The sequence below is a fragment of the Macaca nemestrina genome, chromosome 11, assembly GCF_043159975.1.
Source record: "Macaca nemestrina isolate mMacNem1 chromosome 11, mMacNem.hap1, whole genome shotgun sequence".
NCBI lineage: Eukaryota > Metazoa > Chordata > Mammalia > Primates > Cercopithecidae > Macaca > Macaca nemestrina.
The window spans coordinates 129,821,068-130,109,425 of record NC_092135.1 but is presented as its reverse complement, the minus strand read 5'-3'; the positions used below and the strand labels follow the sequence as shown (position 1 = coordinate 130,109,425).

The 288,358-nt window shown below is 44.4% G+C and overlaps 5 protein-coding genes, 1 long non-coding RNA gene and 2 pseudogenes across 24 annotated transcripts in view; 5 read left to right on the top strand and 3 right to left on the bottom strand.

Annotated features, from left to right (window-relative positions):
• LOC105473922 (DIS3 like 3'-5' exoribonuclease 2) overlaps nucleotides 1–74,991 on the bottom strand; it is a 374,047-nt gene extending 299,056 nt beyond the window's left edge. The window contains 4 exon segments of the mRNA XM_071073554.1: nucleotides 3,693–3,746; nucleotides 14,786–14,943; nucleotides 15,479–15,623; nucleotides 74,680–74,991. Coding sequence (XP_070929655.1) covers nucleotides 3,693–3,746; nucleotides 14,786–14,943; nucleotides 15,479–15,530 — 264 coding nt within the window. The 5' untranslated portion in view covers nucleotides 15,531–15,623; nucleotides 74,680–74,991.
• Nucleotides 11,476–12,753, top strand: LOC105473995 (protein GPR108 pseudogene; annotated as a pseudogene).
• On the top strand, nucleotides 17,881–58,303 carry LOC139357245 (uncharacterized). 2 transcript variants are annotated; one of them, XR_011610137.1, is made up of 4 exons: nucleotides 17,881–18,015; nucleotides 34,594–34,662; nucleotides 36,406–36,479; nucleotides 58,220–58,303. It is a non-coding gene; the product is annotated as an uncharacterized lncRNA (long non-coding RNA). The 2 variants fall into 2 exon arrangements; XR_011610136.1 differs by lacking the exon at nucleotides 58,220–58,303 and adding an exon at nucleotides 55,238–55,310.
• Nucleotides 74,992–110,167: 35,176 nt separating the features above from the next.
• On the top strand, nucleotides 110,168–114,814 carry LOC105473924 (natriuretic peptide C). The gene is made up of 3 exons (XM_011728125.3): nucleotides 110,168–110,436; nucleotides 110,885–111,195; nucleotides 114,273–114,814. The coding sequence occupies exons 1-2, from the start codon at nucleotides 110,347–110,349 to the stop codon at nucleotides 111,173–111,175; spliced, it is 381 nt and encodes a 126-aa protein (XP_011726427.1). The 5' UTR covers nucleotides 110,168–110,346; the 3' UTR covers nucleotides 111,176–111,195; nucleotides 114,273–114,814.
• Nucleotides 114,815–153,157: 38,343 nt separating this feature from the next.
• Nucleotides 153,158–223,910, bottom strand: LOC105473926 (COP9 signalosome subunit 7B). 15 transcript variants are annotated; one of them, XM_071073544.1, is made up of 10 exons: nucleotides 219,030–219,184; nucleotides 216,837–217,014; nucleotides 213,839–213,914; nucleotides 211,303–211,391; nucleotides 208,456–208,658; nucleotides 206,101–206,206; nucleotides 197,130–197,265; nucleotides 192,224–192,279; nucleotides 190,368–190,432; nucleotides 153,158–154,104 (listed from the first exon to the last, which is right to left on the bottom strand). In XM_071073544.1, the coding sequence occupies exons 2-10, from the start codon at nucleotides 216,996–216,998 to the stop codon at nucleotides 154,071–154,073; spliced, it is 927 nt and encodes a 308-aa protein (XP_070929645.1). In that variant the 5' UTR covers nucleotides 216,999–217,014; nucleotides 219,030–219,184; the 3' UTR covers nucleotides 153,158–154,070. The 15 variants fall into 15 exon arrangements, with proteins under 15 accessions (XP_070929645.1, XP_070929642.1, XP_070929643.1 ...); XM_071073541.1 differs by lacking the exons at nucleotides 153,158–154,104; nucleotides 219,030–219,184 and adding exons at nucleotides 158,269–158,389; nucleotides 223,688–223,910; XM_071073542.1 differs by lacking the exons at nucleotides 153,158–154,104; nucleotides 219,030–219,184 and adding exons at nucleotides 158,269–158,389; nucleotides 223,351–223,483.
• On the top strand, nucleotides 192,450–194,490 carry LOC105474010 (guanidinoacetate N-methyltransferase). Its single transcript, XM_071072493.1, is given in 4 exon segments — nucleotides 192,450–192,517; nucleotides 193,893–194,256; nucleotides 194,259–194,329; nucleotides 194,331–194,490. Coding segments are annotated over 4 exon segments (663 nt in total).
• A 194-nt stretch (nucleotides 223,911–224,104) lies between the features above and the next one.
• Nucleotides 224,105–281,592, top strand: LOC105473925 (phosphodiesterase 6D). 4 transcript variants are annotated; one of them, XM_011728127.2, is made up of 6 exons: nucleotides 224,105–224,508; nucleotides 275,153–275,241; nucleotides 276,173–276,298; nucleotides 277,016–277,121; nucleotides 277,477–277,578; nucleotides 280,991–281,592. In XM_011728127.2, the coding sequence occupies exons 1-5, from the start codon at nucleotides 224,459–224,461 to the stop codon at nucleotides 277,562–277,564; spliced, it is 459 nt and encodes a 152-aa protein (XP_011726429.1). In that variant the 5' UTR covers nucleotides 224,105–224,458; the 3' UTR covers nucleotides 277,565–277,578; nucleotides 280,991–281,592. The 4 variants fall into 4 exon arrangements, with proteins under 4 accessions (XP_011726429.1, XP_011726430.1, XP_011726431.1 ...); XM_071073551.1 differs by lacking the exon at nucleotides 224,105–224,508 and adding an exon at nucleotides 225,378–225,422 and having other exon boundaries at nucleotides 275,139–275,241; XM_011728128.2 differs by lacking the exon at nucleotides 277,477–277,578.
• On the bottom strand, nucleotides 249,902–249,965 carry LOC112425240 (U6 spliceosomal RNA; annotated as a pseudogene).
• Nucleotides 281,593–288,358: the final 6,766 nt, after the last annotated feature.

Here is a 288,358-nt window from a genome sequence, read left to right as displayed (position 1 = left end):
TACAAAGGGTGCCTTCTATGACAAGATGCATTAAAAAGTTAGAGAGCTTCTTAGATTTACATAATTCAGAATAGAAACTGTGCTTTTTAAAAATGACAGGTTTTTCCATCTGATCAATTTTCTCCTCTTTATCCTATCCCCAAATAGGATAAAAGGCCTGTCAATAATATCATTTTATCTTGGTTTGCTTGAAAGTCACGACTTTACTCACATTCTGTATTTCATTTTTATTGAGAACCTCACAAAACTAGCAAGTACACGTAAGTTATTCATCTCGTATAGTTTAGATGTGTCATGAATTGAAAACCAACTTTCTGTCAGTAGAAATTATAATGAACCTAAGTCAAGTTCCCCCAGAACAAAGTATTATTTTATACCTGATGATTAATTCACTGTTCTTCACCTGTTGACCCAGGGAGATATTTTAGTATAGCAAATGACATTGTGTAAATTCACAACCACTTTTAAAGTCAGTAAGAGCAAACCTAAATAATTTAATCAAATCTCTACTTTTGTCTCTCTAAAAACTTTAGAATGTGAGGAACATTCGACAACATTTAGTCCATCCCCTCATTTTACAAATGAGGAAGCCACTGTATGTCCTACTGTCAGAGCAAAAGCCTCATCTTCTGTCATATTCATTCCTGCCTTTATGCTCCTAGCTTAAGCCAGTAACAGTTAGGCCCTGGTTCTGACATTCTACTTCCCAGTCTATCTGTGGGCATTTTTCATCCCATATATTTTATATTTGTCATAAAATGAAAATCAACTTTCTATCAGTAGAAGTTATAATGAACCTAAGTCAAGTTTCCAGTTAATACAAGTTCATATTTGACATGGATATGAGCTATGTATACTCAGAAATCTAGACCACAGTTGGTTGTGGGCTTTATATATGAGTAATCTGTTGCCTCTATTATTGCCCTTTTCAATTGCTTTCTATAATGCTCCTGAAAACTGAAACCCACAAAGCAAGACTGTAGGACTGTTCCCGTGTCCAAAACCAGAGTGTCTACAATCACTTGCAACGGGCCTTGATTGGCAGCTCTTATGATCTATTCTTAATTACCGAGAGGTGAATTGTTTTTCTCTCTCTGAGACACTATCACTACTCAAGCGGGAGCCAAATAAAAGAATAAAAGAAGCATAGAAATAAGCCAATCCTAATATCGCAACTGTCTAAAAATTTCTAAATACGACATAGCAAGAATACAATTTTAAGTAGGAGAGCAACTATGAGCTTTTAAAACATCACCACCTTTTGCTTTTGCTTCTTAGCTTTCTTTAACAAGCCAGGTTAAACCATGGAGATACATCATTTGCAGATGTAAATTACATGAATTTAGCTTGCAGGAACCATAGCAACTCTGCTCTGGCTCTGCTCCAGCCACACCCCTCCCCATCAGACAAGGAGTTCACAGGGCCAAATGGATGTGCTTCCCTAAAATAAGCAGCCCCAAGCCTACCTCCAGGACATATACAGGCACTCCCCCATCACCGGAGGCACCCCCTCAACATGGCGGCTGGCTAAAGAACAGGTATTTCTAATGGGTATGGACATAGCTTAGATATGTGGGACAGGATGCCCACGTTTGTGCATAAAAGGGCCCTCACTGAATGCAAGGGAGTCACAAGGGGACAGGCAGCTAGCACCGAGAAGGGAAGAGGGGCAAGCTAGAGGTGGAGACATGCTTCAGCATGGAGCTGCAAGAAATCTGAGAATTCTACATTTGAACTCAGGTATATGAAGGTGTATTTGGCAAGGAATATATAGAATAATATATTTTACTTGATGGTGGGTGTGAGGTCTAACTTATCAATATTTGATTTAAGGTATGTGTGCCTTCTTTTCTACTTCTGTCCTAGGTCCCACACTTGGTAGGAGCCAGCCCAATAGGGATTTAACTTAGGGAAATCCTATACCGTGTATTCAGGCAAGAGAGGGAGCAGCAAAATTTTCAGAATGCTGTAGTTCCCCTTATCATTGCCATCAACAAGAGCAAACTTAAGCATGCACAAGAGACAAGAGGTCTGAGTCTACCAGTTCCCAGCTGCCTCTTAAGATGAACTAACTATATCGAGTGATATTTTCATGCTTAAAAATCTGTGTCTCTCATACATGAGCGCTCCTAATACAATCAAGTTCCTTCAACTGGTATATTCTTGAAGAAACAGTTATGCTTTCTTTATGGGAAAAAAACATTGGTTATGCAGGGCATACTGAGAGACGGTTTATCCGCCTCCAACATAGCACCTTCCTAAGAGATTTTCACGGGTAGTTTTTATGATTCCTGGATGTAAATTTAACCTTATGAGCAAACTCTGGAAACTAATACATATGTAAACTGCACTTCTAGTATATGCGAGAACTGCTCTTGCAGCCAAGTTACCACCTCAAAGCTGACCCTCAATTCTACAACCCAATTTTACAACTCAAGTTCCAGGGTCAAGACATAAGCCATTTTCTCTCACGGGAACAGAATATGACTGAGAAAGAGTAATGTGAATGCCAGTGATACCTTTTATCTGATTCAATGGGTAAGACTTGAACTTGGATGCAATGCGAGTCCCTGGATTTCAAAGGCAGGGGAAAAGGACTAAACTGAGCTTGACAGTAGGTCATAAGGTTATTGTAACAAAAACAGTAATATCACTTGAGCATATAAAATCTGAAATGTTCCAAAATATAAAACTTTTGGGCACTGACCTGACACTCAAAGAAAATGCTCACTGGAGCATTTTGGATTTCAGTGTAAGTATGTAATGTAAATATTCCAAAATAAAAAAAAAAATTCCAAATCCAAAATACTTCTGGTCCCAAGTGTTTCAAATAAGGGGTGCTCAATCTGTAATAACAACATTTATAAAGTACATGACTGAACCTATATTCTCACTAAACTTACTGTCATTTAAACTAATAAAATATGTTAATTAAAATATATGTATTCCATTTCATCATCTATAAGCATAAGTTTGGTCTCTTTCACTGTGAAAAATCTACGATTCTATAGCTATTCTATTTATGGTATCCTGGAAAAGTTAGGTCAGGAATTTAAGAATATTGCTCTCCTAGTTTTGCTCAATCAAACCTTCTCTAGAGAACTGCTGCTAACTATATGTCAGTGTGAACTTGATTTAAGTGGAAAGAGCCTCTTAAAATGAGTCATAAATGTAAGAAAGGATCTAAAGGACCCAACGGTAAAGAGCCTTGTATGAAGCTCTATCACCTGCACGAAAGTGAAGTGAGAAACTCTGACCCCCCGCAAAAAAAAGCATTACACATTATTTTTGGACAAATGTTCAGATTAGCTCATGAAATAGATCCATAGTAGATAGCATATTTGTTTAGGAAAGATTAACTTAAATCAGTGGAAAAAATCATAAATCCTTTTAAGCCATAAACCAAGGGCGTTCAATTACACAAACTGGTGGGTAGTCTGCCTGGGTCCAGCTGCTCTTTGCAGCCTTGTAACAAATGCCATCCGTTTCATTTGGCATGCGATTTTAAGACTGGCAGAAGGGGTTTTTAACCAAAAGAAAATTTTGTTTATTTAAATTTGAAACAAATCTTTGCCCATCCTCAATTTTGCTTCACTACTCTGCTTTTTAGTTAGAATATATGATTTCAGTTTCAGAGCACATCTAAAAAATGAAATGTGACATTAAGTTTATTATAAATTTATTGAACTTACCGGGGAAGGAATGAAGGCTTCATGAAACTTCTTTGGATTAATTCTCAATACACCCTTTAAAACAAAAAAATAAAGCTTGTGAAAATCTAGCTATATATTTATGATTTTTCCATATGTATGTTATTCTCCAATAAAAAGTTTTAAAATTAAACAGTTCAATTGAGAAAACAAGTTAGATGTATAAGAACTGTTCATTAAATGCAGGAAACACAATTTCTGTTGATATCTGAAATAGAGGGTTCCATCAAAAACAGAAAGCTTAGACTGGCACCTTGGTGTGAACAAGCAAAGGTAAGGAACAAGAGAGCCTGGCATAGAGTGGGAAAGTGGCAACTATTAGACTTTTAGGTGCCCCTATATGCTAGTCTTCAAATTTAAACCTTGACTTTACAAACCAGATTACCTGGGGATTGTGTCTCACTATATAAAGGCCTTTTTTTTTTTTCTCCCAGTTCCAAGACCTTTCCACAATTGCTTGTTTCTGTGACAATTTTCAAAGTGATACAGGTTGATTTCCAACCTAGATACTGAGCCTTAAGAAACTGGATGCATTATTTTTTACTGTGGCCCCTCTGCAGAGCTGAATGAGTCAATAATTCAAAATGGCCATAACCAGCTCTTAATGCAAACTGGAATCCTGGCTCCAACAGCCAGGCCACCCAGTCTGCCTTCAACTTCATGTTATTCCAGCACCAAATCAGGGTCTGCTTCTATTTACACACAGGGGTGCAGGTGGGGGCCTCTTCAATAGCAGTTCAGTATTTCAGGCTCTTGCAGGAAGCTGTAATGCTCCCCAGGTTCCAGCTGTAGTCTCAGGACACTGGAACACATGGATGGAAGCAGTTATTTTTCTAACAGCCAAACTCAAAGGATATCTCGAGAAAGTGTTTTAAATAACATTTCCCCCTAAACCGTTTAAAGACTCAAAGATACATAATTAACAAAACAGGCAAGGGCATAAAATAAAGCAGAAAATAATTTCCTTCTGTGCTGTACCATGTTTAAATTACAAATGTAATTCAAATAGACTACTCAAATAGACTACTACAAATGATCATTCAGTCCTTAATTCAACAATTAATTATTGAGTACTGACTATATTCAAGACCCTGAGACACACTGATGGGGAAGATAATGATTAAGCTCAGTCCCTATTTTAAATGAAAACATAAACCAGAGGTACAGCTTACTTTCATAGCGAGGGCACCAGAAGAGGCTTCAGAGATGGTGTCTGACCTAGTCCTTTACAGAAGAGCAAAATTTGCAAATAAATCAGATGAGAAGTATAGTAGAGGACACTGTGTTAGCAAAAGTGGTTAAGAGGGCACTCACTAACTCTTCTCCATTGTGCAATAACTCTGCCTAGCACAGAAGAGGGAGGGACCAGGAGATAAGGTTGGCAAAGCTTCCCAAGGCCAGTCCCTTGTTAAGAGGTCACAGTAAATCCACTTCTAGACAGCTGTTTCTTGTTGAGGGAAGGAGGGAAAAAACTTACATTTATCCTAAATATTCATCCACTCACTCAACAAATATTTCCTAACAAATAGCATGGCAGGCACCACGTCAAGTGATGGGGTAAAAGGGAGACTAACAACAGACAGTCTCTACCGTCACACAGCTGACAGTCTCATGAGGGGAAGAGACTCCAAACAAACGAAAGTCAGTTCATTGAAATTAAATGTTTAACAATTTCATTTGCTGATTCCAGATGCTTTTCTCTGGCCTAAGTTTTTTTTCCAATTCCTATTCTTCTATCATCCCTTGTAGCTCAGTGAATGGTTAGCAAATGAAGAAGTACGGAGATGAGAATGCCTCTAGCTTTGAAAATGTCTTTAATCGCACGGCACTCAGACAGGTTAGGCTGGGCCCAGGGAAAAGAGGCAGGTTGCTCAAGGCTGCATCCAGGCTCTATTCAAAAGAAAAGGTATTAAAAAGGCCTTGAAGATTTTACCCTTGATTCTCTATCCCAAACTTCCCAATATATACAAAAGGACACAAGGAAGAAGAGAAACCTTGTTCCACAATAGCATTTGTAAATTTGACTGAAGCATAACTCTGAAGAACTGGACCTCAGAAACACAGCCCTTGAGAGAATGCAGATCACACTAAGAAAGCAGAAACTCCCCAGAGCTCCGCAGCAGACCAGAGTTGTTCCTATAGCCTGAGAGAAGCAGTTGACAGTAAAGTCTGTCAAAAACAATGGTCTTTTAACCAAAGGATACTTCCCACAGATGTCTTGTCTTACTCACCTACAAAAGTCCAAGGCTTTCATTTCTTTTTTTTTGAGACGGAGTCTCGCTGTCTCCCAGGCTGGAGTGCAGTGGCCGGATCTCAGCTCACTGCAAGCTCCGCCTCCTGGGTTCACGCCATTCTCCTGCCTCAGCCTCCCAAGTAGCTGGGACTACAGGCGCCCGACACCACGCCCGGCTAATTTTTTGTATTTTTAGTAGAGACGGGGTTTCACCATGTTAGTCAGGATGGTCTCAATCTCCTGACCTCATGATCCGCCCACCTTGGCCTCCCAAAGTGCTGGGATTACAGGTGTGAGCCACCGTGCCCGGCTGGCTTTCATTTCTATAGCCATCCCCTAATCTGACCCAATTGCCCATCTCCCATCTTCTTCCTAAAGCACTTCCCTAGGCCTGGAACTTGATCAGTGAGAATCCCATAGCCTCCATCTCTTCTCCGGATGCTCCTGATTCTTCCCCTTAATCGAAACCTGGCTGTTCTCTGATGTTATTGCTTCCCTGAGTGCTCTCAAAGGGTGTCTATTTTATCTCTCATAACCCATATATCTCAGGGACCAGGTGAGGAAGGGCCCTTTGCTTTCCCATCATGGCTTTAAAAGTATTTTTTCCTCCAATCTCTTTCAAAAATCCCAGATCCTTTGCAGTTCATATCATTAGCACCTCCTTGGTGCTGTCATCCTCAAGCTTACAGGTGGGTCAAAGCTCCAATTCACTAACATTTTGACTAGCAGCTCACTGCCTTCCTCTCTATCCTTACTCCCATATATATTTTTGGGACTTCACATCCATGTTGAAGACCAAGCAACCCCAGCCTGTCACTCTAACTACCATTTGCTCTTCTACCCCACCTACTCTCTCCCATCTTCACTGCCTGGATCCCGTCAGCACTACTAATGACACCACTTAAAAAAAAAAAATTCAAATATCACACTTTCCGATGGCAGTCTTTTGTCTACTTATGGTAAAAACCCCATTTCAACAACTCTTCAATTTCACTAAGATCTCCAACCCAAAGCTGTGACCACGTGTCACCATTCATTGTCCTCCCACTGTTTACTCCCTTCTCTAGCAACCTAATTGCCATGGCCTGTCATTATCACTTAACCTTGCAAATCCTAAACAAACCTCTTACTCTGATATTCAACCAGCAAAAGACCTTGAAGATTTTACCCTTGATTCTCTACTCTCAACTAACCCCAGCTATCTGCTTTCTCACTTCCTGTACCCAAGGAGCTAAACAGTACCATAGAAAAACACCACACAACTGGGCTAAATCAGTCTAACTGGCAATCACAAACATACTGTATTTGGCTTGAGAGTCCTTAAAACTGAGGAATTTCACACATATAAAATACATAGTTCCAGATATTCTTGAAAAATCGTAAGATCTAACAGCTTTGGACAGGGTTCTCCAAATGACAGCAACCACCTAACCTGAATAACAGACGCTCCTCTTATAGTAATAAAAACAAAACTCAAGTGCCACTTATGCAGGTATATGACGTGCCACACACTCTTGGAAGAGCTTTATATCGATCAGCTAATTTAACCCTCACAACAACCCTATGAGGTAGATACTATTATCCTTGTTTTTACAGAGGAGGAAACTGAGGCACTGAGAGGTTAAAAAAATTGCCCGCTTTCACATCACATTCAAGGTCAGACAGTCTGGCTCCAGAGTCCATGCTCTCCACTACTGTGAACAGCCTCTCTCTCTGTTTGCCACACTCACCACCAGGGCCTCTTCACTCATGTATGCCAGCTGTCCCTCTTACCCAAAAACTCATTCCAACCCTTGCTTTTCTCCGTCTTGGTTAATGGCAACACCAGCCAGCCGCTCAATTCGAAAACTCAGCAAGCGTCAGGGATGCCTCCCTCTGCCTCACCTTCCATATCTCACCCACCAGCATGTCATATCAGTTCTAGCCCCACATCCATCTTCACTGCCACCTTCTTGTTCCCATCTCCATGTTTTCTGACCTGGTTTACTTTGATAGCTTCCTGAGTGGCCTCTCAGCTTCCACTCTAGTCTATTCATCTCACAAACATCATATGTTTTGAATATTGAACATCATATGTTCAACATCATATGTTCAAAGCATGAAACAGATTATTTTCTTCTCCTGCTTAACAGCCTTCAGTGACTTCCTGCTGCTCTTTAAACAAAATCCAATTCTCCAGCATAGCCTAGAGACCCTACATGACTTGGCTGATGCCTAACTCTCCACTTGTCCCATCATATAACTCCCTTTGCTCACAATGTTCCAACAGGCTTCCTTCTCATTTCTCAGAACCACCAAGCCTTCCTCTGCTTGCTGCTGTTCTACTAGCTGAGCTCTCCACCTACGTTCTTCTCCTAATTCTTCAATTGGCTGTTTCATTCTCATCTCAGACAACCCACAGATCATCTCACAGAGGCTTTCCCTAACAACTCTACTAAAGAGGTTCTCTCTATAATCTCTCTCACCTTTCCCATTTCCTTATTAGCAGTGATCAGTCTATAATTTCTTCTCTTTTTCTTTAGTTGTTTTTCCTTACCTCCCCAGTGACTTGCCTAACTTGCTCACTGGTATATGCTTGGCACTGAGTAAGAAGTCAAGAAACATTTGTTGCACTAATTAATTAATGCCTGCAGAGCTGAAGTTCTTTCATCACCCCAAGTATTAATGTTATGAATATCATCTCTCCCTTCTGAGTGACTGGGCATTCCGCTATAACATCACATCTATTCCCCCTCATCTTTAATTCATCCCCAAGTATTCTCCAGCTGACTTTACTCTTCTTAAAAAAAAAAGAGAGAGAGAGAGACAGGGTCTCACTCTGTTGCCCAGGCTGGAGCACAATGGCATGATCATGACTTACCACAGCCTCCAACTCCAGGGCTCAAGTGATCCTCCTGCCTCAGCCTCCCCAGTAGCTAGGAATACAGGTGCACATCACCATGCCTGGCTGATTTTTATTTTGTACAGATGAAGGCTCACTATGTTGCCCAGGCTGGTCTTAAACTTTTGGCCTCAAGCAATCTTCCCACCTCAGCCTTCCAAAGTGCTGGGATTACAGGCGTGAGCCACCACACCCTGCCTGATTTCACTCTTAACAAACGGTTGTTTGTTTGTTAAGAAACTAACAACCAAACTAACAAACAAACAAATGTTTGTTTGTTTGTCCTAGAAACTAGTTCATCCTGTCCTCTATCTTCCTGGACTAGGATTTTTTTAGAGAGCCAATAACAACTTCACACCAATATTCTATTCTAAAAGGAACTCCGACATCATAACTAAGGCAGCTCTGGGGGCTTAGCCTGAACTTCCTTTAGCCAAAGCATCTTTTGGGATCTGAAACAGCCAATTCTACCATCTTCATACCCATGTCACCTTGATCATCACCCTAAACTGGAGCCCCTTCCAGGCTTGTCTATCCCCTACTCTAATCTCTCCCAACATCTCCTATAAAAACCTCTCAGTACTCCCCCCTATGAAGAGAGAAATGAAATACATTTTTTGATGTGAGAATTTTTTTTCAACTTCAAAACTACACATACATGATCATGTGTTACTGTTATTGTCGCTTCAAACACTGGAAACTCACATAGGAAAAAATACGAATGAAATATCAAAGTATTGGTTAAGGTATTGAAAACAAAATAAAAATACTCTACTCCTATTTTTTTTAAATCCCCCTACTATCTCTCGATAAAAGTTTCTTCTCTGGATGGTGAGGAAAAAAAAGAGGTCAAAAGAGATGAATTTGAATACAAAAGTTAACAAAAGTTTCCAAGTATCTCTAATACACTTAATTTTTCTCCATCAGCATTAAAACATCCTTTCTTGTCTGGCCTTTTACCTTACCCAGCAAGGCCTGCACACATAAAGTTTATATCAAGCAGCAGATGGACTCTGTTTCTCTGCCTATGAAAATCTTATTTACAGTGTTGTATATTTCACATGGTGACCTCATATCTGGAACCCATTTCTTTCCCCATCTGCAAAGAACAACTGTTCTCATATGTGGGGGGGAGGTCCTGGCTGCAGAGTCCCATGATGTCACAGGCCAGAAGGAATCACTTACAAACTACTGGGAATTAGAGTTGTTATATTGATCAGATTTTTGTTTTGTTTTATTTGAGTATCAGCAACGAGTGGTTTCAAAAGTGAAAACTAAAAGGGAGCTGAAGCTAATACCATTGCAGAACGCTGTCTCTAGATAGGTATAAATCTATAGCCAAAATTCTAGGCGACTAGTTTTCTTTCAAGTTCTAATGACTAACGTTCCCCCGACTCTTCTTCAAAAGACAGTATCTGGATCCTTTATTCAGTCAATAAGTAAATATTTATTCAATATAAATGTATTAAGCATCAGTCAAATGTCAGGCACTGAGCTAACTTCTGGAATAAGACATGACCTTGCCATCAAGGACATGAACAGTCTACTTGGGGGAAACATAAAAGAAAAAAAATGGTGGTAAGTTTAGAATAAAGGGAAAACAAAAAAGTCAACTACAGGAAAGCACTAACAGCCAACTCTACTTGGAGAATTAAAATGAGGCTTCTCAAAGTGGGTAACATGTAGGCAGGGACTTAAAAGCTAAGCACCATTACATCAAGACAGCGGGAGCGAGCATTCCGAGCACCAGGACCAGCACGCACAGAGTCACAGAGACATCAAGGAGCACAGTTTTCAGAGGAAAAGACTGGAAGCTCAGGGTGAATGGAGGACAGTGCTCCTGGAGGAGAGTGCAAGAGGATGAGAATGGAGAGGCACAATGGGTCCTCCTACATGAAACAGGAGGAGGGCCAAGAAGCTTACAGATAAAATGGTGTTCAGGATATGGGCTGAACGATGAAGAGCAAATGATGGATTAATGAATGGACTAACATCCAAATGCAGCTTCATCTCTCCTAAGAGAGGCCATGTCAAATAAATCCAGGGAAAGCTTTAAAAAAAAGAAACTCCAATAGGGCTGGGTGTGGTGGCTCATGACTGTAATCTCAGCACTTTGGGAGGCTAAGGCAGGAGGATCACTTGAGGTCAGGTCAGCCTAGCCAACAAGGTGAAACCCCATCTCTACTAAAAATACAAAAATTGGGGGACTACACCCCATCCCCCCCGGTTGGGTCTTAGTCCTTTTAATTCTTGGAATCACTTTTGGGGCGCTAAAGACCCTGGAACCACACAGTGGGGTCCTGGGGGAGCTATAGAGTGGGGTCCTCGGGGCACTTAATGGGATTTGGGGGGTTCCACTGAAATGTTGCTCAGAGCTCAACTGGAATCTAAAAGTTCCTTCAGAAGGTGAAGGCCAGGCCCTCCAAGGGGGAGAAGCGAGCAGACATCCAGCTGAACAGCTTCAGTTTCTACACCAACGGCTCCCTGGTGGTGGAGTTGAGCCTCCTGCGGCTGGGCCTCCAGGAAGCAGAAGTCCCTGCTGGTGGGGTTCAGTCTCAGCCAGGTTCGATCTGGCAGAGTTCGCTCCTATTCAACCCGGGATTTCCAGGACTGCCCTCTCCAGAAAAACAGTAGCAGCTTCCTGGTCCTGTTCCTCATCAACACCAAGGATCTGAAGGTCCAGGTGCGAAGTATGGAGAGCAGAAGTTGTTTATCTTTCCCAGGCTCCTCCCCGAAGTGCCCTCCGAACCAGGGCTCCCAAAGCCACAGGCCACAGTCCCCTGCAAGGTGGATGGCGGAGGGACCTCTGCAGCCAGCAAGCCCAAGTCAACACCCGCAGTGCCTCAGGGTCCTAGCGGGAAGGACGAGGAGCTGGTGTTGGGCCTGAGCCACCTCAACAACTCCTACAACTTCAGTTTCCACGTGGTGATCGGCTCTCAGGCGGAAGAAGGCCAGTACAGCCTGAACTTCCACAACTGCAACAATTCAGTGCCAGGAAAGGAGCATCCATTTGACATCACGGTGATGATCCAGGAGAAGAACCCCGATGGCTTCCTGTCGGTGGCGGAGATGCCCCTTTTCAAGCTCTACATAGTCATGTCCGTCTGCTTCCTGGCCGCTGGCATCTTCTGGGTGTCCATCCTCTGCAGGAACATGTACAGCGTCTTCAAGATCCACTGGCTCATGGCGGCCTTGGCCTTCACCAAGAGCATCTCTCTCCTCTTCCATAGTATCAACTACTACTTCATCAACAGCCAGAGCCACCCCATCGAAGGCCTCGCCGTCATGTACTACATCACACACCTGCTGAAGGGTGCCCTTCTCTTCATCACCGTCGCCCTGATCGGCTCAGGTTGGGCCTTCATCAAGTACGTCCTGTCGGATAAGGAGAAGAAGGTCTTTAGGATCATGATCCCCATGCAGGTCCTGGCCAACGTGGCCTACATCGGCATCGAGTCCCGCGAGGAGGGCGCCAGTGACTATGTGCTGTGGAAGGAGATTTTGTTCCTGATGGATCTCATCTGCTGCAGCGCCATCCTGTTTCCCGTAGTCTGGTCCATCTGGCATCTCCAGGACACGTCTGGCACAGATGGGAAGGTGGCGGTGAACCTGGCCAAGCTGAAGCTGTTCCAGCATTACTGTGTCACGGTCATCTGCTACATCTACTTCACCCACATCATCGCCATCCTGTAGCAGGTGGCTGTCCCCTTTCAGTGGCAGTGGCTGTACCAGCTCTTGGTGGAGGGCTCCACCCTGGCCTTCTTCATGCTCATGGGCTACAAGTTCCAGCCCACAGGGACAACCCATACCTGCAGCTGCCCCAGGAGGACGAGGAGGATGTTCAGATGGAACAAGTAATGACCGACTCTGGGTTCGGGGAAGGCCTCTCCAAAGTCAACAAAACAGCCAGCGGGCGGGAACTGTTATGATCACCTCCACATCTCAGACCAAAGGATCCTTCTCCCCCAGCATTTCTCACTCCTGCCCTTCTTCCACAGCGTATGTGGGGAGGAGGAGGGGGTCCATGTGGACCAGGCGCCCAGCTCCCCGGGACCCTGGTTCTCGGACAAGCCCATTTGGAAGAAGAGTCCCTTCCTCCCCCCAAATATTGGGCAGCCCTGTCCTCACTCCAGGACCACCCCTCCCTTCCAGCTATATGTACAATAATGACCAATCTGTTTGGCTAAAATTATATATATATATATATATATATACACAAAAATTAGCCAGGTATGATGGCATGACTAATTTTTTACCTTCTGTAATCCTAGCTACTTGGGAGGCTGAGGTACAAGAATCACTTGAACCCAGGATGCAGAGGCTGCAGTGAGCCAAGACTGCACCACTGCACTCCAGCCTGGGCAACAGAGTGAGACCTTCTAAATAAATAAATAAATAAATAACCACCAAGAGTACTCCAAGAATCAGATAAACCAACTCATTTGTTAAAAGACAATTTTTTTCTTTTTTCCATCGATCACGTGTGCACTTGACCACAGATAAATAGAGAAAGGTAAAGAAAGGTAAAGAAAGAAAGGTAAAGGAAAGAAGGAAGGAAGGAAGAAAGGAAGGAAGGAAGGAAGGAAGGAAGGAAGGAAGGAAGGAAGGAAGGAAGGAAGGAAGGAAGGAAGGAAGGAAGGAAGGAGGGAGGGAGGGAGGGAGGGAGGGAAAAAGAGAGAGAGAAAAGAGAGAGAGAAAAGAGAAAGAAAGAGAGAGAGAGAGAGAGAAAATGAATGACAAAAAGGAAGAGAAGATGATAGCATCCGTAAATTGGTTAGATCTTCAGCCAAAAACACAAATACAGAAGCTGTGCTCTCAGAATAAGAGAAAGTGGAACACAGCATTTTCAAGTGAGCCAGGTAGCACATGGCAATATTTCTATACTAATGAAAGTATTATGAAATAGACTTAATTCACAGAATATGTGGCCCTGCCTCCCTCCCCAGCCTACTAACTGCCTGACGGATTATGCCCAAGGAGGCCTAAGCTGCCATACTCCATGTTGTTTCACAAGTTCACGTTTTTGTTAGCACCACTGCCTCTCCATACCTCCCATACACATATCACTCACCTGATAGGCCCAAACTAGTCATCCCTCAATACCTACCACAAGGGTCACCAACTACAGGAAGCCTCTCCAGAACCTCAGCCTACACAGTTTCCTGCTTTCCCCCCAATATTTTGCCATATACCCTGGTCACCCTTTTATCTGAGCACTTGCCACTTTATCCCCAAATCATCTGTTCACATGACTGCCTCCCACCACTGGGCTGCAAGCTGAAGTACAGCAAGGCAATCTTGTCTACCTCCATCTCAAAGGCACCCATGCTGCACACTCCTAACCATAACTGTTCCTGGCTCACAATGGATGCTCAATAAACATTTGTTCAGCCAAACCACTGAACTAGCTTGTAAACACAGTTTGTAAACTATAAAGCACTCAACAAATACTGTCTATTGTTGTTTACTGCTTCCTTTCCAACCTCATCCATTTTTCTCCATCATTCAGCATCCACATGCTCCAGAAAAACTGATATTCAATGTTTCGTATATCCAAACCCAATTTCTCACTTCTATTGTAGTAGGTCACACTGGTCCCTCCATTTGTAAAGCTCTCTTTTATCTTCACTTATTCAAATTGCACCAATCCATGGCCTGGCTCAAATATGTCACTTCCAATAAAGCATCTCTAGGCAAGCCTAATGGGAAATAGCGGCTCCCTCCTCTCAAATCTCAGAGCGCTTTGCCTGTTCCTGTCTTATGGTGCTTATTACCTCTAAATGTACTGTAGTTCTAAGAAGAACCTGTTACTTCATCATCTCTGTTATGCCATCATAACAGCCCTGCACCTGTTACATCATCACCTCTCTGAAAGCACATAGCACAGAACAGGAAATAGTTTAATAGATTGTTTTGGATTCCACATATTCAGGCAATAGCCTTCCAGTAGATTTTAAGCACCTGGATGAGTGTTCCTCTCTTCAAGCCTTCCGAAACATCCTCCTTGAACATGTAAGTTTCAAATATGCTCTTTTTCTTCCCTCGTGTGGACTTGTTCTTTGACTTTTTGTCACCTGGCGAAGCACCAATGTCATGTGGGCCAGCCACAGTGGACACACCTAGAAACATGAGGCAGCAATCAACTCTTTCCTCAAACATCTGTGTATTTTTAAAACTGGAGATATCATACCTTTTTACAATTATTATTTAAAGAGACCAACAAGAGACTGAAACTCCCTGATGGTGATTTTGAACAATAACAAAAAGGAAAGAGTGGCTAAGAAAACATGAATAAAATATACACAGATGAGACTTGAGTTTTAAATCAGCACAACAACATGGATGGAACATAATGTGAATGATGAGTCCAGTGTTCTTTGCTATTTATATACACAAACTTTTTGAAAATAGAAATTACTAAAAGATTGCCACTTTACTAGAGGAAATTAAACAGTTGTACTTAATACAACAATAAATTAAGATAGCAAGAAACCACATCTAATTCTAGAAAAAATCACACAGGAGAATACTTAACAGGTCACTAAAAGAATTATAGTAGCCCTTAGTCCTAAAAGACACCCTCCACTTCACACCCATTTCACTTTTATTTCAGTTCTCCAGTTATTTAGACAGACTCCATTTTCCTTTTACTACCTCTGGGGGTCCCCAGGGGCCGGAGGTTCATTCTGTAGTCAGGATGGCTCATTATTGGCTCCAAGGTCACTCTTCTCTCCAGATCCAAAGAAACCTCCACTGCTCAGCTCAGAGTTCCCGCCTTGAGCAGCTCTGTTGTCATTCACTGAAACCAAGAAGAGATTGGTAATTGGAGAGCGATTAAGTTGTAGGCTCCTCTGTCCTCTCAGAAATTTAGTATTTCAATGGCAAAGGCAACGTGGTGCCCCTCCTGGGTTCTGGCATAACATTCTCCAGGGCAGTTAGTCAAACACACCATCTGTCTCAAGTTTCTTTTCAAGGCCTTCACCCTCACAAGTACCACTAGACTGCTTCTTTGGGCCACTTCAACTAAACATCTCCACAAATGGGGCAATGATGTGAAAAATAAGGAATCCTGCAGTTCTATTCAGCTTGTGAAATGAACAAAAATATAAAGAAATATAGTTTTGAAAAGTGATATAAAGATCTAGAATCTAAAAGTTGTAATGGAATGGTACTAAACTGGGGTTCAATATGTGGCATTTACTAAGTCCAACTCTGGACAAATGATATACCTCTATGAAACCAAGTTAATTCCTTAGAATCCACCAGCAAAACCTAATTCATTATCACAACTTGATGTCCAAAACTATGCAGGGAACCCCAGATGATTCACACACTTTCAAAACATGGCAATACTGTAATTAGACGTTTCTTCCCCTACTCTTACCTGCCATCACCTCAAACCAGTTGTCTGATGAGAAGCTCAAACAGCTGTGTCTAAGGAATATAAGAGCAGCTGCCAGGATCAGCAGGCTGGAATGTGGGTCCCCGCAGCTGGCCCCTAGCCTTCCACCTGGATGCTGAACATGTCATCACAACTTCTACTTTCTAGTCTCTGATGGCCACCAGCCCAGGAGTCAAGTCTATATTTGAAATTTTTGTGGGCAGCCTAAGTTCCCACAAAATGAATCAAGATGTCATTCTGAACACTAGCTTCTATTTCCTCTATACTTCCCACACACATCCTTCACCAAAATGATGTAATTTCTCTTTAAATTGAAATTAATACTAACTCAGCAGCAGAAAAGCAATGGAGACAAAGGATAACAGGCCACTTAGGGCAAGATAAAGAGATTCACAGATAAAGCCAATCCCGTTGCAAGAAGGGAGAGAAAGAGATGGACTTATATAAACAGCAAGGGAATGGGAAAGGCAGATGGAGGAGTCAAGACTGTCTGAGGGTTTAATACAGAAATGCATTTATGCACTCAGTAATTTCACACGTATTTCTTCAAGGCACTACACTAGACAGAATGAAGGATAAGGGGTAAGCACTGTGTTTTTTAAAGTGTGGATAAATGTACAGATGATAGGAAAGAAAGAGTGTCTCCAAGTCAGGAAACCTGAGAGTACTTTAGGAAAGATTTTAAAGAACTAAGAGTGTGAGGAAAGCATACTGTTGGCAAAAGGAAATAAAAATAGAGGCGCAAACAGAAAATACAGGCAAGTTCTCACAAAATTAATTCCATTTGGATAGAGTCCAGCCTATATGAAGGGAGGCAGTGGCAAGGAAATTAAAACAAGTTGGAAGGCCTAAAAAACTAGGCCAGTTTTTCAAAAGCACTAGGGAGTTTTCAAAGCATGAATGAGCAGAAGAGAAAAACAACGTATTAGAATTGTTTCAGGAAACCTGGTACAGGACTCAAAGTCATCTGGAGTGGACAGATACTAGTAGCAGATGTATCTTAGGAGAAAATCAGAACAGACAGGTGAAAGGAAAGGAAGACCCAAACTTGAGTTCAGGACACTGAAAAGAAGAGGCCCTTACCATGGTATTACACAGGACAAAGCCGCACCACCTAGCAACCAGGCAGGTCTGGAAGTCAGCAAGGTGGGAGTGGCTGTGTGAGATTTCTAGGTAGGAGACTGGGAGTTGGTAAAGTTAGAGAAGATGATGAATTCTACTTGGAGTATTATATACCTCCACATGGAGCGATCCACCAAATACTTGAAAACGGGAGCAAAAGAGAGAAATCGGCCAGTCATTTGCATAAAGATGGTAACACAGAGAGTTCAAGAATAGATGAGATTGCCAAGAAAGGGTACGCAGATACAGAGGAGGGCACAGGATAAGGAATGAACAAGCAACATTCCCTTCCCTGTGACATCATTTTGAAGGCCTATTAACCCTATAGAAGTTCTGGGCACTCTTACCCTGACAAAATCTGGGTTAGGGCAACTTTTAGGAAATGTAAAGAAGTAGAAAATATAACAAAGAAGCTAACGAAGATGTAGGAAAAGAACCAACAGAGGCAGAAAACAAAGAGAAAAGAGCTCCCAAATGAGGACAGATCCATGATCAGGGTATGCTCCCACTAGTGACTAAGAATACAAAAGATGGCAGCCTTGGTTGGGGCAAGGGGTCGGGAGCAAACTGCCAACAACCCAAAAACAAGAGCCGGAATTGAAAATGGGGCACTACATGTCAATCCTGATTCAGGCAAAAGTTCAAAATGAAGGGGAGCTACTGCTAGGTAAGTGAGATGAGGTGACAGATTTCAATTCCAGTGTTCCTAGGTCAGCTACATTTGTGTCTTTCCTTCACAGCAGCTATCCCAGTTTGTGTGATTAATACCTAACTTGTCTCTCTAGCTTAGGGAGACAAGGAATGTTTGGTTGGGTTTGTCATTGTAACTCTGGTGGCTCCCACAGCACCTAGGATAGAATAGGTGCTCAAAAGCCACTCCATAAAGGAATGGATGAGTTTGTTTTCATGAACAAGCAGTGAGAACACCAAACAGAGCAGGGTCATACCGGGAAAGTACATTAAAAACAAGTCAGCAAAGAATGGGGGAAGAACGCAGGACTCAGAAAACAAAATTGGCAAGAATAAGCCAGACAGCTAGGCAGGCAGTCAAAGCCCACATTTGGGTACCAAAGCACTAGAAGCAGATGGAAAGATTCTGAGTATATAAAATGCCAAGTAGAAAATGAACAAACAATGGCTGGGTGCGGTGGCTGACGCCTGTAGTCCTAACACTTTGGGAGGCCAAGGCGGGCAGACTGTCTGAGCTCAGCAGTTCAAGACCAGCCTGGGCAACATGGCGAAACCCCGTGTCTACTAAAAATACAAAAAATTAGTTGGGCAAGGTGGCATGCGCCTGTAATCCCAGCTACTCGAGGCTGAGGCACAAGAATTGCTTGAACCCAGGAGGCAGAGATTGCAGTGAGCCGAGAGTGTGCACTTCAGCCTGGGCGACAGAGTGAGACTCTGTCTCAAAAAAGAAAAATGAACAAACAGGCCAGGAGCAGTGGCTCACGCCTGTAATCCTAGCACTTTGGGAGGCCACGGAGGGGAGATCACCTGAGGTAGGGAGTTTGAGACCAGCCTGACCAACATGGAGAAAACCTCTCTCTACTAAAAAAAAAACACAAAATTAGCGTGCGTGGTGGCGCATGTCTGTAATCCTAGCTACTCAGGAGGCTAAGGCAGGAGAATTGCTTGAACTTGGGAGGCAGAGGTTGCAGTGAGCCAAGATCACGCCATTGCACTCCAGCCTGGGCAACAAGAACAAAACTCCTTCTCAAAAAAAAAAAGAAAGAAAGAAAGAAAAGAAAGAAAGAAAAGAAAATGAACAAACAAGCAATCTTCTATTCCCTGTGACATAGTTATAAAGGCCCATTAAGCCTGAAGAAGTCCCTGGGCACTCCTACCCTGACACATTGAAAGCACAGGCCAGTTTCCAACCCTTACTAACTTCCAGAATGAGGGCCACTGATACACTGCCCAACTGCCCACTGGACCCTAGAAAAGGTGTCCTACCATGGAAATAGCCATACATTCTTAAGAGCTGGGCTGGCATTAGCATGAACAGGCAATAGTGGTCAATAATGTCACATAGTAAAAGAAGGCAGGAAGGATGAGGAATGGGGAAAAGGCACTAGACCTCATAAGGGCAAATCTGAAGAAAGCTTCTGGGTGAAATAAATGGTGTCTTGAGATCCTTTGTATTCCCCAAAACCTAGCACAATGCACAGTACATAGCAAAAGCGCAACAATTTGAATAAATGAAGCCTATTTGGGACAGAAATCAGGTTACAACAAATATATACTAGTGAGAAGTATGAGTAGCAGAGCCAGGACTACAATGGGGCAAGCCAGGCACTTAGGGTGCAAAATTTGAAAATGCAAAGTTCTATGAGTACCAGTCCCACACTTGCAGGACCCAGGAGTGAGAGCTTCTTAGAACTTTTGTGCCTTATGCATCTCACTTGTCTTAGCCTAGCCTTAGTACTTATGAGTATCAGAGCAAATGGAATGTATGAAGCCGAGTAGCGAAGGAAACTCAAAGATATAAAGTCCAAAGACAGGTTTAAAGGCAGAAAAAGATGAGCCAATGGAAAGCAAAAGATGGGAAAAGCAAGCAAAAGATGACTATTGATTAAGAAAAAATAAAGGACAAAATTAAATCTCAATGAGATTAGAAAAATAAACCATTTACATTACAAATCAATAAGAAGTACATGGATTAATCAACAAGTAGTATTAAGACACTACTTAACACCATTTTTAAAAAATAACCAACAAATCCCTACTTCATAAAATATTCCAAAATAAATTTCAGTTTGAATGAAATTTAAATGTTCAAAAATGAGAGACAGAGACAGGGAGACACACCCAGAGAGGAAAGACAGAGAGAAAGGGAGGGGGCAGGGGAAAGGACATCCAGAACTACTGAATGAGGAGTTTGACAAATATTAACCCCCTAAAGCAACAATAAAACTAACAACATTGTTAAAACTATTTAAAGTCTTGATATTGATCAAAAACATTACAACAAATTTGAGAAGTGCTGGTCCAAGAAAATCTACTGAATCTTGGTAAGAACAGTGAAGAGTGTGGTGTTTTAGCCTGGGGCTCCTATCATCCCACACTCGCTCCCAATTCCTTGGTACAGGAGCTACCAGGGTAGGACAAGCTGTGATGACAGGAGGCTCCACTGCCAGAGGGAGCTAAATTAATTTGGAGAAGAATTCCATGCCCATAGGTATTCTCAAAAAGTGATTTCAACAGCAAAAAAGGAGGGAAAGCCAATATTACAGCTAATTTGAGTTTGCAATACCAGTTAGCGCAAGCAACAGATCAGCAGACCAACCAGAAATTTAACATGGAGAACTAAGGAATGAGACAGCCAAACTGGGCCTTGATAAAAATCTTTTTTCGGCTGGGCGCGGTGGCTCAAGCCTGTAATCCCAGCACTTTGGGAGGCCGAGACGGGCGGATCATGAGGTCAGGAGATCGAGACCATCCTGGCGAACACGGTGAAACCCCGTCTCTACTAAAAAAATACAAAAAACTAGCCGGGCGAGGTGGCGGGCGCCTGTAGTCCCAGCTACACAGGAGGCTGAGGCAGGAGAATGGCGTAAACCCGGGAGGCGGAGCTTGCAGTGAGCTGAGATCCGGCCACTGCGCTCCAGCCCCGGCGACAGAGCGACAGAGCGAGACTCCGTCTCAAAAAAAAAAAAAAATCTTTTTTCCTGCTGGTCTGGAAGACTGTGCACATGCACAAGACTGCAAACATGAAGAAAGAAATGACAGGGCCACAGCAAGCTGCTCATTCCTAGAAAAAGATGAGGCCTTGCAAATGGAGAAAGTAAAACCCAGGCAGACTTTCTGAACTTTGAACGCATTCCCCAAGCCTCATAAAAACCAATGACAAAGGGAAGCTCATTGTTTCAAGGAATTTAAACACGACCTCTGACCAATCATAGGTTGGCCACTAAGATACGCTGACCCAGGGGGCCAATACTTGACAGCCATACTGAAAAACAAAAACAAGAAAGGATGAGCTAAGCAGAGACGTCAGCAGTCACACACGCACTCCATGGAGAAACAGACTCCATGGAATTAATTAGTTCAGCCAAGTCACTAAATAAACAAAAAGAGCAACCACCTCTAACTCTGGGGAGAAGGGAATCAAAATACAGAATATATTATCAAAAATACCCAGTTTTCATAAGATATGCAAAGAAACAGAAAAGCGTGACCCATACATGGAAGGGGGACAGTTTCAACAAAAACTCTCTCCAGGGGAGCCTAGATTTTGAAGTCAGCCAATAAAGACTTCAAAGCAGCTATTATAAATATGTTCAAAGAACTAAAAGAAAATACTTTTAAAATAAAGGAAACTATGTTGACAATGACTCAGCAAACAGAGAATATTAACTAAGAAATTATAAAAAAGAGCCAAATGGAAATTTCAAGTGGAAAGACAACAACTGATATGAAAAATTCACTAGAGAAGCTCAAGAGGAGAATTAAGCTGGCAGAAGAAATAAGCAATAAATTTGAAGGTAGATCAATTAAGGTTATACAATCTGAAGAAAAGAAAGAACAAGGAAATTTTCTTTTACTTCCAAAGTCAAGAACTGTAATAAGGAGTCTCACTCCACTTTTTAAATTTTTGATGTCTGACCACTGACTTATGTTAGGCCTCACCTCACTTTTCCCCTTTTGAACCCACAACTGAGCAGGCTAATAAGAAAGTCCACATGTGCCTTGCCTTTGGCCCCCATGGAAAATTCAAGTTTTGCTGATCCTCAGCCTGCACATGGGATCTCCCCAACACCCTAGGCATTATAAAGGCATAACCCACTCCCTCTGTCTAATCCAAGGCAGGCCAGACCCACTTGTACTAACTCTACCATCCCCAGAAGTCTCTTGGGTGAATAATAAAATTTCTCTCAAATTTTGTTGGCTTGTGAAGTGCTTCCAGCATAGACATCCTACCTGTTAATTGGGAGGGTTACGTTCTACCTCCACAGGGTGACCACAGAATAGGAATGAAAGAGAGGACATCTCTATAAACCTTACAGAAATTAAAAGGATTATAAAGGAATACAATAAACTTAGAAAAAACGGACAAATTCCCAGAAACAAAAATTACTAAAACTTAGTCAAAAAGAAATGGAAAATTTGGCCAGGTGCAGTGGCTCACACCTGTAATCCCAGCACTTTCAGAGGCCCAGACAGGCAGATTGCTTGAACCCAGGAGTTTGAGAACAGCCGCAGCAATATGGCAAAACTCCAACCCTATTAAAAAAAAAAAAAAGTACAAAAAATTAGATGGGTATGGTGGTATGCACCTGTAGTCCCAGCTACTCTGGTGGCTGAGGTGGGAGGATGACCTAAGCCTGGGAGATCAAAGCTGTGGTGAGCTGTGATTACACCACTGAACTCCAGCCCAAGTGACAGAGTGAGACCCTGTCTCAAAAAAAAAAAAAAGTAGAAAATCTGAATAGACATATAACAAGTAAATAAATTGAATTATTACATTAAAATCTTCCAATAAAGAAAACTTCAGGCTCAACAAATGTCTTCACTGGTGTATTCTACCAAACATCGAAAGAAAAAAATATTATCAAATCCTTTACAATTCTTCCAGAAAACAGAGAACTCATTCTGTTATGACAGTATTCCCTTGATACCATAGCCAAAGAAAGGCATCAGAAGAAAAAAACTAAAACTTGTAAACAAATAAGATAATTCATATCTTAAAAATTTCTTCTTGAATCAATTTTATTAATTTGTATTTCTATAGGAATTTATCAATTTCATCTAACATTTCATGGTGGGAGTAGAATGTTGTTCCAAATATCCTCTTGTATTTTCTTAATACCTGTCCTTTCTAATATGGTGAAAGTGTTCTTTATCTCTGTTGGCCAATGTGGTAGTCACTAGCTATGTCTTTGGAGCAATTTTAGAGTGACTAGCACAACTGAAAAACTGTCAAGTTTGAAACATTTGTATTTCATCTTTATTCATAATGGATACTCTCTCAGGTTTGTTGGGGAAGAGGTTGGGTTTCCTTTTGGAGAGAGCTCCGTCACCCAGACCGAACTGCAGTGGCACGATCACAGCGCTGTAACCTCAAACTCCTAGGTTCAAGCAATCCTCCTGCCTTAGCCTCCTGAGTAGCTAGGATTATAGGCATATGTCACCACATCCAACTAATTTTTTATTTTTTTATTTTTTGAAGAGATGTTGTCTCACTATGTTGCCCAGGCTGATCTTGAACTCCTAGGCTCAAGCAATCCTTCCACCTCAGCCTTCTAAAGTGCTGGGACAGATGTGAGACACCACACCCAGCCTTTTTCAGGTTGTAAAATTCTAGACTGTTATTTACTCTCATACTCTGAAGGTATCATTCCATTGTCTTACAGCCTCCATTGTTTCATTGAGAAGTCAGCCATTAATCTAATTTTCAATTCTTTGAAAGAATAACATTTCTTCTCGCCAACCTGGCAGATTTTGAAATTTTCCTCTTTAGCTTTGGCTTTCTACAGATTTACTACCCTAGACCAAGGTACGGATTTCTTTTTTATCCTGCTTAGTGTTAGTAAGGTTTCTTGAATCTGTTGCTTAATAACTTTAATAAGTTTTAGAAAGTTTTTCATGAAGGTTTTCAGCCATTCTCTATTCAAATATTGTTTCTGCCCATTCTCTCTCAACTCTTTGCCAGGATTCCAATTACACACTTTTGATCTCTTCAATGTCTCTATGTCTCCCTCAATGTCTTCAGTAGTTTCCATCTTTTTTTCTCTGAATTTTTCCACTTCACTAATTCTCCCTTCAGCTCTGTCAAATTCTCTTAAGCCCATCAAGTTCCCAATTTCAGTTAGTTTTCAAGTCTAAAATTTTCATCTTTTCAAGTTTCTACTTCTCTGCTAAGAACGCTGAATCTTGTCTTTTATATTTGAACAAGGTAAGCATGGTATATTTAAATCTGCTCCTAAAAATTCCAATATGAGAAGCCCCTATGGATCAATACTATCTTCTATTCCTTGTACTTAATTTTGTTCATGTTATTCGATCATGCCATGCTTGATTTTTTAAAATTATGAGCTGGACATTATATTTACAGAATGTTTATAGTAACAATTCACAAGTAATATTACCTTCCAAACAGAATTTACAACATTTGCTTCTGCCAAGCACCTGAGACAATAAATTACCTCAATCTATTTTCAGGGTTTAAAGGTATTCAAAGTGGAGCAACAGTCCCTGTGAGGGCCTATCTACATCCAATTCACCCCTACTTCTAGGCTGTGGCCCTTCAGGGTACCAACACCAAATAAGAGTGATTCACCAAGATCACTCACAACCCACATTAGCAGGGCCTAAATTCCAATTCCTATCCCTCTAACCTTAAAAGGCTATCAAATTTACTACTCAGGCTGGGCACAGTGGCTCACACCTGTAATCCCAGCACTTTGGGAGGCCAAGGTGGGTGGATCACTTGAAGCCAGGAGTTTGAGACCAGCCCGGGCAATGTAGCGAGATCCTGTCTCTACAAAAAATACAAAAATTAGCCAGACACGGTGGTGCACACCTGTAATCCTAGCTCCTCAGGAGGCTGAGACAGGACAATCACTTGAGCCTGAGAGGTAAAGGTTGCAGTGAGCCAAGATTGGGTCACTGTGCTCCAGTCTGGGTGGCAGAAGTGAAACCCTATCTCAAAAAAAAAAAAAAAAAAGTACTGCTCAGTTTTTCAGCTGATCCCTCAAAAAAACTCAGCAAATATTCACTGGAGAAAAACAGTCCCAAATACTAACCTTATATCTCTAAGCCTTTATTCTCTCCTAGACATACTCTTATTACCTCTCAAATACTTTCAAAGTATTTCTCAATACTTTGAGGGGAAGGGCTGTATTTGGTTGGTGTTTCTAGTTGTTGTCTCATGGAAGATTGGCTTCCAATTATTTTCTTTTTTTGTTTGTTTGAAATGGAGTCTTGCTCTGTCTCCCAGGCTGGAGTGCAATGGCGTAATCTTGGCTCACTGCAACCTCCGCTTTCTGGGTTCAAGTGATTCTCCTATCTCAGCCTCCCAAGTAGCTGGGATTATGTGTGCCTGCCACTTCGCTTGGCTAATCTTTGTATTTTTAGTAGAGACAGGGTTTTACCATGGTAACTAGGCTGGTCTTTAACTCCTGGCCTCAAGTGATCCACCCACCTCGGCCTCCCAAAGTGCTAGGATTACAGGCGTGAATCACTGTGCCCAGTCAGGTTTCCAATCATTTTCTATGCCATAACTGAGAGTCGAAGTATCAACCTCACTCTTAACTCTCTCATTCCCAACTCTCTCCTATATGGACTCACTCTTCTCCCAGACAAAACTTCTCCATACCTACACCTATCCTCGCTTTCTATTTTAGAGGGGAAAATGTCCCTACATATTTATAACCTAACCCTCTTAATGTGTGTTCTTCATCCTATTTTAATCTACTCTAGAACTTTTAACACACCCATTATTCTCGCCACTGGGGTATTCCCAGTAGCACACAACCAATGTAAGAACCTGGCCCTGCTCCCCTTCTGCCCACCTCAAGCTACCAGCTATCATTCCATTTCTCTCATTCCCATCCATACCAAAGTTTAAAAATGTGGTCTAGACTCACAACCTCTATTTCCCCCATTACATACTCTTTAATCTCTTTTGCAATATGACTTCTATCCTCTTCTCTATAATGAAGTAAAGCTTTCTGTATTCCTAGGAAGAAAAATCCTCACTACTTAAATAATGGCATTCTCTCAGTTTGCTTATTTTTTGTGCACGATGCCACTGACCAGCTATATCTTTGTAATACAAATTCTTCACCCTTGGCCTCCAGAACACAACAGTCTCGTGGTTCTTCTCCTCCTCTCTCTACAATTCACAGATTTCCTTACAGACTCCTCTTTTATTCACTAACCTCTTCAGTTTCTACCATTTATAAGATTCTACTCTTATACCCCATCTCACTTCTCTTTTAAAGAGTTTTAAATTTTCATCTCCAGCTCTGCTCTTCAAAGCTCTTCTTTAACTTTCCCACATCCTGCTGAATAATACTGGCAAGCACTTTGAATGCCACATGTTTCTAATTCAATTTATTATTCTCCTCAAACTAAATTTTCCACCTGCATACTACATCCAGATTAATGACATCATTATCATCCCTGGGCAGCAACAGTAGACATCTACTCTCTTTTTCTCCATCAGTATTCTATTACCAAATTCTGTCTATTCTACCTTCAAAATGAGTCATAAGTAGATTCCTTCCTTTCCAACTTAATTAGCACTGTCTGAATTCAGGTTGTTACAATTGTATATGTACCATAAAGATGGCAATAGTTTCTTAGCAGGTCTCTCACCTACAAATCTCTTTTCTTCACTCCATGTTTCACCTACAACATAGAAGATATTTTATAAAATGGCTTTTCTTTTTTCTTTTTTTTTTTTTCTCAAGGCAGAGTCTCGCTCTGTCGCCCAAGCTGGAGTGTAGTGGCATGATCTTGGCTCACTGCAACCTCTGCCTCCCAGGTTCAAGCGATTCTTCCACCTCAGCCTCCAAGTAGCTGGAACTAAAGGTGTGTGCCACCAAGCCCGGCTAATTTTTGTATTTTTAGTAGAGACAGGGTTTTGCCATGTTGGCCAGGCTGGTCTCAAACTCCTGACCTCAGGTGAGCCACCGCCTCGGCCCCCCAAAGTGCTGGGATAACAGGCATGAGCCAGTGCACCCAGCCATAAAGTGCCTTTTCAAAACCCTTCAGGGTTGCTCACTGCAGCTCTATAATCTTACCCACCCATCCAGGCATATCTCTTACTAGAAGTTTTACAATATCACACCAGGTGAATCCCTGATGAAAACAGTAAGTTGGGAAAGACTATGATTGCCATCAAAGCCAGAAAAATGACTTAAAAACAAACATGTTAACAATTATAAACTCTGGAAAAAAATCAGAAACAACTACCTATAGATTCTGAAGGGTAAACAAATGGAGGCAGGCTGTTGGAAGGAGTAGGAATCTGGACAAGTAACTGATAGTAGGGGGAATTTCATGTGTTTTTATAAAATTTGTGGGGAGGGAAATAGAAGTTTTGGCCCAAGGGCAGGCCACCATCACAGGGGTGGTGCAATGCAGGCAGCTAAATCTTCAACAGAAATTCCACAGGCTGCGCCTGGCTAGAAGACAGGACCACAGGTGGAGGGTGACCACAGGTGGAGGTTAGTAGCAATCTAAAAGAGGAGCGAGCTGAAGAAGGGAATCCCCTAATTCTTATGACTCTTCAAGTCTAAGGCTGACCCCTTAGCCGTGTAGACGTGCAGGACAGACTCAATGCAACATCATAAAGGCCTAAAAATTTCAAATGAGATTTAAGCCAACTCCTACAGGAGACAAGACACAATCTGAGCCTAACAGGGTCTGAAGCTAAGTGCTAGTGAAATAAAAATAAAAATAAAAAATCAAGATTCTTCAAAGGAATTTAACAGAATTCAGAGTCTACACAAAATAGTATTCAAGAAACAATCCAAAAGTATTTGACTAAGAACCCAGAAAACATAGTCCATTCTAAAGGGAAAACTACAAATCTCAACCTCAAAATGACTCAGATGTTAGAATCATCAGACAAGAACTTTACATCAGCTCTGATAACTATGCTCATTGAGGTAAAGACACTTGAAATGACTGAAGAGATTGAAACTCTCAACAGAGAAATAAAAACGTACTTAAAAATGAGAATTTTAGACCAGGTACAGTGGCTCATGCCTGTAATCCTCCCACTTTGGAAGACTAAGACAGGCAGATCACTTGAGCCCAGGAATTCAAGAGCAGCCTGGCCAACATGGTGAAACCCCGTCTCTACTAAAAACACAAAAATTAGCTGGGTGTGGAAGGACATGCCAGCTACTCGGGAGGCTGAGGTGGACAGATCACTAGAGCCCAGGAGGTGGAGGTTGCACTGAGCCAAGATCACACCACTGCACTCCTGCAAAGGCAACAGAGTGACAACCAGTCTCAAAAAGAAAAAAAAAAAAAAATTTTAAGCTAATAAATACAATATCTGAAATAAAAAATTCAGTGGATAACCTCAATAGCAAAATAGAGGTAAAAGAATAAACACTCAAGGAGCTTAAACTTTATCAACAGAAATTATACAACCTGAAAAACAGAAAGAAGATTGAACAAAAAGATAATGTATTATGGACTTACAGGACAATATCAAAAGGTTAAACATAAGGGTAATTGGCCTGGTGGGTCACGCCTGTAATCCCAGCACTTTGGGAGGCCAAGGCGGGTGGATGACCTGAAGTCATCCATTCGAGACTAGCTTGGACGACATGGTGAAACCCCGTCTTTACTAAAAATACAAAAATTAGCTGGGTGTGGTGGTGCAAGCCTGTAATCCCAGCTACTTGGGAGGGTGAGGCATGAGAATTGCTTGAACCTGGGAGGCAGAGGCTGCAGTGAGCCAAGATCATGCCACCGCACTCCAGTCTAGGAAACAGAGCAAGACTCTTGTCTCCATAAATAAATAAATAAATAAATAAATAAATAAATGGAATTGATTTCCCAGAAGAAGAGAATGGGTCCCTAAAAAATGAAGAAACATTGGCTAAAAACATCCCAGATTTGCTGAAAAACATAAATATATAGATTCCATAAGCTGAATGAACCCCAAAAAGGAAAATTTGTTTTTAAATTATATCTATATCATCATAATCAAACTGCTGAAGACAAATATAGGGAAAATCTAAAGTAGTCAACATAAAAAGAAATACCTCAAACAGAACAACATTTTGAACGGCAGCAGATTCCTTATTTTTTATCGTCATCTTTCCTGCCATCCAAAGACAATGGAATAATTTATCTTTAAAGGGCTAAAAGAAAAAAACTGTCAGCCCTGAATCCTATTTCCAGCAAAAATATCCTTCTGTAAATGAAGGCAAAACAAAGACATTTTTCAGATAAAAGAGAAAACCCATCACCAGCAGGACTGTACTACAAGAAACACCATATTGAGTTCTTCAGGCTAAAGGGATATGATACCAGAGCAAAACTGGATTTTCAGGAATAAATGTTAAGCATCGGAAATATTTAATGTATGTAAATTACACATGAGTAAAGTTGTAAAAACTTTTAAGGAAAATTATTTCTAATCTGCAATTCTATAAGCGGTCAAACTAACAATCAAGTATGGGGGTAGAATAAAGACATTTTCAAAATAGCAGGCCTAAAAAAATGTCCTGTATTTTTTCTCATGAAGCTACTAAAGGATGTGCTCTACCAAAATGACAGAATAAACTGAGACAGAGGATGATACGGAGTACGATGAGGAGAAGACTCAGCACAAAAAAAGTACACAGGAATTTTCTAAGGCAACAGAGAAAAAAGAGACCCCAGGATAGCCAATGTGCAGTAAGCATAGAGGGTCCTCTAGATTGGAGGACAAAGGTCTAGATTAGAGCAGAGTCAAGAAAGAGAAATTGTTATCATCAAGATCCCTGCTACCAAATAATTTAGTGTCTCTTTAATCCAAGGCAGAATACCTGGGTGAGCCTGGCTTGCTTCCTGTTCTAGGCTTAACTTGACCATAACCTGATGAAGTTCCTACTCTCCCCTTGAATAACTTGATTTAGCTGAGGCCACTCATTTCACCACACAGAAGTGTTCTACTTTGACCAACTCCTGAGCTTCTGAATTAACTAAAAGATAATCTATAGTATGCTTCCTTTTATATGACAAAGAAAGAAAAAATAAAGAGTTACACACACACATATGCTCATTTGTGCAAAAAGACACACAACACAGTAAATTAGAAACTAATGAGATTGGCTACCTACAGTGAGTAGATGGAAACAGTGAAAGGGAGGCAGGTGATAACTAGGTAAAAGAAATAGATGTGGAATAACACTTCACTTAATATGCCTTTTTATATGTTCTGACTTTTGGAACCACATTGATGCTTCATATCTCAAAAAAAAAGCAACATAAAATAAAAGAGAATGGGAGAAATGGCCTAAAAATGCATTTCAAATAGAAAGAAATTATGCTAACTATACTTAAAATGAAAAACACAACAAATGTTAATGAAATAAACTGAAGAAGACACCAAAAAATGGAAAGATATCCCATGTTCATGGATTGCAGAATATTGTAACAGTGTCCTTACTACCCAAAGCATTCTACAGATTCAATATAATCTCTACCAAAATTCCAGGACATTTTTCACAAAAATAGAAAAAGCAATCCTAAAATTCATATAGAATCACAAAAGACCCCAAATAGGCAAAGCAATCTTGAGCAAAACGAATAACGCCTAAGGTATCACACTACCTGATCTCAAAATATAGCCTACAGTAATCAAAACAGCACAGTACTGGCTGGCATCAAAGCAGACACACAGAGCAATGGAACAGAATAGAAAGCCCAGAAATGAAAACACACATTTACTATCAATTGGCCCTCAAAAAGATGCCAAGAATACATAGTGGGGAAAGGACAATCTCTTCAATAAATGGTACTGAGAGAACTGGATTTCTATGTCCAGAAGAATGAAATTAGACACTCATCTCACAACATACACAAAAACCAAGTCAAAATAGATTAAAGGAAGTCAGCAGCGGTGGCTCAGCCTGTAATCCCAGCACTTTGGGAGGCCAAGGAGGGTAGATCACCTGAGGTCAGGAGTTCGGGACCAGCCTGACCAATATGGTGAAACCCTGTGTCTACTAAAAATACAAAAATTTGCTGGGCATAGTAGCACATGCCTGTAATCCCAGCTACTCAGGAGGCTGAGCCAGGAGAATGCTTGAACCCGGGAGGTGGAGGTTGCAGTGACCCAAGATTGGGCCACTGCACTCCAGTCTGGGTGACAAAAATAAAACTCCATCTCAAAAAAAAAAAAAAAATTAAAGATTTAAATGTAAGGCCTGACACTGAAAACTACTGGGAAAAAACATGGAGGTAAATAAAGTTCCATGACATTGATCAGGGCAAAGATTTTTTTCTTTAAGAATACAAAAGCACAGGCAACAAAAGCAAAAAAAAAAAAAAAGACAAATGGCATTCGACTAAGCTAAGAAGACTCTGTTAGGCAAAAAATCAACAGAGCAAAGAGACAACTTAATGAATGAGAGAATATATTTGCAAATCATACATTTAATAAAGAGTTAATATCCAAAATGCAAGGAACTCGAACGATCAATTGTAAGAAAACAAATAACCTAATTTAAATATGGGAAAAGGACCTAGGTAGACAATTCTCAAAAGACCTATAAATGGCCAACAGGTATATGAAAAAAATGCTCAATGTCACTAATCATTAGGGGAATGCAAATTAAAACCACAGTGAGATACTACCTAATACCTGCTAGAATGGCTACTATGGAAAACACAAAAGATAACAAGTGTTAGCAAGGATGTGGAGAAAGAGAACCCTTGTACACTGTTGGTGGAAATGTAAATTACTATAGTCATTAGGGAAAACAGTTTGGAGGTTTCTCAAAAATTTAAAAACAGAACTACCCTATGATCCAGGAATTCCACTTCTGGGTATGTATTCAAAGGAAATGAAATCAGTACATCAAAAAGACATTTGCACTCCCACATTCATTACAGTATTAATCTCAATAGCCAAGATACGGAATCAACCTAAATGCTCAGCAAGGGTGAATGGATTTTCAAAATGTGGTATATATACACAATGGAATACCATTTGGTTTAATAAAAAAAAAAAGGAAGCCAGGTGCAGTGGCTCATGCCTGTAGTCCCAGCACTTTGGGAGGCCAAGGTGGGAGAATTGCCTGAGTTCAGGAGTTTGAGACCAGCCTGGGCAACAACATGGTGAAACCAGTCTCTTAAAAAAAAAAAAAGAAGAAGAAGAAGAAAGAAAGAAGGAAAGAGAGAAAGAGAGAAAGGAAAGGAGAGGAGAGGAGAGGAAATCCTCTCATTTGCAACAACATGGATGAACCTAGAGGACATTAGGCTAAATGAAATAAGCCAGGCATTCAGAAAGACAAATACCAGATGATCTCATTTATATGTGCTGTGTAAAAAAGTTGAACTGATAGGAACAGAGAATAAAATGGTGGTTACCAGAGGCTGGGGGTTGAGGGGAGAGGAGAGATGTCTGTGCCAAAAGACATAATATTTCAATAAGACTGGAGGAATAAGTTCAAGAGATCTATTGTACATCACAGCAACTACAGTTAATAACAATATATTGTATACAGTCATCCCTCTGTATCCATGAGTTCTGTGTCTGTGACTTCAGATCAAAAATATTTGGGGAAACAACAATAAAAATAAAAATACAATAATTTTTTTAAAAGAATCTAAATTTTAAAATACAGTATAACAATTTTCATACCATTTATATTGTATTAGGTATTACAAGTAACCTAGAGAGGATTTAAAGTCTATAGAAAGATAAGCATAGGTTATATGCAAATATCTTACCATTTTAATATGAGGGACCTGAGGATCCACATTTTTTGGTAGCTGTAGGGGTCCTGGAACCAATCCCCTGTGGATATCCAGGAGCCAAGTATACTTGAAAATTGCTAAGAGAGTGTATTTTAAGTGTTCTCATCACCAAAAAAATGATAAGTAAATGAGGTAATGGATATGTTAAGTAGCTTGATCTAGTGATTCCACAATGTATACATATAGCAAAACATCATGTTGCACACCATAAAAATATGTAATTTTTTTGCTTGTCAATTAAAAATAAATAAATCACAATATATTAGAGGGCAGCAGGAAATGGGTATAAAAGGAATGGCACACTAACCCAAGTAACTGTGGGGTACAGTATTTAACCAAATCCTGTGGCTAAAAACAAAAAATAAGCGTAAATAAAGATTAAACTCTGGTTATTAGGTTGTTTTTTATAGAAGTCTGAGTTAGCAATTCTAAAACTGTTTTCCATATATCCTAGATGGAACAAATAAGTAAATACTTGTGGATAAGGAGCCAAGTTTGTCAATGTTGGAGAAAAAAAATTACAAATATGGAAAAGTGGAAAGGCTAGAATTGAAATGGAACTGGAGATATCAGTATAACTCAATGGTTTACAATAAATAGAGAAATACAGATGCATCTATATACACACACAAATGTACATAGCATGTAAAGATATATTCTTATATTCCCTAGCTTTGTCTACTTAAAGGGCCTAGAATCAATCACATTCCAGTAGCAATGGGAATATTTAGTGTCTAGATCTCAGTTTCTAAACACCATTCATCACTAAAAGCAACCAATGGAAAAATGCCCAACTCTGAGATATTTGTACATTTATACCCCAGAAGAGGGGCTGGCAAACTATGCATAGTTCATCCACCTGTTTATGTAAATAAACTTTTACTGAAACATAGCCAAGCTCATTAGTTTACAAATTATCTACAGCTGCTTTCATGCTGCAAGGGCAGAGTTTAACAGTTGCAAGAGGGACTGTATGGTCTACAAAATTGAAAATATTTACTATCTGGCCACTTACAGAAAAGGTTTGCCAAGCCCTGGCCTAGAATATCTTGCTGTTCCAGAAAGTAAGAAAATACTCAAAAAATGATGAGGACATGTCAAAAGTTCACAGGAACCTTCTGAAAAGTCTGCTACTGGCCAAATATATGATCATTTAAATATCAAAATTTTATAACTGACTAAATAAAATAAGAATCCATAAGTTCCTACTGATAAAAAGACAAAAATAAATAAATAAGTGAAAGGGAGAAGCCATTCCTTACAGCAGTATCGCAACTGATAAATTTAGAAAAAACAACGGAATTAGAAAATTACCATTGGCAATCATCACCATACTAATTAATATGTAATCATCAATGAAATCTAAAACTAGTGGTTAAGAGTTTAAGAAGTAACAGAATTTTAAATGGTTTCAAAGTATCCTCGAAGATATTATGTAAACACAAAGAGGAAAATCTATCTTGACAGTGGAAATATCTGGCAGACCCACCTTAACCAGGTGATCAAAGTAAACACGTGTAATGCGCCAAATCAACATCATATTCTCCTGATATGAAGCACTAAGAAAAACATGTCAGTTTTGAAACATCGGTTCTATGGTTTGAATGTCCCCTCCAAAATTTACGTTGAAATTTAATTGTCAGTGTGATGGTATTAACAGGTGGGATCATTAAGAAGGAATTTGGCCATGAGGGCTCAACCATCATGAATGAATTAATGCTATTATCACAGAAATGAGTTTCTGATAAAAGTGAGTTTGGCCCTCACTGCTCTTGCTCTCTTGCCCTTATGCCCTCCACCACAGGATGATGCAGCCAGAAGGCTCTCAACAGATGTCAACACCTTACTATTGGACTTTCCAGACTCCAGAACTGTGAGAAAAATAAATTTCCTTTTCTTATAAATTATCCAGTTTGTGGCACTCTGTTATAGCAACAGAAATCAAATTAAGACAGTCAGTTCAACCCAAATTGAGGGACCTGCTAAAAACTGGCCCTGTTGTATAACTGGCCTATAATCTTCAAAAACGTTAAAATCATGAAAGGAAAAACTGTTCCAAATTAAACGAGACTAAAGACACATAGCAACTCTACGCCACTCATGATCCAGAATTTTCTTTTCATATAAGAAAGGAAAAGGGCATGACTGGGAAATTTGAATAAAATCTATTGGTTAATGGTACACCAGTGTTAATTCCCTGATTCTGATAACTGCATAATGTTATAAGAGGATGGCTTTGTTTTGAGTGTCTCCACTCACAAAAAAAAAAAAAAGAGGGTAAGTCGGGAGGGATACTAAAGCAAATGTGGTAAAATATTAACACTGGGGAATCTTGTAAAGAATACAAAGTAATTATTTGTACCATTCTCTCATCTCTTTTATAGGTCTGAAATTATGTTTTTCAAAAGAACCCAAATCTAATCATAGAATCATACCTGTTTTACTGAATTACATTTTTTCTCATGCCAAAGAATATTCCCAACAACTGACAATGTAACAATTTTAACATACCCCAACATGGAATACAAATGACGCACTAAATAAATGAAGTTCAAATAATCAATTAAAGGCTATGTGGACTACAGGATCATTCCATCCTGTTTCATATGAGCCAAAACAGATTTATTAGCTGCAAGCTCAAATAAAGTGATCTCAAATGAGAGTTATGTCAGTAAAAACACTGCCTCTTAACAGGTCAGCAGTGACTTTACTCACTTATATTTTACAAAATATTTTGAGGATTTAAAAGATTAAATGTCCTGAAAGGGACAACAGCCCAGCACTTTTTGCAAACACAGCTGTTGGTTAAAGCTCTTGAGAAAAGAAAAGCTCTGGAATAGAAATCAGTTGTAGGAAGAGATAATGGTTATAAAATATTAAGCAAATTTTGGAATCTTTATTAATCTAATAGCTGACTTGTTTCTAAACCTTTGCTTCCTTACAATATGCTAGGCTTGCTTCAGGCCCTGGCCATAGAACAATAGCCATGACAGACCAGGTCCCTACTCTCATGGCGCTTACAATCTAGGGGACGAGATGGACAATAAACAAGTACACAGGCAATGACACAGAGTGGGGAGGCAGTGGCCAACAGGGTGGGGAAAATGGACACTACTTTAGTTCAGTCATCAAGAAAGCCTTTATTGAGAAATAATACTGTCACGAAGGCCACCATGTGGAGGTCACAGACTAGAGCCTTCTAGACAGACAGTATGACAAGTATAAAGACAGAAAAGGAGGAACAATCTCAGCATGTTCAAAGAACTTTAAAATAGAAAGCCTCCATAGTCTATGCACAGTAGTAAAGAATAATCAATTTTATATTAGGTGTGGTAACAGTACTTTGACTACATGTGAAAATGTTCATATTGCATAGTTAAGATATGTACATAAATGATGTCAGGATTTCTTTAAAATATTTCAGCAAAAGAAAGATAAACATGGCAAATGTACAAAAAGTACTAAATTTGGGTTATGCACTAGTCTCTCAATGCACTATTCTCTACTTTTGTATGTTTCAAATTTTTCATAAATTTTAGAAATTCCACAAAATAGAGGCTTCATGTTAAAACTGACGATACTTCATTATATTCTTTCTTTTACTTTAATACCCCAGCTCGGCTCTTACCTCTTCAGTTCTTCCTTCTGATGACCTCACCTGAGACATAAACAAAAGCTTTAAGGACCTAGGTATATACAAGATAGGTCCTACACTCTACAGCTGAATCCAGTTTCTATGACAGATATAGCTACTCTATCTAAGGCAAGGTTGGAAGCTAGACAGTATTAAAATAAGAGAGCATAAAACAAACCACATACTGATAAACAAGAAGTCATTCTTCCTGAGAAAAACAGGAATTGCCTGGACCAAAGACCATCCTCCCAATTCCATGGGGATTACTCTGGCAAAGACATTCTAATTGTGAAATCCCACTGTCAATTTTCAGTCTTGATCTTACTTGACCTTGCTGTCGCACTCGACACAGTTGAGCATTCCCTTCCTTCTTGAACCTCTCTGTCTGGCAGATGTGAGGGCAGTACTGAAGATGCCCGTGCTTCTTCCTTTTAAGAACAAGTGTCTCTACCACAGCCCCTCCTGAGAGACAGGAAGAAACTTTTGTCCCAAATGACCAATTTTGAAGAAACCAGAGTGAGTCCCTCATGGGACCCAATAATCTATACTTTATTGAATGGTTTGGAAGCTGTGTGTCAGACTCTTCTATTTCTAGGAACACAGTGGAGTCAATATCTGAAAAACCTTCTGATACTGAATTACTATAACTGCTAAACAAAATATTACCAGTTTCTTTTAAAATGCACAGTTGAGTTCTCAAGAAAGAAAAGAAAATCACCAGGAGCTAAAAATCAGGTGGGAGCTAGAAACCAGAAAAAGTAAAAACTGAGGCTACAGAGACCCTGGGAGCACTTTCTGGTGTTAGTATCAAGAGTGGTTTAAAGCTGCAGAGGGACAGAAGATTCTCAGGCCTTGATGATACAAAATGTAGAGAGGTTGAAGTGAGCCCCTTGGAAAAAACTCAGACCCTTGAAGGGGAACAATCTCAGTGAGAAAATAGGCTAGAAAAAATACACCTGCTGGTGAAGGAAAAAAATCACAGGTGTCTGTTTTGATCTAGGCTCCACAGGAGAGTCTCCTCTGAACATTCAGAACCCAAGATTGCATTCATACAATAGGGTCCAGCTAACAAACCCCAAGCATAGAAACAAACTTAAAGTGATCCTAGATTGGTAGTACCCACTGCTGAACCAAAAACTCCTCTCAGAACTATTTGCTTCAGAATATGCCTACAGTCCAAAGCCTGCTAAATGCTTACAAAACACATAAGGAAAGAGCCATCATGACTGACAGTCAGAAAAGAAAAAAAAATAGCAAAATGTAGTACAAAATAACTTCTGGTCTTAAAAAAAGACAAATACAGAATATTTTTAAACTATGTACATAAAGTAATAAAAGGGCCCAGTGGCTCACACCTGGGAGACTGAGGAGGGCAAAACACTTGAGCCCAGGAGTTTGAGACCAGCCTGGGCAAAATAGTGAGACCCCTTCTCTACAAAAAGTTAGCCAGATGTGTTGGCATGTGCCTGTAGTCCCAGTTACTTGAAAGGCTGAAGTGAGAGGATCACCTGAGCCCAGAAGGTCGAGGTTACAGTGAGCCATGATCACACCACTGCACTCCAGCCTGGGTGACAGAGTGAGAACCTATCTCAAAAAAAATGAATAAAAGAAAAAAAGAAAAGAAAAAATAAACACAAGTGAAAGAAACTTACTAAAATGTAAATTTTGAAAGAATTAAATAGAACTTTTATAAGTAAAAAGTTAATGCTGGAGAGTAACTTTATAGTTAAGTGTACTAGTACTAGACTTTCTCCTCTTAAGTTTTTAAAATTACATTAGGTAATTAAAAGCAAAAGTATAATATTGTCTGATGTGGTTTTCAATGTATGTAAAGGAGATATTTAAGACAACTAACTATAAAGCAGGGAGGGTAAAGGGACCTAAATCGCAGTAAGTTTCCTATGTTCTACCTGAAGTGGTAAGCTGTTGACACTAGTAGACTACGACATAGTAAAGACATCAATTCTCCCCAAACTGATTTATACATTCAACATAATTCTTAGCAAAGTCCCAAGATCTTTTGTAGAGATAGACAAGCTTATCTTAAATTTTATATAGAAATGAAAAGGAACTAGAATAACTAAAATAATGAACAACCAAAAAAAAATAAAGTTGGAGGAATCATACTACCTGATTTTAAGCTATATAGCTATAGCAATTAAGACTGTGATATTTTCAGAGGGACAGCCACCTAGACCAATGGAACAACAGAGAGATCCCAGAAACAGCCCCTTGCAAATATGCCCAACTGATTTCAGACAGAAGTGCAAATGCAATTCAAGGGAGGAAAGACAGCCTTTTCAACAAACAGTGCTGGAACAACTGGACATCAATAGACCAAAAAAAAAAAAAACTATCAAAAAATCTTGACCTTTGCCTCAGACCATATATAAAAATTAACTCAAAATGGATGCCAGATCTAATACAAAAACTATAAAACTCTTAGAGGAGACCATAAGAGAAAAGCAGGAGGACCTAGGATTAGGTGAAAAGTTCTTAGTCACAACATGAAAAGCATGATCACAAAAGAAAAAAAAAAGGTAAATTGTTATTTTTTTCATTTGTAGAACCTGTCATTGACATAGCTGAATGACAACTTATTCAACAATGACATTCTTATTCAACAATGTTAACCATTAGAGCTCTTCTAAGAAGACCAAAAAAAAAAAATGCAGTTAGAATATGAGCTCCTGTTTTATCCTTAAGTATTAAAGTGGATGAGAGGGAGGGACTTAAATGTGTATAATCATTTCATTTTAATGAAAGACATCAGCTGGACACCATTTACCTACAATATATCATTTTAGGATCGGTGTGAAATCTCCAGGTAATTAAACTTAAGTGATGCAGACCCTCAGAGGTAACTGGGGGACTGCTGACCTCAGTCAAGGATTACTGATAAAGAAAAAAAGCCATCTCAGCCAGGCGCAGTGGCTCATGCCTGTAATCCCAGCAATTTGGGAGGCCAAGGCAAGTGGATCACCTGAGGTCAGGAGTTTGAGGTCAGCCAGGCCAACATGGTGAAACCCTGTCTCTACTAAAAATACAAAAATCAGCCAGATGTGGTGGCACACACCTGGAATCCCAGCTACTCGGGAGGCTGAGGCAGGAGACTTGCTTGAACCTCGGATGCAGGGGTTGCAGTAAGCCAAGATCATATCACTGCACTCCAAGACTCTGTCTCAAAAAAAAAAATAAAAATAAAAATAACTTCACATTTTCGAGCTTACATAATTGGATGGATGGGAGTTACATGCACCAGGACAGGGTTATTGAATGAGGATAGATGGGTAGAGAGCATCAGCCCAGAACTGGACGTATTGAGTTTGAGGTGACTGCAACACCAGGCAGTTGGACAGAAAAGTCAGGAGCTCTGAAGAACATCCGGGCTGAGAGCAAATTTGGGAGTCACCAGAGAACAAATCATAACCAAAGCAACTGAAGTTGAACACAGATGCGATTGGCCTAGGAAGAATATGGAGAAAAAAGGGAAGGGACCTAGGATTAAGACTCTGAGGAGTCTCAAAGTTCAATAGCCAGGGAGAAGGGAACAGAAATTGCAAAGACTGAGGAAAAATGGCCTCCTCAGAGGGAGATATAAGAGAAAACTTGGAAGAGTGTGATGTCAAGAAAATGTTTTTTCTGTACTTCCTGGAGGCTTGGCACGGGGGAAAAGAGAAAGAAAATCAAGATTTCAAGAAGGCAGAGGCAATGAAGTCCTATGTCACTAAGAGAAGTGAAATAAGGCATTATACTTAGCAGCATGGATATCACAGGGGGCTCAGTGAGAGTTGCAAGGGGGAAGCAACGGGGATAACACAAAAGAGAAATCAGCTGAGACATGAATGGGCTGGGGGGATGTGGAGTTGGTGAGCTGTTGATTGTTCGTGAAATTTAGCCAGGAAGCAGGAGAGGTGGAAGCAAAAGACAGTTTGCCTTTTTGTTGGTGTTTTTATGAAAGGAGAAACTTGAGCATGTTAAAACACAGAAAGGATGGAAGAGGTGATGCGGTGGGGCCAAGGACAATGGGTAGCTTCTGTGAGGGTAGGAGGGGAGGCTGGGGACAGGCGCATTTTGGGTAGCGTCCCCCAACATGGCCGATACTCTTCAAGCTCCCTCCACATTCTCACACAGTTCACTCACCCTCTACTCCAACCTCACTATTAAAATTTTACCCATTAAAGAACAGCTCAACTTCCATATCCTCTCCCTCACTGTCTCCCCTGATTTCTCCAGCTCTTGGGATGCCTTCTCCACAATCCCAAGTGGGTCATGTTTTCCATCTATTTGACCATGAAATCTCTGATAGCAGGTTCCACAGAATACACACTGGGAAATGAACACTCTCACGCCTGTCCAGCTCCAGTCCTCATCCCTCAATACAGCCTTCCCAACCATACCACAGCAAAGTAATACCTTCCCTCATAAGGTCCTTAACAATTTTGTCATTTAGCACATGAAATGTTGAGGGTTCCAGCATGTAAATTCCAAGAGTGCAGAGCCTTGTATGTCCCATTCATCACTGTATCCCCAGTTCCTGGAAGCGCTGGCACACAGTGGGTACCCAGGAAATGTTTACTGAATGAAGTCATTAAAAGAGATGCCCTGTGTACTCCTCAAAACCTGTAAATTACTGAGGAGCAGGGACCATGTGTTGTGACTACTTCTACACTATGCCCACAGAGTACACACCTAATAAATGTTCTTGATGACAGGATAATTTATTAGGGCCTAATGTCACATTAGGAATTACAGGCACAGTTTGGCAATATACCCTGATGCAAATAATATGATATACCCTGATGGAAAATAATGAAAAGCCTCTGTAATGTTTTTCAACTCTAAATTTAAAAGACAATTAAGGTCAGGCGTGGTGGCTCATGCTTGTAATCCCAGCACTTTCGGAGGCTGAGGTGGAAGGATCCTTTGAGCCCAGGAGTTTAAGACCAGCCTGGGCAACATAGTCTGAATTCATCTCTACCAAAAATCTAAATATCAGCCAGGTGGTGGCACATGCTGTACTCCCAGCAACTCAGAAAACTGAAGGAGGAGGATCATTTGAACCCAGGAGTTCAAGACTGCAGGAAGCTATGATAGTGCCATTGTACTCCAGCCTAGGAGACGGGCTAGACCCTGTCTCTAAAAAAATAAAAATAATTTAAAGACAATAGTTGCCATCAAAATATTAAACATTTCCCGTATTACGGAATTTAAGAAAACTCTTAGGCTGGGCACGGTGGGCTGACGCCTGTAATCCTAGCACTTTGGGAGACCAAGACAGGTGGATCACTTGAGGCCAGGAGTTCAATACCAGCCTGGGTGACATGGCAAAACCCCATCTCTACAAAAAAATACAAAAATTAGCCGGGCACAATGGCTCATGTCTATGGTCCCAGTTTCTTGGGAGGCTGAGGTAGGAGGATCGCTTGAGCCCGGGAGGCAGAGCTCAAAAAAAAAAAAAAAGAAAAAAAGAAAACTCTTAAAGACAACTAAACTTTCTCTCGCTTCTGAAATTCTCTTATAAATTCATATAGCACTCTAAAACCTCAGAATCTGTTTAAGATTTATTGGAGTGCTGGAGTTTAGTATATTCACATCTTGGTAATACACAGGACACTGGTAATGGCAGGAAGTTCATGAAGGATATTGCTTGAGTGGATCTATAGTATCACTACTTGCCTAATAAAGACAGAATCATCTTAATGCCACTGAAGTACCAGAGTTTTGGTCATAAATCACACAATAACAAATCTAAGATTTGCCATGACAAAACATACAAAACCAAAATTGAAAGAGATCTCAAATACAAGCTTTGCTACCAAATAAGGCCCAAAAATATTATAAGGTGGAAACTGTTTCAACAAATAGCTTCATTTCTCATATGTACTCTGTACAGTATAACATTATAAATTCAACCTCATGTTTCTCTCCCACATTTTATTACTACGATTAAAGTCATCTACAGAATTATTACACTGAAATGAGTAAGAGTACCTCCTATGCTTTAAAGACTTTCGTACCAACCTGGCATTTTCAACCCCCTGAAATTTATTCTAACCTTTCTTTATGGGAAAAATGTGCAGACTTTGGAGACAAATTCTGGACAGAGTGGCAAAAAGTGCAAGTCAAACACAAGTACTTTAGAAACAATAAGAAACTGCTCTCCATCCATCCAGTGGAGGAGGGAACAGAGAGAAACACTTGTAAAATTGAAAACAATAGAGACTAATTAAAAGCCTCATCTTAAAACCTCATCTTAAAAAAAAAAAAAAAAAAAAAATCAAAACCTAAAGAAGCATATGAAGACATTGGTGTCAGAATTCATGCTTGGCTCCAAACATCAAATAAAAGGATCTTCTGGAAAAAAAAAAAAGAGTTTCTTTTTATAATGTATGGGCAGCACACTGGAATACCTCTGCCACGATCAGTAAACCTAGACAATAACGGTAAAATTCTGTTCTCTCTCCTGAAGTAATTCAGAGCAGTACTTCAGCACCACTGAAAAAGCCACCCCGGAAGGTTTTAGAAATCATGACATCTATTTCATTAACCCTTGTCCCTACTATCAAATAAAACCTAGATCTTGTCTTTTTGTTGTTGTTTGAGACAAGATCTCACTATGTCACTCTGTCACCCAGGCTGGAGTGCAGTGGCACGATCACAGCTCACTGTAGCCTCAACCTCCCGGGCTCAAGTAATCCTCCCACTTCAGCCTCCCACATAGCTGGGACTATAGGCATACACCACCACACCCCGCTAATTTTTTCTACTTTTTTGTAGAGACAAGGTCTCACTATGTTGCCCAGGCTGGCCTCAAACTCCTGGGCTCAAGCGATCCTGCCTCAGCCTCCCTCAGTGCAGAGATTACAGGTGTGAGCCACTGTGCCCAGTCCTTTGTCATTTTTCTTAATTACCTTTTGGGGAGACTCTTTTACTCTTTATTTTGGAAATTTTAAAACATCCATGAAGTAGAAAAAATGTAAGAAACTACCATATATTCATCATCAAATTAATTTTCAACTAATAGCCAAAGATTTTTCATCTACCCCTCCATACAAACACACACACAAACACACACAAAATTATACTGACACATATGTTTTAAAAACTCCCCTTTACAGGTCATACTGGCAAAATATTCTATTTAGCAAACAATTCAGCAACAACTACTATCACTTAGGGCCTTTACTTGCAGAAGGCATAAATTTTATGGAGCAAGGTTACCACAAGCGCAATCCAAATTTCATGCTGTGATACAGAAGCAGTTATTTAAAAATAAAGCTGAAAAATAACTCATCCTCTATCTATGTGCATAATTTCAATGGTAATCCGAGCCATCACATCTCCATATACTATTCTCAAAAGTAATAAGACAAAGGAAAAAGAGTTGCAAAGCTCATCCACATGGTCAATTTTACCATGGCAATTTGGAAAAATATGTGACTTTCAGAACCTATAATCAACTGAACAAAATGACTAAAACATACAAGAATTGAAAGTAATTTTCCCTAGGTTCATATCAGTTCAAATAAAATGTCAGTGTTCATAAAAACTTGTTTTTATTTTACACAAGAGATTAATATCAATCTAGCTTCTGTGTTAGTTCTTTATTTTTTAAAAAAATGTCAGTTATATCATGGCCTTATTCTTGGGAAAGTATTGCTGTAACAATGCCTACTACTCTCAGGACTGCGGCTGCAAACATCTGGAAGTTACTACCAACAGACTTTCAGCCCCAAGCATGGTAAGGCCTTGCTAAGAACCATCTTCCTGCCTACACACAAGATCCACGTCATGTCTTGGAGAACACTCCTGTAAGAAGACATACAAAGTCACAACCAGTTGTAATGTACCCTCAAAGTCACGGAGAAGTCTAGTGTTATTCAAGGAATCCGGAGGAATGCAGGACACAAAATTCTAAACAGTAAAATGACTAAGATACTAAAACAGACCACAGATAGATAGGGAAAGCCTGATGACCTCTAAGTCAACCTTCTGATTTTGGTCTGTCAGCTGAGGACCTGGCACTGGTGGACCTGGCAGAGGCCCTGCAAAGACACCCCTGACTCGAGCTCCACTTTCTGTGGAGAAATTATGTTCCACGTTCACGCCCTTCAATATGAGTGAGTTTGAAAGATGGGGATTCTAGGGTTTGGAGTATTCCAAAATTCTAGATTTCCCACGTAAAAACCACTACCACTCTCAAGGACCATCACCATGAACGTAATAGTTATACAACTTCAGGTAGACGGCAGAGAAAATGATCTAAGAAAAAAAGGCCAGGCATGGTGGCTCACGTCTGTAATCCCAGCACTTTGGCAGGCCGAGGCAGGTGGATCATCTGAGGTCGGGAGTGCGAGACCAGCCTGGCCAAAATGGACAAACCCTGTCTCTACTAAAAATACAAAACTAGCTGGGCATGGTGGCACATGTTTTAATCCCAGCTACTTGGGAGGCTAAGGCAGGAGAATCGCTTGAACCCGGGAGGCAGAGGTTGTGGTGAGCAGAGACTGCTCCACTGCTCTCCAGCCTGGGCAACAGAGCAAAACCCTGTCTCAAAAAAACAAAAAAAAAAGGAAGAAAGAAAAAGAAAAACGACCAAAATCATTTCCAAAGTACCAAAGTACAACTATGACAGACCTGGTGTATTTCTTCTACCTACTGCTTCAAAAAGAGAAGTCAAAACAGCAGCACTGGAATCCCTGCTTCTCATGGAGACAAAACAAGTCCAAAGTCTACAGACCCCAGGGAAATAAGCTGGGCCTCCAGTTCCACTACAGAGCTCCAGATTCCCAGTGTTTATGCACCCCTTCTGAACCGAGGGTCAGGGTGCAGGACTTCAGTTCCGTGGCAAAGTTCCTAATCTTGGGGATTACCTTAAACCTTCAACTTGCAAGTATTCAACTTGTCACTTATAGGGAAACTACATCACTAAGATCTTGCCTCCAGATGCACATTAAATATAAAACCTATATTCATGCAGAGCCTTTGTGCACACTTCATTAACGCAGATTTGATTAAATCCAATGTTATGATTCCCACAGAAACTGCAATCTTGGCAAACCCATACACATGTATTTCATATTACTTCAGATGGTAGTAACCTCAAAAGAAACTTAGAAAGAGTAACGCATATTTTAATTGCCACATCTTATTACAAAGAAAAACTTCCGGACAGATGAGAGATTAGAAAACTGCCTTCCTCCACAGATAGTGGAGCTCTTTCTTTGAGACAATTAACAAAGACTAGACCAAGCCCTGAAGAATGTCCTGGAAGAAACTACCCTTACCTGGCCTGAAAGACACAGTCCAGACAACTTAGGGTTTCCTATAAACTCTCATTTCTAATATGCAAGACAATCAGCTGCTTGATGCTTAAAACTTCATTTAAACTTTTTTTTTTTTTTTGAAATAGAGTCTCGCTCTGTTGCCTCGGCTGGAGTGCAGTGGCACGGTCTCGGCTCACTGCAACCTCCGCCTCCTGGGCTCACGCCATTCTCCTGCCTCAGCCTCCCGAGTAGCTGGGACTACAGGCGCCCGCCACCACGTCCGGCTAATTTTTTGTATTTTTAGTAGAGATGGGGTTTCACCGTGTTAGCCAGGATGGTCTCGATCTCCTGACCTCGTGATCCGCCCACCTCGGCCTCCCACAGTGCTGGGATTACAGGTGTGAGCCACCGCACCCAGCCTAAACTAGTACTTCCATAAAGTACCATAAATGTTAATCAGATGCAGACCTAACTTTAATTCCAACTCGAAGCAACAGATGAAATATCTGAAGTCATCACAAAATGGATCATCTACTGTAAAACAAATAAGATATCTGTTGATGACAGCTAACACAGAAAATAGTTTCCCTGGTTCTCAGTTTCTGAAAGGTCAAGTGCTACTACAAACAGGCTAAAAGATTAATAGAAGACAGTAGAGCTCAGTGGTTAAACAGGCTTCTGAAGTCAAAACACCCAGGTTTGAATCCAGGTTCTACCATTTAAGACTTGTGACTTGAGCAAATTATTTCATCTCTCTGTCCCTCAGTTTCATCATCTAAAAGAGGCAATAATAATAAAAGCTTCTTTGTAGAGCTGTCTTAAGTACTAAAGGAGATAATACATGCAAAGTTCTCATTTTTGCTTCTTCAAATATGCCAGTGTCACAGAAGACAAAGTAAAGAGCTGTTCCCAGATTAAAGGAGGTAAAGGAACCGTAAAAATGAAACACAATATGTGGACCTAGACCAGTCCCTGTACTAGAAAGGGGAAAAGATGCTAAACGGGACGTTGCTAGGTGAATTGACAAAATCGTTATACATGATAGGTCTGATAAAAGCTGTATCAAAAGTTATGTTAAATTAAGTTGATAACTTTCCTGTGGGTATGTGTGCTAGTCAGGGTTCTCCAGAGGGGCAGAACTAATAGTTTATATGCATATATGAAAGGGAGTTTATTAAGGAAAATTGGCTCATACAATCACAAGGCAAAGTCCCACTACAAGCCATGTGCAAGCTGAGGAAGAAAGAAGCCATTAGTGGCTCAGTCCATGTCCTAAAGCCTCAAAAGTAGGGAAGCCAAAAGTGCTGCCTTCAGTCCGTGGCTGAAAGCCCAAGAGCCCCGGGCAAACCACTGGTGTAAGTCCAAGAGTCCAAAGGCGGAAGAACCCAGAGTCGATGTCCAAGGGCAGCAGGAGTGGACTGAAGCATCCAGCATGGGAGAAAAATAAAAGTCAGATGACTCAGCAAGCCAGCTTAACCCACTTGTTCTAGACACACTGGCAGCCAATTGGATGGTGTCCGCCCACACTGAGGGTGGGTCTTCCTCTCCCAGTCTACTGACTGAAATGTCAATCTCCTCTGGCAACACTCTCACAGACACACCCAGAAACAATACTTTACCAGCTACCTAGGCCTCAATCCAATCAAGCTGACACCTAATATTAATCATCATAGTATGTAAGAAAATAATCTTAATTCTTCGAAATACAGAAGTATGTGGGAGTAATGATGTAGTCAAATTTATTTTAAGCAGTTAAGGAAAAATTTTAGTTTATATTTGTGTGTGTATGGAAAAGTGGAGAGAGAGAAAGGAAGCAAACAATAAGCAAATGGGACAAAATGTTACCAACAGATGAGTCTAAGTAAAGGGTGTATGCATTCATGAGCATTTATTCCAGAGAAATGAACACCGCACATGGTTGATGGTGGCTTGATTCATAATAGCCAAATCCTGAAAACAACCAACTGTCATTCAACAGATGAATGGTTAAGCAAGCTGTGGTGCATGCATGCCATGGAATACTACTCAGCAATGAAGAAAAACAAACTATTGATACATGCACCAATCTGAATGAATCTCAAAGAATTACACTGAATAAAGAAAAGTCGATCTCAAAGGTTATATACTATATGATTCGGCTTATATAGCATTCTGGAAATGACAAAATTATAGAGTTTAGTGGTTGGATGGGGTTAGGGAGGCAGAGACGGAGGGCAACAGCTGTGGCTATGAAAATGCAGCACAAGGGATCTTTGTGATGGAACTCTATCTTGACTGTGGTGGTGGTCACACAAATCTACAGATGTGACAGAACACACACACAAATGAGTAAAAGTAAAACTGGCAAAATCTGAATACAGAGTACAAGTGAAAATGGTAGACTGTGAACAAGGTATGTGTAGTTACCTGATTGTGATAACTGTACCTTAGTTACACAAGAAAAAACTAGGTGAAGGGTACACGGGATTTCTCTACATTATTTCTTACAATTGCATGTGATTCTACAAGTAGCTCAAAATAAAAAGTTTATATTTGTGCCGGGCACAGTGGCTCATGCCTGTAATCCCAGCACTTTAAGAGGTTGAGGCAGCCAGATCACTTGAGGTCAGGAATTCAAGACCAGCCTGGCCAACATGGTGAAACGTTGTCTCTACTGAAAATACAAAAAATTAGCTGGGTGCGGAGGCATGCACATGTAATCCCAGTTACTCAAGAGGCTGAGCCAGGAGATTTGCTTGAACCTGGGAGGTGCAAGTTGCAGTGAGCCCAAATCACACTACTTGCTCCAGCCTGGGTGACAGAGTGAGATTCCATCTCAAAAAATAAAATAAAAATTATAAGTTTAATTTAAAAATAAAAGCTAAAAGGAAAAATGTTTAAACAAAAATTAGCAACATAAAATAACATGAATAATGATAAAGCACCAGAGGCATTCCTATTAACTTAACAATAGGAAAAGCCTGCTATTTGTTATTTAATAAAGTTCTAAAAGAGATAGTCTGCTACATAACAAAAAAGGTGCTAAAAATATTAGAAATGAGACAAAATGATCAGTTATAAAGGAAATCACTATCTAGAAAATCCGATACTCAAAAAGGATTAGAAGTTCAATAATGCCCAAAAACAATACATAAAAATAGTCTTATTATATGCCAGTAATAATTTAAAAACTCTGTTACAATAAAGAACTTTGTTCCACTTATATTACTTTTTAATTCTTTTTTTTTTTTTTTTTTTTTGGAGATGAGTATCACTCTGTTGCCAAGGCTGGAGGGGAGTGGCGTGATCTCGGCTCACTGCAACCTCTGCCTCCTGGGTTCAAGCAATTCTCCTGCCTCAGCCTCCCAAGTAGCTGGGATTACAGGCATGTACCACCACATTCAGCTAATTTTTGTATTTTTTTTTTTTATAATAGAGACAGGGTTTTACCATGTTGGCCAGGCTGGTCTCGAACTCCTGACCTCAGGTGATCCACCCACCTCAGCCTCCCAAAGCTAGGATTACAGGTGTGAGCCACCATGCCTGGCCTACTTTTTAATTATTTACATAAACCATATACGACTATTTTTCAGTGTTTTTTTTCTAATTTCCCCAGAATACAATGACTATCTTTAAGCAGCTTTTACATAACAACATATCCTCCAGTTCTCCCTGACAGAGCAGCACGTTTGTTCTTCTTAAATTTGCTGTTTCTCAGCCTCTAGTTCATCCTTCACTTTAGAAGCCAAAGGTTCCAGCAAGCAGATTAAAAAATGTTTTCCAATCCCTCAAACCCTTCAATACTTTGACAAAGTCTAAATCAGTTGTATGAGATGACAATCTAAAGTTTCTTCCAGCTCAGAATCTCTATCTTGCCAGGAGCTAGCATCCCTTTAATCAGGTCTGAGAGACTCTAAGTGTGTGTTCTTCTACAGGCCTTGGGATCATCTAGCTTCACAAGCCTTTTCTCTCCCATGAATTCCAAGTTCTCAGTCAGTGAAAGTCACCCTAGAGCAGAATCACATTCAATTCATCCACTTCTAGTCAAATCTCTCACATTAACTTTAGTTTCAAACTAGAGCTGCTTCTAAGCCACTATCAGCCCAATCCATTTCCTCCAGGTGGATGTGCTATGTGCTTAGAGCACATCCTACAGAAGAGTCAGGACAGTTGGCACTCCTTACACGGAAGTAGGTCTGCTATGTCCCCGGTCTTCCATACATGAGAAACATGCTCAGTAAAGAAGCAAAGATAGAAAAAGTAAATTATTTTCATAATGCTTACAGAATACAGAATCTATTATATTAGAGAAAGAAAGGATATACATTTTTAAAGAAAGAATTTCATCTATATTTTCTATGTTAAAAAAAGAAAAAAGAAAAAAAATTTGGCCGGGCACAGTGGCTCATGCTTGTAATCCCAGTGCTTTGGGAGGTCGAAGCAGGTGGATCACCTGAGGTCAGGAATTTGAGACCAGCCTGGCCAACGTGGTGAAACCCCGCCTCTACTAAAAATACAAAAATTAGCCGGGCGTGATGGCACATGCCTGTAATCACAGCTACTCAGGAGGCTGAGGCACAAGAATCGCTTGAACCCAGGAGGCAGAGGTTGCAGTGAGCTGATCGTGCCCTTGCACTCCAGCCTAGGCAACAGGAGTAAAACTCCATCTCAAAAAAAGAAAACAAGCGAAACTCTATCTCAAAAACAAACAAACAAACAAACAAAAAGTTCAACCTTCTTACAACACTTTACTCCAAACACAGCACAGGATTATATTCCCAAGTGAAATATCATGGCACTGGCCTATAGATGAGGATAATGCACCATCTTAAAAATGGAATGATCTGCTGTAACAAAATGTCTTAGAATAAAAAGTGCAATGATATAACAATGAACCATCTCTTTAATCACTGCCTCTCAAAGTGGGACAAATGAAACCTCCAGACATGCCACATTCACAACTTTAATTCTCTAGAAATAGGATTAGTGGGGACTCTCACTTTAAGACATACAATTAAGTAAAGTTTGATTTTTTGTTTCTGAAAAGCGTTCGAATTATTTTTGTAATCAAACAACAAAATATATACATATACACATATACATACATTGTTAAACCCCATTCAGCAATAATAATGCAGGGTCTATTTAGATTTACTGATAAAAATAATTATACTACTTCTTAAACAAATTTAGTTCAATGGGTTAAGAGGAGCAAAAGATTTCAGTATGGCCTACGAACATCCATTCTCCTTCTCCAGAACCTACCCCTGCAGGGTTATACACATTTTGCATAATAATTACTGGCCCAACAATTGAATGTGACTATCTCCCTATAAACAGGTAAAACTATACCAGAGGACTTCCCGTTATGACAAATTCTGCCAATGGCTCATTTCTTTTCTCTGTGTAAAATAAGCTGAGCATATTAAAAGTGTCACTTCATGGAATTTCTTAGTATAATAGGTGAAAACATCTCAAATTACTTACATGATTGCAATTTAGGACACCTCAGTTGTATCACAGCCCGCCCAATCAACACTTGAAAGGCCTTTCGGCCGGGCACGGTGGCTCAAGCCTGTAATCCCAGCACTTTGGGAGGCCGAGACGGGTGGATCACAACGTCAGGAGATCGAGACCATCCTGCCTAACACGGTGAAACCCCGTCTCTACTAAAAAATACAAAAAACTAGCCGGGCGAGGTGGCGGGCGCCTGTAGTCCCAGCTACTCGGGAGGCTGAGGCAGGAGAATGGCGTGAACCCAGGAGGCAGAGCTTGCAGTGAGCTGAGATCTGGCCACTGCACTCCAGCCTGGGTGACACAGCGAGACTCCGTCTCAAAAAAAAAAAAAAAAAAAGAAAGGCTTTTCCTATGACAGATGACATAGGGAAAGCTACCGAGTTTGACTAAAATGAAGTAAAAAGGACAGAAGAAAAGAACAGAGAAGAGACGCAGCTCGAAAACCATACTCCCAATGGCTCATGACCAGCCCAAGTCAGGGCTTCCCTGAACGTAACCAAATGGAGCTCTACGGTTAGTGCTATTCAACGCAGAGAACAGCAGCATCAGCAGCACTCTGGAGCATGGTTCAAACTGCAAACTCCCAGGCCTCCCCACAGACCCACTGAATCAGAGTCTCTAAGAGTGGGGTCCTGGAATCTGTGTTTTAACAGGCTCTCCCAGCAGCAGCTCTGATGTTCATTAAAGACTGAGAAGCACTGCACTAAGCTTCCAGGAGTGGACTGAACAGACCGCTGCTTCTTAATATTCCTTAGATGTACACTTCCAGGAGACAGCTTTCCAAATACCCACAACCTCACTGACAAAGACACTGGTATGGGTCACTTTGGCAAGTGACCTCAGAAAATTATGAAACAAGAGGGACTGTTTTAATGTCTAAACACATCTACTTCATTTTGTAATCTCAGCCTGTCAGGTAAAAGATCCAACTGGCTGTTTCACAGAACACAGAATTACATTGTTCTATGAAATTCTTATCTGAACTGAGAAGAAATGTTTCTCTTCTGCAAAGACACTAAAACAAAGCCTTCCCTGACCACTCAATCTAAAAACCAGTGCAGTTCTTAACTGGGGTATTTTGCCTTCCCATTCCCACCCCAGGACATCTGGCCATGTCTGGAGACATCTTTGGCTGTCACCACTGGGGAAAGTACCATTGGCCTCTAAAGTGTAAAGGCCAGGGATGCTGCTAAACATCCTACCGTACACAGGACAGCCGTCCTTTTCCCACAAAGAATTATCCAGTCCAAAATGTCAACAGTACTGAGGTGGAAAAACCCAGATCTAAATTAATCTCCTACAGTCTCTTTCTAGCCCAGCACGCTGTTCTATTTCCTTCACAGTACTTGCCACTCCTTGAAACGATCTTGGTCATTTATTTGTATACTTGTTTTTTGGGGGGTTTTTTTGCTTTTTTTTTGAGATAGAGGTTCACTCCCTCACCCAGGCTGCAGTGCAGTGGCGCGATCTCGACTCACTGCAACCTCCACCTCCTGGGTTCAAGCGATTCTCCTGCCTCAGCCTCCCAAGTAGCTGGGACTACAGGCGCGTGCCACCACGCCCGGCTAATTTTTTGTATTTTTAGCAGAGACGGTGTTTCACCATGTTAGGCAGGATGGTCTTGATCTCCTGACCTCGTGATCCGCCCACCTTGGCCTCCCAAAGTGCCGGGATTACAGGCGTGAGCCAACGTGCCCGGCCCTCGATTATCAGGCATTAGATTCTAATAAAGAGCACATAACCTACATCCCTCACATGCAGTTCACAACAGGGCTCGCACTCCTATGAGAATCTAATGCCATCACTGATCTGACAGAGGCGGAGCTCAAACAGTAATGCTTGTTCACCACTCACCCCCTGCTGCTGTGGCCCAGTTCCTAACAGGCCACAGAATGGTACCAGTCCACAGACCAGGGGATTGGGATCCCTGTTTAACAAGCCAAAGATTACCAGCCACCAACACAGGGTAAGAGAGACATGCAACAGATTCTCCTTCAAAGCCTTTAGGAGGAACCAGCCCTGCCAACACCTTGATCTCACACTTCTATCCTTCATAGCTGTGAGATAACAAATTTCTATTGTTTAAGCCATTCAGTTTGTGATACTTTCCTATGGCAGCCTCAGTAAATCAATACACCAGAAAAACCAAGCTTAGGAGATTCACTGAAAACTCCTCTCCACTGATCTCAAACAACTGTTCCAAAAAAGGCAGAGGAATGTAAAATACATAGAGTGAAACTAGAGCAAAGTCTGATTAATTAAAATGTATTAAAGTCAGCTTAAAAATATACTTGTCTTTCAATCTAGTTTTCAAAAGAGTTTACCAAAATTATCTTTAAAAGATGCTTGAGGCCGGGTGCAGTGGCTCACACCTGTAATCCCAGCACTTTGGGAGGCCAAGATGGGTGGATCATCTGAGGTCAAGAGTTCGAGACCAGCCTGGCCAACATGGAGAAACCTCGTCTCTACCAAAAATACAAAAATTAGCCAGGTGTGGTGGTGGGCACCTATAATCCCAGCTACTTGGGAGGCTGAGGCAGGAGAATCGCTTGAACCCAGGAGGCAGAGGTTGCAGTCAGACGAGATACCACCACTACCCTCCAGCCTGGGCAACAGGGTGAGACTGTTTCCAAAAAAAAACAAAAGATGCTTGAATAAAACACTAAGAAACAAATCCAAATGTATAAATTATTTAATATATGATAAAGGAGGCATTTCAGATCAATAGAAAAAAGATTTCTCACTAAATGGTAATATAGTAGTGGAGCTATACAGGGAAAAGAAATGAATTAAAACATTATTCTTTATCTACTTCACACTAAACTTGACAGATTAAAGAAGTTATCATAAAATACAAAACCATAAAAAGGATTGATAGATTTAACTGCAAAAAGATGAAATACATAAGTACTGAATATATACTACATCATAAACAAATGTAAAGACAAATGTAATATCTTGCTTCCCATGTTAGGTAAACTATTCCAAAGCACAGAATAAGATGAAAAACCCCCTACCATGCTATAAGTAAGTGTATTCTAGACTGCAAAGCCAAGTAAGGAAAGCAAAGAATACAGGCCAATCTCAATAATGAACATAGATGCAAAAATCCTAAATAAAATATTAACATGAATCTCCACAATATATTGAAGATTATACATTCAAGCAAGTATATCCTATGAGAGTCTATTAAATATAACTCACTATATAGCAATGGGGGAGGTGAACTTAACAAATGTCCAAAAAAGAATATGACAAAATGTACCACCAACTAGTATTTCTTTTTTTTTTTTTTTTTTTTTTTTTTGAGACAGAGCCTCACTTCTATCACCCACACTGGAGTGAAGTGGTACAATCTCACCTCCACAACCTCAGCCTCCCAGGTTCAAGCAATTCTCATGGTTCAGTCTCCCGAGTAGCTGGGATTACGGGCCTGCACCATGATGCCCAGCTAATTTTTGTGTTTTTAATAGAGATGGAGTTTCTCCATGTTGCCCAAGCTGGTCTTGAACTCCTGGACTCAAGCGATCCATGCACCTCAGCCTCCCAAAATGCTGGGATTACAGACGTGAGCCACCACGCCTGGCCACCAATTAGTATTAAACATCTAAAAAAAAGGACACTTAGGCCGGGCGCGGTGGCTCAAGCCTGTAATCCCAGCACTTTGGGAGGCCGAGGTGGGCGGATCACAAGGTCAGGAGATCGAGACCACAGTGAAACCCCGTCTCTACTAAAAATACAAAAAATTAGCCGGGCGCGGTGGCGGGCACCTGTAGTCCCAGCTACTCAGGAGGCTGAGGCAGGAGAATGGCGTGAACCCAGGAGGCGGAGCTTGCAGTGAGCCGAGATCGCGCCACTGCACTCCAGCCTGGGCAACAGCGTGAGACTCCGTCTCAAAAAAAAAAAAAAAAAAAAAAAAAGGACACTTAATAAGCACTTAATTAAAATAATATGTTAATTTATTTATATATATGATATATAATATGTAAATATATGTCTATATATATATCATACTTAACACTATAACATTACTGGCATTCCCATTACAGTTAGGAGGAGATACCACCTACAACTCAACCCTAAGCTGGAGCAGCCCTAGCCAACAAAATCAGAAAAGGAAGAGGAATAAATATTGGAAAAGAGACTATGTGTTTATTATTTACAAATAAAATGACTATCTAGAACATCTAAAAGGACATACTCACAAATTATATTATTGATAACATGCCTATATGCCAACAATAATAAATTTGAAAATGCAAGGAGAAAAAAAGATCAATTCTAAGTAGCAACCAAAACCACAAGCTAGTAGGGTGTGAAATCTAATTTGAATTTTAAAATTATTTTTAAAAACATGAAGGAAGGCCGGCCACGGTGGTTCATGCCTATAATCTCAGCTCTTTGGGAGGCCAAGGTGGGTGGATCACTTGAGGTCAGGAGTTCAAGACTAGCCTGCCCAACATGGTGAAACCCCATCTCTATTAAAAATACAAAAATTAGCCAGGCATGGTGGTGAATGCCTGTAATTCCAGCTACTGGGGAGGCTGAGACACAAGAATCACTTGAACTTGAGAGGCGGAGGTTGCAGTGAGCCGAGATCGCACCACTGCACTCTAGCCTGAGCAACAGAGTGAGACTTTGTTCAAAAAATAAAATGTAAAAATTAGCCAGGCATAGTGGCACATGCCTGTGGTCCCAGCTATTCAGGAGGCTGAATGAAGTATGAGGATCACTCGAAAACATAAAAGAGACCTAAACAAATAAACCCTGCTTTTGATCAAAAAAGACTCAATAATATAAAGATGTCAATTAAAAATGAGTTGAAAAAGTCAATGCGATCACAAATTCCAATCATGACCTTTTAATAGAAATTAACCAGTTCATCTTTTTTTTTTTTCTCTCGAGACGGAGTCCTGCTCTGTCACACAGGTTGGAGTGCAATGGCGCAATCTCAGCTTAGTGCAACCTCTGCCTCCTGGGTTCAAGTGATTCTCCTGCCTCAGCCTCCCAAGTAGCTGGGATTACAGATGCACGCCACCATGCCCAGCTAATTTTTCATATTTTTAGTAGAGACGGGGTTTCATCATATTGGCCAGGCTGGTCTCAAACTCCGGACCTCATTATCCACCCACCTCGGCCTCCCAAAGCACTGGGATTACAGGCATGAGCCACTGCACCCGGCCTAACAAGCTTATCTTAAAAATCAAATGAAAAAAAAAAATGGGCTAAGGATCTGAATAGGCATTTCTCCAAAGAAGATACAATTACAGCCGACAAGCTTATGGAAAGATGCTCAACATCATCAGACATTAGGAAAATGTAAATCAAAACCACAAGAAGTACTACTAGTCATACTCACTACAACTGTTCCCTTTAAAATGGCTAACATTCTGTGATATGAATTTCACATTGATAAAAAGTAATTTTTAAGAACGTCCAAAATAGATGAGAAATGTTTGCAAAAGAGTAACGAGAAAAGACTTGCTCTATCAAATTGAAAAAATCCTATGACACATTAGTAATTAAAAGATGATGATATTCAACTAGAAATTGGCAAAGATATCATTAGAAGGAAACAGTCTAGAAACACATTAGGGAAATTATTTTTAAAGTATTTCACATCACCACGAGGTCAGGAGATCCAGACCATCCTGGCTAACACAGTGAAACCCCATCTCTACTAAAAATACAAAAAATGAGCTGGGCGTGGTGGCGGGCGCCTGTAGTCCCAGCTACTCAGGAGGCTGAGGCAGGAGAATGGCATGAACCCAGGAGGTGGAGCTTGCAGTGAGCCGAGATCGCGCCACTGCACACCAGCCTGGATGACAGAGCGAGACTAGGTCTCAAAAAAAAAAAGTATTTCAGATCACTAGGAGGGAGAACCACTCAAATGATAATAGGACAGCTGGCTATCTGTTTGAAGAAAAGTTAGATTCTTACCACACATTAAAAAATAGGCCAGGCACGGTGGCTCACGACTGTAATCCCAGCACTGTGGGAGGCCAAGGTGGGTGGATCACGAGATCAGGAGATTGAGACCATCCTGGCCAACATGGTGAAACTCTGTCTCTTCTAAAAATACAAAAATTAGCCAGGTATGGTAGCAGGTGCCTGTAATCCCAGCTACTCAGGAGGCTGAGGCAGGAGAATCACTTGAACCCGGGAGGCAGAGGTTGCAGTGAGCCGAGATCGCGCCACTGCACTCCAGCCTGGCAATAGGGCGAGACTCTGTCCGTAAATGAACAAAGAAACAAACAGAATCCATCCCTAAGTAAATAAATAAATAACCTGCAGGCTGGGCACAGTGGCCTTGGGAGGCCAAAGCAGGTGGACTGCTTGGGCCCAAGAATTCAAGACCAGCCTGGGCAAGATGGTGAAACCCCATCTCTACAAAAAAATACAAAAATTAGCTGGGCATGGTGGTGAATGCCTGTAGACCTAGCTACTTAGGAGGCTGAGGTGGGAGAATCACCTGAGCCCAGGAGGTCAAGGCTGCAGTGAGCTGAGATCATGCTACTACACTCCAGACTGGGTGACAGAGTGAGACCCTGTTTCAAAATAAAAAAATAAATAAATAAAATAAACTGTAGGTGGCTTAAAGTGCTAAATGTTGGAAGTAAAATTATAAATACAGTAAGATATAGGAAAAATTGCTTCAAACTTAGGAGTAAAGAAAGTCTTCTTAGTTAAGACACAAAATACAGATGTCATAATGCTGAAGTCTCAAATTTTAAAAATCAAAAACTTCTGTAAGCCACAAGGAATCATAAAGACAAATCAATCGACTAGGAGAAAATATTTATAACACGTAAGAGTCCAAGGATCAATATACAGAATATGTAAAGACCTACAATCAATATGAAAGAAGCAACTCAATTAAAACAAAATTGAAATTTTCATTTAAAAACAGGTAAAAGAAATAATCTAACTTAATTGTAGGTAAAGGAGATATTCTAATTTAATTGGTCAGTGTTTGCACACAGGTGTGAATATTCTTAAAGCTCCCCTCCCCTGGTGATTCTTATATACAGGGTAAAGAAGCACTAGGCCACAACTATTTGAAGAGCAGAAGGTGTCTCAGCCTGCCCAAGGCAAGGTAAAAGAGGAAAAATCTAACACCCCCTTGAAGAGCTCCTCTGCAATGGGTTCCAGAGTGAGGATGGTGGAGTGCATGGAGACAGAATGCCTTAAAGAAGACTGGTTTTTTTTTTTTTTTATCCAGTCGCAAATCATTCTCTTTTACTTTCACAAGACCGAAATATAAAAATCATATTCTCTGAGATGAATAAGGAAAATTACTACAAAATAAACTTATACATCTGTGTGCAAGCAGCCCATGATTACGTGCAAAATCTAACCAAAGCAAACACACAGGACGTTATGGGAAAAAAGCAAATCACAGAAAAATATCTGCACCGTGATTCCATTTGATTAGTGTCAAAAACATGTAAAATTAAACCACAGTTTAGGGATACAAACTATGTGGTTCAAGTATAAAGAAAACACAAAATTCAGATTACCTCAGAAAGGGGAAAGGCATGGAGATCTTCAATGGCAACGATAATTTTTTTCTTAATCTGAGGGTTGTGTACATTGGGTATTCATTGTCCTGTTATTCTATATACCTTACATGTATTTTGCATACATTACTTTGTAACTTTTCAATTACCAACAGATAAGACTATAGAATGCATGCAAACACATACATAGTCTCTTAATTCTAGCCTCAATCTTTTCCACTGAAAATCTGCCAGGTTCTATCATGTCCTTCTATCACCTGTTAGGAGTTAACAAAGACCTCAATTTTCATCTTTTCTTCTGAAATTGTATTACAAGGAGACTCATGGAGGTAGGGCAGGGATACAAGAAAGGGCAATGGATCTTCTGATCAAACACAAAACACTGACAATCCCTTCAGACCAGAACTCAAGAATAAAAACAAAAAACATGTGTAACAAAATTAAAAGCATTGCAAGAAGAATGATGCAATTTTAACAGCTAGATATTTTTCCATTAATTATTTTCTAAGTGATCAAAATTCCATGAAACCCATTTGAAATCTCAGCTTTCAATTCCTTTGAGATACAAATATTACACTGAGTCCAATTGAGTATTTGCAGTGTCAGAGCAAATTCTACATGTGGTGGGTAGTTTTGAGTTCAAGGACAGTGTCACATGTATTCCTTCCTACTGGCCAGAAGTTTCGAAGTCCCCGAGAATCAGGCCTGGGCTCTGCCCACAACACTATCATCTGAGCGTTCCTTTCATTAGCACAGTACAAGATCACACAATGACCCTTAAGCTGAAGCAGGATCCTGGATGCCTGAGGAAGTGGGATACTCTTTGGGTATGGTAAAAGCCAAAGGCTGAGACAATCAATAAATTAATTAGCATGAAGTATGCTGACTTCTTTGGAAGGAATTTTATGAACACAGGATTTAAGACTTCTTATACAATAAACAATACAATCACAAGTGCTAATAAAGTAGAACTAAGGGTGCTACAGCATGAAAATGTTATCAATCAATCAATAAACCTCTGAATTAATTATATATAAGATTGTACAGACAGATGGTCCCCAACTTATGATGGTTCAACTTATAATTTTTCCACTTTACAATGGTGCAAAAGCTATACTCACTCAGTAAAATTGTACTTAAAGGACCCATATGACCCCTCTGTTTTTCACTTTCAGTACAGTATTTAATAAGTTACATGAGGTATTCAATACTTTATTATATAAAAGGCTTTGCGTGGCTGGGTGCGGTGGCTCACACCTGTAATCCCAGCACTTTGGGAGGCCGAGGCAGGTGGATCATGAGGTCAGGAGATAGAGATTATCCTGGTTAACACGATGAAACCCCGCCTCTACTAAAAATACAAAAACTTAGCCAGGCGTGGTGGTGGGCGCCTGTAGTCCCAAATACTGGGAAGGCTGAGGCAGGAGAATGGCGTGAACCCGGGAGGCGAAGCTTGCAGTGAGCTGAGATAGCACCACTGCCCTCCAGCCTGGGCGACAGAGCAAGACTCCATCACAAAAAAAACGTTCTGTGTTAAATGATTTTGCCAAACTTTAGGCTAACATAAGTGTTCTGAACACATTTAAGGTAGGCTAAGCTAAGCTACGACGTTCAGTAGGTTAGGTGTATTACATTCATTTTCAATTTGTAATTTTTTTTTTTTTTTGAGAGGGTCTCGCTTTGTCGCCCAGGCTGGAGTACAGGGGTGCGATTTCAGCTCACTACAACCCCCGCCTCCCAGGCTCTATCGATCCTCACACCTCAGCCCCCCAAGTAGCTGGGACCATAGGCACGCACCACCATACCCAGCTAATTTTTTGTATTTTTGGCAGAAACAGGTTTCACGTTACCCAGGTTGGTCTCAAACTCCTGAGCTCAAGCAATCTGCCTGCCTCAGCCTCCCAAAGTGTTAGGATTACAGGTGTGAGCCACCGCACCTGGCCCAATGTATGATATTTTCAACTTATGATGGGTTTATTGGAATACAATGCCATCAGAAGGCAAGAAGCATCTGTACCAGGGAATTAAAGGAAATCTTAAAAGATAACTTCCCTGGATCAGAAGCATACAGTAGTTAAATAGAAAAGAGTTGTAATGTACACTATTGGGGTGACGGGTACACTAAAAGCCAACACTTCGCCACTATACAATTCATCCATGTAAAGAAAGTCTCTTTACATGGCGGGCAGATCACGAGGTCAGGAGATTAAGACCATCCTGGCTACCCCTAAAACTATAGAAATAAAAACTAAAATAAATACTCCACAATTCAATCTAACCTCCCTTGTCATCTGCTTTCCATATTAACATTCACTTCTTAAACAGGGGGGTGTGTGTGTGTGTGTGTGTGTGTGTGTGTGTGTGTGTCCAGAAGAGAAAGAAGAAGAGAGAAAAAGAGAGTAAGAGAGAGAGAGGAAGGAGGACAGGGAATGAGAACACAGAAATATGTGAGAATAAAGAACGGGAAAGTAGTAGTTATTAGAATTGTATTCCAGAACTGCATTACCTCCAGGGCCTCTAAGGGAGCTTTCTTTCTCTAATCACATCCCTCTCCTCTCCTCACTCCCTCAAGTTTGCAAGACTGCTCTTCCTTCTTCTAACTTCTGGTCCTTCATCCCTCATATATATATATATATATATATATATATTTTTTATATATATATATATATATATATATATTTTATATATATATATAAAATATATATATATATATATATATATATATTTTTTTTTTTTTTTGACAGCATCTCGCTCTGTTGCCCAGGCTGGAGTGCAGTGGCACAATCTCGGCTCACTGCAAGCTCCACCTCCTGGGTTCCCACCATTCTCCTGCCTCAGTCTCCAGAGTAGCTGGGACTACAGGCACTCGCCACCACGCCCTACTCATTTTTTTGCATTTTTTTCGTAGAGATGGAGTTTCACCATATTAGCCAGGATGGTCTCAATCTCCTGACCTCGTGATCTGCCCGCCTCAGCCTCCCAAAGTGCTGGGATTACAGGCGTTAGCCACCATGCCCGGCCCACCCCTCATCTTTTTTTTAACCTCTCAGTTGAGCAACCCCATTTCTGCTTTCCCTTCCCTGGATTCTCAGCCTCAAAGAGATACAATATATAATAATAATATTGGAAAGAAGTTATAGAATCCTGTTCCAACTGCCTCACAGTCCAGAGCTCTCCATGCTAGTGACCTCATTATTTTGCAGAGTCCCCTGAAGGGCCTGGTTAGAGGTTTCCTACATTCTTTCAGCTTGGCACTCTGGCAGGGGCATAGCCCAGGGACACATTCCAATTTCCTAAAGCTGAAAAGTACCATCTGAGATTCTAAAATCCTTACTAAAACTAACCTTAATTGAATGCCTTTCAAAAGTGTAAACAGTAGATAAACCAGTTCAACTCTATACCCAAGTATTTGTTAAATTATGGTGAGATAAATGATAAAACTACTCATTCTTCAATAATTATTGTAGTGTATTGAAGACTTTCCTTTATAAAAGGAAAGCAACCAAACGGATACAATAGTCTGAAAGGCATATATGTTTTCTAAATAAATAACATTAGTAATTACTTCTCTGAATACTATATCACTTGATTGTATTTTAAGAGATGATTTGTTTATTCTATTAGCCTAAGAGATCAGAAGATTATAATACATCCTTTTATCACTTATAATTTGAATTATTTTATGTTCTGATAATATTTAGGATCAAGAAATAATAAGCATTATTGATTCTAACATCTCCAAACCCCAGCATTTCTAAGTAAATAAATACGTATGTTTGAGTATTATATGTTTGAGGAGATAGCTATGTAAAAAAAATTTTTTTTTAAAGAATTGTATTCCATATGTCCAAGAAGCTAAAGACTGGCTAAGAGACCTGGGATATTAAAGAAAAAAGATCCAAATTAAACTTCTAGAGATAAAAACCATGTCGACTGAGATGAAAAATATACTGGATGGGACAAACAGCAGATTAGACACTACAGAAAAGAAAATTAGTGAACTTCCAGATGTAGCAAGAGAAATTATCCAAAATGAAACAAAGAAGGAAAAAAGACTGAAAAAAAAAATTGACAGCTGAGACCTTAAGGCTATGCCGGCCAGCCTGCTGCCAGGGACCCATGTTTTTGCTCTACCACTTAGAGCCTCTTGCCTTCCCCTAGGGAGGTATCCTTCTGCTCCAACTTCCCTTCCCTGTCCCTTTTTGGCCCCTATATGCTCCTCCTTTACTTAGACTTGTACCCACAGAGACAAGCACACCCCCTTGTCCCCCACTTCACCAATTTCTGGTGGCTGAAACTCACCCTCACAGACTTCAAAGAAGATATTCTTGAGATAATGAAAAGTAACATCTTTGCATATGAAAGGAAAAAGGTTAAAGTGTATATATATGTGTTTTAACATTAGGAACATGTGAACCTTTTTAAAAACAAGGTTTTATTTACTGTAGAGATGAATGCAAATCAGAACCAATATCTCTTGGTCTACTTAATTAAAACCAGCTCACACATCCCTTAGGGGTTTATTATTATAATTATTATTGTGGTTGTTGTTATATTTGTTGTAATTATTATTTGGGGTTTCTTTTGTTTTTCTTTACAGTTCTCCACACTAAACTCACAATATTGTGGGGAGAAGCCATAACTCAACTCTATGCTGCAGTGAGATATAGGAGTAATCAGCTCCCAGCAACATGTATAGCCCGGGCTGCACGTTGTAATAATTACCAATGATTTAAAGCTTTAGGCTGGGCATGGTGGCTCACGCCTGTAATCCCAACACTTTGGGAGGTCTAGGCAGGAGGACCCCTTGAACTCCAGGAGTTCGAAACCAGCCTCGGCAACACAGTGAGACCCTGTCTCTATAAAAATTAAATTTTAATGTAAATAAAGCTTTATTTAGCCTTGATCTCTACCCTCATAGTCAGGTCTTCCCATATTTTATTAGTGAGGTGGAAAATGTATTATTTGTTGTTTTGCTCCCCCCCCAATGTTAAACTATGAAATTTGTGATTTGTTTAAGTTCCGGGTGAATCACAGCTTTGTCTGTATGTCCAGATCATTTGTTTCTATGTATTTTGTTTGATTCTTTCTTTAAAAGCTTTTACAAAAATATATATGTGTGTGTGTATAAACATGTAAATATATATATACGGATCTTCTGAAAAGTGTGTGAAGCTCGTTCAAGTAACAGATAACTTTAATAGCCTTGTATGGCATAAAGAAATTGAATTTGCAGTTAAAAACTTTTCGACAAAGAAAACTTGAGACTAGATGGATTCACTGGTAAATTCCATTGAACATTTAAGGAAACTATACCAGTTCTATGCAAACTGTTCCAGAAAACTGAAGAAAAGGAACATTCTCCAACTCATTCAAGGTTTCCAGTGTTACTCTGATATCAAAAACAAAGATATTACGAAACTCAGTTCAAACCAGTATCATTCATAAACAGAAATGCAAATTTTTTAAACAAGATTTTAGGAAATCAATTGCAACAATATATAAATAGAATAAGAATATGGCAGAATCAAGTGGGGTTTATCTCAGGAATGAAAGGTTACTTTTAGGAGCAGGCATGGTGGCGCACACCTGTAATTCCAGCACTTTGGGAGGCCAAGGTAAGGATCACTCCTGAGGTCAGGAGTTTGAGACCAGCCTGGGCAACATGGTAAAAACCTTGTCTCTACTAAAAATAGAAAAATTAGCCAGGCATGATGGCACACACCTGTAGTTCCAGCTACTCAGGAGGCTGAGGCAGGAGAATCGCTTGAACCCGGGAGGCAAAGGTTGCAGTGAGCTGAGATTGCGCCTCTGCACTCCAGCCTGGGTGACAGAGCAAGACTCCATCTCAAAAAGGAAAAAGAAAGGTTACTTTTAATACAGTCATGCATTCCATAATGACATTTCAGTCAATGACAGACATATATGCTATGGTGGTCCCATAAGAATATAGGGAAGCTGAAAAATTCCTATCACCTAGTGACAGTACAGCCATCCCAACATTGTAGCACAACCCACTACTCATGTGTTTGTGTTGATGCTGATGTAAACAAGTCTACTGTGCTGCCAGTCATATAAAAGTATAGCACATACAATTATATATAGTACACAATACTTGATAATAAGTGACTATGTTACTGCTTTATGTATTCACCATACTTTCATCATTATTTTAGAGTATACCCCTACTTTTTTTTTTTTAATTTATTTTTTTTTTTTTTTTTGAGACTGAGTCTCACTCTGTAGCCAAGTTGGAGTTCAGTGGCACATCTCGGCTCACTGCAGCCTCCACTTCCCAGGTTCAAGTAATTCTCCTGCCTCAGGCTCCCAAGTAGCTGGGATTACAGGTGCGCACCACCATGCCCAGCTAATTTTTGTATTTTTAGTAGAGACAGGGTTTCACCGTGTTGGCCAGGATGGTCTCAATCTCTTGACTTTGTGATCCATCCGCCTCAGCCTCCCAAAGTGCTGGGATTACAGGTGTGAGCCACCGTGTCTGGCCACTCCTACTTGTTTTAAAAAGATGGGCTGGGCACAGTGGCTCACACCTGTAATCCCAGCACTTTGGGAGGCTGAGGCAGGCAGATAACGAGGTCTGGAGTTTGAGACCACCCTGGCCAACATGGTGAAACCCCGTCTCTACTAAAAATACAAAAAATGAGCCGAGCATGGTGGCATGTGCCTGTAGTCCCAGCTACTCGGGAGGCTGAGGCAGGAGAATCACTTGAACCCAGGAGGTGGAGGCTGCAGTGAGCCCAGATCGCACCACTGCACTCCAGCCTGGCAACAGAGTGAGACTCCATCTCAAAAAAACAAAAAAAAGGACAAAATAATCTGTACACCAAACCCCGACAACACACAATTTACCCATGTAACAAACTTGTACACAAACCTCCAAACCTAAAGTAAAATTTGGAAATAAATAATTTAACTGGAAAATGTTAACTGCAAAACAGCCTCAAGCATGTCCCTCAGGAGGTATCCAGAAGAAGGCATTGTTACTGGAGATGACAGCTCCACGCATGTTATTGCCCCTGAAGACCTTCCAGTGGGACAAGATGTCGAGGTGGAAGAGAGTGATACTGATGATCCTGAGTCTATGTAGGCCTACTAGGCTAATGTGTGTGTTTGTGTCTTAGTTTTTAACAAAAAAAATTTTAAAAGTAAGAAAAAAATAGAAAAAACGTTACCGAATAAGGACATAAGAGTATTTTTGTACAGCTGCACAGTGTGCTTGTGTTTTAAGCTAAGTATTATTATAAGAATCAAAATATTATAAAAAATTAAAGTTTACAAAGTAAAAAAAGTCACAGTAAGCTAAGTTAATTTATTATTGAAGAAAGAAAAATGTTTTCTATACATTCAGTATAGCTTAAGTATACTGTGTTTATAAAGTCGACAGTAGTGCCCAGTCATGTCCTAGGCCTTCACACTCATTCACCACTCACTGACTCACCCAGAGCAACTTCCAAGCCTGCAAGTTCCATTCATGGTAAATGCCCTACACAGTGTACCATTTTTTATCTTTTATACTGCATTTTTACTGTACCTTTTCGATGTATAGATACATCTAGATACATAAATACTTAGCATTATATTACAATTGCCTATGGTATTAAATACAGTTACATGCTGTACAGGTTTGTAGCCTAGGCGCAATAGGCTATACCATATAGCCTAGGTGTGTAGTAGACTACAACATCTAGGTTTGTGAAAGTACACTCTATGAGGTTTGCACAACAAAATTACCTAACAATGCATTTCTCAGAATGCATCCCCATTGTTAGGCAACAAATGGCTAACATGTAAATCAATGTAATAATTCACCATATTAACAAATGAAAAGAGGCTGGGTGCAGTGGCTCGCACCTGTAATCCCAACACTTTAAGACATGAAGGTGGGAGGATTGCTTGTGCTCAGGAGTTCAAGGCCAGCCTGGACCACATAAGGAGACCTCATCTCTACTAAAAAAACAAACAAACAAAAATCAGCCAGTGTAGTATGTCTGTGGTCCCAGCTACTTGGGAGGCTAAGGTGGGAGGACTACTTGAGCTCCAAAGGTCAATGCTGCTGTGAACCACAGTCATGCCACTGCATTCCAGCCTAGAAGATAGAGCAATATCCTGTCTCAGAAAAAAAAAAAAAAAAAAAAAAAAAAAAAAAAAAAAAACATATGATCATCTCAGTAGATTCAGAAAAAGCACTTACCAAAATTCAATGTTCATTCTTGAAAAAAAAAAAAAAAAACTCAGTAAACTAGAAATAGAAGAAAACTTCTCCAGTGATAAAATGCATATACAAATGATGGAAGACTAAATGCTTTCTCCCTAAGAGAAGAAACAAGACAAGTAATCTGCTCTCACCATCTCCATTTAACATTGTACTTGGGGATTGTAGCCAGTGCTGTAAAGCCTGGAAGGGAAGAATTAAAACTGTATTCACAGATGACATAATCTTTACATAGAAAATCTAATGGAATCTACTAAAAAGCTCTAGGACACCAGGCACAGTGGTTTACGCCTGTAATCCCAGCACTTTGGGAGGCCGAGGCGGACAGATCACTTGAGATCAGGAGTTTGAGGCTGGCCTGGCCAACATGGTGAAACCCCGTCTCTACTGAAAATACAAAAATTAGCCAGGCATGGTGGCGCACACCTGTAATCCCAGCTACTCAGGAGGCTGAGGCATAAGAGTTTCTTGAACCTGAGAGGTAGAGGTTGCAGTGAGCCAAGATTGTGCCACTGCACTCCTACCTGGGCAACAGAGCAAGACTCCATCTCAAAAAAAAAAAAAGGTCTAGGACTAATAAGAACTAAGTGAGTTTAGCCAGACTGACAGAGAAGATTAATGTAAAAGATCAATCATATTTCTATATACTAGTGGCAATCAGAAATATAAATTTTAAAAATATAATTTTAATAGTGTATTAGTCCATTCTCACACTGATACAAAGAAATACCCAAGACTGGGTAATTTATAAAGGAAAGAGGGTTGACTCAGTTCCACATGGCTGGGAAAGACTCAGGAAACTTATAATCACGATGAAAGAGGAAACAGGCATGTCTTATACGGCAGCGGCAGGCAAGTGAGAGAGCATGTGAGAACACAGGAAAAACTAACGTTTATACAACCATCAGATCTTGTGAGAATTCACTATTACCAGAACAGCATGGGGGAAACCAGCCCCATAATCCAATCACTTCCCTCCCTCGACACATGGGGATTACAATCTAACATGAAATTTGGGTGAGGACCTCAAACCAAACCATATCAAATAGCATCAAAAACTATTAAATACTTAGGGATAACTAAACATTGACGGTTTCCTTAAAGGTTAAGCATATGCCTATTATATGATCTAGCCATTCTACTCCTAGGTATTTAACCAAAAGGAATAAAAATATAGGTCCATACAAAGCCTTGTAAACAAATTTTTATAGAAGACTTACTTGTTAATAACTAAAACTGGAAACAACCAACATGTCCATTGGTAGGTAAATGTATTAATAAACTGAGGTATATCCATGCAATGCATTATTACACAGCAATAAAGAGGAATCAGCTACTGATACACTTAACAACAAGGATGACTCTCAATTATGCTGAGTGAAAGAAGGATAACCACATATTGTGTGGTTCCGTTTATATAAAATAAGAGGAAATTCTAGGAAATGAAAGTTAATGTACAATGATAAAAACATCAGTTAGGCCAGGTGCAGTGACTCACGCCTGTAATCCCAACACTTTGGGAGGCTGAGGTGGGTGGATCATGAGGTCAGGAGATCGAGACCATCCTGGCTAATACGATGAAACCCCGTTTCTACTAAAAATACAAAAAGTTAGCCGGGCGTGGTGGCGGGCACCTGTAGTCCCAGCTATTCGGGAGGCTGAGGCAGGAGAATAGAGTGAACCTGGGAGGCGGAGCTTGCAGTGAGCCGAGATCACGCCACTGCACTCCAGCCTGGGGGACAGAGCGAGAGTCTGTCTAAAAAAAAAAAAAAAAAAAATCAGTTATCTGGGATAGGGATCAGGAAGCCAGGGGTATGAAAACAGCTTTGGGTATAATAGATATGGTCACTGTCTTGTTTGTGATGATAGTCTTACAAGTACACACATATGTCAAAACTTAACCAATTGTACACTTTAGAGTTTATAACCTGTCAACTATATCTCAATAAATCACCTTTAAAAATATGGTCTTAACCAATAATTAATAATCCTAAACAACACAAATTGAGCCCTAATTCATTTATTAAAAATCAGACATATTTCAGTCATAAAACTTATAAGGCATTCTTACTTGTAAACTATTATGAAAGACTGATTTGAACTGGCAAAAATTCAATAAAACATAAAGAAAATAAATGCATTATTTCAACAAAAAAGTCTCAGAACAATTCATTTTTTTCATTTACAAAAATTAACTAAAATTAAAAAGAAACAAGTAAATTTCTGACCTTGTTTAATCCTGTGCCATAAGTAAAAGGATTAAACAAAAATAATAATAGCTCCTTCTTGGTATAACTGTTGCCAGAGTTTTGCATTCAACCTTTTAAAAGTGATTAAAAATAACCATGGCAGACATCAGAGAAAGAGGCAACTACTTCCCATGTGGAAAGCTGGTCTCTAGAAAAATGAAGTTAAACAGAAATGTTTGGGCCTTCTCTCTGAATCCGTCAGCACCTAGATAATCACCACAAACTTTTCCTCATCAAAGCCTAATGAGAAATAGAAACAATCCAATTTCATTAGAGGAGGACCAAAAAGGAAGTATAAGCAGGATTCTTCAATTAGCATTATACAACCCTGCCTCCTCCTGGTTTGGGTCACACAACCTCTCAGTGTCTACCAGACACTCCACCAATACTTTACTGAGGGTAGGGTACTTCATCAGCCCTTCTCCCCTCCTGATTTCATCAGAGTTAATTTCAAGGTACTTTGCACCACATGAAGTGACATCCTACCAGTATGACCAGTGTCTCATCTGTCATTATCAGTACATCCCAAAGGCTGCCTGTTATTGGGGCAAGAAAGGAATCAAAAGTAGGTGGACTAACAGTTGACTAAACCTGATCAAGTCTTGCCTCAACATAACTGGTCACTTAATAACTACTCTAAGGCATCAAGTTCTTGCTATGGTTTCAAACAAAATACCTTCTATATGAAAAACCCATCAAATCCTTCTACTTCATGTTACATGACAAAAAGGAGCATCTTGTGCTGTTCTACCACCACTCTCAGTTTAATAAAGACAACAAGAATTCCAGGACAGGCACAGTGGTTCATGCCTGTAACTCCAACATTTGAGAGGCTGAGGCAGGAGGATCACTTGAGGCCAAGAGTTTCAGACAAGCCTGAGCAACACAGCAAGACTCTGTCTCCACAAAAAAAAAAAAAAAAAAAGTTTTTTAACTAGCTGGGCATGGTGGCTTATGCCTATAGACCCAGCCACTCAAGAGGCTCAGGTGGGAAGATCACTCAAGCCCGGGAGTTCAAGGTTACAGTGAGCTATGATCACACCACTGCACTCCAGCCTGGGCAGCAGAGTGAGAATCTGTCTCAAAAAAGCCAGGTGCGGTGGCTCACGTCTGTAATCCCAGCACTTGGGGAGGCCAAGGCGGGTGGATTGCTTGAGGTCAGGAGTTTGAGACCAGCCTGGCCAACATGGTGAAACCCCACCTCTACTAAAAATACAAAAAATTAGCCAGGCGTGGTGGTGTGAGCTTGTAGTCCCAGCTACTCGGGAGGTTGAGGCTGGAGAATTGCTCGAGCCCAGGAGGCAGAGGTTGCACTGAGCTGAGATTGTGCCACTGCACTCCAGCCTGGGCAACAGAGTAAGTCTCCGTCTCAAAAAAAAATAAAGAAGACGACTTCTGGTCAAGTCTCCACCTCCCTGACATCACCAAAAATGGCATAGATGGCCAGACCTCAGAGGGATGTATTCATTCATTCCAGGCCCAGTTTTACTTGTACTCATGCTCAATAGTATTTTGTTTCATGAAACTCCTCCTGTAAAACAAAAACTTTTTGAAGGATAAAATAAAAGGACAGGCTGGGCATGGTGGCTCACATCTATAATCCCAGAACTTTGGGAGGCTGAGGCAGGAGGATCGCTTGAGCCCAGAAGGTCGAGGCCGCAGTGAGCCATGATCTCACCACTGCACTCCAGCCAGGGCAACATGGACATGGCATCAGAGGGTCTGCTTTGACTAGAGCACTGTTCTCTTCCTGTGCTTCTTGTAGATATCAGTTAAAATGTCATTTCGGTGATTTCTCTAAAACACTTGTCACAGCCACAGTTTTGCATTTGTGTGATTATTTGAGTATCATCTGCAGAGGACAGGGATCATATGTGCACTCACTCTCCCCCATCTCCAATGCCAAGCATAGTGCCTAGTACCAAGTAATTACTCAAATATTATATTTGTTGATTAAGTGAATAAATGAACACTAAGTCTATAAGAAAGCAACAAAACATCTTTTAAGAGGACTTAAGAGTTGCATCATCTTCACAAATGTATCTTTGGTGGATGCCCAAAGCAGCTGAGCCCCCTTATTAAACTCAAAAAAAAAAAAAAAAAAAAGTCAATTCAGATGTCTACATAAATTGCTCTGGCCTTCAATGTCTCAAGGCAAATGCTGAGCATCAAAGGCTGATAGGCTAAACACACACACCCTCTGTATATAAAGCATACCTACTGGTTGCTAAGTAACAGTTGTTTTTGGTATTTCCTGATACTGTTGCTGCTACATAGGAAGCACTTCAGAAATACCCCAGTCAAATAAAAAAGAGCAACACTTCACAAGACTCTTGAGTATGAATGAAACAGTAACTATACTTAAACTGTGGTGTTTCATATAAACCTAACACCAAATGCAGAAGCAAAGAATCTCTAAGTGGCAAAGCCCTCAGTTAGTAGCTTCACTATTTTAGATCTCACACAGGAAAAATGCCATATAGATTTGTACTAAGACTATTTGAAAGAAATAGATCACAAATCAAGTGACCTGAGAGCATTAAATAAGAACTTCAAAATGCCACATGGAACTATTTCCCAAACTCTTAAGAATATAAAGAAAGGAATTAGGACTTCCTGTCCCCTCCAATACAAATACAAATTATATCTGTACTTTAGAGACAAATCAAGTCCCATTTCATCCATAAATGACTTCTCCACCCTGACCTACTACAGTACTTAAAATCTGTACCACATATTTTGCATTTAAACAAATGTTCATTTTATTGCTTTACTAATAATTTCATGTGTGCAGTCTTTTATTTCTTTTATATCCTTTAAAGTGTATAATGCTGTAGATGCTTAATAAATATTTATTAAATTGGAATGAAATTATAGTTTTGAATGAATTTTGGTATACTCACACATTTTATTCCCAAATAACATCATTTCCAAAAACGGTTCACATGCCTCAGTTTTAGCTCCATCATCATCAGATTAAAAATAAAGTCGTTATCCAACCACGATCAAATAAGGCTTACAGTTTTCTTAGTATCACTCATTCAAACTCAAATCAGGGGAGGTTTTCCAGTGCCATAGTGTCTTTTGAAGTCTAAGTCCAGGCTACTAACAACACCTGCCCCTACTTTCTTCAATGCAGCAAATTTCACTTGAAATATTTCTCAAACCTAGTCAGTCTTAGGAAGATTTCCTTCTGCAGAAAACTTGTAAGACACAAAGTCTAAGCTCTAGAATATACTAACCATACCTCACTCACAACTGGGAAGCAAATTCCCCAGAAAAGGATCAGTTCAAGATGTACAGTTAAATGAGTCTCACACCTATAGAACCATGGAACAGAACAGAAAACTCAGAAATAATGCCACACACCTACAACCATCTGATCTTCAACAAGCTGGCAAAAAGCAAGCAATGGGGAAAGGACTCCCTATCCAACAAATGGTGCTGGGATAACTCACTGGCCATACGCAGAAGAATAAAACTGGATCCTTGTATTTCACAATATACATAATGGGTTAAAGATTTAAATGCAAAGACCTCAGTCAGGCACAGTAGCTCATGCCTGTAATTCCAGCACTTTGGGTGACTCAAGGCAGATCTCTTGAGCCTAGGAGCCAGAGACCAGCCTGGACAACACGGTAAAACCACATCTCCACAAAAAATACAAAAATTAGGCGAACGTGGTAGTGCACACCTGTAGTCTCAGCTACTCCGAAGGCTGAGGTGGGAGGATCACTTGAGCCTGGGAAGTCGAGGCTGCAGTGAGCTGCAGTCACTCCACTGCACTCCAGCCTGGGTGCCAGTGAGGCCCTGTCTCAAAATAAAATAAAAGACCTCAAACTATAAAAATCCTAGAAGAAACCCCAGGAAATACACTTCTTGATATTGACCTTGGCAAATTTTTGGCTAAGTCCCCATAAGCAACTGCAGCAAAAACAAAAATTGACAAGTTGGAACTAACTAAACTAGAGCATCCGCACAGCAAAAGAAATTATCAACAGAGTAAACAGTCAACATACAAAATGGGAGAAAATATTCCCAAACTATGCATCTGACAAAGGTCCAATATCCAGAATCCCTATGAAACTTAAATCAACAAGCAAAAAACAAGCCCATTTTTAAAAATGGCCAAAGGACATGAACAAACACTTCTCAGAAGAAATACAAAAAAAAAAAAGACCACGACATATAAGCAGCCAACAAATATATGGAAAACATGATCATGACTAATTATCAGAGAAATGCCAATCAAAACCACAGTGAAACACCATCTCATACCAGTCAGAATGGCTATTATCAAAAAGTCAGAAAACAAGCCCTGTTAGGCTCCGTTGAGAAGGGAACACTTATACACTGTTGGTGGGAATGTAAATTAGTTCAGCCACTGTGGAAAGCAGTTTAGAGATTTCTCAAAGAACTTAAAGAGCCACCATTTCACCCAGCAATCCCATTGCTGAGTATATAACCAAAGGAAAACAGACCATTATACCAAAAAGACATATGCACTTGTATGTTCACGGCTGAGCTATTCACAACAGCAAAGACAAGGAATCAACCTAGGTGACCATCAATGGTGGACTGGACAAAAAAATGTGGATGTACCCTATGGAATACTATGCAGCCACAAAAAAAAAGGAGAAAATCACGTCCTTTGCAGCAACACAGGTGGAGCTGGAGGCCATAATCCTAAACGAATTAGCACAAGAACAGAAAACTAAATACCATATGTTCTTACTTATAAGTGGGAGCTAAACATTGAGCGCACTTACAAGTGGGAGTAGAAACATTGAGCGCCCATGGACATAAACATGGTAACGGTACACAGTGTAGACTACTGGAAGGAGGGGAGAGATGGGGGATGTGGGCTGAAAAACTGCCTACTGGGTTCTATGCTCAATACCTGGGTGCAATACACCCAAGTGAGAAACCTGCATGCGTATCCCCCATATCTAAAATAAAAGTTTAAATTATTTTTTTAAGAGTCTCTACGATCAATAAAGCAGATAAAGTGTATCACTGTGGAAAGCGCAAACGTCAAGAACATGTTATAATTAAGCGGCTGCCATTCAAGATTCCCAAGGCTCCCCATCCCTGCCAGTCCTGAAACATCTCGATCAAGACCCTTGAGAACGCATTCACAGGTGACCCGAGCCTGGGGAAGCGTCCTCTCTACAGCAACAGGCTCTAATTCTGGTCTCGCTCCCCTCACCCCATCCTAGGCTACAAAGGCCCCGGCGCTAATAAGCGCGGCCTGGGAGGCCGGGTCGGTCAGGAGCGGAGAGTGGGGAGCTGGGGACACTGAGGGAGATGCCGGACAGGGAAGACGCGTGGGCCGGGGAGCAACGCCAGAGGCGGAAGACGCTCCTCTCGGGCCGCCACCGCAGGTGCCTGGCGAAGCGCCGCGGAGCCCCCCAGAGGCCAGACCGCGGGTCGGTCCCGAAGGGGTCGTGCAGCAGTAGGCGGTGTAGGGGGCAGGCGAGTGAGGGCCTCACCGTTTCTCCCCGGAGGCCGGCGCCGCCGCAGTCCCGCAATTGCTAAGGAGAATGCTCTTCCGGGTCACGGGCGCGGAGTTCTAGAGAGCGACGGTGGCCGGGCGAGGCCGAGAGCGAAGTGCGCGGGGCGTGTGCTCGGTGGAGGAGCTGGTAGTCGGCGGTTCAGCTGCCGCAAGGGCGAAATGGCCAGGCCAGGGGCCGCTGCGCCTTCTCCGGCCTCGCTCGTGGGGACAACTGGCTGCAACGGTTGGCTCCCAGTGGGCGGCCTCTGAGACGCCTTGTGCCAGGCGCGGGCTGGCTCCGCGCCCCTGTCTCACAGGCAGGAGCCTTCCAGACCCGGCTCCTGAACCTCCAGGCTTTGCTCCACTGGGCCAGGTCTTGCACGGCAGACGCCGCCGGCCCCTTTCCTGTGACAAGGCTTTGCTCATTCTTTCGTTTACTTACTGCTCATTTATTGGACAACTGCTTGGGGCGAGGTGCAGTGCTGGCACTGTGGATACAGAGATGGGCAACCCCCGCGTGGTCCCTGCCCTCAGGATGCGAGGCTGATGGCAGAGCAAGCAGATGCCGTCCCCGGGATGATCGGAAGAAAGGAGACTAGGGGAGCCTGCCCAAGGGGCCCACCCCGACATGGGTGGGGAGCAGTTGATGATGGAGACGTCGACCTAGTAGAAAGGGTAGGGAAGAGGGTTTCAGGTGAGAGAAGAAGCGCAGTTGAGAAAGCCCCTGACAGTTCAGTGTGGCCCGCCCAGGGAAGTGTGGAGAGGAGACAATCGCTAAGCACGGGACCTAGGAAACACCAATATTGTAGATGTGAGCAAAGGAAAGGGAAATCCAAAGAGCAGCCAGAACGTTCGGGAGAGCTCAAGAGGAAAGCATGCCAGTGAGGGGATGGCCGCCATTCTCAAGCTATGGAGATCCAGTGTCCATTGGTGACCATAGAAAAATCAAACTTCCCTTTGGGAGGTCGAGGTGGGCGGATCACCTGAGGTCGGGAGTTCAAGACCAGCCTGACATGGAGAAACCCCGTCTGTATTGCAAAATTAGCCGGGCGTGGTGGCACAAGCCTGCAATCCCAGCTACTCGGGAAGCTGAGGCAGGTGAATCGCTTGAACCTGGGAGACGGAGGTTGCGGTGAGCCGAGATCGCGCCATTGCACTCCAACCGGGGCAACAAGAGTGAAATCTCCGTCTCAAAAAAGAAAAAAGAAAAATCAAACTTCCGAGACCAGTCTGGCGAACAATTGCACTACAGAAAAAAAAGGTTGGCTGGGGGAGGAGATACGAGAGGGCAAGGCAGACAGGGCAGAGACCAAACTTCGAAAATAGAATGTGGACAGATGCTTGAGTCTGTATGGAGTCCACCACCATATGCTCCATATTGAAACAAGGAAAAGAGATTAAATTGTTCCTGTATTTCTTTTTTCTTTTTCTTGCCTTTTTTTTTTTTTTTTTTTTTTTTGAGACAGACTCTTGCTCTGTCGCCCAGGCTGGAGAGCAATGGTGCGATCTCGGCTCACTGCAACCTCCACCTCCTGGGTTCAAGCAATTATCCTGCCTCAGCCCCCCGAGTAGCTGGGACTACAGGCACCTGCCACCACGCCCAGCTAATTTTTGTATTTTTAGTAGAGAAGGGGTTTCACTGAGTTAGCCAGGATGGTCTCAATCTCCCGCCCACTTTGTTGTCCCAAAGTGCTGGGATTTACAGGTGTGAATCACCGTGCCCGGCCAATGTGTTGCCGTAGTCTAAGCAAATTCAGGGTTCCCCTTAATAATTGTGAGCTCCATGAATGTGGAAAACTTTGCATCTGCAGTACCTGCCACACGCATAGACCTCAATCAATGTTTGCTTAACGCCTAAATGAACCCAAGGAACCTTTGCTTTTTAATGTTCACACAGATCTTTCTAGAGCCCTCAGGAAAACTGTGATTTCAGCAAAACTTGTCTTTGAAATGCAGAGGGTAGAGGAAGCCCAGCAAGGACAGGAGGCAGAGAGTGTCAGGGGTCCAGGAATTCAGTGGATAGGAGAGGGGCCAGTGGGGACAGGAAGGGTAAGACCCAGAAGAGGAAAAGAACAAAGGATTGAAATAAAATCTCTGGCTGGACAAAGTGGCTCACGCCTATAATCCCAGCACTTTGGGAGGCCAAGGTGGGCTGATCACTTGAGATCAGGAGTTCGAGACCAGCCTGGCCAGCATGGTGAAACCCTGTCTCTACTAAAAATACAAAAAATTAGCCAGGCACGGTGGTGGATGCCTGTAGTCTCAGCTACTCGGGAGGCTGAGGCAGGAGAATTGCTTGAACCTGAGAGGTGGAGACTGCAGTGAGCCTAGATTGGGCCACTGCACTCCAGCCTGGGTGACAGAGCAAGACTCCGTCTCAAAAAATAAATGAAAAGAAAATCTGAGATTTCAGGACTAGAAATAGGAGGTAAAGCCAAGGAAACCAAAAATAATTAAAAGTAGAAATAGAGGAGCAAGGACAAGAGCAGAGGAAGTAGGGCTGAGACCATTATTTTACTTAAGTTCAACGGACAAATCTCATTTTGATTGGTCGTTTGTCAAAGTGTGATGCCTGCCTGTGTATAGGCTACAGGGCTAGGGTGGACATATCACCGTGCCCTCATTTTTTTTTGTTGTTAGGGGTGGGGGTACGAAGTCTCACTCTGTCGCCAGGCTGGAGTGCAGTGGTGCAATCTCGGCTCACTGCAACATTTGCCTCCCAGGTTCAAGCGATTCTCCTGCCTCAGCCTCTCAAGCAGCTGGGACTACAGGCGCGTGCCACCACACCCAGCCAATTTTTGCAGCAAACCGATAAATTCAAAATGTATGGCTGAAGAATTTAGAAACACCCAAATATTGGTCCTTTGGGAATGCTATATCACAATATCATGGATTGAGTGGCTTATGAACAACAGAAATTTGTTTATCGTGGTTCTGAAGGCTGTGAAGTCCAAGATCAAGACACTAGCTGATTCCATCTCTGGTGAACCATTTCCTGGTTCATAGATGGCCTTCTTGGCCTGTTGTGACATGACAGGCTAGCTAGCTAGCTAGTCTCTCACAGGCCTCTTCTTAGAAGAGCACTAATCCCATTAGTAAAAGCTCCACTCTCATGACCCAAGTACTTCCCAAAGTCCCCACCTCCAAATACCATCACACTGGGATTAGGGTTTCAACATACGAACTTTGAAAGAACACAGACATTCAGTCCATAACAGTCCATAACAGTCTGTTATGAAGTCCAAGGCTTCTGGAAGTTTAGGGCTTATACACAGTTATGGTTGCCCCAGAACCTCTCAGTCCCAGTCTGACCTGAATTCCTAACCACCACCACCCCTAATCCAGCCTTCTGGACTAACATCTACCCAGTCACAAAAGCAGACACCATGGGGTCACCCCTGACTCCACTTTCACTCATCATCATGCCCACACCCTAACAATCCAGTCCCTGAGCAGGTTCTGAGGATTGTCTCCTCCCCACCCAATTCCACTGCCACCAAGGACGGTGAAAGAAGCAAATAACCAAGTAACTCAGGGTCAATAACAAGTATTACAACGTCAGAGATGAGTCAAGGTGATAAAGGTGGGGGGGTGTGTGAAAGTGTAATAACCAAATCAAACACCAAAACTCCAAGGAGATAAGATAGAATACATTCATTCAACATATTTTAGTTGCCATTCACATGATAATTTTATCATAAAGGCAGCAAAAGATAATGAAAGGACTATTTAAAAAGCTAAAGAAAAACTAAGAATCAAACACATTCCAAGAACCAAAGTGAAGCAGGATATGCTGGCCTTTTCAAGTCCCCGGTTCTGTTGAGGGATATGTTAAAATGCCAGGAGCCTGGCCTTCACCATGGCTGAGAGTGCCATGGCAAATAGAAAAAGTGTCTCATCATTCCCATATCCACTTGTTTTTGGCGTCGTCAATTACAACAACTACACCCACCCAGACTACTAATTCCAACATACAATTTTGGTCTGATTAAAGTCTATTTTTGCTCTTCTCTCAATTTAAACGTAATGTTTTTTAAAAAATTCATTGTCTTTTTTCTCTATATAGTGTTCTTTTTTTCTCTTAAAATTTTTTTTTCTTTTTTTTTTTTTTTTTTTGAGACGGAGTCTTGCCCTGTCGCCAGGCTGGAGTGCAGTGGCGTGATCTCGGCTCACTGCAACCTCTGCCTTCCGGGTTCAAGCAATTCTCCTGCATCAGCCTCCCAAGTAGCTGGGACTACAGATGTGTACCACCATGCCCAGCTAATTTTTGTATTTTTAGTAGAGAAAGGGTTTCACCATGTTGGCCAGGATGGTCTGGATCTCTTGATCTTGTGATCCGCCTGCCCCAGCCTCCCAAAGTACTGGGACTACAGGCATGAGCCACCGTGCCCAGCCTTAACTTTTAAAATCTAAATCCTATGAGAATATTTATTTTTCTTTGGCCTCTGAGATCTTAGCTTAATTTCTCTTTTACCTTCTAGCTCCTATTTAAAATGTCATCTTTTTAAATATTTTAACCTATTAATTTTATTTTATGTGGATGTTATCAACATATTTTGCTTAACCTTTTAGGTTTAATTTTTTGTTTGTTTGTTTTCTAGTGCTTTCCTCTTTATTTTCTTTTTAATTTCATATACACTACTTTAAAAGTGGATTTTATGCTTGAACCCAGGAGGCAGAGATTGCAGTGAGCTGAGATTGTGCCATTGCACTTCAGCCTGGGAGACAGAGCAAGGCTCTGTCTAAAAAAAAATAATAAAGTGGATTTTAGAAAATTCCCTGATTTACAGTGTTGTCCTTTCTACGTTTTTATTCACACGTTTTTAGCTTTAAATCTGTCTCAATTTTTATACTCTGTCATCATTCTATTTTATCTTTTCTTTCTCATGTCTTCCATCTTGCATATTTTTTCTGGTTTTAAACTTTCTCTTTTAATCACAGATACATCTCACCAGCTACAAGTGGCATCTAATAACTTTTACACTTTAAAAGAGAAAAAAAAATGGCATTCAATTCACAAAACCCAGAACGCTTGTACCTTTGTTTTGTTGGGGAATTCACTGAAATGGGAGGTACAAGATTTTACTTTCTTCTGTACCTTACTGCCTGCCAGAGACCAGCCTCATATGTAGCTGGTATAACAAAAAGGGGTTTCTTGTGTTGCAAATTCAATATAGCAGCAATTCGGCATAACAGTTAGGACAGAGGGAGCCAAACTGCTGGGTTCAAATCTAACTGAACCAGTTACTCACTGTGTGTGACCTTGGACAAGTTACTCAACCTCTCTGCCCGTTTTCCTTGCCTGTGGAATGTAGATAATGATAGTCATATCACCTCATGAGGTTGATATGAGATTTAAATGAGTCAATGCATGTAAAGTACTTAGAACAGTGCCTGAGCACATTGTGAATATATATTTGCTAACATTGACATTTAATAAGAAGTGGTCACTCTTAGGAGTGAAAAATGACTGTGTGGCCAGGCACAGTGGCTCACTCCTATAATGCCAGCACTTTGGGAGGCCAAGGTGGGTGGATTGCTTAAGCCCAGGAGTTCGAGACCATCCTGGACAACATGGCAAAACCCTGTCACTACCAAAAAAATACAAAAATTAACTGGGCGTGGTGGTGCACACCTGTAGTCCCAGCTACTTTGGAGGCCGAAGTGGGTGGATCACTTGAGCCTGGGAGGCAGAGGTTGTGGTGAGCCAAGATCACGCCACTGCACTCCAGCCTGGGTGACAAAGCGAGACTCTGTCTCAGAAAAAACAGGACTATGAATTGACCATCCATAGCGATTGACCTATTGATATGAATTAGGGGTCCACTGGAGCCAATCAGTTGAGCCAAGGAAACTGATTCACTTAGGGGAATTATGACTGCCCAGGTTGTAGGGACTAGGGAGTGTGTATGTATACTTATCTGGAGGGAGGTAGCAATTTCAATGAAGGGCATGTAGGCAGGGAGAAATAATAGTTGTATGTAGCATAGCTTGATATCTCCACAAACATGCATAGTCCAGTCTGAAAGCAGGGATATATAGTTGTAATAAAATGTAACAATCATATTTTAAAATATTTAACAGGATTTAAAGCTGAATTTGCTAGTGTACAAAAAAAGGAAAAATAATAAAATATTTAACTGGAGAGAAAAGTTTTCGGAATACCCAAACAAAACCAAATGAAACCAACAGGACCTGGTTAAGAAGAGAGAGGATGAGTAAATTACTCCCAAAATTCTGTATTTCTATATAAGAAAGGAAAATGGTGTTGAGTTAGAGCAGATATGAAAAATGGGCGGGTGCAGTGACTCACGCCTATAATTCCAGCACTTTGGGAGGCCAAGGTGGCCAGATCACCTGAGGTCAGGAGTTCAAGACCAGCCTGGCCAACATGGTGAAATCCCATCTTTACTAAAAATACAAAAATTAGGCAGGCATGGTGAGGGGCACCTGTAGTCCCAGCTACTCAGGCAGCTGAGGCAGGAGAATCACTTCAACCTGGGAGGCAGATGTTGCAGTGAGCCGAGATGGCGTCATTGCATTCCATCCTGGGTGACAGAGCAAAACTCTATCTCAGAGAGAGAGAGAGAGAAAGAAAGAGAAAGAGAGAAAGAAAGAAGCACAGGCTGTTTGGGGGTAGGTAATTGAAGACAGAAAAACATGAGGAAATTGAGTTGTTCAAAAAATGTTACATTCGGCTGGGCATGGTGGCTCACACCTGTAATCCCGGCACTTTGGGAGGTCGAGGCGGGTGGATCACAAGGTCAGGAGTTCAAGACCAGCCTGGCCAACATGGTGAAACCCCCTCTCTACTAAAAATACAAAAATTAGTCGGGTGTGGTGACATGTGCCTGTAGTCCCAGCTACTCGGGAGGCTGAGGCAGGAGAATCATTTGATTCTCCCTGGAGGTAGAGGTTGCAGTGAGCCAAGACCTCACCATCTTACTCCAGCCTGGGCGACAGAGAAACACTCTGTCTGAAAAAAAAAGAAAAAGAAAAAAAAAGTTAAATTCGATCTCACTTAAATGAATTTTTAAAACACTTAAATGAATTTTTAAAATGGAAATCCTATGTTAAGTTAAAGAGTAAACAAATAATTTTATTACCTGAGAAAAATACCAGAAAACACAATTACAACAATTATAAGATTACATGTAAATGGACTGAATTCTCCTATTTAAAAAATAGAATTACAAACTAGATTAAAAAGACAACATCCACACATGCATCTTATTTTAAAACACACAAACACTTACAGAAAAAAGAGAATAATTTAAAAGCCTAGCATAGATAAGTCATGTTTGCACAAAGCAAGTGTGGTGAGTCTCAGCTTGACTGATTAAGTTATTATGTTCATCCCAGGAGTCCGGCATACCTAGGCAAGCCCAAAACACCAGTGGGAGGACCCACTGGAGGTCTATTTGCATGAGGAGCCAGGCCGCTAGGAAAGAATTCCTCCTTCAGACAAAGCCAAACAGAAGACCAAGGTTAACAGGTCAGCATGATGCTTTGTGAAGCAGGGAGGCTGCAGAGAGGGAGAGCCCCCAAAACAGGATATTTGGCTTAAGGCAGCCCTGCTCTGTAGCTTTTCAACAGAAAGTAGCATTAGCAGGGGAGAGTACTGTTGGAGCGTGTTGGCATAAACTCTCAATAATACTCCATTCAATGGCCCCAACCACAGGCTCTGCCCCAGCTCTACTGAGGAATCACCAGCAAGTCCTTGCACTTCAGAGGCCTCCATTTTTTTCTTCTACAAAGGGATGTGATTGGACGAACTGCTCCAAAGAGGAAAAACTGGGAAACAAACAGCTTTCTCAAGTGTACCTGAAGCTTTTACAAAAATTAATTGCAATTTTGAAGACAAAGGTATTATTAGAAAAGATTTCACACATTGATTCAGACTGCAATTCAATAAATTATAGAGAAAGGCAGTATACCACCATTTTGCACATGGCCAGATAAGAATAGAAGAAATACTCCGTGATAGAACGACTGAGTTGAAAAGGCAGTGCGAAATATAGAGACATTAAAACCGAAAAAGATAACAGGTACATGGTCAAAGCTGTATCAGAGGAACTTTTGTATCTTTTCTTCCTATAAGAATAAGAAAGAGAGAGAAAAATAACTAGATTTACGTCTAAATTTTTAAAATATATATAACAAATTGTAAAAGGCAGTAATAAATATGAAATCATAGAAATTAGAAAATATGCCAAATATGCAAAACTAAGATAAAAATTAATTAATATAATATTTACAAACCACTAATACTGAGGTAAAACCAACTACATACCCAAAAGAATATAAGGGAAACAAAATTTGAAAACTACATAATCATTATAATTATTGGGAAATTCTATTCAAAGTTAAACTTTAATGAGTTTGAAATGTTAAAGGAAGTGAACAATTTTCCATGAAAAGTAACACAAGAAGAATAAGAAAACTCAGGTAGAACAACAGAAAAATTGGTAAAAGGGAAAGTTCAAGGAAGAAACGGAAAATTTATGCTATGAATATTTATAGAATGAATGAGTGGCTTTTCAGAAAAAGGTGCCTAGACATGATAATGTTATCATTAACATTTTCAATATTAAATAAATAAACAAAGATCCATTTCATTTTTGAGGCAAATGTGGTCATTTTCTATCTACTTGTAAACATAAAGATTACAGTAAAAATTTTTTTAATTTTTAAATTCATACATAAAGTCACCACTTTTGCATACTTATTTTCATTTTATTCTATTTTCCAGTACTAGTACCACATATTTATGTTACATAGTTGCAGGATGCGCTGCTATTTTATATCCCTTCTTTTAGAAAATGAATCAGTATCTTCCATGTTAATTTTAGACTTTTTAAAACTTTTTTATTTTTTAAATTATAAATACTCATTCGAAATAACTTAGATGATACATTTAATTATGAAGAAGCAACTAAAAATGTATGTGTAATTTTACCACCCAGAGATAGGTGGACAGATAAATAAGTAGGCAGATAGACAGATATGCATACATACACATACATACGTTTGGATTGGAATATTCTTTCTTGAAATTTTTTAATTGAGATATAATTCACACAACATAAAATTCACCATTTTATTTTATTTTATTTTATTTTATTTTATTTTATATTTTGGTAGAAGCAGGGTCTCACTCTGTCATCCAGGTTGGAGTGAAGTGGTGTGATCTCAGCTCCCTGCAACCTCTGCCTCCCAGGCTCAAGCGATCCTCCCACCTCAGCCTCCTGAGTAGCTGGGATCACAGACGCGTACCACTACATCTGGCTAATAGTTTTTGTATTTTTTTGGTAAAGACAGGTTTCATCATGTTGCCCAGGCTGATCTCAAACTCCTGAGCTCAAGTGATCTACCCACCTCAGCCTCTCAAAGTGCTGGGATTACAGGCATAAACCACTGTGCCTGGCCAAAATTCACCATTTTAAAGTACACAATTCAGTGCCTTTTAGTATAGTCACAGTGTTATACAATCATCACCACAATTTTAGAATACTTTCAATCACATCATAAAGAAACCCTGCACTTATTAGCAGTCACCAGTCACTCCTCAGTTCCCTCCTGTCCTCCCAGCCCTAGACAACCACCAATCTACTTTCTGTTTCTGTGAATTTCCTTAGCCTGTACGTTTTATATAAATAGAATCATATAATATGTGGTCCCTTGGACTTGTTTTTTTCACTTAGCATAATGTTTTCAAAGTTCATCATGTTATAGCATGAATCAGTGCTTTATTCCTTTTCATGGCTGAATAATATTCCTTTATATGGATATACCACATTTAGCTCATTCATTCATTAATTGATGGACATTTGGATTTTTCTGTACTTTTTGGCTATTATAAATAATGCTGCTATGAACATTCATATACACGTTTTTGCATGAGCGTTTTTTTCAGTTCTTATGCATTCCATACCTAAGAGTGGAATTGCTGGGTCATATAACTGGATCATATGGTAACCACACCATTTGACATTCCCATCAGCAATGTATAAGGGTTCCAATTTCTCCACAATGGCAACAATTGTTATGTTTCATTTTTTTATTACAGACATTCTGGTGAAATGTAAATCATCTAGTAAAGTAGTATTTCATTGTAGTTTTAATTTGGACTCCCTAATGGCTAGTGATAGGGAGCATCTGTTGTTTCATGTACTTATTGACCATTTGTATAACTTTTTTGGAGAAATGTCTCTTCAAGTCTCTCCCTCATATTCTCATATTTCAGTTGAGTTATTTGTCTTTTTTATTGTTGAGTTATAAGAGTTGCTTATATATTCTGGACACTAGACCCTTATCAGATTTGTAAATTTTTTCTCCCATTCTGTCGGTTATGTACAGTGATTACATTCCATTTTCATTATCTATCTTGATGCTGTCCTTTGATGAAACAAACAAACATTTTACTTTTGATGAAGTCCAAATTATTCATTTTTTTTTTGGTTGCTTTTGCTTTAAGTATTATATCTAAGAAACTGTTGCCTAATTCAAGGTCATGAAGATTTACAATTGTTTCTTTCTAAGCGTTTTATCATTTTAGCTCATACATTTAGATCTTTGATCCATTTTGAGTTCATTTTTTTGTATGGTGTGAGATAAGAGTTCAACTTCACTCTTTTGCATATGGATATCCAGTTGTCCCAGTACCAATTATTGAAAAGACTCTTCCTTTCCCATTGAATGGTCTTGAGATCCTTTTTGAAATCAATGTATGGGTTTATTTCTGTCTCTTCATTCTATTACAGTGATCTATGTATCTATGCTTATGACAGTATCACACTGTTGTGGTTACTATAGCTTTGTACTAAGTTTTGAAATTGAGAAGTGTGAGTCTTCCAATGGAATATACTTTAATACTCCTTTATAACTTTTTCACTCCAAAAATGTAGAATTAGTCGCATCTACATATCAACAAATGTAATTCTATAGCACCAATTTAAATAAACACATAGTATCCCACATTATGAATTTCCATTATTTATTATTTATATTAGTTATTTGAAAAAATTACACTATATTGTTGGACACATAGGTTATTTCCAATCTTTTATTATCATAAACAATGCTTAGTGAATATTCATGCAGATAAATCTTTGCACATGCATTAAATTATTTTCTTCAGAAAAATGATTTTTGTTTTCAAAGACTATTATATTCTATTAAGTTTACTTACAGTAGTTACATTCAATTTTTTAACATTATAAATAATGGAGCAATAATGGTTTTTGTATATTTGGTTCAGGTTCTTTTGGACAATTTCCTTAGACATATTATACAAGCTTGAGATTCCTCAATCAAAGGATATGAAGGTATCAATGACAATTGATATATATCAGTACCTATTTCAAATACATATTGTATCAATTTAATGCTGCCTCAAAACACCACACTTTTGTCAGAATTGGGTATAGTGTTTTTTTAAAACTAGTGATTAAAAATAGTGCCTCATTTACATTTTAATTACATTTCTATGATTTCTACAGATGTTTGACTTCTCTTGGGTGCTGTAAAAATATTTTCTTCTGAGTATATTGTTTTTTCATGATTTTTACCCAATTCTCTATTAAGGCCTTCAATTCAACTAATTTGTAAAGTCTCTTATTAAAGTGCAGTGTTGCAAATTAAAACCACAGTGAGGCCTGGCGTGGTGGCTCACACCTGTAATCCCAGCACTTTCGGAGGCCAAGCCTGGCGGATCACTTCAAGTCAGGAGTTCAAGATCAGCCTGGCCAATATGGTGAAACCCCATCTCTACTAAAAATACAAAACTAGCCGGGCATGGTAGTACATGCCTGTAATCTCAGCTGAGGCAGGAGGATTACTTGAACCTGGGAAGCAGAGGTTGCAGTGAGCCGAATCATGCCACTGCACTCCAGCCTGGGTGACAAGAGTGAAACTCTATCTCAAAAAATTAAAAAATAAATAAATAAATAAAATGGTATATATACCCAATAGAGTACTATTCCGCCTTAAAAAAGAAAGAAGTCATGTCATTTGCGACATGAATGCGCCTAGAGGATGTCATACTGAGTGAAATAAAGCAAGGGCCAGGCACGGTGGCTCATGCCTGTAATCCCAATACTTTGGGGGGCCAAGGCGGGTGGAGCACTTGAGCCCAGGAGTTCGAGACCAACCTGGGCAACATGGTGAAACCCCATCTCTACAAAAAATTCAAAAATTAGCCAGGTGTGGTGTTGGACGCCTGTAGTCCTAGCTACTCAGGAGGCTGAAGCGGGAAGATCTCTTGACCCTGGGAGGTGGAGGCTGTGGTGAGCCATGTTTGTGTCACTGTACCCAGCCTGGGTGACAGAGTGAGACCCTGTCTCAAAAAATAAATAAATACATAATAAAGTTTTAAATAGCAGGCACAAAAAGACAAATACTTCATGATCTTACCTATATGTGTAATCTAAAAAAAATTGAACTCATAGTTGTAGAGAGCAGAATGGTGGTTACCTGAGGTAGGGGTTGGAGAGGGACTTGGGGAGATGTCAGTTAAATAATACAAAATTGCAGATAGGAATAAGTTCTAGAGATCTATTGAACAGCATGGTAACTACAGTTACTATGTATTGTATACTTGAAAATTGCTGTAAGAGTAGATTTTAAACATGTTCTCTTCACAATAAAATAAGTATGTGAGGTAATGAGTATGTTAATTAACTTGATTTTGTCATTCCACAATGTGTACATATATCAAACATCATGTTGTACACCATAAATACATATAATTTTTATTTGTCAATTTAAATTTAAAATTTAAATAAATTATAAAAATAAAATGAAATAACATGTAATACTACGTCCTATCATTCTTACTGCAAACAATTTCCTGCCCAATTTTTGCCTCATTTCTTTGTAATGTACAAGAATGGGGCAGCAGCAGTCAGAGCATCGTGCTGGGCTTAGAATGTTTATTTTTGGAAAAATGAAAGCAGGAGCTAAGCTGATTTTAGATCCTTCAAAAGCGGTCTTTTATTCTGCTTGTAGGATAATAGTCCTCTTTGTCATTTTCTGTATTTATTTTAGAAAGAAGCACTCAGTGCAGAACTCAAAAGGCACCAAAGGATATCCAGCAAAAAGACCTGTCCCCGTTCCCATTCAGCAGCACCCATCCTGGCATCCACTGTCCGTCCATCTGTCCAACTGGCATTTTCTTGGTTTCCACTCTATAGAGGTAATAGGTCCTGTGGTTCAAAAAGGTTGAAAACCCACCTCTAGCACCTGACAGGCTTGTCCTTGGGTCAAGCCTGGGTTTTCTGATCTGCAAAATGGGGACAGTGATCGTTACCTCATAATGATTGAGAAGATGTATATAAGGTGCTTGGCAGAGACCCAGGTCCTATGGTACCTCTGTGAACAAACTGGGCATGGCCTGTCATCAAGAGCTCTGCTCAAGCGTCGCTTTCAGGTCTACATCTTGGTTGCCCCTTCTTTTGTCCCCAACTATGGATCAGGCTACTTCTCTTGCTGCTGACCTAGAATCCTCCACGTCACTTCCTCCTGTGGTAGGACCAGGCCCCTCAGGCCCCTATGAGATAGAAGACTGGAGCTTTCCGCTGCCTCATACTGGCCTTGAAATTTGTTTTGTTTTGTTTTTGAGACGGAGTCTCGCTCTGTCGCCCAGGTTGGAGTGCAGTGGCAAGATCTCAGCTCACTGCAACCTCTGCCTCCCAGGTTCAAGCAATTCTCCTTCCTCAGCCTCCCAAGTAGCTGGGATCACACGCGTGCACCACCAAACCTGGCTAATTTTTGTTAGTTTTAGTAGGGATGAGGTTTCACCCTGTTGGCCAGGCTTGTCTCGAACCCCTGACCTCAGGTGATCCACCCTCCTCAGCCTCCCAAAGTGCTGAGATTACAGGCACGAGCCACCGTGCCCGGCCCTAGCCGTGAACGTTTTAAACCAACTTCTCAGACTTCATATTCACCAGATTTATCTTGTCAGATGCAACAAAAACAGTTATACTCTTGTCTCAACTTTATGGATGACAAGTGATCAGCCAGGGGGAAAATAAGATAAATAACAAACTCATTTGCCTTATTCAGGTGCTGCTTGTGTTCTCCTTGAACTCTTCTTAAAAAACTGGCTGACATCTTCCCCATCAACTCTGCCTCTCTCTGCAGACAAGAGTGCATCTTCAGCCTGAAAATACCTGTATCCAAACACTCATTTACTGTTTAACAAAATGTTCTCATTGTGTTCCTGAATACAGCGAGGAAACTTGAGGGAGGGGAGACTTCTGAGGCTGGAAGGGTTCTTGGAAGAGGCTGAGGAAGGGATGCTGGTGCACCTGACTTAGGGGCAGTCTGGAGGCCAGTCTCTCCCTCTATTCCTGACTTCGGTTTCTTCTGCTACCAGGGAGCTACCACGTATGAGATGACAAAGCTGTCCCCAAACTTCCCAGCCTCAAGAAGAGGCTGAGGGCTTTCCCCACCTCAACCCCAAGTCTGTTCTACCCACATATTCAATATCTGAAGCGCAGGCAGCCCGGCCAAGGAGGGGACCACCTTCAACCTCTGCAGGCACAGGAGAGTCGAGCTTTCTCCAGGTCACAGGAATTGGACCAGCAGGATCTTCGGGAACAACTATGCCAAGAACTGGGAGCTTAGTGGAAACCCAGCTGCAAAGCCCATCACCCTGTGTATACCGCCAGGACATCGCCAGAGTGGTTCCCTGAGCCTGAGGTTTTTCTCTGGGACTGGCTGTGAGGGTGCTTCCTAGAGGGGAAGCTTCTTCATCTTCACAGCCTGGCCTGTGACCCATCTGACTCTGGCCAGTAAGCAGGGAGTCCTCAGTGCAGCAGCACAAGGCACCCACCAGCGACCTGCTTGTTCTGTTCACAAGATGCCTTGTGAGTATGTGTATGTTAGCTCTGATTCATGCATGGGACTTTTTAACAATGCACTGGTATTATTTATTGATTTATTTATTTGAGACCGAGTCTCCCTCTGTTGCCCAGGCTGAAGTGCAGTGGTGCAATCTCGGCTCCCAGGTTCAAGAGATTCTCAACCTCCACCTCCCAGGTTCAAGAGATTCTCCTGCTTCAGCCTCTCCAGTAGCTGGGATTACAGGTCCACGCCACTATGCCTGACTAATTTTGCTTTTTGTATTTTTAGTAGAGACAGAGTTTCGCCACGTTGCCCAGGCTGGTCTCAAACTCCTGACCTCAGGCAACCCCCACCCCCGCCTCGGCCTCCCAAAGTGCTAGGATTACAGGTGTGAGCCTCTGTGCCCAGCCCTCACTGGTATTATTATTTTAAATCTAGTCATCAGGTCCAGTTCACTGAGAACTGACTCTATCAACCTGGCCTTTGTCAGAAACTCCTATTTCTTTCCCCTTATCTATTCCTTCACCAGAAACACATCCTAAATTAGTATTATAACATTTTTTCAATCTAAGAGGATAAATATGTCTTAAGACTTTAAAAAACCTTCTCGGTTATTTGCATGTATTTATTATTCCTGAGAAAATTTAGAATCAGATTTTCCGCATTCACAAAGCCATTGAGATTTTGTCTGGAATCATGTAAAATTTATGCAGTACTTTGGGGAGAATTACTTCTTGATAATAGTACATCTTCCCATGCAGGCACGTGCTCCAGTTCTCTACTTAGTTAAGTGTTCTTTTTTGTCCCTTTGGTATTTAATTTCTGACATTGCTATTGGTAATGGAATTTTAAAGATGTATTTGCTAATGGGTAATTGTTGTCAGGTAGGAAATGTTTTTATTTTTATTTAAAATTAAAAATAGGTTGGGCGCAGTGGCTCACGCCCTTAATCCCAGTACTTTGGGAGGCTGAGGCAGGTGATCACTTGAGGTCAGGAGCTTGAGACCAGCTTGGCCAACATGGCGAAACGTCGTCTCTACTAAAAACACAAAAATTAGCCGGGTGTAGTGGTGTGCACCTATAATCCCAGCTACTTCAGAGGCTGAGACAGGAGAGTCACTTGAACCTGGCAGGCAGAGATTGCAGTGAGCCAAGATCGCCTCACTGCACTCCAGCCAACAGAGCGAGACTCTGTCTCAATAAATAAATAAATAAGTGTTTTTTAAATAGGTCCACTTGTATATGTTCTGTAAAAGACTATTTCATTAAACCCAATTATAGAATTGGAAAATAGGAAGCCATATCACCATTATTAATTAGTCAATGATTTGACTGTGCATCAAAAAAAGGTCCCCCAACAGGCCAGGCACAGTGGCTCATGCCTGTAATCCCAGCACTTTGGGAGGCTGAGGCAGGCAGATCACTTGAGATCAGGAGTTCAAGACCAGCCTGGCCAACATAATGAAACCCCGTCTCTACTAAAAATACGAAACTTAGCTGGGCGTGGTGGCTGGCACCTGTAATGCCAGCTACTAGGGAGGCTGAAGCAGGAGAATTGCTTGAACCCAGGAGGTGGAGATCACACCACTGCACTCCAGCCTGGATGGCAGAGCAAGAGTCTGTCTCAACAGAAATAAAGAAAAAGGAGACGGACTACTTAATTAACAGTATTTTGCAAACCATTTTGTTTAAACATAACCTGATATTGCTAAAGGGTAATGGTTAGACAAACCTGGGGATAAGATGAGGCTATGGTGGAATGCAGATTTCCCTTCTATTTCGTGGTAATGACAATGTTCTAGAATTGATGATGAAGTGGTAGTACGAGTCCAGGGTGAGCCCTTGGATTTCTGATGCACAGGTGCGCCTGCTTCCCACCATCTTTAGGTGGATCCTTCTCCTTCCCCACGTGTTCTTTGCCCCCTTCCCCAAACACACAGCTCTGTGTTCACCTATGGCAAAGCCATTCTGGCTACAAACCACCCTTGGCTTGGTAGAACTAGTGAGATGACTGTTTTGAGGAGACCGAGATGGACAAGCTACATTTAAATTGTTAGGAAGTGTTTGCCTACAAAGATTTCTTAAAACTCTTTCTAGACACACCTCAAGGGAAGTATTTTCTCCTCTCACCTCTTGTCAACAGATGGTCGGTAAATTGAACACGCTTTGCTCTGAATATGAGATCTGCCCATGAAAACGCTATTAGGCAGCCCAGGTGAGAAACTCTAGTGAGAGACGAAAGAGCACATGAAACAATTCGGAAGCTGTCTGGCTCTTGCTCTAAACTCATTACTACTTTCTCCGTCCTGGGAGAAAACCTCCATTTGGGCCCCTGGGTATCCACAGTGTGCATTTCAGCAGTTTTCAGTGATCCTTGGAGGCTCGCTTGTCACATCTTTATGTAAGGGTTTGGTAGGCCAGGTGGTTTCAATCAGCACAGCAGACACATTTGGTTCGCCTTTGTTAACCTCCCCAGTGTGTATGACACAGACATTTTATTGAGTACAAAGTCTAGAACTGGACTGCCCGGGTTTGAATTCTGGTTCTGCCATTCCCAGCTATGTGACGTTGGGCAAGTTATTCAACTTCAATGTGCCTCAGTTTCCCCATCTATAAAATGGGAATGAAAATAGCCATTAGGATTAAATAAGTTAATAGCTAGTGGCTAAGCAAGCACTTAGAATAGCACCCAGTATACAGTAAGCACTCTACGGGTATTTTTTTTCCACATCCGGTTTGATAAATTGTTCCTTCTGATTTTCCCCTACACTTTATTCTTCACTAGTAAGGGAAGGAATAATTTGTCAAATTTAATCATAAATATATACTCAAGAAAATAAAAACATATAGGCGGGTTTTTTATTACATGGCTCATGCCTATAATCCCAGCACTTTGGGAGGCCAAGGCGGGTGGATCACTTGAGGTCAGGAGTTCAAGACCAGCCTGGCCAACATGGCAAAACCCCATCTCTACTAAAAATACAAAAAGAATTACCCAGGGGTCATGGCACACAGCTGTAATCCCAGCTACTCGGAAGGCTGAGGCACAAGAATTGCTTGAACCCAGGAAGCAAAGGTTGCAGTGAGCTGAAATCCTGACACTGCACTCCAGCCTGGCATCAAAGTGATATGTCTCAAAAAATAATAAAATAAAATAAAATAAAAACATATATCCACCCATACAAAAATGTGTACATACCAGCCGGGGGCAGTGGCTCACGTCTGTAATTCCAGCACTTTGGGAGGCCGAGATATGTGGATCACGAGGTCAGGAGATTGAGACCATCCTGGCCAACATGGTGAAACCCCGTCTCTACTAAAAATACAAAAATTAGCCGGGCGTGGTGGTGGGTGCCTATAGTCCCAGCTACTCGGGAGGCTAAGGCAGGAGAATGGCATGAACTTGGGAGGCAGAGCTTGCAGTGAGACAAGATCACGCCACCGCACTCCAGCCTGGGGTACAGAGCGAGACTCCGTCTCAAAAAAAAAAAAAAAAAAAAAAGGACATACCTGCTCATAGCAGCATTATTCATAACAGTCAAAAAGGAGAAACAACCCAAATGTCCATCAACTACTGAAAAGATAAACAAAACGTGGTGTTATTCATACAGTGGAATATTATCTGGCCATAAAAAGAAACAAATGACTGATCCATGCTACAACATGGAGAACTCTTGAAAGAAGCCAGACACATAAGGCCACATCTACTGTATGATTCCATGTATCTAAAAGGCCCAGAAAAAGCAAATCTATTGACACAGAAAGTAGATTGGTGTTACCAAGGCCTGGTAGGAGGGGATTGGAGGTTGATGGTTAAGGGGTACAGGGTTCCTTTTCAGGGTGATGAAAATGTTCTAAAATTGATTATGGTGATGGTAGCCCAACTCTGTGGCTAAACTAAACACCTTTGAATTCTGCATTTTAAGTGGGTGAATCGTGTAGTATGTGAATTATACCTCAAAAAGCCATCACAAAATAAATTTACTTTGTTTCAAAACAGGTGAAATGTGTGTGTGTGTATTTAAGTTAATTTATTTTAACCCTCAATCCATTGTATTTACTGATCCTTACAAAATCATGGCACTGAAGTTTATTTTCATGCTGACCTTTAATATGGGATCTGAAACAATTTATTGAACTAGAGTCAACAAATTTGGAAGAGTTGGTTCTTTGTTGACTAAATATTTCCATCTTTCAAGTGACTTTATCTTTTCCAGAGATATAAACTTGTCTAAGGCATTGACTTGCAATAAAAATCTTGAGGGAAACCCGAATTTTCTTATGAAGAAAGTTTCTTGTGAAACTCAAGCACACAACCAGATAAAGTGAATTTTCGCTGTGAGCCTCCATGCACTCATGGCTGGCTTTGGTACCTCCAGCCCTGCAGCCCCAATGTCTGAGGTGGCCCCAGCCCATAGCTCTGCTGGCTGCAGTGCTGCTACTGGTCCAATCACAGTGAAACCTCCCAGGGAGGCTCAGAAACAGTCCCTACGGCTCTGGTGCTGCTCTCCGCTGCCTCTGCTGCCGCCCTGGAGACCAGTCCCTCCCTTGGTGGTCCCTTAGGTGACAGGGGAAGAGAGGCAGCCTCCCGCCATTTCCAGGTGTCCTGGGAAAGCATCAGGAACTCAGGGCAGCACAGCCTTCCTCATTCACACTTGGCCCAGCACCCAGGGCTTGCCCATGGAGCCGCGATCACAAGACGGGAATAGGCTCCTCCCCATGAGAAGCGGATTCCCTAGACCAGGGTAAAGAGAAACACCAGTGCTGGTTGTTATCCACACCTCTCTTCAGCCCCCACATTCTCTCTCTTTATTCTCTGTGCTGCATGGTCGTGGTTCCATGAGGGGTTACTTTCAGCAGATAAAGGTCCGGTGGGGAGGCTCCGCGATCATACTCTCAGCTCTCTGCCACAGTCCCCTATTAGTTTTCATATCATGTGAATAGTCCTGTCAAGAAACTCCCTAAGTAAAACCCTCTGACTTGCCACAATGCTGACTCCAACGCCTCTCCCCACCAAGACTCTTGGAGAATCCTAGGATAGAGAATAGCTCCCCAAAATGATGAAATTGACTATTCTATCATTAGGACAGCTGAAGGCTGAGCCATATTTAATCTGGTTTGGAAAAAGTTTTAAAGCTGACATTTCTTTTGCCTTAGTGTTGCTGAGCAAACCCATACCGTGATGCAAGTATGGACCCCTGTGTGCCATAGGGCTCCCTATCACCTGTCCACTGGAAGTCCTTGTGTATTCGTCATCATTTCGTGAAGAGAGTTTAGATGCATACGACCATTTGTCACCTTGATTAAAGCTCCCTTGGCTACTCCATTCAGAGCTTGGCACTGGCCCCTCCTCTCAATCCACCAGCAGAGCAAAGGCCAGGCTCTCATGGGTGTCTGAGACCACAGGGAAGCACAGCACAAGCAGCAACGTCACTGCGCATGCCCAGACCCAGCTCAGCCGGCTCACAGGGAAGCACCTGCTTCCTGGTGGCCAGGGACAGCTCACTGCTGCCTCTGGAACTGCCCCAGTGCCCCTGTTATGGCAAAGCCAGGCCCAATTGACCCAACCCTCAGCTCCAGAGAGAGGATCCTTTTCTGCCATCCTCATCAAAGGCCCCATCCACCCTATTCTTCCTGCCCCAGGACATTATCTGACAGTGGAAAAACCGGGTCATGCGGGACCAGGATGGGGTTGGCTTGTCTGATCCCATTAAAGTAATCACAGTATAGCACAAGATCTAAGGTATTCACATCCATCTGTGGTCAGTTTGTTATATTTTAGTAAAAATGTGGAAACAACCTACAAGTTCATCAATAGGGAAGTGACTAAATTACGAGACCTCCATTCAACAGAATGCCATGGAAAATGATGACAGAACCCTAGATATAGTCATGTGGAATGGAGCGGATGGGAGGATTCCATGAATAATTCAGGTAAAGTGCTTACAATTGTGTGGGCCACAAAGAAATGCTCCAGAAGTGAGGGTAAGTAGAAAAAAAGGCTACAAAACCATATTAGAATGCAATTGAATAGTATTATTAAAATAAATGCACCTTTATGTATTTATATACCTAGAAAAATTTCTGGAAGGATATTGACCAAAATATGAACAACTGTTTCATGGTGAGGGGCCTGGAGGTATTCTCCTTCACATTCAGTTGTATCATTTACATTATCTGTATTTTTTTTTTTTTTTTTTTGAGACAGGGTCTCACTGTTGCCCAGGCTGGAGTGCAATGGCACAATCTCAACTCATCACAACCTCTGCCTCCCAATCTCAAGAGAGCCTCCCACCTCAGCCTCCTGAGTAACTGAGACTACAGTTTCACACCACCATGCCCAGATAATCTAATTTTTGTAATTTTTTTTTTTTTTTTTTTGGTAGAGACAGGGTTTCGTCATGTTGGCCAACCTGGTCTCAAACTCCTGGGCTCCAGCAGTCTGTTCACCTTGGCCTCCCAAAGTGCTGGGATTACAGGTGGGAGCCACCATGCCCAGCCCTGTATTATCTGTATTCTAATGACTATGTGATACCTTTTTAAAAATAATTCAGGAAATGGTCAAGAAAACAGATTTTTAAGAATTTTCTGCTCAACCTTATCTTAACATGAGAAATCTTCACATGAACTTGGTAATGCAGCCCAAGTTACATAATAGGAAAAAAAGTGATTTTTATTTTTTTAATTAGAATAAAATAAAGTAAAACCTTTCATATTTTAAAAACTCTAGTTACAATGCTTGAGGCCTGCATGGTAGACTGGAACCTCAGAAGTCATCCCCCACCATCCCCTGGTGAGGAGACCAAATTGCTTTCTGTGAAATGATCAGCTATCCCAAAGTGCTGCCCTAGGTTCAGCCCACCTGGGTTTCATCTGACTCAGCCCCTTAATAAATTACGATCTAGGGCAGGTTACACAGGACACAGAAAGTCACTTTACATTATTAAGTATAAACTGTGGAAGGAAAGCATAATAGTACTGCATTGGGCAGGTCTCTGGTTGCAAGCAACAGAAACCCAATTCCAATCTGCTTAAGCACAAAGGGAACAGAGTGGTCCTTGGCTCAAAAAATTGACACAACAGGAGTGTGACTGAACTCAGAGACTGAATATGCCCATAGGCAGCTCCAGGCCAACCACCTAGCATTACAGGAAAGAGATTTCAACCTTGCCAGCTCCACGGAGAGAAAACAAATCCCTGGAAGTTCTTTAATTGGCTGGCTTGGGTCACATGCTCATCCCTGAACCAATCGTATAGCCAGGGGGTGCAGCCCATTGTAGACACCTGTTCTTCCCTTCCTAACACCCTTTTCTCTGATCCTTTCGTTAACAGTAATCCATTTTCCTTTAGAGACTCATCCCTTCTTCATTCTCCAGGGTTCTGCTGGGGCAGGCAATCTCCATATTTCGCCTCTGGGGCGCCAGAGATGGGTGCTTGAGCTAAATCTAGCCAATCTATGAAAAACCATCTCCCTGGCCACAGTGACTGGCCAAGTCAAACAAGTCAAACAATGCCAACAACACCAGTTGGTCCTTCCATACGATTCTGTCTAGACATCAGAGGAAGACATCTGAGGGCATCACTCTCCCTGCCTGCATCCCCTACCACACAGAGGAAGAACCTGTTTCGTAGGAGACAGTAAGGCCATCACATGGAGACAGAGAAGTTACCAGGAGAAAGGGAGAGGCTCAACATCACTTGAGTCACTGAATCTGGTGGCCTCTGAGCCAGCGAATAGCCCCCTGCCCTGGACTTCCTGGTTATGCAACCAATAAAGTTCCTTATAGCTGGAGTTACGTTTCTGTCATTGACCTATTGGGGGCTTGGGTCTGGCTGGATCTGGGTCATGTGCTTGCGTCTATAATAAAAGAGATGGGTTATTGAGATTGGTAGGCCACAGTAAAATAGGGTTAGAGTGGAGGGAGAGTTCCCAAATGAAGTTGGTGCTGCACAGGAGAAAGCAATAATAACGTCCAGACAAGTATTGAAATAGTCAGTTTCCAAATATATGGGGGTTTTATCCAGTTCTATTAGCCTTTACAAATTAATTGCTGAAAAATAAGTATACAGAAAATAGTTAAGAAAGTTGTATATATTAAATTTTGTGCCCTACACATAATAGTCATATTTTTAATGCACATGAGATATTTATAAAAACAACAAATATTCAGGCACAGAAGAAAATCTGGCCAGGCATGGTGGCTCATGGTTAGCCTGTAATCCTAACACTTCAGGAAGCCGAGACAGAAGGATTGCTTGAGCCCAGGAGTTCAAAACCAGCTTGGGCAACAGAGTGAGATCCTTGTCTCTACAAAAAATTAAATTAAGGCCAGGCGTGGTGGCTCACGCCTGTAATTCCAGCACTTTGGGAGGCCAAGTCGGGCAGATCATGAAGTCAGGAGATCGAGACCATCCTGGCTAACATGGCAAAACCCTGTCTCTACTAAAAATACAAAAAATTAGCCCGGTGTATTGGCATGCGCCTGTAGTCCCAGCTACTCAGGAGGCTGAGGCAGGAGAATCACTTGAACCCGGGAGGTGGAGATTGCAATGAGTCGAGATCACGCCACTGCACTGCAGCCTGGGCCACAGAGCAAGACTCCATCTCAAAAACAAAAACAAAAACAAAAAGTAAATTTTTAAAAAAATTAGCTGGGTGTAAAGGTGCACATGTATAGTCCCAACTACTTGGGAGGCTGAGCTGGGAGGACTTGAGCCCTGGAGATCGAGGTTATGGTGAGCCGTGATCATACCACTGCATTTCAGCCTGGGTGACAGAGTAAGACCCTGTCTTAAAAAAAAAGAAAAAGAAAATCTCAAGAAAGTTCAAATCTTATACATATTACAGTTTGAATATGCCTAATCCCAAACTTGGAAATCCAAAATGCATAAAATCCAGAACTTTCTGAGCACCAACATGACGCTCAAAGGCAATGCTTATTGGAGCATGCTGAATTTCAGAGTTTTGGATTAGGAATGCTCAGCTAGTAAGTGTATAATGCAAATATTCCAAAATCCAAAAAAATCCAAAATTAAAACATTTCTGGCCCAAAACATTTGGGATAAGGGATATTCAACCTGTAGAAGTTATATTATCTGGGCCGGGCGCGGTGGCTCAAGCCTGTAATCCCAGCACTTTGGGAGGCCGAGACGGGCGGATCACGAGGTCAGGAGATCGAGACCATCCTGGCTAACACAATGAAACACCGTCTCTACTAAAAATACAAAAAAATTAGCCGGGCGAGGTGGCGGGCGCCTGTAGTCCCAGCTACTCGGGAGGCTGAGGCAGGAGAATGGCGTAAACCTGGGAGGCGGAGCTTGCAGTGAGCCGAGATAGCGCCACTGCACTCCAGCCTGGGCGACAGAGCGAGACTCCGTCTCAAAAAAAAAAAAAAAAAAAAAAAGAAGTTATATTATCTGATCACAATACAATAAAGTTAAAAACCCATAATAAGAGTTTAATGAGGCCGGGCGCGTTGGCTCATACCTGTAATCCCAGCATTTTGGGATGCCAAGGCGAGCTGATCACTGGGAGGTGGAGGTTGCAGTCAGCCAAGATCGAGCCACTGCACTCCAGCATGGGCAACAGAACGAGACCCCATCTCAAAAAAAAAAAGAAAAAGAAAAGAAAGAAAGTTTAATGAAAATGAAATGCAACTAATTAAAGTTAAAATTACTTTTATAAAAGTTTATAAAGTAAAAATAACATTTATATAAGAAATCAGCTGCTTGGGAAATGTTCTTATTTTAAGGCAAAACCAGGGGAAATGCCTACCAGTCTACAGAACATATGCAGTAGCTCTCAAAACTTTACGGAAGAACAGAACATATTTATCTGAGTTGAATATTTATCATGAATCGAGTGAAAAGAAAATGATGAAAGAAACAATTATCACTACATCATACGGGAAATGGATGATAGTGACATGTGAGTAACAGGTCTTTACTCACCATTTACCACAGAACATTCCAGACAGGTTAAAGTTAAATACACACACACATACACACTCACACAACCATTTTTTAAAACCACAACAGAAGAATATAAAAGCATATGCTGCCCCTATCTACGGAGACATTTGTGTCAGGACAAAGTGTGGGTTTCAGGGCAGACAGACTTCCGAGTTTCAGTCCCAGCCATGGTGCTTACTCAAGTACTTAACATTTCTGAACTTAGTCTCCTGTCTATGCAATGTAGGTGAAAATACCCAGTTCGCAAGAATCAAAGCCACTATGTGGTCCCCACTTTCAGCCTCTATAGTGGACTCATCCAGGCTGGGTGCTGGGGCAGCAGAGAGCAAAACAAACAAGATCCCTGCTCTCCAGGAACAAATGGCCCCTGGGAGAAATGGCCTGAGCCAGGCGACCACACAAGCATGTAGTCAAAGAAAAGTGCAGGAGGCTATGAGCACTCAAAACATCTCAAAAATGTGTAAACATCTGTACATGAGCATAGAAAAGCAATACAGTGAAAGGCCATTTCATAGTAAACATGAAAATAATAATATCAATATATCTAACACTCTGATAAAAATACTTAAGAAAGCCCATATACCAGGTCATGTCCATTGGCACAGGGCTGACAAAATTCAACCAAACCACAAAGAGTGCTCATGCTATCAAACCCTTTCAACCAGCAATTAGAAAGAAAGAGACAAAGGAAGGAAGGAAGGAAGGAAGGAAGGAAGGAAGGAAGGAAGGAAGGAAGGAAGGAAGGAAGGAAGGAAGGAAGGAAGGAAGGAAGGAAGGAAGGAAAAAAGGAAGGAAGGGAAGGAAGGAAGGAAGGGAGGGAGGGAAGGAAGGAAGGAAAAAAGGAAGGAAGGAAGGGAGGGAGGGAGGGAAGGAGGAGAGAGAAAGAAAGGTAGAAAGGAAAAGGGGAGAGAAGGAAAGCGGAAGGGAGGGAGGGAGGGAGAAAGAAAGAAAGAAAGAAAGAAAGAAAGAAAGAAAGAAGGAAGGAAGGAAGGAAGGAAGGAAGGAAGGAAGGAAAGAAAGAAAGAAAGAAAGAAAGAAAGAAAGAAAGAAAGAAAGAAAGAAAGAAAGAAAGAAAGAAAGAAAGAAAGAAAGAAAGAAAGAAAGAAAGAGAAAGAAAGAAAGAAAAGAGAAAAACTCTGTTTATATAGAGATGTTTTTACCTGCGATATTTGTAAGCACATGACACTAAAAACGGCCCAAATCCTGACTGTGAACCATTATACTGCAGACTATGCAGGTTCATGGAATCATATCATATTACATGAAAAAGTTGATCACAAGATATTATGTGTACTTCCAATCCAACTAGACACAAAAGTTGCCTGGAGGATCTGAAAACCAGGAAAGTAGTAGGCAAGCCATGTGATATCGGTGGAGCTGTGCGTATTTTGCGGTTAGTTTGACTTTTCTGTTTATGTTGCATTGTAACACTGGATAAATATTCTATACCAAATTTCTAAGAAGCATTGATTTTTAAGGAGCCATTCATCATTCCACCCGAATAAGTTCAGCATCACCAGGTCATCTTCCTTGGGCTCAGCCTGCAGTTTCCAAGAAAGCAAGAGAAGGTGTGTGCAGGGCAGAGGCCAGCAGGGGGGCCAGCAGATGGGGCTCCTCCTACAGAAGCAGCTGCCCATGGCCCCCTGGCCTGGTGAGGCCTGGGAGCATCTTATCACATGAGCTCATGTGAAAGGCCCACACCTCCAGATCTCCAGCAAACATATGCGGTTCCTTTCCTGTCAATGCCCAGCTCTGCTCCAGTGCCTATGAGCTCACTGCTGCTGGGCAAGTCCTCCTGGGGTCAGATAACCGCCAGGGGCAGCTCCTTTCCCAACCCCCAGCCCCTGCTCTGTGCCCCCAGGAGACACAGGGCTGCCCTGATTCCCACTCTGCGATTGCAGGCAGAACAGAGAGCTTTGTGTGAGCTTAGCCTCCGTCCTGGGGGGCTGAGCCAGTTCTCTCACTCCAGCCCTGCCCCCTAGTGATGGCCTGGCCTTAGTCTGTGACCAGGTGGACCCTGCCTGGCCTCCAGGCCCTGCCCAGGCTGAACCGCTGTCTTGTTTCTGTCTCTCCTGTGTCAGTCCCAGAATCTGCAGCAACCCTGAGCCCAGAGGCCATCTCCCAGGTGGGTGTCAACCAGAGGAGTCATTGAGCACGGGAGAGGGGGGAGAAATAGAGGCCCTGCCCTCAGGGACCCTGGGTGGCTGGTATGGGGTGAGGTTTCTCCCAGAAGGTCGGAGCTGGTTCATTCATTCAGTCTCACAAAAGAGGGCCTCCATTGTGTGCCAGGTCCTGCAGCAATGGAGTCCCAGTTGAGTCCCAGCAGTCCTGATCTCACAGGCAACTGGAGAGAGAATGTCTGCCTGGCCCTGCTCTGTTCCTGGGGGCGGTGGTCCTCGTCTAGGCCTCCAAACCCTACCCCCCCCACTTCCTATGCTCTGGCCTCAGACCACTGCACATTGGCCACAGAGAGTGCTGGTGTTCTGAAACTAGGGCTCTTGCCTTCCTAAACCTTCCAGCCACAACATTCCCAATCGATCTGGCCTCGTCCTTTCCAGACTTCCCAGAACTTAAAGGGAAAGAATGGGAAAAGGGACAGTGAGGACCCAGAGAAATGGCCACTAACAGATATGACAGAGGCCCCGGGGCTCTAAACCGCCCCCGACCCTGAAAAAGGCCACAGGTGGTGGAGGAGCTGTGTCCGTTTGTCTGCCAAGCCACACACCACATTCCTGCGTGGGAGCCCACTGCGCGCGGGGTGGAGACAGCCGCTCCTCTCGGCACACGTGCTCTCAGGGAAGCAGGGTTGCTCGCTGCCCAGCCCGGTCCCCGTGGCTCGCTGGATTTCAGCCCACTCACTCATGTGGCTGCAGCAGCCTGCTGAGCCCGTGTGGCTGAGGGCAGACCATGAAGCCAGCGGGGGCCTCCTCCACAGCCCCATCTGCAAAATGGGGTGGCTGGTCACTTTGCCAGCACCTTCTGTCTGAGGGCAGAGGCAGCCTGTCCCTGCTGTGCCTGAGGCCCGGTGCAGCGCTGGGAGTCAGTCACTGTGCATTTACTGGGCACCTACCAATTTAGCAGGCAGTAGGCTGGGAGCTGGGGCTACTGAGGTGGACACAGGGGTTCCCTGGAAAAGCTGGTGGAGGGAGAGAAGGAAGCTTTGATACCACTAGGGCTGTGACAACAACATGCTCAGGAGCTGAGGGACTCCGCGGCTGGATCCTGGCTGCCTGTGCTGAGCCAGGGGAGCAGCCTGTGGGAGCGACGGGCACAGTCCCAGGGAGGGCAAGCCTCAGGGCTCAGCAGAGTGGGAGCACCCTGGAAAAGATTCCCGGGCTCTCTCACTTCCCTTCAGGTCCTGGCCAGGCCCTTCTGCCAGAAGCACTCCTGAGGGTCACACACTCCTCCAGCAACCTCACCTTTTGGGAGGTTCTCGGGGAGCAACCCAGGCCCCCCATCTGCCCGCTGCTCTGCTGCCCAGGGAACTCAAGGGGACAGAGAGAAGGTGGCATGCCTGGGGTCCAGGCAGGGTCTAGCATCTGGAGTCTGGGGACAGGCTGCCCAGAGTCTGACACAACTTCTCCGACCCTGCAAAGTTTCCTCGGGTCACAGGAAAGAACAGGGCTCCACCGTCTGGGCTCTGTCCTCTGAAGCCAGATGCCCTGTCTCCCACCCTGCAGACTCCAGGCCTTCCCCTGCCCTCCCTGGCTCAGCCACCCCCCAGCTTTCTGGATTTTCTTGTAACACCTCACTCGCCAGCCCGTGTCTGCGAGCTCAGTGATGCCTGTTCTGCTTGAGGAACACATTTAGATCTAATGGGTAAGAAGGTGCTGAAGTTAGAAATATTTTCTTGATTTAGTAATGCATATGAGCTTATGTCTCATTCATTTTATCTACGTGAACGCTCCCCCTTCAGGCTGCAAGCTGTGGTCAGCAACTCATTCTTTAGAGGCAGTGTGATCATTAGAATCATCTCCATCAAATGATTTTGAATATGGTTTTTAAAGACAGCCGTGCTAGCAGTCAACCTGGGCCCAGTCCTTGAACACTGCCCTGAGGATTTGCTTTGCTATTTCCATAGGGGAACAATCAGGGACTCCTAATTTTGCCTCTCCACATGTTATCCCCTTTGCCCTTCTATCCATCCCTGAGGGAGGAAGGCAAGAACACCCCCAGATGTCCTCACTCTCACATTAGGGGCTGTCTGTGAGGGCAGTAGGGCTCTGGCAGAATGGTTATTCCAAGAACGGAGTGTGGGGGAGGCCAAGCAGTGGGCACCGAGGGCATGAAGATGCCTACGGCTGATGTGTAAGCAACAGAAGCCGACTCTGGCTGAGGGAAGTGGAAAGGAACGCATTAAAAGAGCCCTGGAGGCCCAGCACAGTGGTGGCACACTCCTGTAATCCCAGCACTTTGGGATCAAAGTGGGTGGGTCGATCACCTGAGGTCAGGAATTCGAGACCAGCCTAGCCAACATGGCAAAACCCCATCTTTACTAAAAATACAAAAATTAGCTGTGCATGATGGCACAAGCCTGTAATCCCAGCTACTCGGGAGGCTGAGGCAGGAGAATCGCCTGAAGCTGGGAAGCAGAGGTTGCAATGAGTGAAGATTGCACCATTACATTGGGCAGTCAGGAAGGCTTGGGAAGAACTCACCCAGGGTCAGTTTCCACTATCAAGCGCAGAACAAGTGGAGGGAGGACCTCAGTGCAGCCATTGGGGCCAGCCTTTATGTGCCAGCCTTTATCAATGACAACTCTGTCACAGAACAGTGGGTGCTACTGCCACCATCACCCTGCCCAGGAACTCCTCTTGTAGTATGATTCAGAGCATTCCCTGAAGACCTGGCTTCTCTGAGATGATGGCACCCAATTCAAAACTCAGGGCTGGTGCAATGGAATTGGGGCAATCCAGGTCACATACCCAGGCACCGGTTGCAAGGGTGCCCAAGAAAGCAAGCACATGATGGTTCGGCCTCTCCAGTGGGCTGTGATGCTGGGCAGCAGCAACCATGGATGGACACGTGCCCACGTCACATGAACACTCGCCTCTACCCCTTACCACCTCTGTGGACATCAACATCCTTAATCAGCTGCTTCCTGGGAAGTTCTGAACCCTCCACAATTCTAAGCTGGGACTTTATCTCGTAAATTATTTCTCCCACAAGGCAAAACAGGCCATCATTTCAGGAGAACGACCTTTCTTCTCCTTGCCAAGTGTACACTGGACATCAGGGACCTTCTTGGGCAATCCTCGGGAAACGTCTGTTGTGTAAGGTTACACACTGGGCCCAGAGGCAATTCACACCAGCATAATGGTGGTTTTTCGAACAATTTATGGCTTTGGGCTTAAAAGTGTTTTCCAATCCCTGTGGAGCCCAGATTGCAAAAAGTTTGTTCCCTCCATCCCTCATCAGCATCTGGCTTGGTCAGGTCCACTTCTTACAAGTGTTTTCTGGTCGTTCACATCTTAGAAATTGACCGCTCACCAGAAGGCAGTGGGTGATGACACACTCATGGGGCAGAAGTCTGCAGAGAAGTTTCTGGCTTGGAAAAATCCAGAGACATGGCTCCCTTGAGGTGACTGGTGGTCCTGGATCCTAGCAAGTCCATTCTATGATCCCTTCTGGAAAGGTGCCAAGTTAGGGGGCTTCTGTAAGATACATAGGGGTCCCTTCTATCCATAGGGAGAAGCCCCCTTCTCCTTGGAGACTGTGGCCACTTTCAAATCTGAAACAAGATCTTCAAGACCAGACAATAGACATTCTCCTCCAGGTACAGACCAAGAAGGTGGGCTCACTGCAGGGACCCCCGGAGCAGGAAAAGAGTGGCTCACTGCTTGGAAAAGCTCCATATGACCAACATTTTACCAGAGTCTAGCCAAGACAATCTCTTGTCCCCAGGGCAAGAATTTGGCAGCAGATCCGTTTGCTCTGCAAACATCTGGTGCAGGCTCTGAGCTGAGGTTGGGGTGCTCAGCTCTTTTCTGCTGGGGAGGCCCTCTTGCTCACTACCCTGCTCACTTTCTCAGGGCTGAGGCCTCAGTCCCTGCCCCACTCAACCTGCCCGTTGACAGCCAGATGGAGAGCTGTTGATTCCCCCAGGGAACTGAGCCTATTTGTGGAGGACCTGTCTTTTCTTTTTGGCAAGCAGGGGAAAGGAGGAATGAACTCTGACGTCATGGACTGCGTAGGACAGTGGGGTTGGAGGCCATCTGGAGCAGGTGCTGGCAGGGCCCCTGGGAAAGGGAAGGAGGGCAGCTGGCTCATCAGATGGGGGTGTCTTGGGGTCAAAGACTCATGGTACAACGAGGTTAAGCTTTCCTGGAATCTCTGGCCCGTGAAAGATGAATGACGCTTCCTTGGCCTCTGGCTCCTCTGGTACTCCAGTCCAGCCCCATGGGTGCAGGACTCCTGGAGGAAGGTACCAAGCTCAAGGAGACCTGGCCATGGCCCAGCCTCTGTGTCCTCTGAGGGGCTGCACCACTAAACAGTCCTGGGGAATTTCGGAAACTGCAGGGGTCCTCCCACCCAGAAGTACAAGTATACATGCAGTGACATTCAGATCTCTCTTCCGCCTCAGCTGCTTCCTGCTGTGTTTGGCCAGGGAGAGGTTGGAAGCCTCTTATCAGGCCCCAGATTCACTCTGCCCTGTCTAGAAGGCAAAGACGGTGTTTTTCTAATTACAGGTGATGAAACTAAGGGCCCCACGCAGAGACAGGACTTGGCCAGGGTCCCGCAGCAATTCCCCTGCCTGGCCTCAAGACCCGCTCACTGCCTGTTTAGTGTCTTCTCTGAGAAATTATGCAGCTGGAAGGAGGCCCTGGGATAAATAATTGCAGAGAAACAGATGGGCGGCTCTGCAATCCTCCTCTCCAGTGTGACTGAGCGCCCTCCCCTGCAGCCCTGGGGCCAGGAGGGGGCGCTGCTTCACAGGGCTCCTGTTCCTCCCTCCTGGGGACCTAGGCTGGACAGTACTGTCTTAGCTGCTCCTTCCCCAGCCTCCCAGCAGCCCTTCCACACACCTTTCTCCCACCAGGCATCCTGACCAGGGCCCACTCTCATTTTCCATCACGTCCTGATTCCGGGCCAGACATCACCTGTCCCAAGGAAGGGCCCCTCTCCAGTAGGTGTGAGAGTTGCACCTTGTCCTTCTGGGAGGAGAGAAAGAGTGAAGAGGGACCCACAGAATGAGGTCCCGCCCTTCAGAGGACCAGAAGGGAGAAAACGGTCCCATCCATGCATCTCTCCGATGCTGAAGGCCTTGCATACCCCCAGCCTACTGTGGCAGAGCCGACACCCTGGACTCACCCATGCAACCCTCTGACACTGAAGGTTCTGCATGTTTCAGGCTGGCTCTGTCTCCCACTTCCTGCGCCCTCCCACTCCCCCCACACCTAGCTGACCCCCTTTCCCTTGCCTCATCTTCAGGCACCCCCAATAAGCTCACTTGCCCTTCCCACCCCCAAGAGCTCGGCAGGTTCCCCTCTCTCCATCACACCCCCTGCCTCCAGAACACTACCAACCTCAGAATTGCCTCTCCCCAGCCTGCCTCTGGGCACCCCTGCCTGAAGCGCTCCACCCTCCCGAGGTCTGGGCACGTGGGGTTCTGCAGTCTCACCGGCCTCCCCTGCCCTTTGCGTTGCCTTTAGTGGGGTGTCTCATTTTGTTTTTCTCAAACAGAACCCCTCTAGGCCTGACTCTAGTACATTCCACTGTTAGCCTGGTTTTCTATCGAGGTTTTCCTCTTCTCTTCCCTCTCTTCCTGTGTTTCCGGGCTCAGCACAGACTTTTCCTTCTCCAGGACGCCCACCCTGCTAGTACAGGCTGGAGGAGGAGCCCTCCTTGGGTGGCCTCAGCCTGAGCTGTCCCCTTCCCTGTCACTGTCCTTTTCAGCCTACAAAGCTCATGTCTCTCTCCTGGGGGGTTCTTCCTGGCTGGGATGGAACCCTGCGGGCTTCAGGGATGCTCAGGAGATACCGGGAGATCAGCGAGATCAGTGAAAATGACAGGATTCCTTACAGAATTACCAGGGCCTTGGGACCTTATCTCCCTCTTTTGCCATTAGGAGGAAATTTAAAATTGAGCAGTCAATAAAATGATTTGAATAGCTCATATTCAGCTGCTCAGTGAGCTCGACTTTCCCAGGCCATGCCCCTGGGGCCTGGGGGCAGAAGCAGCAGACTTCATGAGGGAAAAGCAGCAAGAAGGGGCCTGAGTTCCAACTCTAGGCTCAGGAGGAAGAGAGGGCCTCCTCTGCAGTTCCCCAGGCAAGGAAAGAGAAGGGAGAGGGGAAATCTTCATCTCCAAGACAGTTATGTGCTGATGACGCACCTCCCGGCAGTCCCTCCAGCCCGGGCCTCTGACTCTTACCCACCCCACCTCCCAGGCCCCAGCTAAGTAGAAGCTGATCCACAGCCTGCACTGGGGAAGCCTCCCTCTGCAGATGACCACCGCCCAGTGGTCAGGAGTGGCAGCTCACCAGATTTCCCTTCCAAAGAGGGGAAGGTGAGTCCAGGGAATCGGCTCTGCCACAGTAGGTTGGGGGTGTCAGTTTTACTAATTTAGCCTCAAAGCTCAAACAGAGAGGAGACCTAGATAGTCACTGGGCAATCATCTGGATGAGAATGTATCCAGGTACATAGAAGACAGGAAGGACCAGCCTAAGGACGTTCAGGCAGAAGGAAGCAGCCATGAACAGCAGAAGCTTCCAACATGCCCTTAATAAGGCCTTAGAGGATGTACTGCTGGCCCCTGGAAACCAGCCCAGTGCTTGACTCTGGAGTCAATCTGTGTGGCTCTGCCTGGCTCTTTAAACAGGTATAAAGAAAGTAAGTGTCAGAGAAGTTCCAAATAGTAACATCCTTCTTTGCACAGCAGGCAAAAAGCAGAGGGAAATTTCACAGCCCACCTGGATACCCCTCCCTATTCTGCCTTCTCGTTCCTCTCTTCCTTTCTCCTCAAATGAAAGAGTGGTGCCACTCTGGGGGTGTTAGCCCAGAGAGGAATTGGGGGGCTGCGTGGAGGTGGTGAGTCAACTCACCAGAACCCACAAAAGGTGCCCTGTTGATGTCTGGATCTTCCTGGACATCAGGAAACTTTGCTGCCCCAAACTCAGACCTCAGGTGTTAGCTGTTTCCTCAGCAAAAGGACCTGTGGAGTGGTTGCTCCAATGTTGTGCCTCAGGGTATGAGAGTGGGAAGGGGTAGCCTGAGCAAAGGGCCTACAGAGCAGACCACAATGCCGCTGCCTTAGCAGCTCTGGGACCAGGCTCACTACCACGGAGGAAAGAGGGAGGTTTGGAGGAACCTGGTGCTCAAAACCCCTCTTCACTCCAGCCGCCTTCCTGCCTCAGGCACAGCTTCCTCTCCCTGGAAAAGCTCGTCTGGGCTACTGTCTCCGCAGAATCCTCTTCACGCCTGGGGACAGCCACTGCACTCCTGCGGCAACATTTGTTCTCTCTCCAGCCTGCGTCCTGCTCGGCAGCAGCCAGTCATAGATTCGTGCACTTCACTCAATTTGGGGGATCTGGGCTCTCCGCCTCTGCGGCCCACACCGCAGTGCCCAAGTGCCCACCACACTCCTTAGTGCCCAAGGGACCAAGAAGCCCAGTGCAAGGAGAGCAAGTTTGTGAGTGGTAGGGATATGTGGCCGTGTCCCGAGAGCCACGAGGACCTTTCTACAGTCAACAGTGGGAAGTTGACCACCTGTCACGGCTGGCAGAGGCTGGACCGGGCCGCTGGTTAGGAAGCTCCCTCCCCAGCCTGTGAAAGTGCACAGGATACTGGAGCGGGCTTCTCCCAGCAGCGGATCCTCGCGTGGGTGCAGGCAAGGTCAGGTGCGCATTGTTCCCACAGACCGAGTTCACCAGCGGAGTCAGACCCGGGGACGTTCTGTGTAGCCGAAACCGGCTGAACGTGAACCTAGAGCCATAACTGGCGAGCACACGATGCCGCCGAGCACACGCATGAACATGAATATCTTGGTTCCGCGCTCGCAGTCCCCTCGTTCCCGCCTCCCGCTCAAACACTCAGGTTGGCGACATGCTTGCACTCTCCAGTGCGGGGACTTGCGCTCCCCGCCGCGGCCCAGGCGAACCCCGCTCTCCCTGTGCCTCCCACCCCAGTCCTCCAACCCTATCCTCTACCTCCCCAACCTAACGACATCTCTGTGGTCTGCGCTCCCGCCCTGGCGAGCAGGTGAGAGGCGGAGCTGCAATGCCCATCCCGCGGCGGTCAGGTGCCAGGGAAGAGTTTGGCGACCAGCAGGGCTGCGTGGATTTCGGGCAGCGCCAACTTTCTGCCTGTATGACTTTGGGCAAGTAATTTCATTCCTCTGAGCCTGTCTTTGCACCTGCAAAGAGAGCTATAGATCCCTTCTAGGTAGAGTGAGTGTGCTGAGGACCCAGTGGGTGCACAGGGCACCAGGCGCACGGATGCTCATCAGGCCAGGGCGCGCGCTCGCTGCAAATGGAGTTCCCCTGTGCGCGCCGCTCTGCAGCTCCAAGTGCAGCCTGGAGCGAGCCGGCAGAACCGCGGGATCCCTCCGGGGTGGGATAAGGGAGGGGAGCCCCCGCGGCCCCCTCCCGGCCCTCGGCGCGGCCGCGTGCGTGGTGTCATTGGCCCGGGCAGCCCGGTGGGCGGGAGGATGACATCAGCGGCAGGTTGGATTATAAAGGCGCGAGGGGAGTCACGGGCTCAGAGCGCACCCAGCCGGCGCCGCGCAGCACTGGGAGCCTGCTCGCCCTGCAGCCCAGCCAGCTTGCTCCGCACCAGCCTGCTGGTCTGCCCGCCGACCCGCGCGCCCTCGCTGCCGCCCGTCTGCGCCCCTAGACCCCAGCGGCACCATGCATCTCTCCCAGCTGCTGGCCTGCGCCCTGCTACTCACACTGCTCTCACTCCGGCCCTCCGAAGCCAAGCCCGGAGCGCCGCCGAAGGTGGGTGCTGTCGTGGGGACGCCGAGCCTGAGAGAGTCGTGGGAGGCTGGGGGCTTGGAGAATGCGGCGCGCAGGACCCAGGAGAGAAGGAAGGCAGGCGGCTCTCTCCTCCGAGATGCGCGTGGGCGAGACCCGGGGAGCCCTCGAAGCGCGGACTCGGGGGTCAACTCCCCCAGCCTCCGGAGAACGCCGGCCCATGCGCAGCCCCCTGCCCCAGCGTGGCCTGCCGGGCGAGCAGCAAAGGAGGGGAGGGCAGGGGGCTTCCGGCGGGAGCGGAGAAGGCGGCCGCGTGGCAGGTGGATGCGGGGCCAAGCTGGCCGGCATCGGTGGGGGCGGCTCTGGGCTTAGGAGGGACACCCCGCGCCGGCGGGCGCGTGGGGCTGGAGCATCAAAGTCCCCTGTGCTGCAGCCGCGCGTCCCTTCACCTGCCTGCTCTTTCTTCGGACAGGTCCCGCGAACCCCGCCGGGAGAGGAGCTGGCCGAGCCGCAGGCTGCGGGCGGCGGTCAGAAGAAGGGCGACAAGGCTCCCGGGGGCGGGGGCGCCAACCTCAAGGGCGACCGATCGCGACTGCTCCGGGACCTGCGCGTGGACACCAAGTCGCGGGCAGCGTGGGCCCGCCTTCTGCACGAGCACCCCAACGCGCGCAAATACAAAGGAGCCAACAAGAAGGGCTTGTCCAAGGGCTGCTTCGGCCTCAAGCTGGACCGAATCGGCTCCATGAGCGGCCTGGGATGTTAGTGCGGCGCCCCCTGGCGGCGGTGAGTACCGCCGACCCCGCGCCCAGCCCCAGCCCGGCCCGGCTTTGCTCAAGTTGTGCCAGGCGTTTGCCGGCCACCCCCTTTATTATCCCCCTTTACAGACAAAGAAAGCGAAGGATAAAGTGATCGGGGAACTTTGGCAAGGTCAGAAATGGCTCAGCCTGGTTGAACCCACCAGGCTTCTTCTAGAGAAGCAGAAACAGGCTTGGTGGCGTCTCACCCACCCCTGCACCTTAGCTGAACTAGCAGCATTGGCCCCAGCTGGCCAGCTGGTGGGGGAATTGAGGGGAGATCATGGGTTTGTGGGAGCAGAGAAGGAAGGTTACACCCACAAGTCCAAGGGACATTGATCATCTGCCGGCCACCATGCCCCCTGTAGCGAGAGTAGCCCTCTGTTGGCACCGTCAGGGCGCCCTTCTGCCTGGGGCACTCCGATTCCTGTCCCTTCTCTAAACCCAGGCAGTGGGCAAACTGGTCTATCCAGGGTCCTGTCCCTTCTCTAAACCCAGGCAGTGGGCAAACTGGTCTGTCCGGGGAGCTGCAGCCCGGTGGCTTCAGGGGTGAATCTCAGTGCTTGTGGCACTATTTCAGGGAATAGGAAAGATACTAAAGTAAATATTTTTTGCCCTACCCTCAAACTCGACATGTCCCAGAGTCCCTCACCAACCCTGTCCCCCGCCCAACTGGTGCTCTGGGCTCCGTTTCTGGTGTGGGATCTCACCCCGCACTAGGGCTGGAAACCTCTGCCCTACCGTCACCCCCTGCCGGGTGCCGCATGGTGGTAATTTACTGCTGCAGAGAGCCTCACCTCTCCTCTTTCCCTCCTCTCTATTCCTGCCGCCTGCCTGTGCCCACTGAATAACAGCATCCCAGCCTCTGACATTGACAGTCATGTGCATTAGGATCAGGCTCACTCGGCTTTCTCCCTTTCTTGCCTCCAGCTCAGCAGCTGCCACTGCCTGTCCCACACTTTGACTGTCCCATCCCAGGCCATGGGAAAGCTGCTGTCTCCACCCCAGAAACCCTTGTCAGTGTTGGGTCTTCCCCCGGAGGGAAACAAGAGCGCCTCTCCAGCACACTGTCTCTTTTTCACAGTACAGAACACTTTTTCACAGTTTGTGAACCCATTCACCTCCCCGTATTGAACAGCTTAAGGGCCAAGTGCTGGCCTAAGGCACTCTAGGACCCACTGCACCCCGTACAGACTCAGAAATATTTGTCAATGACCAGAGAAACCAGCACACCCTAGCCCATGGCCACTCCCACCTGCCCTAGGTTTTAACCAGTGCCCTTCCTCTCTTTGCAGCCAGACCTCCCTCGGCTGTGGGCTTCTCCCCAGTTCTGCAAAGGCTGCAGTTGTCTGTGATCTTGACTCTCCCCTGCACAGGGAGAAAAATGATTCTGACACTTGGGGACCAGCCTTCAGTAGCTACCCTTGGAATGCCTTTCCTCTCTTCTCTCCTGTCTAAACAACAAAGAGACGGAGTCTGAGGCCTCAAATTTTCAGTTTGATTTAAGCATCAAGTTCAAACTTTAGAACCGGAACAAATGTTAGCGACTCTTCCATGGGTTCGTACCTGGAATGCGCATTCCCATAGGGGCCTTGTTCTTGGGCCTGGCTGTCTGTGGTCACCAAGTGATGACCAGACGGGTAGTGAAAGATGCTGTGTAGGAGGAATCCACATTGCTAAGAATTCTCAACCCCTTTGATCAGGGGGGTTCATTAATCTCCTACTAGCTCTCTTAGCATAGATGAACACTTATCATCAACATCCTCAACACCGGCTTATGCCCGACACCAGCTGTTTTATTATTATTTGGGAAGGGGGGTGTGGATTTATTATTTGGGTTTTTTAAATGAAAAATAAAAACCCTACCCTCACTGCCCCCCACTCCCAGTGAGAGAGCAGGCTCCTGGTGGTGATGCCCAGGATATATCACTGGGGTTAAAGGGAAAGACAGCTTGTATTTGTCACATTAATGAAAACTCTTTGAGGTTGTGGCCGTTTCTCCACGCAGGGGGTGACTCGGGCTCTAAGCCACCATAATGATGGTCGCTGATGGTTCTAGGTGTTGATTGTAAAATGCTAATGACAGAGACCAGCTGTGGGTGAAACCTGAATGAATACTTTGCCCCTGGGGCCCAGCAACATCACAGACAGCTGTCATCTGTGTAAACTCATGGCAGAGCCAGAGAAGGGAGTGGGGGAGGGTTCATCAAGCCATTCTGGCCCAGGTCTCCTCTGTGCATGCTGTCCTTTGGGAGAGCACTGAATGCCCCAGAAGGCCACCTTCCTTGGGCCCCGGGGGAACCAAACACCCATTAGCAGGGAGTTTTCCCTGACAACACTCAACCCAGAGCCCATGACTATGCATTTCCCCAAGGCTGGTGTGAGACACCATTTCCTCTGCTTCTGAAGGGGACCTGGACCCACACCCTTTCCTCTGCACAAGCAGCTAAGGAAGGAGGTGCTGTTTACTGGGTGGTGGCTGAGACCCAGACACTGCCGATGCCCAATCCGAGGCTCCCTGTTGAATCCAAAAGCCAGCCCTGGGAGGTGGCTATTATCCGATTTTATGGGTGAACACTCCCAGCTATCCAGGGTCATCCAGGGAGTCAATGTCAGAGTAGAGATTTGAGCCCAGGATTCCTGATCCTGAGATGTCTCCCTTCTCCTTCCATCCACAGTCACTCAGACACACGAACCCAGGGCGAGCACTGACTGAGGGTTTGTGTTGTAGCAAAAAGGATGGGGGATTTTCCATTCTCTTTCTCTCACTGCGCCTCCCTGAGTGCCAAGGGCAAGGCCTGTGGTTAGACTGGGGGAAAAAGGAGGGCTGCAGACACTCTGGTTCCACCTGTGCTGGGGCAGCAAAGCCGAAGGGGCCTGGGGAGTGTGTAGGGAGACGCCCCTCCCCTCTGCAGGAAGGCCTGGTGGGTTGGGGGTTGCGGAGGTCAGGGGACATCCCTCAAGCTGCTAGGGGAAGGGGAGGAAAGGTTCTAGAAGCACCCTGCCTGCTAGGATTTCTCAGCTAACGGGCCAGAACTGAGTGTCTGTGTTCACTCTGTGTTTCAGGATTGGGAACTGGCTCCGTTGTGCTGAGGTCACCTTTGGTCATCAGCTCCAACATCTGGAAACACCTCCAATGCAATGTGGCTTTTACATTTCTCTCTTTCTTTCTTTCTTTCTTTCTTTCTTTCTTTCTTTCTTTCTTTCTTTCTTTCTTTCCTGGTACTGGGAATACACAACACCAGCTGTTTTATTATTATTTGGGGAGGGGGTTGTGATTTTATTATTTGTTTTTTTTAATGAAAAATAAAAAGTTATATATTATATATATATTATATACATGAAACACACACACCTACACCGACTTGATGACAAGGGACAGTTTTTAAGAGACTGACAGAACCAGCTGTAAAACATTGCTGTTTGTAAATTCATGTCATGCATAAATGTATTTATGTTGTAAAGCTATTTATATTGTTTATAAAGAGATATTTATAAAAATTTTATTTATGTAACTAAATGAAAGAAGTCAATCGTTGTAATGTTTTTGTCCTAACTAGTTGAAAAAATGTAAAAAAAAAAAAAAAGTCATTCCATGAATATCTTGAAAACTGTCTTTATTTACTTGTTGCCTTTATTTTTTAGGACTTAGGCTGAGGCAGAGGGAGAATGTGAAGAAAAGGCGTTTGCCTCCAGATAGATGTGACAGCCAGATACCCAATTCTGGATTTCTCTGTGTCAGAATCCCCTGGAGGCCTTGCTAAAAATACAGATTCCTGCTCCCTCCACCCTCTGATCTACCGAATCTGACAGGACTAGCTGTGTAAGTTTTGTCCAAGTGATTCTGACCAGTTCAGCCAGGTCAGGAAGCTCTGCTCAAACACCTGACTGCTAGGAAGTCAGATGTTATGAATTAAATTAATAACGGCCGGGTGCAGGGGCTCACACCTATAATCCCAGCACTTTGGGAGGCTGAGGTGGGTGGATCATCTGAGGTCAGGAGTTCAAGACCAGCTTGGCCAATATGGTGAAACCCCATCTCTACTAAAAATACAAAAATTGCCGGGTGTGGTGGCAGGTGCCTATAACCCCAGCTACTCGGGAGGCTGAGGCAGGAGGATCGCTTGAACTTGGGAGGCGGAGGTGGCAGTGAGCCAAGATCACAGACTGTACCCCAATCCTGGGCAACAGAGCAAGACTCTGTCTCAAAAAAAAATTAATTTTGAATTCAGCTGACTTAGGGTCCTATAAATTTTACTCCATCTTCTGCTATTAGTGGAAGAAATAGCTGCTAACTCCCTCTCTGTTTAGGGGAGATTTAGAAGGTTTTTGCATATCTTGCAGAATTGGCCAGATCACCTTACGAATCTCAGCAACTCTGTTTTCTAGACTTGCTCACAAAGTCTGGAATGGATGGTAGTTTCTGCCTGCTAGAAGGACAGGTAGTTTCTGCCTCATAATGAATGCCATGGTCAGCTGGGAGCCAAGACCTCGGAGAGAAGGAAAGAGCGTTATCAAATTTCACATGTGTGGTGCGCTGTGCTTTGTGGGAGGGTTGTGGGTTTTCTTTTCACCTGAAGCCACTAACAATTACATTTCTTATGCCCCATGGAGTGATAAGTGTGGAATTATGAATATAATTTAGAATTTATGAACATAATTTAGATTAGAATCTCTTCTCCTAAAACCAGCAGGAAACTGTGAAATAATTCCGAGGTACTCTCACCACACGCTTGGTTGGATGACAGCCCTGTCATCTGCCCCTGTTAGGGGAAGGTGGGGACATACCCTCTTGGGCCAGTAACATCAGTGGACTGGGGGCACCCTGCTCAGGGGAATTGGGAGCAGGGATGCCCTGTGCACATGGGTCCGCAGACACCAGAGGAAAACCCACTGGGGAGGTAGCCAGTGGCACCTGGTCTTTCTGTGGGTGTTTGAGCCCTGGGACCTTTGTTCCAGGTAGGCCTCCAGCAGCAACCTCTCAAGTGTGTGAGTAGCCAACACAGTGACATTGCCCAGGTGAGAAATCCCCTTTTAGACATGTTCCTGGCTGGGCACGGTGGCCACACCTGTAATCCCAACAGTTTGGGAAGCCGAGGTGGGCAGATCACTTGAGCCCAGGAGTTTGAGACCAGCCAAGGCAACTTATCAAGACCCCCATCTTTACAAAAAATAAAAAATTAGCTGGGCATGATAGTGCCCACTTGTAGTCCAAGCTACTCAGGGGGAGGCTGAGGTAGGAGGATTGCTTGTGCCCCAGAGGCCAAGGCTGCAGTGAACTGTGATCACCCCTCTACACTCCAACCTAGGCAACAGAGTAAGACTGTCACATACACACACACACACACACACGAAAGACAAGACATGTTCCAGCTTCTACAACTTCCCTCACAAGTTCTCTCAACTTCCACAGGAGCCCCAGAGGACATTTCCAGTCCTCCTTCCTTGGGGACACCTGTGGAAGCCACCCAGGGCATGGCTACCTTCCTCTGTCCCACTCCCATCTCCGTGGCTGGAAGATCAGGGGCCCGCATCACTGACCCGAGCCTCACCAGTGAGTGCCCCAGCTCTCTGTGCTGTCTGCAGACCCCTTACACAGTAGGGAGGGAGCAGGGGTTGTCAGGAGGTGGCACTGCCAGCTTTGCTGGTGGTGAGGCAGGCACGTCTTCCCAAGGCCCAGAGGCAGAAGGGATGGCGAATTCTGGGATCTAGGGATCCCCCACTAGAAGCTAAAGGGTTTTCCCTGTGGACAGTGCCTGGACTGCCAGTAATCTGGGTCAATACGGCCTCTAGGGCCCAAGCTACACACACTGTCCTCCTAAGTGCTCTTGTCCTGCGTATTTGCCTGCAAACAAAAAGTACAGCCCTCCGCCGTCAAGGCCAGCCCCTCTGCCTGTTGCTTTAGGATACAGCCATACAGCCAGTCCTCCTCTTTTACATCCAGACCTGAAGTCCTGCAACTGCTTCCTCAGCAGCGACTGGAATATGTTGTCCCAGCCAGAGATTTTTGTGGGAAAGCCCGGAAGGATTGACGAATATTCAGTAACGAACAGGAAGTGTTTTGACACCTGCAGGGATGGCCCAGGTGCTGTTACCTGAGAGCTGCCAGACTTGGGCCTCTGTCCTGGCCTCCTTCCTCTTGGGATCCTCTAATCTCCAAGCTGCCTGGAGCACCTGTGGCTTCTCTCCCACCTGAGGTGACAACAGCCAGGGCCAGCTTGGAGAAACAGCGCCCAGGCGGGGCTCCCTGGAGTCCCGGTCCTCTCAAAACGGGCACCTCTGCAGTACAGGAAGACTCACCTTGATTGCCTCTTGGCCTTTAGCAAAGATCAATTGTAGGCGAGTCCCTGGGAAACGCCATGAGCCTGGGCAGGCCAGAGCGCAACAGAGGCAAAAAGAGTTTCGGGGGCTGGAGGACCTTGTTCCCTTTCCAGCAGCGCAGCCATTGGGGGAGTCAGGGAGCCCACGGGGAGGAGTCGCCCCGCCTGCTTGGTCCCTGGTGCCGCAGCTGTTGACATGTGGAAACCCTGGCCCAACAGCCCTAGGCCCAGGAAGCCCACCTTGGGCCCCCACACACGCCTGGAGGAAAGGCCCAGTCTATGAAGCCCATCTGAGGACATCACGTGGAGAGGCAGCACCCGTGACGCAGAGGTGGTGCACCTGCCATGGAGGCGGTGTGGGCCCTGGCCAGGTGGGGCAGTACCACTAGGCCTACAGCAAGTGGTCTGGAAGCCTGTCTTCCCCACCAAACAAGCAAGAGGGTCTCCCCTGACAGTCACCACCCCGCAAGAGTGGTGGGTGATAGGGTTCTGCACGAGTGGGACGCCCTGGGGGTGATCAGAGAGGCCTCAATATCCAGACCCTCTTAGTGCCTTAGGAAGAGCCCTTAGCCCAGTCAGGAGGAGGGGGAGTGGGGAATGCTGAGCGGCCCCAACCCTCAGTTGTGGAGGGTAAGTGGGGAGGAATTATCAGTCGGGGAGTCCATCAGAAATGGAATTTGAGGCCCAGCACAGTGGCTCATGCCTGTAATCCCAGCACTTTGGGAGGCCGAGGTGGGCGGATCACTTGAGGCCAGGAGTTCAAGACTAGCCTGGGCAGCAGGGCAAAAGCCCGTCTCTATAAAAAATACAAAAATTAGTTGGACATGGTGGTCCCCATCTGTAGTCTCAGCTACTTGGGAGGCTGAGGTGGGAAGATCACCTGAGCCCAGATTGCACCACTGCACTCCAGCCTGAGTGACAGTGAAACCTTGTCTCAAAAAAAAAAAAAAGACAACCGAGATTTGACTCCAATGGTTCACATGAAGAGCTTTAAGGAAGTGACAATTTCCAGAGTAGGGGGCAGCTGAGAGGGAGGTGCCTAATGGGAAGCCAGTTTCTTCCCTGGGGCCGAAGGGAGGGAGCCATCCTCAGCGCTAAGCTGGGTGCGGGGTCGTCCGGCAGGAGCTGTGCCACGGGGCAAGAGCTCCTGCAGGGATGTGGAATGAGAAAGACTTCAGCTTCTTTCTCCCCTCCCCTCCAGCCTCCTGCTGGTGTGTCCAATTGGCTAGAAACCAAGCAGCAAGCAGGAGGGGCCAGGGCAGGGCTGTGAACCACCAGCAAAGGAGGGCCTTGGTTGAGGTGTCAGCCAGCACTCCCTCTCACAGGGATGAGGCCAGACAGCAGGGCAGGGGCGGATACCACCTCTCTAGAGGCAATTTCTTATCTTGGTTGCAGAAGACAGGAGTGACCGCATCAGAAGCGTGGGCACAGCGTAACTATTAGGTCTGATCCTGGGAGTGACCTCACATATATAGCTGTAATGGGCTTGCCTGGTGGGTCCTCCCTCCCTGTCCCAGAGAGTGCCAGTTGACAGTGTCCCCTCCCTGATGGCAGAGTGTCTGATGTTCTCTACACGATCCTGGCCCAGGCCCTGGACAGATGCCATTTGTTGTCCAGTGAAGGGACAGTAGCAGAAATGTTTCCTGGCAAGCTCCAGTCAGTTCCTCTCCGGGACAGACCAGCCATAGAGCAGCCCGCCTCATCCCCACCATCCCCACGGTCTACTCTGTCCTGTTCGAAAATTTCAGTTTGTTTTTCACACCTCTGAGTCAATCTTCCACTACATTTTCTATCTCTTTGTAAGTTTTCTGTATCTGATCCTTTTTGCCTTTTGTCTTAGCTGGTTCCCTTTTGATCTCACTCTGTTGCCTTTTCATTTTAGCTCCTGATTCACAGAGACCACGTCCTCCCGCATCCAACATCGAATGTAACACAGTTTACTGAGACTTTCTTCTAGATCCTTTTGCAGATACATTTCAGACATCTGTTCTCTGTGTGTCCTGAAGGCATGTGTGAGCACCCCATCTCACCTGGCCATTTTTGTGATTTGCAATCTGTGCTTAGTTGGAGAAAGATGTTGGGAAAATGGCAGAATATCAGATGGCAGGAAAAGAGCCTGCCCATCTCAGGGAGCACCAGAGGAACGGCTGGCAGCCCACCAGTCCTGGGGCTCTGAGTGGAGACCCCGAGAATGGAGAAGTGAATGCTTTTACTCATTCCTCATTGCGGCATTTGGTCCATGAACCAAAACCCAAGGCAGGGTTAGCTGTTCCTCTCTGGCTCCTAGTCTCAGTCCCTCCTCTTCCTGACTTGGCATTGTCTGTTGGTCTCACTTTGCAGTGTTTTGAGTTTGGGTCCACATGGATGCCTCCCTGCACGGAGCCTCCTCCAAAAACAGTTTTGAGGCTGGGCGCAGTGGCTCACACCTATAATGCCAGCACTCCAGGAGGCCAAGGCAGGCGGATCACTTGAGGTCGGGAGTTCGAGACCAACCTGGCCAACATGGTGAAAACCCATCTCTACTAAAAATACAAAAATTAGCTGGGTGGCTCAGCTACTCAGGAGGCTGAGGCAGGAAAATTGCTTGAACCTGGGAACCTGAGGCTACAGTGAGCCGCGATTGGGCCACTGCACTCCAGCCTGGGCAACAGAATGAGGCTCCATCTCAAAAATAAATACATAAACAAATAAACAGCTTTGGAGCCAGAAACCGTTTAATAAATTACATTCCAATTTGTGAGGATGGGAAGTTCAACCATTTCATTAACTTTTTAATTGTTTAAGATATCAGAATATAAGTTTTTAATTGTTTTATTTTGTTATTGTCTAATCTGTTTATTTTTACATGTTTATTTATTACTTCATAATTTTATTTATATTGGTTTTAATTTTCTGAACCTTTTCTAAATGCTTAACTGAACACATTCCAGAGTATGATTGTATCAATATTCCAAAGTTTTGATATGTGGCAGTTTTACTGTTTTTAGCTTCTAAATAGTCTATTGATCTAATTTTTCTTCCTAACAAGTGGAGTTTAATTTTTGTTTAATTCATATTATTAACTTTAGTATTATTGAGGTTGGTTCAGTGCTTGTACACGATTGTTGGTTCAGTGCTTGTATACTTTCTGCGTTATTATTGATTCCCATGTTTTAATGAATTTTGTAACTAGCACACAGATAGTTTCAAAATATGAAGACCTACTAACACAGTTCAAAATTCTGTAAATATTTAACCCATTTTACCTTTTATATTACCATGGCCCTATCTTCTGGCCCTGTTTTTCATTCACTGAAGACTGATAATGATGTTGGAAAATGCACTGTGATTTTTTTCCCATTTATCCTCACATTCATAGTTAAATAGTTGTTATTCGGTACAGAAGGTTCAGTATTAATACGTGTATTAGGAGATGAGGGGTTATGCTGTTCTATCAAGCCACCCCCAAAGCTCAGTGGCTTAAAATACCAAAGGTTTGTTTCTTGCTCATGCCTGGAAATGGAAGAGGCCTAGATTTCAGCAAACAGGGATCATGCCTGCACCCATGTAGCCTGCGCTTAGAAAGTTCCTTCATTTTATGCCAAGTACTTCCCAGTAAGTTCCATTTTTGTCTGATGTGACATTATCAGCCCTATTTTATTTTTATTGGTGCTTGATATCCTTTCCCTTCTTGTGTGTGGGTGTTTTTTTTTTAATTTAGGTGCATTTATATTAGGTTAAAATATATGTAATTTGAAAAATTGTGCCTTTTATTAAGGAGACCTAAGTTGTTCACACTATTGCTTATGCTTGGACCAATGTCTTCATCTTAATTTTGACTTTCTGTTTTTAAGGTGCTTTTAAATTTTTTGTTCCATTTTACTTGTTTTCTGTAGATTGTTGTGCTTGCTTTTTTATCTTCTGCAATGATTTAGAAAATAGACATCCAGTGTTCAATTCTGTTGGAGGTTCCTTAAGCTTTTTCATGAAAGTTATTAAACACACATTTATATTGCTATCCAAATGAAAATCACACACAATAACTTCAGGCTCCTTCAGAAGAAAGACAAGGAATTTGGACTATCTGCTCCTTCATGGCCTCCTCTGTCCTTTCTGGGCCATTAACATAATCTGAGGACTTTCTCCTTACCTAGTTAAAGCCACCAAACCTCCTTTTCTCGCATGTGGCCCCATTCCACACTCATCTTCATCTGGGGCTGGCTCCCCTGCCCACTGCCTGTCCTCATGGCAACCTGGCCCTCTCCCAAAGTCTCTGGGGTTTAGACTTCAGCCCAGCATATGGGATGTGTGTGTGTGAGTGTGTTTGTGCGTGTGTGTATGTAGGGGTGGTTTGGATCATTCTAGGCAGCACAGACCAATTCTCTGTGGAGTTTGATGACTATTTCATTTCTCCAGCATGAGGTCAGAAGCGGTTCTCTGAAGCATCCCCAGAGAAACACACACCTGTAGCGACTGCTCCTCCACCCGAGGAGCCAGCGGGGAGTTGGAGAAGGGGCAGGCCCGTCATCCCCAGGCCTATGCGCAGCCCTGAGTCTCCAGATATGAACAGGACAGAAACAAGGTTCCCAAGAGTCCTGCTTATACAGTCAAGGAGGGTGGACAAGAGTCTTGTCACACGTGGAGGGACACCATGGGGCGGGACAGCTCTGCAAAGGACTCAAGGACTCCCCTGGGACAAAGGCAGACAAGGTGAAGGGAGCTGATCAGAAAGCACAGGCATCAAAATGAGCCGGGCATGGTGGGGCTGTCTGGGTTGGGATTCTGGTGTTTGGATGCTGGGGTGAGATAGAGAATCTCGGGTAAGCTTTGAGCCCTGGGAAGGCCTGCGGGGCTCCGCTCCCTCTCGTCACTCGGTCTTCCCATCAGTGGGTCTGTGGGCATAGCACAGGCTTCCTTCCTGGACACTAAGTGGCCCAGTGCTGGTGTGAATTCTGGGCACAAGCAAAGAGAGTCAAGGTGAGCAAGCTGTGGCAGTGGCTTCTAGGCTCAGATGGACTGGACGCCTCTGGACAAGCCATTCACCGTGGGAGGGCTGCCCTCAGCACACGGGGGTCGGCCTCCTTCACACGAGCCACAGCAACAGTGGTGCTCAACACCTGGATACAAGCGGCCCAGCAGGAAAAACATGGGTATAGATTTACGTCTACATTAAACACAAGCACATCAGTATTATTATTATTATTTTGACATACAGTTTCACTCTGGTCACCCAGGCTAGAGTGCAGTGATGCGATCTCAGCTCACTGCAACTTCCGCCTCCCAGGTTCAAGTGACTCTCCTGTCTCAGCTACTCAAGTAGCTGGGATTACAGATGCCTGCCACCACATCCAGCTAATTTTCATATTTTTAGTAGAGATGGGATTTCACCATGTTGGTCAGGCTGGTCTCAAACTCCTGACTTCAGGTGATCTGCCCGCCTCGGCCTCCCAGAGTGCTGGGATTACAGGTGTGAGCCACCGTGCCCAGCCCACATCTGTATTATAAGATTACACATGCACATAGCCATATCTGCATGATCTCCGTCTATGCTCATACTTTCTTCCCAGGCCCGGGGATTGTCTTGCAGACACCCCCGCAATACAGAGACATGCCCCGCACCCATGAACCCACATTGTTTGCAATGAAGAGGTAATTCACACACATGATGTTCATAGTAGCATTATTCACACATAATCAAAAAGGAAAAACAACCCAAATGTCCATCACCAGGTAAATAAATAAAATGTGGCATCTCCACGCAGTAGAATATTATTTGACAATAAAAAGAAATGAAGTACTGATTCATGCCATAACATAAATGAATCTTAAAAACATCATGTGGGCTGGGCACAGTTGTTCATGCCTGTAATCCCAACACTGGGAGGCAAAGGTGGGAGGATTGCTTGAGCCCAGGGGTTTGAGACCAGCCTAGACAATACAGCAAGACCCCATCTCTACAAAAAGTTTTTTAAAAAATTAGCCAAGCATGGTGGTGCATGCCTGTAGTCCCAGTTACTCAGGATACTGAGGCGGGAGGGTCACTTGAGCCCAGGAGGTTGAGGCTGCAGGGAGCCGTGATCACATCCCTGCACTCCAGCCTGGGTGGCAGAGCAAGACCCTGTCCAATAAAAAATCAAAAGAAAAGAAGAAAAGAAAAGAAAAAAGAAAAGAAGCTGGGCGCGGTGGCTCATACCTAGTCTAGTCTCACACACAGGGCAGGGCTCTGTAATCCCTGCACTTTGGGAGGCCGAGGCGGGTGGATCAGCTGAGGTCAGGAGTTTGAGACCAGCCTGGCCAACATGGTGAAACCCTGTCTCTACTAAAAATACAAAAAATTAGCCAGGCATGATAATGCACGCCTATAATCCCAGCTACTCAGGAGGCTGAGGCAGGAGAATCAGTTGAACCCAGAGGCGGAGGGTTGCAGTGAGCCGAGATTGCGCCACTGCACTCCAGCTTGGGCAACAAGAGGAAAACTCCATCTCAAAAAAGAAAAGAAAAGAAGAGAAGAGAAGAGAAGAGAAGAGATCATGCTAAATGAAAGAAGCCAGACACAAAAGGCTACATACAATTATGAATCCTTTCATATGAAAGGTCATGAACAGGCAGGTCTGAAAACCCAGAAAGCACGTCGGTGGCTGTCAGGGCTGGAGCGGGGCAGGTGAAATACGGAGTGACTGCTGGTAGGGACAGGATTTCTTCTGAGGTTAGGAAAACAGCCTCAAATTGATCGTGGTGATGGTTGCACAACTCTCTAAAGATACAAAACACAGGCTGGGCGCGGTGGCTCACACCTATAATCCCAGCACTTTGGAAGGCTGAGGCGGGTGGATCACTTGAGGCCAGGAATTCGAGACCAGCCTGGGCAACATGGTGAAACCCCGTCTCTACTTAAAAATACAAAAAAATTAGCCAAGTGTGGTGGCGGGTTCCTGTAATCTCAGCTACTCGGGAGGCTGAGGCAGGAGAATCACTTGTGCCCGGGAAGTGGAGATTGCAGTGAGCCAAGATCGTACCATTGCATTCCAGCCTGCATAACAGACCGAGACTCTGTCTAAAAAAAAACAAAAACAAAAACAAACAAACAAAAAAACATTGAATTATTGAATTGTACACTTTAAATGGGTGAAATGTATGGTGTGTGAACTATGTCGAAATAAAGCTGTGATTAAAAAAAAAAGTTACTTCAAAATGGAAGAAAGACTCTTAGAATAAAGACTGCTGCACCCAGAGCCCCGCCCTGTGTGGGACACTAGACGTTTTCCAGGAGCAGTGTTTCCTAAGCTACATACAGGGGAGGGGGACCCACACCAAGGTGTCAGGTGGCCAGGTCATTCCTGGCACCACTCCTGTTTCTGGGGGATCTTGGCCAAGTGAACCCTCAGCTTCTGTAAACTGGAAGCAATCATAGTACTGCCTCGTGGGAGCTGCCACAAGGATGGCATGAGACGACCCGTGTCCTCACTCTAAGCCTGACAGGTAGAGAGCTGTGGTCACTATGAGACCAGTAATGCACCTCTGCCACCCAAGTGCCTGTTTCCCAAACTGCAAGCAAAATCTCAGTCCCATGAACAGTGATACCCAAATCACAACAGCCTGGAGGACTGTGCCGCCTCCTCATAGTCACCTCCATGGCTTCAGGGGAACACCAGAGGCACCTCACCTGTGAACAGGACAAGCCCATTCACTTTCTTCCCTTTTCCTTCAGGTTGATAGTCCACGGCTCACAGCCCTCAGAGAGGACCCTGGACCCCACATGCTGGCAATTGCCCCCAGGGACGCTGCCCTGCACTGGGTCCTCCTGAGCTCCCAGGGTGCCCAGCTTGGGGCTGCCATGGGGGAGGATTCTGAGTCTCATGCTCTCTAAGTGGTGCTGCTGGGCTAAATCTGTGGTCTTCGTATCACAAGAGCTGTCGCATCGGCTACGGCCACCAGCTGCTGTGGCCTTTGAGCATGAAGTCAATACATGTGGGTAGGGAGGGGCAGAGGCGGAGGATGGCAGATGACCCCAGGCCACCCCCTCCTTCCTCCTCAAATGCTTATTTCTATCTTTACATTGTTCTCATTCCCCACCCAACACACCCACAAACTCTCCACCTCCACCAGCCAAGCAATGCGGGTCCTTGTGCTTGTCAACGCTACGAAGAGCCATGAGCTCCCTGGTCCATAAAAGTGGTCCCATTTGGGCACAGCCAAGACGCTCTGCTATACCCGAAAGGTGGTTGCAACTCCCTCAAAGGCAGGAATGGGGCCTTTCTTGGTCTGGTGTTCCCGATATCTAGCCCAGCTCCTGGAATGTCCCAGGTGCTCCTCGGAAGTTTGCTGGAGGGTTGTTTGCAGAAGGGGCAGAGGACCACATTCTGTTATCAGCAAGTAAAACCAATGTGGCTGGCCTGGGAACATTGGCTTCTGTCCCTTGATGGATGCTGGCCACCCTACCTTCCAAGACGCTGCCCAGGAGAGGTCTCTTCTAAGGGAGGGGCTGGCACATGAAGAAGGACAGACCCCCTCCCCCGGCCAGGAAGCGCTCCTTCCCACACCAGCCTTCCTCCCCACACATCTTCATGTCCAAAAGCCACAGAAATGGCTGCTCAGGGCTGGGCATGGTGGCTCACCCCTGTAACTCCACACTTTGGGAGGCTGAGGCAGACAGATCACCTGAGGTCAGGAGTTCGATACCAGCCTGGCCAACATGGCGAAACCCCATCTCTACTGAAAGTACAAAAATTAGCCATGCATTGTGGTGCACGTCTGTAATCCCAACTACTACGGAGGCTGAGGCAGGAGAATTATTTGAACCCGGGAGGCAGAGCTTTCAGTGAGCTGAGATTGCACCACTCACTGTAGCCTAGGCGACAGAGGGAGATTCTGTCTCAAAAAAAAAAAAAAAAAAAAGCCACAGAAATGGCTGCTCAATTTCTGTCATTGTCATTATCAAAGTTTTAAGATTTCCTTTATGATCCTGCAAAGCCCATTTCCCCTAGGGCGCCACATGCATCTGTCTTCGGCCAGCATTTCCCCTCTGTGGTCCCTTCCTATAACGAGAAAGTCTCCCGGATCCTTAGGCCTGAAGACAAACATCTTAGAATACATCTGGTTAGACAAACATCTTGGCCCATCTGAGCCGCAGTTTCTTGTCTGTCAAATGGGGATAATACCTAATTCAGAGGGCTGCGAGTGGGGATGGGGAACCAGATGCTGGATTCTGTGAAAAAGTCTTTGTTGTTGGCACAGTGAATACTTAATAAGTGACAAGACCAACAATAGGATGCACATGGCTTTGGGAGGCCGAGAAGGGAGGATCACTTGACGTCAGGGGTTCAAGACCAGTCTGGCCAACATGGTGAAACCCCGTCTCTACTAAAAATACAAAAATTAGCCAGGCATGATGGTGCATACCTGTAACCTCAGCTACTTGGGAGGCTGAACCTGGGAGGTGGAGGTTGGAGTGAGCTGAGATCACACCACTGCACTCCAACCTGGGTGACAGAGCAAGATTCTGCCTAAAAAAAAAAAGTATTTGCATAACATGCATGGGCTTCTGTGGCAAAGTATACTGCATACAGGGTGAATAGGAAGCTACAGTCTTTCCTAGGTGATCATCTTTTCAGTAATATATATCACCAAAAGAGAATTTTAAGGAGAATAGTTGAAGCCGTCGATACCTAGAGAGGTTGTAACTCACATAATGCAGACATGGATGCTGGCCACCCACTCTCCAAGTTCATCCTGGATCCAGCCACATCTTGCCCCTCCTCTGCTCCCACCCTGCTCCAGCCACCTCCATCTCATGCCTGGGCAACTGCAAGCCCGGGCGTGGAGAGGGGAATCTCCCTGCTTCCAGTCCTACTCCCCTCTCTGCAAGCCTAAGGGATGATCCCTACTGTGGGGCCTTTGCACTTGATGTTCTCTCTGCCTGTACAGCCGTTTCCCTAGACATTCTCAGGATGCATTCACTTACTTTTTCATTCAGATCTCCGCTCCAATGCCAATCCCCCAGTCAGGACTTTTCCAGCATCTTCTCTGGAAATCCTTCTCCCCGCTGCCCATGCCCTGGTAGGCCCCACTCTGCTTTCTTTTCCTTCTGATATCATTTTCTGTGCTTATTTGTTTGTTTGTTTATTCTTTTGAGATGGAGTCTCGCTCTGTTGCCCAGGCTGTAGTGGAGTGGCGCAGTCTCAGTTCACTGCAAGCTCCGCCTTCTGGGCTCAAGTGATTCTCATGCCTCAGCCTCCCAAGTAGCTGGGATTACAGGCGCCCACCACCATATCCGGCTAATTTTTGTATTTTTAGTAGAGACAGGGTTTCACCATGTTGGCCAGGGTGGTCTTGAACTCCCGACCTCAGGTGATCCACCTGCCTCAGCCTCCCAAAGTGCTGGGATTACAGGTGTGAACCACAGCACCCGACCCCTAGAACACTTTAAATGCTCAGTAAGTGTTTGTTGGCTGTGCATGGAGGCTCATGCCTATAATTCTAGCACTTTGGGAGGCCGAGGTAGGCCAATTGCTTCAGCCCAGGATTTCAAGACCAACCTGGGCAACATAGGGAGAACTTCTCTCTACAAAAAATTAAAAAATTAGCTGGCCATGGTGGTGCAGGCCTGTAGTCCCAGCTACTTGGGAGACTGAGGCAGGGGGAAAGGATCGCTTGAACCCGGCAGGTCAAGGTTGCAGTGAGCCATGATTGCACCACTGCAGTCCAGTCTAGGTGACAGACTTTGCTCCCCACCCCCCCCAAAAATTTCAGTGTTTGTCAAATGAATAAATCGTCATGTCTATGGCTGAGTTTTGGATAACAGCACAGTTATAATAAAAATTAAAAAAAAAAACCATGGAGTTTAATGGAAGTGTCTTTTAGGCAGTTCTAAAAAAGTCTAATCTGTACTTTTGATGGCTTATTATAACACAAAGCTCTGTGAGCGGGAAGAGCAGCCCAGGCATCTCAGGGAGGTCCTTGGCACACATGCCTGGGGACTTCACAAACCAGATAAACTGCTGAGGTCAGTGATGTTCTTAGAAAAGGGCACTGGGGGCCATAAAGAAGAAAGTCAAATGCTCCAGGAGGTGGCAGGAAGCTAGATCACCCAGGTCATTCCTAGACCCCTGGGAAGCTTGAGGAGGCCCAAAGGCCACCTCCAAGGGAGCCTTCCCTGCCTGGAGCCCACTGTTCTGAAGGCACTTTCTAAGACCATTGGGTGCTAATGCAGCACCCAAACACTGTTTGAAGCAGGTATGGGAGGAGACGCAAATAACTGTATCTATAATAAGTCTCTTTTTTTTTTTTTTTTGAGTTGGAGTCTTGCTCCATTGCCAGGCTGGAGTACAGTGGCGCGATCTTAGCTCACTGCAACCTTCGCCTCTCGGGTTCAAACAATTCTCCTGCCTCAGCCTCCTGAGTAGCTGGGACTATAGGCGTGCTACCACGCCCAGCTAGCTAATTTTTGTATTTTTAGTAGAGATGGAGTTTCACCACGTTGGCCAGGATGGTCTTGATCTCTTGACCTCATGATCCACCCACCTCGGCCTGCCATAGTGTTGGGATTACAGGCGTGTCCACAGTGGAACTGTATTTTGCCTTTTATATAACTTTCTTTTTTTTAGACAGGATCTCACTCTGTCGCCCAGACTGGAGTGCAGTGGCGCCATCTCAGCTCATTGAAGCCTCAACCCATCCTCCCACCTCAGCCTCCCGAGTAGCTAGGACTGCAGGCACGTGCCACCACACCCTGCTAATGTTTGTTTGTTTGTTTGTTTGTTTGTTTTGTAGAGTCAGGGTTTCGCCATGTTGCCCAGGCTGGTCTCAAACTTCTGGGCTGAAGCGATGCACCCACTGCGGCCTCCCAAAGTGCTAGGATTGCAGGCATGAGCCATCGCACCTGGCCATATAGAATACAAACTTTTTTTATTGAGATGAAGTTTCACTCTTGTTGCCCAGGCCAGAGTGCAACGGTGCAATCTCGGCTCACTGCAACATCCGCCTCCCAGGTTCAAGTGATTCTCCTGCCTCAGCCTCCCGAGGAGCTGGAATTACAGGCGACTGCCACCATGTCCGGCTAATTTTTTATACTTTTAGTAGAGATTTCACCACGTTGGCCAGGCTGGTCTCGAACTCGTGACCTCAGGGGATCCACCCACCTCAGCCTCCCAAAGTGCTGGGATTACAGGCATGAGCCACCATGCCTGGCTATATAGAATACAGACTTTTAATAGGAGACTGTCTTTGTTTCTGACCCCAGTGCTTTTACATTTTTTTATGTTCTGAACAAAAGAAGCACTACCAAATGCGTTCCACCACCACCAAAAGACACTGGCTCTGCAGTTGGGCAAGGACTAACTACAGTGACAGTACAATTTGGTCCGAACATGGTGGTATTTAACGTTAGCCAATAATTCTCAACATATCGTCCGTCATTCTTTATTTTTAAAGTCTAGGAAGGTCTTAGTAGTATCTGTGGCACACCCTGAGAATCTAAAAGCTGGCAATTTTAAGGGGAAAACCACAGCCTTCTGGTGCCCTCTGGTGGTGAAGTAGCAGGACTGCATGACATTACAAAGAGTTAAGTCAGTAGCTCCCAAACTAGAACACATTCAGATCTGTTAAAACACAACTTGCTGGACCTCACCCTCAGTTCCAATTTGGCAGGTCGGAGGTAGGGCCTGAGAACTGGCATTTCTTTTTTTTTTTTTTGAGACAGAGTCTCACTCTGTCGCCCAGGCTGGAGTGCAGTGGCACAGTCTCCACTCACTGCAAGCTCTGCCTCCTGGGTTCACGCCATTCTCCTGCCTCAGCCTCCCGTGTAGCTGGGACTACAGGCGCCCGCCACCACGCCTGGCTAATTTTTTGTATTTTTAGTAGAGACAGGGTTTCACCGTGTTAGCCAGGATGGTCTCAATCTCCTGACCTCATGATCCACCCACCCCGGCTTCCCAAAGTGCTGGGATTACAGGCGTGAGCCACCGCACCCGGCCCAGAGAAGTGGCATTTCTAACAAGTTTCCAGGTGCTGCTGCTGCTTTTCCTGGGACTGCACTTAAGAATCACTGGTTTAGGTTATCTAGGCCAAACCTGCTTCTATCACAGTACTAGACTGCATGCTAGAACATTTTTTCCCTTTTTTTTTTTAAATGGAGTCTCACTCTGTCACCCAGGCTGGAGTGCAGTGGCACAACTTCGGCTCACTGCAACCTCTGCCTCCCACGTTCAAGCGATTCTTGTGCCTCAGCCTCCCAAGTAGCTGGGACTACAAGCACGCACCATGAGGCTTGGCTAATTTTTATATTTTTAGGACAGACTGGGTTTCACCATGTTGGCCAGGCTGCTCTCAAACTCCTGGCCTCAAGTGATCTGCCCTCCTCGGCCTCCCAAAGTGCTGGGACTACAGGCATGAGCCACCACACCGGCTAGAAAATTAACTAAAAAGCATTTTTCTACACTTGAAGAGGTTTCTGGGGATTTTTTTTGTTGGTTTTCAATCTTCCAAATGTTTGCAATGTTGTTATAAATTTTTTAAAAGCAAAGCAAGGCTGGGCGCGGTGGCTCACACCTGTAATCCCAGCACTTTGGGAGGCCAAGGTGGGTGGATCACAAGGTCAGGAAATCGAGATCATCCTGGCTAACACGGTGAAACCCTGTCTCTAGTGAAAATACAAAAAATTAGCCGGGCGAGGTGGCGGGTGCCTGTAGAGTCCCAGCTACTCGGGAGACTGAGGCAGGAGAATGGTGTGAACCAGGCAGGTGGAGCTTGCAGTGAGCCAAGATCACGCCACTGCACTCCAGCCTGGGCAACAGAGCAAGACTCTGTCTCCAAAAAAAAAAAAAAAAAAAAAAAAGCAAAGCACAACACCCAAAGGACATCATTCTTGTTGGAGAACTATTACCGCGGGCCTTTCCAAGAGGCAGGCACAGACCACTGTTTGCAAAGATGGACTGGGCCTTTGGATTATGGGCCCCTCTTTGCCTTTTTAACAGCTTTCTGTCCAAGTCCCTGCTGTTCCAAAGACCACACCGGGTTGGGCCCAGACTCCCTGTGGGGCTGGCTCCCCAAACACAGCCCTAGACCCTGGAGGGCCCACTTCTCCCTGGAAGCTGGACTCTCCCTCTGCCCCGGGGACTCCAGACCCCTCTCCTCTTGCCAGCCCCAGGTGCTCGCTCTTGGCTGCACCCTGCTGCTCCTCAAAGAGCTCCTGGGAGAGGAGAGTCTGGCTTGGGTCCAGCCCGGCCCTGCCTGTCTGCTGAGGGGCAGGGTGGGGCGTGCAAATGAGCCGCTCAACTCCCATGGCTCTGCTGGAAGAAGCCAAGCGCTCAAGCGCCGGGAGAAAAGTGCCTTTGGGGGTGGCAGGGGCTTGGAATCAGCATCACCAAGGCCACAGGGACTTCGTCTGTACCAACTCTCTGGCTTAGGGAGCAAGGGTCAGCCACAGTCTCTCAGATCAGCTAAAACCATGATGCTTCTCACCTCCCAGGATGTAGATCGGAAAGGGAGTGAAGGGGAAAAGGCACTCCAGATGCAAACAAACAAACAAACAAACAAAACAGAGGTGGACCCAGTTGGCCCACCTGGGGTCAAGGACCCACCCCTTGGCCAGTCGACTGTAGTACACGGGTCCTGTGATGAACACCCCCACCACGAAGGCCCTTGATGGGCTTCATCCTAAACGAGGCTGGGCAGACCAAGTGAGTGTCACAGAACTGGATGGGGACTGGAACATGATTGCCCCAGAACCTGGCTCCCAGGGCTGGAGCAGTGCCCATGCCTGGCTCCACCCCCGCCAGGGTAAACAGAAACTGCCTGGGCTCTACACACAGCGGCACTGTGCTTCCTGCAGCCAGGTATTGTGTGGGGACACTGGAGAAGGGGCAGTGCCTAAGACAGTCAGGCCACCTGACCAGCGCACAGTGACCCCAGCACTGCAGGTGCTGCTGGGGTAGACCACCCCCCCAGAAGACAGAGCTCCTGGAAGGCCTCAAAGTGGCCAAAGTTCCTGGAACTGCCAGAGTCCCCTATCACCGCCCCTTCCACAGCAGGCCACAGCCACTTTCTCCTCCTCCGCTGAGGCTGGGGAGGTGAGAGAACTCTGCTCTGGCCAACGCCCTGGAGACAGCCTCCTGCTAGGGACGGCTGGGCCCTGACTGGGGCAGGGAAGAGCTCTGGGCCGGCAGGCAGCTGGGTCATCAAAGTGTGTGCACCTGCTGGGCATCCTTGGGCCCTGCCAGGCTGTACCCAGCCCCAGGCTGACACCCTGTTCTCACTCCCAGCGAGGAGCCTTCCCTCCTGGATGCTTGGAGGTTCCAGCCTGCTATGGTCTGAATATGTCCCCCAAATGTGTGTTGGAAACTCAGTCCCCAAAGCAACAGTGTTGGAATATGGGAGGTGTTTAGGTCACGAGGGCTGTGCACTCATGAACAGATTAACGCCATTCTAAAAGGGCTTGATGGTGCCATTGACTCCCTCATCAAGAAGGAAGTTTGGTTCCATTTTGCCCTTCCAGCTTCTGCCATGTGAGGACAGAGCGCTCCTCCCTCCAGAGGATGCAGCATTCAAGGTACCCTGTTGGAAGCAGAGAACAGACCCGCACCAGACAATGGACTTGCTGGCACCTTGCCCTTGAACTTCTCAGCCTCCAGGACTCTGAGAAAATACATTTCCGTTCTTTATAAATTACCCAGGCTCAGGTATTTTGTTACAGCAGCACAAAGCGGGCTAAGACATAGCCTCCTCCTGGACATGCAGGTGAAGCACTGGTCATCTCTGCCAACCAGCCCTGCCCATGAGGCCCAGCTCCCAGCCAAGGCCTCCCCATGCACATGGCTCATGTCCACAGACACCTTGCTGGAGAGCATGTGAAGAGGCAGGTGCTGACCTTGCCCAAACGCCCACGTGCCCCTGTTCAGTAGTGGAAACCCACATTCTCCCCTTCAGGCCAGGTTGGGCTACCACGAAGCCAGGCCTTGCCTGTCCCCTGGATCCTGGGTAACTATAAGATCTCCTTGGAAGAACTCTGGGGGCCAGGTGTGGTGGCTCACACCTGTAATCCCAGCACTTTGGGAGGCTGAGGCAAGTGGATTACTTGAAGTCAGGAGTTTGAGACTAGCCTGGCCAACATGGTGAAACCCCGTCTCTACTAAAAATTTTTAAAAATTAGCTGGGTGCGGTGGCAGGCACCTGTAATCCCAGCTGCTCAGGAGGCTGAGGCAGGAGAAGCGCTTGAACCCAGGAGACAGAGGTTGCAGTGAGCCAAGATGGCACTACCGCACTCCTGCCCGGCCGACAGAGAAAGATTCCATCTCAAAAAAAAAAAAAAAAGAGAGAGAGAGAGAAAAGAAAAAAAAAGAACTCTGGGGCCTGGAAGCCAAGGAGTAACATCCATGCTAAGTGTAATCAATCCCAGGCCCTCAGCAAGGTGTGGGTCCCAAGTGCAGTTGGCTGTTGGGGATGGAGTGGAGGCTGGTTATCAACAAGTCCAGATTCTGCCATCATTTGGCGGATTGGCTCAGCAGTCTCACAATGTGTGAGAGGCAGAACATTGACTCCCCAAAGAAGCCCATGCCCTAGTCCTAGAGTGTGTGAATGTGTCACATGACATGGCAAAAGGCCTGCATGGGTGAGATTAGGGATATAGACCCTGAGGTGGGGAAACGACGCCGGGTGGTCTGGTGGGGCCTGATGTCATCACAAGTGTCCTTAAAAGTGGAAGAGGGAGGTAGATGAGTCCATCATAGGAAGAAGGGGCTGCAGAAAAAAGACAGGGAGATGCAACGCTGCTGGTTCTGAAGACGGAGGAAGGGAACCCAAGTCAAGGGAAATATGGGTGGTCGCTAGGAGCCGGAAAAGGCAAGGAAGCAGATTTTCTCCTGGAGCCTCCAGAAGGGAGCGCAGCCTTAACAACACTTTCATTTTGCCCATGAAACCCATGTTGGACCTCTCATCCACAAGAACTGTCACATAAATCTGTGTGGTTCGAAGCCACGACATTTTGGTAACTTGTTAGAGCAACAGTGGGAAATTCATATACCACGACAGCCTGGCTGGTCCAGGGAGGACAGTGCCGAGCTGCCAGGGACATTTTTATTTTTTAAAATAGCTTAACTGAGATATAATTCACATACCACGCACTTTACCATTTTTTTAGAAGGGATCTTGCTGTGTTGCCCAGGCTGGAGTGCAGTGGCATGATCATGGCTCACTACAGCCTTGAACTCATAGGCTCAAGCCACCTTCTTGCTTTAGCCTCCCAAATAGCTGGGATTACAGGTGTGAGCCACTGTACCCTGCTAATTTACCTTTTAAAGTATACAATTTACTATAGAATTTTTTTTTTTTTTTGGAGACAGAGTCTCACCCTGTCACCCAGGCTGGAGTGCAGTGGTGCAATCTTGGCTCACTGCAACCTCCGCCTCCCAGGTTCAAGCAATTCTCCCCCGCTCCTGAGTAGCTGGGATTACAGCATGCGCCACTACGCCCAGCTTATTTTTGTATTTTTAGTAGAGACGGGATTTTGCCATGTTGGCCAGGCTAGTCTCAAACCCCTGAATTCAACTGATCCTCCCACTTCAGCCTCCCAAAGTGCTGGGATTACAGGTGTGAGCCACCATGCCTGGCCCAATTCACTATAGAATTTTAAGGGTTGTTTTGTAACTTCTGGAAATGGTCTTCACCTTTTAACCTCTGAAATATCCATCACTAACAAACCTCCAACTGCATATCCAGAGGCTAAGAGAAAACATTTGTGCATATGACCGATGGTTATGAAGTAAAAGACTGATACCAAATAGCTCATCCCTAATGAACTTACTTCAAAGATCTGGCGTTTGGTGAACGGCAGTGAATGTGTTATTAGCTCAACAGTTGGCAGCTGGATCCTCTAGGAGGGCTGCTGTCTTGAAGTAGAAACACCTGGAAAAGGTGAGGTTTGCAAACGTGTAAGGGCACAGGCACCCAGCCATCGGGGAGGCAAACTGAGTTTTCCGCAAGATGAGGAGACTGGCTCTGCTCCGGAGAGGGAGAGAGAACAAAGAGCGGGGGAATAGGGCAACCAGGGGAGGGGGCACTGGTGACATGGGAGTGTAGGAGAATCATCCAAGGACAGCAGAGACCAAGAAGGAGGTGGGATCCTGGCACAAGGTGCATCTCAGGGACGTGGTGGTGAATTTGCTGAGATGTGAGTCCCCTTTCCTGTCAGGGTGGGCCCTCTGGGGGGACGGGGGATTAAGGAGAGCCTGAGCCTCATACTTTGACCCCTGCCCTCGGAGCCACACTGCCCCCAGGGGCCACACTGCACGGTGACGTGGGGAAAGCCGCTGCATTGGGCGCTGCTGAGATCTTGGGCAGCGCTTGAAACTCCTCAGGGGGTGGAATGGGGCCCCAGGCTGAGCTTTTATCAAATCCAAAGGGCTGACAGACACCCCCACCTCCCACCAGCACACACACCCCAAGCTCACATATGCTCGTATACAGGCAGGAAAAGGTCGATAATATTCTAGCTGTGTCACACAGCTTTTTGCCTTGAGCCAATAATTAGTGGCCAGCTCAAAAAATATAATCTTTTCAATCACCAGATAAGCAGTGTCCTCTCACCCCCTTCCGTGCTCCCATCCAACAGACAGGTGCTTGGGTCCCCAACAACCACGACTGGACCCTCTGTGTGATCCCTGGGAATGTAAGCGCCGGCCTTGGCCACTGCTGGTCCTGCGGCCTCTGGCACCAGGCACCAAGGCGCCGCCTGGCGGTCAGAATGGGCGTGGACAGCAGGAGGGGAGTCCGTGCTCTGTCCGGCTGCTCCTTGAGCCGGCAGGGTCACTAGGGCCGGCCTCTGTGTGGTGCATTCGCACGACCACGCCCCAGGTGAGCTGGCCCTGGACACCCAGAAGCTGTTCTAAGCCCAGCTTCCCAGAACCAAAGCTAAGGTTCGCTGTTTCTCTCCACAGGGTTGGTCAGATTTTTTTCTTTTAAACCTTTTGCAACAAAGGGGATCTAATTACCTCCCCTTGGCCCAGGCCATTGTCACATTCCTTTCAACGCCCATTTGCCTTTCTTTTTTTTTTTTTTGAGACAGGTTCTCACTCTGTTGCCCAGGCTGGAGTGCAGTGGCACAATCACCGCTCAATGCAGCCTCAACCTCAACCTCCCAGGCCCAAGTAATCCACCTCAGCCCCACGTAGCTGGGACGACAGGCAGCACCACCACACGCAGCTAATTTTATTTTTTGTAGAAATGGGGTTTTGCCATGTTGCCCAGGCTGGTGGCACCTTCTTGAAAGGGGAGGGGCTGAGTATGGTGACTCATGCCTGTAATCCCAGCACTTTGAGAGGCCTAGTTGGGAGGATCCCAACAGCCACTCAAGGCAGGAGCCCAGGAGTTCGAGACCAGCCTAGGCCACAGAGTGAGACTGGTCTCCATACACACAAAAAAAAACACCACAAAGAAGAGGAGGAACAAAATATAAACTTAACCTCTAGCAGGATACCTTAACACACCTACAATCCCAGATTTAATTTTCAGGCAAAGCTAGTGAGCATCTTTGTGTACTTTTAATTGTAATATGTGCTTATTGAATTATCTGCTTTTTATCTTGTTTGAATTGTATAAAATATTGGCGGTACAGTCATATATTTTATACTTCGACTAGCACAAACATTATTTTATCATATGTCAAAAATAAATTTAGAAGCTCAGCTCCATGCAGACGGCAATTTTGCCTGTTTTGCTCATCTCTGCATCTGCAGGGTCAAGAAAAGTACATGTCCCTCAGCAGACCCTCAAAACATACTTGTTGAAGGAGGAAATTAACCAATTAATCAACTTCCCAAATTTTTAAAATACATTAAAATGTCTGTGGTATTATAACTCACCGCTTCCTTGTAATACTAAAGAAGTAATATAATGCCGTCATTTTCACATTCCTTTTAGATATTTAAGCTATCAATTGTGCTTTACCTTGAATAGATTGTTTCATTAAGAAACAAAATTGGAGATTCCTAAGACATTAAATGTATCTTCCCCTGAAATGAGAGCATAATATGTTAGCATCGATAATTCTGAAACTTTTGAAGTAATGGAAATTCATTGAAAAAAGAGTTAATCATGATGGCCCAAAGAAAGTGATAATGTAATAAACATTCAGCAAATTACAAGTTAACCCCTTACTATCTCCATTACATTGGGAAGGTAACATCACTGAATCCAAAACTCCTCATTTGTAAAATGGGTAACATCTCACCTTCCTATTTCATGGAATTGCTATGAAGATTAAATGGGATCATGCATGATAGCATTTTGCAGCCCTTTGTAAAACACAACTCAGCACTAAGCCTTCCTTTAAAAATATGTGTGGGTGTCTGATTCTACATACCAAAAATGGGTATTTTAATTTTTTAAACAGTCAATCAGATAAACAATACTCAACCAGATATTTGTGATCATGTGTGTTCCTTTGAGCTCCATTGCTTGTGTTTACTGGCCATCTGAATTTCTTCTTCAGTGAATGACTTGTTCTTTGACCATTTTCCTCTAATTGATTTAAAGTAGTTTTTTATATATTTGGCACATTTACTCTTTGTCTGTCATGTATTTTGCTATTAGTTTGCCCAGATAATGTTATTTGCCATATTGAAGTTTTAGATCTTTATATGTATATGTATACACGTATAAATTCAACTAGAACATTATTTTATTGTTTAGCCATGCCTAATTTTCTGGTTTTCTTTTTTGTAGAGACAAGGCCTCACTGTGTTACCCAGGCTGGTTTCAAACAGTCCTCTCACCTTGGCCTCCCAAATGCTGGGAATACAGGTATGAGCCACCATACTTGGCCAGTCTAAGATTACATCGAGGTTTTTTTTGTTTTTCGTTTTTGTTTTGAGACAGTTACACTGTTGTTGCCCAGGCTGGAATGCACTGGTATGATCTCTGCTCACTGCAACCTCCGCCTCCCGGGTTCAAGAAATTCTCCTGCCTCAGCCTCCCTAGTAGCTGGGATTACAGGCGCCTGCCACCATACCCACCTATTTTTTTGTATTTTTAGTAGAGATAGGGTTTCACTCTGTTGGCCAGGCTGGTCTTAAACCCCTGACCTCAGGCTATCCACCTGCCTTGGCCTCCCAAAGTGCTGGGATTACAGGTGTGACCACCATGCCCAGCCCACATCAAGTTCTTGATAGCAATTGTGTTAAATGTATTTACTAATTTGAGGTACAACTGACACTTTTATATTAGCAAGATTTTCCACAGAAAGGATATTGTATCTTTTCATTTAGACAAGACTTCGGTAAAAAGTTTTGCCATTTTCTTTAAGCATGGCATAAACATTTCTCATGAAGATATTAGAACATATATATGGCTTCTATTGTCAAATAATTCTATTAAAAATAGTATTTCCTAACTTATTTCTGACATATGAAAAGGTTCGATTGTTTATCTTGAACTGGCCACATTATATAAGTTTTGTATTGCTTCACTACTCTATTAAGTGATTTTATTTACTTTTTAAGAAGATAATAATCTTATCTGGAAATCATATCTTTTTTTTAGATGGAGTCTCGCTCTGTCGCCAGGCTGGAGTGCAGTGGCGCGATCTCGGCTCACTACAAGCTCCGCCTCCGGGGTTCACACCATTCTCCTGCCTCAGGCCTGAGCAGCTGGGACTACAGGTGCCCGCCACCACGCCCGGCTAGTTTTTTTGTATTTTTAGTAGAGACGGGGATTCAGCATGTTAGCCAGGATGGTCTCGATCTCCTGACCTCGTGATCAGCCCTCCTCGGCTTCCCAAAGTGCTAGGATTACTGGTGTAAGCCACCACACCTGGCCTATCTTTTTTTTCTTTTTGAGAGATAGAGTTTCACTCCTGTTGCCCAGGCTAGAGTACAGTGGCATACTCTCAGCTCACTGCAACCTCCACCTCCCGGGTTCAAGCCATTCTCCCACCTCAGCCTCCTGGAGTAGCTGGGACTACAGGCGCGTGCCACCACACCTGGTTAATTTTTTTTTGTATTTTTTTATAGAGACGGGGTTTTACCACGTTGTCCACGCTAGTCTCGAACTCCTGGGCTCAAGCGACCTGCCCACCTCGGCCTCCCAAAGTGCTGGGATTACAGGCTTGAGCCACGGCGCCTGGCCTCATAACTTATCTTTTGTTTTCTAACATTTATATCTCAATTTCCTTTTTCTTATCTAATTTTATTGCCTGTAACATCTAGAGCTATTGGATAGTTGAAAGTGATAGTGGGCATGCCTGTTTTGTTCTTGATTTAATAAAGTTATCTATTTTTCCTTGATGAAGTACAACATTGGCTGTTGGTTTCTAATACATACTTTTAATCATGCTAAGAAATCACCCTCCTTTTTGGGGGGTTCTGAGTATTTTGGTCAGAAACGAATGCTGAATTGTGTCCAGTGTCTTTTCACCGCTTACCTAGATCAGTGGCTCTCAATACTGGCTTCACACTAGAATCACCTGGAATCTTTAAAAAATACTGTTGTCTGGATGCCCCTTCACCCAGATACTGATTTAATTGGTCTGAGGGGAGCCTAGGCACCAGTACTTTTTTTTAAGCCCTTCTGGTAATTATAACAGCTACCCAGCGTTAAGAATTGTTGAGCTAGATCATTGCTTCTGGAACTTTGATGTGCATGAGTCACGTGGGGATCTTACTAAATGAAGAATGTGGTTCAGTAGGGTCTGGGGTGGCTGGGGTGTGAGATTCTGCATTTCTTGCTACTAAAACTGAGATCCTTAAATCAGCAGCATTGGCATCAACCAGGAGCCTTTTAGAAATGCACACACTCGGCCGGGCATGGTGGCTCATGCCTGTAATCCCAGCACTTTGGGAGGCCAAGGTGGGTGGATCACTTGAGGTCAGGAGTTCAAGACCAGCCTGGCCAACATGGTGAAACTCTGTCTCTGTCGCCTGTAATCCCAGCTACTCGGGAGGCTGAGGCAGGAGAATCACTTGAATTATCCTTGAAGCCAGGAGGCAGAGGTTGCAGTGAGCCAAGATTGTACCACTGCTCTCCAGCCTGGGCAACAAGGACGAAACTGTGTCTCAAAAAAAAAAAGAGAGAGAAAGAAATGCACACACTCAACCCTGTCTCAGACGTAATGATTTCGAATATGCAATTTTTTTTTTTTTTTTTTTGAGATGGAGTCTTGCTTTGTTGCCAGGACTGGAGTGCATTGGCGCGATCTCGGCTCGCTGCAACCCTCACCTCCTGGCTTCAGGTGGTTCTCCTGCCTCAGCCTGCCAAGTAGCTGGGACTACAAGCGTGCGCCACCACACCTGGCTAATTTTACTTTATTTATTTATTTATTTATTTATTTTGAGAGAGAGTTTTGCTCCTGTTGCCCAGGCTGGAGTGCAGTGGCACAATCTCAGCTCACCACAACCTCCGCCTCCCAGGTTCAAGCGATTCTCCTGCCTCAGCCTCCCGAGTAGCTGGAATTACAGGCATGCACCACACGCCCAGCTAATTTTGTATTTTTAGTAGAGATGGGGTTTCTCCATGTTGGTCAGGCTGGTCCCAAACTCCCGACCTCAGTTGATCCACCCACCTTGGCCTCCCAAAGTGCTGGGATTACAGGCGTGAGACACCGCGCCTGGCTAATTTTGTATTTTTAATAGAGACGGGGTTTCGTCATGTTGGCAAGGCTGGTCTCAAACTCCTGACCCCAAGTGATCCACCAGCCTCGACCTCCCAAATGCTGGGATTACAGTCGTGAGTCACTGAGCCCTGCCATGAATATGCATTTTTTTATTCTTATATGCATCAAAGGATCCTTACATAATGCTTATATACATCAAAGTCTGAGAAGCATTGAAAATAATTATATTTTTTATAACCTTTTTCCTATTAATGCAGTAAATTACAGGACCAAATTTTCCAAATTTTTAACTTCTCTTACACTTCTGTGATAAAAACTATGGCTTAAATATTGATGAATAGAATTTGCTAATGTTTTATTTAGGATTTTTGTATCAATATTCAAAAGAAAGATTGATCTGGCTGGGAGGCCAGTAATCCCAACACTTTGGGAGGCCAAGGTGGGGAGACCGCTTGAGCACAGGAGTTTGAGACCTGTCTGGGCAACAAAATGAGATCCTGTCTCAACAAAAAATAAAAAATTTAGCTGAGCATGGTTGTGTACCTGCAGTCCCAGCTATTCAGGAGGCTGAGCTGGGAGGATCAATTTATCCCATAAGGTTGAGGCTGCAGTGAGAGGTGATAATATCACTGCACTCCAGCCTGGGTGACAGAGCAAGACCCTGTCTCCAGAAAAAAAAAAAAAGAAGAAGAAGAAGAAAGAAAAGAAAAGAGGCCGGACATGGTGGCTCATGCCTGTAGTCCCAGCACTTTGGGAGGCCGAGGTAGGTGGATCACCTGAGGTCAGGAGTTCAAGACCAGCCTGACCAACATGGTGAAACCCTGTCTCTATGAAATACAAAAAATTAGCGGTGCATGGTGGTGGGTGCCTGTAATCCCAACTACTTGGGAGGCTGAGGCAGGAGACTTGCTTGAACCCAAGAGGTGGAGGTTGCAGTGAGCCAAGATCGTGCCACTGCTCTCCAGCCTGGGTGACAGGAGCGAGACTCTGTCTCAAAAAAAAGAAAAGAGATCGATCTGTCTAATTTTTTGTGCTGACTTGTCAGGTTCTGGTACCAGGGGTTATTTCTCATTCCCAATTGTCTACACTTTTTCATGGTAAAACTTGTCAGGTTTCATATAATAGTATTGGTTTTTTTCAAGGAACGAGCTTCCTTTTCCCTTTTATTGTATGTTGACTTCCTATGTATCTTAAAGTCTATTTTTAAAAAAAAATCTATTAGAACTGCTCCTTTTTTAATCACTTCACACTGTTTCAACTATTGTAGCTCTATGAAATATTTTATTATTTGTTACCAGGAGATTTTGGTAAATCCACTAAGCCTTCTAAAATGTCCTTTTTCTTTCCAGCTCCCTACAGGATACTGGTAGAACGTCAGGAGAAAATGACATCACCTTGGAAAGTTCTCCCTTTGTGCCGCTCAGTGGACCGGTGGCCGCTTGCTGTGTAGGTATGCGGGCTCCAATCTGACGGGCCTGAAACACACTTACCTTCGCAAATGTCTTTACCACATGCTAAGCGCTCCTGAAAAGGAGCCTGGGATTCTGGGATCAGTGCAGCCAAGAACACTCTGTCCCATCTTCCATCTTAATTACGAAATGCTGACTGTCTGCTAAAAGATGCACAATTTATTTTAAATATATGAGTAGGATGATTGTTTAAAAAGAGTTCCAGCTGGTTAAATTTAGGTTCCTGCAATAAAACTCTCCTCCGGCATTCTCTGGCTTCGGGCCTCGAAGGGTTGCAGGCCCTCTGCTCTGAATTGTGAACTGTGATCTTGCGTGTTCAGGTTTTCCGGTAGTGGCTTTGCTGTTCTAAGTCAAGGCGTCAGTGACTAGCTTGGCCTCAAGAGGACTTCTTCCATTATTTGAGCAATCTGCTTCTAGACCATTCTTGCCAGTTAGGAAAAGTTTTATTCAGTAAAATATTTTCAGTGAACCACTGGACAAAAACCAGGTGGCTGCTTTTCTTTGATCAGAGAGGTCCTCACTCCCTGTATGAGTCTGTTCTCACACTGCTATAAAGAACTACCTGAGACCGGATAATCTGTAAAGAAAAAGAGGTTTAATTGGCTCATGGTTCTGCAGGCTGTATAGGAAGCATGAGGTTGGCATCTGCTCGGCTTCCGGGAGGCCTCAGGAAACCTACAATCATGGCAGAAGGCAAAGGGGAAGTGAGCACTTCACATGGCTGGAGCAGGAGCGAGAGAGACAGCGGGGAGGTGCCACCCACTTTTAAATGAGATCTCACAAGAATGCACTCACTATCACGAGAACAGCACCAAGAGGGAAATCCACCCCCATGATCCAACCACCTCCCACCAGGCCCCACCTCTAACACTGGGGATTACAATTCAACGGGAGATCTGGCAGGACACAGATTCAAACCATATCTTTCCCCCTGTCCTTTGAATGTATTCGTTTCTCGACATCCACCTGCCAGGGGAGAATGGCCTTCAGGAGCGCGAAGCGGCCACAGGTGTCAAGTCAGGGCTTTCCCAGGCCTCCTTCGGCAGCTTCTCAAGTTCATTAAGAAACGTGGCCTGGCCTGCAGGTCAGTCTCCATGAACACCTCAAGGCTGCCTGGACTCTTCTCTGTCTTTGTTGCCCCTGCAAGGAAATGTTCCCTCAGCTTCCAACATCCCCCTTTGTGCCAGGAGTCACCTGGGTCCTGTTAACATGAAGGTGGACCAGGGAGGGTGCCCAGAGCTGACATGGGGTGACAAAGGGCACCAGGACTGCATGTCAGAGAGATCTGGATAAGAAGCAGATAGGTACCACATCCTACTTCTAATCCAGAGGGATGGAGTGGAGTAGGGCGAAGGCACCAGAGTGACGGAGAGGTGTGAGTGAGGCAGGGGTGGGCCCCGTTCCTCTCTGACAGCCTGTGTTAACAGAAGCGGGAGATGAATGGGATGGCTGGTTGTCTTCATGAAGTTTAGGAGTTAGGTGGAGAAAAGCGGTCAGGAGCAGAAATGTACACATGGTTTCAGCATGGCTGCAATGGAAGATTTTTGTATTTGTTTTTGTTTTGGGTTTTTTATTTTTGTTTTTGTTTTTTTGAGCCAGGATCTCACTCTGTCATCCAGGCTGCAGTGTAGTAGTGTCATCATGGCTCACTGCAGCCTCGACATCCCAGGCTCAAGTGATCCTCCCAACTCATCCTCCCGAGTAGCTGGGACTACAGGCATGTGCCACCAGGCCTGGCTAATTTTTGTATTATTATTTGTAGAGAGAAGGTCTCATTTTGTTGCCCACATTGGTCTCGAACTCCTGGGCTCGAGTCCTCCCGCCTCAGCTTTCCAAAGTGTTGGGATTACAGATGTGAGCCACTGCTCCTGGGATGGAAAATTTGCTAAGGGAGGAGGGGACAGGTGAGGAAAATTTGGTTGCAATTCAAGTGAGAAGAGCCTTCACTGCAGAGCAAAGGAGAGTGGACTTAAGTATACAGGCAGCGGGGGAAGGCGTGATGTTAGAAGTTTATTCGGACGGCAGCTTATCGGATGTCTGGAACCAGGTACTCTGCTGTTCATGCTGTGATCACCTTGAGCCTAAAAACATTGTATCCACCAGGTTTCTGCTGTTATCCTACTGGATAACAAACTCCACAATCCCCGTGGCTTAGAGCAGCAATTATCTATATCACCCTCACCAACGTGCCTGCTGGCCAGAGCAGCTCTCCTTAGGCCCTGGGTTGCATTTAGTTCTCTTCATGTGTCTCTTTTTCTGAGGCCAGTGGCTACCTGGGGTATGGTCTTCCCAAGGTGAAAAGCAGAAAGTGCAAGAGGGGTGGGTGGCAGCATTGACGCTCTTTGGAACTCACATACTGTCACTCTGCCCACACTCCAATGGCCAAAGCACGTCGTACAGCCAAGCCCCACATCCATGGAGCAGAGAAATACATTCTGCCTACTCCAGTAGGAGACACTTCATCGTCTTGCAGCAAAGCACGTGCACATAAAATTGGAAATAGATTGAAAGGCAACAGTTCATAGAATTCCTTTCAGCCATGATGCTTGGGAGAAGCAAAGACCCACAGACAGATGCCAGTAGGGATGCCTGCATGCCCCCAGACCAGGCAGCTCCAGGAAATTCCTTTTCATGCCTTTCTCTGGAATGGACAAAATGTCTAGGGTTGTTATCCAATAAAAATGCAACTCCTTTCTATCCTCTACTTCCCTGTAAAAGTAGCTAATATGTATTAAGCAGTTACCATGTGCCAGCCACTACAGTAATTAACATAAATCATCTCCTTTAACCCTCACAACAAGTCTGTTAGGTGGTTACTGTTCTTTTTTTGTTTTTTATTTTTCTGAGACGGAGTCTTGCTCTGTCGCCAGGCTGGAGTGCAGTGGCCTTATCTCGGCTCACTCCAACCTCCGACCCCCTGGTTCAAGCGATTCTCCTGCCTCAGCTTTCCGAGTAGCTGGAATTACAGGCACGCGCCACCACACCCAGCTAATTTTTGTATTTTTAGTGGAGACAGGGTTTCACCATGTTGGCCAGGCTGGTCTCGATCTCCTGACCTCGTGATCCACCCGCCTCAGCCTCCCAAAGTGCTGGGATTACAGGTGTGAGCCACTGCACCCAGCCAGGTGGTTACTATTCTTATCCCCACTTTGCAAATGAAACCAAGGCATAGAATCTGGATCACACAGCTAGTAAAAATGAGAACAGGATTCAGACCCAAGTAGTCTTGGTTGGAATTTCCTCTATGAACCGCCCCTTTTCGTGGAGGAGGTTGGGGTACAGAGCTCTCCAACAGAACTTAGGGCAAATACTTAGGGGTCTTAATTAGGGGAAATTGGGACTATTGTGCAGGTGCCTGGAACAGGAAGTAACCATGAGACTAGAGGAAGAGAAAGAGGTTGGGAGAAGGCAGTTTTTAAAAACAGAATAAACCAAAGGAGCAGAAAGCTTTAAAAGCCCTTGAGGATTTCTCTGAAGTACTGAACTATGGAGTTTGAAGAGCTGCTAATATCATTGCATTCCTACTTCAGCCTCTACCTGGCGAGGGACTTGCATTTCCTGTGGGTTCTGGGATGGTTTTTATCCCATTCCCGGCTCATCTCTCATGCGGACGAGGCCGCGTGTGGAGCCAGGTGTGGAGCCGGAGCACAGCTGGCTCTAATTTGAGGGGCCTTCTGCCTTTTAAGATGACCTCACTCCATTCCCTTGACTTTATAAAGTGCAATTCATGCCACTTTTCCAAAATTTGGGTAATGATTTATTGGCTTTCTTTCCTGTATTATCCTGTAGCGTGAGGGATTTTTGTTTAGGGGCTTAATAACTTCTTGATAGAAGGTTTGTAAATGTATCTTCTATAGAAGTGATCAAAAATAATACTTTTTTATTTCCACCATCTGGCCATATTTCAGTCTTGGCCAAAGAATTTCTTTCCACCCTCCTGTGTCTCCTACATCTTGCTCTGAAAGGCCAATGTAGAATAAAGGACAGATGGGTAAGGGCCTTTGGTGTCAACAGACCAAGACTTGAAACTTGCCTCTGACCCTTAACAGCCGTATGACTTTGGGCAAAATAGGTAGACGGTACTACTCGGTCCTTTCCAGGAGCAGCAAGGAATCTCACTCTGAGGGGAGCACTCACCCACTCAGCCCTTGGTGGAAGAAGCAGCGTCAGGTTGTTGCTAGTGAGGGCGGCCATGTTCCCTACTCCCCGGCCACCGCTGATTGGTCACAGCGGGAATCTGACCTCTGCGTGCCTGACATGAAAGGGGAGTGGCCAATCAGGTTCTTTCTCAGAAATCTGAACTGAGGAAAAGAAGGCGAGAGACACAGACAGTAGAGCGTTTATCAGGTCCTGGGATCAGGGTCCAGCCTATGCTGAAGTCCAAGGGGAGTGGGTGGATAGGCAGAAAGAAGACTTGGAGGGCCGTAGGCAGGTGAATATGGTTTTATTCAGCAGCAGCTCTCTTACACGGCTTACTCAAACTAGCTCTTTTACACTGTCTGCCCTGTCTCAGCTGCTTAGTCCTGTAGTTCCCATGCACACCTGTGCGGCCAGCTCTCCACTGCCTTCAGGGTCAGCAGCTTAACTCTTTCTCTCTCTGGGCATGAGAGAGCCAAGCTATGTCTTGGCTCCCTCCTGTCCATCTGCAAGACAGACAGCTTTGGCTCTCTAGCTCTTTCTCTGGAAGTCAGCACACCTGCACAAGAGCCATGTCCAGCCATGTTGAGCCAAGCCGAGCCTCAAAAGCCCCTGTACAGCATTAGCAGGGTAATTATACCTTCTACAGACAATAGTGGCTCAGAGCCAAGTATGAACTTACGCAAACGGGTTATATAACAAGTAGAGGTGTGCACCTGCGTGCCAAACTCATGGAGTCATGCGGACCTGGACATCCGCCTCCGCCTATTCCTTGACCAAAGCACATCCATGTACCTTACAGGGGTAGACCAGGGTCCAGGCCCTAGTGAGTACCTGGGTCTCGGTAGGTAGTAATGGAGCTGTTTTACTGCAAAGATTCTTAGAGTCTTAACAATTTCCTAGGTCTCCATCACTAGAAACTTCCTCCTGCAGCTTCCTGAATATGTTCCATACCCCAACACACCCTGCTTCCTTTTTTTTTTTTTTTCTTTTAGACAGAGTCTCGTTCTGTTGCCCAGGCTGGAGAGCAGTGGTGCAATCTTGGCTCACTGCAACCTCTGCCTCCTGGGTTCAAGTGATTCTCCTGCCTCAGCCTCCCAAGTAGCTGGGATTACAGGCATGTGCCACCATGCCCAGCTAATTTTTGTATTTTAAGTAGAGACAGGGTTTTGCCATGTTGGCCAGGCTGGTCTTGAACTCCTGATCTCAGGTGATCTGCCCACCTTGGCCTCCCAGAGTGCTGGAATTACAGGTGTGAGCCACTGTGCCTGCTCCCTGCTGTCAATTTTGAGGTCCTCCCTATGCCCCCTTCAAACTCAGCATCCTGGTGTGCTGAACAATGTGGCCCTCCCCGCACTGGCTTCCAGGCCTCCCTGGGCAACCCCCAAAATTCAAAAACATGCTCTGCTGAACAGAGGTTTCCCCATTTCCACCTTTTGGAAGTACCAAAGAGCTTCCAGAGGCTTCCAGGCTCCCCTGCTTTCCTTTCTCACTTCCCCACAAGCCCCCATGAGGGGAGGAGAGCTATATAAAGATGTATTTCCAGTCAGGCGCAGTGGCTCACACCTGTAATCCCAGCACTTTGGGAGGCCGGACGGGTGGATCACAAAGTTAAGAGATTGAGACCATCCTGGCCAACATGGTGAAACCCCATCTCTACTAAAAATACAAAAATTAGCCGGGCGTGGTGGCATGCACCTGTAGTACCACCTACTCAGGAGGCTGAGGCAGGAGAATTGCTTGAACCCGGGAGGCAGAGGTTGTAGTGAGCTGAGATCGTGCCACTGCACTCCAGCCTGGTGACAGAGCGAGACTCCGTCTCAAAAAATAATAATAATAATAAAAAGGTGTACTTCCCCGGTGATATGAAATGGGTGGCCTCCTTCGTTCCCCTCCCCATCCCAGGCACAAGTGGCTACAGTTACCTGTTTTCTTTTACTTCTTCTGTGGTAAAATATACATAACATTTACCACCTTAACCATTTTATTTATTCTTTTTTATTTTAGACGGAGTCTTGCTCTGTCCCCAGGCTGGAGTGCAGTGGTGAGATCTCGGCTCACTGCAACCTCCGCCTCCCAGGTTCAAGTGATTCTCCTGCCTCAGCCTCCCAAGTAGCTGGGACTACAGATGCCTGCCAGCACGCCAGGCTAATTTTTGTATTTTTAGTAGAGACGGGGTTTCACCGTGTTGGCCAGGCTGGTCTCTAATTCCTGTCCTCAAGTGATCCACTCACCTCAGCCTTCCCAAGTGCTGGGATTACAGGTGTGAGCCCTTAACCATTTAAATTGTACACCGGCCCTTAATCATTTTAAATTGTACAGTTCAGTGGCATTAGATTCATAATGTTGTGTAACCAGCACCACCATCCACCTCCATAACCCTTTAATATTGTAAAACTGAAACTCTACGTCTACTAAATAGTAAGTCCCCATTCTCCCCATCCCCCAACCTGTGGCAACACCATTCTACTCTCTCTCTTTATGATTTTGACTACTGTAAGTTCTTCAGATAAATGCAATCACAGAGGATTTGTCTTGTTTTGTTGTTGTTTCAGAGACAGGCCCACACTCTGTTGCCCAGGCTGGAGTGCAATGCCACAATCACAGCTCGCTGCAGCCTTGAACTCCTGGACTCAAGCAATCCTCCCACTTCAGACTCCCAGTAACTAGGACTACAGGCACCCGCCACCATGCCTGGCTAAATTAGTTGTCCTTTGGTGACTGTCTTATTTCATTTAGCATATGTCCTCAAAGTTCATCCATGTTGTAACAAGTGCCAGAATTTCCTTCCTTTTGTAGACTGACCAGTGTTTCCTTTTATATATAATCACAATTTGCTTTATTCACCCATCAATGGACAGCTGAGTTGCTTCCACGTGTTAGCTGTTGTGCATAATGCTGCTCTGAACACAGGTGTGCAAATATCTCTTCAAGACCCTGTTTTCAATTTGAGTATATACCCAGAAGTGATGACAATTCTCTTTAATTTTTTGAAGACCCTCTATACTATCTTCCACAGTAGATGCAGCATTTTCTTTTCTTTTCTTTTCTTTTTGAGATGAAGTCTCAATCTGTCGCCCAGGCTGGAGTACAATGGCACCATCTCGGCTCACTGCAACATTGGCCTCCCGGGTTCAGGTGATTCTCCTGCCTCAGCCTCCCGAGTAGATGGGATTACAGGCACCCACCACCATGCCCAGCTTATTATTATTATTATTATTTTTTTTTTTTTTTTTTGTATTTTTAGTAGAGACAGGGTTTCGCCATGTTGGCCAGGCTGGTCTCAAACTCCTGACCTCAGGTGATCCACCCGCCTCAGCCTGCCAAAGTGCTGGGATTACAGGCGTGAGCCACCATATTTTTTATTTTTTACCTTTCTCCCTAGACTATTCAGCAGAATGTACCATTTTACATCCCTACCAACAACACACAAGTGTTCCAATTTCTCCACATCCTCACGGACACTTGTTATTTTCTGAAGTTTTTGTTTAATGGTAGCCATACTAATGAATGGGAGGTGATATCTCATGGTAGTTTTGATTTGCATTTGTCTTTTCATTATCTGACACCGTTAGTAAAATAGCACAAAATAGCCATTTACAAAATGCCCCAGAAGCCAGAGAACCTGGGGGTTTCTGGACCACTCAAATAGACCCCCATCGGAGCCGAAAGAGTCTACTGCAGAGCCCTGCCCTGCAGGTGGCTACTAGAACGGGGGATCTAAAGCCTAATGAGTGCCAGCACAGTGCCCAGACACTGGATGCTGATCAGTACGGACGCTGGAGCAGCCATGAGGCAGAGCATGCAGCAAATGAGGAAACAAAGAAAGTACTTCTTATTGAGATGAACAAAAAGCACCCTTGTTGGTCCAGGGGTTGAGAGGGCACATGTATTTGTCAGGAGAAAATAAGATGACCGTGAAGGAGTCACTTCAGCTGTAACAAACACCGACATCACCCTCTCAGCATGGCCTTCAATGCCTTGGACACCAAAGCAGCATGAATGCGATGTCACCGGGTAGATGACACTTGTGGGGTTGTGAAGGATCCCCAGAACAATGGTTCCAAGGTAAGGGTTACAGAATGTGTCACTGTGCTCCTTGGCACAAACTCTCAGAACGACTAAGATAGAAAGGCTACCAAGAAAGACAGGCCAGGCACAGTGGCTCACGCCTGTAATCCCAGCACTTTGGGAGGCCGAGGCACGTGGATCACCTGAGATCAGGAGTTCAAGACCAGCCTGACCAACATGGTGAAACCCCATGTCTACTAAAAATACAAAATTATCCAGATGTGGCATCAGGTGCCTATAATCCCAGCTACTCAGGAGGCTGAGGCAGGAGAATCGCTTGAACCCAAGAGGTGGAGGTTTCAGTGAGCTGAGATCACACCACTGCACTCCAGCCTAGACAACAGAGCGAAATTCGCTTTGAAAAAAAAAAGGCTGTCGGCCGGGCGCGGTGGCTCAAGCCTGTAATCCCAGCACTTTGGGAGGCCGAGACGGGCGGATCACGAGGTCAGGAGATCGAGACCATCCTGGCTAATATGGTGAAACCCTGTCTCTACTAAAAATACAAAAAACTAGCCGGGCGAGGTGGCTGGCGCCTGTAGTCCCAGCTACTCGGGAGGCTGAGGCAGGAGAATGGCGTAAACCCGGGAGGCGGAGCTTGCAGTGAGCTGAGATCCGGCCACTGCACTCCAGCCTGGGCGACAGAGCGAGACTCCGTCTCAAAAAAAAAAAAAAAAAAAAAAAAAAAGGCTGTCAAGGAAGAGAGTCTGGTCCAAAGATCAGAATCATACATTCCCTCCCCTTCAACAGAAGTGTGCTTTTCACTTATTCATTCAACAAGCATGTTCAAGGACTGTGACATTTCCACGTTGAACTTGACATTTCCAATTCAACGTTTGCGAAGGGCACTCTGGGTCTCTTGTGATAATCAGTGTGATAGCTGGGGCATGAGGGAATCAGTAAATGCCACCCTCAAATGTGCCACTTTGGCATAAGAATTATTTTGTGACAAAGTCATTTGAGTTCCTGAAATCCCTTGTCTGCCTAAAAGCAGAAGTTCCCAAAAGAACTCAATTGCCATAAATCCCCTCCCCAGGAGTACCTCTAATCTTCCCTTCTCAGAGACAAGACTCAGCACCACACCCAGGCAGACACTGGTACAAACTATTCCATCTCACATTTATTCTCCTAAGGGCTCACTTATATTTCCAAAATGTCATTTGCTTTTCCCTAAGTGCCCCTTCCCTCCCTCTCTTTCTCCTGCTAAGTTGGATATAGTATCTAGACTCCAACTTCTACCCCTTTGAGTTACTCATCTCCAAATGCTCCCATGTGCATGCATGATACACATGCTAATAAACTTTTTTTTTTCTGCCTATTAATCTGTCTTCCATTAGTCTAATTTACAGAGCCCCAGCCAGAGAACCTGGAAGAGTAGAAGAAAAAGATTTATTTTCCTTCCCTACAGGCACAAACCGTTTTCTGTTCACCAACCAATTTCCTCTTCTTCCCAGGCATTGCAGGACTTCATTTCCCAGCCTCCTCTGCAGTTAAGTGTGGCCATATGACTGAGTTCCAGCCAATGGAACATGAGCAGAAGCAACCCGTGCTACTTCCCAGCACATGAAAAGTTTGTGTGTGTGTGTGTGTGTGTGTGTGTATGTTCATTCCTCCATGTTCTTCACCCTCAGACAGCTTGATGTGAACAAACATGGTGACCCTGGAAGCAACATGCTGAAGATAACAGAGCCATAAGATGGCAGGATCCTGGGTCCAAGAATCAGTGCTGAGAGCCACAGTTATGTGGCCACAGCTGGCCACAGTATGCACTTTGAACTCCCTATCATGTATAAACAGGATATACTTTGAGGTTTATTTGTTACAGAAGCTAACATTGCCTTAAGTAAAGCCCTTTAGAAGATATATTTAACCACTACAAGAAAATATAATTCTGGCCAGACATGGTGACTCATGCCTGTAATCCCAGCCCTTTGGGAGGCAGAGGCAGGTGAATCACTTGAGCCTAGGAGTTCAAGACCAGCCTGGACAACATGGCAAAAACCCCATCTGTACATAAAATACAAAAATTAGCTGGTATGGTGGCATGTGCCTGTGGTTCTAGCTACTCAGAAGGCTGAGGTGGGAGGATTGCTTGAGCCTGGGAGGTAGAAGTTGCAGTAAGCCAAGATGGCGCCACTGCACTCCAGCCCTGGGCGACAGAGAACCTGTCTCCAAAAAAAAAAAAAAAAAAAAAGGTAATTCTGTCACCCAGGCTGGAGTGCAGTGGTATAATCTCGGCTCACTACAACTTCCACCTCCCGAATTCAAGTGATTCTCCTGCCTCAACCTCCCAAATAGCTAGAATTATAGGCACCCACCACCACACCCAGCTAATTTTTGTATTTTAAGTAGAGACAGGGTTTCACCATATTGGCCAGGCTGGTCTCCAACCCCTGACCTCAGATGATCCACCCACCTTGGCCTCCCAAAGTGCTGGGATTACAGGTGTCAGCCACCGCGCCCGGCCCTGTTTCTTTTCTTAAAGCTACCCAGACTAACTTGATTTTGCCAAGTGCTGAAAATTAACATACTGCTAAGTGCATGGAGAAGAACAGTAAACTGCTTCACCTGCTTAGCATACAAAGGAATCACATCTCTGAATGTCCAATCACATGTCTGTAAGCTCCTGTTACCAAGAAGGTCAGTGCTTCCATCCAACTTGAGTCCTCCCCACACCAGGCAGGTAGATTCCGCTGCCATCTTTGCCTCTACTGCTGCCCCCCAGTGTCACTGCTGAAAATTCGTCCCAAAGTCTGCAGGACACCTGTGGACTATTGCGGTGATGCCCCTGCTGTTCATACCTCAATGGTAGCCCTCATTTGGGTTCCCAGACCTCAGTTTCCTTAGGTCACCTTCGCAGACTTGGGAGTCTCCCCAAACCTCCATACCAGCTGGGTGGGTGAGCCCTGGAACTGCCAGCCTCAGCTCACATTGTGCCAGGAGTGGTGCAGCCCTTTCAGCCAGGAGACCTTGGCCAGAGCCCTCCCACAAATCTCCTGACTTCAGATCTTGACCTGGAAGAGACGAATAGGGTCTTCATTCTTCCCTTCCAGGAGACTCTAGTTTGCTTGTGCCAGAACTCAGCTCACCAGGGAGCCAGTGCCTGCTAAGCCGTTTTGACACTGACTCCCACCTGGAAAATGGGAGCTGATTCCCTTTCTCTTGTAAAACAAAGAGGCCATCCAGCGATTATAAGCAGAAACCAGATCGATGCCAAGATGTCCTTCTGTCCTTCTGTTTGTTCAGAAACACAGCTGGGAGCTTTGTCTTCTCTATTAAAAACAATTGCTGCACATTACATTGAGTTGAGAGGAATAGATGTCGAGCCCCTGGGAAGATAACAATTTCCATTTGGTTACAAAAACATACAAGCAGACTGCTGAGAAGCTGATTCCCTCATTTTGCTTGTAAGACATTTTGTATTAGTTCATTCCTTTTTCAGAGTGTATTAATTTGCATTTGCTTCTTTTTAGAATTTGGCTAATGGCTTATGAATTTTTTAAAGACCAAGTGTAAGGGAGTTTTCCCTTAAAAAAAAAAAAAACAGCATTGTGCTATTTCTAGACCATCTCAAATGAATGAAAAATAAACATAGCTTTAAATCCTCCAAGCAACCACCCCAAAAAGTAGTTGGGGGCCCAGCATAACCAGTCTTCCCACACTAGCCACCTGTGCCCTCTTCCACCCTCCCTCATCCCCAAATGTTCTGGCCTGAGGGCAAACAAAACCAACAACTTGCCTTTTTCTCCATCAGGGTGGAATTCTGAAAAGAAATCTGAAGACAAGACAGAGGGAAACAAGGACCCTCTAAGTAGCATGAGACCAGATGGATTTACAAAGTATGATGTGAGGCCCCTATGCGGCACACTCACTGCTCACCCCAGCTTAGCACCTTTTTCTCTCTGGAGGCCGCAACTGCTCGGATGCATTCCTGATTTTGGGCATTCTCTACCCCACCCAAGTATTTCCAGAGTACTGGTTCCAGCAAATACTCCCCTCAGAAGTCCGTGGCCAGTGGGTGGGCCATGGGTTCAACAGAGCCTCCTGCCTCAAACCCACCCACCTTCCGGTACATGATGAGAAGGAAGAGCCAGGCTGCCTGGAAGGACCTGTTCCCACTTCTCCATGCGGTCCCACCCTGGCCTGCTCTGCAGAAGGGCCATTTCCTCCCATGTGCTACTGATTAAGTTTATCAATTATCTCTTCTTCCTACATTTTGTTTAGATTTATTACTTCCTTTTTCTCCATTCTCTTGGTTCATAGCTTAAAGGGAACAAAGTTCATTAGGTATCAGCTTGATTTATTGTTTCTCGTTTCTGCCTCTTTAATATAAGCACTGGGAGCCATAAATCTCCTCTAAGTACTGCATTGGCAGTATCCCAGAAGTCGAGGTGTGTCACTTTCATGGTTTTGTTCTTTAAATATTCTGCGGAGTCCTGAATGTCTTCCCTAATGAAAGGTTTATTTAAGAGAAGATCTGCTTTGCTGAATGCAATAAGGAACAGCTGAAAAAGACATACAACTCGAGGAAGAAAAGGGAAAGAGAGAAAATTACCATTTGTCGATAATGCAGTTTTATAGCCCTGATAACCAATGAAAAATTCTTAGAATTATTAAGAGTGAAATTAGATAAAATGAATAGATACAAAAGAAACATTCACAAATCACTTCCTTTCCTCTATACCAACAATTAGAAAATAAAAAAGGAGGGGAAAGACCCCCCTCCACACACACACACAATAGCAACTGTAAAAATCAAACACCCTAGAACTAAGCTGAACAATAAATACGCAGAAACTCTGAAAACTACAGAATTTTACTGAGGGTTTTAAAGGAAGACAAGAGAAGTGTGCTCATGGTGAGAAGCCTCAATGTTGTAACAATGTCTTTTCTTTTTAAATGGAGGTGCACATTTAATGTGGTGTCCACCAAAATTTCAGTGGAACTTTTTGGGAAACAAGCCCAAATAATTCTGAAGCTCATCTGGAGAATAAAGAGACAATGAGACAATCTTCCCCTCCTTTCCCCCTGGGGAGGTGGCTGGAGCCGGCAGAGGAGGCCTGGGGTGTCGGGGAGACAGACAGGGGGCAGAGGACTGACTGGCCACCACCCCAGCCCGGTGGTCCCATTTTGGAAGTGGTCCTGGAGCAACTCCTGGACAAGACTTTGGGGGCCTCCCATTGAGGAGGATGTGAGTCGATTTCACTCGTTCACCAAATACTCAGGCACGATTGTAGGAGCTAGGGCTGGGGCAGTGAAGAGGACAAAGTCCCTGCCCAGGGGGATCTTAGGTTCTGGTTGGGGAGGCCGATAAAAGATTAATAAATATGAAATTTCACATCAAGGATGCTGTGAGGAAAACTAAAGCAGAGTACAGGAACAGAGGGTTGCTAGTTTAGCAGAGTGGGTAGGCAGGCGAACCACTCTCAGGAGACGGCAGAAGCCCCTTCGTGATGGGATGGGAGCAGTGGATCATGCAGGTGAGGGCACCTTTAGAACTGGATCCATGGGACGAAGTGGGAGGACCCGGTGGGAGCAGCTGCACCCTAGACACATTACTGCCTCCTTCAGAATGTCCCATAAGGTGTGGCTCCACGTGGCTCCATGCAGTCCCACCTGATTCGTGAAACCCCTGCCCTGAGCCAAGTCAGGCAATTCCTCTCTCTAATAATTTGAAATTCAGGCCGGGCACAGTGGTTCATGCCTGTAATCCCAGCACTTTGAGAGGCTGAGGCAGGCAGATCACCTGAGGTCAGGAGCTCAAGACCAGCCTGGCCAACATAGCAAAACCCCATCTCCACTAAAAATACAAAAATTAGCCAGGTGTGGTGGCACAAGCCTGTAGTCCTAGATACTCGAGAGGCCGAGGCAGGAGAATCACTTGAACCGAGGAGGTTGAGGTTGCTGTGAGCTGAGATTGCACCACTGAACTCCAGCCTGGGCGACAAAGGGAGACTCTGAAATTCGGACACAGGCCTGAGTGGAGTCCTTCAGTAAACAGGGCACTGAGTGGCAGGGTAGGGGCACTTAGGCTCTGAGGGGGAATGGGTAGGCAGGACACCCTGGCCAGTTGAAGAATGGGGCAACGGAAGACAGGAGCTGGTGTGCAGAGAGGAGCTGCAGCATGGGAGGGGCTGAGGAGAGACAGACGAAGAGACAGAGCAAGACACCAAGAGAGACAGAGAGACAGAGGAAGATAGTGACATAGACAGAGACAGACAGAGAGGGACAGAGAGACAGAGGGAGATAGAGACACAGAGACAGACAGAGAGGAACAGAGAGATACAGGGAGACAGAGACAGAGTCTGAGACACACACACATCCAGAGAGAGAGAAGCTACCCATGGCTTTCTTAGGGCAAGTCAGTGGTGGGTTTCACAATAAATTCCATGAGAATCCATCTTTTATCAATTTGTCACTAAATGACCAACTCACTAAGCCTAGTCAGTACACCGATTTTCCAGTCACCATTTTAGGGAATATGCTTTTAACATATTTAATATTATTCTTTACTATCTTACTGACATTTTAAGAAATGTTTAAATTGTTGAGAACTAGAGGGTCAACTTAACTTTTTTCTGATCACACTCTTTATATAATGATATTCCAAATTCGTAATATTTTTGATATAAGAATCTTTCAGTTTATACTGATTTCTCTTGAATTCTTTTAAAAGTCATTTTCTGTTTTGCCAACATTTAGTGTTTTTAGAATTCTTTTTACCAGTTTCTCTGAATGACCAATTTGATGAATTTAGCAAATGGACAGCCGATTCATTGCTTCTCGCTATTTATAAAGTTGACAAGCAATTTATATTTTATGTAATGGTTTTAAAAGAATTTGAAAGCAGTTTTGATTTTGTCTTCAGATGGCATTTGAAGGAATGTTCAGTTCTGTCCCAGAGCTACAGACAGAGGGGAGAAAACAGGAGAATCAGCACCCAGCACATTTGGGCTGCAGATTTCAGAAAGGGAGGCCGGGGCAGAGACAGGGAGAGAGGCTTTTGTTAGCTAGGAAGAAAGAGGCAATGGACCTTGGGTCTTGGCCACACGAAGGCTGTCAGGAACAAATGAAGGTTAGAGCAGATACACAAAGAAAGGGGAGTAGTTGTGGGGTGAGACCTGCAGGAAGGCCCTGGAGGAAGGAGAGAGACCCCAGGGTGACTTGGTCTGGGCAGCTTTCCTGTCTCAGGCTTGGCATCCTAGCAACGAGTCCTACGTGAGTCATTCTTCCTTGCAATGGGAAAAAACAAAGTAGAGCACAGGTAATTAAATAGTTACCAAACCCCATGCACAGATACGATTCGATTGTTCCTGCTTTTATCCCCCTCTATAACAGTGTTATAAGTTGGGCATGGTGGCTCCTGTCTGTAATCCCAGCACTTTGGGAGGCCAAGGCAGGTGGATCATTTGAGGTCAGGAGTTCGAGACCAGTCTGGTTGACATGGTGAAACCCTATTAAAAATATAAAAATTAGCTGGGCATGATGGCACACACCTGTAGTCCCAGCTACTTGGGAGACTGAGGCAGGAGAGTCACTTGAACCCGGGATGCAGAGATTTCAGTGAGCTGAGATTGCACCATTGCACTCCAGCCTGGGTGACAGAGCAAGACTCTAACTCAAAAAAAAAAAGAAAAGAAAAGAAAAGAAAAGAAAAGTTATATTGAAAATAATTGGGCATTGAGCTTTTACCATGTTTAGAATTATTTTCTTAGGATAGAATTCCTAGAAATTAATGGGTCAAAAAGTTAAAACATCAGCGTTCATGCCAAATGGCTTCCCCATTTCGGGGAAAGGAATTTTACCAGTTGATCCCAGCAATGTCTGAGAGAGCCCATTGGCCTATACCCTCAATGCCCACTGAGTGTTTGCTCCTTAAGAAAATCCTATGGTTGGCCAGGCACGGTGGCTCACACCTGTAATCCCAGCACTTTGGGAGGCCGAGGCGGGTGGATCACGAGGTCAGGAGATCGAGACCATCCTGGCTAACACGGTGAAACCCTGTCTCTACTAAAAATACAAAAAATTAGCCAGTCATGGTGGCAGGCACCTGTAGTCCCAGCTACTCGGGAGGCTGAGGCAGGAGAATGGCGTGAACCCAGGAGGCAGAGCTTGCAGTGAGCCGAGATTGTGCCACTGCACTCCAGTCTGGCTGACAGAGCGAGACTCCGTCTCAAAAAAAAAAAAAAAAGAAAATCCTATGGTTGGCTGGGCATGGTGCCTCACGCCTGTAATCCCAGCACTTTGGGAGGCAGAGGCAGGCGGATCATGAGGTCAGGAGATCAAGACCATCCTGGCCAACACAGTGAAACCCCGTCTCTACTAAAAATACAAAAAATTAGCCGGGTGTGGTGGTGGGTGCCTGTAGTCCCAGCTACTCGGGAGGCTGAGACAGGAGAATGGTGTGAACCTGGGAGGCGGAGCTTGCAGTGAGCTGATATTGTGCCACTGCACTCCAGCCTGGGCAACAGAGCGAGACTCCATCGAAAGGAAGGAAGGAAGGAAGGAAGGAAGGAAGGAAGGAAGGAAGGAAGGAAGGAAGGAAGGAAGGAAGGAAGGAAGGAAGGAAGGAAGGAAGGAGGGAGGGAGGGAGGGAGGGAGGGAGGGAGGGAGGGAGGGAGGGAGGGAGGGAGGGAGGGAGGGAGGGAGGGAGGTTGGTTTAGTGATCTATAGCTGAGAACTATGGAGGATAGTTTTCATTTCGCTCTTGAAACATCTATCAAGCCCTTCTGCCAACACAGTCTTTCCTGTCACATATCTCACTGATTCCAACTCAGGGAGGGAGCTAGGTCTTCTGGCTGGCAGCATTACTGCATTTGAATCTCTTCTCTTTGAAATCCAATCTCCAATCGCTAAACCTGGAGATCAACATCAGAAAAAAAAAAAGGCAGTGACTATCATAATTGTATGCAGTTAACATTCTCAGGAGGTAGACTGACCGGGAAAGGAGCTCCTATCATGAAAGGAAATAATCGTGGGAGAAGCCTGGAGTATATTTTCTTTTTTTCGAAACAGAGTCTAGCTCTGTCACCCAGGCTGGAGTTCAGTGGCACAATCTCAGCTCATTGTAATCTCTGCCTCCCGGGTTCAAGCAATTCTCCTGCCTCAGCCTCCCAAGTAGCTGGGATTACAGGTGCCCACTACCACGCCTGCCTAATTTTTGTATTTTTAGTAGAGATGAGGTTTTTCCGTGTTGGCCAGGCTGGTCTCCAACTCCTGACCTCGGGTGATCCACCTGCCTCAACCTCCCAAAGTGCTGAGATTACAGACGTGAGCCACCACGCTTGGCCAGTCCAGAGTATATTTTCTAAAGTGGGAAGCCTGGGAGGGGAATTACAACAAAATCCTTACGCACATTGATTTTTAAAGTGACGAAAGTGGATGAGAGACCTTTGAGTCACCTCCCATCTCTTGATTCTACTGTCTCTCTTCTGCACCAAAGAGGAACAGGTGTGTATGTCGGTTAAGGGGTTGGTGGTGGCCTGAATGGGGTCAAGAGGGTGGGGCAGGGCAGGACCTCGTGTGGATCCTGATGTCTTGGTACAAGTGACTGTCCTCAGCCAACAAGGGACGAGTTCAGAAACTAAGTCTCAGTCTAAAAAGCCACATTGTTTCCTGCTTTGAAATGCTCTTAATTTAATAATCTAATTTAAAGACAGGGCAGGGCATCGGGGCTCACATCTGGAATCCCAGCACTTCGGGAAGCTGAGGTGGGAGGATCACTGGAGCCCAGGAGTTGAAGACCAGCCTGGTCAACATAGTGAGACCCCCATCTCTACACAAAAAGTACAAACAAATTAGCAGAGTGTGATGGCACACGCTATGGTCCCAGCTATTCGGGAGGCTGAGGTGGGAAGCACTTGAGTCTGGAATGTCGAGGTGGCAGTGAGCTGTGACTGCGCCACTGCACTCTAGCCTCTAGCCTCAGAACAGGGCAAAACCCTGTCGGAAAAAAAAAAAGTGTGTCAGTGCACATGAGTGTGTGCCTATTCCAATCGTGCACCTGTGCACCTGTGAGTGCAGGGGCTTAAGTTACAAATTCAGCATTGTCACTCAGTTACCAAAACACCCTCACACTCATTGCCCCTCTCAGCAGAAGAAAATGCTCTAGGGAAAGCTTTTGCCTTCACGCTGGTACAGACTGAGAAAGCACTGTCAATATCTGGGTGGAAAATCCCAACATTCCCAGGCCTGGAGCAGGTCTCTGCTGGAATCCTGAGAACAGGCTTTGTTCCTGCATCTGGCCGGCTGCCCAAACACTGACAGTCTACTATTCTAAAATCCTCAGGTATCGCGAGGCTCTGGGTGATCAGCAGGAGTGCTCTCAGAGTTTGAGATCCCCAAAAAGGGGGCAATAAGGTCTCTTTGCAGGGCCCAGACCTGAGCACCCAGGATCCCACCAGGGCCTCCAGGCTCTCTGCTCATCCAATCCGGGCTCCACCTCCACCCTAATAGGGGAGGGCTCCTTCCCATCTCCTGGAGGTCCTGTTGCCTCCTGGTCTTACCTGCCCTCTGGCAGAGTCCTGGAGGAAAAGCCAGGAGCAGCAGTTGGGGAGGCCGAGTGCCTCCGCAGAAAACTGCAGTTGGCCTGGCGCGGTGGCTCACTCCTATAATCCCAGCACTTTGGGAGGCCAAGGCGGGTGGATCACCTGAGGTCAGGAGTTCAAGGCCAGCCTGACCAACATGGTGAAACCCTGTCTGTACCAAAAATACAAAAATTAGCTGGGTGTGGTGGTGGACGCCTGTAGTCCCAGCTATTCAGGAGACTGAGGCAGGAGAATCGCTTGAACCCAGAAGGTAGAGGTTGCAGTGGGCCAAGATAGCACCATTGTACTCCAGCTTGGGCAACAAGACCGAGACTCTGTCTCAAAACAAACAAACAAACAAACAAACAAAAAACTGCAGTCATAGCAGGCAGCACCAGGAGCTGGTAGTTTGTTCCTTAAACCCAGGCAGCTCAGGGGAAGTCCGGCTCTCCAAAAGGAAGGGATTCAACATTCATTCATTCTTCCATTCTTTCATTCATTGAACACCTACTGTGTGCCAGATACTCTGGTAGCTGCTTGTATAACAGTAAATACAATTTTTTTTTTTTTTAATGTAAAATTGGCCAAGCTCAGTGGCTCAAGCCTGTAATCCCCACACTTTGGGAGGCTGAGGCAGGCAAATCACCTGAGGTCAGGAATTTGAGACAAGCCTGGCCAACATGATGAAACCCTGTTTCTATTGAAAATACAAAAAATTAGCCGGGTATGGTGACGGGTGCCTGTAATCCCAGCTACTCTGGAGTCTGAGGCAGGAAATCTCTTGAACCCGAGAGGCAGAGGTTGCAGTGAGCCAAGATCGCACCATTGCATTCCAGCCTGGGCAACAAGAGTGAAACTGTCTCAAAAAAAAAAAAAAAAAAATTAAAATTTTCCCTGATACCAAAAGTGAAAGAGAACTTTCCTCTAGAAAACATGAAATTTTTTTCCTCTAAAAAACATGTAATTTCAGCATTTTGGGAGGCTGAACCAGGTAGATCCCTTGATACTAGGTGTTCGAGACCAACCTGGGCATCAAGATGAAACACTGTCGCTGCAAAAATTAGCCTGGTTTGGTGGTGCATACCTGTAATCCCAGCTACTCAGGAGGCTAAAGTTGGAGGACAGATCGAGCCTCAGAGGTTGAGGCTGCAGTGAGGCAAGATCGCACCACTGCACTCCAGCCTGGGCGACAGAGTGTGAGACCTTGTCTCCAGAAAAGAAAAAAAAAAAAAAAAAAAGCCAGGTACGGTGACTCATGCCTGTAATTCCAGCACTTTAGGAGGCCGAAGCCGGTGGATCACGAGGTCAGGAGTTCAAGACTAGCCTGACCAACATGGTGAAACCCTGTCTCTACTAAAAATACAAAAATTAGCCAGGTGTGGTGGCGCATGCCTATTATCCCAGCTACTCAGGAGGCTGAGGCAGGGAAATCGCTTGAACCCGGGAGGTGGAGGTTGCAGTGAGCCAAGATTGCGCCACTGCATTCCAGCCTGGGTGACAGAACGAGACTCTTTGTCAAAAAAAAAAAAAAGTAAAGAAACATGATTGGAATGCTTTCTCTGTCTCTTTGAGGTGCATGTAAATCTCTTTTATTTTATTTTATTTTATTTTACTTTGAGATGGAGTATTGCTGTTGCCCAGGCTGGAGTGCAGTGGCGCGATCTTGGCTCACTTCAACCTCTACCTCCCGGGTTCAAGCGAATCTCGTTCCTCAGCCTCCTGAGTAGCTGGGATTATAGGTGTGCCCTACCATGTCCAGCTAATTTTTTTGTATTTTTAGTAGAGATGGGGTATCACCATGTTGACCATGCTGTTCTCAAATTCCTGGCCTCAAGTGATCTGCCTGCATCAGCCTCCCAAAGTGCTGGGGTTACAGGCATGAGCCACAGTGCCCAGTCTTTGTAAATCTTTTTAAAAGCCAAAAATGTAGGCCGGGCACGGTGTCTCATGCCTGTAATCCCAGCACTTTGGGAGGCTGAGGCAGGTAGAAAACACGGTGCTTTCTACTTTGCTATCTAACGTGTAGAATAACTTTATCAAAAACAGAATTTGGCTTCTGACTTCACAACTCCTTTGCCCATTCTTTAATTGGGTTGTCTTTTTATTACTGAATTTAAAGAGTTCATTACATATTCTAGATTCTGGTCCCTTATCACATATATAATTTTCAAATATTTTCTCCCACCAGTTGGTTGTTTTTTCCTTTCTTGTTGGTATCATGAATGCTTTTAATTTGATAAAGTCCAATTTACCTATTTTTTCTTTGGTTGCTTGTGCTTTTGGTATCATACCTAAGAAACCACTCCCAAATCCAAGGTGGCAAAGATTTACCTCTAAGGTTTTTTTTTTTTCCCCTAAGAATTTGTTTTAGGCCAGGTGTGGTGGTTCATGTCTGTGATCCCAGCACTTTGGGAGGCCGAAGTGGGTGGATCACTTAGGTCAGGAGTTTGAGACTGGCCTGGCCAACATGGTGAAACTCCGTCTCTACTAAAAATACAAAAATTGGCCAGGCAGGGTGGCGGGCACCTGTAATTCCAGTTACTCAGGAGGCTGAGGCAGGAGAATTGCTTGAGCCCGGGAGGCAGAGGTTGCAGTGAGCCAAGATGGCACCATTGCACTCTGGCCTGGGTGACAGAGCGAGATGCTGTCTCAAAAAAAAAAAAAAAAGAATTTGTTTTAGCTCTTACATTTTGGTCTATGATAGCTCTTACAATTAGCTTTTTGAGCTAATTTTTGTAGATGGTATGAGGAAGGTATACAACTTTATTATTATATTTTACATGTAGATATCCAGTTGTCCCAGTGCCATCTGTTGAAAAAACTATTCTTTCCCTCGCTGTTTTGGAACCCTTATCAAAAATCAATGAACTGTAAATGTGAGGGTTGATTTCTGGGTTCTTCCGTTCGATTCCACTGATCTTTATGTCCAACCTTATGCCACTACCACAATTTTGCTTACTGTTGCTTTTTAGTAAGTTTTGAAATCAGGAAGTGTGACTCCTCCAACTGTCTTCTTCTTCAGGATTGTTTTGGCTGCTGGATTATTTGATTGCTGTTGGTAACTCTGGGGACCTTGAGTTTCCACATGCATTTTAGGAGCAGCTTGTCTATTTCTGCAAAGAACCCAGCCAGAATTCTGACGGGGACTGCACTGAATCTGTAGATCAGTTTGGGGAGTCTTTCCATTTTAACGATAGTTAGGTCTTCTGATCTATGAACATAAGGTGTCTTTCCATTTATTTACATCTTTTAAATGTCCACAATATTTTGTAGTTTTAAGAGCATACATTTTTCACCTCTGTTTTTAAATTTATTCCTAGGCTTTTTTTTTTCTTTTTTTGAGATGGAGTCTCGCTCTGTCGCCCAGGATGGAGTGCAGTGAGTGGCGTGATCTCGGCTCACTGCAACCTTTGCCTCTGCCTCCCAGGTTCAAGTGATTCTCCTGCCTCAGCCTCCCAAGTAGCTGGGATTACAGGTGCCCGCCACCACACCTGGCTAATTTTTGTATTTTTAGTAGAGACAGGGTTTCACCATGTTGGCCAGGCTGGTCTCGGCATTTTATTTTTTTCTTGCTATAAATGAAATCACTTGCATAATTTCATTTTCAGATTTTAGATCACAGGTGTGTAGAAATATAACTGATTTTGTATACTGATCCTGCAACTTTGCATCCTTTCACCTTGCTGAGCATGTTTTTTAGTTCTAAGAGTGTGCCATGTGTTTTTAACACTATGTATATAGAGAAGCACTGTGAGGTTGAGAAAGCTTTCTCAACCCACTTCATTCTGAAAGTTCAAGAAAATGAATTTTGTATAAAAAATGGGGAATACAAAGTACCAACATCAAATCACATCCAAAGTGTCTGTGAGAATGAAAGAAAATATAGAGCAGAATAACATCCATACAATGAGTAAAACTATACTAACGATTTCAAATAAAGAAAAAAGACCTTAAAAGTATCAGAACTGGAAAAACGAAGAAATGAGATGATGGCAGCTGGGACAGATTTTGAAATAAAATGAAAAATGATTTCAGATATAAAGATTAAATTAGAAGACACATAAGTGATTCAAATGATGCTTCATGAGAAACAGAATGTGAAAAGGGGGAAATTTTTTAAATAAAAAAGAAATGAACACACATAAGGAATTCAAGAAAAAAATGACAAATACTGGAAATGGTCAAAGAAAATCCAACACGTAGATAACAGGAGTCCCTGAAAATGAAAATCAAAGCAAGAGAACAGGAAAAAAAAAATACTAAAAGCTATCATTTTAGGAAACTCTCTTGAAATTAAAAGGAGAAATTTTAAAAAATTTTGATACCACATTGCATTACTCAGGATCTATTCAGGAGAGAGAAACCACAAAGTAATTTGAAAGATGAATGTTTAATATAAAGAATTACTGCCAGGTACAGTGGCTTATGCCTATAATCCCAGCACTTTGGGAAGCCGAAACAGGTGGATCACCTGAGGTCAGGAGTTCGAGACCAGCCTGACCAACATGGTGAAATCCTGTCTCTACTAAAAAAATACAAAAATTAGCCAGGCATGGTGGTACACGCCTATAATTCCAGCTACTTGGGAGGAGAATCACTTGAATCTGGGAGGCAGAGGTTGCAGTGAGCTGAGATCACCCCACTGCACTTCAGCCTGGGTGACATATCGAGACTCTGTCTAAAAAAAAAAAAAAAAGAGAGAGAGAGAAAAGAACAGAACAGAACAGTATGATGAATTCATGGTTATTCTGTCTATCATTCTATGTTTGTTATTTCTGTCCACTGAAAAGGCTTCGAAACAATGACCAACCCAGTAACAGTGAGCATCCCTGGAGTTCACATGTGGTCATGAAATGTCCTTTCCACTGACAGGGCTGCAGGAAAAAACATACAAAAGGAGCTTGGAACATCTTGATTACATGATGGCACAGGAACCATCATTCTCTACTGGGCTTGTGTCAAAAGAGACAACCCAAAGAGGAGCCGGGCTTGGTGGCTCATGCCTGTAATCATGGCTCAGCATGTCAGGAGGCTGAGGCAGGTGGACCACTTGAGGTCAGGAGTTTGAGACCAGCCTGGCTAACATGGTGAAACCCCATCCCTACCAAAAAATATAAAAATTAGCCAGGCATGGTGGTATGTGCCTGTGGTCCCAGCTACTTGGGAGGCTGAGGCAGAGGAATTGCTTGAACCCAGGAGGTGGAGGTTGCAGTGAGCTGAGATCTCACCACTGGACTCCAGCCTGGGCAATAGAGTGAGACCCTGTCTCAAAAAAAAAAAAAGCCAACCCAAAGAGGCTTCCATTGACCAAAGACAGGACAATTTGAGCTCTGAAACAAACTGAAATCAAATATACTTAAATACATGAGTTCATAATGATATTTAGAAAAATGAATTGGTTGCCTCCAGAGGATTATAAAGAGCCAGTATATTATTTTGCAAGCTGGTAAGTGTAGGGACAGAAGGAGGCATTTATCCTGCCTCTCCTATGTGAGCAGTACCACTGTGCAATCTCATTGATGAAAAGAAGCATCTGTTTATAAAGAATTCCAGCAAATAAATGAAAAAAAAAAATGGAACTAAAATATCATCGTTTGGTAGTGGTGGCGGCTGCAGCTCTTTCCATTACCTTATGTAAAACACTGGAGCCATCTCACTAATGTTGCCATCATCTGTCTAGCACCCGTAGTCTATTTTCTCAGTCTATTTACTTACAAATTGTGTGGAATGACAAAATTAAGAAGCAATAAAATCTGAATCATGGCACAATGAAAAAAAATATGTCACTATTTTGCAACTCCCAGTAAATTAATGGACCTAGGTATTGAGCATTGATAGTGAGAACACCACAAAAGGAAAAGCAGCTGGAAATTATGCCTCCTCAGTGAAGGAACACGTCACCACCCAGAGCTTGGCCAAAGACGTGGAAGCGGAGTCTGATCAAGCTTCTAGATCCAGCTGACACGAGCAGGAAATACAGAGAAAGGAGCATAAGTGGGCGTGAGTGGGCAGTCAGCAAAATACAGCAGAAACACCACAGTCAAATGGCCCAGGTTCTTCAACAGATAAACTGAAAGGAAAAGAAAACAATGAAGGGAGAACCCGTGGATTAACAGAAAGGTAAAAGATATATTTTCAATGGGAGGCTGAGGCGGACGGATCACCTGAGGTCAAGAGTTCGAGATCAGCCTGGCCAACATAGTGAAACCCTATCTCTACTAAAAATGCAAAAATCAGCCAGGTGGGATGGCGGGTGCCTGTAGTCCCAGCTGCCGGGGAGGCTAAGGCAGAAGAATTGCTTGAACCTGGGAGGCGGAGGTTGCAGTGAGCCGAGATTGCACCACTGTATTCCAACCTGGGCGACAGAGCGAGACTCCTTCCAAAAAAAAAAAAGATATATTTTCTATATTTTCAACGTGGCAAGACTGAACCAGAGTATCTAGGGATGCCCACTTGGGTGATGAAACACAAGTAAGGAAGTGGTTACCGTGTCAGCCAGGCAGTAGTTGCTTTTGCAGGGAGGGAGGAGGCTGTGATGGGGACAAAGAACTCTCTGGCTCTTGGGCTTGGGGTGTTTGCCTTGTAATATTTATACTACTACCTTCAGCATTACATCTTCTGTATGTTTTCTGTCTTTATTTTATTTTATTTTTATTTTTTATTTTATTTATTTATTTTTTTAGACGGAGTCTCGCTCTGCCACCCAGGCTGGAGTGCAGTGGCCGGATCTCAGCTCACTGCAAGCTCCGCCTCCCGGGTTCACGCCATTCTCCTGCCTCAGCCTCCCAAGTAGCTGGGACTACAGGCGCCCGCCACCTCGCCCGGCTAGTTTTTTGTATTTTTTAGTAGACACGGGGTTTCACCGTGTCAGCCAGGATGGTCTCGATCTCCTGACCTCGTGATCCGCCCGTCTCGGCCTCCCAAAGTGCTGGGATTACAGGCTTGAGCCACCGTGCCCGGCCTCTGTCTTTATTTTATAATAAAAATATTTTTAAAATAAGAAATGCTTAAAAATATATATATAAATTAATGTACACTTATACATGTCTATTAAAAGAAACTATGTCACATACCACAGTAATACACATGGCATACTTTGAGTAACATTGACCTTTTCCTACACCTGAGTATCATAGAACACTAGAAGTCACCTTGGCCCAGTTCTCTCTACAGAAACCTCTGTGCCCACCTGGAATGGAAGAACTTCATGGTGGAAGTAGGGAACAGTGTGGGAATAAACTGATGTCTGTGCTGGACAGCTTGAGGATATAAGCCAGTGGGCATGGGTAGGTACAGGGCTCCTGTATAAGTACATTCTAAGCCCTACCCAGTGTATGCAGCTGCAACCCAGGAGGCTGCTTCAACCACAGCATTTCCTTGGCCGACCCCTGGGCCCCCTACAGACATGCACCAGGCCAGTAAAGACGGCTAGAGAAGCATGACCAGCTGAATGGTCTGAGGCACCTGGCAATCACAGCAGCACAGTGTCTTGGAGCCACAAACCATTAACAGCAGTGGTGGAGACATCCTGAGATATCTGTCCAGCCATCATTACCCTCATGTGAGAACTGCACCCCCATTCCAGTAGACTTGCCTGTGCTACACGATCCTGCCCTTCTTGTCGCAGCTGATTTGTTCAGCAAGGGACATATGCTGGAAAGGATACCTGTGGTTTGCCGTCCAACATCTATTTCCCCTCCATTCTGCTAATAGTACCTCAAATTTCTTTTCGGAAGCCTCCCCTCTCTCACGTGGTCAGAGTGGGACAACCCCACCTCCAGCCTGAGATGAGAGTATGCCAACAAATTACCCTTGCCGCCTGAAGTTCGTGGAGAGGTTGGGAGTCCAGACATGTGTCAATCAAAGTATCTCACTTTGTCTGTGATTGGTTGAGAGATGGGCACTTGACCCAGGCTGGTCCAATCACAGTGAAACTCAGGACTCCTCTAAGGAAGAACGAGAGCCCCTCCCCTGCTCCCTCTCTTGTTCTGTGGTATGTGGAGTGAAGGTGAAAGGTCCCGAATTGCCATAGTAAGTGTTGGGATCTTGAGGGAAGGGAGACCCTGAGGATAGAGTCAAAACTCAGAGGCAGGCAGAGCCATGGAAACTGCAGAGAAATGGAGCACATTCTCTGATGACCTCCTAAGCCCCTGGGGTCAGTCTGGTCATGCCTCCGAATTTTATGACATGAACCAGTCTTCCTTCCCCTCCTTTTTTATTTAAAATTGATCCAGTTTGCATTTGGTCTCTGCTCCTTGCAACTGGGTTATGTTAGGAATGTTATGGCTACAAGTAACAGAAAATCCAACTAATGATGATTTAAACAACATGAGTACACTTTTTGCTCAAACAAGAAGTCCAAAAGACGATGCCCAGGACTGCTCACATAGCTTAGCAGTATCAATAAGGATGCTAGCACTTTCCATTCTTTCACTCTACCATCCTCAACATGTTGGCTTCTTGTCCCTATGGTTGTCACGTTGTAATGTCATAGCTGCTGTAGCTCCAGAAATCACATCTGATATTAAGAAACTGAGACCTTTTCCAGGAGGCCCCCAGTAGGAACACACTGATGCCTCCTTTACCAGGACCAAATCACACAGTTGCACGGAGGCTGTGGAATCAAGTATCTGGCAAAAACAATAGAAAATAAGATTGTCTTAGACCATCACAGTCAATCACCTGGGGTGGGGCACACTGGTTGGCACCTGAAACAAAACTGGAGTTTTTCTTGACAAGAACGAAGGGGCAGGTGACTTTTAAGCAGGCAACCAGGACTGTCTGCCAGTTAGATTCTCTCCCCCAAAAATGTGGAATTGGGACTCAAGGACACTAGTCAGTGGTGCAGTTAAATGCCTCTGACAAGCCCAAGGCTGGTGTCCCAGTGAAGTTAGCTTTAGGCTTGGCAGCCTGTGCCTGGAGAAGCTGGGAAGGGACCTACAGAGAGAGAAAGAGAAGACGCAGATGGACAGGAAACTGAGAGGGAAGAATAAATGGCCTCCGAGAGAATGCAAGAGACCGAGATACTTCAGTTCTGAGGTCCACCACCCCAGTTACTGGTCCTAGCCCTAGGAGGACTGCTGCACACTATGCGTAGGAGTTTCATGGGACGCGTCTGTATCCTCCAAATCCTCCTCTCCCCTGCCACTCTGCCACAACTCCTCCCCTACTTTTTTTTCTCACATTAGTTGTAGAGGGTCTTGTCAATGGCAACCAAAAGTGCTTTGAGGCCAGATGCAGTGGCTCACACCTATAATCCCAGCATTTTGGGAGGCCGAGGCTGGTGGATCACTTAAGGTCAGGAGTTCGAGACCAGCCTGGCCAACATGGTGAAACCCAGTCTCTACTAAAAATACAAAAACTAGCTGGGCACGGTGGCAGATGCCTATAATCCCAGCTACTCAAGAGGCTGAGGCAGGGGAATCGCTTGAACCCAAAGGTGGAGGTTGCAGTGAGCCAAGATCACGCCACTGCACTCCAGCCTGGGTAACAGAGTGAGACTCCATCACACACACACAAAAAAAGGCCAGGCGCGGTGGCTCATGCCTATAATCCCAGCACTTTGGGAGGCCGAGGAGGGCAGATAACCTGAGGTCGGGAGTTCGGGACCAGCCTGACCAACATGGAGAAACCCAGTCTCTACTAAAAATACAAAATTAGCTGGGCGTGGTGGCACATGCCTGTAATCCCAGCTACTTGGGAGGCTGAGGCAGGAGAATCACTTGAACCTGGTGGAGGTTGCGGTGAGCTGAGATCGCATCATTGCACTCCAGCCTGGGCAACAAGAGTGAAAATCTGTCTCAAAAAAAAAAAAAAAAAAGTGTTTTGAATAAGACAATGATGTCCTGAGATGCAAGGAGATCTCCAGGATAGGTCCCAGAACTATGGGGAGACCACAGACCCTGACTCTGGCTCCCTTGGGAGATAGGAACCCTGAAACTCAGATCTCCCCCAGCAGATCTGCAGAGCCACATTTTTCCTGGACAAAAGCTAATGAAGATGATTCCAGGCCCCACATGGCTTCAGCTCTGGTGCCTGGCCCCCACTCCATCAGGTCTGATCACAAGTTCTAGGTCAAGTCCCAGTTTCAGCACACTCAATTCAAGGCCTTCATGTGCAAATCCACTCGTCTGCTGCCCACCCCCTTAGACCAGTGTAATCAGATACGGAACCCACAGGGCTGCCTGATCTTCAGCCAGGATACCAGGGTCACCTGACTTCCAGGGGTGTTCACTGTAAGTAACCATGGATTGCGGTACCATTGTTAGAATAATAGCAGCTAGCATTTATTTAGTACTTAGTATGTGCTATGTACTATGCTGATATGGTCAAATTGTGTCCCCCTCCTAACCCCCCTACCTCAGAATGTAACCTTATTTGGAGATAGAGTCCTTACACAGGTGATCAAGTAAAAGTGGGGTCATTAGGGTGGGCCCTAATCCAGTCTGATGGGGTCCTTATAAAAGGGGACAATCTGGACACAGAGGAAAGACGAAATGAAGATACAGGGGGAAAACCATGTGAGCATAAAGACAGCCATCCACAGGCCAGCAAGAGGCCTCCAACAGATCCTTCCCTCCAGCTCTCACAAGGAACTGACCCTCACAACACCCTGATTTTTGACTTCTAATCTCCAGAACTGTGAGACGGTAAGGTTATTTTAAGCCATCCATTTGGTGGTACAGTAAGTCCTCATTTATCGTCAGTGGGTCTTATAAACTGTGACTTCAAGTGAAACAACTTATAACGAAACCAATTTTACCACAGGCTAACTGATACAAACAAGAATTAAGTTCCTACAGCATATTTCTGGTCACAAAAGCATCACCAAACTTCAAAATAAAGACCCCAGGCACTTCTAATATTAAAAACAGAGATAGGCTGGGTGCCTTGGCTCACACCTGTAATTCCAGCACTTTGGGAGGCCAAAGGCGTGTGGATCACCTGAGGTCAGGAGTTCGAGACCAGCTTGACCAACATGGTGAAACCCCATCTCTACTAAAAATACAACATTATGCCCAGTGTGATGGCTCACACCTGTAATCCTAGCACTTTGGGAGGCCGAGGAGGACAGACCACCTGAGGTCAGGAGTTCAAGATCAGCCTGGTCAACATGGTGAAACATTGTCTCTACTAAAACTACAAAAATTAGCCAGGAGGGCCGGGCACGGTGGCTCATGCCTTTAATCCCAGCACTTTGGGAGACCAAGGTGGGCGTGTAATAAGGTCAGGAGATCGAGACCATCCTGGCTAACAAGATGAAACCCCATCTTTACTAAAAATACAAAGTATTAGCTGAGCGTGGTGGCAGGCGCCTGTAGGCCCAGCTACTCGGGAGGCTGAGGCAGAAGAATGGCGTGAACCCGGGAGGCGGAGTTTGCAGTGAGCTGAGATCTTGACACTGCACTCCAGCCAGGGCGACAGAGCGAGACTCTGTCTCAGGAAAAAAAAAAAAAAAAAAATTAGTCAGGAGTGGTGGCATGCACCTGTAGTCCCAGTTACTCAGGAGGCTGAGGCAGGAGAACCGCTTGAACCTGGGAGGTGGAGGTTGCAGTGAGCCAAGATCACGCCATGGCACTCCAGCCTGGGCTACATAGCAAGACTCTGTCTCAAAAAATAAATAAAGAAAGAAAGAAGAAAAGAAAAAGACAAAAGAAAATTAGCTGGGCATGGCTCACGTCTGTAATCCCAGCACTTTGGGAGGCCGAGGCGGGCGGATCATGAGGTCAAGAGATCGAGATCATCCTGGCTAACATGGCGAAACCCCATCTCCACTAAAAATACATAAAACAAATTAGCCGGGCCTGGTGGCGGGCGCCTGTAGTCCCGGTTACTCAGGAGGCTGAGGCAGGAGAATGGTGTGAACCCGGGAGGCGGAGCTTGCAGTGAGCCGAGATCGCACCACTGCACTCCAGCCTGGGCAACAGAGCGAGACTCTGTCTCAAAAAAAAAAAAAAAAAAAAATTAGCTGGGCGTGGTGGTGTGCACCTGTAATCCGAGATACTCAGGAGGCTAAGCAGGAGAATTGCTTGAACCCAGGAAGCAGAGGTTGCAGTGAGCCGAGACTGTACCATTGCACTCCAGCCTGGGCGACAGGAGCGAAACTCTGTCTCAAAAAATAAAATAAAATAAATGTGAGCCACACATATCTTTAAGAAAAATTAATGAAAACAAGTAAGACAATTTTCCCGTTTCTGGTTAGTCAGTGAGTGATGGTGGTCCCAGTCATGGGGGTTAAATCAAGGAATAAATGTCTGCAAAGCAAACATTGGAAGGAGCACCTCCTATCACCATGTAGTTCAGAAACAAACAATCCTGTACACCGTGAGCTCAATGGGCCCTTTCCTACCGCATCTGCTATGGCAGTGCATCTCTATGATTATTGCAGATTTTATTAATTGTTTTCTTGAGACGGAGTCGCGCTCTGTTGCCCAGACTGGAGTGCAGTGGCATGATCTAGGCGCACCGCAATCTCCACCTCCTGGGTTCAAGCGATTCTCCTGCCTCAGCCTCCCAAGTAGCTGGGATTACAGACACACACCACTACACCCAGGTAATTATTGTTTTTATTATAGAGACAAGGTTTCACCATGTTGGCCAGGCTGGCCTCAAATTCCTGGCCTCAAGTGATCCACCCACCTCAGCCTCCCAAAGTGCTGGGATTACAGGTGTCAGCCACTGTACCCGGACGATTTTATTAATTTTTATTTCACAATCAGTTGCATTCATTCATCCTTTCACCTTCCAACCTGCTGATTCTTGTTCAAGGTCTCAGGTGGCTGCAGCCTCTCCCAGCAGCTGAGGACACAGGGCAGGAACTAGCCCTGGACAGGATGCCATCCCATTTCAGGGCCATTCACACACACCCACACTCACTCAGACCGGGGCCATATAGACACGCCCATTCACAGCTTTTGGGGTGTGGGAGGAAAGTGGAAACCCAGAGAAAACCCATGCAGACAGGGGAGGAATGGAGGTTTCTCCCCCTCATCGACATTGTAACGCAGTGACATACAGTGAAGTGACGCCCCTCAGGGACCTGCGTGCTTTGTTATGGCAGCCCTAGCAAACTAAGACACATGCTAAAGTACTTTCATTCATCATCTTAATCTTTACAATGAATCCTTACATCCTGCAGTACTATTATTATGCCTATTTAACAGATATGTGAGCTGATGTTCAGAGAGGTGAAGTAATTTGTCCAAGGTCATGTGGCACATAAATGGTAGAGCTCAGATTTGAACTGCTCTTGACCATTCTACCACCCTACTTTCCAAGACAGCATCTGTCCAGCCAACCCAGAGTAAGCAAACTTTTCTCCTAGCCATGACCTTCCTAAAAAGTCCCCTAAGGAAGTCTGTGTCGGCCAGGTATGGTGGCTCACACCTGTAATCCCCGCACTTTGGAAGGGTGAGGTGGAGGGCCACTTAGGCAAGCAGTTTGAAACCAGCCTAGGCAACACAGTGAGACCCTGTCTCTTCCCTGTCTTATAAACATATCCAGGCCTCGTGGTGCACACAGTCCTAGCTACTCAGGAGGCTGAGGCAGGAGGATCACTTGAGCCCAGGAGTTCAGGGTTACAATGAGCCATGATCACACCACTGCATTCCAGCCTAGGCAACAGAGCAGATCACTTGAGCCCAGGAGTTTGGGGTTACAGTGAGCCATTATCATACCACTGCACTCCAGTCTGGGCAACAGAGCAAGATCCTGTCTCAAAAAAAAATTAGAAAAAGGAAGTTTGTACAGAGGAGATACAGTGGGATAAAATGAAGATTTCTCTTCCCATCACAGTCTTTACTCCACATCATGGGGAGCTGGGCAGGGCCCCCAGGAGGGCTCTCATTGCTGAATGTGGCAGGCCACAGGGAGGGGACCCAAATGAGGCCGAGTCTGCATTCCACTGTGTCTAAAGTTGGGGTGCTTTGGTCACTGGTAAAAGACCCAATGCTGGCCAACTTAAGCAAGAGGAAGATTGGGAGGATCCTGGGGACTCCCAGAATTGATGGCTTGAAATTGAGCAAGAAATGAGTGTATCCTGGGCTAGGGTGGGGAAGCCTGGGCCACAGCCTAAGTCCAGGGACACATGGCCACCAAGGTGGTGGCTCTGCATTAGGTCTAAGCCCCACAAGAGCTGTCGAGATGACAGCTCTGTGGCCTCCCTGCCCCATGGGGTGGGCCGAGATGGGTCTGGCTCCTAAGTTTTCAGGCTTTTGCAGCTGGAATTACCCCCTGCAAGAATATATAGATGGAAGAGAGGTAATCCCTGCAGAGGAAAATGGGGTAATGATAGAAAAAGGAGATGTGGGCCTCAGAGCCTACGGCCATGAATGGCCACACAGACTCCAACAGGAAACCTGGGAAGAGACCCATTTTTCCCACCTCAACAAGAGAGGAGCCCAGATAACAGGCAGACAGAAAGAAAAACCATCCCAGTGCACACCACAGCGCTGGTCCCCAACTCCAGCCCCAGGCCTTTCTTTTGGGGAGAGGAAGTGAAGTACCCTAAGGCTCATGCCACCTGGTTATACAGGAGAGGAGAGGACAACCAAAAGGCACGAGGTGGAGGCAGGAAGTGGTGACAGGGACTAAGGGAGATCGGCCTGGCTTTCTCCAAAAAGTGCCCCAACTCATGTGCAGAACTTTGACCAAATTTAGTGAGACATCCACCACTGATTAGTAGCCAAAAAATGTCCAGTGCCAACCATCTACCACTGTCGGCCAACTCTACTACCTTCCCATGATAATTCCATCTGCTTTCCCCACACACACATACTTACTGGACCACCAAGTACGGTCATGACTTGGGAAGCCACTTAGCACTTACAGGAAGTTGGTGCCACCAGGACACCAGCAGGCCACCCTCTGGCAAGCCATGGCTCAGCCATCCTGGCCAGCAAGCTCCCTTGCCAGAAGCACCCAAAGGTCTGGTGCTCGCCTAGTCACATCTGCAGCTCCCAAACCTCCTGCTGGCTCAAGGACTGGTTTCTGGACCTGCCTGGGTTTCTGTGACCAGCCAAGACCTTCCATGCAGACGCATCTCCTATTTCATCACTCCCGTGAAAGCAGAGGGGCGCAAAGAGAACCAGGTTCACTCCTGCTCTGCCACTTGCTGCCGTGTGGCCTCGGGCAGGTTACTTAACATCTTTGAGCCATTGGTGCCTGACACATAGTAATCATTCAACAGAGGCTGATTATGATTTCCTTACACCCAGAGAACACCTGGCACTGCTTGGCAAGAGAATAGGATCTGCTGCTGTTCAGCTTCTTGTAGAATTCACGCCACGCTCCTGCAATCTCAGCACTTTACTGTGGATGCCTTTGAGAATATGATGTGGGCTGTGGATCCCTTGTAAAAATACATATAGGGCCGGGCGTGGTGGCTCACGCCTGTAATCTCAGCACTTTGGGAGGCCGAGGCGGGCAGATCACTGGAGGTCAGGAGTTCAAGACCTACCTGGCCAACGTGGTGAAACCCCATCTCTAATAAAAATACAAAAATTAGCTGGGCGTGGTGGCACACACTTGTAATCCCAGCTACTTGGGAGGCTGAGGCAGGAGAATGGAACCTGGGAGGCAGTGGAGGTTGCGGTGAGCCGAGATCGTGCCATTGCACTCTAGTCAGGGCAACAAGAGCAAAACTCCATTTCAAAAACAAAAAACAAACAAAAAAAACCATACAGGTCTGGGCGCAGTGGCTCATACTTGTAATCCCAGCATTTTGGGAGGCTGAGACAGGCAGATCACTTGAGCTCAGGAATTTGAGATCCAGCCTGGCCAACATGGTGAAACCCCATCTCTATAAAAAATTTTTAAAATTAGTTGGGCGTGGTGGTGCACACCTATGGTCCTAGCTACTTGGGAGGCTGATGTGGGAGGATCACTCTAGCCTGGGAGGTGGAGGTTGCAGTGAGCCAAGATCACGCCACTGCACTTCAGCCTGGGCAACAGAGTGAGACCCTATCTCAAAAAAAAAAAAAAAAAAATATATATATATATATATAACATTCTTGAAGTGACAAGATAATAAGGACAGAGAAGAGATTAGTGATTGCTAGGGGCAGGGACAGGGTGGGGAGGCAAGGGTGGGTGTAAATATTAATATAAAAGGGTAGCATGAGGGATCTTTGGGGTGATGGAACAGTTCTGTATCTTGATTGTTGTGGGAGTTACACAAATCTATACATGTGATAAAACTGCATAGAACTATATGCACACACACACACACATAGTGTGTGTAAAACTCTCTAAGTTCAAATAAGGCCTGGATCATACCAATGTCAATTTCCTGGTTTACCTATTGTACTTAAGTAATGTAGATGTTACCATTGGGGGGAACTGGTCAAAAGGCACGCAGAGCCTTGCTACTATTTTTACAACTTCTTGTGAATCTATAATTATTTCAAAATTAGTAGTTTTAAAAATAAGCTATATAAGTGCATGCACAATTCTGCATCTGACCCCAGGGGCTTCAGAACTCCCCAAGGTTCCTCTGGCTTCCTAGGGTGAAAGGAGGCCCGGGGCTGCATTCTCAGGCCCTTTGCCCACCATAGTCCACATTCCTGCATCACCACCCATGCCCTTTTTATTCAGCTGCCTCAGGTCCCCAGTAAGATGGAGAACTAGACAGCTCTAAGAGAGAGCGTGGCATACAGGAAAGATGATTCAGCTGCTTTTCTGGAGGGCGGGGTAGACATTTGTGCATGCACACACACACTCTGTGTTCTGGGGGGGGTGGGCGTTTGCACACACACACACACTCACACTCACCATGCTCTGGCGGACGGACATTTGCACGCACGCACACACACACACACATACACACACACACACCCTCTCATCATGCTCTGGCAATAGCCTGGGACTCGTGTGGTGCCCTGTATCTAAGCACTCTCGGAGGTCTCCCCTCAGTCAGACTTCCTCCATGCACTGGGACCACCAGTCTTGACTTTCCCAAGTCTTTTTTTTTTTTTTTTTTTTTTTTTTTTTTGAGATGGAGTCTTGCTCCGTTGCCCAGGCTGGAGTGCAGTGGCACAATCTCGGCTCACTGCAACCTCTGCCTCCCGGGTTCAAGCGATTATCCTGCCTCAGCATCCTGAGTGGCTGAGATTACAGGCGCACACCACCACACTCAGCTGATTTTTATATTTTTAATACAGATGGGGTTTCACTATGTTGGCCAGGCTGGTCTCGAACTCCTGACCTCAGGTGATCTGTCCACCTTGGCCTCCCAAAGTGCTGGGATTACAGGCGTGAGCCACTGCGCCTGGCCCCAAGTCATCTTCTTATTCCTAGTCCACACCATAGACTTTCAGACAACTAACTCCAATTTGGAGAGAAAACTAACCACCTTGTCTGTGTTCTAAATTCCTCCTGAGTCCACTGATGCCAGTGCCCCAGGGCCCAGGCTCTGCCTTTGCCCAGAACATACCACGAAGCCTAAGGTTCCAGCGTCATTCCTTCAGCACGCTAATGTACTGCTGCCACCTGCTGGTCATCTCAGGATAGTACTTAGAAATCAGTATTAGGCTGGGCGCGGTGGTTCAAGCCTGTAATCCCAGCACTTTGGAAGACCAAGGCAGGTGGATCACCTGATGTCAGGAGCTGGAGACTAGCCTGGCCAACATGGTGAAACCCCATCGCTATTAAAAATACCAAAAATTAGCCGGGCGTGGTGGCGGGCGCCTGTAATCCCAGCTACTTGGGAGGCTGGGGCAGGAGAATTGCTTGAACCGGGGAGGAAGAGGTTGCAGTGAGCTAAGATTGTGCCACTGCAGTCCAGACTGTCTCAAAAGGAGAGGAGAGGACAGGGGAAGGACAGGGGAAGGACAGGGGAAGGAGAGGGGAAGGAGAGGGGAAGGAGAGGGGAAGGAGAGGAGAAGGAGAGGAGAAGGAAGGAAAAGGAAGGGAAATCAGTATTAAAAAGCCACTGAAGCCAGGCTCACACAATGGCTCACACCTGTAATCCCAACACTTTGGGAGGCCAAGGTGGGCGGATCACTTGAGGTCAGGAGTTTGAGACTAGCCTGGCCAACATGGTGAAACCCCATCCCTACTAAAAATACAAAAATGAGTCGGGTGTAGTAGCAGGCACCTGTAATCCCAGCTACTGGGAGGCTGAGGCAGGAGGATCGCTTGAACCTGGGAGGCGGAGGTTGCAGTGAGCCGAGATCGCACACACACACACACACACACAAAAAAAAGCCATTGGCCCTAGTGGAAAAATGAGTAAGGGCAAGAACAAGAAAGCCACAAAAGAAGAAATGTAATGGGATAATCAGCACATTAAAAATAATTACCTTCATCAGTAATTTAAAAATTGCAAACTAAAACACCAAGGAAATGCTATTCCCTCTAAATCAGACTAGTGAGACAGAAAAGAATGACAATGTCTAGTGCTGTCCTGGGCTGGGGACACATGACCTGTCACAATAGGGCACACAGAGAATGAACACCCAGCAGGGTACCATGGGGTCAATATGAGCCAGTTTCTATGGCCCTGGAGCAAAAAGGAACAACGCTCTTGGCACCTGGAACCCATTGGGGTCCTGACACCCCATTGTGGAAGCTCTGGCTTGCACAGCTGAGGGTAATGTAAGTTGTCTAGGCCTTTTGGAAGAGTAGTTTGGTTCTGTGTACCAACAGCCTTAAAAATTCTAATTAGTTTGACTTTCAAACATTCCATTTTTAGAAACTTTTCCTAAAGAGGTTACCAGACCATTGCAATCAGAGAATGAAATCTTCATACTGCCATCTTCTCAGGCAAGGTATCCCCGTTCTGCTCCCAGAAGCCAACCAAGCAGCCATTTCAAAATCTAAGACAATGCAGACCTGTGTGTAGCCAGAAGCTGACTTGCTTCAAACCCTTTCCCCGCTCCCCTCCACACTCCTAGCAATGGGGCCAGTTTTCAACCATTTTACTCTTCTGTTTTTCTATCTCCCCACTCAAACAAAAGCTCTACAAAGTCAGAGATGGCATCTGTTTTGTTCACGGTGTTTAGAACAGTGCCTGACATTGTAGGCACACAATACTTATTGAATGAATGAATGAATGAGCCTATGGGCTTTAGGCATGGTCTTGAGGCAAGAGGGTGAGTGAGTGATTTGCTGCTCCACATAACAATGGCAGTTGCCATCCATCCTGGAACTCTGTTGGGTTTAGGGGAGTATTTTTCTTTAGTAACAGATCTTGAAACCAACCTAACAGTCGCATAGACAGGGGTCCCAAACCCCCAGGCTGTGGACGGGTAGTGGTCTGTGACCTTTAGAAACTGGGCCGCACTGCCGGACCAGTGGCTCATGCCTATAATCCCAGCACTTTGGAAGGCTGAGGCGGGTGCATCACTTAAGGTCAGGAGTTTGAGATCAGCCTGGCCAACACTGTGAAACCCTGTCTCTACTAAAAATACAAAAATTAGCTGGGCATGGTGGCAACACGCCTTTAATCCTAGCTACTCAGGAGGCTGAGGCAGAAGAATCGCTTGAACCCGGGAGGCAGAGGTTGCAGTGAGCTGAGATCGTGCCACTGCACTCCAGCCTGGGTGACAGAGCGAGACTCTGTCTCAGAAAAAAAGAAAGAAAGAAAGAAACTGGGCCGCACAAAAGGTGAGCGGAGGGAGGGTAAGTGACCATTACTGCCTGAGCTCCACCTGCTGTCAGATCAGTGGTGCATTTGACTCTCATAGGAGTACGAACTCTATTGTCAAACTGTGCATGTGAGGTTGTGTGCTCCTTATGAGAATCTAATGCCTGATGATCTGATGGAATAGTTTCATCCCAAATCATCACCTCCCACCCCATCTGTGGAAAAATTGTTTTCCAACAGTCCATGGTGGCAAAAACGTTGGGGACTGCTGCCATAGAGAGTTCTTTTGGATAAACATAGAAATGGGCCCTTCTGGTCTTAAAGCTTGAAACTTGCATTTGTTTTCTTAGGAAAGGACCAGTAGACCTCTCAAAAAGCATCAAAGAAGTGAAACTCACCAGATCATGGCATCCAGACAATGAGATGCCAGACCCCCGATTTTGTTTCCTTACTCCTCCCTAGGTCCTATTTTCCAATACATTGTTACATTTCTTCTCTACTATGTAAACCCCTAAGTTTAGTTAGTCAGGGAGATGGGTTTGAGACTGATCTCCCATCTCCTCTGCTGCAGCACCCAAATAAACAAAGCCTTCTTCCTTGGCAATACTCATCCTCTCAGTCCCTGGCTTTCTGTGCCGCAAGCAGCAGACCTCACCCGAACCCCCGGTGTTTCAGTAACAATTTTAGGGAGGCAGTGCTGCAGATCAGGTGAGAGCAGAGACCACTTTCTTTTTTTTTTTTTTTTTTTTTTTTTTTTTTTTTTTTTTTTTTTTTTTTTGAGACGGAGTCTCACGCTGTCGCCCAGGCTGGAGTGCAGTGGCGCGATCTCGGCTCACTGCAAGCTCCGCCTCCCGGGTTCACGCCATTCTCCTGCCTCAGCCTCCCGAGTAGCTGGGACTACAGGCGCCCGCCACCTCGCCCGGCTAAGTTTTTGTATTTTTAGTAGAGACGGGGTTTCACTGTGTCAGCCAGGATGGTCTCGATCTCCTGACCTCGTGATCCGCCCGTCTCGGCCTCCCAAAGTGCTGGGATTACAGGCTTGAGCCACCGCGCCCGGCCGAGACCACTTTCTAGCTGTGTCACCTTGGAAAAATCATGTCATCTCTGACCTTCAGTTTCCTCATCGTAAAAGACAGAGAATGATACATGTTTCCAAGGGTTACTGTGAGAACTGAAGGAAGTGATCCATGTCAAGTGTGAAGCGTGATGCCCTAAACAGAAAAGGCATTCAATGTTAGTTGCTAGTGTGGGAGTGTGTATACAGTTAAAAGAAAAAACTTTCTCCACTCACAATACTTCTGACCCAAATGTGTGGATTTTCTATGCCATAACAATTTTCCAGTTCTTGGTGGAAATCCCAACTGGGTGTCTTACAACTTAATTCAATGCTGACACTAACTACCTGGAGTTAACACAGCTCCTACAGGTTAAGGGCTCAGCCCTACAAAATTGACCCAACTTCAGATGTCAATTGTAAGTAGTGCATCCCCACGTTATCCACACTTCCACATCTGACCTAGCTACAAATTGGGGGCTTCCATATCCCCCTCATTAGGTTTGAAAATTTGCCATAACAGCTCATCTGTGAGCTCAGAGAAACACTTTATTATTACCAGTTTACTAGAAAGGATTTTTTTTTTCTTTTAGTGACAGGGTCTTGCTCTGTTGCCCAAGCTGGTGTGAAGTGGCATGATCATAGTTCACTGCAGCCTTGAAGTCCTGGGCTCCAGCGATCCTCCCACCCGAGCCTCCCACCCAGCAAGTAGCTGGGACTACAGGTGTGCACCACCACACCTGTAGGATATTATAAAGGATATAAATGAACAGCCAGATGAAGAGGTACACAGAGAGAAGAGTGCAGGGGTCCCTAAACAGCAGCTTTTGTCTCCGTGGAGCTGGGGTGCCCACCTTCCCAGCATGTGAATGTACTCACCAATTCAGAAGCTTTCTGAATCCCATCAGTTGGGGGTTTTATGGAGGTTCATTCCATTACACAGACATGATTGATTAAACCTCTGGCCAATGATTAACTCAATTCCCGGCCCCTCTCCCCTCCCTGGAGGCAGGAAAGCTGAAAGTTCCTAATCACATAGTTGATTGCTCTGGTGGCCAATCACCATCCAGAGGTGATTGAAGAGCCACTTTATTAGCATCAACTCAGGTATGTTAGCAAGGGGCTTATAATGAATACAAAAGATGCTCCTTTCACTGCTATTATTCAGGAAAGCCCAAAGGTTTTAGGAACTGTATGCCAGGAACTGGGGATGAAGACTAAATATATATTTCTTACTGTGTCACAATATTACAACAGCTGAGAGTAATAAAGGGGCTCTGCACCTCACCCAGGTAGAAGGACCTCTGAGAAGATGTAGTGTGCGGAGAGCCCTCCAGCCTGGGTCCCCTCAGGATGTCAATCTACAGCAGGGTTTCTCACCCTGGACACTATTTCTCTTTTGGAGCAGATTATTCTCTGATGTGGCAGCTGGCCTGTACACTGTAGGGTTTCTAGAGCAGGGTTTCCAGAGCCTGTACACTGTAGGGTTTCTAGAGCAAGGTTTCTCACCCTGGGCACTATTTCTATTTTGGAGAAGATTATTCTCTGATGTGGTGGCTGGCCTGTACACTGTAGGATGTTTAGCAGCATTCCTGGCCTCTACCCACTAGGTGCCAGTAGCAGACCTCTTCCCACCCACCCCATGGTGATAAACAAGTATGTCTCCAGATCTGATAAAGGAATAGTACCCAGAATATATAAAGAACTCTCAAAACTCAACAGTAAATAAACAATCCAATTAGAAAATGAACAAAAGACATAAAGAGTTATTTGACCAAAGACGATTATTTCACCAAAGAGATGACAAATAGGGACATAAGATATTCAACATCATTAGCTACTAGGGAAATGCACATTAAAACTTTAATGAGGTTTTGTGATAGGTACACACCTATCAGACGAGATGTGATATGTTCAAGGTGGTATGGCTGAAGACTACACACCTATCAAATGGCTAAAATACAAAACAGTGATAACACCCAATGCCGGCAAGATGTGGAGACACGGGATCATTCCTACACAGCTGATGGAAATGTAAGATGACAGTCACTCTGGAAAAGTTGGCAGTTCTTACAAAACTAAACATACAACTACCATACGACCCAGCAATTGCTCGCCTGGGCAATTCTCTCAGAGAAATGAAGACTGTGTTCACACCAAAACCTACACACATGTTTATTGCAGCTTTATTAATAGCCTTAAACTGGAAACCATCCAGATGTCCTTTAACAGGTGAATGGTTAAACACACTGTGGTACATCCATACTGTGGACTACTACTCGGCAACGAAAAGGAGTGAACTACTGATACACACAACCTGGATGAATCTCCAGGGAATTATGCTGAGTGAAAAAAGACAATTCCCAAAGGTGACATGTTGTATAATTCTATTTTTTTTTTTTTTTAATTTTTTGAGATGGAGTCTTGCTCTGTCCCCCAGGCTGTAATGCAGTGGCACCATCTCTGCTCACTGCAAGCTCCGCCTCCCGGGTTCACGCCATTCTCCTGCCTCAGCCTCCCGAGTAGCTGGGACTACAGGCACCCGCCACCACGCCCGGCTAATTTTTTTGTATTTTTAGTAGAGACAGGGTTTCACCGTGTTGGCCAGGATGGTCTCAATCTCCTGACCTCGTGATCCACCCACCTCGGCCTCCCAAAGTGCTGGGATTACAGGCTTGAGCCACCGCGCCCGGCCGTATAATTCTATTTATATCATAATGGTGGAATGAAAAAGTCACAGAAATGGACAACTGTTTCGTGGTTGCCAGGATTATGGAGGGGGTGAGGGCAGGAGAGAAGTGGCTGTAGCTATTAAAGAGCAACAAGGCCGGGCGCGGTGGCTCAAGCCTGTAATCCCAGCACTTTGGGAGGCCGAGACGGGCGGATCGCGAGGTCGGGAGATCGAGACCATCCTGGCTAACACGGTGAAACCCCGTCTCTACTAAAAAAATACAAAAAACTAGCCGGGCGTGGTGGCGGGCGCCTGTAGTCCCAGCTACTCGGGAGGCTGAGGCAGGAGAATGGCGTGAAACTGGGAGGCGGAGCTTGCAGTGAGCTGAGATCCGGCCACTGCACTCCGGCCTGGGCGACAGAGCGAGACTCCGTCTCAAAAAAAAAAAAAAAAAAAAAAAAAAAAGAGCAACAAGAGGGAGCCTTGTGGTGATGGGAATGTTCAGTATCTTGACTGTGGCGGAAGCACAAACCTGTGCAGGTGGTAAGATTGCACAGAACTTAACACACATGCACACATACACAAATAAACCAGTATGCTTGTTGTCATATGCTAGTTTTGCAAAATGTTACCATTAAGAGAAACTGAACAAAGTATACAAGAGATCCCTCTGTGTTATTTCTTACTACTGCATATGAATCTACAATTATCTCAATAAAAATTACCAATAAAAAAGTCTCCAAATATTGCCAAAGGTCCCCGCGGCAAAACCGTCCCTGGTTGAAAGCTACTGTTCTAGGCCGGGCATGGTGGCTCACACCTGTAATCCCAGCACTTTGGGAGGCTGAGGCAGGCAGATCACTTGAGATCAGGAGTTCAAGACCAGCCTGGCCAACAGAGTAGTCTCTGCTAAAAATACAAAAATCAGCTGGGTGTGGTGACAGGCACCTGTAATCCCAGCTACTCAGGAGACTGAAGCAGGAGACTCGCTTGAATCCAGGAGGCGGAGGTTGCAGTGGAAGTTGCAGTGAGCCAAGATCGTGCCACTACACTCCAGCCTGGGCAAGAGCAAGAGCCCGTTTCAAAAAAAAGAAAGAAAGAAAGAAAGAAAAGCTAGCTACTACTCTAGAGAGTAATCAGACTTTAACCCAGGTCAGGGAAGAGGCTGATCCAGGGTGAAGAGTACTGCACCGAAGAAGACAGTGGTCCAGCAGTTCCAAGGAGTGCCCAGTAGGAGGGGAGTGAGCTGGGGCCTGGAGGGTCCAGGACACTGCTGAGGAGCTGCAGTGCAGAGCTGACCAGCAGTGGACGTGAAACAAGGCTCTGCCCTCCCAACTATGCCAGAGGAAGGTAATAACCCTCAAAACAGCAGGCTGACAACTGGGTTACACATGTGGTAACGTTTATGTGAATTGAGATACTTTTCTCAGGGTTAGGAGAATGGCTGTACAAATTGACACATCCACATGATGGTATTAAAGAGGTAGCACCATTCTTATTGATATCAATTCTAGTTATCTCATGCAGTGTGATAAACTACTCCAAAATGTGTAGCATAAATCAGTAGCAGCGTTTATTTTCCTAAACAATCTGCAATCTGGCGGAGGGGTGGCTGGGCAGGGTTCTTCTCTGTTGTGTTTGACATCATCCTCTATGGCTGGGGCTGGAGTCGCCTGCAGGCCCGCTCACGCCCACTTGGCACCTGTACTGTGAAGATTCCTTGGGCATCTCTCCTCCCCAGCCCAACTGGACTTCTCACAAGTCAGCTCAGGGATCCCAAGTCTGGTCTCGAACTCCTAGCCTCCACTGATCCGCCTGCCTCAGTCTCACAAAGTTCTGGGATTACAGGCGTGAGCCACCCCACCCAACCTACTTTTCTTAAACTTTCTTAAGCTGTATATTTTTTAAACTTCTTTGGCTGCATCCCTAGCATATAATGTGCATGCAAAGAGTGTACTGGGCCAGGCACAGTGGCTCACGCCTGTAATCCCAACACTTTGGGAGGCAGAGGTGGATCACTTGAATCCAGGAGTTTGACCCCATCCCTGCAAAAAGTAAAAAATTAGCGCCGGGCATGGTGGCTCATGCCTGTAATCCCAGCACTTTGGGAGGCAGAGGCGGGCAGATCACCTGGGGTTGGGAGTTCAAGACCACCCTGACCAACATGGAGAAACCCCGTCTCTAATAAAAATACAAAATTAGCCGGGAGTGGTGGTGCATGCCCGTAATCCCAGCTACTCAGGAGGCTGAGGCAGGATAATTGCTGGAATCCGGGAGGCAGAGGTTGCCGTGAGCGGAGATTGCACCACTGCACTCTAGCCTAGGCAACAAAAGCGAAATTCTGTCTCAAAAAAATTTTTTTTAATTAAAAATTAGCTGGGTTTGGTGATGTGTGCCTGTATTCTTAGCTTCTTGGGAGGCTGAGGTAGGAGGACTGCTTGAGCCTGGAAGGTCGAGGGGCTGCAGCGAGCTATGATCCCACCATTGCACTCCAGCCTGGGCAACAAAGCGAGATCATGTCTCAAAAGATAAATAAAAATAAAAAGTGTACTGAATGAATAAATTGTCAAATGCTTGAGGTGGCAGAGGAGATGGAAAAAGGATAGGTTCAAACAATAATAAAATACATACACAGCTTGTTTTATTGTGCATCACTTTATTGCCTTTTGCAGATACTGCACTCTACAAATTGAAGGTTTGTGGCAACCCTTAGTCAAGCGAGTCTGTCAGCACCATTTTCCCAACAGCATGTGCTCACTTCATGTCTGTGTCACATTCTGGTAATTCTTGCAATATTTTAAACTTTTTCATTATATCTGTTATGGTGACCATGATCTTTGATGTTACTACAGTAATTGCTTTGGGATGCCTGAACCACCCCACATACGACTGCAAATTTAATCAATAAATGTATGTTTGTTCTGACTGTTCCACCAACCAGCTGTTCCATCTCTCTCCCTCTCCTTGGGCCTCTCTATTCCCTGGGACACAATATTGAAACTAGGCCACTGAATATTGAAACTAGGCCTGCAATGCTTCTACATGTTCAAGCAAAAGGAAGAGTCGCACAACTCTCACTTCAAATCAGAAACTAGAATGATTATCTGCTTAGTGAGGAAGCCATGCTGAAAGCCGAGATAGGCGAAAGCTAGGCCTCTTGCACCAGTTAGCCAAGTTGTGAATATAAAAGTTCCTGAAGTTAATTAGAAGACTACTCCAGTGAACACATGAGTAAGAGAGCAAACAGTCTTATTGCTGATATGGAGAACGTTTCAGTGGGTCTGGATAGAAGATTAAACTACCCGCGACACTCCCTTAAGCCAAAGCCTAATCTAGGGCAAGACCTTAACTCTCTTTTATTCTACTGAAGGCTGAGAGAGGTGAGGAAGCTACAGAAGAAAAGTCCGAGACTAGTAGAGGTTTAGTTCACGGGGTTTAAGGAAAGAAGCGATCTCTGCAACATAAACAACAGACTTTCAATGTAGATGAAACAGCCTTCTACTAGAAGACAATGCCACTTAGGACTTTCATCGCTAGAGAGAAGTCAACACTTGGCTTCAAAGCTTCAAAGGACAGGCTGATTCTCTTGTTAGGGGTTAATGCAGCTGGTGACTTTAAGTTGAGGCCAATGCTCATTCATCATTCTGAACATCCTAGGGCTCCTAAGAATTACACTAAATCTCCCCTGCCTGTGCTCTGTGAATGAAACAACAAAGCCTGAATGACAGCACATCTGTTTATAGCATGCTTTACTGAATATTTTAAGACTGCTGTTGAGAACTACTGCTCAGAAAAAGATTCCTTTCAAAATATTACTGGTCACTGACAATGCATCTGGTCATCCAAGAGCTCTGATGGAGATGTACAAAGAGATTAATGTTTTATTTATTTATTTATTCAGACAGTCTCACTCTGTCCCCCCAAGCTGGAGTGCAGTGGCGTGATCTCAGCTCACTGCAACCTCCACTTCCTGGGTTCAAGTGATTCTCGTGCCTCAGCCTCCCAAGTAGTTCAGACTACAGATGCGCACCACCATGCCTGGCTAATTTTTTGTTTTAGTAGAGACAGGGTTTCACCATCTTGCCCAGGCTGGTCTACAACTCCTGAGCTCAAGCAATCCACCCACCTCAGCCTCCCAAAGTGCTAGGATTACAGGTGTGAGCCAAACCATGCCTGGCCAGATTAATGTCTTTATGCCTGCTAATACAACACCCATTCTGCAGCCCATGGGTTAAGGAGTAATTTGGACTTTCAAGTCTTATTATTAAGAAATATATTTCAAAGGCTACCGTTGCCATAGTAATTCCTCTGATTAATCTGCACAAAGTAAACTGAACAGCCTTCTGGAAAGGATTCACCATTCTAGATGTCATTAGAAACATTCTTGATTCACAGAAGGAGATAAAAATATAAACATTGGGCCGGACACGGTGGCTCAAGCCTGTAATCCCAGCACTTTGGGAGGCCGAGACGGGCGGATCACGAGGTCAGGAGATCGAGACCATCCTGGCTAACACAGTGAAACCCCGTCTCTACTAAAAAAAAAAAAAAAAATACAAAAAACTAGCCGGGCGAGGTGGTGGGCGCCTGTAGTCCCAGCTACTTGGGAGGCTGAGACAGGAGAATGGCATAAACCCGGGAGGCGGAGCTTGCAGTGAGCTGATATCCGGCCACTACACTCCAGCCTGGGCGACAGAGCGAGACTCTGTCTCAACAACAACAACAACAACAAAAATAAACATTAACAGGAGTTTGAAGGAAACTGATTTCAACTCTCATGGATAACTTCGAACGGTTCAAGACTTTAGTGGAAGTAGTAAACGCAGATATGGTGGAAACAGCAAGAGAACTAGAAGTGGAGCCTGAAGATGTGATTGAATTACTGTAATCTCATGACAAAATTTTAGCAGATGAGGAGTGCTTCTTATGGATGAGCAAAGAAAGTGGTTTCTGGCCTGTCGCAGTGGCTCGTGCCTGTACTCCTAGTACTTTGGGAGACCGAGATGTGCGGATCACTTGAGGTCAAGAGTTTGAGACCAGCCTGGCCAACAGGGTGAAACCCCCTCTCTACTAAAAATACAAAAATTAGTCAGGCATGGTAGTGGGTGCCTGTAATCCAGGCTACTTGGGAGGCTGAGGCAGGAGAATCGCTGAAACCCAGGAGGCAGAGGTTGCAGTGAACCGAGATGGTGCCACTGCACCTCAGCCTGGGTGACAAGAGCAAAACTCCATCTCAAAAAAAAAAAACAGTAGTTTCTTAAGATGGGATCTACTCCTGGTGAAGATGCTGTGAACACTGTTGAAATGACAGCAAAGGATTTAGAATATTATACAAACTTAGTTGATAAAGCAGCAGCAGGGTTTGAGAAGACTCCAATTTTGAAATAAGTTCTACTGTGGGTAAAATGCATCAAACAGCATTACATGCTACAGAGAAATCTTTTGTGAAAGGAAGAGTCAATTAATGTGGCAAACTTCATCACTATCTTATTTTGAGAAATTGCCTCAGTCATCCTTGTCTTCAGCAACCACCACCCTGACTGGTCAGCAGATATCAACATTGAGGCAAGATCCTCCACCAGCAAAAAGATTATGACATGCTGAAGGCTCGTTCGTTAGCATTTTTTAGCAGTAAAGCATTTTCAGTTAACGTACGTACTTTTTTTATATATATAATGCTATTGGGTACTTAATAGGCTACAGTATAAACACAGCTTTTATATGCACTGGGAAATCAAAAACTTCATGTGACTTACTTTACAACACTATTTGCTTTATTGCAGTGGTCTGGAACCAAATCCACAGTATCTCCAAGGTATGCCTGTAGAACGGTCAAGATGTGGTGAATCAGATACACGACAGAGGAGTTAAGGATGAAACCCCAGTTCTTGCTCAGGCAAATGGCTGTTATGAACTGAACTGTCTCTCTCCCAAAACTCACTGTTCAAGTTCTAACCCCCAATGTGACTGTATTTAGTGACAGGGCCTTTAAAGAGGCAATTCAGGTTAAATGAGGTCCTAAGGGTGGGGCCCTAATCCAATAGGACCAATGTCCTTATAAGCCGAAGAGACACCAGACGGATGTGTGCAGAGTGAAGAGGCCTGGCCTGGTGCAGTGGCTCATGCCTATAATCCCAGCACTTTGGGAGGCCAAGGCAGGCAGATTGCTTGAGCTCAGGAGTTCCAAACCAGCCTGGGCAACATGGTGAAACCCCATCTCTACCAAAAATACAAAAAATTAGCCAGGCATGATGGCATGCACCTGTAGTCCCAGCTACTTGAGAGGCTGAGCTGGAAGGAATCGCTTGAGCCCAGGAGGTTGAGGGGGCAGTGAGCTGTCATTGTGCCACTGCACTCCAGCCTGGGTGACAGAGCAAGACCCCGTCTCACAAAAAAAAAAAAAAAAAAGAGAGAGAGAGAGAAAAGGCCATGTGAGGACACAGCAAGACAGCCATCTGCGAGCCAAGGAGAGAGGCCTCAGGAGAAATCAAACCTCCTGACACTGTGATCTTAGACTTCAAGCCTCTAGAACTGTGAGAAAAGAAATTTCTGTTGCTTTGGCCTAGTCTGTGGCATCTTGTTATGGTAGACTTAGCAAACTAATATACTTGGTGAATGACTACAGGAGTGGACCTGGGAGATGGCAAGCAGAAATGTCCAGGTGGCTGCTGACTATTCATGTTGGCAGAATAAGCCAGAGGTAGAGATTTGGGCATTATAAATGAAAGTGAAACCATGGCAGTGAATCATGTAACTTCTGGAGATCTATAAAAGTAAAATGAGAAGGTCACAACGGAACCGTAGAAACACCTCTGACTCCAAAGGAAGAGATGCCCCTGAAGAAATTTTAAAATAGGCCAAGGAAGACAGGAAAATCCGGAGAGACTGGAGCCATGAAAACTAAGAGAACACTTAAAGAAGTGGGCCCAACAGTGCCAAGTGTAACACAAAGATCAAGCCAGATAAAAACTAAGGATAGCAAGTCGGAGATTTTTTTTTTTTTTTTTTTTTGAGACGGAGTCTCGCTCTGTCGCCCAGGCTGGAGTGCAGTGGCCGGATCTCAGCTCACTGCAAGCTCCGCCTCCTGGGTTCACGCCATTCTCCTGCCTCAGCCTCCCGAGTAGCTGGGACTACAGGCACCCACCACCTCGCCTGGCTAGTTTTTTGTATTTTTTTTTAGTAGAGACGGGGTTTCACTGTGTTAGCCAGGATGGTCTCCATCTCCTGACCTCGTGATCCGCCCGTCTCGGCCTCCCAAAGTGCTGGGATTACAGGCTTGAGCCACCGCGCCCGGCCGCAAGTCGGAGATTAATGGTCCCCTTGACAAGAAAATGATCAGCGGCTGGGTAGCAGTAGACGTCACATGTCAGTGAAGGAGAAGAGAGGGACAGAAAGGGTAGACAATTCTCAAGAAGCATGGTCATTAAAGATGAAAAAGGCAGTGGCTGGAAAGGGACATGAGGTTCAGGGAGGGTCCCTTTAAGTGTGAAATTATTCATCACCTACATCCATTAGAGGAGAGGCTAAAGACACATAAGTGAAAACTTTGGGGAGAAAAGGGTAGACTGAAAAACAGAAAACGAAATGGCACAGGGGAATGACTGATACTCACATGGAAGGAGAGACGTCTTTTTCTCCCCGAGGAGGTAAGGACAGATGCAGATGAGTCTGTAGGTGGAAGATGACAAACTGAGGGTTTCTGCTTTCACCAGGAAGAAAGGATAGTCATCCAGTGAACATGAGAGGGTATGATACGGCAAACTATTTTAAGAAAATAGTGAAACTTTTTAAATGTTTTTGTTTTGTTTTTTTTTTTTCAGCAAGTCAAACCAGAGAAAATGATGAAACTTTTAACAGTGACAGCTGACTCGAGACAGATGGCCCTACAGCTGAGGACCCAGGTCAGGTTAGATGATGAATGTGTAGCGGCACCACTCCGCAGCTCTGAAACTTCTCCAGAAGTTGTTCGAGGAGGAAAGAGAAGTCATTAGAGCAGCCCACAGCGGTGTCTGCTGAGGTAAAGTCGCAGACCAACGCAAGGATGGCATAAACAACCCCAAGAAGAGCTGGGCTGCCGCCTGTCTCTGCATTCCCATCACTTCTTTCCTTGTTGGTTTCATCCTTAACCACGAAGAGCAGTTCTCACCCTTAATACTAACTCAACACTTCCTTTTGATAATAAATACTTGCTTAGCATCTACCTTTACTGCCCGACAAGTCACAGACAATCTACTTAACAGACATAAGTTTAAAAGACCCACTGAATGCTCTAAGGGTAATATAAGCTAGATATAAAATGAAATTTACAATAAAATATGCGTTTCCATCTGCATATCCCAAGCATAACTGCAAGAAACATGGAATGAAGCAGTGAGATGCTCCTGGCTATGTGCAGAATCCAGGAAGAAACAGGTACAATCACAGACTACTCAAGGCATGCTAGACTTGAAACTCAGATACCACGGGTAGTGTGATAGGTCCTTCGGGACCACCAAAAGTCAACCAATTGCCACATTTTTAAAAAAGTGAAGTCTCAGTCTGCCAGAAAAACAACTTTAGTACACAAACCAAAACACTTTGGTTTCAGGCAACCCAGCACCTCAGAGGTGGAGAAAACAACAAACATGTACACATATCACCAGCAGTTTATCACTTGAGCTTGTTTGGTCGCCACCCCATTTCCTGTGACTGAAGTGGGGAGAAGAGAATCTTACTATCAATGATGACCATCTTGGATTAGGACCACAGGAACGGGCTGTCCTGGGGGCTTTGACCACCTCCCTAATGTTACCCAAATAGGAACCATAACGCCTCTCATCTGAACAGAAAGAGCAAAAAGGGTTGGAGGAGGCAGAAAGCTCAGAGGTAAAGAATGTGGCTTAAGCAAGCCCACAGGCACTGCCATCGAGGTAATTCTCTTTAATACTGTGGTGTCTCCTTCCCTAAGATGTCTCACTGTTGATGAGGACATCTCTTTGGAATGTTCTAGTTATGTATAAAACACTTCTGCACATTTTAGACCTGAGCCCAGCTGCCAGGATGCCAGACAGGAAACTGCAGAGCTTGAAGGCCAAGCCTCCCACCAGAGTCCCAGCGGAGCAATGAGTATCTGGCTGGGCCACTATTCCCACAATTTCTGGAGGTCTCTATCCTATACTCTCTGCTTCCTTATTAAGTGGCTGGGTAGGTTTGGCAAGTAGAAATGAGGTGTGTGAAAAGCGAGATGGCTGCAGGGACTGGGCCCTGGCACGTCAGGTTCCAAGTTGGGGCTCTATCTACAGCAAGAGCACCCCCACTACAACCTCCATCACTGCCTTCACCACCTCCAAAGGGGGCCGAGTCCTAGATGTTGGCTTCGGCATGGCCACAAGAACATGGAAGGTGCAGGAGGTCTCCAACCAGGAACACTGGATCATGGAGTACAATGACAGCATCTTCCAGTGGCTCCAAGACTGGGCCGAGCAGCAGACACACAAGGTCATCCCCTTGAAAGTCCTGTGGAAGGAGGTGGCACTCGCCCTGCCAGGTGGTCGCTTTGATGGGATCCTGTATGACGTGTACCCACTGTAGAAGGAGACCTGGCACACACACCAGCTCAACTTCATCGAGAACCACACTTTTCACCTGCTCAAGCTGAAAGGGGTATTGTCCTCACCTACTGCTACCTCACCTCCTAGGGGCAGCTGATGAAGTCCAAGTACTCAGATGTCACCACCATCCGAGAAGCAGGTGTCTGTGCTATTGGAGGCAGACTTCCGGGGGAAGAACATTCTCAGGGCAGTGATGGCATTGGTCCTGCATATGATTATGTTGTCCCTGGTCACCAAGCCTTCAGACCACCCAGACCTCGCCAAACAACCCTCTGCCACCCCTCCTTAGTGGCTGGGAGCTCCGGCTCTGGCCTGTCACGGCTCCATGACTGATCCTGGCTGTGTCACTGTGCAGCTTTTCTGACCTCTACAATGGGAACACTGCTGCTTCCCTGCCAGGGTCCTTGAGAGCAAAATCAACACTAACACTGGTCTTGCCCCTCCCTCCCTCAAAATAAGGGCAAGATGAACTCTCAGAGGAACAGCAGCAGGTAGAGGGGTAGCAAGGGTCAAGTGTGGATAGCAGACTGTAGATGAGAATGTAACAGAGCAGATGACAGGATGTGCAAGTCACGAGATCTAAGAGTTCTCATTTTGCCACTTACCACCGGGACACTTCAAATCTTTGGGACTGTCTTCTCATATGCAAAGCCAGGATGGTTGCCCTTACCCACCTTAGAAGACTGTTTGGGTGGAAGGGACTGAATGACTTATTGTATGCAAACATACTTTGTAAAGCACTTTAGAGACAAGTTACTATTGTTGCCATCATTATTTTTAAGGAAGCTGAATCATGGAGAGGACCCTTAGGGCCTTGGGGCAATCAAATAAGGAATGGCCACAGACTTCATACAAGTCAAACCATGTCTCCTAGTCTACTTGCCAGTGGGAAAAACAAGGATGAAAGAAAACTTGCTGAGAGTGACTGTGCCTGTTTGAAGTCTAGAAAGAATAGCTGGGAAAACCTGTAAGGTTGAAAGGTGTTTCGCTTCTCTTAGGGTTTTTATCTTTCTCTTAGGGTTTTTATCTGTAGCAGAGACGGGATCTCACTATGTTGTGTGGGCTGGCCACAAATTCTCGGGCTCAAACGATCCTCCCACCTCAGCCTCCCAAAGTGCTGGGATTATGGGCATGAGTCACTGCGCCCAGCACTCTTAGGCTTTTTAGGAAATATACTTTCCCCAAAATTTTCCTAAGATTTGTTCCACCTAGATATCACCCAAAAGGATTTGGTGGTGAAATCGGTATGGGTACAGGCTTCTTCACCAAGGAATGCTTGGACACCTGAGTAATGAATTTCCAATGAGGACATGGGATGCAGGAAGTGCCACATTTATTTCATAACAGAACCCCTTTTCCACAGAGTATCTGACAGGAGGTTTCATGAAACATATTTTGAAATTAAAGTGAACTCTCCACTTGGGCATAATGTTATATGGGCACATGGATTGGCTTAAAAAGGAAACAAGAATACTTCAACATTTGATCAACAGTAGGCAGTTGCTGGACATTTTAGAAAAAGGAGAAATCCATTGTTTGACCATGGCTAAACATGGGGAAACAGTATCACATTTTCCTGAACCACCCTAATCCCAGCCCTTCAAGATCTTATGCACCCCAAACCCCAGTCACATACATTAAATCTACACTTTATTTGTTTGTTGTAACATGTGCTTTTTCCTCAATGAACTTTAATTTCAGTCCAGGATCTCCACCTCCCCTTACACACACACACACACACACACACACACACACACGCACGCACGCGCCACCCTCCAACCATGTGAAAAATCCCCGGCGATTAGTCTATAACAAATATTGACACGAGGAGGGACAAAACCATGTTGAAATGTATTAGAATCAGAACCTGTACAAAAAAAAAATTAAAATATAACCTGAAACTGTTCAAGTTCAGAAGTCTAGTTAAGTCCTTTTCTCTTGCCAGGAGAATGCCATCATCAGAGGGCTCTGGGTCATCAGCCAAGGAGGGGTGAAAAGACAGAAGCAGCAACAGGTCCTTCAGCAGACAGAGGGGCATCGGTGCCACCATCCCTACCCAGGTGCAGCCAGGAGGAGTTAAAGATCTCGGGAGAGCAAGCATTAGCCAGCAGTTCCAGTGGGCAGCTGGGGCCTACACACCGAAAACAAGGCTGAGTAGTCAGAGGCAGCAGGAGGAGCGGCCAGAAGAGAATGCCACGCTGGAAGGAACCATTTCTGCCACCCAGCAGACCCACAGCACCCTCTGTCTGTGCTCAGATACCAGAGGTTAGTCAACCCAGCGCTCCCAACTAATTGGAGATCGGAGCTGGGCTTAAGAGGCTGAAAACCCGTGGGTTTAGTAAACATAGCCCAGCATCACGTCCCTCCACGGCCTGAACTGGAGCTGCCAAAAAGGGATGAGGCAAGAGACGGAAAGCAGCGCATCTTGACGCCTGGCTAGAGATCGCTGCACCATCGTGAGGACTGTGGTATGAGGGGCTGGAGAGGAGCGCCCCCTCCTCACAAGGGGAGGGGCCTCCTTCACAATCATCCCTGGGGGCTGGTTAAAGCTGCCTCCAGCTTATAACCAGCCTGACAAAATGACATGGAGCAAAAGAAAAACTGGGAGGGACACAAGCCCTTACACAGAGACAAGAACCTCCTGGAGGGAAGCTGGGCAGTGTCTGACCCTGTTGGGATGGCATCGGTGGAGCCCCTGAGTCTGAAGGGAACAACTGGGGAAGGAGGGAGTGGGTGAGGGGGAGTTAACAGTTTTTCTGGAACAGTACCAACAGGGTGGGGAGGCGCTGGTGAGGGGACGGGCAGGTCTGGAACTCACTGTAGGTAGAGAGGGGAGGAAATGGGCCCTTGGTGTCCCCTCCCCACCTGACCCAGGCCTGGTGAGTGCCAGCTGCCCCAGCCGGCCCTAGTGGCGGCTGGAGACCAGACCTTTCACTTTGGACATCTTCTTGGTGGGCTGCCTCTGCTCAGCGTGAGGCGGACACTCCCGTTCAGCCAGCTGCTGCTCCATCTCCTGAGCCGAGGAGGATGCGGTGGCTTTGAGTGTCTTCTTGATGTTGGTAACCTGGTGGGGAGACAGAGAATTGGAGTGCTCAGCCTGTATGTGCTCACCAAAACTTGTTCTCACTATGTCTTCACTTCAGACAGGAAGCTAAAATCCTCTACAAGAAAACCTGAAATTCTCTTCAGAAATCCAGATGAGGAGAAACAAGCCTGGGCTACTCACAGCAGATCTGTGGAAATGAATCAAGCAAAAAAGTGGGACTAATGCTCTCCTGGTTGAAACAAATGGAAGGGGACCATTTAGCAAAGAGGCACAATACCAACAGTGAAACAAAGTCATGATTAAAATGTCCTCAGAAAAAGAAAGAGAGACCCAAGAATTCTGCACTCCGCTGTTATTCATGTATAAAACCACAAATAGTTTCATAAAAACTTTGGGAATACAGCTCCATGAACCCTTCTTGAATAAACCAGTAGAGGATGAACTTCAGCCAACTAAGCGAGAAATGAAGAAAATGTAATAAAAGTACTAGCAAAATGCTATGACACTACTGTGTGCAGTATACATATCTTTCACTTAACGAAGTACAGACTGGAAATACTTAAGCAGCTCTTGAACATTTTTCCACGTCAGAACAGATATCCTCTGTGACATGTGAATCCTATTCTACTGGGAGGGTTCTCCGGTTTTTTGAATTGGTCCTAGTTTGGGTTTCAGTGCTACTCTGAACAGCCCTCTATGTTTACGTTTGCATACTTCTGTGAACATCTATGGAAGATACTCCTAGAAGTGAGCTTTCCAGATCAAAGTGGATTTACATTTTACATTTGAATCAGTACTGCTATATTGCCTGCTGAAAGGTGACTGCTCCAAACTTTTGCTCCTCAGTTCGTTGAGAGGAAGAAACAGCAGGAAGAGGATGGTGGTGGTAGGGAAGAACTGTGCAGTCAAATAAGTAATAGCTTTTTTAGTCTTTTTTTTTTTTTTTTGGAGACAGTGTCTTACACCGTTGTTCTGGATGGAGTATGGTGGCGCAATCACAGCTCACTGTAGCCTCAACTGCCCTGCTTAAGTGATCCTCCCACCTCAGCCTCCTGAGCAGCTTGGACCACAGGTGCTTGCCACCATGCCTGGCTAATTTTTAAAAAATTATTTGTAGGCCGGGCGCGGTGGCTCAAGCCTGTAATCCCAGCACTTTGGGAGGCCGAGACGGGCGGATCACGAGGTCAGGAGATCGAGACCATCCTGGCTAACACAGTGAAACCCCGTCTCTACTAAAAATACAAAAAAAAACTAGCCGGGCGTGGTGGCGGGCGCCTGTAGTCCCAGCTACTCGGGAGGCTAAGGCCGGAGAATGGCGTAAACCCGGGAGGCGGAGCTTGCAGTGAGCTGAGATCCGGCCACTGCACTCCAGCCTGGGCGGCAGAGCGAGACTCCGTCTCAAAAAAAAAAAAAAAAAATTATTTGTAGAGACAAGGTTTCACCATGTTGTCCAGGCTGTTCTCGAACTCCCAGGGTCAACTGACCCTCCTACCTCAGCCTCCCAAAGTGCTGGGATTACAGGCATGAGCCACCATACCCAGCCAGTTTTCCACACAGTGAAAAGGAGCTGTCAGGGTCAAAACTTCTAAACAGTCAGAATATCTCATGAGCTTGAGAGTAAGAGACAGCCCAAATGGAAAGACAAAACAATGCTATGAGAGTGAGACAAAAATTGGGTTCCTGGAGGAGAGCCATCATCTACAGAATCCACCTTAACTAGATCATAAATTATTTTCTGTTGTCACTATTTGGAGACGGGGGGAAGAGCCATGCCCCAAACTTCTGTAACCTCAATCAACACTGTAGCCTTTCTGAAGAGAGAGTGACAGAGGACTGTGGGCTGGAACAGTCATTAAAGAGGGCAGGTTGGGCATGGTGGCTCACACCTATACTCCTAGCACTTTGGGAGGCTGAGCAAAGAGGATTGCTCAAGAGCAGGTGTTCAAGACCAGCCTGGGCAACATAGTGGGACCCTTAAAAAAATATATATATATATATACACACACACACACACACACACACACACATATATAATTAGCTAGGTATGGTGGCATGCACCTGTAGTCCCAGCTACTCAAGTGGCTGAGGCAGGAGGATCGCTTAAGCCCAGGAGGTAGAGGCCACAGTGAGCCATGTCTGCACCACTGCACTCCAGCCTAGGTGACATTCAAGTGAGACCTTATCTCAACAACAACAAAAAGAAATTAAAGACAAAAACAATTAGCCTGGTGTGGTGGCACACGCTTATAGTCCTAACTATTCAGCAGGCTGAGGCAGGAGGATCACTTACATCCAGGAGTTTGAGGCTGCAGTGAGCTATGATTACACCACTGTACTCCAGCCTGGGTAACACAGCAAGACCCAGTGCCTAGAAATAAATATATATATAAAATAAACAGAGAGGGGAGTCATCTCTGGGTTTATCCAGTGTCCTGCCAGACAAGAAAACACCATCTGGGAACCCAGAATCTGAGGCATCTCGCCCTCCCAGCGGCTCACTGCTGCTTTGGTGTATCTTATTCAGTGAGTCACCTGGCAAGGTGGTGAGTGAATGATCTGGAGCAAGTCAATGGCTTATCTCTTTCTCTGATATAAGAGATATTATTTGTTTTACTTTAAGGCATTTTTTTTTAATAGAAATAGGATCTTGCTATGTTGCCCAGGCCGGCCTCAAACTTCTGGGCTCAACCAATTTGCCTGCCTCAGCCTCCTAAGTAGCTGGGACTACAGACACATACTGTCATCCCAGCTAAGGCATATTTTTATGACATTGGAGGAAAAATTAAGAAATCTGATTTCTCAGGAAACGCCACTTTATAAAATAACATTCTAAGGCTTCTTCAATTTGATATATTTTCGAAATATCCAGAAGATTATACGAGGTTAAAAAGGGCGTGACTTGACTTTATTTGCATGTCAGTTACCTGTGCCTTCCAAAGAAGATCCTGCAATTTAACATTACCGAGGGAATGTGTTTTAAGGTTTCCCCAAAAGCTGACAAAATTTTAATCAAGACAGACATTAGAAAACTAACAAGTTTTTGTTTCAAGGACTGTATTTCCAAAACGGTATCTTTCCAAGCAAATAATTACCTTTCCCATTTGGCAAAACAGCTTTATTAAAAATTTAAAAACAAAACCAAAAAAAATTCCTAATTTCATCTTGGCTGATAAACACTATTTAGCCTTATTTCCTCAAGTTATTTGTATAATAATTTTTACTAAACAATCAGCTTATACTACAAATAGTTTTCTACATTATTTAACATGTCTTAGATTTACTGAGTCTCATAACCCCTGCATGAGTAAGGAAAAGACATTAATCCCCAAATAATGGTTATATTTTCAATCTGCTTCACCTGTGTTTTTGTAGCATAGTCATTACCGGTCTATCAGAAAGTAACACCGGCATTTATTTCTCTCTTTAGAGTGGCCCAAGGTGATCTGGACTAGGTTTGGACTCAGAGTATCTATGGCTGGGCTGAGTGATGAGTCCCTGACCTGCCAGCCAAGGAGCAAACTCTGCCTGTGGCACATTCACCAAAGGCAATGCTCCGCTGCCAGCCTCTCAGCAACTGACCAGTTCAACCGACCCCCAAAGGCTTTGCTGTTTTACTCTTTTTCTTTTCAAAGCTCGACACTTCCAATGCCTCTCCTTCACAAAGCCACAAACTCACCATTCTCACTCTGGTCCCGAGGGAGCCTGCGCATCACCCTTCTGCAGTCACAGAAGGGTAAGCCTTCTTCTTTTCTGTACTGCCACTCCTTACCATAACGCAGCCTCCCTCTCTCATGGTGACTCGATTCTGTTTAAAAGCCTTTGAGATTCAAGATCCTGTCAAAAGCTTTTGAGCAAATAAGTAGACAGAAGCATGGACGCTTTCCCTTGTCATTCAGATGCCTATTTACTTCCTCAAGCAATTTTGTCCTGTACAAACTGCTCTCTCATTCAGCTTTTTTAGGTGTCAGTAACCCTGATATGCAATAAAAAGAAATAAGACTTGGCTCAGGGAAAAACTCGGTTTTTTCTCCAATTCTGAAATATCAAGATCAGGTACCTTCCTTCCTACTCCTCAACACATGCCCCGCACTCAAGCCATCTCAGCCACACTCGTCCCCCACACCACACTTGGAAGCAGTCATTCCCCCTATGCCCTTCTGTTTTTATGTACCCTGTGGGGGGTGTTCTGCTCCTCCCCAGGTCGCCCCTCTGATCCTGCCTGGAGAGTTGAGCACCAGGTCCACACAACCTGCCCTGACTGCTGCAGCCCACACTGATCTGCCACCCTTCAACCTGTACTTGCCTGGCAGTGCCTCTCACTCTTCGATGGCCTCCCACACCACTGCATCTCCTTCGTGTTTCAGATGCATACACCTCATTCCTCCAGTAAGACTGCTGACAAATCTAAGTCCTCTACAGTTGTTACCACTTTGAGGCAAAATGTAAACATCCTGCAGAGGAAAGGAGGGCTTCTTGGGCAAGTCTCTAAGCCTAGGAAATGAGCTCTTTATCCTCCACAAAGGCCCGGCCTGGGCCGGGGCAGGGCCATGGCCCTCACACTGGGATCCATTACAGAGACACTTTGCTCAAGTCAGCTTTACCGCTGCATTTATAACACACAACTCATAAATGAGACTTCTGAAGCACTGACAGACTCTCCTAGCGAAAGGGGATCTTAAAAGTCAACTAGCTTCGGGCCGGGCGCGGTGGCTCACGCCTGTAATCCCAGCACTTTGGGAGATGGGCGGATCATGAGGTCAGGAGATCGAGACCATCCTGGCTAACACGGTGAAACCCTGTCTCTACTAAAAATACAAAAAATTAGCCGGGTGCAGTGGCAGGCGCCTGTAGTCCCAGCTACATGGGAGGCTGAGGCAGGAGAATGGCGTGAACCTGGGAGGCGGAGCTTGCAGTCAGCCGAGATTGCGCCATTGCACTCCAGCCTGGGCGACAGAGTGAAGACTCCGTCTCAAACACACAAAAAAAACAAAAAACAACAACAAAAAAAAGTCAACTAGTTTCTTCCAGTAGCTGGGCAGTTGTAAGTGCAGACAGCTCCTTCTAGGACTCCAAATTGGCCACTCTGGTAGGTCAACCAATTAAACGCATTTTGGCCTTGTGGACTTTCTTAAGAATTCCAATTCCTCTTCCACAGAGCCACCCTTCAACTGACAACAAATATAATCCCCACAGACTTGTCTTCTTTTATCTAAATTTGGTAGAGTCCCTAATGACTTTCTTCCTCCAGTGGCCTAGCTTACAGGCTCCTCAAAACATGAACCTCAGAAATTTTCAAGTAGGATTACACTGCTAGCAAAAATGCAGCCTAGTTCCATCAGAGACCTTAAATATTTAGGCAAAAGGAGAAAGAGGTTCCTGTGACAGGAAACCTTCCTTCAGTTGAGGCACAAAGAAAGGCAGATGAGAGGAAATGCAGTGCACAGTTGGAAAAGTGCTACAAAGAAAAAGAGAACTGGGTGATGGAGAGCATCCCTCTCCAAGAGGCACCAGGAAGCATACTTTTGGTGCACTGTATAAACCTCAAGATTGTCACTAACTCCTAGGGGATTTTCTACATAATGGAAAACAGAGCTTACTTTGTCCAGTTACACTTTACAAACTCCATGACTGGAATATAGCCTACTTTGTAAACGTAGCAATAGTTATAAATTAACATTCCATATAACATCAGACATAGGCACATCCAAATATAAAGAAAAATGAGGCCGGGTGCAGTGGTTCAGGCCTGTAATCCCAGCACTTTGGGAAGCCAAGGCAGGCGGATCACTTGAGGTCAGGAAGTTAAGAACAACCTGGCCAACATGGCGAAACGCTGTCTCTACTAAAAACACAAAAATTAGCTGGGCGTGGTGGCAGGTGCCTGTAATCCCAGCTACTCAGGAGGCTGAGGCACGAGAATTGCTTGAACCCAGGAGATGGAGGTTGCAGTAGTGAGCCAAGATCACGCCACTGCACTCCACCCTAGGCAACAGAGTGAAACTCCATCTCAAAAAAAAAAAAAAAAAAAGAAAAGTGGGTTTGGCATGGTGGCTCACGCCTGTAATCCCAACAAAGAGGGAGCCAGAGGTCGGAGGATAGTTTGAGGTGAGGCGTTCAAGACCAGCCTGAACAACACAGCAAAACCCAGTTCTCCATAAAAAAAAAAAAGAAAAGAAAAGAAAAGAAAAATATCAGCCAGGTGTGGTAGCATACACCTGTAGTCCTAGCAACTTGGGAGGCTGAGGTGGAAAGACTGCTTGAGCCCAGGAGGTTGAGGGTGCGGCGAGCTGTGTGTGTACCACTGCACTCCAAGCACTCCAGCCTGGGTGATAGACTGAGACAGTCTCTCAAAAAGAAAATACTTTCCAAAATCAAATTTAAATGTGGAAGTGCTTTGTAATGTTCTAAGTATTACCTCCCCACCACAGTGCTTTCTCAGAAATAATGAAACAGCTCATAATGATCCCCCAGGTATGCTGGAACTAGAACTAACATGGGTTTCCACAAAAGCCTAAACGGAGAGAATATTCTTCCACAGTCTGCGATAGGGCTGACTTCAGTAAGGAGGGCTCTTAAAGCTACAACTCACCAGAAGAAAGCTGTTGTTATAAGATTCAGGAGGGGGACTTCACGTTTTTCCCTCTGAAAACAAGCAATCTAATTTAACGACAAATAAAGAAAAGATCACCAATCAGTTGACAAAATCGGCTTTTAAAAGTTAGGCCAAGGGTAACAGAAGCATAAATACAAACAGAATACGACAGAATCACCCTGGTGCTTCGTAGACTTCTTTTTCTTTCAAGTCAGTAGCTATTTGGTGAGTACCTTCCGTGTGCCTCAAGTAGGTGGCAAGCAGCCTCCACCACTTAGCAGCGAGATCATGCATTTGCTAAATGGGAAAAATGACAAGGCCCTAAGCTTTGGCCATGCTCAGGGAACAGACCATACTGGTCTGGTTCAGATTTTCTAAAAGATTATTACGTCAATAGATTGTTTTAATTGGTGGTGGAGGTGGCCTTGGCCTTTTCCTCAGATTTCTTTTTCTCAAACTTAAATCCTTACCGCCACCTGCTAGCAGCACCAGGCTCTGCTAGTGCACACACCCATCCTCTGTGTTTAAATAACCAAAATTTAAAGAGTCTACACTGTTGTGTAACTACACGGTGTGCCTCAAACTTTAGTCAGTGTCTCAAACTTTAGCCAAGTGTCTACAATAGCTCTGTGCACACCCACCTTTCTTTTGTTGGATGCTATTTATCATGAAAATAAACGTGAACAGTTCACATTCTAAAACTAGTATCATTCACCTTCGTTAATGACCTTGATACCAAATATTCGGTAGTGTGGTTAGCCTCCCAACCTCACTTTGTACAGAGTTTGATTTATAGGGAAGAATAAACAGAAAGGAGAGAGTGGTCAGCCCTTCCTACTTTGTTCAGACCTCAATCCCAAGAGAAAAGGCCACCATCATCAAGAGGGTGGTTGCACAGCTTATTAGAAAAACAGCAGGCTGATTTTCCTAATTGTCTTTGCTTTGGGCTGTTAAATGTAGTTCATACTTCCTTGCCCAGGCTGGTCTCGAACTCCTGGACTCAAGCAATCCTTCCTCCTCAGTCTCTCAAAGTGTTGGGATTACAGGTGTGAGTTACTACACCCAGCCTCATACTTCCTTGGCTAGTAGGATTAAACATGGTCTATGAATTGAACATCCACAGAGTATACGTATATAGGGTGGTGTGTGTGTGTATTCAAAAAAATTAGCTCAAGTTCATGAAAAGCAGAGTGCAGCAGTCCACTGACACACTTTCATGGTGTGCCAGAAATAGTCAGTTGAACATCTGAGTACCTACTATGGGTTAGGCATGGGACCAGAAGCTCGCCTTACAAATAGGATACAAGTTTTATTTTCAAGAAGTGCATATAACAGTACAGGGAATCACTCCAAATTTCACAAATCCTCCTTTGAAAGGCACATCTACTCATCTCTTATGCTTCTTAGCTGCAATTCTGGGTCCCACTCTGCCATACTCTTAGACACCTGATTTTCAAAATTCATTAAGCATCATTAATACTTCAAACCCCATCCACCCTAGAAAAGAACTTCCAATGCTACGGAAAATCAGTGCTTCTGATCTTCAGGGCTCCAAATAAATTCTTAAGTGAGGTCACTTCATGTGTCAGGTTACACGTACACAAATGCCCATAACGCAAAGGCTGGGGCCTACATCTGTCCAAGAAGCTAAAAGTTTCCTCAACAGCCAGGTGTCATAAAACCACGCTTACATCCTTTTAACTTCACTTGCAGCTCATCTGCCAAATTTTATCCCTTTCTTCTTTCCATATGAAATATGTCACGCATTTTACACATTTATAATATATATGTACAGTTCAGACAAAAAGAATAAAATGAAACTAGGTGCCCACCACGCAACTTAAGAAGCAGAACATTCCCAGGGCCTTGAAGCCCCACATGCCCCTGCCCAGCTGTACCCCTCCCTCCACTCTACCTGGTAACTTATCACCATCCTTCTATCCATTTTTAAGATCCATCCCCAAACTCATTTTCTTTTGCTCTACAGCTGCAAAGTACATGTGTACTGAAACTACAACATTCTCTGTTCTCAAAGCCTGATCGATCACCCTATGCTGACCAGGAATCGGAAAAAACAGAGAACACCAAGAGTAGGAGCCGTGTCACACTCATCCCTGTACCCCAGCACCTAACCCAGGCCCATTTGTTGGTGACTGCTCGTTTCATCTACAACAAGACTCGCAAAACAAAAACATAAACACTGCAAAGGAATAAACAGGTATGCCCTGGAGAGAGAAACAAACGTTCCTTTCCTTCCTTACCTCTGCTTCTACCTGCTGCTGAGTTCGGTTATGGTTCTCTTTGTACTGGTTGGCTCTCAGAACTTGCTGCTCGATGCCCAGCAGAACTGCTTCACAGCCATCACACCTACAACGGAGAACACCAGCCCTGAGCTGCAGAATGGCCTGGGAAGTCTCTTCCAGGCTCCGAAATCTTCCTCCCCAATAGCTGTCCCCAGTATCTTACAGGGACCTCCTTTAATACTCCCTCTGCCACATCTCTTGCCAATTCACACGCGCCCAAAGACAAGTACTTCTAAATACATAATGCAGGACATTAGGAGACAAATATGGTAGTCTGGGGCTAGTTTCTTAGAATACAGCTTTAATTCTCAACTGTGTATCTCATGGAAGATGGTTGTGTAGCACATACGATTAAAGAAGGTAGGACAGGCCGGGGGTAGTGGCTCCCACCTGTAATCCCAGCACTTTGGGAGGCCAGCGGAGGCGGGGGAGTGGATCACCAGGTCAGGAGTTCAAGACCAGCCTGGCCAACACAGTGAAGCCCCATCTCTACTAAAAATACAAAAATCAGCCAGGTGTGGTGGCAGGCGCCTGTAATCCCAGCTACTTGGGAGGCTGAGGCGGGAAAATCGCTTGAACCCGGGAGGCAGAGGTTGCAGTGAGCCAAGACCACACCACTACCACACTCCGGCCTGAGTGACAGAGTGAAACGCCATCTCAAAAAAAAAAAAAAAAAAGGAGAATAGATTTTATAGATGGCACTGAGTAGTCCTTTTCTCAACAGTTTTCTCAACAGAAAAAAAAGATTTTCTAAAAGCATCCTGTTTTGAAGTTTCCTCCTTTTCTCAGAAGTTTAAGTTGCTTCCTAATTGCCATAACCCTATTTTATCTTCTCCACTATTAATTTTTTTAAAAACGAAAAAGTTGAAAGACTACAATGAATATCCCCATTCCCTCCACTTAAGATCCAACAGTGTGAGCATTTTGCCATATATGTGGTACCCCTCAGCCTATCAATTTTGTTTCAATCTACCTCCAGCGCCTAAACATGAGTTGTAAGAGTCTCTACTAGTAAACATCCTGTGGTAACCAGTTAGTCTGGCACCTCCATGTCAAACATTTTGGGGGCTTAAAAACAGGAAACCAGACTATGGACATAAAAAGCTGTGTCAGCCATGTCAAAAACAGAATAGGACAGCCAATTTTTTGGCAGGTTCAGAAACTAGATTTCGTGTGCCAGACCATTTTCGTGTTGGGGTATTTCTAAGTTTATTTCTTATTTATCCTAAGTTTTGTAACCTATTGAAAACTTCCGCTTGTGTCAGATGTTGTACAGAGGTGTTTGGGGCTACACTTGAGACAGAAATTGGGGTGAGGAGTGAGCAACACATGTCCTGGGGTGTAAGAGTAGCTGAAGTGAGGGAAACTCAGGGGGCATCAGGCCCCAAGGAGTCAAAGTGGCACTGCTCCTCTCTGGATATGCTTCCTCGGGGATAAGCAGAGATTCTCTCTCTCCCAAACCTGTGCATGAAGCTCGCTGGCTCTGCTTCACAGCTCCCAACATGCCATGTGCATGCCTGGGAACACACTCTCCTCACCTCCAGGTATACTCTAACCCTGGTACTCCTTCAAAACTGAGCTAAAACTTCTCCAATCAGTCCATCTGACTTTATAAGCCCCAAATAATTTAAATCATTCCACAGTAAATCCTCATAGAACGTGTGACAGCTCTTGTAAATATCAAATTCCATTAAAACAGAGAAAACGCAAATGTCCCAATGCTTTTTATATACCAGAATATAGTTATCAAATATTCTTTGTATGAGTTGTATTCCAAGTTAAAATGACCTACTCCTTGTCTTCCATGTCCCTCATGGTGTTTCACAAACATTAGCCCAATATGTTATTGATTTTGAACATAAGTTCTTTTATCCAAAGAATCTTATAAACATGTTAACTTCAACAGGGATAGAAAAAATAATAATAAAAACAAAGAATTTTACAAACACTAGCCTTCCTGAGTTTGGTCAAACCTGAGTGTGAGTTTGGAAAGGGCAGGACTAGCCTCACACAGCTAGGACACACAGACTCCACCTGCTAACCCTGGGCGTTTTATAGCCCACTTTTAAATAGCTCCCAGTTGCATTTAAGGCAAGAACTATTTCACAACCAAGGCACCAGGAGGCCTGAAATGACTCCTGTTGTTGCACAGCTGTGATCACAAATGTAGCCCCACTCTCTGGCTCACTAAGCCCCAGCTCCCAGGTAGCCACAGGCCCACCCCAAACCCTCAGCTGACACCAGGAAATCACATTTTTGCAAGGAGAGGCACAAAAGACATGCTAGATATCTCCCTCCTGCTTTCAGCCTCACCATTCATGCAGGGTCTTGACAATATTATTGATATCCTTCTTTCGGATGTCACGGCCAATGCAGAAATCCACTTCCAGCAGCTGGTTTCGCTGGTCCAGCTTGCCCTGGATGATGTCAGTGTAGACAGCCTCAATGATGAGGTCTTCTAGTTCCCGAAGATTCCGCATTTCCAGGTCTTTCAGCAACACGGAGTAGGGGATACACTGTAGAAAAGGCCATGTGATCATTATAAAAACCATCTGGCAAGCATTCGCGAAAATGCAGGTATTATTCACATAGCCAACAGCTGCCTCTAGGCTCAGGAAATGCAGACTAGTGGTAATTATTAATAGCTAGGGCAACAAGAGGTGGATAAATGAACCATGAGACCTAGAAGACCCAACGACATCTAAGAAAGCAACCTCCTGGTTCTCTGCCTCCTTGGCTTTCCCCAGCCTTCAGATTTCACATGCTGCAGCATACTTGCAGAGATCCTAAAAACTTGTACCAGTGGAGAGAAAGGGAACTACTGAGTATATGCCACTCTGCCACCTTCTGGAATCTTTCAGACTTTGTCAGATCACCATAAATCTCCAGCAGATCCCAGTCACTGGAAAGAACTGGCTACTTGCCCAGCAGAGTGCAAAAACAAAAAAAAAACTTGCAGGCCAGCACATCTACCTATAGGTAGCCAACAGGTACTGCCAGCTCAGACATCATCCTGAAGTTTGTATCTGTTTTCTCAGACACTTACAACCAATACGAATTCCCCAACAATAGTTCTTTATTGGGCTGTACCAACATTCTACATGACTCCAAGACTCCAGTTTTCTGCAAATCCTTTGCCACATCACTACTAGTTTGAACATTAACACAATGATCAAATCTGTAGAAACAAACACGAGGAAGATACATACAGAGAAGACAGCAAATATACCTAGAAGGGTTTTCTATGGCTAAAGGCACAGATATCCATGGGCGGTGGGTGGACTTACAATGACAGGTTGCAGAAATGAGGAAAAGGGTCACTGTTACTTCTTTACTACACTTGAGAAGTCCACAATCAGGACAAGAAAAAAGGTCAGGTCCTCATTTCCCAACAAAATAGCCCTCCCACCTGAAATGCTAGGCTGAGAATCAGAAATGTGTCATTAGATCAGATAAAATGATTTCAGCAACCGAAATTGCAATCCAAGAACAAGACAGACCAAGTGCAGTGGCTCACACCTGTAATCCCAACACTTTGGGAGGCTGAGATGGGAGGATCACTTGAAGTCAGGAGTTTGACACCAGCCTAGGCAACATGGTGAGACCCGTGTCTCAATTTAAAATTTTTTTTTAAGTTAAAAAGGCCGGGTAGGTGGCTCATGCCTATAATCCCCACACTTTGGGAGGCCAAGGCAGGCAGATCACCTGAGGTCAGGAGTTTGAGACCAGCCTGGCCAATATGGTAAAACCCCATCTCTACTAAAAATACAAAAATTAGCCGGGCATGGTGGCAGGTGCCTGTAATCCCAGCTACTCGGGAGGCTGAGGCAGAAGAATCGCCTGAACCCAGGAGGCAGAGTTTGCAGTGAGCCAAGATCACACCACTGCACTCTAGCCTGGGTAATAAGAGCAAAACTCTGTCTTCCCAAAAAAAAAAAAAAAAAGAAAGAAAGAAATATATTTATCTCTGAAGCTCAATCATGGAGGGGAAATGCTAAAACCAAATTTTTTAAAAGGCATAGTCCCACAGAAACTTAGACACTTAGACTGGGATTAGGCAGAGAGCCAAAATCAACTATAAATTAACTAAATCTGGACCTTCATTATTAATGGCTATGAGCAGCTGGCTGCAAAGCTTCTTCTAAATCAACTGTGGGAGAGGACTTAAAGGTATAGGGGAGTGGTTGGTATCTTATACAAGGTTAGGGTCTAAAGTTAGCATATGAGGCAAAATTCCAATTAGTGTAATAAACCCTTGAAAATCCCAGAGAAAAGCAGTATATTAAAAATCTAACTGGGCATGGTGGCTCATGCTTGTAATCTCAGCACTTTGGGAGGCTGAAGTGGGTGGATCACCTGCAGTCAGGAGTTCAAGACCAGCCTGGCCAACGTGATGAAACCCTGACTCTACTAAAAAATATAAAAATTAGCTGGGCATGGTGGCAGGTGCCTGTAATTCCAGCTACTCAGGAGGCTGAGGCAGGAGAATTGCTTGAACCTGGGAGGTGTAGGCTGCAGTAAGCCCAGGTTGCACCACTGCCCTCCAGCACGGGTGACAGAGCAACACACTGTCTCAAAAAAAAAAAAAAAAAATTTAGCTGGGCAGGGTGGCCCATGCCTGTAATCCCAGCTACTTGGGGCTGAGTAGGGGAATTGTTCAAACCTGGGAGGCAGAGGTTGCAGTGAGCTGAGATCACGCCACTGCATTCCAGCCTGGGTGACAGAGTGAGACTCCATCTCAAAAAAAAAAAAAAAAAAAATTCTAGCTAGTCCAATATAGCAAGTTTTTCCTCCAGGATGGGCAGTTCACTGTGCACTGAGCAAGAGATAAAGTTATTAACTTGCCTTGAGATGCCTTGCTATTTGAAAAATGTATATCTTTACCAGCAGTCTCCCCTTAATATGGCAAAATGCTCATGCCACATGCAGCACCATAGCATGCCAGGACTGAGACCTGCTGAGTCAATCACTGCTGGGCATACTTTTCCTGTATGGAATGGAGAGTACTTGTCTACACTATTTTATCTTTTCCTCTGTTGAGCAAATCTTACGCATTTATGATGTGACTCTCCTATGTGCAGCTGGGACTTCCCTCACTGATGCCAATGAGACAGCTGACTTGGGATAAGGAGGAAGACAAGCGAGGGCTCAGGACCGTACCTTCATTCTTGATGCCAAGCTCACGATGGTAAGATGCTTCAGCTTGTTCTGCTGAGCTGTGCTCAGTTCTGGCAGGCTCTTCTTGTTGGCTGCTCAGTCCCACCCACCACAAAAATCAAGACACAAAATAAAATTAGGATTTCTTTTATGGAATAAGCTCAACAACTCCCCAAACCAAATCTACTACTGAATCACTATCATGACTTTGCACTTATTCATTTGGCAAATATTTCTGTCTTCTTTGGAAGACTATGTACTTCCAAAGAAGAAAAGACTCAGTTTCTACAAACACAGAGTTTAGTCTCCTAAAAAGCAAACAAGCAAAATGATGTGGCAATTATCTTAACGGAGTACTATTTGTGCCCCTTGTGACATTCAGCTAAGTTAAACATATCTTCATCGAGCATCTGTTGTGTGCATACTCTGTCCTGAGAAGAAGCAAGGATGAATAAGATGGGCTTTGCCAGTGTTGCTGCATGGCACAGCTCCAGGGCCACCAACCACCTAGAGGTGTGCAACTTCATGGCCCTGGACTTGTCCTCGGTCTTACAACCAGATGTTTCAATAGCTACAAATGCAAAGCAGAACTACCAGAAGAAAGGTACAAGCTACCAGAAGAAAGGAGAGGGAGGAGGTAGGGGTAAGAGAAAGAAAGGGGAGGGGGAGAGAGAAAGAGAACAGTATCATTTGGGAGGTACGGGAGATAGAATTCATGGACAAGATGGAGTTTGAGTTGAGCCTCGAGGAAGAGACAAAATTTCAATAGTAACCATAAATGATAGTAACAGCAAGGGCAGCAGCTGCAGCAGCTAACATAAATAGCAAGCTTTACATCTTATGGATCACATAGGTCCACACATACATACACACATCCAGTTCATCTTAACAACCACCCCACAAAATTCCAAGTGTCCTCAATTCCTTAACCATAATTCTGGATTCCAACAAACTAAATCCAAACTGATTTTTTTTTCCTTAAGCATGGTGCTGAAATTCACCTGGTGAGAATTTTGGACCTGAACGGAGACAGGGTTTTTATCCCACTTGTTTCCACATTCCTTTGAAAATGTTACATAAAAAGGCATGCGCATATTACCTTTTTAAAGTCCCAAAAATTCTAAATTCTGAAACATGTAGCTTCGAGGAATGTAGGTAAGGAATAACGGACTTGTATTGTTACTCCCATTTTACAGACGAGGAAATTGAGCTGCATAAGATTACTTAATTTGTCAACGAACACACAACTAGTAGAAGTGGAGCCAGGCTGGCTACACGCAGTCTGGTAACAGAGTTTGCAATGCTGCCTCTTTAGTAAGCGAGGACAGAAAAACAGAACACACTCCCTGGAACAAAGGGAAGGTCAGAAAAAAATGTGGTGTACCAGGAAGTGGCAAACTGTCCAGTCTGAGAGCCGCACAAAGTAGAAGTGACCAGGGAGAAAGAAGAAGTCAGGGATATCATAGAGAAGACCCTGAGTATCAGGCTACTGTCATACCATTAAAAAAGGGTAGGAAAGCCAGAAAAAAATGGTTTGGGTAGAAGGTAAGTTAGTGTTTGGACACACAAATACCTCATCCTAATATTTAAGATTCTAATTTAAAATGACTCAAATGCCCTACAACAGAAAATGGGCTAAGTAGATTATGAAATATTAGGTTGTGAAATATTAAAAATATTACAAAGACTTAAAATATGGATAAATGTCTATAAGTGGGAAACAAGCAAGACATAAAACTATATACATAGTTATACCTATGTAAGACAAAACACAAACTTAAGGGGCACAAAAAAGTCCAGCATCCAAATGTCTGATGGAAATACAACTATGAGTGACATTTATTTATTTGTTTGTTTGACAGAGTCTTGCTCTGTTGCCCAGACTGGAGTACAGCGGTGCGATCTCAGCTTACCACAATCTCTGTCTCTCAGGTTCAAGTATTTCTGCTGCCTCAGCCTCCAGAGTGGCTGGGATTACAGGTGCCCACCACCACACCCAGCTAATTTTTGTATTTTTAGTAGAGACAGGGTTTCACCATGTTGGCCAGGCTGGTGTCAAACTCCTCACCTGAAGTGATCTGCCTGCCTCGGCCTCCCAAAGCGCTGGGACTACAGGCATGAGCCACCGCGTCCAGCCTATGAGTGACTTTTTAAAAATCTATTTTCCAAATTTTCTTCAATATGCTGGTATTATTTTGATAATATTTAAAATGTTGAAATATTCTACACGTGGGTATTCTGACACTTCACGGCACTCCAAGAGCCCTACAAACACCAGTCCTCAAGAATCTCGTCTGGAAAATAAACAAGGGCTACATTTGTGGATGAGCACACACAGTCCCCATTTTACCCACTAGAATATAAAAGGTGAGAAGGAAAATTCCCTTTGTGAGGTCACCTACCAGGCACAGCAAAATGGGAGGCAGCCAGGTCAAGAAGTCTCCCCACTACCCCATGCTTTATATCTCAAACCTTGATGGTCTTCCAAACTGAGCAACATAATTAAGACAAGTCTTTTGAAGGATCTTCACCAACTCACCTATGTAATCTGGGTATGTCCCATAGGCAAACAGGTTCAACAACTGCAAATAAGCAGCATTAGCTCCTTCCGCAAGCTGAGGAGGGAAAAAAAAGTTCACCACAGACCAAACTGTCTACCAATCACTGTAGTGTTCAAACAGAGGACGGGTGAGCATGTGTCAAAGATGCCATGGCTGTTTATTCTGTACTATTTGATTACTTGGCCCCTGGGGTCTCTCTTCCAACTCTGATTCTTTGGGAAAAAATAAACAAGATTATTAAAGCCCCAAATTTAATATCTCTCCCTCAGGAATGTTTTACTTTCTACACAGCATGCCCAAGGAACTGCTTTTCTCTCTCAACACATACAAAGCATTAAGCATTGGAAGGAGTTCAAATCTTCTCAAGATTCTATTTGCATTAAAACAAAGACTGCAGCAGCCATATCTACATACTAGCTTGGTAGGTATGGCATGAGCCACCACTAACCCAAAGTGAACAAAGCTCAGGGTTGCTTCCAAGTTTCAGGACTACATGTGGACTATGAACCCTGGGAGAGACCAGCACATCACAGGGCATGACAGAAAGCCAGGCTGGGACAGAAAACCAGTGTATCAGTCTGCTCCAAATCAAAATGTTCATTAAAATTACTTACTCTTCACTGATGCTGATGGCAAAAAGCCATGTGTAGAAGAAAAACGAAAGAGCCACTGTTCTGCCTGTAACTTCTCTGCTGTCAATTACGTTGACTGGTGAGTTTTTTGTTTTTTTTTTTAAATCACAAACGTGCTCCTGTTACCCTTCCAACTTACCAAGCCCAGTAACCTCTAAACAGGAATAGCGGTACTACTCAATTTTAGCCTTTAAAAAAAATAAAGATTCCAAGAGGCCGGGCGCGGTGGCTCAAGCCTGTAATCCCAGCACTTTGGGAGGCCGAGGCGGGTGGATCACGAGGTCAGGAGATCGAGACTATCCTGGCTAACATGGTGAAACCCCGTCTCTACTAAAAATACAAAAAACTAGCCGGGCGTGGTGGCGGGCGCCTGTAGTCTCAGCTACTTGGGAGGCTGAGGCGGGAGAATGGCGTGAACCCGGGAGGCGGAGCTTGCAGTGAGCCGAGATCACGCCACTGCACTCCAGCCTGGGAGACACAGCGAGACTCCGTCTCAAAAAAAAAAAAAAAAAGATTCCAAGAAATGCATCTATAATTTCAGATCACTGAAAGGCAACCAGCTTATTCTCAGCTCACATAAGGAAAAACGCAATGTATGGAGAGATAAAGGCGGTCTGCCAAGCACCCTATGGAGAACTCCAGCATCCTAATACCTCAGGCTACTTTCTCAGGTTACCACAAACCTCCTGAAGTCCCTGAATCAGAAGGGGAAGAAACCTGGTAAAGACCATCCAATCTAGCCCCCACTTTTCAGACACATAAAACTAGCCGGAAAAGAGTATTTTCTCCAGAGCAGATACTCCAACACTTCTCCCCCTGGCCTAAATCAATAAAGCCTTTCTGGCTTTACTTTCCAACCATCTCCTCTTAGCCAATCTTCCACAGTTACAAAACAACTACTTGGCATATTCATGCAGGCTTTTCATGAACCTGAAGGAACATATTACCCTTTGGTCATCTCTTGTGTTGAAAAACGAACCCAGTTCTCTCAAATTTTCTTCATAAAACTCATTTTCCACTTCTGGCAAATTAAATTTTTATTGAAAACCTACTGTGTGTCAGGCTATGTATTCAGCTCTAAAGAAACAATGTTGAGCACTACAGACCTCCTCACAGAGATTACAGTTTGGCAAGCAAGCCTGAAATTAAATAAAAATTTACAATGAAAAAGTAAAAGTGGCTCTTCTCATCTCTGACCATCACAGGTAGAGGAGTCATAAGTGGGCACCTGAAATGGCTGCACTGTGGGGAACTGCTGCAGTTTCCCCATCAAGAGGAACAGGCAGACACACAGCTCCGAATCCAACAACCTGAAGGCCGGCAACTCCTTTTGTTAAAACTGACTGTGGATGTGGAGCCAACAGCAAAGGTGTTGTAGTGGTCATGAAGGTGATAAACTGCCTAACAAAAGCAAACCACCTCCTATATGCAAATCCCCACCACCAAGAACTGCAGGGCCACTCTCAACAGCATCCGGCACATGCTCCACAAGAGGTACCACCACCCAGATCGGTGCGTGGCAGCCTTTCACAGAGCCAGCACCAGCCTGCAAAGCCAGAAGCCTGTGAGGATGAAGAGGAAGGGGACCTGCCCCACCGATCCACCAAAAGCTCCTGAGTATGACCCTCCACCCTACAAAGCAATAAAGATGCTCACAGACTTTTCTCAAGTAAGTGAATATAAACAAATAAAAATGTTCAAAGTGGGAAGTAGAGGTGGAGAAGTATAGATTGCTTTACATCTCTTTGTTCCTTCTGTTCAATGGATCTTCTCATTTTTGAGGCACAATGACCAAAACTGGATACCCAAGGTTTTAATAACAAGCAAGCAAACACGTAAAATGAACTACGTCCTAGCTTTTCATGTCATATCTAACACATTTAGCATAGCACTGTCCTTTTCCACAAGAAAAATACACTCCTATTCATGTCCATTTTATGTTCAATAGCAGTAAGTTTCTGCTGTGTGTCCCTGACCAATCCTCCTTATCGATAATGCACTGGAGGTTTCTGGTCCCTAAGAATGCCTGAATCTACCCCTATTAAACATCAGCCCATGCTTATAGCACTTTTCTAATTTATCAGGATCAACTTGACTTTTTTACTATCTTTTAGATTATTATTAGCAACAATCTAATTTTACCCAAGTTGAGATAAAAATACTGGATAAAAGGACCCAAGGATATCCTCTCAATCTCTTCCTCTGCCCCACCAATTCCCATCCCTCTCTCAATAGGGTACCTCACAGGTTCACAATACTTCAGCATTGAAATTCTTTGGAAACCTGGAGAATTACAGAGAGTCTCAGAACAAAGACAGAGAAATTGTTTGAAAACCGTTCTTACCTCCTGCACGTTGGCCAGCTCCAGAAGTTCTCCAAAGACATACACTCCAGGAGCCTCTAAGACCTGGCTTATGAGAGCAGTGAGGGCTGAGCCACTGGTACCTTTGGCTAATAAAATAAACTGCTCCAGGAGGTTACTTGAGGGTTTCTGTTCCCCTGCCATTCTCTGGCCTTGAAATCTGTCCAAAAGAAAATTGTGTCATTCTTCCTTCTCCTTTGCAAAGTCTATGCCTATTTAGTGCTGAATCAAACACCAGAATACTTTAATTTTATAGTGTTGATAAAGAAAAACCAGGCCAGGTGCAATGGCTCATGCCTGTAATTCCAGCACTTTGGGCGGCTGAGGTGGGTGGATCACCTGAGGTGAGGAGTTCGAGACCAACATGGCCAACATGGCAAAACCCCATCTCTACTAAAAATACAAAAATTAGCCAGGCTGGTGGCAGATGCCTGTAGTCCCAGTTACCCGGGAGGCTGCGGCACAAGAATTGCTTGAACCCAGGAGGTGGAGGTTGCAGTGAGCCAAGATCGCGCCACTGCACTCCAGACTGGGCAATAGAGCGAGACTGTCTTTTAAAAAACAAAACAAAACAAAACAAAAACAGTTCCTGAGTCCAGATGCAATTACCACCTTGGGAGATGGGTGGAGTTCAACCTGGAGTTAAAAGGATCTTTTACTAAATTCTGGTGTTTGAAACACACTCTGTAAAAGTCATTTCACTTCCACCTGCCCCTCCTCCAGAGGCAACACCTTCTAAGTCCTTAAACCTGACCAGGAGCTAAAGAAAAACACAGGAGTTTCTCAGCAGCTGTTTTATATCCACCTCGTTTACACATTCTGGTTAAGAAATAAAGGATACTGCCTATACCCAGAGGCACCAGATGTAAGCAAAAGCAATCAGTTACAGCTCCCACTGTGTCATCAGAATCCCATCTACAGCCAGAGAGATAAGGAAAACAAAAAACCAAACAAGAAAGATGTCTCATTTAATCAAGTCAGGTAAGCACAGGTAGAGGGAGACATCATTTTGAAAGAAAAACAGCGACATACCCAAACTAAGAACATGCATGCTGTGTAAGACCATGGGGGAAAATCCCTGTATTCGGCCTCCTCCTGATACGACATTTTAACCAAACGTGACTTCAGAATGTGTAAAAAGAACTCAAGAAAACAATAAAAAGATTTGGGAAAACAGTGAAAATATTCTATAAGCGCTCCGAAGACATTAAGTACAGGAGGGTCCCTCAACTGTGTAATCTAATTACAAGCTGTGTGTACAGGAGTTCCAGGTAAGATTTCTCCTCTAAGAATGACACATATTAGAGCAGCGTGACAAAATGAACGAAAGACGGTATAGTAGAGTGGAGCAAAGAACAATTCGAAGAATAGTTTGGTGAAAGAGAAACTAAGTTTTGTGTTGGCAGGCACACATAATAGTTAACCTTCCACAGTATTACAGAAACAAGTATGTCGCCTCACTCAGGGTTACCTAAGAAGGTCCGGTCAGACACAGAAAAAAAAAGTGACGTGCTGGGGAACAACGGGTTTTGAGGAGGGAAGGGAAAGGGAAAAGAGAAGAGGAGAGGATATGAGGCAGAAGGGAAGGAATAGGGAAGAAAGGAGGGTCGGTAATGGTCAAGAGAGGAGGAGCGAAAAGGTCCTTCCAGGAGGACCCGTGTGAAGAGACAGATAGGGATCTCTGCCAAGAGACTGAATGTTAGGAGGTGGGGGTGGAGAGCGGGTAGGGAAATGGAGAGAAACTTGTCCCTTCAAAAGATCTCGGCTTAAGGAGCAAAGCCTGTGGGCGCAGAGAATGTAAAGAGATGGAGACAGTCGCTTTCTTCTGGAGTGGGAGGGCCAGAGGCTAGGCACAGAGCGGAGATAAATTCCCGTCAGGGGAGGGCGCTATTTGGATGGACCGGAGTGAGGCAAACGGGCAGCCTTTGGGGATGGGAAAGCGAAGACAGCCACAGCACTGATGCTGAGGGTCGCAAGCTGCAGCAGACCTCGCCGCGGGCGGTATGCTCCAAGCAGGGCCGCAGGCGTGGAGTGAGGAGCCGCGGGGCGCGCTCCCCAAGGCGGGGGCGGGGCGGGCACGGCCGCGGGCTTCCTTGGCTGCGGGCACTAAGCCGGATCGTCGGGCCGAGCCTGGAGCGCCGGCCCCGCTCGGCCCACCCTCTCGCTAGCTCCTACCTGTCCGAGCCACCTCTCGGTCCTCTTAGTCGCTGGCTCGGCCTGCCGGCGCCTGCCCGCAGGTTGTCAAGCGTCCATGATCACCCCGGCGTCCGGCGCTTTTCTGCCTCCGCCGACCCGTCGCCCGTGCAGCTCCCCCGGAAGCCTCCCACCGCTGCACTCGCGTTCCGCCCACACAAGGTTCCACCCGCCGCGTTTACTCCCTTAGACCTCCGGTGGGGAAGTGGGGGTGAGGGGGCGGAGAAGAGGCTGCAGCCCGGGAACCAGGCGGGGACGGGGTGGCTAGGCGCCCGAGGAGACGAATGCGGCCTAGTCGATACTGCAGCCCAACCGTCGCCATCGCCCTCCCGGGCCCCAAATCCTCCCCTTAGGCTGCGTTTTGTCTCTCAGGAGCTCCCCATGGTTATTGCGCTACCCCTGGGCACGGAGATACATTAAGTCTACTAACTACCACTTATTGAGCGTTTTTCCATGTGCCAGGTGCAGTACATGCATTATCTCGTTGAATTCTCATAACTATGGCTTGTATTATTGTTCCCATTTTTCAGGTGAATTAACTACGTCCTAAAGTCAAAGTGACAAAGCTTGCTTTGGAACCCAGGCTATTTGAGGCCGAAGACCATGTTCTTTACCTCTATTCAGAAAATGTTTTAAAATAAGCAAGAGATGGGTTAAGCCAACAAGGTTCTATGACCAAAATGTCATTGATAGCGTTGCATCTGGTGCTTACCAACTCCCCGGGGAAGATGGCTAAGAAATGCCACATCATTGAACACTTAAACTGATTCCTGTATACATTCCAGTCTTTCAGGTCTTGAAAATGAGAGAGAAAAACAGCCCTATTTGCCTGTCGTGCATTAGAATGCAGAAATTAGGACAAAAGCAAAGGAGCCTAGCACCAACTAATTCATTCATTTATTCAAAAACATTTCTTTAGCACCTATTATGTCCTGGAAAGTTATATGAAGATAAAACGAAGTTCTTCCCCTCAAAAGCTCCAATGTGTTAAATGCTATGAGGAAGATATGACAACACTTTGGAAGCACAGAAGACAAGAGGTTGGGGAGGAAAAAACAGGCAAAAAGGGGAGTAGTGCCCGTTGTCACAGAGGTTTGCACTGTGCAGCATATACTGATGTCAAAAAGAAACCCAGAGTGGTTTGACCCCAGGGTTTTCAAGAGTGAGAAATGAGGGGTACAGAGCTGGAGTCAGATCATCAAGGGTCTTGGAATCCACATGCCAGGTACTGGGGAACTACTTAGGCTTTTTAAGCTAAGAAGAGGTATGAATAATTAATTGCCTTTTTAGAGTGATCATGCTAGGTGCTTTAGGAATGGATTGGATGTGGAGAGAATTGGAGGCAGGGAAAACCTCCAGTGAGGGGACCGATTTATTCTAGATAAGACATTGTGAGATCTCGAACAAACGTAGTGGCAATTGCTGGGCGCGGTGGCTCACGCCTGTAATCCCAGCACTTTGGGAGGCCAAAGCGGGCAGATCACCTGAGGTCAGGAGTTCGAGACCAGTCTGGCCAACATGGCGAAACTCCGTCTCTACTAAAAATACAAAAATTAGCCGGGCATGGTGATGCACTACTAATCTCAGCTACTCTGGAGGCTGAGGCATGAGAATTGCTTGAACCCAGGAGGCAGAGGTTGCAGTGAGCCGAAATTGTGCCACTGCACTCCAGCCTGGGTGACAGATTGAGACTCCATCTCAAAAAGACAAACAAAAACAAAGGGAGTAGCAATTGGGGTTGAAAAAGAAGGGACACTGTTGGAGACATTTAGACTGTAGAATTTATAAGACTTGGTGACCAGCTGAATATAAGGAGAGGGAGGGAGCATAACACCCAGGATTCTGTCCTGGGAGACCAGAGCTGTCTGGAACTGGTGTTAAGTGAACAGGGCTATGGACGAGGAGGGACAAATATGGGATTGAGAGGAAGACAACAGAGTTTAGTTTGACTTCATAGAAATTCCAGCAATGCCTCTACTTCCTCCAGAATAATGTCCAGACTCCATGGCTGCAATTTGGACTTAGTATTTTGGGTTTTTTCCCTTAAGAGACGGAGTCTTACTCTGTCACCCAGGCTGGAGTGCAGTGGCACTATCATAGCTCACCTCAGCCTTGAACTTCTGGGCTCAAGGGATCCTACCACCTCCACCTTCCAAGTAGCTAGGACTACAGGTGCAGGCCACCACACCTGGCAAATTTATTCTTTTTTTTTTTTTTTTAGAGATGGGGTCTCTCTATGTTGCTGAAGCTGCTCTTCCCTGATCTCAAGTGATCCTCCCACCTTGGCTCCCAGAATGCTGGGATTAGAGGTGTGAGCCACCACACCCAGCCCATGGCTGCAGTGAAAGCCCTTCCAAGTGTGCCTCCCTCCTAAGTCCTCTAGCTTTGTCGCACCCCACCCCCTTCACAGTCCAAACTCCCATGCCCGGCACAACTTACACCATCCCTCTCAGACACCAGGCCTATGCTCAAGCTTGCTCTTTTTTGGAATGCTCTTTTATTAGCCTGTAAAAAACCTACCAACTCTAAAAGCAAGGATTTCTGAAATCCAATGCAAAAAACACTAACCATAATAGAAAACATGGAACTATTGCACTATGTTAAAATTAAGAATTTCTGCTCAGCAGATGCAGTGGAGTACACCTAAAGTCTTACTATAGCTACTTGGGAGGCGGAGACAGGAGGATCACTTGATCCCAGGAGTTCGAGGTTGTAGTGGGCAATGCTGGTGCCTGTGAATAGCCACTGCATTCCAGCCTGGGCAACATAGCAGAGACCCCATCCCTCAAAAATATAATTTGTTTCAAAAGTCACCAGTAAGAGAGTGAAAAGACAAGCCACGCCTTGGAAAAGATATCTGCAAAGCATGTATCAAGGAACTCTATATCCAGACTGTAAAGAACTACAAATCAATAAGAAGACAGCCCAATTTTTTAAAGTTGGGAAAAGAATAGGCACTTCAGGAAAGACAACGTTCAACTAGCCAACAAGCATATTGAAAGGCGCTCAACATAAGGAAAAATGTAAATAAATACCTTAATGAGATACCACATTCAGCCAGAATGGCTACAATTAAGAAGAATGACAACAAAAATCCTGTGTTGACAAGGATAAGAGGCACCTAGAACTCTTTCATATTGCTGGCAAAGGCGTAAATTGGTACAATCATTTTGAAAAATTGGCAATGTCTACTATCACTGATCATGTGCATAACCTCCCTACACACCGGCAATTCCTCTCCTAGAAATGGGTGCAAGTGTCTACAAAAAGAAACATGTAAGAATGCTCGCTACAGCTTTGCTAGTAATAGTCCAAAAAATAGCAACGTAAATGCCCACCAACAGTGGAAAGGTAAATTGTGGTATATATATACAACAGAATACTATTCAGCAGTTAAAAGGCTACACACAACATGGATGAATTTCACAAAAATATTGATAAAGTTAAAAAGCCAGACACATACTGTACATACTGTATTATTACATTTAACTGGAATTCAAGAACAGACAAAACTGATCTATGGTGATACAGTCAGAAGAGTGATTATCTCAATATGTAAGGAGGTAATACTGATTGGGAAGGAGCACTAGGCGTGCTAGAAATGTTCCATATCTTGATTTGGGTAGTGGGGACAAGGGTGTATACCTATGCAAAAATTGTTCCCATACTGTATGTCACATCTCATTTAAAAAAAAAAAAAAAAAACTTTTTTAACATGGAAAAAAACTTCAAGTCCAAATGCCACCTTCTCCATTAAAGTTTTGCCAGCTGCAATTAACCTTTTCATCAGGGCCTCCTTAGCATTCTGATGTCGTTTCTTTTATGCCATTTTATCACACTCCATCTTGAATCTCAGTGGAGTCTCCTTATTTCCCTAAATAGATGTTTATCTTCCTGGTGGCAGTGACCATGTCCTTCACCTTTTACCCACTCAGTGCCTGACAAATAACAGGCTGAAAAGATATTTATTGAATTACATGGAAGAAAAAATTGGGTGAGTTCCCAGATGGGTGAAAGAGGGGACAGGCAGAGGAAGGAAGGCCAAGAGAAGGACAGAGGAGGTTTCCAAGGAAACCGTGGCTCACACTGCAATTTTACCTACTTCCTGAAATCACATTAAATGTAACCTTGAGTGGCAAAAAACAAAACACCAAGTCCTACCTAGGCTGAAAATAAATATCACACTCCCTCACTTGAAAGAAATCCACCAAATAAATGCTACCTAATTCTGGGTGTTTCAACACTGGATAGGAAAACTGTTTAAGGAGAATAATTCACATTGCTATGCTGCTAAAAATATCACCTCCTTAGTGTGGTGCAGAGAGTCCAGACTGCAAGTCAGCCGACTTAGGGCTGAATTCTAACTCTGCCCGAACTTGCTGTGATCTGTGGCCAATCCCTTCGCCTCTCTGGGCCTCAATTTCCTCATACGTAACAACGGGGTAGATTAGCAAAGTCCCTTTATGTTTTGATATTCTGAGTATACAATCCATAGCTCTCCCGGTCCAAAGCAGGAATACAGCAAAAACCCCTGAAAAACACGTAAAAGGCGCCTCAGACCAACAAGCACGATTTGAAGAAGTCATTTTGTTATCTTTCACGGTTTAATCAGTGTTTTTGTTTGTTGTTAGCAGCCTTACCATGATTTGCAGAAGATGTCTGAGTTCCATGTAAACAGAAGTTAACTCTCTGCGGGCTGTCATCTTCTTTTGACGGTGAGAAGGGTCTTCCCGCTGGGTTTCAAGTCTCGGGATTCCGAAACCACCAACTCAGCGGGCGGGTTTGTGAATTTGCGCACACTGCGCGGCACACTGGAGTCTAAGTTACAGAGGAACCGAGTGCAGAGGATGCTGGGATTTGTAGTCTCCGGACCTCTTTGTGGTGCGCTGGGATCTGTAGTCCCCCGAGTGCGCCGCTGGAATGCTGGGAAATGTAGTCTCTGTCGCGTAGCACAGTGCAACCAGCTGCCGTCTCGAATGGCTAGTGTGCTCAGCTGCGGGAGCAGGTCCCTAAAGCCTCTGCAGATCCGAAGCCAACACTCCGCTGGGACAAACTCTAGGCAATAACACCAGATGAATATTGTGTCCTATGGGACTTCCCGGGGAGGGCCCTTCCCATTGACGTTAACAGTCCCCCTGCGAAGGCGCAGCGCGCTCCTACTGGCTGGTTGGGATGCCAATCGCCAAAGCTGGCTTTCCATTGGTTCCAGGGGGACACTGCGAGGCTAGGGGGAAGGAGAAGGGATCAGGAGCGGGAGCTGAGGGGAGAGAGAGGCCGGTCCTGGTCTGGCCGCTGCGGCTGCTCGCCCGAGGTCTGCAAGCCGGGCTGCGGCTCCATCCTCGGCTCCTGGGCACCGTCTGCGAGGCTCCGCCGACCAGAGTGAGAAAGCCGCGGGCGGCGAGCGCCGCATCATGTCAGCCAAGGACGAGCGGGCCAGGGAGATCCTGAGGGGCTTCAAACTGTATCCGCCCGGGAGCGGGGCGGGGCCGGGAGGACTTGGGAGGCGGCCGCTCACTGAGGAGACTGGCCGGGGGCGGGGGCCGCGCCAGGTGGGCCCCGCGGAAGAAGGGCTGCGGGAGGGGAGAGGAAAGGAAAAGCGTGCCGTGCACCCGGCGGGACCAGGCGCGAGAAGCGCCCCCAGGGGCGTCCTGAGGGAGGAAGGGGACGTTGACGGGAGCCCCAGGGGGTGGCGGGTGGGGACGGAAGAGCTTGGGGTACTGGGCTGCGAGAGGTGCCGGGCGTCGCAAACTCTGTCGGAGAGACCGGCTGGGTTCCAATCCCCGGCCGGGACCCAGAGGCCGGAAGGGGGCTGCGGCCCGCAGGGAAGGGCTGAGGGGGCGCGGTGGGCTGATCTTAAAGTCTAGAAGCCTCTTTGGCTATAAGCCTACCCGAGGAGCGGGGAACAGTGACTTGGAGCGGGCGACCTTGTGTGGGACAAATACCAGTGCTTTTAAAACTCTCTCAGGGCCCCCACCGCACCGCACCCCACCCCCGTCTGGTTTCCACAACTTCTCTTCCAAACTTGTGGCTTCTTCCAGGGCTAGAGTAGTTGGGGGAGGTGGGGAAAGAGAAGTCCAAGATCAACCTCGTCTTAACACTCTTGGTCTTCTGAGGCATTGGTCACTGCTTCCCCCTCAGCGCCTCAGTTTCCTTTCCAGCAACACGAGGACCATAGGCTTAGGTGTGGGGTGCCTCGCGCTGGGGCTCCTAGCCGAGGTGTCTTTGCTCGCTCCTGTTGGTGCGGTTAATGCCTAGCTGTGGTGGAGCTGTCCAGCAATAGTGTGATGTCGCTGGGGCCACGGTAGGATAGTGGGGTAGAGAAATCATTGCCTCGGGCCTGTTGTGATGCCGCTCTTGCAACCTCTCCTTAATGTGGTAAGGAAGCTTTGTGTTTTCGTGGAGTGTGTTAGTCTGTCACCATATGATGCAAATGAAAAAATGCAAACTTGTATATTCAAATTTTCCATTCTCCTGCCGGCTTTAATCTCTGCATACATCCTGTCTGTAATCTATAGTACGGAACGTTCTTAAATTGCTCCCTCAGTGAAAAGGTAGTCACCGCTTTAGGACTCCTCCCTTGGAGGTTTAGTAAAGCACTGTTTTCTTGATATTCTGTTGTGTTTTCACAATGTCCATGTCACCCTTGCAAAATTTAATTGCTTTGCTATAATCAGAAACCAAGTTGGTAATACATTTTAGACCACAGTGCAAAAAGGAAGTTTTGGATGTACAAGTGAGATTTTTCAAGTGAAAATTGATCTAGGCTTTTAAAAAAACCTAAAGGCTGTATCACCTTTGCATACTACCATTCAGGATAAAGTTTCAGTACTTTCATGTAGTGATTTAGTAGCAGCCTCTTTAGAGCTCCATGTGCCTTTCTGTGTTTCTCTCCATAATGGATCATATAGGTATACAGGGATGACTGAAGTGCTGGAAAAGCTATGACATGAATTTTATTTTTCCCTCAAGTAATTTGTATTATTACTTAACATATAACAATGTAATAATATTGTTACTTAACATGCTGTGTAAGCAGTAAACCAGAAACTATGGAGAACTGAGAGATTTCAGAAGCAACGTTTTCATCTGATTGGAAATACCATATTGCTGAAAAGAAGAAATACCTTTTTTTTTTTTTTTTTTTTTTTTGAGACGGAGTCTCGCTCTGTCACCCAGGCTGGAGTGCGGTGGCCGGATCTCAGCTCACTGCAAGCTCCGCCTCCCGGGTTCATGCCATTCTCCAGCCTCAGCCTCCCGAGTAGCTGGGACTACAGGCGCCCGCCGCCTCGCCCGGCTAGTTTTTTGTATTTCTTAATAGAGACGGGGTTTCACCATGTTAGCCAGGATGGTCTCGATCTCCTGACCTCGTGATCCGCCCGTCTCGGCCTCCCAAAGTGCTGGGATTACAGGCTTGAGCCACCGCGCCCGGCCTAGAAATACCTTTTTAATGGCTTTTGAACAAAGCAGAAAAGTTTGAGCTTCTCACCTTCAGTCTTGGCTCTTGAACCTGTTAAGAAAGAGGATAAGAGACAAATACGGAAAAGAGTTTCAGAAAGCAGAATCTGTGTCAGCCCACTAGAAGGAAAAGCGAATCAACCAATTCAGTGATGTTAGTGCATCCAGAAACAGGCTTTCGGGGAAAGCTTGACCTGAGCTGATTAAATCCTGAAGCACCAGGGAAGCAGCCACATCAAAAAGTTAGCATGAGAGCAGTGGCGTGCTCATCCTCTGGTAGCCTTTATTGGGCATTTGTGGAGTAAGAGGGAAAAGAAAAGCAGGAATGTTAAGATATGCTACTACCTTCAGGAAAAAGTAAAATTAATGTTTTAGTAAGAAACTGACTATTGTCTACCTTTTATTGGGTAAATAGATTTTCCGAACTTTCTTTCAGAGTATCTGTTTCTGTAAGAATAGTTTATCACTACAAAAAGAGCACCATTATGTTCTCCCACCAACAGTGTTGATAGTACTCAGTTTTCCACGTTGACTAGGTCGGTCTTTTTTGTTTGCCAGTTTAGATAACAAATGATATATTGTTTTAATTGGTATTCTCCTGGGATCCCTACATCCATGAAAAGGTAATGTAGCATAGTGGTTAAGAGCTATACTGGACTATGTCGCTATACTGCCTGCATTGGAATTCCAGCCCTGCACTCCTAGTTGTGTGTCCCTGAGCAACTACTTTAACCTTGCCTCAATTTTCTTATCTGTAAAATGCAGAAAATAATAGTATACTACCTATCGCATGGGGCTTTGAGAGTAAATGAGTTGATATCTAAAGCATTTAGAAAAGCACCTGATCTACAGTAAGCATTATGCTTTAGCTAGTGTTATTCTTGTTGTTATTAGATAAGTTGCACATCTCCTCTATTTGGCCATTTCTTTTTCTTCTGTAAATTGTTAATTTTGTTTTTGCCCATTTTACTATTAAATTGTTTATTTTTCTTATTTGTAGATGTTCTTTACATATTGTAATATCAATCCTTTGCCTATTATATATTTTGCAAATATTTTCTTTCAATGTATTGTCTCCTTTTTTGTTGAACAGAATTCTAAAATTGTCATTTCAAATTTATTTTATTTGTTTGAGATGAAGTCTCGGTCTGTTGCCCACATTGGAGTGCAGTGGCACAATCTTGGCTCACTGCAACCTCCGCTTCCCAGGTTCAAGCAATTCTCCTGCCTCAGCCTCCTGAGTAGCTGGGATTACAGGCACATGCCACCATGCCCGGCTAATTTTTGTATTTTTAGTAGAGACGGGTTTCACCATGTTGGCAAAGCTGTCCTCAAACTCCTGACCTCGTGATCCGCCTGACCTCTGCTTCCCAAAGTGCTGGGACTATAGGCGTGAGCCACCGTGCCTGGCCTCAAGTTTATTAATATTTGCCGTCTGGCTTTTGCATTTTGTATCTTGTTTAAAAAGATCTTTCGTATCCCAAGATTAACTAAATATCCTATCTTTTCTTCTCTTTTTAATGTTTAGCTCTTTAATCCACCTGGAACGTATTTATACATTTGGTATAGGGTGGATATCTAAGTACTTCTGCTGTTTGAATAGCCAGTAGTTCCAGTACTAAGTACTAAGTCCGTCTTTTCCTCACTGTTTTGAAATGCCATCCTTGTCATATACTAAATTTTCATAAGACGTAGGTTTATTTTTTGATTATTTCTCTTTCATTGATCTATTTGTCTCTTCTTGTGCCTATACACATTTGGTTGAATTATTATAGCTTTATGATGTGATTTAGTACAGTTTACAATAGGATTGGTCTGTGACTAACATAATATGTGTGTTTAAGGTCCCTATAAATATTTATGCCCCTTTTATTCACATAGAAGCTTGCCATATGCCCATAGTAGATAGAAACATGAGGACTTGGCTGGGCATGGTGCTCACACCTGTAATCCCAGCACTTTGGGAGGCCTAGGTGGGAGGATGGCTCAAGGCTAGGAGTTCAAGACCAACCTGGCCAACATAGTGAGACCCCCAACTCTAAAAAAAAAAAAATTTAAAGATACTCCGTAAGAGTGATGCATAAATCAGGCATGGTCTGAGTGAATTCAGTATAAGCCTTTGTATTTGCCATCAGTTGTTTCAAAAACAAAATCTTACAAGATTTTATTCTCATATCACCTTCACCCCATCTCACCCTACCTCTTTCAGAGTATCTGTTTTTGTGAGAAGAGTTTATCACTACAAAAAGAGCACCATTATGATCTCCCACCAACAGTGTTGATAGTACTCAGTTTTCCACGTTGACTAGGTCAATCTTTTTTATTTTTGCCAGTTTGGACAACACATGATACCTTGTTTGAATTTGTATTTTCCTGGATCCCTAGATCCATAAAAGGTAATATAGCATAGTGGTTTAAGAGCTATACTGGACTGCGGCGCTATACTACCTCTCAAGAAATGCAAGGCTCTCATACACATTAAGAACCTTGCATTTCTTTCTTGTTTGTTAAAAGCATAACATTTCCTAATTGTAAATTAATGTTATGAATGAAATGTTACTTGGGGAACAATATGATTCTCCTGCAAATATTTTGGATTTGATTTTAAGCAGCTGACATAGAGATTGATGTTTGTAAATCCCACGTTTCCCGTTTCTTTTCTTCAACAAAGGTCTGTTGGGTGACTGTTATGTATAGGGCACTCTACACTTGAAGGATACAAAAATGAATGACTTATAGTCCCTTCTTTCCAGAAGCTTAACCAGCTTTATGTCTGTGTAAAAGGAATATCTTCAAAAGCAATGCATTTTTTAAAATTCTATTTAATTTTCCTATTACAAACTCCAGCTACCTAGAGTCACTTTTGTAAGTATTATTTAATATAGCCTTCTAATGTAGCTAATTTTTAATGTGTTTTTTATAAAAACGGAATAGTAAATATCACTTTGTAACTTACTTTGTTCACTTAATAATAGATTTACCATGTTTATGATTTCCAAAGATAATTACTTTCAGTTATTTTCACTGACAGATTTGTCACAGTACTCTTTTTTTTTTTTTTTTTTTTTTTTGAGATGGAGTCTCACTGTTGTTGCCCGGGCTGGAGTGCAATGATGCAATGTCAACTCACTGTAACTTCTGCCTTCCGGGTTCAAGCGATTCTCCCGCCTCAGCCTCCCAAGTAGCAGGGATTACAGGCATCCACCACCACGCCCGGCTAATTTTTGTATTTTTAGTAGAGACGGGGTTTCTCCATGTTGGCCAGACTAGTCTCAAACTCCTGACCTCAGGCCTCCCAAAGTGCTGGGATTACAGGCGTGAGCCACCGCGCCCAGCATTTGTCACAGTACTCTTATACTAGCTTTCTAGTATGGTCTGTATCCACTGTTTTGCCTATTTGAATAGCTTTTTCATCAACATAAAAATATTACTTTATTAAATTAACAAGAAACTGACAGACTTCCATGAGAAGGAATTATGCTTTTATGATTTCATTATCTTTAATCCATCTGGAATTTTCTTTGGTATAAGATATAGAGTAGTAATGTAGCTTTTTTTAAATATTAGCTTATTGTCTCCATTTATTTATTTAATTCATTTATTTATACTTCAGATATTATAATATCCAGAATATAAATGGCTTGGCTGCCTACAAATCAATACGATAAGCATTTAACTCAAAATGGACAAAGGATATGAACAAGCAGTTCCTAGAAGAAAAAAGCAGATGACCAATGAATAAATGAGGAAATGCTCAACCTTGTTAAAATAATAGACTATCTGCCAGGTGCAGTGGCTCATGCCTGTAATCCCAGCACTTTGGGAGGCCGAGGTGGCGGATAGCTTGAGCCTAGAAGTTTGAGACCAGCCTGGGCAACATGGCAAGAGCCTGCCTCTACAAAAAAAAAAAAAAAAAAGCGCACACAAAAATTAGCCAGGTGTGGTGGCGCATACTTGTGGTCCCAGCTACTGGGAGGCTGAGGTGAGGGGATCACCTGAGCCTGGGAGGTGGAGGTCGCAGTGAGCCAAGATTGTGCCCCACTGCATTCCAACCAGGGTAACAGAGTGAGACCTTGTCTAAAATAATAATAATAATAGACTATCACTTTATTCCCAATTAATTGACACAAATTTAAAAGATTGATAATATATATATCCTGAGAGTGGCACTGTATGAAAATAAAATTAAAGAAAAAAAAATAGGCCAGGCACAGTGGTTCATGCCTGTAATCCCAATACTTTTGGGAGGTCATGGTGGGCAGATCACTTGAGGCCGAGAGTTTGAGACCAGCCTGCCCAACATAGCAAAACCCCCTCTCTATTAAAAATACAAAAAATTAGCCAAACATAGTGGCACATGCCTGTAATCCCAGCTACTCAAGAGGCAGAGGCAAGACAATCGCTTGAACCCAGAAGGCAGGAGTTGCAGTGAGCTGAGATCACACCACTGCACTCCAGCCTGGGCTACAGAGTGAAACTGTCTCAAAAAAAAAAAACATAAAAATTTATTTAAAAAAAAAAGATGCCAGGCCCAGTGGCTCACACCTGTAATCCCAGCACTTTGGGAGGCCAAGGTGGGCAGATTACTTGAGGTTAGGGGTTCGAGGCCAGCCTGGCCAATGTGAGGAAACCTCATCTCTACTAAAAATACAAAAAATAGCTGGGCATGGTGTGGACAGCTGTAATCCCAGCTATTAGGGTGTCTGAGGCAGAAGAATCACTTGAACCTGGGAGGCCAAGGTTGCAATGAGCCGAGATTGCACCACTGCACTCTAGCCTGGGTGACAGAGAGAGACTCAGTCTCAAAAAGAAAATAAATAAATAAGAATATTCAGTGTTCACAACATTGAAGGAAAAGGGCACTCTCATTTGGTTTATATGTGTGTATAGTGTCTATAGAACGTAATTGGTATCTATCAAATGTTTACACATAACTGCAGTAGAGCATATAGCATGATGGTTTAGAGTATGGGCTCACTTCCAAGGTTTAGACTCTGAGCCTCAGCATCTGTATCTCATATCATCAGAGGGTTGTTTTGAGAATTAAACGAAACTGCATAAAAAATGTTTGGTTCAGTGCCTGGCATATAGTAATATCTGCCGCCATTCATTTTATTAATAATTACTAATAATAATGACAGGCTGGGTATGGTGGCTTATGCCTGTAATCCCAGCTCTTTGGGAGGCTGAGGTGGGTGGATCACCTGAGTTTGGGCGTTCAAGACCAGGCTGGCCAACATGGTGAAGTCCCGTCTCTACTAAAAATACAAAATTAGTCAGGCATAGTGGTGTGCACCTGTAATCCCAGCTACTCGGGAGGCTGAGGAAGGAGAATCGCTGGAACCTGGGAGGTGGAGGTTGCAGTGAGCCGAGATCACACCACTGCACTCCAGCCTGGGCAACAGAGACTCCATCTCAATAATAATAATAATAATGACAATAGTGTTAATATGATTGTAAAGCCACTTATTTCTCTGAGATATAACTGATGACTTCATTCTAGTTATATTTTCCTACTGAAAAAAACTATGGTATTCCCGTTTTGCCTCTGAATAAATGATTCAATAGGCATTGATGTATACCTCGTGTTTATCTTGTCTAGAAAATGAATCTCATTCTAATTTATGGCAGGTTAGTAAAAAGAGTTTGGGCTCAGAAGGTTTCTGAAAGCACCTTTCACTTGTGTTCTTACATTTCTTCTCCCATAGTTGGGTCCTGGAATCCCTATATCTTCTTTCTCATAGTACCTTGATCCTTGACTTTGCTTCCAACCAAAAACTAGTTGGCTTTACATCTTCTATTTACTCACTTAAAATAAAGAATAAGAATGATCGACTTATTAAGAAAAGTCGACTGTAGAACTTCTCTTGAATGTCAGTATTCCCTAGTACAGTTGCCTGGGCCAAACATTAAAAATGAATTTGAGGTTTATTATTTCCCATAATATAGTTTTTGTCTATCAACCCAAAGTCTTGGAAAGCAACCAGATATACCACTCATATAGCCCAATTTCATGTAGATTGTGATTGGTAGCTTGTTTCCTCATGCATGGACTCTTGAGAGTTTGATTGTTATCTTGAATGGATTAAATGAATATAGTGTCCTATTGATTATCTTAGGATTCTTTTTTTTGTGTGTGACAGGGTCTCACTGTCACCCAGGCTGGTGCTATCATAGCCCACTGCAGCCTTGACCTCCCAGACTCAGGTGATCGTCTGCCTCACTCTCCTGAGTATCTGGGACCACAGTTGTGCACCACTATACCCAGCTAATTTTCATATTTTTTCTTTGTAGAGAAAGGGTTTCACTACGTTGCCCAGGCTGCTCTCGAACTTCTGGGATCAAGTGATCTGCCCACCTTGGCTTCCCAAAGTGCTAGGATTACAGACATGAGCCTCCATACCTGGTCTTACTTAGGATTCTTTTTTTTTTTTTTTTTTTTTTTTGAGATGGAGTCTCGCTCTGTTGCCCAACGTGGAGTGCAGCAGCGCGATCTCGGCTCACGCCACTCTCCTGCCTCAGTCTCCCGAGTAGCTGGGACTACAGGCACCCACCACCACACCCGGCTAATTTTGTGTGTGTGTGTATTTTTAATAGAGACAGGGTTTTACCATGTTAGCCAGGATAGTCTCAATCTCCTGACCTTGTGATCCACCCGCCTCGGCCTCCCAAAGTGCTGGGATTACAGGCGTGAGCCACCGCACCCAGCCCTTAGGATTCTTAAACAGGCATTCCTGCTTTTGCTTTTTGGAAGGAAGTTAGAGTATAATTAGATATTTATGTAGTCTTCTACTGACCTTCTAAGTTTCTTCCCAGGGTTGTGTATATGGTTTATAATGAAACATTATGGTAACTTCTGGAGAAATGGGACAGAACACGGTAAAACTCTCATGAAGAATTCCAGTTGTAATTATCACTACATTTGATAAAGGACTAGCAGTGGTTCTGAGGCTTGGAAGCTCTAGGTTCTTACTAGGGTTGACCTCAGTTTTGCCTCCCAGGCCTCACTTGTCAGCATTCTGCATCCACAAATCCTCATGTTATGAGAGGATTTGACTTATAGATCTATCCCTCCCTATTCCTGAGCTAAAGCCTAGCATCATAAGAAGGAATTTTAAAGGCCATCTTCTCCAGCAGCCGGACTATTCTAATAATTGCTTGAATGCGTAAAACTCAAATTGTCAAAGTTTTGAGAGCAGCATTCTTTCTTGCTTTTGACCTGCTTATAATTTTGGAGCTGGGAAGAAAAGCAAATATATTTTCTTACAGTCCAGTATCCACAAAGATTTCAATGGATTGGATTAAAGCACACTGTTTATGGCAAAGAAGGTGATGGTCTCACTGTAGGACACATGGGAGCTTGTTTAGTCTATAGCAAAGGGAGGCAGGGAAAAGTGGAGCTGGTGCAAAGGAGGGCCACTTGAAACATGGCATACATTCAATAATGGGGGAACTGAAGGAAGTTTAACCTAAAGATGAAAAGAGTTGGACAAGGGACATGAGTGTTCTCTTCTAAAGTTTAAAAAAAAAAAAAAAAAAAAACTGTTCTAAAGATGAAGAATTAAATGTTGCTGTGTAGCTCTCAGAGGAAGTACAAGATTTGGAGGGTAGAAATTACAGGTGACAGAGTTTAGGCCAGTTTTTAACAATTAGTAGAGTTACCTGAAAAAAGATATTTTCCAGAAAGTGTTTTAAGCAGCAGATGGATGCCTGTCTGTCGAGTGTTGCAGAGGGAAATTTTGTATGTATCAAATGTGTATTACGGTAGATGATCTCCAGAAATACTCAAATCGTTTTCCAGCACTACAATTCTTTGATTTGGTGACAGCCTCTCTTACTTTACAAGTACTCTTTTCAGCAAATGTTTATATTGAGATGTGTTCTACACCTAAAATAGGCAAAACGTTTTTTTGTTACCTGATTATTTCTTTTTTGTTTTTGACACAACTCTTAGACACTCAGTATTGAAGTGTTTGGTTTAGTGCATTGTGGATACAACTGATTCAGAATCAAGGAGAGCAATTATTGCCTTTGAATTTAGATAACATTTAGAGAATGAAACCTGAATAGCTCTAATATAAATTAACACTGTAAATATAGCCACAAGAAGAAAGGGGGTGGTCTAGTAATATCTCATAATTCTATACTGCTTTTCGGTTTTTAAAGAACTTTGATATATTACTGCGTTATCACAACAACCCTATTCATTGTTAGCCTCACTTTATAGATTAAGGAATTGAGGATCGATGAGGCAGTGACTTAAATGAAGGCAGAACCTTAATTTAAGCCTTGTTTTGTCTTTTAAAAGTCCATCTTTTCTACGGTATACCATGGTGCCTCTCTGGAGAATTTATTCTTTTGTTGTTGTATTATTAATTTTGAGTTTTAAATTTTTCTCAGCTTGGCTGAGTGAGGTGTCTTATGCCTGTAATCCCAGCACTTTGGGAGGCCTAGGTGGGCAGATCACTTGAGGTCAGGAGTTCAAGACCAGCCTGGCCAACATGGCAAACCCCACAGAAGCTATTTGGGAGGCTGAGGCACAAGAATCACTTGAACCCAGGAGGCAGAAGTTGTGCAAAAAAAAAAAAAATTTCTCAGCTCACTGCAGCTTTAACCTCCTAGGCTCAAGTGATCCTCCCACCTCAGCCTCTCAGATAACTGGGACTACAGGCGCACACTATCATGCCTGGCTAATTTTTGTGGGTTTTTTTTTTTTTTTTTTTTTGAAACAAAGTCTCGCTCTTGCCACCCGGGCTGGAATGCAATGGCGCGATCTCAACTCACTGCAACCTCCGCCTCCCAGGTTCAAGCAATTCTCCTGCCTCAGCCTCCTGAGTACCTGGGATTACAGGCACCTGCCACCACACCCGGCTAATTTTTGTATTTTTAGTAGAGACGGGGTTTCACCATGTTGGCCAGACTGGTCTCGAACTCCTGACCTCAGGCAATCCACCCATCTCGGCTTTTCAAAGTGCTGGGATTACAGGAGTGAGCCACCACGCCCAGCCAATTTTTGTTATTTTTTTAGAGACCAGATTTTGCCATGTTGCCCAGGCTGGTCTTGAACTCTTGGGCTTAAGTGATCTGACTGCCTTGGCCTCCCAAAGTGCTGGAATTAACAGGCGTAAGCCACCATGCCCAGCCCTTTTCTCAGTGTTTAAGTCACAGCCACATTTATTTTTCAGTTGAAAATTATCCTCTTCTAATGTGGTCATGTCCCCTATATTATTTTTTTCCCTCAATTCACCAGACACAGGGGCCAGGGTTAAGCCCAAGATAATGAATTTTTTAACAATTAAGAGTTACCAGAGGAAAAAAATACATTTTCCAGAAAATACTTAAGCAGCAGGTGGATATATTCTTGTTTTCATATTTTTTTCATCTTAAGCACAGTCCTCTTAAACATCGGCCTCTGTAGTCAAGAGATGGCTACTCATAGGGGTCTGATTAGCAACTTCAGTGATGATCAAACATAGGAGGTTGTTACTCAAGTCTGATAAGCACAAGATTGTGTCCATATAGTTTTATCCAATAAAGTAACACAAAATTTATCCCATGGTGAAGTTGTTTTCAGATGAGCAATTCAGATAATCTCGTTAATGGAAAAAAAAAAAGTGAAAAAGTCTTGGATACTAACATGGATAAGCAAACATTTCCTGGCATTGTTCAGAATACACAAGGCTACCTTGTGACCAGCTTATTTCAGTTTCATCCTGAAACCTTTTCCTTAAACATCTGTGAAAAATATCAGGTGAAAGTATATTGTGGGTAGCTTATAGAACCAACTCGAGGATTCCTGTTACAGAGTGTTATTATGCATTTAGGGTTTATTTAAAAGGTCCATTAAATATTTGTGGATTGAGATAAGAATCTAACAGACCATTTCCTTTTCTGTGATTCTCTGTTAAAAAATGTGGTCCCATCTGTGGTCCCAGCTATTCAGGAGGCTGAGGCAGGAGGACCACTTGAGCTCAGGAATTTGAGGCTACAGTGAGCTATTATTATGTCTCTTCATTCCAGCCTGGGCAACGGAGCAAGACCCCATCTCTACAAACTATATATATGTGTGTGTGTGTGTGTGTGTGTGTGTGTATGTCTATATATACATATCTGTGTGTGTATATATGTATGTATCTGTGTGTATATATATTTGTGTGTGTGAAAGAGAGCAAATTGTAGGATAGTCATAACTATGCCATGTGTGGCACTGCTACCTACGTGACTACTCTGTGTGAAAAGTATAGTTCTTCACCAGGTCACTGATAAAGATTAAGAAAAAGGGACTAAATCTGAGATTCAGCATTTTCATGAAATAGGAAGTGAGAAATGTAACTGTAAGCCTTCATTTCTTTTGAGCCATCTTCTGCCTAAGAAGCAAAGACAAGGGAACCAGAAGAGCTGCGTTCTGGTCATAGTGCTGCCACTTACTGGCCATTCATTCAGACATTTGTTAACAGAATCTGTACGTGGTATATCATCTGCTAAACCAAAGAGATAGAAAATAATAAACCAGGCCAGGCGCAGTGGCTTACGCCTGTAATCCCAGCATTTTGGGAGGCCAAGGCGGGTGGATCACCTGAGGTCAGGAGTTGGAGACCAGCCTGACCAATAGGATGAAACCCTGTCACCACTAAAAATACAAAAATGAGCCGGGCATGGTAGCATGTGCCTGTAATCCCAGCTACTCGGGAGGCTGAGACAGAATCGCTTAAACCCGGGAGGAAGAGGTTGCAGTGAGCTGAGATCATGCCATTGCACTCTAGCCTGGGCAACAAAAGTGAAACTCCGTCTCAAAAAAAGAAAATGATAAACCAGTTTCCATGACCAAATAACTTATATAAGGGAGAGAGAAAGAGACCATAACAATCAGAATACAATGTGTGAAGTGCCTAGTAGTATCAAGTGCTGTGGAAACTCAGAGAAAGGATGACTACTACTAGGGGTGTTGTGGAAGACTTCAAGAATTATCACTTGAGGTTGGGCGCAGTGGCTCATGCCCGTAATCCCAGAACTTTGGGAGGCCGAGGCGGGCGGATCACTTGAAGTCAGGAGTTGGAAACCAGCCTGGCCAAAATGGTGAAACCGTGTCTCTACTAAAAATACAAAAATTATCTGGGTGTGGTGTTGCACGCTTGTAATCCAAGCTACTCGAGAGGCTGAGGCAGGAAAATCGCTTGAACCCAGGTGGAGGTTGCAGTGAGCCGAGATCATGCCACCGCACTCCAGCGTGTACGACAGAGGGAGACTCCATCTCAACAACAACAACAACAAAGGATTATCACTTGAATAGGATCTTAAAAGATGAGATGGTGCCTAGTTTAATCTTTATGATAGTACGGAGTAACAAAGAGGAAGGAAAGTATTTCAAGAGTGAGTTGGAGTCAGGAATAAGGAAGGATAAGGACCAAACAAATCCTTGGAATTCATCAAAATTTTATTCATTAATGATATTTAAGAATCAGCTGAGAGGCCGGGCGCGGTGGCTCAAGCCTGTAATCCCAGCACTTTGGGAGGCCGAGGTGGGTGGATCACGAGGTCAGGAGATCAAGACCATCCTGGCTAACACGTGAAACCCCGTCTCTACTAAAAAAATACAAAAATTAGCCGGGAGCGGTGGCGGGCGCCTGTAGTCCCAGCTACTCGGGAGGCTGAGGCAGGAGAATGGCGTGAACCCGGGAGGTGGAGCTTGCAGTGAGCTGAGATCCGGCCACTGCACTCCAGCCTGGGGGACAGAGCGAGACTCCGTCTCAAAAAAAAAAAAAAAAAAAAAGAATCAGCTGAGAGTCCTATGATACCTTATAGGTCATTGTGATCTTTTAACAATAATAGTGGCAGGGTACAGTGGCTCACACCTGTAATCCCAACACTTTGGGAGGCTAAGGTGTATGGATCCCTTGAGCTCAGGAGTTTGAGACCAGCCTGGGCAACATAGTGAAACCCTGTCTCTACCAAAAATACAAAAATTAGCCAGGCATGCTAGCATGTGCCTGTAGTCCCACCTACTCGGGAGGCTGGGGTAGGAGTATCGTTTGAGCCCAGGAGGCAGAGGTTGCAGTGAGCCAAGATTGTGCCACTGGCTACTGCACTCCATCCTGGGCCACAGAGCAAGACCCTGTCTGGAAAAAAAAAAAAAGAATAAAGAAACAAAAGTATAATCTTTCAAGATTGGAAAATGAATAAAATATATGAGGAAATAAAGTCAGCAAGAATAGATTACTCTTTCAAGAAATCTGGTGACCTAAGAAAGCAGATATTAGGGGAGCAGCTTGAGTGGGTAGATAGAATTCATTACATAATGGAAATCACTTATTTAAGCCATCTAACTTTGTACAAGTCACTTAATAGCTGTAAAACAAGGATAATGCAGCCAGGCAGCGTGGCTCACGCCATAATCCCAGCACTTTGGGAGGCCAAGTAGGATGGATCATGAGGTCAGGAGACGGAAACCATCCTGGCTAACACGGTGAAACCCCGTCTCTACTAAAAATACAAAAAATTAGCCGAGCATGGTGGCGGGCGCCTGTAGTCCCAGCTACTCAGGAGGCTGAGGCAAGAGAATGGCGTGAACCTGGGAGGTGGAGCTTGCAGTGAGCCGAGATTGCATCACTGCACTCCAGCCTAGGCGACAGAGTGAGACTCCGTCTCAAAAAAAAAAGCAAGGATAATGCATGCTGTTTGATGGAGATGTTATAAAATTTGAATGAAATAATACATGCCAACTCAATTTAAAAACCATAGCTCTTCAAATTCACTATGCTTGCTATTACATTATTACAATCATTATTTACCTTTGCTTTAAGGTTTAGCATTGCAATCTGTTTTGTAAATTTATAGATTTCATGTTTCAGGATATCAGAAAAGTCAGAGCCTTAGTGATTGTTTTTTACTTCAGCTTAGATACCTGAAAGCCCTTTTTCATAATTCTGGGAATTAATTGTGGCTCTTGGAGTGACAACAGAAGAAACCCCCCAGATGACACTTATTAGCTGGAAAACCAAAATCATCTTTGACTTTGCTTTTTTTTTTTTTTTTTTTTTTTTTTGAGACGGAGTCTTGCTCTGTTGCCCAGGCTGGAGTAGTGCAGTGGCGTGATCTCGGCTCCCTGCAACCTCCACCTCCCGGATTCCAGCAATCTCCTGCCTCAGCCTCCCAAGTAGCTGGGATCACAGGCGTGTGCTACCACGCCCAACTGATTTTTGTATTTTTAGTAGAGACAGTGTTTCAGTTGGCCAAACTGGTCTCAAACTCCTGACCTCAGGTGATCTGCCCTTCTCGGCCTTCCAAAGTGCTGGGATTACAGGCATGAGCCACCCTGTCCAGCCAGCTTTTATTTTTTTAAGGGTTATAATTTGAAGGAGTTGAGTTTCTTCCCAATACTATAGCATTTTTTAAAAACTGGGTGAAATTCAGGCGTCTCTGGATGTAGATTTTGATAGGATTCAAGGCAATATCCCTGTGCCTCCAAATAACCTGAAAGAAACAGTGGCCCTTTTGAGAACATGCCCTTGGGAAAAGGCCTTGTATTATCTCTTCTTCAATCAGGAGGTGCTGGGAAGCAAATAAAAGTGCAAAGGGACCTCTAAGAATCTCTTTGGATATGTCTCTTCTAGCTTGCTTCTGACCAGTTCCAGGCACATAACTGTACATGTCAGTAGGATAATGGGCTGACTAAAAGAGAGGTTTGTTTTATTGTTTGACTTTGCTAGGGAGAAGACTGTGTTGTGTTTCATAATACTGATCTTTTTCTCATTACTAAATTACTTGCCTCCACTGTTTCCCAGGCCAGTTTGAATTTTGATGGTATACTTTCCAAGCACAGTAACTTTGCCAGCACAAGAGTATTATTTCACAGGGATACCACCACTGATTACAATGCTGCATATTATGTTTCAAGGATACTGAAACCTGGGTTCTCAGAGATCCATTTATATTTTCTCACCTTATCCCCCATAAATGGGAAAATCACTGGGAAATTATTGGGTGGAGAAATGCATTTAAATGGCCGTGAATTAGAATTGGTCATTAAGAAGGTACTAAAGGCAGAATGCTCTGTATAACCAACACTAAGGCAGAAGCATAAGAGGGCTCTGACTAAGTGGTATTTAAGAATTAATGAAGAAAGTGGGAGTAAGAGAAGGAAATGAGTTCAGAAAGGAAACAAGGAGGAGAGAGTTTGAGAAGGGAGAGATCATAAAGGCAGAGTGTGAAAAGATAGAGAACAGGAAGAAAAAAGCCACAACCAAGAACTATGAAAACAGAGTAAAGACAGACAGCCCTGTAATGAAAATGCTCAGGATACCACCAAATAGAAACTCCGTTTGTTTACTGCTAGTCATTGCAGCTGCTTCCACCCCAAAGTAATGAGAAGGGAGAGGTTTTTCTTTATGCCTGTGACCTTGATTTTGAAGCTTTGCCTCATATTGCTCTGGTCTGCCATAGTAGACATTAGCATATATCATTATATGCTTAGTCAGCCATTTTGTCTGAAAAATATACTTACCTTGAAATTACTCAGAGCCACATGCCCATATATAATTTATGAGTACTCTGTCAAGTCATGAATTCAAACTCAATGCAGAATGGGTTTTTAAATTCTAATATATTGTTACTTGCAATTCAGCTGACTGACTTAGTTGTTCTCCTTAGGGAGAGTGGAGGTTTTTTGGTTGGTTGGTGGGTTGGTTTTGCTTTTTTTTTTCCTTTCTGAGTTGCAGGTTTAAGTAGTTGCCCCCCTCCCACTTTTTTTGTTTTTTTTTTTTTTTTTTTTTTGGAGATAGGATCTTGCTTTGCCACCCAGGCTGAAGTGCGGTGGTAAGATCATGGCTCACTGCAGCCTTGAAATCCTGGGCTCAAGCAGTCCTCCTGCCTCAGCTTTCCGAGTAGCTGGGACTACAGACACGCACCACTAATTGGTGGTGCGTGTCTGGACTACAAACACGCACCACAAATTATGGCTAATTTGTCTTTTCTTTTTTCTTTTTTTCCTTTGGTAGAGATGGAATCTCACTATGTTGCCCAGGCTGGTCTTGGATTCCTGGGCTCAAGCAGTCTTCCTGCTTTGGCCTCCCAAAGTGTTGGTGTTACAGGCATCTGCCACTGCGCCCCAGCCTAAATTGCCCTTTCTGCAGTCTACTAGACCCTTAAAGCATCTCTTCTGGTTGCTCAGCCTGAAGAGAATTCTTATGAACTTGCCCTCTATTGTTTAGTGTGGTTCAACACATATTTGAGTGCCAGTTACATGCTGAGCACTGAGAAGAGAAAGATAAATAATATATTTATTTGACTTGCAACTTGTAGAATTTGACTTGCAAACTAATATATTCATGGTACTCTCCAAAAAGTACTATGACACAGGTATAAACAAGTGGCCATAGGAGGTGATGCTATAACAAACAACACTTTGGAGAATGGAATGTATGGCAGAGACTGGACTCAGTGTCTTCCTCCAGTAAGCCTTGATTTGCCCTCTTGACTTCTTCACCTGAGGCATATAGCAATTTGTTATACCTGCTGGCCTCCTGGTTGCCGGTTGATTTCCTGATCTTTATTAAACTATCCTTTCTGTTGACAGCCTTTCTTATCTCACCCTTCTCTGTTGTCCTTTTAACCTATTAATAGCTCATTAGAAAAAAAGTAATATTCCCCAGACCTATTTACAAAGCCTAAACTTTCTGTGTTCCTCAAAAATGTGTATGGGGATGGAAAGAGTTTTTGTTGTTGGAGGCAGGGTCTCACTCTGTTGCACAGGCTCTAGTGCGGTGGCACAGTCTTGCCCTCAGCCTCCCAAGTAGCTGGGATTAAAGGCACACACCACCACATGTAGCTAATTTTTGTTGTTGTTGTTGAGACATAGTCTCACTATATTGCCCAGGCTGGTATCAAACTCCTGGGTTCAAGCGATCCTCCTACCTTGGCCTCCTAAAGTGCTGGGATTACAAGCTTGAGCCACTACACCTGGCAAGACTTTTTATTGAACACTCACACAAGACTAAGACCTTGTCAAGAGCAAAAGTCTTATCTTACTCTTCCTGTTTCCTAGAACAATGCTGCTTAAACTATAGCTGGCAAAGAATTGGGTTTTTACTTCTAATCCTTCATAGACCAATATTTTTGTAAAATATAGTGAGATTCATTATTAGAAAAATAACATAAAACCAGGCCTGTGTGGCTCAAGCTTGTAATCCCAGCACTTTGGGAGGCCAAAGTGGGAGGATCACTTGAGCCCAGGAATTCAGGACCAGCCTGAGCAACACAGACTCTGTCTCAACCAAAAAAAAAAAATTAAAAATTATCCAGGCATGGTGGCACATGCCTGTAGTCCCAGCTACTCAGGAGGCTGAAGCAGGAAGATCATTTGAGCCCAGGAGTATGGGGTTACAGTGAGCTGTGATCACATCACTGCACCCCAGCCTAGGCAACAGAGTGAGACCCTGTCTCTAAAAAAAAAAAAAAAAAAAAAGGTTTTAAAAAATGACATAGGCCGGGCGCGGTGGCTCAAGCCTGTAATCCCAGCACTTTAGGAGGCCGAGACGGGCGGATCACGAGTTCAGGAGATCGAGACCATCCTGGCTAACACAATGAAACCCCGTCTCTACTAAAAATACAAAAAAATTAGCCGGGCGAGGTGGCGGGCGCCTGTAGTCCCAGCTACTCGGGAGGCTGAGGCAGGAGAATGGCGTAAACCCGGGAGGCGGAGCTTGCAGTGAGCTGAGATCCGGCCACTGCACTCCAGCCTGGGCGCCAGAGCGAGACTCCGTCTCAAAAAAAAAAAAAAAAGACATAAAAGTTTTTAAAAATTATTATTGAAATCAACAAATAAATTATCCTGCTGTATTATTACTAAAAACTTTAAACACGTGTCACAGGCTGGTAGCAAATGGATTTACAGACCAGGACCAGTCTGTGGGCCACATTCTGAGTGGTACAGCTGTGGAATCCCCAATATTTGCACCCGATACACAGTACCTCAATACATGTTTGTGCAATAAATACGTGAATGAGACAATTGGAATGATTATAGTAGTAGGCAAGGAAAAAAGGAGAATAGAAGCTCTCTTTGGAGAGTTGTAGGGAAATGATTAAGTGAGAAACTCAAGATTACTGCAATAATGCTGTCCTCCACATAAAACAAACTTTTTGTCATCATTCACTGTGAATACTGTTCCTTTGGCTCCCTAGCAAGACAGATAAATACTAATAAATCCCCTGTCTGAATTTATGCAAAATATAGTTTTGATCATGCTGAATATGTAAAACTTGCTCTAAATGACTGCACAAAGATGTCAACCTATTTATTTAAACTAGCTCTCATGAGCAGATCTATAGTCAGCTAGGATTAATTTCAAATATTGACAACTGCTCTTAGAACCAGTGCATTTTTCCATGTTGCGGTACGGACCATACCGCCAAATGCTTTCTCTGCCTACGATTTTCTTTTTTCTTTTTTTTTTTTTTAGTAGAGATGAGGTCTCACTACATTTCGCAGTCTGGTCTTGAACTCCTGGGCTCAGGTGATCCTCCTAGCTTGGCCTCCCAAAGTGCTGGGATTACAGGTGTGAGCCACTGCACCTAAGATCTCTGTCTGAGATTTTCTTGTTTCCTCTGTGTCCTCTCAGAAGATTAGCTGAATAGGGTAAGAAATATTTTTATGAAAAACTTTGAAACAAGCCTTCTGTGTCCATTAAGATAAGTTTGGGTTGCTTACAACACTACAAGTCTTCAGTTCTTAAAACCAAATTGTTAGGCCAGGCGCGGTGGCTCACACCTGTAATCCCGGCACTTTGAGAGGCCAAGGCAGGTGAATCACTTGAGGTCAGGAGTTCGAGACCAGCCTGGCCAACAGGGTGAAACCTTGTCCCTACTAAAAATACAAAAATTAGCTGGGCATGGTGGTGCCCACCTGTAATCCCAGCTATTCAGGAGGCTGAGGCAGGAGAATCACTTGAACCCAGGAGGCAGAGGTTGCAGTGAGCCGAGATTACACTATTGCACTCCAGCCTGGGCAACAGAGCAAGACTGTGTCTAAAAAGGAAAAAAAAAAAGTTAGTCCTTGAGTCTGCTTCAGATTAAAAAAAATATATCATGGTTTCATTCAAGGAATAGAAAAGAGGAGGTCTACTTTTTAATAGCCACACATATAGCTATACTCAATGGAGATCATTATTTTGAAATATTTAAGCTCACAACTTTTTTTTTTTTTTTTGAGACGGAGTCTCACTGTGTCGCCCAGGCTGGAGTGCAGTGGTGCGATCTCGGCTCACTGCAAGCTTCGCCTCCCGGGTTCACGCCATTCTCCCGCCTCAGCCTCCGAGTAGCTGGGACAACAGGCGCCCGCCACCACACCCAGCTAGTGTTTTTTTTTTTTGTATTTTTAGTAGAGACGGGGTTTCACCATGTTAGCCAGGATGGTCTCGATCTCCTGACCTCGTGATCCACCTGCCTCGGCCTCCCAAAGTGCTGGGATTACAGGCTTGAGCCACCGCGCCTGGCAAGCTCACAATATTTAAGTGCAAGTTACAACAGGGAAGTTTTGTTGTAAATGGAATTTTGTTTTCAATGTGGATCAGTACAAAGTCAATAACTCAATACATCATCTTCCTTCTCTACTAAGCATATCCCCAAGAGAACATTGTTAGGAAGGGCAAAAGGGCCATTTCCATGGTATGTTTGAGGGAGTCTGCTTGTCTTTTTCACACTCTCATCAGTTCTCTCAGCTCTTCTAGCCCTGGAAGAATGTCGTCACAAAGGCACCCAGGACTCTGCAGTTCCCTGGAGCCTTTCTGTTCCCAAGGGTATGTAGTGTGAACAGACCTCTGCCTGAATGTTAGCTATATTATTTAGCAGCTGTGAATTCCTGAGAAAGATACTTGACTGCTGGGAGCACCACTATTTTATGTGGGTATGAGTATTAAATAAGATTGAAAAATAAAAAAGAGGGGCTGTTAGCACAGCACGTGACATATATATTGAAAGTGGGTACTCAAATATTAGCTCTTTTACCCCGCCTCTTCTTTCTTTGAGGACTACCTTTAAACTATGAATATAGCTAAATGCCAGATAAGGCTGGAAATATTGTTCACCTTTGCCCTGGCCTTATACTGTCTGCAGTTAAGTTAAACAAGACTGTTAGAAAGCTAGCCCTGAGAAATGCAAAATAGTTAAGACTTTATCTGTCTGCATTGATTATGAACCATAGGTTAAGAAGTATTGATTTATAGCCATTGTTGGGCTAATACAATGAATGTGATTTCCCTTTAGCCTTTGGAGATTTTATAGAAATGGTCTCAGAAGAGAGACCACAACCTTAGTCTTAGACTCATTTCTGTCTCCATTCTAATGTATTCATGGACCAAGTTATCAGGCAACACTCTATCACTTGAATATGGAAGAGATCATTCTCTCAACTGATATTAGATCCATTAGCTGGACATTGTTATAGCTTTATCCCCTTTATTATATAAATTGATGTGGTTCAGTAATTTCTGGAAAACTTGCCTGAGCTAGAAAATAGTGTCAGTAGGCTTGCAGCATGTCCTTTTTATAAATATGCCTTTTAACCACTAAGGGTATATTAAAAAGTTTAAAAATCAAGGGCCCCAAAAGTATAGGGGTTTTGACCTGTGGAATACACTAGCAGCATAATCTGATCTGGCATCTTGTATCCTGGAGCATTTGGAAATGCCTTTCTAATCTCATGTCCTAGAGGAACTACTTGTCTTGTACCATAAGTGTAGGGATCATGACTTATTCATCTTATATCCCTCAGTCTCTCCCTGGTACAAATTGGTTATGCAGGATAGTTGGAGGTGTCATATAAAGTTAAAAATCATGGATGTTAGAATCAGGCAGTCAAAAACCAACTTGACCACTTATTGGCTTTGTGACCTTTGAGCAATGAAATGAAGCAAAAACTTACCATCCTCAAACCACAGATTCCTCATCCATGTAAGAGCTATAATAATAATGCCTATTTCATAGGGTTATGTGGATTAATTTATACGTGAATAATATCTAAATTATTAGGACAGTATCTAGTACTCAGTACATCTTAGCCATCATCATTGTACAGTAAATAGATACTGAATGTGAAGACTGCATACATTTCTGCCAGAGTTTCGTATACCTAAGTGATGTGTAACACAAATCATGTGACAACAGAATTCTTTCCATATCTTGGTAAAGTCTTTCCCTTACTTTCTTGTATTGATTTAAACAGAAATTTACTTGGATGTGACCCCTTTGATAAGGACTAGCTGATAAAGTATACCAGCTGATTCAAATAATTGCTCCAACTAATTTACATGAAGGTTTTCCTGTTTTATTGTTCTTAGAAATTATTTTGAAGGTATGAAAGTCTGGTAGTGACTTATGAATATCTTTACATTAAATGTTTACCTTATTGTTCTAAGAAATACTAAACATTTCTCATTTCTACGTGAAGGCCCTCAGGAGAAAAACACTTTTTTCCCCTGTTTTGGGGGCTATATCTCTAGCCTGCCTGTAAGTTTAGAAATTCCCAGAAGGATATTGCCAAGAATCTGCAAAGGGATGCCATGTTTGAGCTTCTTGCCATTCTCATTGCTTACAAAGAGAAGCATTTGGGCAGTAATTCACTGTTTGTTGTTAGTTCCTAAAGCACTGCCAGGGGAGACTTATACTCCTGGGGTCTCTTCATGTCTCCAGGAGGGAGTTGATGGAAGTTGGTTATTAATCTACACCAACTTCAGTTTATTAGCTTTTCTGCTTCCCAAACATGTTTTTGGCAGAGAAGTAGATTCCACAGATCCCTTTATAGTGCTTTTCTATCCCTTTCCAGCACTGTAGCCAAGGGTTTATTTTTTCCATAACAATTTTTTAGACATTTGATCTTTTTCTCTCACTGCCTACTCCTCTTCTCCCCCATGTTTGCTTGCTTTCCTTTGTACACACGAATACATAAGCTCCAATGGCTGTTTTTCCCCCTAAAAAATGTGTTGTTCCAAACCTTTCCAATCTCCAAAATCTTATTTCCTAGAAATATCTTTTTCCCTTTTTTTCCCTTTAAAATTGCTTTTTTTTTTTTTTTTTTTTTTCATTTTGAGACAGGGTCTCACTGTGTCGCCTGGGCTGGAATGCAGTGGCATGAACCCAGCTCACTGCAGCCTTGACAACTGGGCCCATGCAATCCTCCCACCTCAGTTTCCCGAGTAGCTGGGACTACAGGCATGCACCATCATGCGCAGCTAATTTTTTTTATTTTTATTTTTTTTAATAGAGATGAGGTCTCCCTATGTTACCCAGGCTGGTCTCGAACTCCTGGCCTCAAGCAGTCTTCCTGCCTCAGCCTCCCAAAGTGCTGGGACTACAAGCATGAGCCACCATGCCTGGCCTAGAAACATCTTTTAATTCCCAGCCTTAACCCTCTGTTCATCTATTGTAGACCACCTCTCCCTGTGTGCTTGTGTAGAGTATGGGCTTTAGTGGCTATAATTTTTTTCTTTTCACTCTTTATGAGAGTTTTCTTTTCTAGTAGCCTAAAACTACTCAAAGGATGGTCCCTGGGGCAGTAGCATTGCCACCATCTGGGAGCTGGTTAGAAATGCAGAATCTCAGGTCCCAACCCAACCTACTGAACCAGAATCTGTGTTTTAACAAGATCTCCAGATGATTGGTATGCAAATAAAAATTTAAGAAATCCCTGTTGTAAATCACCTTTTGCTCAAGGGTCAGGGATTAGGGGACACTTTGTCAAGTAGTGGTTCTCCACCCTGGCTTCAGTGGAATCACTTGGGGAACTCTGAAAAATAGTGATGCCTGGGTTCCATCTCCAGAGATTCTAATTGGTCTGAAAGGTCAGGTCCGGGAATCAGGAGTTTTAGAAGTTCCCCCCAAGTGATTCTGATAGTCAGCCAAGGCTGAGAACCACTATTGTATGTGATTCTTATAATTTGCCCTAGCTTCTTAGAATACAAGGTATATATAAGTTGATGTGGCCAGATGCAGTGGCTCGTGCCTATAATCCCAGCACTTTGGGAGGCCAAGGTAGGGGCATCACTTGAGCCCAGGAGTTTGAGACCTGCCTAGGCAACATAGTGAGACCTTGTCTCTACAAAAAAAAAAAAAAAAAAAAAAATTAGCTGGGGGTGCCTGTAGTCCTAGCTACTCAGGAGGCCAAGCCAGGAGGATCCCTCGAACCCAACAGTTTGAAGCTACAGTAAGCCATGTGCACTACTGCACTGTCTACCTACCTATCTGTCTGTCTGTCTAAGATGCCGTTTTAGACAGACAGACAGGTTAGGTAGGTAGGTAGATAGGCAAAGCTAATAACTAAAAAACTCCTTTACAGTTACATTTATTGGGGAGAAGCATATTTGCATTAAAAATGAGAAATATGGCTGGGCACGGTGGCTCAAGCCTGTAATCCCAGCACTTTGGGAGGCCTAGACTGGCTTATCACGAGGTCGGGAGATCGAGACCATCCTGGCTAACATGGTGAAACCCTGTCTGTACTAAAAAGTACAAAAAACTAGCCGGGCGAGGTGGCGGGCGCCTGTAGTCCCAGCTATTTGGGAGGCGGAGGCAGGAGAATGGCCTAAACCCAGGAGGCAGAGCCTGCAGTGAGCTGAGATCCGGCTACTGCACTCCAGCCTGGGCGACAGAGCGAGACTCAGTCTCAAAAAAAAAAAAAAAAAAATTAGAAATATATACATCAAAATATTAAACCCAGTAATCTCTGGGTTATAAGATTACAGTTATTTCTGTTTTGTCCTTTTTTTTTTTTTTTTTTTTTTTTGAGACGGAGTCTCGCTCTGTCACCCAGGCTGGAGTGCAGTGGCCGGATCTCAGCTCACTGCAAGCTCTGCCTCCCGGGTTCACGCCATTCTCCTGCCTCAGCCTCCCGAGTAGCTGGGACTATAGGCGCCCGCCACCTCGCCCGGCTAGTTTTTTGTATTTTTTAGTAGAGACGGGGTTTCACCGTGTTAGCCAGGATGGTCTCGATCTCCTGACCTCGTGATCCGCCCGTCTCGGCCTCCCAAAGTGCTAGGATTACAGGCGTGAGCCACCGCGCCCGGCCTTCAGGACTCTTTTTTTTTTTTTTTTTTTTTTTTTGAGACGGAGTCTCGCTCTGTCACCCAGGCTGGAGTGCAGTGGCCGGATCTCAGCTCACTGCAAGCTCCGCCTCCCGGGTTCACGCCATTCTCCGGCCTCAGCCTCCCAAGTAGCTGGGACTACAGGCGCCCGCCACCTCGCCCGGCTAGTTTTTTTTGTATTTCTTAATAGAGACGGGGTTTCACCGTGTTAGCCAGGATGGTCTCGATCTCCTGACCTCGTGATCCGCCCGTCTCAGCCTCCCAAAGTGCTGGGATTACAGGCTTGAGCCACCGCGCCCGGCTGTTTTGTCCTTTGTTTTCTTTTTTTTAAGGGGCCATGCTTATCTTCTCTGTATCATTCCAATTTTAGTGTATGTGCTGCCCAAGCAAGCACTGTCCTCTATTTTCCAAACTTTCTATAACAGTCATTCCTTTGGTAAAGGAAATATATGTGTAAATATAATTTTTAATAACTGTGATCACATTATACATGTTTTGTAAACTGCTTTTTAATTAAAAAAGATTCTTCCTGTTCACATATCAATACATTATGAACATACCATTAAACATTATTAATTAGGCTTTTATATTGTTTAAAGTGAATCCTGGCCGGGCGCGGTGGCTCAAGCTTGTAATCCCAGCACTTTGGGAGGCCGAGACGGGCGGATCACGAGGTCAGGAGATCGAGACCATCCTGGCTGACACGGTGAAACCCCGTCTCTACTAAAAAGAAATACAAAAAAAACTAGCCGGGCGAGGTGGCGGGCGCCTGTAGTCCCAGCTACTCGGGAGGCTGAGGCAGGAGAATGGCGTGAACCCGGGAGGCAGAGCTTGCAGTGAGCCGAGATCTGGCCACTGCACTCCAGCCTGGGCGGCAGAGCGAGACTCCGTCTCAAAAATAAATAAATAAATAAATAAATAAATAAATAAATAAAGTGAATCCTGACCCAGGATAACTGAATTTTTACCTTAATTTTATTTACATACTGATATGAGGTTTTTAAGAAATTGACTGTTTAGCCAGGAGCAGTGGCTCACACCTGTAACCCCAGTACTTTGGGAGGCTGAGGCGGGCAGATCACCTGAGGTCAGGAGTTCGAGACTAGCCTGGCCAAGATGGTGAAACCCTGTCTCTACTAAAAATACAAAAATTAGCTGGGCGTGGTCGCACGCCCCCCTAATGCCACCTACTGGGGAGGCTGAGGCAGGAGAATTGCTTGAACCTGGGAGGCGGAGGTTGCAGTGAGCCTAGATCATGCCATTTGTACTCCAGGAGCCTGGGCAACAAAAGCAAAACTCCATCTAAAGAAAAAAAATAAATTGTTTAATTCTTGAAACTTTCAGTGTTTGGAAATTGTCCTGGTCCACAGGAGGGGACATGTTTAAAAGGAGATGTCTGTTGGGAGGCCGAGTTGCTTAAGCCCAGGAGTTCAAAACCAGCCTGGGCAACATGGCGAAACCCTGTCTCTACTAAATATATAAAAAATTAGCCAGGTGTGGTGGTGCACATCTGTAGTCCCACATACTCAGGAGGCTGAGGTGGGAGGATCACCTGAGCCTAGGAAGTTGAGGTTGCAGTGAGCTGTGATCGTACCACTGTACTCCAATCTGGGCAATGGGAGTGAGACCCTGTCTCAAAAAAAGAAAAGATATCTGGAAGTGAGGTTAGATCAGCCCTTCTCTAAGGCTTTTACAACAATAGTAAATTGAATACTATCTTTTTTTTTTTTTTTTTTTTTTTTGAGCACTTAAACCTAACACACAAGCTTGACTTCACTTTCTCAGAAGATGCTTCACCACAGGGAATTCTTAATGATGTTTGGATTGCAACCTATGGCTGGAATTATATTTCTTTTTTTTTTTTTTTTTTTTTTTTTGAGACGGAGTCTCACGCTGTTGCCCAGGCTGGAGTGCAGTGGCGCGATCTCGGCTCACTGCAAGCTCCGCCTCCCGGGTTCCCGCCATTCTCCTGCCTCAGCCTCCTGAGTAGCTGGGACTACAGGCGCCCGCCACCGCGCCCGGCTAATTTTTTGTATTTTTAGTAGAGACGGGGTTTCACTGTGGTCTCGATCTCCTGACCTTGTGATCCGCCCGCCTCGGCCTCCCAAAGTGCTGGGATTACAGGCTTGAGCCACCGCGCCCGGCCTTGGAATTATATTTCTAAACTTTCTCTTTAAATCTTTGGTTTAGGGCCAGGTGTGGTGGCTCATGCCTATAATCTCAACACTTTGGGAGGCCAAGGTAGGTGGATCACTTGAGGCCAGGAGATAAGAGATCAGCCTAGAACAACGGAGGGAGACCCTGTCTCTCAAAAAAACAAAACAAAACAAAAAAAAACAAGCTGGGTGTAGTAGTTTGCACCCGTGGTCCTAGCTTCCCAAGAAGCTGAGGTGGGAAGAATCGCTGGCACCCAGGAGTTCAAAGCTGCAGTGAGCTTCATTTGTGCCATTGCACTCCAGCCTGTCTTTAATAAATAAAGGAACCATTGATTTGGTTGGAATTGTACTTCAAGACACCAGTATATCTTTACAGTTTGAGTTTCCTCTGCATTAATGTGTACATTATGATATGGAAAGCTGGAAAATCCTTAGAGCAACATCTTGTAAACCTCAGTGGTGTATGATGGCCAAGCTATGTTGTAATCAAATAAAGTCAAGTATATCTTCTTTCCCAAACCTTTGGGAATAAATACCACTCCAACAACTTCAACAAAAGAAATGATCTGCCCCCAAAACTGTTCTGTTCTTGCCCCAGTCTGCTTGCATTATAGGGGAAGAGAGTAATTTTGCTAATGGTCTCTTTATGATGAAAAGGAAAGAGAGATGTTCTTTAATTAGGGAACTTTTATAAAGATACACAGTGGCTTATTCTGCAGGAGAAAAGCTCTGTCGTCATATTTTTACCTCTTTTAAACATTTCTCTACCAGAATCTGTATATAAAAGTTTCAGAAATGCACAGGTTTTATTTTCAGAGAAATAGGCTTTATATATGTTTTTTTTTTGTTTGTTTGTTTTTTGTTTTTTTTTTGAGATGGAGTTTTGCTCTTGTTGCCCAGGCTGGAGTGCAATGGCACGATCTCGGCTCACTGCAACCTCTGCCTCCCAGATTCAAGTGGTTCTCCTGCCTCAGCCTCCTGAGTAGCTGGGATTACAGGCATGCGCCACCAGCTGATTTTGTATTTTTAGTAGAGACGGGGTTTCTCCATGTTGGTCAGGCTGGTCTCAAACTCCCGACCTCAGGTGATCCACCCGCCTCAGCTTCCCAAAGTGCTGGGATTACAGGTGTGAGCCACCACACCGGGCCTAGGCCTAATATTTTATTTACAGAGTTGAATTCTAACTGAGCTTTTAAACTTAGCATTCTTGAGAAGAAAGATTACAAGGCACGTCATGACCTAAAGTCTTCAGAAGTTGTACCTATTGGTACCTAAAGGATGTAGGTTCCTTTGAGTAGTGTTTGATCTGAGTTTGTGCCTTAACCTGAGACTATGGCCCCATTGACTTTGGCTATCTTGTCTGGGTATGCAAATCGGGAAGAGATGAGACACCTGGGTGTGGCACAGTGCTGAAAAATGATATAAGTTAGTGAGTGGATATTCAGCTTCAGAAGCATGTTTTAGACACTGATATTTATCTTATCTCACAAGGCCTTCGCAAGCTGAAGATGGTACTTTGTACAAGCCTGCATTATAGATAGTCCTTCTCATATTGCATTGCAATTATTCTTTTACCTGGTGGTTTCCCTACCTGGAGAAGAACTCCAGGGACCAGTGCAGAAACCGTGTCTTATTAATCATAGTATATCCTGGCCCTGAGCCTAACACTCATAAGTGTTCAGTAAATGTTGGGCAAATGAAATGTCCAATTCAGCTTTCTTATAATCTAAAACGGTCATATACAAATCCAGATTAATTTGACCTTTGTTTTTTCTTTTATACCAATTATGTGATGATCATTACTTAATATCAATAAGTCTTTACACTACTGTACTTAACTAGTCTTTTTTTAAAAGTGTAGAACAACTGTGAAGTTGGTAACTATTCTGCAGGAAAGATGGAGGAAAATAATTAAGAAACTTTAAACCTAAAATTATATCAAAATTTGAGGACTAGATTTTTTTTTTTTTTTTTTTTTTTTTTTGAGACAGGGTCTCATGCTGTGGCCCAGGCTGGAGTACAGTGGTGCATTCTCGGCTTCAGTCTTTGCCTCCTGGGCTCAAGCAGTCCTCCCACCTCAGCCTCCCAAGTAACTGGGACTACAAGCGCATGCTACTATGCCAGGCTAATTTTTGTGTTTTTTGTAGAGATGGAGTTTCATCATGTTGTCCAGGCTGGTCTTGAATTCCTGAGCTCAAGGAATTCACCCTCCTTGGCCTCCCAAAGTGCTGGAATGATAGGCATCAACCACCATGCCCAGCCAGATTTTTTAATTTTTTTTATTTTTAGAGACAGGGTCTCACTCTGCCACCCATACTGGTGGGCAGTGGCACTATCATAGCTCAGTGCAGCTGTGGAACTCTGAGACTCAAGCAATCCTTCCACCTCGGCCTTCCAAAGTGCTGGAATTACAGGCATAAACCACTGTACCTACCCAAGGATTAGATTTTTAGACTTGATTTATCTGACGATGTATGTATACTATACTTACTGCCTGTCAGGATAGTACCTTGACTCTTAAATAAGATATGAAAACACAAAATTAAAGAATATTTCTTGGGCTGGGCACAATGGCTCACACCTGAAATCCCAGCACTTTGGGAGGCTGAGCCAGGTGGATCACAAGGTCAAGAGTTCGAGACCAGCCGGGCCAACATGGTGAAACCCCATTTCTACTAAAAACACAAAAATTAGCTGGGCATGGTGGTGCATGCCTGTAATCCCAGCTACTCTGGAGGCTGAGGCAGGAGAGTCTCTTGAACCCAGGAGGCAGAGGTTGCAGTGAGCCAAGATCACACCATTGCACTCCAGCCTGGGCGACAGAGCAAGACTCCATCTCAGAAAAAAAAATAATAGGGCCGGGCGCGGTGGCTCAAGCCTGTAATCCCAGCACTTTGGGAGGCCGAGACGGGCGGATCACGAGGTCAGGAGATCGAGACCATCCTGGTGAACACGGTGAAACCCTGTCTCTACTAAAAAATACAAAAAACTAGCCGGGCGAGGTGGCGGGCGCCTGTAGTCCCAGCTACTCGGGAGGCTGAGGCAGGAGAATGGCGTAAACCTGGGAGGCGGAGCTTGCAGTGAGCTGAGATCCAGCCACTGCACTCCAGCCCGGGCTACAGAGCGAGACTCCGTCTCAAAAAAAAAAAAAAAAAATAATAATAATAATAATAATAATATGTCTCTGGGCCTGGTGTGGTGGCTCACACCTGTAATCCCAGCACTTTGGGAGGCCAGGACAGAGGATCCCTTGAGGTCAAGAGATCAAACCCAGTGTGGGAAACATAGCAAGACTCTCTGTTTTTTATATATATATATATATATTTCACTGGCCACAAATGCTAATATATTCAGTAAATTAAATGAGTGAGATACATGTTTCATTTTTGGATACGTAGCAAAGTTATTGCCCTAGAGTTTTCTTTTGGTTTCTTAACCATTAGTCAAAAACTATCTGTAGTTGTCAGCTTGGAATTTGTTCATCCTAAGTAATAGTTTTTTTATTTTTAAAAAGTGAGGCTGGGCAAGGTGGCCCATGCCTATAATTCCAATGCTTTGGGGAGGTCAAGGTAGGAGGATCGCTTTAGCCTAGGAGTTTGAGACCAGCCTGGACAACATAGTAAGATCCTGTCTCTACAACAAATTGGGTGCAGTAGCACATGCTTGTAGCCCCAGCTACTCAGGAGGCTAAGGTGGAAGATCGCTTGAGCCCGAGAGTCCAAGGCTGCAGTGAGCTGGGATCACACTACTGCACTCCAGCCTAGGTGACAGTGTGAGACCTGTCTCAAAAAATACATATGTATACGATTTAAGATTGGTCCAGAATATATACTACATTTCAGTATGTGCCAAATTGCTATTTAAAATGAGTTCCAGCCAGGCACCGTAGCTCCCGCCTATAATCCCAGCACTTTGGGAGACTGAGGCAGGTGAACTGCTTGAGCTCAGGAGTTTGCAACCAGCCTGGGCAACATGGCAAAACCCCATCTCTACCAAAAAAAAAAAAACAAAAAAATTTTTTTTAAGATGGAGTCTCGCTCTGTTGCCCAGGCTGGAGTGCAGTGGCACAATCTCAGCTCACTGCAACCTCCACCTCCCGGGTTCAAGCAGTTCTTGTGCCTCAGCCTCCCAAGTAGCTTGGATCACAGGCATCTGCTACCACGCCCAGCTATTTTTGTATTTTTAGTAGAGATGGGGTTTCACCATGTTGATTAGGCTGGTCTCGAACTCCTGACCTCAGGTAATCCACCCGCCTCAGCCTCCCAAAGTGCTGGAATTACAGGCATGAGCCACTGCACCCAGCCAAAAAAAATTTTTTTAAAAGATCAAGGGGCCACACATGTCCAGGCTGGATATAATGGCTCACGCCTGTAATCCCAGCACTTCGGGAGGCCAAGACAGGTAGATCATCTGAGGTCAGGAGTTCAAGACCAGCCTGGCCAGCATGGCAAAACTCCATCTCTACCAAAAATACAAAAATGAGCTGGGCATGGTGGCAGGGGTTGTAATCCCACCTACTTAGGAGGCTGAGGCAGGAGAATCGCTTCAGCCTGGGAGGCAGAGGTTACAGTGAGCTGAGATCACACCACTGCATTCCAGCCTAGGTGACAGAGTGAGATTCCATCTCAAAAAAAAAAAAAAAAAAAAAACCAGCAGAAAAAAAAAGTCAACCAAAAGTATTGCCTGCATCTTTATCCCACTATTTCCCAGCTCTTTAATATTAAGGTTTTTAATATCTGTAAAACTTAGTTTTCTCATCCAGAAAATGAAGTAATAGATGTAATGAGACCCAATTCACAGGATTTTATATATGTAAAGCCCCTAATACAGGGCTTGGCACACTGACTGTAATGACATGAAGTCAAGTATGAGGAAACAACACCTAAATATTAAAAGTTTAAATGTAAGAGAAAAATAATAGTGCACAAAAGCTAGTAAGAAAGCCTATATAACCAGAGAAAAGAGTACATTTGGACAATATTAATACTAATCTAGTGAGTACTTACTGTGTTCCAGATGTTCTGTTATTTTTATACATGGCATCTTATTGAATCTTCACAAAAAATCATGTCTTTATTACATTACAGAGTTGAGGCAAACTAAGCCATAAGAAAGCCCACGACCACTTAACTGTTTTTTTGTTTTTTTGTTTTTTTGTTTTTTGTTTTTGAGACGGAGTCTCGCTGTGTCTCCCAGACTGGAGTGCAGTGGCACGATCTCGGCTCACTGCAAGCTCCACCTCCTGGTTCACGCCATTCTCCTGCCTCAGCCTCCCGAGTAGCTGTGACTACAGGCGCCTGCCACCATGCCCGGCTAATTTTTTGTATTTTTAGTAGAGACGGGGTTTCACCGTGTTAGCAAGGATGGTCTCGATCTCCTGACCTCATGATCCACCGGCCTCGGCCTCCCAAAGTGCTGGGATTACAGGCGTGAGCCACTGCACCCGGCCAATTTTGGTTTTTTAAGAGGTTCACTATCTAAATGGGGTATGATCTTTAGAAGCTATCACCTAACATGACTCAAACTCTTTCCTGTCACAATGAAGCCCCTGACCAATAATGGATGTGCTATACCTTAAAAATTCCAGTGAATAGCTGGGCTCGGTATCTCATGCCTGTAATCCCAGCACTTTGGGGAGGCTGAGGCAGGTGGATTGCTTGAGCTTAGGAGCTCAAGACCAGCCTCGACAACATGGTAAAACCCCATCTCTACAAAAAATACAAAAATTAGCTGGGTGTGATGGTGTGCGCCTGTAGTCCCAGCTACCTGGGAGGCTGAGGTGAGAGGATCACCTGAGCCTGGGGAGGTAGAGGCTGCAGTGAGCCCTGATGGTACCACTGCACACCAGCCTGGGTGACAGAGTGAGACCCTGTCTCAAAAAAAAAAAATTAAAGGAATTCCATGGCCGGGTGCAGTGGCTCATGCCTGTGGTTGATTTTTTTTCTTCTTCTTCTTTTTTTGGGATAGAGTCTCACTCTGTCGCCCAGGCTGGAGTGCAGTGGCATGATCTCAGCTCACTGCAACCTTTGCCTCCCTGGTTCAGGTGATTCTCCCACCTCAGCCTCCCGAGTAGCTGGGATTGCAGGCACCCACCATCATCATGCCTGGCTAATTTTTGTGTTTTCATAGAGATGGGGTTTCACCATGTTGACCAAGCTGATCTTGAACTCCTGACCTCAAGTGATCCCGCCCACCTCTGCCTCCCAAAGTGCTGGGATTGCAGACTGGGCGTGAATCACTTTCATAAGCATTCAGCTTCCCCAGAATTGGGAGCCTATGACTGAAATCAGAATTGTCATTGGTTTGAGCACTTTGGTGCTTATAGAAGTGCTTAAGACTTAGTTTTTCTGGGTCTTTTTACAAATAAGTTGTTCTTTATTTCATTACCAAAAAAAAGCACTGTAATTTTTAAAATTTATAATAGCGATATCTTTGTCATTTCGGGCTGCTGTAACAAAGTGCCAAAGACTGGGTGGCTTATATACAACAGAAACATTTCTCACAGTTCTGGAGGTTAGAAGTCTGAGATCAGGGTACCAGCATGTTCAGGTTTTGGTGAGAGCCTTCTTCCAGGTTGCAGACTATTGTTTTCTCATATCCTCATGTGGTTCAAAGAGAAGAGAAAGCTCTCTAGGGTCCCTTTTGTAGGGCAGTGATCCCATTCATGAAGGTTCCACCCTCATGGCCTCATCACCTCCCAAAGCCCCACCTCCTAATACCATCACATTGGGGGTTAGGATTTCATGTATGAATTCGGAGGGGACATAAACATTTAGTTCATTGTAAGAAATAAGGGTAAAATTTAGTCTTTGGAAGAAAGGATAAGGTGATAGCAGAGCAAAAAGAAGATTATCCTTTTATTGTTCCTCTGTAACCTTGGCCAGGGCACTTAACTAGTCTATTATCTTTCTCTTAGTCTCATTACACAATGAGAAACTGCCATTCTTTGGAATAAGTTTTGCTGCATGGCATTAATGGCGTTCTCATATGAAAAAAAGACAAAAGCAGGCTGGTCGTGGTGGCTCATGCCTGTGATGCCAACACTTTGGGAGGCCAAGGCAGGTGGATCATTTGAGGTCAGGAGTTCAAGACTAGCCTGGCCAACATGGTGAAACCCTGTCTCTACTAAAAATACCAAAAAAAAAAAAAAAGCCTGGCGTGGTGGCGGGTACCTGTAACCCCAGCCACTCAGGAGGCTGAGACAGGAGAATCACTTGAACTTGGGAGGCGGAGGTTGCAGTGAGCTGAGATCGCACCACTGCACTCCAGCCTGGGCAACACAGGGAGACTCTGTCTAAAAAAAAAAAACAAAAGCCGTTTTCTTCTCACAGCAATGGAAGTGAAGGCTATAGAGATGATGCATTTTAGAGAGATTCTCTTGGGGTGATATGGCTGGCTTTACTCTGCAGTTGGTACATCTGGGGCAATTGTAGCCAGCCTCTGAAAACAATAATTGCTCTCTTTGTTACTCCCATTTTCCTCTGTCATGGTTACCTCCACAGGGATCCTCTAAGTTAGGGAAAAGTTTATTCCTCCCTCCTTTATCATCTTTGCCTGATGTGGTCCTATGGTCATCATAACACTTGATTGGGTCCCTGAAAGGCCACTCAACTCTTTTGATGTTGCTGATGTTTGAAGCCTTATAAGAGGCTGGATTCACTGTGCCTGGTTGAGAATGGGTGTAGGAAGGTGTGTAAAACAGAAGGGGAAACGAGAGAGATCTTGAGCCACAATGTAAACTTTCAATACTAAGCTAAGAAGTTAGCACTTTTCTCTGAACAGTGAAAACCTACTGAAGGTTTTTGAAGAGGAGGTAATTTTATGATCCAGTTTGTATTTTAGGACTGGCACTCTTGTCACAGTGTATTAGATTGTAAAAGCCAGATTAGAGGGGTTTCTTAAGTTTTTTATTTGTTATTTAATGTATTTCCATGCAAAAGCTCATCTATGTGAAAGCTGGTGGTTTTTTATATTTTTATTTTTTATTATTTATTTTTTATTTATTTATTTTTGAGACAGAGTTTTCTCCCGCCTCAGCCTCCCAAGTAGCTGGGACTACAGGTGTGTGCCGCTACGTCCAACTAATTTTTTTTTTTTTTTTTTTTTTTTTTAGTAGAGACGGGTGTCACTGTGTTAGCCAGGATGGTTTCGATCTCCTGACCTCATGATCCGCCCTCCTCGGCCTCCCAAAGTGCTGGGATTACAGGCGTGAGCCACCGCACCCGACCGAAACAGCATTTTTAACAAGGGCATGGAACCACCCTTTGAGAAACAATGGACCAGAGACTGAAGGAGAAAAATTAGTTGGGAGGCTGTTGGACCAATAATATAAAAGAGAAGGCTGGACGCGGTGGCTCACTCCTGTAATCCCAGCACTTTGGGAGGCCAAGGCGGGCGGATCACGAAGTCAGGAGATTGAGACCATCCTGGCTAACACAGTGAAACCCTGTCTCTACTCAAAATACAAAAAATTAGCCAGGCGTGGTGGCGGGTGCCTGTGGTCCCAGCTACTCGGGATGCTGAGGCAGGAGAATGGTGTGAACCAGGAGGCGAAGCTTGCAGGCGAAGCTTGCAGTGAGCTGAGATTGCCTCACTGCACTCCAGCCTGGGCGACAGAGTGAGACTCCGTCTCAAAAAAAAAAAAAAAAAAAAAACTCAAATCTCTCAAATGCAATTTCTGCTCTGTATATATCTAATATTTAATATATATAATACAAGTATAAAAGTAGACTCAGGCCTTATCTCTAACACAGAATAGGATGAGCAAAGAGATGAAGATTAATATATGAGCAGCACAAAAGATTGCAGCAGGTTTTCCAGGAATTACAAGGTTTTGAATGAATAAAACTCAAGTCAAACATTAATTAATACAAATAAGCTTTCAGTCGTGTTTTCCTTTTTGAAGATTTTAGAGAAAGAATAAGATAATAATATATGCTTTTATTAGAGAATTTGAAGTTGTTCATAAAAAGTTACTTCCATAATTTGCCTCTTTCAATCCTGAAGAATTATGGTATAATAATGTCCTACACTTGCTTATATCATGTTTTATAATCTCTAAACCATTTTTGTAGGCATTTCATATAATCCTGGAACAACCGTAAGGCCTTCATATTATCTGTTGTTTACACATTAAATCTCAGGCAGGTTAAATGACTGATCTAAGATCACAGCTGCTACATGATAGAACTTGGACTCCAAAGCAGGTGTTCTGCTCTAAACCAACTGTATTTTCCCCTCTCGCAGCTTCTTCTTCTGACTATAAACTAACATGCCCTATGGTTTCTATCTTCCCCCATAACTCAAATGAATTCCTGAGATTTACATATAAGTATCTCAAATAAATATTTTTAAGCAGATTTCTTAGTGTTGAAATACTTTCATCTTGGCGATAAAAATTTAGGTATCAGAGCAGTCATTTTATTAAAAAAAAACAGCTGGACTGATATAAATAAATGATTGAATAAAACAAATGCGGAGAGAAGATAAATCTCCAGTGTATAATTCCAAGTAATTCATATAGTTATTTATCCCTCAAGGAAGTAGAGCATAATTCACCACCCCTTAAGATGTGCCGGGTATAGTAACTCCCTTCCAAAGGGGACAGGGTGGAAAGGAGAGGAAAAGAGTAACTTCACAATGGAAGAAACTGACAAAGACTACCCTCACCCAGGTGATGAAGGTTAACGTCAGCATCTATCAGTCATGTTGATAGCATGTATCCTTGATATTGATGTGATAAAAATGATGCTACCTCTGTGGTCTTCCTCCCAAAAAACCCATAACTCCAATCTAATCATAAGAAAAACATCAAATACCAGTTTATGGATTTTCTACAGGATACCTGACCAGTTCTCAAAACTGTCAAGGTCATCAAAAACAAGGAAAGTCTGAGAATCTCTTACATCCAAGAGAAGCAATAACATCAATATTGGTTCATTAGTTGTGACAAATGTAAGATGTTAATAATAGAGTAAACTGGGTGTGCGATAAATGAGAACTCTACTATTTTGCAACTTTTCTATAAATCTGAAACTGTTCTTGCCTGGGCACAGTGCTCATGCCTGTAATCCCAGTATTTTGGGAAGCCAAGGTGGGAGGATCACTTGAGAACAGCCTGAACAACATAGTGAGGCCCCATCTCTACAAAAAATGTTTTTACAAAATTAGCCAGACAATGTGGTAAGTGCCTGTAGTCCAGCTACTCAGGAGGCTGAAGTAGGAGGATCGACTGAGCCTGGAAGGTCAAGGCTGCAGTGAGCAGTGATTGCAACACTGCATTCCAGCCTAGGCAATGAAGCAAGACCCTGTCTCAAAAAAAAAAGAAAGAAAAAGAAAAAACTGTTCTAAAATAAAAGGTTTATTTAAAAAAAAAAATAGAATAGAATTAACACCCGATAAAACAATTTATTTCTTGGTGAATTGTTATGAATTGAAATGTTTTAGATTTTCTATCCCTAGATTGGTAATGAGGATTTGGGGTAACATCATTAGAGGATTATCTCAGTATCATTAATAAGTGTCCAACTTGCATATGAACTGTTTTGAAGGAGATGAGTAAATAAGTTATTTGATTCTAACTGGAAGGAACCCATAAAATTATGAGAATAATGTCCATATATAAGGTAACCCTGAATATAATGCAATCTCTTATCTTTCCAGTGAAAAAATATTTTTAAAAAGTGATGTGAGGCCAGGCATGGTGGCTCACTCCTGTAATTCCAACACTTTGGAAGGCCAAGATGGGCAGATCACTTGAGCTCAGGAGTTCGAGACCAGCCTGGCCAACACAGTGAAACCCAGTCTGTGCTTTAAAAAAAAAAAAAAAAAAAAAAAAAAAAAGGTTAGATGGTCATGGTGGCACATGCCTGTAATCCCAGCTGCTTGGGAGGCTGAGGCAGTAGAATCTCTTGAACCCGGGAGGAAGTTGCAGTGAGCTGAGATCACACTTCCACCTGCGTGACAGAGCAAGTGAGTGAGACAGAGTGAGACTCTAAAAAAAAAAAAAAAAAGTGATGTGGATGAAATAGATATATATTTTCACATATATAACTAAAACCATAAATTTTATCAAATAATATATGAATTTAAAAATATTGTCCCCTCTATACTACCTGTCATTTTAAGTGAAACATTGCCCAAAATTTTTAGATGCAACTTTGACATTAATACCGGTACATAGTAGGTTATATTAGTTTGTTTTAATGCTGCTGATAAAGACATACCTGAAACTGAGGGGAAAAAAGGTTTAATTGGACTTACAGTTCCACATGGCTGGGGTGGCCTCAGAATCATGGCGGGAGGCGAAAGGCTCTTACATGACAGCGGCAAGAGAAAATGAGGAAGAAGCAAAAGCAGAAACCCCTGATAATCCCATCAGATCTCGTGAGACTTATTCACTATCACAAAAATAGCATGGGAAAGACCAGCCCCCATGATTCAATTACCTCCCCCTAAATCCCTCCCACAACACATGGGAATTCTGGGAGATACAATTCAAGTTGAGATTTTGGTGGAGACATAGCCAAACCATATCATTCTGCCCCTGGCCTCTCCAAATCTCATGTCCTCATATTTCAAAACCAGTCATGCCTTTCCCATAGTCCCCCAAAGTCTGTAATCCCAGCACTTTGAGAGGCCGAGGCAGGTGGATCACCTGAGATCAGGAGTTTAAGACCAGCCTGCCCAATATGGCAAAACCCCATCTCTACTAAAAAATACAAAAAACTACCCGGGCGTGGTGGCAGGTGCCTGTAATCTCAGCTACTCGAGAGGCTGAGGCAGAAGAATCACTTGAACCCGGGAGGCAGAGATTGCAGTGAGCTGAGATCACACCACTGCACTCCAGCCTGGGCAACAGAGTGAGACTCCATCTCAAAGAAAAAAAAAAAAAAGTCTCTTCTGAGACTTTGCCTTGCCTTGGCAAGTCCCATCCACCTATGAGCCTGTAAAATCAAAAGCAAACTAATTACTTCTTAGATACAGTGGGGGTACAGGTATTGAGTAAATACAGCCATTCCAAATGGGAGAAATTGGCCAAAACAAAGGGGTTACAGGGCCCATGCAAGTCTGAAATCCAGCGGGGCAGTCAAATTTTAAAGCTCCAAAATGAGCTCCTTTGACTCCAAGTCTCACAAACAGGTCATGGTGATGCAAGAGGACAGGTTCCCATGGTCTTGGGCAGCTCCGCCCCTGTGGCTTTGCAGGGAACAGCCTCCCTCCTGGCTGCTTTCACCAGCTGGCGTTGAGTGTCTGTGGCTTTTCCAGGCACATGGTGCAAGTTGTCGGTGGATCTACCATTCTGGGGTCTGGAGGAGAGTGGACCTCTTCTTGCAGCTCCACTAGGCAGTGCCCCAGTAGGTACTCTGTGTGGGGGCTCCGGCCCCACATTTCCCTTAATCACTGCCCTAGCAGAGGCTCTTTATGAGGGCCCTGCCCCTGCAGCAAACTTTTGTGTGGGCATCCAGGCGTTTCCATACATCTAAAATCTAGGCAGAGGTTCCCAAATCTCAATTCTTGACTTCTGTGCACCCGCACGCTCAACACCACATGGAAGCTGCCAAGGCTTGGGACTTCCACCCTTTGAAGCCACAGCCTGAACTGTACGTTGGCCCCTTTTATCCATGGCTGGAGCAGCTGGGACACAACACCAAGTGGCTGCACACAGCATGGGGAACCTGGGTCCAGCCCATGAAACCACATTTTCCTCCTGGGCCTCTGGGTCTTTGATGGGAGGGGCTGCAGGGACATTCTCTGATATGGCCTGGAGGCACTTTCCCCATGGTCTTGGGGATTAACATTAGGCTCCTTGCTACTTATGCAAATTTCTGCAGCTGGCTTGAATTTCTCCCCAGAAAATTGGTTTTTCTTTTCTATCATATAGACTGCAAATTTTCCAAACTTTTATGCTCTGCTTTCCTTATAAAACTGAATGCCTTTAACAGCACCCAAGTTATCTCTTGAATGCTTTGCTGCTTAGAAATTTCTTTCACTAGGCCGGGCACGGTGGCTCAAGCCTGTAATCCCAGCACTTTGGGAGGCCGAGACGGGCGGATCAAGAGGTCTGGAGATGAAGACCATCCTGGCTAACACGGTGAAACCCCGTCTCTACTAAAAAAATTTTAAAAATAAAAAAAACTAGCCGGGCGAGGTGGCGGACGCCTGTAGTCCCAGCTACTCAGGAGGCTGAGGCAGGAGAATGGCGTAAACCCGGGAGGTGGAGCTTGCAGTGAGCTGAGATCCGGCCACTGCACTCCAGCCTGGGCAGCAGAGCAAGACTCCATCTCAAAAAAAAAAAAAAAAAAAAATTCCTTTCACTAGATACCCGAAGCCTCTCTCAAGTTCAAAGTTCCAGAAATCTCTAGGCTAGGGCAGGGGCAAAATGCCACCAGTACCTTTGCTAAAACATAACGAGAGTCACCTTTGCTCCAGTTCCAACACATTCCTCATCTCCATCTGAATTTTATTGTCCATATTGCTATCAGCATTTTGGGCAAAGCCATTCAACAAGTCTCTAGGAAATTCCAAACTTTCCCACATTTTCCTATCTTCTTCTGAGCCCTTCAAACTGTTCCAACCTCTGCCTGTTACCCAGTTTCAAAGTTGCTTCCACATTTTCAGGTATCTTTTCAGCAATGCCCCAATCTACTGGTACCAATTTACTGCATTAGTTTGTTTTCACGCTGCTGATAAAGACATACCCGAAACTGGGAACAACAAAAAAAAGGTTTAATTGCACTTACAGTTCCACATGGTTGGGGAGGCCTCAGAATCATGGCGGGAGGTGAAAGCCTCTTCTTACATGACAGTGGCAAAAGAAAATGAGGAAGAAGCAGTAGTGGAAACCCCTGATAAGCCCATCAGATCTTGTGAGACTTATTCACTATCACAAGAATAGCATGGGAAAGACCAGCCCCCATGATTCAATTACCAACCCATAGGTCCCTCCCATAACACGTGGGAATTCTGGGAGATACAATTCAAGTTGAGATTTTGGTGGGGACACAGCCAAACCATATCATAGGTTGTCAGTAAACATATATTAAATGAATGAATGATAGTTTGAGATCAGATAATGGAGGGCCCTGGATTAGTCTGTGAGGATCCACTGAAAGTCTTTTTTTTTTTTTCTTACTTATTTCTTTTTTTTTTTTTTTTTTTTTTTTTTTTTGAGACGGAGTCTTGCTCTGTTGCCCAGGCTGGAGTGCAGTGGCCAGATCTTGGCTCACTGCAAGCTCCGCCTCCCGGGTTCACGCCATTCTCCTGCCTCAGCCTCCCGAGTAGCTGGGACTACAGGCGCCCGCCACCTCGCCTGGCTAGTTTTTTGTATTTTTTAGTAGAGACGGGGTTTCACCGTGTTAGCCAGGATGGTCTTGATCTCCTGACCTCGTGATCTGCCCGTCTCGGCCTCCCAAAGTGCTGGGATTACAGGCTTGAGCCACTGCGCCCGGCCCTTTCTTACTTATTTCTATATTTTAAATTTCCTAGTGTATTTTTCAAAATACCCACTTGACATCAGAGAAGGTCTTTGACTAGGAAAGTAATATACCAAAGGTGAAGTAGAATTTAGCCTCTCCTCAGAAGAGACAGAGATACCACAAATTTTCTGCCCGGGGGAGGACAGCCAAGTGTTGGCATGGAGGCACAGAAGGAGCCCCAACTTAGAAGTCAGGCAGATGTGTGCATTCAGAAACCATTGTGGACTCAGTGTTCCCAAGAACCTCTCAGGGGAGGTGCCACTGACACCAGGAACTGAGGCTGTGAAGAATAAGGTCAAGAGTATTCAGGCTTCTTGGCACAGGTGAGAAGAGGTATTAGTGTGTTAGAGAAAGACATAAGAGGCTTTTGTGCCTAGGGCATAGTGATTGAGGGGCCTTGTAGACCATGGAAAGAACTCAATTTTTTTAAGTGCAGAGGAAAGCCAGGGATTGACATCTAACTTACAGTTTTAAAAAACCCCTTCCTTCTATGAAGAGAATGGAGAAGGAGGCAAGAATGGAAGCAAGGAAACCCAGTCAGAATGCTAGATGGGAGATGATAAAGAATTGTCATTGATGATAATAATGATAATATAATTATAATAATACTGATAATAATATAATTGTCACTGATGATAATAATAATAGCTAACACATGGCTTACTAATGCTGAGGACTGTTCTAAGCACATTTTATGAGCCAGGTCATTTAAATGTGCTTTCCGGTTAGCACTCTCTTTCATTCTTAGTATCATAGGCCGGGTGTGGTGGCTCACGCCTCTAATCCCAGCACTCTGGGAGGCTGAGTCAGGCGGATCACCTGAGGTCAGGAGTTCAAGACCAGTCTGGCCAACATGGTGAAACCCCGTCTCCACTAAAACAAAAATAGCCGGGTGAGGTGGTGCATGCCTGTAATCCCAGCTACTTGGGAGACTGAGACAGGAGAATCGCTTGAACCTGGGAGGCGGAGGTTGCAGTGAGCCGAGGTTGTACCACTGCACTCCCACCTGGGCAACAAAGAGCAAAACTCCATCTCAAAAAAAAAAAAAAAAAGAAAGTATCATAGTTTGGATGATAAATTACACGAAACTATGAACCAGCCAATTAACATTTTCAGAGGAGCTTAACACTTGGAATGCTTAGTCTTCCTCCTGTGCTCATCAATTTCAAACTGTCTTATGAAACTCACTAACCCAGACAGCTATACAATATTAAAGTAGGAAGAAAACTGTATGGGATCTTATCTCCAAATTTTCGGAGACTCTTCCTTTTTGTTGCCTTCTGTCCTGGCTCTGTCTCTTGGTTCTCAGTTGTATGTGGGCCTTTCTGTGTTTTTTTCAGTCTTTTTTTCTCCTTCACTCTGTCCCTGTGTCTCTCCGTCTGTGTGTGTCCCCCGTGTTTCTTTTCTCTTTCCGTTTTTTGTCTTCCCCATTCCCTCTCACTCTCTATTCTCTTAGCCTGATTTATCTTTTTTCCTCCTTCAACTGGCCAGTGAGGTATGGGCATGTAGTGTGGATCTGTTTATTATATAAAAAACGATGTTGACTATTTCCATTTAAAACTAATCAAGACTCTCAGAACCAGTGTACTCATTCCAAAATACTCCTACATGATTGTTACAAACTAGTTTAACAGGGGTGTCCAATCTTTTGGCTTCCCTAGGCCACATTGGAAGAAGAATTATCTTGGACCACACGTAAAATACACAAACAGGCCAAGCACTGTGGCTGACGCCTGTAATCCCAGCACTTTTGGGAGGCCGAGGCAGGTGGATTGCTTGAGGTCAGGAGTTCGAGACCAGCCTGGACAACATGGTGAAACCCCATCTCTACTAAAAATACAAAAAATTAGCCAGGCATGGGGGCAGGCACCTGTAATCCCAGCTACTCAGGATGCTGAGGCAGGAGAATTGCTTGAACCTGGAACATGGAGGTTACAGTAAGCCAAGATTACACTACTGCACTCCAGCCTGGGCAACAGAGTGAGACTCCGTCTCACAAATAAAATAAAATAAAGTAAAAATTAAAAAATAAAATACACTGATGACAGCTGATGAACTAAAAAAAAAAAAAAGTTTGAAGAAAGTTTACAAATTTGTGTTGGGCCACATGCAGCCCGGAGGCCATGGGCTGGACAAGCTTGGTTCAAATCCTTTTATTATCCTGTTTTCTGCTTTTGCATCTCTCAGGGAAATTTACCTAGTACCCCATTCATCTACTGATTTCTTCTGATCCCCAATCCTTCCCTTCCCATTCTACCACGCACCTCCTTCACTGCCTTCTACACCTCAAGTCTGCCCCCAGCTCCTGCACCGGACTGCATCTAAATCACACCAGGTCACAACTATTCTGTAAGACACAAGAGGATTTGTGTAACCCTGTGTTGAGCCAAGTGTCACCCATTCCTCTATAATATTTATGGAATATTTACTTCCTTTTTTACCTTTCCTAATGCTTAATACTTTGCAAACTATTGGTTTTGTTCTGAAGCTTATTTTTAAGATATTCTTTCTTTTACATACGAGAGTGCTTCTTTATGTTTGCCTTGTTCCAAATGAGAGGGTACCAGGGCCCGATCTCCTCTAAGCAGGAGGCTTCCCATAGGAAAAGAGTGTTCCTTTATGCTCATCCTTCATATAAATCACCAGGGAGCTTTTAAATGAACAAAGACCTGGCTGACCCAGAGGGTAGAATTTATAAATAGTACTCCAGCCCCTCCTTTAAAGCCTGTCCACCTAATCCTCCTCTCAAGATTGGAAGTGACTTGACCTTTGAGTCTTAAAACTTGGGCTCTTTTTCTCTAAAAAATCTGGTTAGCAATAAGCGTTAAAACACATATGTTTTTTTGGAGTCTCACGCTGTTGCCCAGGTTGGAGTGCAGTGGCGCGATCTCGGCTCACTGCAAGCTCCGCCTCCTGGGTTCACGCCATTCTCCTGCCTCAGCCTCCTGAGTAGCTAGGACTACAGGCGCCCGCCACTGCGCCTGGCTAATTTTTTGTATTTTTAGTAGAGACGGGGTTTCACTGTGGTCTCGATCTCCTGACCTTGTGATCCGCCCGCCTCGGCCTCCCAAAGTGCTGGGATTACAGGCTTGAGCCACTGCGCCCGGCCAAAAACACATATGTTTTTAGCCAGATGATGACCAATCATCAAAGCTTGCCTTTCATTTCTAGCATTTTTAGTCAAATGTTTCCTTTTTTTTTTTTTTTTTTTTTTTGCCTCCTCAGAAGTCAACTTGAAGTTTCCTCTTTTGAGGACCAGCTTTTCTTATTGTTATCATTGTAAGACACCTACCTTAATAACTTTTATTTCTCCTTACTAATTGACTATTATGGATTTCCATTTTATAAAGTTGTTCCCAAATTGCTGCATTTCTACCATAAACTAAGGGCTTCCTTTTCACCCCTAAAATTACAGAACTTAGAGGGACCCTCAATAGCCTCAATCCCAACATCCTTGGATGGAGCTGTCTTTGTATTTCTCTAATGCTGTATTGAGGATAAAATCTTACAAAATTTGTTAAGGATTAAAATGTTCAAGGATTATAAAATGAAGTACATGATATAGATACTGGTAGATAATTTTTCAGATTAGGGCACATGCAGGAAGTACATAGTTATTGAACTGGCCAAACATATAAATATATTTTACAGAATATATTTTTATGTGATTCCCAAAAAGGTAAGCAATTAGGGCTGGGCACGGTGGTTCACACCTGTAATCCCAGCATTTTGGGAGGCTGAGGCGGGCAGATCACTTGAGGTTGGGAGTTCGAGACCAGCCTGACCAACATGGAGAAAGCCCGTCTCTACTAAAAATACAAAATTAGCCGAGTGTGGTGGCACATGCCTGTAATCCCAGCTACTCGGGAGGCTGAGGTAGGAGAATCACTTGAACCCAGGAGGCAGAGGTTATGGTGAGGGGAAATCCCGCCACTGCACTCCAGTTTGGGCAACAAAAGCGAAACTCTGTGTCCAAAAAAAAAAAAAAGATAAGCAATTAAGTCCTTAACCTGATTATTTACAGAGAAAAGACACTCATGTTGTGGAAATCAACCATGTATTTTTAGCTACTTCTCTCCCTTGAAATAAGGGGAGCTTAAATTTACTATTCACTAAATATCAGATAGAAGACTAATTTAAAATGTCTTTCTTTTTTATCATTTAATATATAGATTGAAGAGTAAGTCCTGGCCCCAGGCTTTGCTTTTCTGACCTCTGCCAGTCACTGTAGTGCTTCTTCTGGAAGTTCAGTCTGCTCTAGCCGCAGCTTTGTACAGGGACCCTCCGGGGCTTTTCTAGTTTTGCTAGAATGCCTCACCTGCCTGTGAGCCTGGAACCGTAGAAGTCATTTTAGTTTTGTTTAGTCTTATTGTTTAATTTAAGAAAGTCTGATGTCCATGTTGCCGTAGTGGGTACATAGGACACTGTCTGCTGTGAAAGAATGGAAAGCTTGTTCAGAGCAGGTCAAATGAGGACTATGTCTTCAGAAAACCTTGGGCTTAGCTGCCTGGGACAGTTTAGATCTTAGCTCAGAGGGGATTGATAGAGCAGTAGTATCTGTTGCTTTCCTTCTGCAGTTGGGAAACTTTCTCTTAATATATAGAGACGCTGGGAGGTGTGAGCATATTTATAGCAATTATAATCGTGAGACATGACCTAAGCAAGTATGTAAACTTGCTTTTGAATTTAGTTGTTTAAAAAAAAAAAAGTGGAGTATGAAAATATGAACCAGAGGAAGGCAGATCACATAGGTGGAGAGGAACAGCACTGTCTGGAAATGTATTGAGCATAGAAGGACAGTTTGTTAGGAATTGCACACCCTGAGAGGAGAGTAACACACCAATGTGACCTGAAAGCGACAGTACATTCATGCAGGGGTGCCCACAAGCAGGTTGAGTGCACAGAAAGATCACAATGTGTGACTCCTCATCACATTGCAGGCACTCTGCTGAATAACACTTGGTTATATTTTGAGACTTTTCTTGTATAGCAACAAAACCTAGACAGAATCTCTCCAGAAGGTAAAATATAGTGTTATTACACACATGATGATTCCAGTCAACTATGTTGTTTAGGGTTCTCCCTAACATTGTTTGAATTGCAAGCTATTCAAACAATGGGAAAGGGTATCTGATCTGAGGCTTTTGGAACTGCCTGGAAGTTAAAGGACAGGGTCTGTAGCAAAGACCACACAGTAGGAAAGGGCAGGTTGGCATGCCCCTGCTGCCCCAACCCTGAAGAACTTCCAGCTCCCTTGCAAGTCCTATAGCTTCAGGACCCCAGAACTGGGCAGCAAGTGTCCAAAGCTAGGCCTTCTTGTGCTCACCCCTAATTATACCAGGACTGGGAGAAAAGGATCTGGCTTTTCTAGCTGCTGTAGTGCAGAGCGGTCACTGCCTTCCACAAGGAAGAGAGACTATGGAGTGCTTTGGGAAGAGAGTCTGATTACAAGATAGCAAAAGAAGAAAACCAAAAAAAAGACACATGTAAACTATATCTATATTATACATATATTTTTCTGAAGCTCAGTCTCTTTGCAAATATTAACAATCTTTTGCAGACTTACCCTCTGTGCTTGCATAATATTTTCTTTTCCTTTAATGGTTTGTCAATTGTATTTTAAAACAAAACAAAACAAAAAAACTTAGCACTCTCTTCTTAAATTTAGTCTTTATTTTTATTAAGTTGTATGTGTTCATAATTTAAAGAATCACAGTCAGCCGGGCGAGGTGGCTCACACCTGTAATCCCAGCACTTTGGGAGACCAAGGCAAGCAGATCACCTGAGGTCAGGAGTTTGAGACCAGCCTGAACAACATGGAGAAACCCTGTCTCTAGTTAAAAATACAAAAATTAGCCAGGCCGTGGTGGTACATGCCTGTAATCCCAGCTACTCAGGAGGCTGAGGCAGGAGAATCACTTGAACCCAGGAGGTGGAGATTGCGGTGAGCCAAGATCGTGCCATTGCACTCTAGTCTGAGCAACAAGAGCGAAACTCCATCTCCAAAAAAAAAAAAAAAAGTCTGCCTAGTTTCTAATGAAGAGCACCACACCCTGTCCCCCTACTTTCTGCTCCCCAGAGAAAACTATTTTCAATTCTTTTTAGCTTATTTATTTGGTATTCATCTTGATATATTCTAAAAAGCATATTGTGGCTATGTCTTAATGTTTCCATTTTAGCATTATTTACCCACTTTCCACTGTGGAAAATGACAGTTTTGTTGTTTCTCAACATTTCATGCCTGACTATCCATACATACTCTTGTTCCCTCATCCTCCCAGGTAATTATACTGGGTATTGGATGTGCTTTCATTGTTATGACCATATCTGCACTACTTGCAATGAAGCCATGAGTTATACTATGACTACTTTTTTCTTCCAGTCCTACCTTAATTTTTCATGATGTCAGTACTTGAATTTTTGTCATTTGCTTAGGTTTTCTGTGCTTCTCATGAATTTGACCCCAAAATCTCCCTCTAATTATATAAATCTCCTTTCCATATAAACACACTAGGTATTCTATGAATTTCATCTTTTTAAGAGAAAATCTCTTTCTGAGCTTTGTGACCTGCTGTAGCCTGGACCCTGGACTAGTCACTCTCCAGACCTGCTAAAGAGCTATTTTCTTGGGATCTTCCTTCACTGTCACTCGGGACTCCCTTCATCTGTTTCTTGCTTGCTATATCCCATGTCATCTTGTCATCCCCTTTCTTGGTTTTTTCTGTCATTTTGATGAAGCCATATTTTCCTTAGTTTCTTAAGAAAGTAAATATTTTTGAGTTTGTTTCAGAAATTGTTTCCCTGAGAATTTTAAAGGCCCTGCTAAATTGTCTCCTATCCTACAGGATTCCTTTTGAATTTGATTTATTCTGATTTTTTTTTTCCCATTCTGATTTGACCCTTTATATAATGACTTGTTGAACTTCTGGAAGCTTTTTGCTTTTCTTTATCTTTGATATTATGTAAATCCACTAATGATGTGACGGGCATTTGCTACATGCCTTTTTTTTTTTTTTTTTTTTTTTTGAGACAGGGTTTCGTTCTTGTTGCCCAGGCTGGAGTGCAATGGTGCAATCTCCCGGGTTCAAGTGATTCTCCTGCCTCAGCCTCCTGAGTAGCTGGGACTACAGGCATGCACTGCCATGCCTGGCTAATTTTGTATTTTTAGTAGAGACGGGGTTTCTCCATGTTAGTCTGGCTGGTCTTGAACTCCCAGCTTCAGGTGATCTGCCCGCCTCAGCCTCCCAAAGTGCTGGGATTACAGGTGTGAGTCACTGTGCCCAGCCTAGACACTTTCAATCTATGAAATTTTCTTGAATTAATTTATTGATGCAACCCTCCCCTCAGTTTTCTCTGTTCTACCTTTCTAGAACTTCTGTTAGTTAGACATTGGAACTCTTGGACTATTCTTGGACTATAAGTTTTTGTACCTTTACTCTCCTTTTTTTTTGAGACAGGGTCTCCCTCTGTCACCCAGGCTGGAGTGCAATGGCATGATCTCGGCTCACTGCAGCATCAATTTTGTGGGCTCAGGCAATCCTCTCACCTCAGCCTCCAGGGTAGCTGGGACCACAGGCGTGAGCCACCATGACTGGTTAATTTTGTATTTTTGTAGAGATGAGGTTTCACCATGTTTCCCAGGCTAATCTCAAACTCCTGAGCTCAAGGAATCCACCTGCCTCAGCCTCCCAAAGTGCTGGAATTACAGGCGTTGAGCCACCACACTTGGCCTGCTCTCCTGTTCTCTATCCTTGCCTTTTTCATTCTGAAAGCTTTCTTCAATTTTTTCTTTGCATTGAGTTGTTTGGTTCTGCTATCAAAATATATGTGTTTCTAGAGTTCTTTTTTGTTCTCTGAATATTCTTTTTTAAATTGGTATTATTGACTCATTTAATGGATCAAACAATACAGAAACTAGAAAATATAAATACTTACGTTAGAAGGCATTTTCTGACAGAGAACATCAGTTGACCAGCTTCATAAGTTGTAACCTCAAACCAGAGAAATTCACCTAAAATATATAGAATTTGATTGTATTAATTTTTAGTGTCTGTAGAGATTATGTCATATCTCTCTTTTTTTAATGCTCCTTTTTAAAACTTTATGTCTTTATCTGTAAGCCTCTTTATTCCTCTAAGTTACTTTTTTCTTTTAGTTTGTTTTGGTCTGTCTTTCATAATAAATGCTTTCTTGAATTTCTGGTGATACTTGGCTATCTTCTCATATTTAAAAACAGGGCACTCAGAGGCTGAGGCAGACAGATCACTTGAGGTCAGGAGTTCGAGACCAGCCTGGCCAACATGGTGAAACCCCATATCTATTAAAAATACAAAAATAAGCTGGGCATGATGACACGCTCCTGTAATTCCAGCTACTCAGGAGGCTGAGGCACAAGAATTGTTTGAACCCAGGAGGCAAAGGTTGTAGTGAGCCAAGATTGTGCCACTGCACTCCAGCCTGTGTGACAGAGTGAGACTCTGTCTCAAAAAAAAAAAAAGAGGGGGGGCACTACAAAGCAATTTGAGAGTTCTGTGCTTGTGGGTGAAGTTTATGGGGCTGTGGCCTTCACTATAGAGTGATCTTCATGAATTGTTTCCTTGGGGGTACATCTGATATTTGTTTCTTTAGGTATTTTATCTTGGTTGGTTAGATCCTGTTGGTAAATTTTAAATTTTGCACTGTTCATTTTCTGTCCCTTTCTTGCAATTTCTAGGTGTGTGCAGTCTTAAGATTCTCATAGATAATAATGTCTTCTCAAGGTTTCTGCTGCTTCTTTTAGATGTCTTTTTGACTCTCCTACACATTCTTATCTGCTTCCATAGCAATGAGCAGTTTGACAGACTTTTTAAAAAGTAAACAAGAGTTGGTGGGAGTAAACATGAGACACCTAGAGTACAAAGTGGGAGTCACTTTCAGTGCCTTATTTTTCCTTAGTCATATTTGATCAGAAATTGGATGAACCTTCGGGATGCTGAAACAGGGAAGATACTCTGGCAAGGAACAGAAGACCTGTCTGTCCCTGGTGTGGAGCATGAAGGTACTTTCCAACCCTTTGTCTACACAGGGCTGTGACCAATGCCAGACTAGCCCCTGAGCATAAGAGAGCTAAGTTAACACATACTTAATAGGCGGGTGAGCCCCTGAAGACACAGCATGTTAATTCATGTGTTGTTGACATGTTGACAGTTTCAATTACAATTATTTTTTTTTTATTTGAAACATAGTCTTGCTCTGTCACCCAGGCTGGAGTGCAGTGGTGCGATCTCGGCTCACTGCAACCTCCACTTCCCAGGTTCCAGCAATTCTCATGTCTCAGCCTCCCGAGTAGCTGGGATTATAGTCGCGTGCCACCACACCCATCTAATTTTTATATTTTGAGTAGAGGCAGGGTTTCACCATGTTGGCCACCCTGGTCTTGAACTCCTGACCTCAAGTGATCTGCCCGCCTCAGCCTCCCAAAGTGCTGGGATTACAGGTGTGAGCCACCACACCCAACCCAGTTGCTTTCTTAATGTTTCTTTCTCCCACTTCCCAAAACCCATTTTGTGCTGAAATTTTACCATTAGAACATACCCAAAGATAGAAACTGAGATCTCAACTTTTTTCTCCAAAAGAAAATTTGCATTTTTATCTCCCTAAAGTAAAGAAGAAGTAAGGGGTTAAAATCACCAGAACAGAGTAGAGAGAAGGTACCCGTGCAGCCCCCTTCCTGATGAGAGTAGCTAGATGAGGCCCTTAGATGCACAAAACCTGGTGTTCCTTGAAGATCTAATATCTTTCAGATATGAGTGACCAATTAGAGTCCTCTGCTTTCAGCCACACAAAGTGTAGTGCACTTACCAAAGCATTATCCAAAATGTAATAAAGTGTTCTCTAAATCAGCTATAAGAAGCTCCCAGAAATTTGAAGCATCATAGTCATGTGGTTTTCATTTAGAATGGCTTCAACATTTGTTTTTCTCTTACCAGCCCGTGTTCCCAAGAAAATCCTCAAGTGCAAGGCCGTGTCTCGAGAACTCAATTTTTCTTCAACAGAACAAATGGAAAAATTCCGCCTGGAACAAAAAATTTACTTCAAAGGGCAATGCCTAGAAGGTATTCTGCTGCCTGCATGCCTGAAATCAGGGCTTAGGGGGACCAGGACAAAAGGCAACAATACCCAGTGAACTAAAGCAGTGCTTTGATAACATTCCTTTTACAACTCAGTTTGTGGTAGGATTCCTACACTCTGCAAGACTGTGAATCCCCAGTGAAAACAAACCAAAACAAAGCTGGCCACTGCAAGGGGCTTTGAGGTCTCTGACACTGGGAGCATGGATGGTGGTACCTGGTTTAGGCACTGACATTGTATTGTGATATGGTCATGGAGGAAGCTGCTATGAGCAGGGCCTAGTACAGTGCTCTACATACAGTATCATACAGATTTGACTGGCCACTCTGCATTGAATTCTCACCATGCAGTATAAGAGGGCACATAAGCCCCTTCAAGCTAGTCCAAGAGAATTGAGCTATGTATCTATGTATAGTTCACATCTAGCCTACCTCTAAGAAAATGCTGCTTATGTTGTGTCCTGGTCACTGGTCCTAGTCCTTTAGACCTCAAAGCATGAGAAGCAAGCCTTTGGTGTAGTTCAGAGGACAACCTGAGGAGGCTTCCCTGTCTTTTTTATGCCTCTGGTCTGAGAGGTTGCTGATAGCTTCCTTCGGTGGTTCTCAGGGTAGGAAGAGGCTCACTCTAGAGGAGGGAGACAAAGAGCCCTTAAACTTTATACTGGGGCACCTGCTCACCCCGGCTTTTCCTTCTTCCTTCAGAATGGTTCTTCGAGTTTGGCTTTGTGATCCCTAACTCCACAAATACCTGGCAGTCCTTGATAGAGGCAGCACCCGAGTCCCAGATGATGCCAGCAAGCGTCTTAACGTGAGTGAGCAGGTCTCAGGAAATTATGAAGTGTGTCTAGAAACAGGCATTCCAGGCAGGTGGGACTCCTGGTGCCATTGAGTGGGCAGAGAGCTCAGTTGAGAAATAGAGTAAAAGAGTATCCGAGGGTGTCTAGGTTTCCAGGTTCCTGACCTTTTTCATATGAAAAAGACAGTATGATAGAGTGGAAAGAATAATTAAAAAAAAAAAAAAGAAAAAAAAAAACTTTAGATTAGACCAGATTTAAATTCCTGATTCACACTGACTACCTGTGTCATCTTGGGCACTAATATACTTTATCTCTCTGAGCCTTAGTCTTTCATCTCTAAACACAGAAATTAATTCTCTCTTACAGAGGTGTAATGAAGATAAAATGCGATGGCATGGAAGGAGACTGGCATTTAATATATACCGAATCTATGTTAATTTGCTCCTATTCCTGACTACCATACTTCCGGTATCTCTGTATTTTGTTTAGATCACCTTTAACAGAATCTGGCAAAGTCCTATTAATAATTCTGTTTTCGAGGATACTTGGTTACAATTTTTTGGTGAATAGCTTACCATATTAATAGCTTTGGTTCCTGTTCAAAGAACAGTTTGTTTGTGCTTTGTCCAAAAACACTGTCAATAACTTCCCACCTCCCATTGTCTGTGGGAAAGGTGTTAGTCTCTCAAGTGTTATAGTAATAGTACCTTCTAAAGAGTTAGTCCCAGCAGGGCGCGGTGGCTCAAGCCTGTAATCCCAGCACTTTGGGAGGCCGAGACGGGCGGATCACGAGGTCAGGAGATCGAGACCATCCTGGCTAACACGGTGAAACCCCGTCTCTACTAAAAAATACAAAAAACTAGCCGGACGAGGTGGCGGCGCCTGTAGTCCCAGCTACTCGGGAGGCTGAGCCAGGAGAATGGCAGGAACCCGGGAGGCGGAGCTTGCAGTGAGCCGAGATCCGGCCACTGCACTCCAGCCTGGGCGACAGAGCGAGACTCCGTCTCAAAAAAAAAAAAAGAGTTAGTCCCAAATTAGCTGGGCATGGTGGCACACACCTGTAATCCCAGCTACTCAAGAGGCTGAGATAGGAGAATTGCTTGAATCAGGGAGGTGGAGGTTGCAGTTGAGCCAAGATCATGCCACTGCATTCCAGCCTGGGTAACAGAGCAAGACTCTGTTTCAGAAAAAAAAAAGAGTTAGTCCCACAGATAATTGTGTAATATTGGATCATCTCTTTCAACAGTTCCTTTATGAAAGCCATATTGAATTTGTTAAAAATTGAGGTTATTTACTTTTAGGTTTTTTGTTTGTTTTGGTTTTGGGTTTTATTTTATTAAAAAAAAAAAAAAAAAAAAAAAACCAGGGTCTTGCCATGTTGCCCAGGCTGGACTCCAGCTCCTGGGCTCAAATGATCTTCCTGCCTCAGCCTCCTAAGTAGGTGAGACTACAGGCATGTGCCACTATGCCTGTCTCTACTTTTTAAGGTTTTTTTTTTTTTTTTCTTTGAGACAGAGTCTCTCTCTGTTGCCCAGGCTGGAGTGCAGTGGCACAATATTGGCTCACTGCAACGTCTGCCTCCTGGGTTCAAGTGATTCTCCTGCCTCAGCCTCCTAAGTCACTGGGATTACTGGCACCCACCACCATACCCGGCTAATTTTTTGTATTTTTTAGTAGAGACGGGGTTTTGCCTTGTTGACCAGGCTAGTCTTGAGCTCCTGACCTCAGGTGATCCACTCGTCTTGGCCTCCCAAAGTGCTGAGATTACAGGCATGAGCCACCGTGCCCAGCCCCTTTTTAAGTTTTTAATAGTTTTTTTAAGAGCCAGGTGTGGTGACACTTGCCTATAATCCTAGCTACTTGGGAAGCTGATGGGGGAGGGTTGCTTGAGTCCAAGAGTTTGAGACTAGCTTGGGCAACATAGCAAGACCCCATCTAAATTTTGTAACAGAGGCTGGGCGTGATGGCTTACACCTGTAATCCCAGCACTTTGGGAGGCCGAGTCGAGTGGATCACAAGGTCAGGAAACTGAGACCATCCTGGCTAACACAGTAAAACCCCATTTCTACTAAAAAGACAAAAAATAGGCCAAGCGCAGTGGCTCAAGCCTGTAATCCCAGCACTTTGGGAGGCCGAGACGGGCGGATCACGAGGTCAGGAGATCAAGACCATCCTGGCTAACACGGTGAAACCTCGTCTCCACTAAAAAAGATACAAAAAATTAGCCAGGTGTGGTGGTGGGCGCCTGTAGTCCCAGCTACTCAGGAGGCTGAGACAGGAGAATGATGTAAACCCGAGAGGCAGAGCTTGCAGTGAGCTGAGATCTTGCCACTGCACTCCAGCCTGGACGACAGAGTGAGACTCCGTGTCAAAAAAAAAAAAAATTAGCCAGGCATGGTGGCATGCGCCTGTAGTCCCAGCTACTCAGGAGGCTGAGGCAGGAGAATCACTTGAATCCAAGTGCTGGAGGTTGCAGTGAACCGAGATTGTGCCTCTGCACTCCAGCCTGGGCGACAAGGCAAGACTCCATCTCAAAAATAAATAAATAAATAAATACAAATTTGTAATGAATTTTTTAAAGTTTTAGTAGTCTTAAAAATAGATTTTTAATTACAATGGTAGCTATTTTTATATCCTATCAGCCAGTCAGATTTTGAGCACCTTATTTACCTGTTTTATAATTAATTACAAGCAGAAATTTATCTGCTGGTTATTAATTACCCTGGGAAAGTACAGAGTAGTTTAGGAAAGCAGGTTTTTTTTTTTTAGATTTTATTAAACTTCATTTGACTACTTCTTCACCAGGCCTGATTTTTTGTTGCTGTCTTTATTTCTTTTTTTTTTTTTTTTTTTGAGACAGAGTCTCGATCTGTCTCAAACCTACCATAAGATGAAAATATCATAAGTCAAAAATGCATTTAATATCCCCATAAATCCACTAGAAAGTTGAAAGATCATAAGTTGATTCATTGTAAGTAGGGGACCAACTATACTTAACTTTTTAGAACCCCTAAAAACAGTTGCCCTAAACTCAGCTCAAGTGTGATTTGGTAAGGTCATGGTCTCTCCCATTTTACAAATGGGAGCACTGAGATACCCACCAAGAAAAATAAAATTCTTCCCTCACAATACAGGTGCATCATTTAGTGTTCTTTAGTTGTAAGTCATAGAAACAGGCTCTGGCTAATACAAGAGTTGAAAGACTACGGGGGAGACCTGGGGTGGTTTGAAAGATGCAGGTGGGCAGGAATCCCTGGATGGCTTCCTCAAGGAGAAGCTACAGGAAGGATCTTGCTCAAAGGAAAGAGTCTGATGGGCCTAAGTTACATCCTCTGTTCACCCTTTTGCCAGGTGAGTGAGGGGCCACTCACTTGGCACATGGACTGGAGGAAGGGTGGTTCCCAAATGAAGAGCAAGGTGCTGATACCCAAAGGCAGGAAAATAGGTGTGGGCCAGGCCAAAGCTCACCTTTCCACTATAGTGAGTACTGTAGGGAAGGATACTGCCCCTGAGGTCTGCAGGCTTCTATGTATAAACCAGCCAGAGGTGTCCATGTATGCGGTATCAGAAAGTCAGTCGGATCTATAAGCACCCTGTGTGCAGAGCACTCTACTAAAGGCTTTAGAGTGTACCAAGGAGTGGAGACATGCTCTCACTTCTGATTTGGGAGCTTGACAGGGATGAATCTAGCCACATAAATTAAATATCGTGTTAGACTTGTAGCCCTATATAGACAAGGATTTTAATGGCCCCAAGCTAATACTCTGGGTGGGTACATGTCCTTTGGCCCAGGAATCCAGATGGAAACCACTTTGTGGAAATGAAATCTTCTGCCTAACATGCTCACTCTTTTGCCCTCTGTTTCTCTTCTTACTTACAGTGGGAACGTTATCATAGAAACAAAGTTTTTTGACGACGATCTTCTTGTAAGCACATCCAGAGTGAGACTTTTCTATGTTTGAAAGAAGAATGTGTGCGCATGTCAAGAATTTGGGTTTTTTGGAGGGAGGAGGAAACTGTGTTTACTTTTTTCCTCCACACTTTTGATTTTTGACACTTCCACCCCTAATTCCCTCAACAGCAGAACCTACCTGCAGCCACCAGGGGACCAGCTCTGTGTAGGTAACCAGATGGCTCTTTTTCCCAAGCTGCCATCTTCCAGCTGACCAGACTAAACTCCCAACCCCAGACCAGGGCAGGGGACAGGTCTCAAATCCTTCCCTCCCCACACAGGGAACAAACACATACCACAAACCGATAACTCTACCTATCACCCTCCTTGTCTCCTCCTTGGGCCCTGCAGGCTACACATCTACCTTTGGCCCCTGGTTTTGGAAAAATTCCATGTTCCTGACCCATGTTTAGTTTTTTTCCTACCATTTCTATTTCATACATTCTCATACATTTAACTTGTAAAATAGACTGTGATATTATTACATAATGTAATTAAAAATATGAATTAAAATATTCCTACAGTCTTTAGCATGGCACTGCTTTTATCTCCTTTTTCTAGAAAGTGAACCTGGCTGCATAATGGAAAGAAACCAAATATAAGATCAAAACTGTATTTTACTCCAGGAATGGAACTGGTAGATCTTGTTCCCTAGTGCTGCAGTTACTGCTTTCCAAAGTTGTGCAACATACTTGAACCAAGCCCATGACCTTAACATTTGTCTTTTAGACACAATCTTTAATGGTTCTTTTCCACAACATACATGCACCCTTTGTTTGTTTATTATTGTTAATTGTTTCTATTTGCTTACAGTATTCATTTGTTCAAGAAGTTTCCAGAAAGGGCAGTTCTAAGTTGGTAGAGTAGGGACTCTTGTATTCCTAAATGAGACTAGAAGCTACAAAATGAAAAGATCTGCATGGACCTAACTGGAGAACGATGGGAAGGCATCTGGGCTGGGAGGAGGCTGGGAGGCCTTTAAGACTGCTGTCATTGGAAGCCAGCATGGGAGAGAAGGGATTACAACTGGCAGTGCTTTCAGGTCTGACATAAAAGAGAACACCAAAAAGTGTTCTTACCTCTGAGCTACTAGTAGCCTTCAGTGTCTTTTTTTGTTGTTTTGTTCTGCGATAGAGTCTCATTCTTGTTGCCCAGGCTGGAGTGCAATGGCGCAATCTCAGCTCACTGCAACCTCTGCCTCCTGGGTTCAGGCAATTATCCTGCCTCAGCCTCCCGAGTAGCCTGCCACCACACCTAGCTAATTTTTTTGTAATTTTAGTAGAGACAGTGTTTCACCATGTTGGCCAGGCTGGTCTCAAACTTCTGACCTCAGGTGATCCACCCGGCTCGGCCTCCCAAAGTGCTGGGATTACAGGCATGAGCCACCGCTCCTGGCCTGCCCTCACTGTCTTTTTTTTTTTTTTTTTTTTTTTTGAGACAGAGTCTTGCTTTATCAAAGCCCAGGCTGGAGTGCAGTGGCGCGATCTCGGCTCACTGCAAGCCACTGTCTTTTATAAAATACCAACAATTACATGTTTTCAAGTTACCAAAGCAGTAAGGTCTGAGGCCAGAGGACAGAACACAACAAAGGTATGGCTCTCTTTGGTGTGGCTCTTGCTCTCAGATTCCTCTTTTCCTTTTCTCTCTATTACCTGAATCTCTTTGCATCAGCGGGTGGGGAGGAGAAACGGTACATTTTTAGTGTACTAGCACCATCTTTCAATGACGACTCAATTCCTCATATTAGATCTGTTGTCTTCAAAAGCTATTTTTTATTTTATTTTATTTTATTTTATTTTATTTTTTTGAGACAGAGTCTCGCTCTGTCACCCAGGCTGGAGTACAGTAACATGATCTCGGCTCACTGCAACCTCCACCTCCCAGGTTCAAGCAATTCTCCTGTCTCAGCCTCCCAAGTATCTGAGATTACAGGCGCGCACCACCATGCCAGTTAATTTTTTTTTTTTTTTTTTTTTTTTTTTGTATTTTTCGTAGAGACAGGGTTTCACCATATTGGTCAGGCTGGTCTCGAACTGCTGACCTCAGGTGATCCACCTGCCTCAGCCTCCCAAAATGCTGGGATTACAGGTGTGAGCCACCGTGCCCGGCCCAAAAGCTATTTTTAAATACCAAAGTTTGGATGGAAAAACAAGTTGGTGTAACCCCAGCACTTTAGGAGGCCAAGGTGGAAGGATCGCTTGAGCCCGGCGGTTCAAGACCAGCCTGGAGCAACAATGGTAAAACCCAGTCTCTACAAAAAAAAAAAAAAAAACATAGATTATCCAGGCATGGAGGTGTTTGCCTGTAGTCCCAACTATTCGGGAGGATGAAGCAGGAGGATTGCTAGAGCCCAGGAGGCAGAGGTTGCAGTGGGTTGAGATCATGCTGCTGAACACTGGCGTGGGTGACAAAGCAAGACCCTGTCGGAAGGAAGGAAAAGAAGGAAGGAAGGAGGGAAGGAAGGAACGAGGGAGGGAGGGAGGGAGGGAAGGAAGGAAGGAAGGAAGGAAGGAAGGAAGGAAGGAAGGAAGGAAGGAAGGAAGGAAGGAAGGAAGGACTAAACAAAATGTAAAGAAAAGAAAAAACAGCTGGGCATGGTGGCGGGTGCCTGTAGTCCCATCTACTCAGGAGGCTGAGGCAGGGAGAACTGCTTGAGCCGGGGAGATGGAGGTTGCAGTGAGCCGAGATCACGCCACTGCACTCCAGCCTGGGCAACAGAGCGAGAGTCCGTCTCAAAAACAAAAAAAAGAAAAGGAAAAAAATAAGCTGAAAATGAATTGCTTTATTGTTTATTTATCTATTTATGTATTATTTTGAGAGACAAAGTCTCTCTCTCTGTCACCCAGGCTGGAGTGCAGTGGCATGATACTAGCTCACAAGAGCCTCAAACTCCTGGACTCAAGAGATCCTCTAACCTTAGCTTCCTGAGTAGCTGGGACTACACATGTGCGCCACCATGCCCAGCTAATTTTTTTTTTTTTTTTTTTCTGAGGCGGAGTCTCGCTCTGTCGCCCAGGCTGGAGTGCAGTGGCGCGATCTCGGCTCACTGCAAGCTCCGCCTCCCGGGTTCCCGCCATTCTCCTGCCTCAGCCTCCCGAGTAGCTGGGACTACAGGCGCCGCCACCACGCCCGGCTAGTTTTTTTGTATTTTTAGTGGAGACGGGGTTTCATTGTGTTAGCCAGGATGGTCTCGATCTCCTGACCTCGTGATCCGCCCGTCTCGGCCTCCCAAAGTGCTGGGATTACAGGCTTGAGCCACCGCGCCCGGCCAGCTAATTTTTTTAAACTCTTTTTTTTTTTTTTTTCTGAGACAGAGTTTTGTTCTGTCACCCAGGCTGGAGTGCAGTGGCGTGATCTCAACTCACTGCAACCTCTGCCTCCCAGATTCAAGCAATTCTCCTGCCTCAGGCTCCTGAGTAGCTAGGATTATAGACACATGCCACCACACCCAGCTAATTTTTGTATTTTTAGTAGAGACGGGATTTTACCATGTTGGTCAGGCTTGTCTCGAACTCCTGACCTCATGATCCACCCCCCCCCCCAGCCTCCCAAAGTGCTGGGATTACAGGCATGAGCCACTGCACCCTGCCTTAAAAACTTTTTTATAGAGATGAGGGTCTCACTGTGTTGTCCAGGCTGGTCTCAAACTCCTGGTCTTGAGAAATTCCTGCCTCAGACCCCCAAAGCACTGGGATTACAGGTGTCAGCCACCGCACCCAGCCTGAATTACCTTCGTAAAATGCCATCTCTTTTTCTAAGAGTGAACCCATCTCCTTCTCTTTGCTAAACCGTATCTGCTCCCCATAATTCCATCAAGGAATGTTCTCATGGGACTGAACACACTGTAGTGGAGAAAGGACTTCTCAGAGAATGCTTCTCCACTCATTCGTCTGTCCAAAACAGTCAGACATGCTTCTTGCTAGCTGCTTTAAGAAAAATAGAAAATGTGTGCTTCAGGGACAGTACTGACTGGGGGCTCCAAGTACTGTGGGTGGGATTTGAACTGGTGAGGAGGAAGGCTGAATGCTAGGAGGAGGAGGAGGGAATTGGTGCAGGCCTAAGTAAACACAAGCAAAAGGAGAGGACAGGGGAACTGTAGGGACTAGGACCCTTGTGAAGTCAAAGTCAGCTCTTGTATGGCAGGCCTTGATGCAGGCCCAGATGCCTGGAGAAGCAGCTTTTCCTGGATACACTGAAGGCCGCAGAATGTTCCTGGAAAGAGACTCTTATAGACCAGGCCTGGCACAGTCTATGGTCACTGATTTTCAAACCAGCAATGGGCATCTCCCCACCCCACCCAGCTCCCAGAGAGTCTGATCAGTAGGTGTGAGGCCCAGAAACCTGCACCTTAAAGCCGCCAGGTGATTCCGATGCAGGTGGTCTATGGACCATGCTTTGAGAAATACTGGTAGAAGCATTTAATATGTGTTAGAGACATAGATGTGTATATGAGGATGGCTGCAGGACAGACCGAGGTCTCCAAGCAGCTTGCTTAAGGAGCAGAGTCCCATCTCTGACCTGTACAAGCTGAGAGGGAGAGTTCAGCTGCTCAGGGCAATCAAGAGGGGCTTAAGAGTCTGTGTTGGGGAGGAGATGGGAGAAGAATCCCAGTCCACACAGCCTTGGAGAAGGAGACTTGCGAGAAAGAATACAGATTTCTAGTTAGAGAATTTTGGTTAAACTTTGCTGTGTAATATGCAATACACCCTCGCATCTGTACCGCCATTATGTTTCTTGCCAGTGTTTTGAGTATTGGGCTTTTGTGATGGGGAATGTGATGAAGTACTGAGTCTGACCCTAGTTAGGCATGAAAGTCTTCCAAAGGGGATATAGCCACATTCAGGCCACACTTATAGGCCTATTATACCCACTAATAAGATGCTGTGCTAGGCACAAGCCTACCTTTACTGAGTTTGTCTCTAGTAGGAGGATACAATAAATAATTATCAGAAATGCCATATGAGGCCTGGAGCGGTGGCTCATGCCTGCAATCCCAGCACTTTGGGAGGCTGAGGCGGGTGGATCACATGAGGTCAGGAGTTTAAGACCAGCCTGGCCAATATGGTGAAACCCCATCTCTACAGAAAAAAAAAAAAAAAAATAGCTGGGCGTGGTGGTGGACACCTATAATCCCAGCTGTTCAGGAGGCTGAGGCAGGAGAATTGCTTGAACCTGGGAGGTGGAGGTTGCAGTGAGCCAAGATCGTACCACTGCACTCCAGCCTGGGTGACAAGAGTGAAACTTCATCTCAAAAAAAAAAAAAAAATGCTGGGTGCAGTGGCTCACGCCTGTAATCCCAACACTTTGGGAGGCCAAGGTGGGCGGATCACGAGGTCAGGAGTTCGAGACCAGCCTGGCCAACACAATGAAACCCCATCTCTACTAAAAATACAAAAAATTAGCTGGGCATGGTGGTGGGTGCCTATAATCCCAGCTACTTGGGAGGCTGAGACAGGAGAGTAGCTTGAACCCGGGAGGCGGAGGTTACAGTGAGCTGAGATTGCGCCACTGTACTCCAGCCTAGGCGACAGAACTAGACTCCTTCTCAAAAAAAAAAAAAAAAAAAAAAAGCCATAAGAGAAATTCCAGATAGAAATTTAAAGGAAGAGGAGACTATGCTCAAGACAAAATCAGAAAAGCCTTTTCTCTTCTCCGGACCATCAACCCTCAGCCCACAAAACATGTTCAAATCACCTTAAAAAGTAAATTTCTAAAAATAAGACTTCAATCCTGCATGGCCTTCAGCTTCTGCCCTAGTCCTTCTCTTTCTCTGCAGATCCAAACTTGGAATTGTCTTCACTCACGCTTCCCACTCCTCTCATCCACTCCTCAAACACTGCCATCTGGCTCTGGCCCCCACCCCTCTGTCGGGTGCCTTCGAGTCCTTGCTTTCTCTGCTGCATCTGATTCTTCTAATGTCTGCTGGGTTTCTCTTCTCCTTGCATTCTTGGAGCCCCTCTTCTGGGTGTTCTGCTCCTTCCTCATCTGTAGGCTCCTCATTTTCTTCCAGCTGCCTCGTCCCAAAAATATCTTAGATTTTCTTTTTTAGTTGTAGTGTATTGAGAACATGTTGCCGGGCGTGGTGGCTCACGCCTGTAATCCCAGCTCTCAGGGAGGCAGAGGCGGGAGGATAGCTTGAGCCCAGGAGTTCGAGACCTGCCTGGGTAATATAGCGAGACCCCGTTCTCCACAAAAAGAAAAAAAAAAAAAAGAGAACATGCTATGTGCCAGTTCTTTAAGCATTATACATGTACTCCACACACATTTACTGAGCATTTTTTATACTCCAGACACTGTTCTAAGTGATGGAGATAACTTACTAGACAAGATGAGTGAGGGCCCTATTTTCCCATTAGATTTTTTTGTTTCTTTGTTTTGAGATGGAGTTTTGCTCTTGTTGTCCAGGCTGGAGTGCAGTGGCGTGGTCTCAGCTTGCTGCAACCTCCACCTCCTGGGTTCAAGCAATCCTCCTGCCTCAGCCTCCCAAGTAGCTGGGATTACAGGCACCCGCCACCACACCTGGCTAATTTTTGTATTTTTAGTAGGGACAGGGTTTCACCGTATTGGCCAGGCTGGTCTTGAACTCCTGACCTCCTGATCCATCCACCTCAGCTTCCCAAAGTGCTGGAATTACAGGCATAAGCCGCCGTGCCCAGCCAATCTCCCATTAGATTTTAATGGGAGGAGACAGAAGGCAAATAATTTCAGATAGTGATCAGTGTTCTGAGGAAAACAAGACAGTACAATGACAGCATCAGTATGGAGTGACGGGGTGTAGAAACTGAAAGAAGTCAAAGCCAGGCATGGGTGGCTCACAACTGTAATCTCAACACTTTGGGAGGCCAAGGGGGAGGATCACTTGAGGCCAGAAGTTCGAAACCAGCCTGGGCAACATAGCAAGACCCTGTCTCCGTTTTTTGGGGAAAAAAAAAAAAAATGAAAGAAGTCAACATTCAGCAATTGACTTCCAAAACAGGATTTTCTAGTCTCCAGCAAACCAAAAGTCTGGAAAGCCAGGCTTTACTCCAAAAGAAAAGAGTGTTTAAATCCCTTAAACTGACATCAGCATGACAAGAACCAGGTGTACCCTACTTGATTACCTGTTGAATACAGAGAACTCAGGCTACAACGTGAAGGAAATCCCTGCGTTATAGGAGAAGGTGAAAGCCCTCCCCTTGCAGCCTAGTGTATGATGGAGAAGAGAAATGAGGAAAAAGTCGGGCAAAGAGGTCAGGTGTCCTTGCTTTCCTTCACTCCCAGTCATGCGTGAGAAGAGTGGCTGGATACATCCACCCA

Excerpts from the sequence above, each read along its gene's own strand:
- LOC105473926 (XM_071073541.1), bottom strand. The coding sequence starts at position 216,998 with ATGGCAGGGGAACAGAAACCCTCAAGTAACCTCCTGGAGCAGTTTATT. Across the intron at positions 206,207-208,455 it reads GTCAAGACCCTGCATGAATG|GTGTGATGGCTGTGAAGCAG; the intron begins GTGAGGCTGAAA and ends TCTCCGTTGTAG. Across the intron at positions 190,433-192,223 it reads AAAGACGTCTCTCCTTCCAT|GCATACCTTGGAGATACTGT; the intron begins GTGAGTATCAGT and ends ACCGTTCTACAG.
- LOC105473925 (XM_011728127.2), top strand. The coding sequence starts at position 224,459 with ATGTCAGCCAAGGACGAGCGGGCCAGGGAGATCCTGAGGGGCTTCAAA. Across the intron at positions 275,242-276,172 it reads CCCTGGTGTGGAGCATGAAG|CCCGTGTTCCCAAGAAAATC; the intron begins GTACTTTCCAAC and ends TTCTCTTACCAG. Across the intron at positions 276,299-277,015 it reads CAAAGGGCAATGCCTAGAAG|AATGGTTCTTCGAGTTTGGC; the intron begins GTATTCTGCTGC and ends TTCTTCCTTCAG.
- LOC105473924 (XM_011728125.3), top strand. The coding sequence starts at position 110,347 with ATGCATCTCTCCCAGCTGCTGGCCTGCGCCCTGCTACTCACACTGCTC. Across the intron at positions 110,437-110,884 it reads AGCCCGGAGCGCCGCCGAAG|GTCCCGCGAACCCCGCCGGG; the intron begins GTGGGTGCTGTC and ends TTCTTCGGACAG.